The following is a 221,382-nucleotide window of genomic DNA, read 5'->3' as shown; positions in this document are numbered from 1 at the left end:
ACCAAGGGAACACAATCCTACAACAGAAAAAGCTGTCGTCTTCTAGTCGATTGGAGTGAGCTTAGGGGCTGACTCGGAAATCCGATTTGGCCTTTCGGAAATCCTTAACCATGACTGGCTACTTGCCTTGGCTGCTTTTACAGTGTGTAAGATGCAAGTCTGCAAATTTAATTCAGCAGATTTAAATGTTTGCCAATTGACAGCTAGAGTAGCCTCCAAGCAATGATGACAACATATCGATGGATGGATGGATGGATAGATGTAAAGAGATGGTGGTGATGGCTAATATTCAGGATACTTGGCCACCCAACAAAAGACAATGCTCTTGTTCGGCCACCTCATTTGGAAAGCGTTGGTCCACCACTGGCTCATAAAAGTACAACAGTTCACAGACAAGCCACAAAAACTACAACCTGAATATCAATATTTGTACAACTTTGCAGAAATTAAGTTGCTTACAAAGAATGAATTTTGCAACACTGTTGAGATTGTATTCAAAGTCAAGATATGTAGCTGAGGTTGGCTCCTGACTTGCAGTTTAGGAAACAGTCCTGACAGCCAAAGAGTCTGTCTACAGAGACAAATCATATCCAGCCCACATTGTACAAGAAAGTGTTGAAAACACAGTTTCAGATTTTTTAACTTTATTCTATTTTTAGACATGCAAAAACAGCAGTTTGCTTTGTTTTTTTTTAATGCTTGACTACAGTAGACCATGTCCTGATCTGGGCTAGATCATCTCTGAGAGATTAAAAACTATAAAACACATTTGCAGAAATGGGTTTTCTTTTTGTGTAAATGCAAAAGGCAGATTTCACTGCTTTCATCACCAGGCCCAAAGTGATTTAGAAGTAAGAAATAGTACTAAAATCTCACTTTTTTACACTTTCACTAGCAGAATAAAAAATTGACTAATCTGAGACTGTGTTTGAAAAGGTCTGTGGACCTTCTGATAAAATCTAGTCCACATCCAACAAGTCTAGGCACAGTGGTTCTGAATGAGGACCTGGTTTTCTGAACCTTATACTTTACAGTCGAATGAAAGCTGAAGATCAGATGCTAACTTCAGCATTTTAGTCAGCTTGAGGTTTCTGATTGCTAAAAAGGTTCAATCTGGTTCTTAATTGCTACTGTGCAATCTGCAGTGAGGCCTCGCTGCTGAAACAGCTTTTCTCAGCATGTTTTTTACGGGAAAGAGGGGGAGAGTGGAGCCCATTACCTCCACTGGCACAACATAAAACCCTCATTACTCGGCTCCTTTTCCCCTAATCAGCCTCCATATGAGGTCAAAAAATATATATATTCATCTTTCCTAAGACCTCAATTGGAGCCAGTCTCTACAGATTGTTGGTAAGCTATGCAAATTTATTGTTGTGTAAATATTTTGAATATAAGATGAGTGCTGTGTGCTAAAGGAAGTAAACGTTTGTTTTTCTCTCTTCACTTTCATAACTTTTACTCTCTTCTGGGCCTTGAGATTTAGACTTCTCTTACTCCCTTTTTTCACCTTTCTCCCTCTGCTTTCATGCGGAGCCCTCTCCCCCTCTTTTCCTCCATGCAGAGCCCACGCAGGCAATTTAATATTTGCATAACTGTCACCTTGAAGAGAACATGTTCTCCACTCTCCCAGACCTTCCCTCTCATGACCTGCCAAGTTTGGCTTGGTTGACTCTGCCATGCAAATTCATAGAGAAACACACCCAGCTCTCTGCCCTGGGAGAAGAAAACAGCTTTTCTATTTCTCTGGAGACATTTAATATACTATTAAATAAACGATTGATAGAGATGGGGAAATGCTTGTTTTTTTCCAGGACCCGGTAAATATGCCACTCCCTTTCTTTAATGATGAATGGTACATACAGGGAGTGAAATCTTGGAGTGGCCACATGCCTCGCTCCAAATGCAAAGTTTCTTATCTGATTACATTTATTTATTTCAAATGCCACATATACACTCATTCATTCACAGAGAGAGGGAGCAGTGCTGAGAGTCAGGAGTGAAGAGAAGTGGGATGAACTTCCTCACATATGACAACGTGGAGGAGTTCCCTCCCTTCTCCCTCTCTTCTCTCGAATCAGTTTTTACAAGCTGTTGCATGCAGCTTCCTCCACAACGCGTGGGTGAAAGCAGAAGGAAGATGAGGGCAGAGGAGAGGTGGGACCTGCAGCTGCCTCACCGGGAATGAAGGCGCAAGAATGTCCTGTGAGACGGCGCGGAGGACCTGCCACTCTTACGCACGAGAGACGACAGTGATTTAGATTTGGATACCAGCGAAGAGGCATTGTTTTTGTGCTGAGAAGGAACATTTTTTAAACCAGAAGTTTCTCCCAAAAAAGCAGCAGAGATGACACTAACGAGCTCTACACGGTGGATTGTGCGAGGCTGGATGATGTGCGTCCTTGTCAGCTTTTACGCACAGGTAAACACACACGCATACATTTGTAGTTCATTCTTCTGATCCTTCCGTCTGATTCTTCTGAGAAATTGTTTTATTTAGAAGTCGATGCGGTTCGCTGTTCACTTTTTTCTTTGCGCTTTGCTCTAAAGGGGGTGAGAAGATCAACAAGCAAAGATCAACAAGCAAAGTAGAAAGAACCGGGACGGTTTATTTGTTTTTAGTAAATAGATCAGCAATGATGTTGTTTAAAACACGTGAATTCAACAGATGACTTTAGTCTGAGCTGGTCAAAGAGAAAGAAAGGGGAAAAGGAGAGGGGGTTGCATTTTTACGCCTGGACACTGACTGGAAACAGTTGTGTTTGGGCCGAGTCCACTTCCAATGTTCTGACCGCAAACACGCCGCTGGCAACGGGATGCTCGTTTCTCCCCAACCAAGCATTCTCCCCTGGTCCAGAGGGGCCCAGCGCGGGCCAAATGGCTCATCAGGAGCCCCTCCAGCTTCGCCAGAGAAGTGGGGTCTGAAAAATGGTCCAACAGGAATTCAGGAGGGTTACCGCTAAAACTAACGATAGTTTTATTACCCAGAAGTATGTGATTCACTGTAAAGCTTCAGGCGGGTGAACATCCTGCACACAGCAACACATTTTACTGAAAATAAACAGATGATGAGAGGGATATCAGTGTCTTCTTCATCAGAAAATCACTGCCTTTCTAAAACAACACACAGTCTCAGCTGATGGGAAAAAAGTGAATGGCTTTGACATTCTTTTGTCCGTGTTGTTGTTTAGTCCGAGCTGCTAACTCTGACCAGGTGGAGCAGTTTATAAGATGTGGTTGTAGTGGTGGGACTGCTGGGCACCAGTGATCTATCACTGCCTGTTGGCCCTGCCTGTGTTACCGTAAGCCAACACGGTTATGACTGTGACTGGAACAGACTCTCTTTCTACGTTTTCTTTTTTTTCCCTTCTCTGATTTAGCAGAATGTTTTGCAAGAGCTGATCTTAAGGCAGCTCCATGCAGAGATTCAGAGAGTTAAAGGTTCAGAAGTGTTCTTCACGGCTTGTCAAAGTAGTGGTAACAGTGAGTGCACAGAGAAGCAGATACAGATTCCTGCTGGAGGAGTCAGAGGATGGAAGGGGAGATGTATTTTTCATGTATGCTTTAAGGTGACAAGGCAAACCTTTGGCTTTGGTTAGTTCTCACCGTGGTCTTCCATTACTGACTCACAGTATTCCCAAAGAATTCCCCTTCATTTTCTTGGTTTTGAACCGCTTCATGCGATCATTCCAAATTCATTTCCAACTGTCTGTGTCACATTGAGCAATTCACGATTACTTCAAGATGTGGAAGTGTAAAAAGTCAATGAAAAGACAGAGCTTTTGTGGATTCATTCACTTGTCTTTCCAAGTAGTTCATTAACCTCTGATTGGTCAGGAGTACATGCACAGAGAGCTGTGCTTCTCTTACCATAAACCAGCATTAGCCACATATAAAGTTCAACCAACAACCCCTCTGCTGTGCATTTATTTTCCTTATGAGTTTGCAGTAATGTGTTTTTTTAACTGTGCCATCCATCCATCACATCAGTTAGAAGTGTTACGTCTGACTCATTTTGAGCAATAACTGCCCCAGGCCTGCAGATCCAAACTTGATTTCATGCTGCAGACAACAAAGACGCTCAATTGATGGATAAAACATGCAGCTATTGACAACAAAGGAGCTCTGTGTTGAGAAAGGGAAATGATAATAGGATGTTTTTCTTGTCACACAGTCCGGTAAAGCTTTGCTCTCATCATCAATTTTAAAATCAACAAGATCATTGGGTTGTTTGGACTTGTTTGCTGACGTTTGTAAGGATGTGTTTTTAATTTTCATCTCCATTGCTTAAGCTTTTTCATATTTTTTTTTGTGTATTTGGGCTGCTGGCTATTACCGTCAGTGAAAATTTCACAACTACTTATTTGTACGGAATCTCCCTTGCTGGAGCTCTGGAAGTCATCGGTTTATGTGCACAACATACTGTGTTTCTTTTTTTAGATTTTGTAAAGGATTGTATGTTTGTATTCACAAGTCATCTCTGACAGTACTGCATGCAGCACTATTGTTATGTCAAAATGAACCTGCATAGGCACTTTCCTACGCCTAACCCTCCTCTTTGTATGAAAGACATGGCTGCAGGATATTTCTTAACCTTGCTTTTCATTTTCATAGTCAGAAAAAAAATAGATTAGAAGGACTAAATGCATAAGCAAAATGCATACTCATTTAACATGTTGGAATAGGTCAGTGGCTGTAAATAAATATGGATGTGTGCCTTAGTTGCCTTATAAAAAAGTGAAGCCAAAATACTGATTCAGTGCCATGATGTGTAAGTGAAGGAAAAAGTTACAAATGTAAAAAGCAAAATAATTTTGTTTGCTATTTTGTCACTGCACCGCTGTTACAGTGAAGGATACAGAAGGAACCCTCAAAGCTGGCATGCATGATATCACATCTCTTCTTGTTGACATCAGATAACTTATAAAATGAGCTTCTCCAAAGAATGAAAGTGTGTTTTATAATTTTATCTGGATAGCTCATTCTGCAGCCTGCCACAAAGCTGAGCTCTTGAGGTTTGGCTGCACTTTGGAGAAACTGTTGTGCCACCAATGTTTTATTCATTCTACAGAACAGCATATTACTTGAAAACTACTAGACTCCAGTTTTTCAAGAACCTAAAGTACAAACAAGATTTTCTACTCATGAAATATCCTGATTTGTGCAGGTGGCTCTTCAAAGGATTTCTTTTATAGCTTTAAAAGAATTAATCACAGGTGCAAACATTGCACAAAGATTCAATTGTAGTGCATTCCATTTTTATAGCTCCTTATCGTGGATAGCTGAAACCCATGAAAGCCTAAAAGACACACTTTGCTTCACTTGGCCCTGTGCCTCAGGCTGCTGTGGCCGTTATGCAAATGTTCTGGTGCTCTGTCAGCGAATGGAATGCAGAGTGCGTCACGCTGCTGTTTGATAGGATCACACACCTGATGAGGGGTTTTAAAAAGGTAAACAAAGCAGCCAGGGACAGTTAGTGAGAAGGAGAGAAGTTTTTTCACCCTTACATATCAATCCAACAATTTCTGTTTAAGTCTGATTCTCAGACTTGAATCCAGTCAGCAGATAAAGTTAGCTCTGAGGTTAGAGGTCCTGTCCTGTCCGTTATGATAACCTATAATCATATAGGGTGGAACAGCTTTTTTTTCCTCTTACATATATATTTAGCAAGAAAAAAACATAAGCCCCACATAACTGAGACCAAATGTTTAGATGTGGCGGTAACAAAAATACAATTCCCAGCATTCTTTTGGCTTCCTGTGCACTCTGGCCTAGTTGAGTAGATTCAATACCACTAACTTTTAAGAGCTTATGAACCTATCTATCTATCTATCTATCTATCTATCTATCTATCTATCTATCTATCTATCTATCTATCTATCTATCTATCTATCTATCTATCTATCTATCTATCTATCTATCTATCTATCTATCTATCATCTTGGGAACCTTTCCTCCTTCTATCACTTCTCCCCGCTGCAGCACATGGCTCTAATTATTGCTGCGGTCAGAGCATCATTATCCTCTGGTTGGATTGTAAAACAAAGACGGGCTGATGTGTGAGAGGCTTAGTGGAGCTAATGAAACGCCTGGCAGTGCTCACTCTACGCTGTTGTAGCCTGAGGCCTCACAGTCAGACAGACTGACAGAAGGAGAGACACAGAGACTAAACGGAAAACAGTGGAGGTGTGAGAAAGAGAGCAAGATGAACAGGCCCAAAACAACAATGCTCCATTTTGATCCAATTGCTTTCCTAATGGAACTGAAAATATTGACTTTCTTAGATTTTAAATAAGGTATAAGAGTAGTTTCAAGTTGATTTATAGAAAAAGTTTTTGTAAAAATTACAGAAATAAGAAACGTGTTGGGAGAGGAATGTTTGCATACATGAAATCAAACTAACTGCTAGGATTAGCTAGCTAGCTCGTAGCTATGAGAAAAAAAAAGCAAATTGATACTTAAAGCTTCAACACAAAAAAAAATCAATAACAATTCAGTGCATTATGTGTAGTTGAAAATAAAATGACTACAACACATTGCTTTAAAAGATCACTTAAAGTGGATTGAATGAAACCATGATGTGACATATTGTGCTTATACAATGAGCTGGTTTGGGGTTGAGCCGCACTGATGAACCATAGAGAACAAAAAAAAAAAAAAAAACAGCCACCAAGTATAATGACAGACAGTACGTCTTCTAAATGTCAGCCGATGCAGGGAAATGGATTTGTCACATTTTCAGTGTAACTGGACATTACAGTACCTGCAATTCTTCACTTTACAAATTACAGAACGATTCGTCTAGTGTATAATTTCATGGGAACAAGGAGCTTTTAGAAGGGCTGACTAAGAAAACGATGGACGTTTGTCCGAGGTCAGAGTGCAGTCAGACCTATATGTTGTATTTTTCTTTGTTCAGATTTAGACACAGTGGCTTTGGCAGAGTTTCTGTCATAACAGCCAGATTCTCTAATTCAGCAATGTGGCGAGGAGTTCACCAGCCCCTAATTTAGGGTGGCTGCAGGGTGTGTACAGTGTGTGTGTATGCGTGCGTGAGAGAGATAGTTTGACATTTGCTTTACGAAGAACAGAATGCTTTTCAGTGCTCATGCTAAAGCCAACATTAAATAAAGGAGAGTTAATGTAAAATATGAAAGTAACAAACAAGATCACTACAGTAGCTCAGAAAGGACAAACTTAATACAGACCCCTTAACTCCCATGTTTCACAACCACCTACATTCATGTAACCATGTGGTGCACCTTTGTAGACACTTGCATCAGACCTTATTCTATTTTCCATGCTAATGCTAGGCTAAGACGCTAACATGCGCTCACTGCTATCAGGCTTTTAGCGTTGTTGTCTTAGCCCTGTGCTCCCCAGTATGTGTCATTATTGCATTAATAAACTTGTGAGATCTTACCAAAAGCTTTGCATGTAAAATAACAGAGTAGCTTATTTTAAACAGTCTGTCACTGTGTTAGCTAGCAGTAGGCTAGCACACCTCCTTGGCTCAGGCTCTAACTTTGATTTTTAGCCGTGGTGGGAGTGGTTATGATCTGTTTGCCATCTGCAGCTTCATCTCTTACTCACCGCTCCTCTCATGGACAAATGGATCATTTGCTCATGTTGCCAAACAAAGTCAGCAGCCAAAAGTTTTCTCCGTCCAAGCCAACTGGAGTTGATGAGTTTAGTTCCACTTGGTTCACCTTATGTAACTGGGAACTATTAGGGTTTAGTTAGCTGGTTTGGAGGACGGACAGCGCTGTGGTCAGGTGCTTCTGAGCATGTGGAAAGTATTCCTGGGCATGTCTTGGAAATGTTTTATTCCTTGCCTTCCTGTCATTACTCACTGGCTTATCAAAATATCACATGTGGATTAGACAGATGAACTTATGAAAAACTTCCACAAATACCTGAGAAGAAAAAGTATTGATGTGAAATGTCTATGATTCAACAAGTGATACAATCTCTACTTGCCTTGTGGCAGCCTTTCCTTTTTTTTTTTCAAATTTCCTCCAAAAAAAATGAGTTGTGAAGTTTTTTTTGTCATGTCATGTAGAAAATGTCCAGAATGTGAAATAAAACATAATCTATGTCTTGTTGTGTTTTTAGAACACTGACTCCAAATCTGTCCAGTGTGAGGAAACAGAATACCAGAAAGGCTCCAGGTGCTGCAAGAAATGTGGACCAGGTAAAAACCACACACACACATAAGAGATGAAGCCAGCTCATATTTAGTTTTCTCAATGGATAAAGCATCAGATACAAAAAGATTTCCATTCAAAGATCCTTAATGAAAAGAGGAAGGATGTTTAAAAAGGAAGATGTGTTCCAAATATGGCTCAGAAATGCCCACATTATCACAACCGCTCATTTTCACATCGCATTTATAGTCACATTGTCATGTAGTACGCACAACTTAACCAGGGGAAAGGGACTCTACTTGGGTTTGTTTTGTTCTGCTTTTTTTCTTTAATGAAATTTTTAGTGGTGAACTTTATTCTACACAGCTTGATATATTCATCAGTGTTTCTTCCTCTTCTACTCTAAACCCAGGCCTCCGAGTGTTTTCTGACTGCACTGATTCCCAGCAGACAACATGTGTCACATGTAACCATGGTGAATATCAGCCGGGCTTCACTGATAAGATGCTGTGTCTTCCACAAAAGTTCTGTGACCCAGGTTAGTACGCACAGCTTGAACAATGATTTAAAATCCTAAAAAAAAATTCTCAAAAGTTTTTAACTCCTACTTTCTTGCGAAGGAATGTGTGGTAGTATTTGGTGGGTCCCTGGTTTAAAGAGCATTGTGCCCTGACTCTGCCTTCCCTGACCTCTCTGTTACACCTTCCCTCAACTCTGTCCTCTTCCCCCAAGAAAATGGGAAGTAATAGGAAGTGGAGCATTCAGCCTAACCCCATTGAGGTTTGGTTGAACCAAGTTAGGTTAACTTTCATTCCTCAGCCTTCCCCGTCTTTTTACGTACAATGCTCTGCCGACTTTCTTTTTTTCTCTGTCTCTTTTCTGTTCTGTCCAATAAGAATAAAATGCCCATAAAAACTTAGAATTAATCATAAATAAATCTTAAAGTAACTTGAAAAAAATGTCAGGAGGTGGAGGAGGTAAAGCATACAACTTACTTGACCCTATAGGGATGAGCTCAGACCTGAACAGGTTTCTCATCCTTCCTCTGCTCTTTCTCTGTCTTATTAACATCTTCCTTGAGACTAAACTCCCTGTTTTCTCTATGCTTCTCCCTCTTACTAGTAGTAGTATGATAGTGTCAGCACTGTTAATACCTGGAGCCCTGGTCTGTTGTAGGTGAGGTTGTTATAGTGGTTGAGTTCTTGGGACGCTGTCAGTGCAAAGAAAAGTTACCATCCATGGTTTTCCCCATGAATTTATTTTATGCTATTATGCTATTTTTTATGACTAATGGTTTAGCTTTCATGAAGGGTATCAAAAAATCAAGTGCTCTCTGGCATACTCTCTCTAAAGATGCGACAATGAAATTGCAAGTTACAATCAAAACGATGTAATTCAGCAAAAAAGTGACCCCAACATTTCATCCTTTGGCAGTAAAGTTTTGGTTAGTTTAGTGAGTTCAGCACACTGAAATATTGACTTTTTGCACTCCAGGTAAAGGGTTTATGAAGAATCCAGAGAACCATTTGGCAGCAGAGCCGTGCCACTGCCTCCCTGGCCTCCAGTGCTCTCTCATCAACTGTGAGTACTGTGAGAGGATCCCCACCTGCAGCCCTGGATATGGACTCACGGTGGAAATTGGTGAGACACACTAACATGAAACACGTCTCACTGACATAAAATGTGACACTCTGTTTGAAACATGCAATGGGACTTTTTCCTTTGTGGAAATATGAAAATCGATAAACTTCTGTTAAAAAAATGTGTCACTCAGAAACAAAGCTCAGTTTGATTTAATGTGATTCCAGGGTCGACTCATGGGAGGAAGAGCTGTGTTGAGTGTAAAAAAGGCTTTTTCTCTGGTGACAGCAACGAAGAAGAGTGCAAACCATGGACTGAGTGAGTATTAAATCTGTACACACACATATAAGCAGTCAGAGACTTAATGTTTTGAAAGGAAAAAGCTGTGTAGCCACTGTCCCCTGCTTCACCACCATCCAGATGGTATGAGTAATACTCTGAACCACTTCCTCTGGAACTCTGGACCAGACTTTAGTTGAAGCTGAATCTGTGATGACACCAATGACGATGGAGAGAAAGATTCATATCTCTCTCAATGTGCTTTTTTTTTGTTCTCTGTCATTGCAGATCAGAGTGTGGAAGGTGGAAAGTTGGCAGACAGTTTGAGTTAAACTTCCTGATGCGAAAATGCTCCTTCACTGTGTTATTTCATTTGTTTTGTGTCTTTTAGCTGCAAGGCGCAGGGGAGGCGTGAAACCAAGCCAGGCAGTGCTCAAGATGATGCAGTTTGTGGATCACCAATTTCTGGTAAGACAGACACATTGTAAAGCTGATTTGAATCATTTGAAAGACTTGTTCCAAATGATTTACCAGATTTTTTGTTTTTCTTCAAGTTTAAAATGTGAGTAAATGTTGGAAATAGAAGTTTGGTTTGTTAAATCAATAGAAGATACTTGTGTCTTTATTACATTTGTTGGGCACTTATGGGAGCTTTTTAATATTAATGCTCTGAATTTCTCTTGTGCAGTAGCAGCTCCCTCCTGGGTGATAGTGTCTGTGCTGTCAGTCATCACCGTTCTGTGTCTCCTCATCCTGCTCCTCTTCTGCTACAAGGACAAACTCAAGTTGCTCTCTGGTAGGTGATGTTATCTTAAGAGTTGTAATACTTGGAGAATAGAGACATAAATTACACGACAAAAATCATAATCTTAGGCTGTGGTTAGCATTAGCTCCTTTTAAGGGATGAATTTGAAGAGCAATCTGCAGCCTAAAAGAAATTAAATGAAGAACGCAGAGCATCTCGTGGAGTTTGCTTCTAAAGTTTATTTTGTGTTTATTCACAGTGTGTTCCTTCTTTTCCCAGTAAATCTGCGATCCTGTGTCCAGAATCTGAAAAGGACAAGGATACAACAGGTAAACTTTGACCTCAGTTAAAAAACAACAAAACCCTTCAAAAGAACTGTGCAAGTAGAGAATGAATGTGTCCCAGAAAGTGGAGAAGGGTTTCATAAGTGTAGTTTTTCAAAGTGACCCTGAAAAGGAAAACGTTTTCTGATAGCATCTCTTTCTTTCTGCCTTTGATCCTAGGAGACCTTGGCACCTCTCTACCACAGTGGAGTAGGAGGAGGAGGAATAGGAGGTGGCCCTGGGGGCCCAAAGTGTATGCCATGTGAGATGACCAAACTCATCTGCCAGGCGCCCCAAAGCCCTGCTGATGATCCCACGTGCACCTTTCCCGCTGTTGTCCCTGAAGTGAAGGTGTCGCTGCCGCCCACAGAGGAAGAAGTGAGCAAAAGTAAAGCAGTGATGGAGGAGCAGAGTGAAGGATCTGGAGAACCTGAGGAGGTGTCAGAAGATGAGGAGGTTGCGAGTGTGTCCCCTCTCCTGGCAGGCTCCTGTGTGTGTGTTGCTCCTCTGCGGGAGCCACTGGAAGTAGGGGAGAATGAGGACTGTAGCCAGGTGGTGAGTTCAGGGACTCAAGGCTGCTCATGTGGAGTGCAGGATGGAGAAGGAGGGAGAGAGGAGAAAAAACAGAATGTAAGGGCAGAAAAAGGGGATGGGGATCAAGAAAAAATGGTCTCTTTCAAGAGTGAGACAGGTGTTGCCTCTCTTGTCTCCCTTTCCCCTACTCTCCTCCACACCTCTCCTGTCATCCCTCCATCCAGTCCACATCCTGAACTCTGCCTAGCATTGTCTCAAGCTCAGGTGAGACCAGAGTTCAGACCTGACCTGATTGAGGGCTCCCAGATAAAACAGGAGGACTTTTACAGACTGACAAGCACAGATTCAACCTCAACAGGGATCAGTACAAGCTCCATGGTGACCTCGGTTAGCCCTCTGAAGACCTCATCGTCTGTGGGAGATCTCTACCAGGACAAACCAAGTGAGGCCTCGAGTCCAGAGCAAAGCCAAGGGTTTTCCTGGGGGGACAGCAGGGGGAACAAGCTGTCTTCTGTGGAGTCAGGGCTCGACTGTTCCCCTGAGAGTCTGCATAGTCAGCTGTCTGAACCAACTCTTACCTCAGGTGGGTGAAATGTCAAACTCTGCACAACAAGGACTTTGACTTGTTTGTATGGAAGTCCCTCTCTGCCAGCAAATACGAACAAACAAAAAGCAAACCAAAAATTATAAGACATTTTTAAGTGCTAAAATACAGTTTTGACTCTGTAGGTCAACACTACATCACTAATAATTAACTTGCAAACAAATAATTTTGACCAACTTTTATTATTTTAATGTGTCTGTCTAATGTAGAGTTCATCATATAAAGGGCCATTTCCACTAGCACACCTTGGCCCTACTCTGGGCTGTACTCAATTTGCAGGGTGTTTCCACTTGCCTGGTATCTCCTAAAACAAGCCAATTTTAGTACCTACTCCGCTCTGGTTCCAAGCGAGCTGAGTCAATACTGAAAAAGATGACATCACCGACTGCCGGCTACCAATTGGTCAGACAGAAGTTTATTGGCACAATCAGGCCTCTTTTGTATGATTGTGGTGTGGCTCAAAAGTAATTAATTTATATTAATATATATATATATATATATATATATATATATATATATATATATATATATATATATATATATATATATATATATATATATATATAATTATCCCATTTCTTTTGAGCCATGTCACAATCAACATAAAAAGCCCCATTGTGACAATAATCAAAATTTGATGGTAAATCTTGAATAAAAAATTAAAAAGGGCAGCTTAATATTGATTTTTGTTTTTTTGTTTATATAAAAAAACAAAAACCAACATTAAGTTGTGCTTTTTAATTTTTTATTTGACATTTACAGAAAATTCTTTCTTTTAACTGATGTTTCTCAAATCAGAGCCTTGAGTTGTGTCAGTCCACTTGGTGCAGCAGCTCTTCAGGGTGTGAGCACTCACTTTTGACTGCAGGCTAAGGAGCAGATTTAATCCGACTAATGATGAAATGTACCTGAAGATTTCACAATCCTTTTCTCATAATTGAGTGTTATCCTATTTTTGCTCACTTGACTTGATCTACAAATGCCATTTTTTTTACCACCATTTTTGTTTTGAGCCCTTTTTTTCTCAAAGCTAGAAAGTTGCCATTGTTAATGACTTTAGTTTGGTGGCTTGTTTGTGACTTGCCTTTTTTTCTACAAATTCAACAGCTGAACGAACATCATCCAGGACTGGTGATTCCATAGTTTCTGCGCAGGATTGTAACCACTCATCACTGTAGATTAAAACTAATTAGGTACTGGTTGTGTACTTCAAGGATAAAAGCTTATTGCATGTGACCACAGTTACATGTGCCATGTTGATTCTGTGTTTTGTATTTGTATAGGCAGCCGTCACTGTCCTGTCACAGGCTCGTACCCACACAGGGATTGATACACTTCATTTCAGTTTTCTCTTTTTTCCACAGAGTAGGTGGGAATAGCCACCAAGAACAACAGAGTGAATTTTTGTTGGTTAAAATGGAAAGTTTTCACTGTCACATGGTTGAGCTTGTTTTCTTCTTCAGAGACTTTTACACACACACTCACTGCCAAAAAGTAAGAAAAAATCTTTGGGAAACATCTTAAAGAACAGTGTGATCAAGGCCACTGGTAAGCTCAAACTGGGGTGTTATTAGGTGAATATTCAGAACAGGACTTATAACAAAGTATTGGTTTCAAAAGAGAGGAATACCAAGTTTGTGCGATTGCGTCCAAGAAATATGTTTTATTAAAGCCAGTATTGATAGTTGGACCACACATGCAGAGGGAATAAGATATGAGTGTTTGAAAAGCCGGTGAACCACCAGAACCACACTCCTTCACTGTTGTGTTTGTGTGTGTGTCAGTGTGAAGTACGCCATCTACAAAGCTCCTGTTTACCCAGAGTTCCATAGGGTTGCGCAAAGTGACCACTGCTTTAATTGAAGCAAGATGTGTGCTGCTTGAGTAATACTTTTAGCTCTGTGCCCGCCCAACACACACATATTTGACCTTTGAAGACTTTTTTTAACTTTCACTGATGACTGGGTACTTTAATTACATGCTTGGATTTTTACACGATTTCCCATCATGCAGTTAAGACAGGTGATAAAATGGATTCCCACATATGTTGTGCAGAGATCAAACACAGGTCAAGAGGTTTTCTCTGACCACCTTAAGTATTAGGTCTCAGTTCCCACATCGAAGCTATGCTAAAATGGTTTTATCCGTCGACCACTCAGCGTTTTACCGGAACAGTTTGTTCAAGGGCACTTCAACAGTAGTAATGAGCCGTTTATGTCTTGACTACTTGAGGATTTGAACTGGCAGCCATCCAGGTTAAATGAGGAAGGTTTTGTGAAGAACTGTGTACAATTGTGGTTTTCTTTGTGATTGCAGAAAAGTTGGGTTCTACAGGAGTTCATCTTCAGTCCTCAGTTTAAAACTCTGTCAATACACCGTACCGCTTCAATTGTAGGGCATCCAGAAGAATCAGCTTGGTATTAGAAAGGATAAACAACAGAACCCAAGCAGATTCCTCAGAGCTTTGTTTTCAAACTTGCGGTGAAACGACATATTTTCAAGCTAGACCCCTCAGACTGCTATTCCGGGAAAAGACTCTCACATCGGGGAACACAGAGACACACTCTATGTGAGTGTGTGTGTGTGTGTGTGTGTGTGTGTGTGTGTGTGTGTGTGTGTGTGTGTGTGTGTGTGTGTGTGTGTGTGTAGGATTGTTTGACCGTGTTTGCAACTTTATAGGGGCTATGTGTGCTTTTCAGTTTATGTGTGTATGTGTAGGAGTGGAGGCGTCTGGCAGACCTTGTTTGCTTATTGTGATTATGTGTGTGTGTGTGTGTGTGTGTGTGTGTGTGTGTGTGTGTGTGTGTGTGTGTGTGTGTGTGTGTGTGTGTATGTGTGTGTGTGTGTGTGTGTGCAGAATGTGTGAATAGACGAGGCATGAGCTGTGAGTCACAAGAGGGTCGGTCTGCTTGTTCTGTCGGCTGGAAAGTCAGACAGGAGGCTGGATAAAATTAGGAACCGGAGGCTCGATGTGGTGAAAGATGGCTTACAAAATGAAAAACACACACTGTTTATTCCCTAATTCACCTGGTTGGCTGGAATTCATTTGTTAACAACATGCAGACATGAGTTTTACACATGTTGTTGAGGCAGGGATGATGTGGTAGGTTTTCAGATGAAGTCAAGAAAACCATAGAAAGTTCTGGGGAAACAGGAACAGGCCATTTAGTGGTGGAAGTATTACAAAGAGTTAAAACCTATATGCATTGAGCCATCTCTGTAAAATCCCAAACTCTGAGAAAAACAGCTTGTTTTTGGAGGTCCTTACTTTCTCACGCCAAAAACGGCTGCACTCTGAAGCAAATAGGGCAGAGAGGATATGATATGGCGGTCCATGTCGCTGTGGTCATCTTGCATTGTCATTACACCCACCGTCCATTTGTCATCTGAGGTTAGCCAAGACATAGCCTCTTCTTTGCTTACATCATAAATTAAGGAAGCTCTATTGGCCAGTGTGTAGGAAAGAAACTGGCAGCTACTGCCTCACGAAGCCATATATACACGTTTCCCCACACTGCTCAATAAAGTGTCATTTATGCGTGTCATTTTCTATATCAGTTACAGTGGGAAATGCTGAGTCATCTGCATATAACAAAGGACTGTCACTCTGGCCTACTTGTTTTTTTTTTTAAATAAGATACTCCCAATTCCAAAAACTCATCAGATGTTCCAGTTTCGTTTTCTGGTTAAATTTTTCCAGGAAGTGCCAAAAAAAAAAAATCATACATATAGCTATAGGCTCACAGGAGAGACAGCAGAGTTAGCACCCAAGTCATGGTTATAATGAGCTACAACAGTTATTAAAACAGTGTGTTTAAGGTCTTTATTTGCTGAGTGGAATTTTTTTTTTTTTTGGTATCGCTCGCTAAGCCAAAACATGGTTTCAATTTACCAAATAGAATGCCGAAAAGCCCTCAGGTGGGTACAGTCCACAGAAAAACAGATTCTTGTGTTGATTCGAAGCAGACACTGATGGCTACGGAGAGTTCAGTGACTCTTTACACCAGAGGTTGTCGCATTTTGTTGTGCATATGTTGACAGAGCTGTTGATCGTGACATCACATCCTCTCTTATTTCGAAATGTACTTTATTATTAAAACCAAACTTCCCTGGAAAATTAACACTTGAATATAAAGACAGAAACTTTGTTTGAGAATAAGTAATTTGACATGTATTTATGCTGCAGTTTGAACCTTGTCTACCTGTTAGAACGGAGGAGTTGGGGTTTATGACCTTTACATTTATTAGCCAGCAGAGAGAGCTGTACATATTTTGGCTTTACACTCAACGCTTATCATGTCATTTTTGTAGGACGCGTCCCTCTACTGCCACCTGTTGGATTTCAATTTGCATTTTTCCAACACCATAAGATGCTCCTAACTCTTGAGTCAAGGACTAGCAAATGTACAACTTGTAATCAGGGTGAATGGAGCCCTGTGGCGCAAGAATCACAGGCACCATTTCCACCAAGAAGTCTCGGTACAGCATACATTTTGTGGCGTTTCCATTGACTAATCCCTGGACAGGTCCCTAAATTGTGGAGATGAACTGTCTGGCCTTTTGGTATCCTTACCTAGAGGTGCCAGACATACAAATCTGACCCTAGAAGATGGAGCTGCAACACTGCAGTCAGTTCATTGGTCAAAAGACTCGCCACTCACCGTGCAACAGCCACTTGGAAGTCTCAAAGAAGACAAATTGCTGGATGTCTTCCATCGTTGATCTTTGTTTACTGTGTTGCGCTTTTCTTCTTTGTTGGATTTATTAGCAGGGTACACTGTGTCACACTGCCATGGTGTCTCACTATTACGTAACCGACATGGCCATCCGCATCCGGCTTACATGCTACCTACCATGAGGGGGCACAGTTGGCTGTGGAAATTCAAACAAGATCAGGCTCCAACCTGTACCTAAGCGTACTGATCCAAACTGGACTGCTGGGTGGAAATGAGGCTTTAGTTGAACATATAATTGATCCAAGTAAAACATTTGTAGTCGTTAGTGAAGCTTTGTCATTGAGGCAGCAGTCTAGTGGCCCCCAGTCAAGCAGTCACCTTTGCTCACTGTACTGAGTAGGACTTTGCTGATTTATAAAACAACATCAACATAATATAACACTGGTGGAAAACACTGCTTGTGGACAGTAAACTAGCTTATATGCTGCCTTTTCCCTCTGGAAGTGATCTGTTGACAATTGCCATACAATGACTCCCATTTTCATTCTCATACATTTGTGTTTTCCTCTTCTCACACTTTTTTCTTCCTTCTTTCCCAATCTTCAACCCACAGGTCAGGTGTCTGGAAACCACAACACCACCTTCATCTCCAGCGGTCAAGTAATGAATTTCAGTGGGGACGTCATCGTCGTCTACGTTAGCCAAACGTCTCTGGGCAGCGATGGAACAGAGCAAGATGACGCCTTCGGTAGCCCCGTCCAGGAAGAGGCCAACGAGACGGCCCAATTTTTTCAAAGCAGGCCGAGGTCACAGGGGGACTCATTTTCCCATAGGACCTTGCAAGAGGAGACGCTGCCAATCCAGGAAGCGATTGTAGAGCGGCAGCTGGGAAAGTGAAAAGTGAACAAAGGCTGTTTATTTATCAGTGCAGAGACAGTGCAAATATGACCTCCGATCATTCCTGGCACTTCCTCTTTCATAGCTGAGCCTCCAATTAAATGACGACTTCAAACACACAGTTCATGCCTCATAAAAGCTTTCCACACAAGTGTTAATAGATGAAAGCTTCAAACAAATTGGAGACGGTCAGTTAGGTGGCCATAAAGATCATCTTTAGGGATATGAGACTGCCAGTGGATGCCTTAATCTTTCCTCAGGCTACACTAACGTGCCTTTTGTCTTGCTCCAGTAGAAAACTTGAGGTTTTTTAAATGGAATTTCCCTCCATTCCAGACAATAATGGGGAATTTTGTTGGGAATTGGACGTGGAACTAGACTTCAGACTGGAAGAATGTCACGTCTTTTATTGTTGAGTGGATGTTACCGTTGGGCAACAAAAAAGGAGTAACTACAATTTTCATTCCCCATCTATCATCATTAAACAACCCAGGTTAATGCCTGTCGACTGGGAGTCCTGAAGCCAATCTAAATTTGATACTTGGAAGAGTTTGAGAGTTTCCTAACATAACAAAAATATCCACCATGTGGAAATAATTGTGTTGGCTCTCACAAATTTCTGCCTTGAAAGTAAACAATTTTATGTTCGAAAATTCAATCAAATTGAAACAGGGACAACTGGACAGACAGAAATATTGTTTTTTGAGTAAAATAGTCATGAAATCAGTTTTCATTTTTGCTGGTTTGCAGGGTTTAACTATGAAGCTATTTTACCATAAATTGACACATCCAGTTTTGGAACGATACTTTTTATCCTGTATTTAGAGTTTTTTTTTCTCTTATTGCACCTCATGTGCAGTTTGTCTGTAAGAAAAAATGCTATGCATTTGATAAGCTATTTTGGTTTTTGGTTTGTTCTGTCTCATTTTGTTTTATTGTGTAAGCCTTAATGAAGAAGAGTAAAAATGTCAGTCTGTTTATATTAAGTTTTAAATAATTTTACAAAGTCGATTGTTTAAGTTTTATTTCAGAGGATGCATACATGATCATCCTGTGTATAGAAGTTGAAGAAGCTTGATGCTTTTTGAACCATGATTTAGATTCTCTTGTCTTCCTGTCATTATATTTGAGGTGTTAATGTGATGAGTGGCACCATTAGCAGCAGGCAAACACACCTTAAAGAAGTTAAAAAAGACTGTTCAATTACCACCTCACCACATGTTTGCAGCCTTTAAATAATTTTGTACATATCAATCAAAGCTGTTGCAATGAATGACTGAAAGAATATTGTGATTTGAATTAAATATGTTTTGCATCTAACCCTGTCAGCGATGGCTGCTCTCCTGCATTCTGTGGCTTCTCTCTGTCAACTTTCCTATTCTGGGATCGAGAAATTACAGTGAGCGAGGCATTTATCTCCTCAAGATGATCTATAATCTTTGTGAGGCAATGCTAATTACACATGTGGCGAGGTCTCTCTGTCTTTGTCCCCGTGTTGACAGACAGGCAGCCTTTCATCAGGCCGGGGGATGTGGAGCAGCTGTGAGGAGAAACTAATCCAGCAGTCAGACCAGCTAGCGTCACAGAGAGACCACATGAGAGAAGCTGGCAGCACTCATTTAGGCCTGGTTTGGGTCAGCAGCAGTATGTTTATATATGTGTGTATGTGTGTATGCTTGTGTGTCAGTGTGCATCTCGTCTCGGCCTATTTTATGGTTGTTTGTGAAAACAGGAAGTTATGACTAGCTCTCACATGGTTTACATGAGACTCAGCTTGCCGGCCAGCACAGAACTGGACTGTAGATGTTAATGATTTCAGCTTTTTTTTTTTTACCTCAGCTTTCCATGTGTGAGAAAACGGAGTCCTGTTTGAGTGAAGATCAGGAGGAAGCTGCTATAGATTGCCCTCTAGTGGCAAATGTATGCAACTTGAGTAGCATAAAATAAATCTGAAAACGGGGGCGTTAAGAAACAACAACAACAAAAAAAAACAGTCAATGGTTGTGATCCTTGGGCTTCAGGTGGCGTTAGTTGATTTCACTGCATTGGCTTAAAATTATGTCCGACAACACCATAAACACAGTCTGTTACTGAGTCAAACCTGTCTGCAACCATAACTAACCATCTATCAAAAATGTTCAGGACATCAAGAAATACTAAAACTGACTAAGAAAAACCTGAACTGTCAAGCAGATGAAACATATCAGGGAAGGATGGGAGAATTTTAACTTCCAGGACTCAGGATATTGTTGTTCTTGGATCCCAAAAGTCTGCAGTGTTTTCAAAACTAGAGGAAAAGCAGTAATAAGTTATAACTGTGCCCTTGATCCAACTTTTTTTTTTTTTTTTTTTTAAGTGTTGTTGGCATCAAATTGTTTAAAAATGAGCCCCTTTTCCTTTCGAGATCTAATTTGTTGTCTTTGCACTACTTTGATTGAATACTGAGTTTAAATGATGTGCAAAACATAAACAACCTTGAACAAGTGCCCCAGTGTTTTTGGTATTAAAGTTGTACAATTAAAAAAGCCTCAAAAGAACTGAAGGGAAACCCCAGCAACTTTACTTATGCTACAGTCTTAGTGTCCAATATCAGCCCAATGAAAAATGAGATTACCAGGCTGACATGCAGTAAGGTGATAACTTGGGCCTTCCTGTGGAAAGCACCAGAATTTCTACAGTGGTGAAAACTTAAATCACATTCAGCTCACCTGTGGTTCCAGGTTTTTAATTTCACCTGCAGTGACTCTTTTTAAACACATTCCTAAACCACCCCTTTTATTCATTAAGAGCCATTCTTAGTAACCTCAGGAGTCGGGCCCTAACTCAAACGTTAGTCCCCCTGGTGCATAGTGGTGACTGCAGTAGACAGCTATTTAAAAGTCATGCAATGGTCTCTATGGTGACACTGCATATCAGTCATTGTAACTGCAAATAATTTTTTTCTGACTCCAAGATGACTGTGGGACAGCCCTACTCACGGATCCTGTCAATCCTTCTATTCCAAAGGAGCATCTGAATAGAAGTAACATCCAAGTAGAAGTGTTATTCTTTTTCACATAAGAAGTAAATTACAATTAACCATATGTCGATTGAAGCAGACAACATGCAACATCAAGTATATTTCTATCACAAGTTAAAATGTTTAGGTACGCAATAAAAGAGATATGTATTCATAGCTTTACCAAGAAACACAATCCATTTTATTTTTTTTACAATAATATCATACAATAATTTTTAATATTGAATGCTCAGGAATATGTCATGGACATGTCTGTTGCACAATTTAATGCAATGCTGATTGAATGCAATGTTTCTATTAAATACTGAATAGTATATATAGGCTTTTTGTTCTCTTGATAGTCAGCATTGCATATATATATATATATATATATATATATATATATATATATATATATATATATATATATATATATATATATATATATATATATATATATATATATACACACACACGTTGGGAATGTTAACATGAATGTAAAATATGTTAAAATGTTTCGCATAGGAAACAAAAAATATTCATTGAATTACCAAAAAAAAAAAAGGAAAAAAAAGAAAAGAAAATATTAACATTTTGTTTTCATGCACTAATAATAATAATAATAATAATAATAATAATAATAATAATAACAACAATAATAATAATAATAATAATAAAGACTCAGCCCTGTGATTGACTGGCGACCAGTCCAGGATGTACCCCGCCTCTTGCCCAATGATAGCTGGGATAGGCTCCAGCCATCCGCGACACTGAACAGGATAAGTGGTATAGAAAATAAATGAATTAATGAATGAATAATAAAGACTTAAAGAGCAAATATTTGACAAGCTTTTACAATGAATGCATCAGAGGGTTAATAAAACGAAGTCAAAAAGAAAAAGAAAGAAAGAAGAAAACTATAAGTGAGTTCATTCAGTTATGTGTGCACAGTTGATTTAAATATTAAAGGTCCTTTAACTAAGTTAATAAACTTAGTTTCTAGATGTTATATCTCAAGTTAATGAGATAAAACTGTATCCCATCCCACAAACAGAGCCAAATAACATTTCATGTCAGTCCAAATGGCATCAAAAAGCAAAGACTCATGACTTGACAAAAATCTTTATGTAACACACAGCTGCATCAATGTACCATTTAAAGAGACAAACAGTTCTCTGTTATTGAAGCTAAACTGAAGTACAGCAGCTCTTACCATGTGATGATCTCACTGAGGGCCTCGTTCTGATTTTTGGTCCAATTGATCAGTCACAGAGAAACACTTTGAACAGAGGGTGGTTTGTATCTGGCTATGCCAATCCAATACTGTCCTACCCTTTAACTGCAAATGAGGTCCTCTCACCCCATACGTCCCTCGCTCTCTTAAGCTTTACCATCTGATATTTCATTAGTCATCTATTTAAATCTCGGGACCTAAGTCTCAACATCAGTTCAATAAAGAGACTCTACATTCAGAAGGAATACATACATTTTTGTTTAACTGGATACAGACATGCAGGCAATCAGGTAAGTCATCTGTTATCATCTACAAAACAATGAAACAAACTATAAGTCTGAAGTAAAATAGTCACTTTTTTGAAATATTTTAGGAGCTACACAGCCATTTGAGAACGTAAAGTTGAGTAAATGTTATTCACAGGAAAATTTGTCATTTGTCTTGAGATGGTTACTTATGGTCAGTTTTTAAATGTCAGGTGAAATCACTGAGTAACTTCAGAGCCGGACTTCTAACTTCATTTGTATAATGTCAGTGATTTCAGCATCTGTTTAGTGGCTAACCTCTTCCACTGTGTAATTAAGTCAGTGGAGGTAAAAAAAAAAAAAAAAAAAGGAGGTGTTTTTTGTTCTCTTGATGGTCAGCATTGCATTCATCATTTTTTTGGTGTTGAGATCTCTTTTAACATTTTTTTGTTATTGTTATCATGCCAAACCTCTGTTCTCAGGTCTCTGTTTCTCCCAAACTGGTCCTCAGATGTGCGTCTGGATGGGAAGACCGCTGTAGTAACTGGAGCCAATGTTGGGATAGGCAAGGAGACAGCCAAAGACCTGGCTGCCAGAGGCAAGCAAACAAAACTTCAAATTTAGAAATGGACTAATGACTACTGAGGTTACTTATAGGCTTTTTGAATTGTTCTCTTTTGCTGTGTGACTCAGCGTTACTGTAAGACATGTTTAAGCTAACAAGTTAAGAAGAAAAACAAATATAATGAGGTGGCTCAAGTATCAAACTGCTGAGTTAAGTTTAAGAATTGATGTTTGAAAGTGTATGGATACTGCTTTCAGTAAAATGGGCTGCAGCTAAAACCACAGAGAGCAGAACAAAGAGCTGGAAATACAAATACTGACTTTCAGAATGAGAGAATGAGTAACGCAGATGGATCTGAAATTAACCACTGGGATTAAATTTCACACTGTTAAGAGTTGTAAATCTTTGTAGGAGCACGGGTGATTTTGGCCTGCAGAGACATGACCAAAGGAGAGCAAGCTGCCCGTGACATCATGAGGGAGGTGAAGGGAGCCAAAGTAGTCGCCAGGCAACTGGATCTGGCTGACACCAAATCGATATGTCAGTTTGCAGAGCAGGTCTATAACAGTGAGTGTGACTTTGGCTTAGACTCACACAAATACAGTATCTGGAGGATTGTATTGCAGGTGACTTTTCTTGTGTTACAGCTGAGAAGGCTCTTCACTTCCTGATCAACAATGCAGGTGTGGCTATGTGCTCATACGGCCTGACAGTGGATGGATATGAAACACAGTTTGGAGTCAATCACCTGGGTAGGAGATGAAAGTATTAAGAAAAACACAGTTAGTGAAAATAGTGTCCTTGAATTCAATTTATCATCAGGCTGTCTTTTATTTATATACCCTTTGATTTCCACCATATAGGTGTTTTACTACTTCATATACTGTTTTTTAACATCATTAACAAGCAGCATTAAAGTAACAATTCTGTAAGGACTTAAAAGTAAGTTTTCTGTCCAAGGTCACAATTCAAAGTCATACAATGAATATACAAAGGTCAATCACAGTTCAGGATTGTAGGAAGGCACCCCCGGTTATCGTGTTGGACATGTCCCTGCCTGCCAGGTGCTTTGTAAATTTTCTCTGCATGCAGCAATAAGAAAGGTCATTAACATAGACTTATAGGCTTTGAGTTTTGGTGTTTTCTGTCTCTCTATAAAGCCTGTCCTCACTTTCAGGTCACTTCTTCCTGACCTTTCTGTTACTGGACTTGCTGAAACACTCTGCCCCATCTCGGGTCATAAACCTCTCCTCAGCTGCTCACGCCATAGGAAAGATTGAGTTTGATGACTTGAAGAGTGAGAAAAACTACAGCCCAGTCAGGGCCTACGCACAGAGCAAGCTGGCCAACATCCTGTTCACCAGAGAGCTGGCCAAAAGGACTGAAGGTAGGGTGTGCTGGATCACAGGTTACACTATCTCACACTGTGATTCTTTTTCTCACTATGACTAGGTCTATGTCTCACTGTTACAAGAAATGCTTAAAAAATTGATCTGCATCCGTTGCCAATGTGAGAGTCTCATGCCTCAACCACAACTGCTTTGGGCAAAAACTGGAGCTTGGAGGGAGGGACATTTTGGCAGGAAACTCAGTCGTCTGCAGAATCAATCAATGCTCTACCCATCAATTCTTTTTTTTTTTTTTCACATTCAATGCTGTATTGTTCTTTTAAATCACTGTTTTTTGGGAATGTTACAAACCATGCATTGGTAACACTTGCTAACACTTTCTATTTTCTCCACCATTTTTTCCCACTTGCAACAGTTAGAAATGAGATGGTGCAGGAGTGATCTATGAGATAATCTTGCTCTGAGATTAATCTCTATTCACTATTTAGTTCTAGGTGTCACAGCCTACGCTGTTGATCCAGGCATGGTGGACACTGAGATAACAAGGCATTTCTGGCGCCCTCTTGGGTATATAATCAAGACCTTCAACTTTCTGATCAAGACTCCAGCAGAGGGAGCCAGCACCAGCGTCTACTGCACTGTCACCCCTGAGAACCAGCTGCTTAACGGAGGATACTACAGGTCAGTCTGAAGAGCACTCCAATACACGGTATTACATAAATTGAGTACAAATTTAATTTAATTTAATTAGTACTTCATCAGCCATCTGAGACATAAAAGCAAACGCCAGGTAACCACACATTTTAACAAAGAGATGTAGCAATTCTGGGATTGTGACTGAAGCCTTGATGATAATCATGATATTTATCAATGTCACACCATTAGGATGTTGATGGGGGTGATAATAAAAAGTCAGATAAGAGATTAGATAATTAATACTTTTAATTCACCCAGAAAGGAGAAGTTTAACCTGCATCAAAGTCCAGTTTCAACTATTACATATTACACATATTACCTGTTGCTTAATGCTTTACATTAAGCAACTACTTTTATCTAGAGATATTCTGTGATGGCTATTGATGTGGAAATCTTCATTCATCAAATTATCTGCCTTTTATTTTGAACCTAATTTTAGAAGAAGGGAAATAGAAGGTGAGCCAAGTTTTTATATGAAATACCTTCACGAAAAGGCATCACCGTGCTTTGGAATTGAGGCTTACATGTTTAGCCGTGGCCAGCATTTGGATATAGTGATGTGTCTTTAATCTTTGTATTGTGTGCAGGGTGTGCGTACCTTACCAAAAACATTCTTCGAAAAGCAAAATTGAATTTTTGAGACTATTTTAATGCTACATTCATTTTCTTACAGGGACTGTGCGCAGGCAGAGAGCTGCAAGGCAGGTCAGGATGATGGCACTGCTTTGAAGCTGTGGGCTGTGAGCTGCCACCTGCTTGGCATCCGCTGGAGATAAATTTACACATCTAAGTACATTTTTCCTCAGTGCATGAGGCTAGATTTATTCCTCTAAAGGTAGTTTTGCTAAAGCTACATTTGGTCAATTCTGAAAATGGTATGAATGTAATAGACAAAGAACAATGCATGTAGGAAGAAATAAAGACCTGGCTTGTTTGTTGTTTTGGAGTCTGATTGTTTAACTTGTCATGAGGTGTTAGAAAAGCTAAAATGCAAACAGATTGGAGACAGAAAAGATGTTTGATGTTAACAATAAAATATTCACTGATGAATTCAACTGCTAAATGTTCCTGAGTGTTTTATTTTGACTCAGCATCAACAAAATCAATTTTGGAAAGCTCTTATTTTGAAGAGCTTAATTAATGTTTATCATCACTATATTCAGTGTTGGGTGTAAAAACTAATTTTGGTGTGGGCAAACTGGAACAATTTAACTAAGGGTGAACTCAAGTGCACCCTTGCACTCATAATTGAAACGACATAAAATGAAAATGAATACATTTCGTATTTTCAAAGCGAGATATTGTGTTTTTGTGTTTAAGTTCATACTTGGAGCTGTGTCAAAGACAAATTCATGTTTTTACTGCAGATGAGACAAATTTCACTCTATCTAGCTAGCTAGCTAGCTGTTAGCACATGAGCGATGAGAGGAGTACATGTAGAGAAGAGAAATTGAAACTATCTGGAGGTATCAGTCTCATTACCCAAGCATTGATCAATACTGATCCCAACGTTAGCATCGATATTTATATCTATATTCACACTTGAAGGCAAAGAGCCACATGTAGCTCGTGAGCCACAGGTTGGCCACCCCTGCCCTAGACCAACATTTGTCTTGGGTCACTTTTCATCACTTACAGGTAATTTCCTCCAGTGCAGAGGTTTTTTTTTTTTTTTTTTTTTAAAAAAATCATTTTATTTATTTAACTAATTAATTAATTAGTAATATTATTGTTTAAATCCCAGACTCGACTGTGTTGTCTACAGAAGAGGATTAGGGCCACTAAAAAAACTAAATTTTTTAATTACTATTTTCTAAGTCAGAATTCTGAGATCAAAGTCAGAATTCTGACTATTTTTTCCTCAGAATACCGACTTTAATCTCAGAATTCGGACATAAATCTCAGAAATCTGACTTTTTTCTCAGAAAAAAAAAAGGGACTTTTTATTATTTTCCATGGCCTTAATCCTCATTCGTGGTTGTCTCATACTGTAGGTCTGTGGTGTTATTTTTTTTCCTCCCCAACGCCCAAGATTATCACAGCTCCACATTTCCTTCCTTTACTTTTTCTCAGACAGCAGGAGGCAGCAGGAGAGCCGGCTGTTCTCCGTGAACTAGTGAATCAATTATGCGTCAGCTCGCTCCTGATTGGTCCGGCGGTGATATTGTGATGACAAACAGAGCGGGCGGGGCGGGGGGAGAGATGACAAGCACGAACTCCATTGATGGACTGTTTCTGAGGTCTGGAGGAGGTAAATTCATTTCTTTGCCAAAGTGGCTGTCGCTGGTTCTGAGGTGGAAATTTTTGTGGCTCTTGAAGAAGCATGTACTGCAGGTAGGGAGAAAATAAACATTGTTTTACAATATTGTTTCTTTCAGTGCGCGTGAGTTTTTGCTAATATTTTCGTTAACAGTTTCAGGAACTTAGCAACATATGCGAATTGGAAAAAAAAACGTTCAAGTGTTTGAGAAATGTACTTAAAAGAAAAAAAAAAATGTGTGCACGTACTGTTGTTCTGATTTCTCTGTAATGACCTAACTTCTGTGGTAAATTCCACAAAGGATCACATTTTTGCGAGTCTAATACACAAAGCAGATTACTGCTACCAAAACGTGTCCCACTTATTTTGAAGGGACACTTTTTTTTTTTTTTTTTTTTTTTTTTTTTTTTTTACACGATTTACGCTATTTCTTTTATTATTTTGCTTTCTATGTGTCGTTTAGGAGTGTGTGCTGCAACCGCTGGTCATCTGAGGAGAGGTTGGATGGGAAAACAGTCATCATTACCGGAGCGAACACTGGCATTGGCAAAGAGACTGCCAGAGACCTGGCAAGAAGAGGTACTGCTGTCCACCTATGTGTACAAGTGTTCATATGCATGAGTCTGTTTCTGGCTAAGTCTCACTGATCTGTGTCTCCCCTCATTTCTTACATGGTCACTCACTTTCCCACTGTGACTTACACATTCCACTGTGTTCTCAGTGTTAAGCACGTCTAGTATGTGGGTGGTTTAAAGCCAAGAAGCGTGATCTGTAAGTGTGCCCCATGTCCTCAGATGTCCACCATTGATCCTTGTTTGCTTACTCAGTATGCTTAGGCTGTAGTAAGTGTGTTTTCCTCTAACTTCAGCATTTCTTAACCTTTAACATATTTTCAGACTGCAACAAACAGATGATGTAAACAAGAACTGAGGCTATTTTAACCAAAATGAGAGTCCTGTCTAACACATCACCGGTTCAAGTGATGGAAGACAGATGAGGCGTCAAGGGGACAGAGGGAGCATTGTAAGGGTCTGCTCCCCTCCTGAGCCAGACAGGAAACAAAGAGAGATGGGAGGGTGCACCCAGACAGACGCACAAACAAGCACAAGCACAGCAGTGAATAATCTGAAAACTGGTTTTGTGAACCTTGTTTAGTTTGCAAATGTGTCCATACTTTTTCTGCACAACTGCAAGTTCTTCCTTTATCCAAATGTTAGCAGAATTAGTCTTTATTTTGTAAATGAAAGGGCAAACAATCAGAACATGTCTGTTACTGTATGTTAACTGAGTGATATGTATAAAGTGCAACAATGTGATGAATTAAAAATAGATGGACCACTAAAACTCATTAAAAACAGATAACACTTGCTCTTTCTCCTGGAGAATGCCCTGTCAGATTAGTGTATCATGTCCTACTTAATTGGATTTTGCAGCAACATGATGACATAATGATTAGATTTGCAGGGATTCATAACGGGGGGTGTTTCTTTGGGCATCATATCAGGGAAAACTAATTGAATCCCAGCCTTTTTAAACATTTTTGTTGGATTATTTTGGCAGAATTTACTGTGTTGACAGACTGAGCTGAGTATATTTTCACTTCCATGTCAGAGGACAAAAGTCAATATTTGAAAAGTAAAATGAGAAAGTGCTTACACAACATGTCAATGAATTTGAGACAACTGAAATGAGACAGAAGTTAGAATTTGTATCCAGCCACCATGCCCACTGACATTATTTATGCATGCAGAACACAGTGTACTCATCCACTGCATGGTCTTTAACTTCCCGCAGTATGACCCTCACTTATCAAAATTTATTTTCCATTTTATTCAAAGGCATAAACTTGACTAATGGGGAAATGTGGCAACAATTGTGTTCCCCCATATGGGAACAGCAGGGGAGAAACAAAGACTTGGGATACAGGCGCTCAGCTCCAACTGATTAATGGCCTTCCTCTTCCATAATTGCTGGGGACAGCAGCTACTTTGTGTGTTTGTGTGAGTGTGTGTGTGTTGCCTTTGGAGGAGTTGTGCTTCTATATAGTTTTTGTTTGTGTGGGCATGCATGTTTAGTTAGTTAGTGTGTGTGTGTGTGTGTGTGTGTGTGTGTGTGTGTGTGTGTGTGTGTGTGTGTGTGTGTGTGTGCTTGCCGTCCAGGCCCCCTTTTCTGGGCTCATTAAGGAGAATGCAGCGTAAATTGCGTCAGAGGCGAATGAGAATGACACAGTTGAGAGGGTCTTGTGTTCATGTGAGCAGAGCAGTTGGCTAAATGAGTGAGAGTTTAGAGAACACTAGAGGAGAGTTGAAGCCCACACACACACACACACACACACACACACACACACACACACACACACACACACACACACACACGCGCACACACACACACACACACACACAGGAATAGAGGTGCCGTCTCTTTAATTGGCATCAGCGGTTTTGTATGCATGAAAAAGAGAAAATCTAGCAGAGCAACCAGTTTAAAAAACTTAAAAGGTTTTTGCAGTAGCTGCTTTAGTAAGTAGTGGGAAGAAAATGTATGTTTCTCATGAAGTGTACAAGTTTTACTTGCAGAGCAACAATCAAAACTACTGAAAAGTTCTACTGAAATGCACTTTGTACTAACCTTCTCTTCAGTATGTTTCCCATGCTTGCTAATTAATTTTGGCAACTTTACCCCTTATTGCCTGAATTAATTAAAAATTATAAAAATAGATTGTTTTTATGTGTTTTTGCATTCTTACAGATGTTAAGAGTGGAGCGGAGATTGTAAATTTGAGTAAAGTACACACAACAGTTGTAACTAAGTTATATTAAATATAGGGATGCCCTGATACCGTATCGGTATTAGGCCGATACCAGCCTTTTTTCAAGGTATCGGTACTCCTGAAGGCTGAAGATACTAGCAGCAGATACTCTAGGCAAAAAAAATCTTACGTCAAGCAAGTCCTCCTCACCACTAGATGCTGCTAATTGCTGCGGTTTAACACCACTGCAAATGTGCATCAGGTCCTTTTCGGACAATATGAATGAAACAGGAAGACTTAGCAGTTAAACTTTTTTATTTTGCACTTTAGTCTACTTCAAAAAAATACTTAAACTCTGACGGTTGTTACTTTTATTGTGCACTTTTGATATATATTTTTTTAATTATATCAAAAAAAATCTTATCAAATCTTAACTCAGAGAGAGTTGTTTGTGTTTTATTTGGACTTAATGGCAGTGTGACTGTGCTGTCTTTGATAAAAATGATCTGTCACTGTTAATTGAAATTTTATGTATCAAAGGTGCAAGTAGTATCAGTACACAATATCGGTGAGTACTCAAAGAGTCCTCGTACTGTTATCGGTTTGCATAAAAAGTGGTATCGAATGCATCAAGAGGTTGAAGGTCCGACTGAAGGATTTCAACTCTACCTGAGCTGAACACCATTTGTTTTGTTTGAAAACTGAGAAACTAACAGAATCATAACTCACCCTGTACTGTGTTTTTTCAGGCGCACGCATCATAATGGCGTGCAGAGACCTGGAGCGTGCAGAGGAGGCACGGACAGATATTTTGGAAGACACAGGAAATGAAGATTTAGTCATCAGGAAACTGGATCTATCTGATACAAAGTCCATCAGAGCGTTTGCTGATCTTATCAATAAAGGTACTAGAAAAATCAGTGATAACACCAAAACTTCAAATGTCTCCTTTTCATCCTGGTACCACATGTTATAAAATGCAAATAAAATGTTTTCTTTTCAGAGGAGAAACAAGTGAACATCTTGATAAACAACGCTGGCATCATGATGTGTCCCTACTCAAAGACGGTTGATGGGTTTGAAATGCAGCTGGGGGTTAATCATTTGGGTGAGTCATACAGCGGATTCAGATCTTTTCATGCCGTTCATCCACCTCGACCAACAACCATCTGGGAAAAAAAACCATGTTCATGCTTTCTTCTAACTGTCTGTGTCTTCCCAGTATAGAACAATGGCTGTTTTCCAAATGATCTCTTCCCCTGAGGTATTTTTATCTCAGGCTGACAGAGGGAGAAACACTGTGGTCTAACATGGCTAATACACACACATGTGCATGACGCATGCATTCAGTAATTACATTCCTGTAGACCCGAGAACACCTGTGACATATAGTTTACTTTAGTTAAGTCAACAGTCCAAGAGGAAAGCAAGAACAATCCAAAGGAAAGCAAGTTTCCTTTCTCAGTGTCCAAATGTTAATGTATGGAGCAGTTCCTCTGTGTATGTGGGCCTTGACCAGAGATCAATCATACAGTAGCAGATTTCCAAGTGAAGGGTCCAAACGTTTAGACTGATTAGCAGATAAATACACAGTCTGAAAAGGCTAAAAGGTCTGATTGCTTTTCCTACAAGACCTGAAAATACACACAATCCAAGGTCTTCCAATTTGCTGTCTCTGCACATGTGATATTGAGACTTTCCTGCCATGCAAGTGATTTACAAATGTGTAAAAAAAAATCAGTCAGTGAGAGGAGGGTTAGTTTGCCCTGAGCTCAGGGTTGCAGGCGCAGGCTTGCCAGGTGGGTATGGAGCTACTGTTGTTGCACCGTGCGTCAGTCACTGCAGACCAAGGTTGTAATAGTTAACTAAAACGAAACTAAAAAGGAAAACTAAAATTTAAAACACATTGCAGTTAACTCAAACTAATAAAAACTAGAAAAGAAGACAAAAACGATAAGTAAACTAAAACTGTATCTTGTGTTCACAAAACTAACTGAAACTAACTAAAATTAAGGACAAAATGTCCTTGGTTATAGTTTTTGACAATATTAATAGCCTTTAGGATTTAAATTAATCCGACACATTTTCCCAATCAATTTCAGACAGTTCTCAGCAGTTGTCAGTGCTGTACGGCACAATCACAGCGATGTACTGGGACGAGCTTGTTTACTGCACTGACTGGCTGTGCGCTGTGCTGCGACCAAACTTTTGACTTTATTGTTACAGAGTCCAAGTTTCTAATCATTAAAGCTCATACTTTATTATTTAATTTAATTTATGTTTTTATTATTTTTATTTAATTCATGTTAACATTATTTTATATAATTTATGTTTATATTAAGTTTATATTGTTTTCATGTGTTTAAGGCAGCAGCCAACAGTTCAGTATCAGCATTGACTGAGCAGTGAGCACTTTGTTGGACTGGAAAATAAACAGTATTACAAAATATTTACTCTGACCTTTTTGAATCCTGCACCTGCTTAATAAGGTATGAAAAAACTATAACTAAACTCAAACTAAACTAAAACTAAGCCTTGTTGCAAAAATTAAAACTAAATAAAAACTAGAATGCCCGCTCCAAAACTAATTAAAACTAAACTGTAATGGAAAAAAAAATGTCAAAACTAACTAAAACTAAATTATAATGACAAATCCAAAACTATTATAAACTTGCTGCAGACAGTCATGTGTCAGCCAATGGGGGGAGTCCACATCAGTTGTAGCTAATGATTTGTGTGTATTTTCAGGTCTTGTAGAAAAAACACTTAGACTTTTCAGCCATTTAAGATTATGTATTTATTTGCAAATTAGTCTTCACATTTATGGGTTTTCATAGACATTTGTGAATATTTTACACATTTGTGGATCAGTTCACATATTTGAGATGCATTTACACAAACACAAATAATTTTGAAACTAATCTGACTCTACCTTACATACTTACATAGCTGACTTTATGTCATAATGATTATAGGTACAGTGAGCAACTGGGAGTTATTTAAAATCATGACTGTGAGATACTGTGATTTCCCATGTCATAATGAAGGGACAGGCAGTTTTCTCATACTAACCATCTTGTTAACACATAATGTCTAATCTTTTGACTATGAAAAACAATCAATTGAGGCTCAAAATTGAAAGTGCACTCAGCGCTAAAACAGTGAAAGATATAAAAAAAAAAGAAGAAAAAAAGAAAGAGAAATAAAGCACCTTATTTGATTTGCTGTAAGACCTATCTTACTGAATGAAGGATGAGCAGTGAGAGGCCAACAGAGAAAGCAACAATACGTGCCATTAATAATCATGGCAGTATCAGGGATTATGACGATTATGACTATTGCATCAATGTTCAAGGTTCACAGTTAGTGAACTCAAAAGCAGCTCTGTTTCAAGGCTCACAAAGTCATAATAACTGTCAGAGCAATGAAAGTCTGGGTTTGAAACAGCTCTACTCTAAACGATTAACCTCATGCATCCAAACAACAACACATTGTAAAAGAAGTACATTACCCGTACACAGTGGTGTGTTACCTCACATTTGGGAAAATAAAAACCACACTGTCAGAGAAAGCATCTGAAAATCTTTGGTGAGGAGGATTGATCAGCGCACTTAGCCAACATGTTTTATTTTGATTACCTTTTAAACTGTTCAATTTTGTGGAGGATTAAAAAAGTGTCATGTTCCAGCTGTCTTGTTTTCCTATTCAGATTATGTAGAAGTTTGCTTTTTTCCAAAAACATGATCCAGAAACTTTGTGCTGCGAAAGAGGCAAAAGAAGTTTTGATTCAAGTTTCCACTACAACACATGCAAGCCAGACTGCCAGTACAGTGACAGTACTATTTTTATGCACCAGCAGTACGAGGAATCAGATCACATCCTGTGGGCACAGCCAGCAGCGATGTCTCACAGAGTGTACTCCAACATCTCAAACTGACACAAAGCTTTCTGTATGGCATGTTTTCTGTGTAGCTTGTCCAAAAATCCTGCGTATTTGTGTTGGCAGTAAGACACATATGACTCCCAAAACTTCAGATAGAATACGGTAAATACCTAGCGATACCTTAAGTAGATGAATTAACAGAGTATCTTCTGCAGGGTTCCTCCTCATCACTCTTCATTCAGTGAACATATTATGAGTAGGAAGTGGTGCGTGTGAAGTGGGAATTGTGTCACATTTAATGCTTCATACGCTTAAATTAGCATTCTTGCATATGATCATCTCATTTTATCTGAGCTCCAGAGATTCAGACTCTGAAGAAAAACAAGCCATCACAGAGTTGTGTGTCAGAATCTGTTTCAGTAGCCTAAAAGTGAGTTTCTCCTTGTCTTCCCCTCTCCTCAGGCCACGTCCTCTTGACTTATCTGCTGCTGGACCTCATTAAGCGCTCAGCTCCTGCCCGTATTGTTGTTGTCGCGTCAGTGGCCCACACTTGGACTGGGATCCGGCTGGATGACATCAACAGTGAGAGGAGCTACGACACCATGAAGGCCTACGGACAGAGCAAGCTGGCCAATGTCCTGTTTGCACGGTCACTTGCCAAAATATTAGAAGGTGAGGTGACTATGGCCACGTTCTAGTGAAAACTTACAGATAAGGCTGTCATGTTATGACTTTTGATGGCAAACCATTACTGGAGATTTTTTATTGGTTGGTAGTAAGAGGATGAGCCTTTGTAGTTATCACCAAGAAATGTGAGTCAGAAAATCAGCAGTGAATGTCTTTTCTTCCTCTGTGGAAAAGCTTTGGCAACATATGAATCAGATGTTCTCTGGAAATTAGTTGTTTTGTTGCCTCAGTCTATTGTTGTTTCTGTTCCGTTGTTAAATGGCAAAAAAGGGAAAATGATTATTTTGAAATGAGTCCATTGTTTTACTTTCTAGATCTGGGGCAAAGCTTGAACATTTGACTTTTATCTGTGAAAAAACAGAAGCTATAGTTAGATGTTAAAGCAACATTATAGCTATAATTTAAAGAAGAGCTCTGTGTTAACTGTATGCAACTCATGGTAGAGTATGCATGTGCTCGTTTTTCTGTTAACACTGGTTTAAATGATGTTAATGTGACTACAAAGTTTGTTTACTGTGTGAGTGCTTGTATACATGTTGCAGGCACAGGTGTGAGTGTGTTCTCTCTGCACCCTGGGGTGGTTCAGTCTGACCTGTGGAGGCACCAGCATCAGTGTATCCAGGTGGCAGTGAAAATTTTCAAGGTGTTCACCAAGACAACAGTGGAGGGAGCTCAGACCACCATCTACTGTGCTGTGGAGCCACGCCTGGAAAGCCTGAGCGGAGGATACTTCAGGTACACACACACACAGACACAAACACACAGGGTACCTTAGCGAGAGCAAGAGCTTTCAAAGTTCTATCTACTATCTACTGATTAACAAATAAGTGTTTTATTCAACACAAATGCCACACAGTGTTTCATATCCACTTTCTGTTTTCACGCTCAGTGACTGTGCTCCTGCAACATGTTCGAGGGCTGCCTCTGATGACGAATTGGCCCAAAAACTGTGGGACATCAGCTGCAACATGCTTGGCATCACCTGGCAATGAAAAGAGGCAAATGACCTGGGAAGTAAAGGACATGCTTTTAAAGAGGCATTCAACATGTTACTGCAAAATTTATTTAATGACTCAAAGAACAGTACAGTCCAATCCACCAGTAACTGGAGCCTGATAAAGAGCTGCTTGGTTTGATGAAGTATCAAAAAGAATCCAATGATTGAAGGTTGATGTCTTTACAAAACAAGATTGCATGGTGTTGTATCCATATATGAAACTGTTTGTGAGCACTATGAAATGATTTTATACTTCTTGTGTACTTTTATTGTGCTTTTACATACATTTATGGGTGCTTTGTTTGGTCACTTTTGTTACTTTAGTGCAGATGCTGTGCAGTCCTTTTAACCTGTGGAGCATTAAGTCAGCATACTCGTGCCTTAGATGAAATGACCTAAATTTGTTGAAACCCACTCTTGGTGTCCCTTTCAAAGTCTTAGTAAGTGTGTTTTCGTGTTACTTTGGGAACGTTTTCAGCAGCGATGGAGTAATTCAGCCCCTTTTCTAAAAGAGACATTCAATGAAGTTGAACTTAAAAGCACTTATATGTAGAGGGCATTTACTTCAAGCAGGACCTTAAGGTATCAGAGTGTACATGCATTAATCAGTAAACTTTGAGCCATAGGGTAACTTGTTTTTATTTGTTCCCATAGCAAAGAAATTAAGCTTTCCTTCTCTAATGTAGTGCATCATGATTGTAATTTTATTGTGCCCACGATGTGCCAGCATGTGGAGGCTCCAAAAAGGCCTTTACATTTGGAAATGTGTTAACATGAAAGCATGTAAATAATGTAAAATAAAACCTGGCAAATGTTACGAGAACTGGTTTTGATCTAGTATAAAGATGTTCTTGTGTTTTTGAGTTTTGACTAAGTTCAACTTTCAGAATTACCATTCACAGGGGGTGACTGTATTGTAACCTCAGGATTAATTCACTTTTCAGTCTTAAGGAGGCACAAATCGTGTCTTGCTGGGTTTGACATGACTGTAGGTGTTGCACTTGTCAAACCTCTGAATTAGTAAAATCAGTGCAAAAATCTAAAAAAAGGGTGGACGTCCATTTCGAAACTGCACCTTAATCTAAATCACATGAGGGTCACTAAAGACTCAAGGAATGTGGCTGGAGCAAAGGGCAAGCAAAAAGTGGTAATGGTACAACTTGTTCAGCTCCCTTTTATTTAAAACTCTATTAGTCAGGTCAACTTTGATAATAACTACCATTTAACAAGAAATCAAGAATGTGAGGAACTTGTCCTTAAAGTTATCATAAGAAATAACAAGAGCATTTTAACAGGTTTGAAGATATGGCAGTGCTCTCTAGGGTGAATTGAAATGAAATTATTGACTTGGATTAAATGACAGTTAAAGTGAGAATTGACTAATCCCCAGTGTGATTTGAACCTATGACCTACAGATTGTATTGATGGCATTTCTGAAAGCTGCTTTACCCTTTGAGAAACAAAGGCAACAATATCTCTGCACACAATTCAGCCCATCACACCAGTTGTCAGCAACTTTGCTTCTTCTCAATGTATTTCATAGAGCTTGGGTACCACCTACAGGTTAAACAATCTCATTCAACTTCGCTGTATACATGTATTTGTGGCATTTTATTAACAGCTTTCTTGTTCACTAGCCATGACAGTCAAATGTTTTCTGGTAATACTTGCTCATCTTTTGACCAGTCTTCACAGTAAATGCAAAATATAGTCTTTACTATTCATAAAAAGATTTTTAAACATTATTTTGAAAAATAAAGTGTGACTTTCTGAATTGACCACAGACTGTTTTGCTGTGCAAAAAAAAAAAAAAAAATATTGTCACTTATTTTATTGTTTATGATTTACTGGCAGCGCTAAATAAACAATAATATAAAAACAACATAATAATAAACACTAAAAATGGTTAGTGTTGAACAAGTTCTCTTGATTTGCAGCAGTAAAACCTTAATATAGGTTGAGAGAGCTGTAGCCTGTCCCTATGGAAGCGTATTGCTTCCATGTCCCTGTTTGTGAACCTCCTAACCTGCAGGTGGCGCTGTGGTTCATGGTGTGAGCTCAAAAGGAAGGAGAAGGCTGTAACTTGTGCGCATGCGCATGTAAAGTCTACGTCAGCTCTTCTCCTCTAACAGCCCCCTGAAAGCTACGTGGCTCTCACTCCTCTGTCTGTCTGCTTCTCTAACGCAGCCTTTGAAACAGGTAAGAAGGGTACATTTCTACTTAATGTTGTAGTTTTAGTCTGTTAAAATGGTTCATCTTACTTACTGTTGATTGTTTTGTGAATGAATTTCCAGCTGAGCTAAGAAACATCGACTGAGTAGCTTCACTCGCGATAACGTCATTTCACTGGGATAATGGAGCTGTCCTAACAATTTTCAAAACATAGTTTCCAAAATTCAAGTATATAGTTTTTATCATACATATTTTAGTTCCAGCGAGAAGGAAAACAGGACTCAGAGTATGTTACATGTTTAAGTGATGTTGGACTTGTGAAACGATTTAGGCCGCTTTAGTCAACGTCAGCACCGTAAGTAGTCCAGTCTTTTAACTGTATTCATTACAACTGTGTTTACAGCTCGACATCATGGATCAGGTTATGCAGTTTGTTGAGCCCAGTCGGCAATTCGTGAAAGACTCCATAAGGCTCGTAAAGAGGTGCACAAAACCCGACAGAAAAGGTAGGTTTATGTTTGTTTGTTTGTTTGTATGTATGTATCTGTTGTCGTCCTATTATTTTTTTTGTTCTGATTGCAGTGTGATATACATGGTTACTAACCAGCTGCTCGATTTTTGGCCGGTGCTGTTTTGTTTAATCTAACCTTTTATTCTTCTTGTCTCCAGAATTCCAGAAAATCGCCATGGCCACAGCTATTGGGTTTGCCATCATGGGTTTCATCGGTTTCTTTGTCAAACTCATTCACATCCCCATCAATAACATCATTGTGTAAGTACCAACACGTTTTATTCTCAAGATCAATCATCAAAGACATTTTGTGCCCAGTTGATTGGTGTTGATTGTAGAGAAGAAAGTGATGAGTCAGCCTTAGAGAGGGGCAGTCTCAATCAGACAGGGGCATCTGATGCTTGGGAAGAGCTTTTCTAGATACACTGGGGTAATGTCTCACTGACATGAGTAATACCTTTTCAAGTAGACATGTTGGTCTGAATGGTCTTACCCAAGGACATCAATTGCATCATTGCTTCTTCCTTGACTTCTTGACAGAGAAATTAGCAGAATGCATTCCATGTAGCCCACATCTTCACTACATCCAGACCTCTCTCAGTTGATCTGTAATAAAGCAGTTAGTGTTTGTTCCTAATTTAACCCACAACATAGAAATGGAATAGCTTGTTTTCCTCATTTGCATCTCAAACTGAGTGAGATCATAAAAAAATCTTGGATTCTGGAGCCACCGTGGTTATTGAAAATGGCAGTTTTGATTATGTGTAACATTTAGAGCTGATCAATCAATCTAAACTTTGTCCATCCTAGTTGTCATGCATCAGAGGGTGTCAATTTTTCTGTTATTTTAATTATAAATATAAATTGCACAGGATTTAAAAAAGGTGTAACTGAGTGAAGAAATTCTTTTTGACATGGCTCCTCATTTAAAAAAAAAAAAAGAAAAAACTTTTTGAGACCGATCATGGTATTACAGGGATAGCACTGAACAATTTAAGGGAATTACATCACTTGTTAGGAGATTATCCAATTACACAATATTTTTAATTGATTTTTGTCACATTTACACACAGAATGAAAGAAAGGCGATTATATCTTTGGCACTCAGAATTTTATTTATGTGCACAGTAAGAAAACTTTGGAGTTGTGTTTGTTTTAGCTGTCAGTCAGAATATTCACTATGTATCAGCGCAGATATTGGATTGTGTGTACAGTGGACTATATTACTGAGGTACTGAGATACACAGAGAAGTATCCTTCTCAGGACTAATTGATGGTTTGATTATTAAACCTGAAAAATCTTCAGTACATTCTGATCTGTCTCACTTCAAACTATTTTTCTTGTTTTTCTTCCAGTGGCGGTTAGATCCTGGTTGAACGAAACAGACCTGCGAATCATGGATTTGGAGACAACGGTGCAAAATGTTCTTGGGGTGGTGTGACTGGGGACAAGAGGGGTGACATTTTTTCATTCTGTTCACAACATTTGTATTTCAATGTGTAAATAAAACAAATGGAAACCCACAATCTGATTTGTCCTGGTACTTCATACGATGTGACACGACATGTCAAATAGTTTCATTTTTACCTTTTTATTAACTTTCAGAAGTGCGGTAATCAACCCATTAAAGGCACTGTGATTAAAGTTGGTGTATTGTTTTACTCAGCTCAATCACAGATGTTCATATGGTTTTTTGAAAAGGTCAGTGACAAACAAGAGCACTGATGTTGAAGGCACTGAGCAGAAGCGGCACTTAAAGGGAGATGTGTAAATTTTGTCTAAAATAAAAAGTGATTCATTTCAGGGGAAGCAGACATCAGCATATATGATTGTGATATAAAGTGCAGACTTGTTTCCAGAGATTAATTTCCAGATAATTCTTTTTAAATCAAAGTGAAGTGAAAAAAAACAAAGAAAAAAATAGAACAGAAGAATCTTTGGCAAAGAGGTCAACTCTTGTTTAAAACTAGGAGTGCACATTATAGTTATTTCCAGTGCCCCAACAGAGTCAACCATTTATTACTCAAAATAATACAAAAATCAAAACATGAAAATAGTGGTGTTGTAACACGCCAACAGCTAAAATATAAAACTGCCAGTTTTCCAAAATCTCAGCTGTAGGAAATCTTCAGAGTGGTCGGACGTGTGGCAGAGAAGAAGAGGTTCCTACGTGTCATTCTCCGTTCTTTGAGATCCCCATGCTCCAGAGCAGGGGCTGGTCTGTTGTCACAGTTACAGGCTTCCTGGGAGTTCCAGGGGTGCCGGGTTCGTAGGTGTTGGAGGTGCTTACAAGCTTTCCAAACTGCAGGACCTGGTTGTCTGAACAGAGGACAGAGCCATGATTAATCAAAGCTGTGAAAATGGCAGAGTGCTTGAAATAGCCAGGTTTAATTGCACAATGAGTAAAGTGGATAATCACTTTTCAGTCTAGTTACTTTACGTAGCTCTCTGACTTTAAAATGCAGCTGTGTGTGTGTGTGTATGTGTGTGTCTGAGTGTTTTTATAGAGGATGTGGTCTGCTGTCCTTGAAACACCACAGCGAGGTGGTCTGCATAACTTCGCTTCATGTCTGACCAAAGAAATTTGGACCTAACACAGCGGTCCGAGGCCATGAAGGGTTCACAGCCAAAACCACACACATTCACAGAGGCTATTGTGCTGAGACCACCAAGCATACTCCACTTTATGCTTTGTGAAGCGCTAACAAAACCTCTCAAAGAGCTGTTAGCAACAGGAAAGGTGACCACTGAGGTGTAGAAACCATTTAAACGTAATGCTTGGAAGAATGATAATGAATAATAGTATATTTTATAATCTTTTTTTCACTGTTTGTTAGGAGTACTGGCAGTAGCAGTTTTGCAACAGGTGAAATAATTACTTCTATTTTGTGTTTGTTCACTGTTTTATTTCCTCTATTAGTTATTGCCTTCTATATCAAAATAAAAATTGTATTGAACATACTTGTTTCTTACAACTTTAAAAACATGAATGCTCATTAAATGTAACTGGAGGTGGTTTGATGAAGATTAAATATAAAAGAACTGAAAATAACAGCTGGTCAACACTGACATCTAGTGGTTAAACTGGAGAAATGGGGTGGTAATTTATATCCAGGATATCCACCCTGTTGGTTTTGATGCAATTGTTTGAACTATTGTTCTAAAAGGCCACCCAATGCCTAACTGCCTGGACACATGAACACCGACAGAATTAAATTAAAAATAATAAATATATATATATTTTTTAAAGTAAGAAAATTTACCATGCTCACAGCTCTAATAACTTTTTGTCACTTTTTATCAATCTCTATCTACATTCTATTACAGTTACACAGTGTGTTCTCCAATGTGTGCATCATTTATGCAGGATTTTAATAATGGTTGTAATTGTTATTTTAATAATTTGGTTTCATAGTAAGAAATAGCTCTTCAGCTTATTTGCTTGTTTGGAGGTTAAAAAAAAAAGTTATCTTGTATAATTTGAAAATTGTAAAATTGGATCATATTTCTGTCAATAAAATGCTAGCTGAATTAAAAAGCAATGGCATAATTTAAAACTCTGATTAAAGCTACTCAAGAAAGATTTATTTTATCAATAATACAATCTGAAATGTACATGTGCCAAGATCTCCAGCCATACCTTCTATATCCACTCTACCAGAAAACATTAAAGTAACCAAGATCTACAAGACCACGTACGACCACACAAACACACATCAGAGAAAACCAGTCTAACTTCTGATTTTCTCAAGTCAAGGTATCTTTGTTTTGTGTTGATATTGAGTAACCTTTTGGTTAAAAATGTAAGTGTTAGCAATGTGTATGCAAAGTGTGAATATGCTGCATTTATAATGGTATGTCTGTGCAAGATTTCAGCACAACACTACAGTGCTATGTCCCCAATTAGCATTGTGCAGTTTGCACACTGCTAAGACAAAAGTCAATGCTCAATGTTTAATTTTAGGCCTCATCATGGTTAAAACCTCAAAAACTTTTACAAGCTGTGCCTCATCTGTAAATAGAATTTATTCATGCAAAATAATCCAATTTTAAGGAGAATCCTGATCTATTGTTACAGATTCTGCATGAAAATGTGCTAAACCTGCAGTCATGAAACATGATTGGGGTATTAAGGAGTTATGAGTTCCAAAAAAACACAAGGGGTTGAATGTAATCTGCTAAACTCATCCAGGAAGTGACAGGCAGTCACCCAGCTCATCACTGATTTATGATTTTGCTTTAAGCCTGGTGACTGAGTGGTGACAGAAGTGTGTCAAGAGGATGACTTTTTGGAGTGTGTTGGAAAAAGGCAGTCCAGCCTCTGGTGGACACTTCAGGGACAGCAGTTCATTGCATTACAGCATGGGCTTCACTTTCTGACCCAGGAGGTTGTTACTTGGTGTCATTACTGTGATTTAGTGGAGCAGACGAACAACCTGAGAGTTCAGCTGCTGGGTTGTGTCTAATGTGAGAAGGCAAAAAAAGACTATCAGCGGTTCACTATTATCTACCATCAGCAATTCTGCAGAAAGTAAAAATATAAAACAGTTGTGATTATATTTTTTACCGTCTAATGATAGCTACACAAATCTGTTATCTTTGTCTTAAAGGTCAGAAAAGGTCTCTCCATGTCTTTGTTTCTATTTCATACAGGAGCTTGTGGTAGCTCACGTGTTTATGTCCTCTTGTGATGCACTCCGTCTCTCAGCTCTCACACCCCTGGCTGCTGTGAGCATTGACTTCACTTTTCCCAGCCATCTTGATCTAATTATCTGGGCTGCCTGCCTGGTGTCAGTGGGCCATAAGCAGTGTTTGAAATGAGTTGGAGGATTAGCGCTCTGAGTGGCACAAAGCACAGCTGTAGCTAGGTGGGCCTGATGAGGTTGTGTTTCCTCCCGTCAATCATTTCCACCCCATTAGTGGCTCTATTTTATTTTCATTTGTGGGACTAGCATTGCCATCTGCTCTACTGAATATATTGTTTCTGGATGACCTTAAAAGGCACCAATTTGTATCTTTCATTACACTCAAACAACAGAGTACAGAGTATTTTCACTTTTCAGTCAGCTTATCTGGCAAGTATTGCTGTGCAGTAGAAGTTTAGTTATTCTCATACAACACATTTTATTTTTTCATCATACATTTCTTAAATCCAAGGGATAGTTCAGGTTCTCCAAAGTATAGAGAGAACACAATGTTTTGGATACTCTCACTACCTCACCTCAGTGAACAGGCACTATGTTGTAGAAGAGAGATGACATATGAGCGGGAATAAATTGTAATGGAGAGAAAAAAAAATACATTTATGGAAGAAATCCAGGACTAAGTTTAACAAACAAACATGACTGATTGAGAGAGTTTGTTTGTGCAGTGTTTTACTCACATATGTATAGTCCAAAGCTCCATTTCCACCAAGGGGTTCAGTTTGGTTTGTCTCAGTATGGCACACATTTTGTGGTGTTTCCATTGACTAATCCTGGGACAGATCTAAAAAAATTACCAAGATGAACTGTCCCACTTTTTGGGGACCCTTCTGTTGGGGTCCCAGACTGAACCGATCAGACCCCAGAAGGTGGAGCTACAAGACTGCAGTTCGTTGATTGGTCAAAAGAATTGTCACTAACCATGCAACGGCAGTTGTATTTCTCCCCACGGCACACAGTCTTCTCTGAAATAAAGCTTGATTTTGCTTTGTAACAAAGAGTCACATGTAAATCAAAAAGAAGACAAATTGCTGTATGAATTCCATCATTGCTCTTTGTTTACTGTGTAGTGTTTTTCCTCTTCATTGGATTTATTAGCAAGGTACACTGTGTCGTGCTGCTATGATATTGTGCTACTATGTAACTATCGGCATCCGGCTTACATGCCACCTACCATAAGTGGACATGGTTGGCTTTGGAAATGCCAACAGAATCATGCTTTACCGATCAAACCCATACCAAATTGTACTGATTGAAACCGGAGCGCTTGGTGGAAATGGGGTTCTGTAGTTAAGAACAGCAGTACTTTTCTTTACAAGCTTCTTTTGTCTGCTTGTCACATATTGAAAAGAATTTTTGCTTTTTCCATGCATGTCGAGTGCTTGTTTTTTGATAACGGTTAGCCTTTTTTAAAAAAACAACCCCCTGATTGGCTTTCAGAGGGAAATGAGGAAGTTCGTCAACCTTGTGTCTTGATGACTCAGACATACAGACTTTGATAGGCAGGAAAAAAGATTTTCAGTCACAGACTAAAGTAGGTAAGTGATTAGGGAAAGGTACCTAATTAGGTACTTTATAGGTACCGACTGAATTCTGTCAAAAGTACCGGGTACCGATTCACGAAAAAATCAAATGGTACCATGTTCAGGTACCTAAATGCATCCTGTAACTGTGAGGGAGTGAAAGAGGCGACTTTCTATGCTGGACATGAACACAGCATTATAAGTTTATATATTGAAGAATAAATGTGTTATATCAAAAAATATATACATTATCAAACAAATTGATATTTTTTAACACATAAACACACAAAAAAGTACCAAAAAATTGACACCGCTGAGTACTGATACTGATTGCCAGGTACTGGGCATCGGTATTGTTTCAAATGTGAAAGGTACCCATTCCTTTAAGTGATGCACCTTTGAACCTTTGTTTTGAACAGGCGACTGTATCACACTTTAAGTCCTGACAGTTTTTTACGGTTACCAAACTATCATTCTCTGTGCTCTAACACACATCCTAATCAAGTGTGTGAGCTCTGCATCTTGCATGCTTTTTAATGATGTTTCTTCACACATTACTTTCTGTTGTTAGTCTTTCATCAGCTGAAAAGAAGAGTGGGTACAAAGGCAGCTTGGTCCACTTTGAGTGCATCGTGTTGATTGCTTCATATTTTCTGGAGGCTATCAAAACTTCAGATAAAATAATTTAAACACGATAATAATGTACATGAACCCTGGGTCAAACAATTAAAGATACTGAAGTAATTCCAAAGTACTAAATGAAAAGTTTTATCTGTTTGTTAAGAATATAAATGCTGGTTAATCATTGAAGCCAGATTCAGCACACACATCTTTAATATCGCAGTGTACTGCAGACTATTAACCCAAACCAGTGCCTGATAATTGCACTGTTTCAACATCCTCCATTAGAGACACATGAAAAGCATTAAATAATAACAACTGTATGAATATGCAAAAATAATCACTTCATGCAAGGGCGAAAATGAGCACAAAGGAATAAAGAGGAAAGAATGAAGCAAATCATTTGTCCACAGGCAGCTGCACGCACATCAAACAGGGACAAAACACAGTTTTCTGCTTCAAAGACTGCCACACAACAGGCATGATGTTAGGCAAGAGTGGCTCAGAATGTCAAGGAAAATAAGCTGCATGCGAAGTTAATGTTTATAATAAAGGAGGCAGCACACAGCACGGTTACCACGCTTTGGGTGGATGAGAATAATGTCCGACTGTGTTCAAGTGCTGTCCTGAAGTTTGTGCTCTGCAGGTTAATGTTCAGACACCAGCTGAGCCACAGAGAATGCCTCAGAGGTGGAAAAACAAAGACAATACTCATAGATACTTTATTATTTTGTGTAAGTGGCCACATAAATACACTTTGTAGCTCTGTAAACAAGGATCAAAAAGCACCGAACCTTGACTGTAGGTAAATGTTAACAGTGTCCATCTCCTCCTGTTATGTGATGTGAACCCAAAATACAGCCTCAGTGGGAGTTGACGTATTAACCCTGGTGAAGTTCAGTCATGTGTAGAAACAATCCAATGGATGAAACTGCAGGACTGATGCCACAACCCTGTGTCCATCCAAACCTACATTTATCTTACAGATTAAACTTCAGAGACTCTCAGGATGATGCAGCCCACAGCAGAAACTGAGTTTTTCTCCAAAGTTTGATGACCCTGGTGTTGGCTGTCAAAGTTAGCCTGTCAACACTTTAGCGCAAACTCCTCTGTTTTTTTTCTATACCATAGACACACCCTTGTTCTATGATCTCCATTATATTTTCCAAGTCTCACTCTGAGGTAGTCAGAGCCTGATGTAACTGTTAAAGTATAGATTTGATATAAAAGCAGTATGAGTCCTTCATGATTCAATCTTTAATCTTTTAAAAAAGTGATCTGAGACGACCTTCATGGCTGACCTGTTGGTGCTGCACTTAAGACAGTGTGTAAAAGTTCTTGACGTTTCTAACTAAAGACTATGTAAAAGGGCTAGTCCCTCTAACAGGCAACTTCAAAGTCTGAAGCTTCAACTTTCTCCCAGTTTCTTTTTCACTTTAGTGTTCTGCCTCCTCAATTTAGGCAACAAATACAAAACTAACATCAAAACCGAACAGTATTTTGGTAATCAGCTATTTTTTATTTTTATATTTTGCTGTATATATTCATAACTTTCCCATAAAAAACTGCACAAGCTTTCTGCAAGCAACACATACTGTGCATACCAACATTTCCATCTGTAGCTGTTATATTTAAAAGAGGGAGGACAGAATATAGCCAAAAAAGTGTGATGGCTTTTGAAAAACAGTGATTGCTTGTGCAGTTAACAAAACAGCCACTAGAAGCAGTAGAACACCACATTAGGGAGAATAAGTCATGTGCAACAGGATGGCAAAGAGGCACCCACATTTACTAACACACATTATCTCTGTCTGCCTCTTATACACACATCCATTAACTAACATTCACACACACGCCAACACACACACACACACACACACACACACACACACACACACACACACACACACACACACACACACACACACACACACACACACACACACACACACACACACACGTGCAAGCTCTTTACCGAGTACAAAAGGCTTTCAGATGGCTTCATTAGTAATCCCCTCCTCAAAGCTGATACCGATCAATAACGGCCCCCATTGCAGAGGGGGCCAAAATGAGCGTCGCACCCTCCAGTGACAACAATGGAGATGTTTGCTGCCTGTAATTGCATTTCCAGCGCCACAGCCGAAAGGGCCCGTCAGCTGTAAGTAGACCGTATTTACACAACAAATTACCCAGGAGAGAGGGTGGGCGAGGAGAGAGACTCACAGGCAGATACTACACGCTGCAGCAGGCAGGTAGAGAGGGGGAATTATGGGTATTGGGGCCTATTTTGAAAGGGAGAGAGGACTGTTTCTGCTCTGTAGTTTTCATTCAATATTTTTTGGTAAAATGCTCTCAGAAAAGGTCAGTATCCCTGTATCCATGTATCTGTGCTATGTCTGTACAGTATTCACCAAGTGAAGTCATGGAAACTGGCCTCTGTCCACAGATACCTCTTATTATAATATCTATAAAAAAGAAAAAGTATGAAACAAAACTTTCAGTCCTTGGTAGTGATTATGAATTATTAAGAACTAACTAATTTGGAAATCATTTCTATCCTATTTGACTCCTGCCCCTTTCAACTACATCTGAAGCGGAGAACAAAATAACTTTCCGCACATGCGCCGCTTAAATTATTCTAACTGAAGATTTGGGATCAACAGTTTACATGTAATGTGATCCAAAGCATTCTGATGTTAACCAGAATTAGTACATGTTATTTGGAAAGCTGACGTGCAAAAGAGATGAATACCCCTCATCTCAAGGTTAAGCTTTAAAAATCACAGCATATGAAAATGTCTGTCAGATATTTCTTGCCTGTTCAGTACACTCGTTAACTTGTTCCACATGTCCTTCCCATGAGCTTTTTATAATTCTCAAAAATTCATTTTGTCAAAGTGTAGACCACAAAGACAAACTATCCTTGATTTCTACGTGTTGGATGTAGAGCCAAACATTTCATCTTTGTTTTTGTTTTGCTGATTTTGGCTTTTAGCCCATAAAATCCACCATCTCAAATGATCAAAGTGTTTTCTAAAATCAATTCCAAGTCACAATGTCATTTTATAATGCATTTGTTTTAGCTGTAGGTTTTAATTATTTAAATCCAAAACATTTCAAATATTCTGGTTTACACTAAAGAGCCTAGACCAGGGGTGGCCAACCTGTGGCTTGAGAGCCGCATGTGGCTCTTTGCCTTTCATAGTGCGGCTCTTCGATCCATTCCTATATTTATATATATATATATATATATATATATATATATATATATATATATATATATATATATATATATATATATATATATATAGAGAGAGAGAGAGTTATATATATTTTTTATGTATGTTTTATATGTATTTTTATTAGGGCTGGGCAACGATTAAAACTTTTAATTGTAAATCAGGGAAATTGCATGATTTCCCTGATTAATCATAATTAATCGCATTGTGAAAGTGCCATAACATCTGTCATGCAAACACTAAATCAGTACTTGTTACACAGTAATAGTTAAATCACATATTTAGTGAAAATCAAATTTAGAAAATGTAAATACAAAATTAAAGCTTATTGCCACTGTCAGGGCATTAAAGTGATACTCCGGGATGGAACAAGTTGGGTCCTATCACAAAGTTTAGGACAGAAATTTCCCCTACAGCAGTGATTTTGTGCAGCAGAAGCCCAGAGCGCTCACACCAATCACCCCCTCCCTGCTCGTCTGCCCGTTTCCTCTGCACTCAGACGGGGCAATATTTTACTTGACCAAAAACACAAATAAACGGACTCCCACCGAAAAAGTCTGATATCGGTCTGCATTCATGCTTTATTTAGAGAATTTTCAGCGCGTTACTTTCACAAAAAACACAGCTAAATAAGGCTCTAGTTCTCATCGTGTCTCTTCGTCCTGGCAGACTACCTGCGTTTTTTTATATCTGGCACGCCGTGCGCGCGGACTGATACACTAAGTGGCGAGCGCCTTTAAGTTGCGTGGCGTTGCCCCTCTTCTCCATACTTGTTTTGGTCACTCATTGTGTTTTTCCGTCAATTTCCGGTTCCACCGCGGACATTTGCAAAATAAAAGCATGTGAGCAACATTCACTAATGTGCGATAAAACATTCAACGCCGTTAATAGATTGACGGGTTAACGCGAAAATAAGCCGTTAACTTGCCCAGCACTAATTTTTATATATATATTGTTATATTGTTTTGAGTAGTGGTGTGCTGATCAATCTAAAATATTGATATTTTGATGCCTCTGTTGGGATCAGTATTGATCAGTACTTGGGTGATGAGATTGATACTTAAGTTTTGGTTTGTCTTCTTTGCATGTGCTCCTTGCAGTTGCTCATGTGCTCATATCTATCTAGATAGATAGATAGATAGAAGGAGATGTATTGATCTTCATTTTATGTCATTTTGATTATGTGTGAGAGGAAGTGTGTCTGTAAGTGCATGTGTGTGATGTGACTCTTTGTAGTACCACAGTATTTTTTGTGGCTCTGGGTCTCTGACTGGTTGGCCACCCCTTGCCTAGAACATGTCATAGTAAACTTTTTCTGGGTATTCTTAGTATCTGAGCTGTATGTCCCCACTTATTGACACAGAAAAAGAAGAGGTTACCCAGAAAGTAATCAGCCTGAAACACTTTCATAGCAGAATTTTGTGGTTAATCAAAAGGGCTTGACTTTAACGCTGCATAAAATGTGATGGTTAATTCTGATTAAGAATTTATATGCAGCATTTTTAATCTGTTTGGGCTCTTACACCACTTCAAATTAGATTAATAGACTGCATGTAAATAAAGCTTCTGTCACTGTGTAATAAGATACTGATTGGTATCAAGGCCATCAAAAGCTGCCCCTCAAGTCATTCAGTACTCTGTTTATTTATGCTAATCTATCATAATCACTTGTAATGAGGGATAAAATCTGTCATTGACTGTGAAATCTGACACATAACAACTTAAGAATAACACAGAGTTAGACTTCATGATCCCAGGTACTCCAGCACAAACAAACAGATCATTTTCTCTGCCCATTATATCTGAATGTGTTTCACATCACTCACGTGTCTCTTTTTAACCAGACATGTCATCCAGAGGCAAATTGAACTCACTCAGTCAGGGGGGAAGAGGCTCCACTCCGTCAGAGCAGTGTGCTATCAAATTTTGCCACGCTTCACAGTCAGAGAGAAAATCATTTTCTATAAATCATGTTTGTTCAATACTGAGCTGTCCAATTACTGAAATGAGCCGAATGCATGACTGTGTTTCTCAGAAATTCTTCTGTTCTCTTGCTACCTGCTGAAGGCTACTGTAAATTATTGAAATCAATTGATTTGTACTTGTTTAAGGTAAAACAGGAGATTTAGAAAAAAAAGTTCCAAAATTTCTTAAAGAGCCCAGTCTGTTCAAGGCACCAAACAATCTTTGAGTATCTATTGTATAAGTTAAGATTCTTTTATTTTTCAGCACTGTACTGTCTTGTTCAGAGGAAAAAAAAAATACATCCATTTCTTCATGTTGACTATTTCTCCTTAAAGACAACTTTTCATACATGCAGGTGAAATCATTGAAAAAAAAAAGGTAGATTTACGTCTGAAATAGTTTTACTTACCAAGTCAAGTTTAACGCTATGGCAAGAGATTAAACAAGAGCAAGAACCAAGGTGTAAATACCATTTTAAACATCAATGACCAGGTTGCTTTCTTTCTCCAAGAAGCCAAAGATTTGATGTCAGTCTGATTTTAATACAGCAGCGTCCTTCATTTCCTCCACCCCTCCCCCTCCTTATATTTAAGGCTATTTATTGGCTATGACATGAGCCAAGGCGAGCATTAGCACTGTTAGCACCATCTGCTGCGCAACGATAGGCGCCTCCATTAAATGTTTATGACGGCACTGCTGAGTTTGTGGAAGAGTGTGTGGTGACAAACACTGCTGTGGCTTAAGTTGACCTTCAGATAAGAAAACTCGTCTCTGCTGGGAATGTGGAATCAGCCTGTGAAGGGACTAAAGCAAAAGCAAAGGCAGGAGAAAAGTGTATGCAAGATATTCGAGTGCGATGTGTTTGTGTAAATTAGGATCATGTAATATGTTTGAGTTTTATCTATTGGTTTTGCAAAGGAGTGCATGGTCACAAGATATGCATATTTGGTCCAAAATATGCAAATATGTCCGTGCATCCTTCTCTGCCTCGTTGCTAGTCTGCCACTCCACTGGGGGTACGAGAAGCAGTTCACATCAAGCTCCTCATCGTTCCCCCTGCTGCCCCCTGCGTGTGATGTGCACAGTGCCAGAAATCTACAGATCCATAAATAAAACCATAAAACAGCAGTTTTCCCTCCTGCTGCCACACTGCACCACTACGGAATACATACACTTTTCATTTCCCCTCTCCAGGACCTTGGTAAGTGCAAGTGAAGGAGAGAGGGAGTGGAAATAAGAGGCAAGAGAGAGAGCAAAGAGGGGGAAAGTGGGGGCAGGAGAGCAAAGAGTGGCAGTGTTATTATGTAGAAAGGTGTAGCAGAGGAAAGGGAGGGAGGGCAAGCTTATGTAGAAAGGGATCTGAAAGAAAAAAAACAGACAGGAGAGTAGTTTAATTTTCTTTAGACTGAAATGTTGAAACAATGAAAGAAAAACATAAGATGAGGGTACAGCCAAAAACAGAAGAGAAGAGAAGAAATATGAAAGTAAGAAGAGAAGGTCAGGGTGCATGTTTGCATCTAGAGAAAAGGAGGGAAAAGAGAGATCTTACAGTCGAGATGTCTGCCTCGGGCAGGGACACTGGGTTAGCCCTCACTGAACCAAGTTTGTCAGACACATGTATCTGTTTGACTACCAGATAAAGTACATTTCCTTTTCTTCCTCTGAAAACAATCCTTCCCTGTGTTTAAATGCTTCCTGAATACTAAAAAAATCTCACAGAATGCTCAGGTTGCAGCGTTTCATCGCAGCTGCGAAGCATAACTGTAAAAGGCAATCCTGTCAGCAGATTCTTCAATTTATTGTCTCTGAATTCAAAATGTTTCCCCTCCCCAACAGTTTCACAGCTACAGAATGGGATCCCAACATCTGGCCTATTTTCAAATAGGACTGCTGTGTGTTCTCGTAAAGTCTGAACAAGACATTAACGAACAGAACAGCACTTCAAACTTCTTGCTGGTTTACACAACAGAGACAGGCTGTGTTGGTAACGTCCTTGTGAAGCATTTCCTCTGAAAGCAAAGAGATGAATGGAAAGGTTGTTTAAGTTATGTCTTCATTGTGTTGTGCAAGGCTTAGGGGCAGTTATAGGAAAGTAGAAGTTGACCGATATAGGCCAATCCTGAGAAACTCCTTATTCCAACAAGCCGCCATTACTTCAGTGGAAAAAGCTCCTTAACTAGCACACGCTTAAAACGAGAGCGGTCAGAAGAATCAACCTAAACCAAAGTATTTCTGTTTTATCACCATAAAATAACTATGCCATGGAGATCTAGGAAAATGTGTGCACTTTTAGGCTGCCATAACAGCGGTGGCGACCAGATCAGGATTATCCTGCTCGTACCCAAGCAGCACATGGCTAATTGAATATTTATGAGATAAACACGAAATAGTAGCTGGGTTGCATGCACAAGCTCACAGCACTGAAGACGTAACTTCATAGGATAACACTTAGCTTTTACTGAACCAGATGACCTTTTCTTTCGATGGCAAGGAAAGCCTGTTGGTGTTTTGTTTTGCGGCTGTTAGCTGCTCATGATAGCTAATAAGCAATGGGCTAACTGGGTATTTACTGAAAGTACTGGTTGTTACTGTGTGAAATGCAATAAAAGGCAGCTAGTCATACGTTATGGTCTTGATCCAAGTCTCAAGCAAATAGGAGGAATTATTATTTTTTCCAGTAATTTTAAAAATCTGGTTATGTAATCTGTGTCAAAGGATTGTCAGCTCAGGCTGTGGTTGGGTTCAGGTTTTTATAGTCTTTAACTTGAGTGGAATTTTGTACTGAAATATGTGGCTCCAGCCTTGCTCTTGTGAGACATGATACTGAATCAGTGTTTGTATTTTTAGCTTTTTGCTGCTGTTAAATGCTGGTTTCAACCATAAGAGGAATACGAGTGAATTCTGGAGGTTGTTCAGCTGCAAGGGTCATAGTGTGAACTCTGGATCCAATTTCACATTTTAAACGTTATCTTTTAAATAAATGTTTGACATGGGTAAAATCCTTCATCTGTAAGATATAACTTAAGTCTTATAGCCCTCTGATTACAGTACTCTTGTGGTTCTATAACATTTTTATTACGAACATTTCTGACATTTTCTCACAGCCAGTAGGTGGTAGCAGACACCACTGTTCCACCGCAGTAATGGCAGCCAGCCACGATGGCAGTGCCCACAAATCAGTCGTAGGATTAGTTTATAAGATTTGTGGACAACTAGCAATTCAAAAGGAAAAGACAGATTAGTTACTAGCACAAGAGCAGACATTTCTGATTGAACTTAACTAATCAGATTGAACAATATTTAGTCTCATCCATGTTAGAAAGAAAAACTGTGAATACTATCATGCAAGTTAAAGAAATAAACTAATTGGTTTATAATGATAAAAGGACATAGTCAGATTCTTTAATTCTTTTTGGGGAAAAAAAATAAATAATACTTTGAGAACTTGACTTTAACATGACCCATCTACTGGCTAGAGAAACGGCCAACCAGGCTTCATGCTTCTCATCCTGCAGCTCTAAATTGTTAAATTTCTCTACATGTGTAATTCATTGCTGTAATTCTTTATGTAAAACGTGACACTAAAAATATGGGACATTTTTTGAAGTCCTTATTAAAACACTTTCTCATTTGCATGGCGATGTGTTTATGAAGGCTTACATTTCAGAAACAGCATGCTCTCATTAACAGTGAGGGCAAGCTTTCTAATCTTGCCCAAAGTTTACTTTTAATTAAGATTTCTCAATTGCTTCTGCTCTCTGAGAGACGTTACCATCAAGATCCATCTGTGTTCATGTGTTTGTTTTTTATCAAACCCCCCCCCCCCCCCCCCCCCCCCCCCACCTGCCTACACACTGCGTGTGTGTGTGTGTGTGTGTGTGTGTGTGTGTGTGTGTGTGTGTGTGTGAGTGTTTGTCTATGCCTCTAATGTTGCATTAGTTTGTGTGCGTCAGGTGTTGGTGCCTTAAAATGCTGTGCATGTGCCTGTGTCTTTGTACTGCGCAGGGAGAACAAGTTAAGACACCCCAGCTGGTAGGTCATTTGAAGGTCCTTTACTGTCCCGATGACATTTCAGTTACTGCGTTTGAAGGAGTGTGAGTGAGAGGAGCTTCATCTCGGTAATATATGTGGTATTTGAAAGGCTGAAGAAAGAAAGAGAGTTAAGAGAAAATATATTGATCGAAATATGTGGCTCCTGTTTCTTGGACCTAGACAAACATGCAAATATGTGTTAGTGTTTACATTATTCAGATGATGCAAATGGGTTGTGTTTTAGGGTAGGTAATAGTGATAGAATGCAATTATAGATCATGACAGAATTTTTTAAACATTTTTTTCTAAATCTGATTCAGAAACCCTGTTTTGGCTGTGAATTAGAATTGGAAAAGCAAACAATATACCGTCGTGAAGCCTTGTTCATTCTGCTTAATTTTTTCATGACTTGAGCTAGTTTTGGGTTTTCTTTAGCAGAATATCTTTTAATAAATGAACAAACTTCCATTAGAGGCTCACTACACCAGCTATTTGCCTCCCCATGAATGTTTTAGAGCCAAGTTTTTAAAAAATGGGTCTTTTGGAAAATATAATTTCAGCTGGTGGTGGACATAATCTGACTTTAAATTCTACATCCCTTTAACTGACACAGTTTGACATGCCTTAAGACATAACAAAAGATTCCTGGACATATAGGAAGATAGAAGGGGCACAGGGAGGATTTTAAGCAACAATATTATGAGTTCACTGCCCAATTTAAAGGTGCATGTGTTGGCGTTTTGTGTGTGTGTGTTTGAATCCTGGTACAGGAATGGGTTAAAGGAGAACCAGCAGCCTATTTGCATATCAAGCTGAATGGAAATCTTAGAGGAAAGCTTCCTCAGCCTTCTTGTCATCAGTGGGTTGACAGCCATTGTTCATGGTCCACAGAAGTTTCTCGCTTTCTCTAGCCCTCTCGTTCCTACTCTCACACACACCTGAATACCAATACAAATCAGTATAAAGTTAAGTTAAACTTAGAGGAAACAACTGCACCAGACTACAGCATATAACAGAAAAGACATATTTCTACGCACACACCCACACACGATGTGGGGACGAGGTGGCTTGAGGATGACAACTATTCAAATTTGTTGTTCATTATGATCCATGCTAAGCTGAAAACATCATGAGCAAGCAGGTTTTAACACACACAATCGCAAACACACACAGACACGCTGCCAGAAGCCATAACTCAGACTGTGTGTCGCTGCAGGATGAATGCTTTTTAATATTAAGCTGTCAGATTGGAGAGGGTTGAGTCACAAACAAATGACTTAGGTTTTCTGCACATCAGCTCAGCGCACACACAAAAGCTCACACACTTATATTGGATGGTATCTGTCAGTCACAGAGGGACACCTATTGTCTCACTGACCTTCATAACAATCAGGCATAAAGACTGTCGCTTTTCATGACTATGAATAAAGTTTTGTGCTTCTTAAGCCCTGAAAGAAGAAACTGAGGGGATTTCCATCTGTTGACAAAAGCTCTCAACCCTCTTTTAACGTCTTAGGGAATTTAATAAGTGGTAGAAAATGAGAGATGTAACATGAAAACAGCATCTAAGAGAAGAAGGCCAGAGGCATTCAGTGAAAATTTAAGACTAGCTAAGCTCTATGATGTATTTCAATACCAGTGAATTTGTCTCCCTGTGTGAGAGTTTTAATGTTTTAATGTTTTTGCCAAAGGACACATATAATGTTAAACACCAGCCCTAGTTTTTGACCTCCAATTTGCATTAAATTTGGAACCCACATAGTGGCTAAAAGAAGCTAAACAAAGCCACGTACAAACCAAGTGTCGCCTGGTGCCAATATAAAGGAGAGAGCAGTGATAAAGCTTCATTTGTCAAAGATCACAGGACAGTCATGACTTCCCTTAATTTAATTTTCACCAAAGTCCTCCAGAAGCCAAAGATGAATCCTCAAAGACTTTTCTGAAACCCAAGGCAAATGATTTAAAACATCAGCCATTTGCAATTCTCCACAATTTATTTCATCCAAAACACCCCATCAGCTTTTTAAGGCCAGACACTCTCTCTCTTTCATAACTTCCTCCACACAGCCTGTCTGTTGAGCATATTTTTCATTTTTGTAAAACAAGATATGAGGTATTTACAGATCCTTTCAGAGTCCGCTGAAGAGAATATTCACACAGCTAATGCAACATTTTTATCACTAATGTAAATGCACTGAATAATTTGATGAAAGAAATACCAAAAAGGCAAAGGACAAAAAATAAGCTTAGAGGAAACTTTATAAAAGGATCTGACTTTTAAATATTTGACCATTTCTCAAATCCAACTCAAAGCTACAACTATTTTAAAATGACACAGCAGACTTGCACATTTTCCTTGTGTATTGACAAGTTTTCTTTTGTGCCAATCATGAAAATATAAGTTGAGTCATGATATGGATACTTATGCTTATGCACCCATTGGTCCCTGTGTTTGAAGTTGTGTAATCAAGGCCGACAAACGCACAGAAATGTTTCAAGGTTTTCAGTAACCAGGTCAGATACAAACCTTGATAAGTCTGCATTATGACCCACTAAGGCTAACATTTGTGAATGCTCTTTTATTCTGCTCTGTAAATGGTTGTCTGGCGCATAGAACCCCTCTTTTAACTGCTTGCTGTGTTTGTCTGCAGATACTTGTGTCTGGCTCTGCTGATGCTTCAAATGGTAAAAGAGGAAAGCACTATAAAGTAATGTTAAAGATGACCTTCATATGTAAATGAGCCACCGCTGATACTGCCCCGTTCTTCCGCGTCACTGAGAGCGGCCCCATGAGCTCCGAGTGCACAATGTATAGAAAACAGCGAAGCTCGTTTACAGTAACGTTACAGGCTAAGACAACAGGCTAACTGCAGCTACAGTTAGCATCCTGAAGCTAGCACAGAGACAGGGGGGACACTGAGGAAAAGCTCTTACATCTGCTCCACAGCACACAGCATTTAAAATACTCACATTTCCAGGGTCAGAGGTTTGTTGGTGGATGGTTGGTAATGTACCTGGATTCAGGACCAGTCTATTCGCTAGCCCTCTGTTGTACTGTCCAAAGTTGGAAAAGCAGTTGGCCGTGAAGTGACCAGCACACACATGCACAGTTTTCCTGAGTGTAGCTGGCACATTTCCTTGATAAATGAACTCCAGCCACTTAATCTTGTCTTCTTTGGAGATGGGAAGCTTGTGCATGGAACTATGTGGCTGTTTACAGCCAAAAACAAAGCACTGATGGGAGAGGAGAGGAGTGAGTGGGGAGGGGGTTTGGGGGTATCTGCTCCAGTGGACCAATCAGGTCAGACTTGCTCCTGATTGGTCAAAAAAGGGAATCGCAGACGTTGGCAAATCCCCAAAATCCAAACAGCTCGTTTTAGGTCAGGATTTTATATTCACAAGCACTGCTAAGTACAGGTTTTGTAATTAAATATCACATTTTGTGGACTGGGAGAGAAGCCAAGGACCCACAAATTTCACTTTAAGACTTAATAAAGTGATTTTTGCACAACATGGGTCTTTTAAGTAATAACCCTGGTTTCATGCATGTGAAGCACCATTAGTGCTTATGGTAAGTTAACAGGGATGGAAGTGCAGAAAATAATTCAAATCTCATACTTCCCAACTGCTCTATTTACTGACTTCATGTGATATCAGTGAGTGTTTCAGGCATACTGAGCTGAACATACCTCCAGCTCTGTGGGACTTACTGCCAAAAACCACCAAACATTATAATCAGTGCAAATAAATCCAGAATGGAAAGTGTACCTTCATCTCCAAATAACTGCGGGCATTAAAATTCCCACTTGTACACACATATGTGCACAGTGTGATCTGAAGATGACTCTGCAAGAGCTGAGCATGTCAATGGTTTCCTGTGGGTTACTCCTCTCCTGCTTTCATGGCTGTGCAGACTGGGTGACATCCCTTTATGTCAGATTAATGTTACAGTGGTTATTTGCTGAGGGCGGTCCACTGCCACTCATTTTCCTGCAGGGCAGAGGAAGGGCAATGGAAAGCACATGAGCAGAGAAAATCAGCAGGGAAAAGTGGAGGTTAGGGCTGCTTAATGCAAATAAATTGGCAGGGGTCTTAAAAGATTACTGCGGGCAACACCAATCAACAACCGGAGCCTGGCCGACAAGAGCATGGTTGGGGTTTATGGCATGACCAATCAAGAGGGCAAAGAACTCACCCTTATTTTGCATAATTATTGGTATCAGCAAACCACTTTGAACTTCTTAAAAGAGAATGAGAAAAAACAGCCAGAGCCAGCCATAGTTTATGCTACTAATATTTAATCTTGCAAGAAGTGCATCATATTGCAGGACTTTCTGATGTATTTAGCACATAAATGTGGGCCACATTAATAGAGATAATAAAGCATGCAGGTCATTACTGACCCTGCTTCCCTTCACATTTTATCTTCTGTAACCCCAGACCAAAGTAATCATTGACCACAATTCCACCTTTGCATACAGAGCTAAGAGCATTAAAACAGTCTGTGGAAGAAGCCTGGGGGAAAGTGTTTAAGACCTGAAAAGATTTACCTTATGAGGCATTTATTCACTTTGTCTGATTGAGCCTCTCATGAGAGGGGAACAGTTTTACGAGCGAAAACTTTGGGATCAAGCGGAAAAAGTGGAATCTCTTGGCAGAAAACTGAACTTACAAAGTGTAAGGTTCATTTAGAGGTCAGAATTTATATATTTTTAACACAACAACCCAGTATGTTTTTATACTTTTGCTGTTTTTAAATTCTAAATATTTTGTTAATCAAAAGTTTTAAATATTGGAGTCTGAACTCTATGGAGGTGAAACTAGCTTCCAACAACAACGAAAACAGGTTACAGAGAGGGTGGTGGCATGACAGGAGATCTTCAGTTGACATTTAGATTGAGGACAGTTTGAAGAAACAAAAAGTGGCTTCAGGTGAGCGAGATCTCATCAGGAGAGGAGCTGATCAAGAAAGTCTGTAAATACCACTTGGGACTCCAACTAAAAGAAATCTTCATAGAAATACGAGGAAAGAGGTTGATGTACATATGGTAATTAGAAAATCTTGGGGACCTGGAGAAGCTATTATAATATCCAGTGAGGTCACAATTTTTTTTACTTTTAACATAGTTAATTCTGTTCAGGATAAAACGTGATTTGTACATTTCCTGTTAGGCAAGAACATCCAAGTTTCTGCAGAGAAACAGCCATCATGAGATGACAGTACATCACTTCACCCAACTTCAGGTTGACATCAGAAGACTAAAGCTAAAGATAAAGGAATAAAAAAATATTGTCCCTATGAGATGAGAACGAAGGAAGCAACTTCCTTGTGAGATATTCTGCTGGATTGTGGGAACAGATTGTGTTATTACAAGTACACCATTGGAAAGACAACAGACTCTAGTTTGGGGCATAAGTGTCAACAGTGTCCCTTTTTGCACATGGTCCCCCTGGTATTTTGTAGATACTTTCAGGACATTTGGGCCCTGAAATTTTCAGAAATTTTGCTTTCACAGATGCATCTTCAGTAGCAGATTCGGTAGCTCTCTAAATTTAAAATACAGAGGGGATAAAGCTGGGTGTGTGGGGAGAGGAGAAGGACTTTTTTTGTCCCAGTGCCTGTTTCTGTGTATATCACTATAACTCTGCTCAGTATGAACATCTCTGTTCAGCCCTGTCAGGAAGAAGTAAGGATAAAAGTCAACTGCTTGTCCTCATGATGCTAACTTTGCTGTGTTTGTCTGTTGTTTATGTATTTTTATTGCGTTGTTTTTTCGTAACTTTAGTTTAATTAAGTGTAAAGTGACCTTGAGTGTCTTGAAAGTTGCTTTTAAATAAAATGTATTTTTATTATTATGCTAATAGTTGTACAATCTTTTCCATGTCCATACATAGTTACCATTTTGAACACTAGGAAGAGATATAGGATGAACCTAACACATGTGGTCAATATGTTATTTATGTCTTTCCTTACCCACAATCCTTTGTCAAAAAGAAGTTAAGCCACTTTGGTAGATGCCTTGAGAGAACACAGACAGATGTGCAACAGGTTGCTACAGATTGATAGACAAAACAATCAAATCTAGAAGCACACTGTTGTGTCTGTACTGTACATTTGAGAATGTGTTGTCAAGAGCTTCAGGACATTTTTCGATAATGCACAAACTTACTTGTGGCTTCACCTTTAACTATAATATTACCAGATATCTAGAAGTTTCGACCATGTCAGATCTCTAGATTTTTGATATTGGTTACTGTTGTCTTTTTAGGATGATTGTACTTTTGTGAATGATATAAATAACACAAGACATGAAACCAAGTCCCAGGATTTAAATGCTCAGACATTTAGTTAATTTGCCCGTTCTTCACCTGCTGAATATCTGAAACTGTGTTTTTTTTTCAAACCTAAAAATCTTGGTGAACATCAGCTAATACCTGAACCTAACAGGTGGCTGCCTCCTCTTCCATCTCAACATCAGAGGAAACTCAGATGTAAATGCTGTGGGATAAACTCAAACAGACTTCTCTGGAAGTCAGTTTGCTAGCTATAAGATTTAGAGTGCCTTTGTATCAACAGTATCAGGCTGTGCTTTCATACAGAACAACTCTTTCTTCATATACTCATCTGGCAGAACAGAGTAGTGCAAAGACATGTGTAGATTGTTTAACCACGATGGTGGCTTGATTTTTTTGTTGGCACATGGATTCAGGGTTGAAATAAGTGGGGTATCATCCTTGTCTTTTTTTAGAAAGATTTTACAGTATATGGTCCTACAATTTTTAGACTAAGAAAAATACACTACCTCTACATTTATGATGAAATAAATAAAAAGAGCAAAAGTTATGCTGAAAACGATGCTTGTATCTCAGGGGTCTTTGTCTAGGACCCCAGACAAATTTCTCAAGGAGGAACTGAATTAAATAGTATCATACTTCAGCATTATGTCTTGTTTAGTATCATATTGTATCGGGTGCGGGTTCCCTAATCTGTTTAAATATGTTGTATGGTATGACATGTCATATTATGTCAATTCTGTTGTAAAAATATTGGGAAATCCACCAACTGATCATAGTAAGCTATATTTTTTGTGACTCTGTTATGTCAATCTAAACACTGCAACACCAATGCCAGTTTTTAAAAAAAAATTTTTTTTTGTTTAAAAAAAAATGGATAAAATGGTTGCAGATGTAAACTATAGTACCCATTTAGTCAAAGAAACCACAAATTTACACTTCATCTGGATGAAATAGCTTGGTCTTTGTTCAAGTTTACACAGAAATTTTGCAAATACTAAATAGTAAGTTTGAAGTAATTTTATTCAAAATTCATCAACTTAATGATGGAGTTTTTGATGATTTGTGGACTGGCAAATGTACATCATGGTTCAATTGTTGGACAGGATGAATTCCTGTTAACAATACACTCAGGTGACTAAAAAGGAACTATGTTTTGTAATCTGGTATTAAATACTTTGGAACTATAACAAAGAGGAGGATTATAAAAAAAGTAATCAGAGATCAATACTTAGTCCAAGAAGGGAAGACTAAGAGAATACTTTAATCAGAACCAACTACCTTTCAGCTGAGGTTGTATGTGGCTGAGTGTGAGTATGGATGTGTGCATGCATACAATCTCCTGCGTTAAGCTCCGACACCCTTCCCAAAACTTTCCATAATCCCTCTGTTTCCCGCTGTGTGTCAGCATCCTCAACATCAAATGAACGAGGCGCCTGCCATCTCACTTTCACTCCCTCTCATGTCATGACATCAAAATCTGTTTTCACCCCGCTCTCAGTTCTCTCCCAAAATCCTCCTTTTTCCTCCTTCAGTCGCTCTTTCCCTGTCAACCTCTTCTTTTGTCTCTTTAAAGCTTCCTTTTCATATTTCTCCTCACACAGACACTTTCTGTGCCGCACGTGTGTGAACAAAGACAGGCAGCATCGTCCCAGGTCACATGACTAACCTACACTGAATAGAAAGAGGTGGCACCTGGTAAGTTGACCTTACTTAGCTTTTGAGCTTTTACAGAGGGTAAAATTGACCTCAATCACCCTGTGTATATAAGTAAATCCCTGAATCTGTCTGTAAACTGCTCAAAATGGTCTGCTCTAAAAACTGTATGAGATCCTTCTGAGGCTTGCTGAAATGATGAGGTCATCGCATAAGGATCCCTAAACTGGTTCTCAACACGTTGGAGGGGTGGGCCTCAAACACTAAGGTCTGCACATAGCTCTGCCCCTGACAGGCTGAAGAAGGCTGGCCAATCAGAGGGGAAGGGGGTTTGTGGAGCAGGGAGCCTTAAAGAGACGGCAGCTAAAATGATGTAATCTAGGGTTTTCTTAAAAACTGGTGCGAGAAAAACAAGAGTTATTTGGAGCTGTAAATCATGCAAAGCTACCATGGGGAAACCAGAGGGACAGTATAAAGCCTGAAAAAGCAATACTTGCTCTTTAAGGTTCTACAGCATCTTCCTGCTCCATTCCACCTCTGCATATCCCAGTTTGTCATGGCCTCTCTTGTACGTTACTGACTTGACATTGTATTATGAAAACTCGATGCCCTCGTCCAGCTATTATTAGCTGTTACATGAACCATAATGTGGGAGGGGGCGCAATATGAGAGAACATTTCTTTTATGTATGTCACACAGCTAGTAGTTATGTGTAAACATCTGATTAAATCCCATACCATGTTCACCTCTGAACCAGCCTGCAATTAGAATCAATTCAGCCAGTATGAAGAGACATTGTTCATAAACATAAACATGTCCACTGATGCAGCATGGAGTGTTTTTGTTTGAGGATTTCTGTTCTCTCTGTTAATAAACATCATCTTTCCGGACAGAAATGTCATAAAGGTGGTGTTATTCCACAGACTAACTTGTCTAGTTGTCATTTATAATTAGCAGGGTGAGGCATGTGACACACTTACAGTGCTACAGAAATGTATTAGACCAGTACCCAGTGTAGTGCGTTTGCCACCACTGCTCTAAATTAACAGTATATAGTTAACTACCAAACACTTTTTATGTTTCTGTGATGCTTAATCTACCAGGATGTGTCAACTCTTAAATCAAAATTACACATTCAATGCTAAAATATGATTATTGTTGCTATCCATAAATTTTCAAATGTACTGCTTTATTAAAAATTAGAAAAAGCAAAGCACAGTATCACTCCTGATTGACAAATGACAGGAATTTATTTTTGTTCCTGTGCAGGAAAAAAAAAGTGTTTTAGTGGTTGTATGCTTTTATTGATAAACTTCTGACTTATAAGAGAATTCCAGTTTTAAGGCTTAAATTTAGGTATAATTACACAAAATGACTTTGCAACTCCTCACTCTAGTTTAAAATAGTTAAGCAAAGAGAAATCTCTGAAAAACATCCACCAAGCATATTGTGATTGTCACGCAACACTGTAGTCTGACTTTAATGTTATACTCCCTTTTAGCAGCCTGTCTGCTACAATTTGGTTTTAGTTGCAAGTTTGTATGATAATTTGTTATCTGACAGTGTTGAAAATTATAATGACCCATATTCCAGATATTAGTATCCAAAATATTGCCAGGATGTGGATCACTCTTTTACATCCCTCAGAAATGATTGTGACCTTGTCTTGTATTGTTTTTCAAAGCAATCTGACCATTTATTGAGGGGTTATATACACATATGGTGAAAATGGCCTTATCTCACAATGATAAAGAATCCTAAAAAAAAAATTCCTGTATCCAGATGGTGATCCAGATCATCAAATTTAATCACTTCTTCTTTATCTCATTTTGAGCATTTCTGGAAAATTTCATCAAGATCTGTTTGTTACTTTTTGAGTTATGTTGTTCACAGACAGACAGACACACTCTCCCAAAAACACAACCTCCTTGGCGGAGGTAATAAAGCAATGGGCTGCAGCTCCACACTACACTACATGGATCCAGGTGAAGTCATATATGAATACAAACAGAGGCACAGTCATATCTGTGCAGAGACACACACATTACACTATTTACCAGACATTGTCTCCAGGGGGTTTAAGAACAGATGATTGAAAATTAATGTAATGTACAGAAGGTGATAAGCTGTTCAGCTGTCATCGCTGGAAATAATGAGAGAGGAAATCTCATGAGTGTGAGACGGAAGAGGAAGAGAATTAGACCAAATTGCAAGGTAAAAGGGAAGAAAAAAACTAAACAAAGAACAATGTCAATTAGAACAGCTTATTACGCAGGTGATTGTTAGACAGGAAACATCATAAAACAGAGCCTCCCTCCACAGACACCACCTTCCTCCACAGACTTCATTGCCCTCCTGCATGGCTATTAGCACACAACAGTCCCTTCATTATAAAAATGTTCACCCACCTCCTACATTGTTACCTTTACAACACTGCGGTGACTTCATTATTTAGTAGTACACTCCCCTGCTTTGGTATCATTACCGCAGTGCAGTGCTTTGATTAGACAGCAGTCTATACAAAGACTCTCATAAACCACAGCTACTCATCGCCTTTCTCTGCTGCCTCTGTGCTGATGCAGTTTCCTTCTTCCTTCTCTCATCTTTCTTGCTCACTGTCTGAAGCTCCTTTAAGATTGTGAGTAGAGTCTGAACATTCAGCTGCTCAGTAGTATATGACTAAAAAGCTTTTTAATTATCTACTTTTACACTAATACCTATAAATGCTCTGGATTACCTTTGAACGACAACCACTGTTCTTGGTCAGCTACACTACAAGTCTACATCACGTTTTTTTCACAAGAAGCATGAAGGGTGGCACAATAATAGAAGCAGACACACAAAAAAGTGTTTAAGGCGCTCTATCATGAGCCAGAAATAACTTGGTTAATCGCTCCTATTACCAGCTTCTCTAACAGGAACCTGGCTTTCCAACTCCCATGTCTACACACTCCTTTAACTTCTTTCTGTTCTTCCTTTCTTTGAAAAGCTTGATTTATATTCAGTTTTTTAGGCATCAACTGATCCAAATTATGTGCAAATTGCCTGCAGAGTTATCTGAACAGATGCTTTTGTCATGACTTTCAGGAGTTGACTATGCTGCCAGCAGTTTCTCTCTTCTCTATGCTCTGTGGGGCATCGACCTATGCGCTCCAAGGCTCAGGCTTAGTTTACCAAAGTGTCTCTGTCAGACCCTATTGTCTAAAAAGAGCAATTACGAAAAAACCATTTTTACCAACTGGTACCCAGCTTTGAGAATGTCTCTAGGTGTCTTGTGAAACTGCTCAAGCACAAGCACGGTGTTTTGTTTTTTTTACACATTATGTCATTTCATTGGCACCTCACGTCTGCAAGTGCATTTATATTGCTGTGCTCCCATTTGGTTTTCTGTCTTAAAATGAGATGTGGTCAGTTGAATTCATTGTGCCAATTTATGCCTCTGACCAACAAAATCTATTCTACAAACAAATGGACTTTAAATTTCTGCAGTTAATGGAAAAAAACACTGTTTTAAGTTAAATATCAGTGCATTTTGCTGATAAATATGCACCTATTCCATGTATATTAGACTTAAAGAAATTAATTAAAGTGTCAAGGTAACACGTTTAAAGTTTCTACCAAATCAAACTGAATCTTAATTATTTTCCCTGCTTGAGGCATCTTAGATTTTGTTTGTTGATAATTGCTTTGCTCATATTGCTAACTCCATGTGCGTTCGGATTATTCCATATTAAACCCACCAGATGTTGTTGTTTTGAATTATACTGAATTTCTGTGTTGCAGAATTGCTTTGCACAGAAAGTATTTCACACCATACAAGAAAAATACACAACAAGCCATGAAATAAAACTTTAGGAGATTTAAACTAGATGTGTTACTGTGTCATGACAGATGTGAGCCAACGCTCTGATCTGGAAGCATACATGTGTGCTGCGTCTGAAGTTTTCACAGCAGTATAAATGATCGATAGACTAATATAAAATAATTAGCACACGATATGATTAGCTTGGTCTAGGGGTGTTACAACTCATCCTGCACATCCCCCCTGGAGTTTGACAGCTAAAAAGAAACTTTGCTCAATAACTGAGCACTCATCCCAAATTTACACTCTGGATCAAAACAATATGAATCATTACAGAACTTTGGCTTTAAAGCAAAAGTTAAAACAAGCTCTCCATGCAAGCAAAAAGCCTCCTTTGGGCCATGAAGGCTGTAATGGCTGACAGCCTGGAACCTCTTTCTTTATGGAAAGATCATATATTTTTCATCACAGCAAGGCTTTGAACCCAAGTGTGGGGGATCATTTCAATGGACTTCTAAAGAGTCTTACTGTCATCCCAGAGTGGCAAAGAGCTGATTTGGACCCCTGAGTATGAACACTGAAAGTACACCAAAAGCTGTGCACACACTAGTTCAAGATGAAAACAAAACAGTGAGGAGAAATAGTAGTACGATGTGTTTCTGTACAAACACTTGCATCCGTAGTGAAAATAAGAGTGGTAAACTTTTATTTCTCGTTTTTGTTTCATATGTTTGTCCTTGATTCTAACCCCGATGGGAAATCCTCACTCCCAGCCTTTTTAATATGCATGTGATTAATTAGGCATCTTGTTATCACTGGCTAATCTGCATAGGACTCTCATGTATAAAGTCCCTCTCATTACCATTCAGAAGGCCTTCTCACAGGTGTGCCGGGTAAATATACAACACACAGTAGCTCATCAAAAACACACACATGCACTCCCATTCAAACACGCATAGAGACATGTTCAAACAAGCGCTGACACATACGTGCTCGCTCAAGTGTATAGACTCCCTGAAACATACACACACACTCACACACAGACCCTGAACGGACACCCACTAAGATGCAGACACATTATGCAACCCCCCCGACAGAGGGTCCAGGTTGCCCTCACACTGGTGGCAGTCCGGTCTGTGCCAACTCATTAAGAACACAGCTGGACATACGGCTTAGAGACGGCAAAGACCCCAGGGGTCCTCAGATGGGTGTCTGATTAAATTTTCCCACAATGTTCAAGACTATAAAAAGCTCATTGTGGCTTGTGTGTGTGTCTTCAACCATTGAAACTTTATTAAAAACAGCAGCTACATTTGACAAAAGCATATTAAGCATCTGCGCTTAACTGTATCTTATTATACTGGTAGTTCAGTGAAAAGTTGTATCGACTCTACTGTCGCTGCAAATTAACATGAGTGAGATGGGGGCTAACAGTTGTGTGTAGTAAAGTGAGTCTCATTAACGCATAATGCTGAATTCATACATTCATTTTGCATGTGCAGTTCTCAGTCTTGCAAGGCTTTCCTCTTCAAGAACTAAGATATCTATATTTCAGTCAAATACTTCTACCAATCTTTGAATCATGCTTCTAAAGAGTGGTGGATATAACTTGGAGAGCAGAGAAAGAGGCTTTGTACAGGAATGTAAAGACAATGAAGAATTGGCTCATTTTCCTAATTCATTCAAGACACCTACAGAGAAGTTAGTGAAAACCTGTAATGGCTCCTTTCTCCACCTTGTTTCCAAATTTTCTTTCTAATAAGAAAAGTTAAAGACTAATTAAGGGCTTTGGATTATTATTCAAGCACTAAAATGAAAAAAAAAAAGCACTCACCCAGGTTCCACTTGAGCCCAGTGGTTGTGGTTATGCAGGGTCCACCAACTGGAATAAGGCTGCACCAGTCCCCCTCCAGGCCCGTGTTCACCTCCAGTCTGTGGCTGCCCTGCTGACAAGAGGGAATGCATTCCTGATTGTTTATGCGCTTGCGTGTGTGCAAGGTTGTCCTTAATGGATGGAAATAATGAGATAGAGACAAAAAAAGAACAAAAATGGAGTGAGACTTTTTTAACCTCCCAATCCCAATGAGAACCTAAGCTCCTGAGCCCAGGGACCAAGACTCATTAAAATTAATAATTGCTGCAACCCATTTCAGTCACTGCCCACACTAAGACAGAATTCACTGCCATTTCTATTAAGGAGCCGTTTTACTAAGTGTCACAGTGGGTCCAAATATGTTCTGTACCATAGGAACGCTTTAACAGCACAGTAAGCCCTTGAAGTCGATGGGTAGTGGATTGTGTAGTGTAAGGATAACTGTCTGTATAGGATGAAGGTTGGCAGAGTTGAGAGGTCTTAGGTATAGATAAAAATATCTTGAAGTTCTGTGAAGTGATCTATAGATAAAATAAACACGAACACATTTTTTAAATGTCACAGTTTCTCTTGGAGAAACTAGGGCTAGGTGGAAATAAAAAAAAGTGAAAACAACACACAGTGTAAGTGCAAGGTAGTGTCAGACTCTTCAAACTGAATAATGACTGCTCTGAATGCACTGGTTGTTTGAGCCTGGAATCAGGAAAGGTCGAACAAAGTTTCTCTCATTCCAGCTTACAAAGAACTTTATGAAAGGAACATTTCAAACTTATTGCAGCGCATGTAATTAAGTACTAATTAAAGTTCATTTTCACTGTATATCTGCAGGTCACAAGTGCAACTAATGAGGCTGCCACACCGGTTTAAACAGAAAGATACAGCGAGTTTACAACTCCATCTGAGATCAGTCATCTGAAAGGATCGTAGAGACAAAGACTTAGATATTTAAGACTTTTTAATCATTTATGTGTGGCATGTTTTGAAGGACTGTTTTCTGCACAGTTCTTGGAGCTCTGGACCAAGTAACAACCTTCAGCATCAAATAATGCCACCAATTCCAAAGTGCAAAATGCTGCAGTTCCTCAAGTGTCCTTGAGGCTGGCTCCAAAGAAACATGCTTATAACTTGAATCAGAAATGATTTTAGTCTTCAAGCTCATGTCTTTGTTTTCTAAAATGATACTGAGGGTGACATTTTTGTAACTTGGAGGTTTGATTGGTGGAGAGTTAAGCAATAATCAAGTTTAAACACTTGACTGACCGGCGGGCAGCAAAGTAATGTCATGGACTCCACCTGTTTGCCTGTTTCCAGTTAAGACAGAGGGTTTAAAAGGGAAGTTGTGAAAGTTTAGACTTTGAAATAATTGGGAAAAAATGGGGGATGTATCAGAGCAGTTTTCTGTGGGGCTTCAGGCCTGCCTCAGCTTGAAACATTTAAATTCTGGGATGCACCTTTTTGACATACTGTGTTGCTATGTAACTGAGTGGGTAACATCTGATGACTTTGTTTTTGTCCTTGAGAGCAGTTTAAGCAGCACCCTCATCGTAGATATATGAAGCTTCTTCAGGCTGATGAGGAGTTTTTAATAAATAATGAACACTGTGGAATACTTCAGACATTTATGATGGCACAGTTCTGGTTAGCTTCAATTATCAACAGTGCTCCAAAATACTAGATTATGGGTACAAAAAAACCTCTCCAAGGTGAAGGTTATGAACAAAAATCCCTTCAACACATTAGCAGGAGAGCCTTAACTCAGTCTAAGATGAAACTGCACTCCTGGGTGGAGAAACTGTGATAGCAACTTTTTAGCTGAGACATGAAGAAGAGGGGGCGACTAATTTAACTCTGCGGGGAAGTTTGCATTTTTTATAAGTTTTGCTGAAAAAAAGTTGTTGCTGAATGCAAAAAATAGTGGTAGATATAAAAAGTGTTGAACAACATTATCTGGAATTTAATACTGTAGTTTTAATATTCAAATGGACTTGGAAAAGTTAAGACCTTTTGTCATCTTGAGTGAGCTAATTAAAGTTAAAAAATTTCAGTACAGACTGCCCTTTGTCAGTTGTTTACCTCATTTCTGTTTACATGTGCCATATGTTCACTTGCCCAAGCGCAGCAGAAGTTTCGCATGAGTTAGGAGACCTCAGGTTCAACACTTAATCATTTAAATCAGCTCCTCTACTGACAAGTTTCAGTCTGCGAAAGGGCATCAGGAAAACAAGGCTGTGCATTTGACCCGGAGTGTGTGCGACACAGGATGATTTATAGTGCTGATTGGGCTGATACAGAGCCATGGTGGCTGCTTCCCAAAACACGGGTGACCGACTTTTTTAAGCATCTTGAAGGGCCAGGATGGAACCTTCCCTAAATGTGCCTTTGCTTATCCATACAACAGAGACTAGATAGAAGAGCAACAACAACAAAACAGATGCAACTTTTTTTTTCTTTTAGCATATTGTGTAAATTTAGCATCACCTTGAGACCTCGACTGATTAAAACATCTTCGTGTCATGTAGGGACTTGGGGTAAACAATTCTGCAGCCCTTGCATTGTCCCTATGCATAATTTAATAAAAGACTGGAGAATTATGCAATGCCCCTGCCAGCTATAGAAAGTCTTCAGCTTAATTCCCACAGATAGGATAATAACAGTTTGACAGCTCACCTGGGAAACAGACTCTAAAACAAACACACAACGCAAACCTGATTAAATAAAGGCACGACTGTGATTCAGACTCACACTGATTTAATTTGGATTGAAGAAGCACGTCTCACTTATTTCCTGTTTAATGAGCTAAAGCTTTTATAAGTGGCTTTTGGCTTATTTGCGGTATATTTGCAGCTGACATCACCCACACTCGTCTAATTTTCAAACTGAAATACCAGGTAATTTACCTCCGGTCTTGGCTTGTTATGCACGTCTGTAAAGGTTTAGAAATTCCATTTCTTGTTTGTATCATACCATTCCAAAGCTGAGCACGTAACGAAGCCGTGATTGCACTGAATACAAGTGGTGAGGATATTTAGTAAAAGTTGTAAACACTCCAATTACAGATGTAACTTGAGCAAACAGCAGCAGGTCTTTCGAAGGTTGCGTTCACCTTCATGTACAGCCGTCTGCGTTCATCAGTCGCTAGCGAATTGGAGCCACGTTGACAAACGAGCTTAATTTACCCTCAGTGAAGTAAGATTAATTGGAGGTGTCGAGGTATGAAGCAGCAAATGACAACGCGCCTTTGGAATAATGACGAGTAGTAGACCGGGGGTGAGTGAGAGAAAGGTTTACTTAAATTATTACAAGGTGTCATCAGGGAGTGTTACACTTTGTTGTTTGTCCTGGAGATCCTGCAAATAAACAACACAGAGGGGAAAAAAAAGGAAGGACGAGAGGGAGGGAAAGAAGAGCACCGTGTGTCCCAAATGGCGGCTGCTCAGCCCACTTGTAAACTCAATCAACTGAGGAGCATGAGAAAGTGGCTGGCATTGAGGAAAAACAATTTAGGAGCATCAAAAGAGACCGTCTCTCTTATGCGCAATAGAAAATTGGGGCACCAGAAGAGCAGGAGTGTGTACGTGTGTGTATATGTGTATGTGTAAGTGTGTGTGGGGGTTGTTGAAGTGATTACTTAACAAAGAAACAAAGTGTTCAACACTCCAATCAAGGTGGAAACACAGCAAGAGAAAGGGGATTTTATAGAGAGGACAGAAAATGAAGAGAAGGACCAGCAGAAGGGCAACTGAGGAGGAGAAGATGCTATTACAAGAGAGAGGAATGTTAATCTAGTGGGGTTGAAATACACTGAAGGGAAGGCTGTGAGTGAAGCTTTGATGTGACCTCTGAATACAGATTATCCACCTTTAAATCCACCTTTAGATGGATAGACTGATGATGTGTGTGTCATGATGCACTCACAGGTCTGAGCAGGCATGCCAGGCTGCTCCCCTGTATGATCAACAGGGGGAGTTGTGTCATGGACAAAGCGTGGTGAAGAGTCTCAACAGATGCCATGATCTGGTCGAATCTGCCAGCCAGACCTCCTAGAGTCACAATGGTATCCACCTGGAAAGACAAATAGAAGTTAGAAGTTAGTCACACAGAAGAAAGCGTAGTGATTTGTTATTCCAGAGTAGACTCCTGGCAGTATGATGATATTTCAAAAAGAGGACTGACAGAGTAACTGTAGAGAAGAAAAACAAGAAAACAACAATTAAAAGTTCTTTTTCTGCATTCAGATGGAAATAATTTCCACATTGTGACAGGTAATACAGCTGAGTTCGGGATGAAACAAGTTCTGTCAAAGATGAAGGATTTTCTTGATGGACTTATGAGAAGTTTGTATTAAATAAGGATACAGAGATTGTATGCTCAGAGAAAAGTGTTCAGAAAGTGTTCAGAAAGTGCAGAAACAAAAGTATTTACCAACTTAAAAAAAGACAAGGATTTCTCAGGGACTTTAGATGTGGTAAAGTTTGTAGAGATTGAGTCAAATCCATTGCAGTTTGAATAAAATTATGCGATTTGTAGAAATTAACCAAAGTAGGCCGGAAGCTTTCTAAGTGGGAGTGTTGGGAAAAAATAACTCATCAGTTGTGTTTATCAATTTTCACTGACATCTGTTGAGCAGACTGAAGAAATCTTGTTTACAGCAAAATAAACAATTTATTAAAGAAATATAAAACATGTCTGTTTATGTTTTTCCAAAGTGCCACTGTTTTGCTGCCTTTACTGACTCAACAACTGCTCCCTTCTTTTCCACGTACATCTTGGAAACAGCAACTTCTGCCCAGTGTATTCATGTTGGTATGATCTCCCTAAGCTCCAGTGTTGGTACCATTCTCTTTAACGCTGTAAGGACATAGGCCTCTAGTGATGAAGATCAGCGCTGACCTTGGTGTCTTCTGTGCTCAGAGAGCTTGACTGCTGTTCTCAGACAAATTAGTCATGAAGCTGCATCATTTTGTGATCTGTTGGTTTAGCTCAAGCCACACGATGTTAAACCTCAAGCTGGGTTGCGGATGTAAAGGTTTGTTGTATTGTTGCAGAGCTCACACCATAGACTGTAAAAAAAATGGATGTCATTTTGCTCAGCTTGAAGTGAGGTTGCTATGAAAACTGCTCCCTGCTGGCTGGAGTTTAGGTCAAAAAATCTGGTGCCTAGTCATTCCAGATAGGCTGTAGTCAAACTTTAAAAAATGAATACACCTCATGAATTTTTTTATCACATTTGGTTGCTGTGATGATATGGAGACAATATCAGACTGCATTGTGGTCAAGTCCCCTTTTTCCGAAAAGTTTTAATTTTGTTAGTTATCAGACATTAAAAACGGGGTTTTACATCACATGAAACAATGATCTTCCCCCCCTGTCTGTCTTCTTTTGGGATCAGTAACTAAAAAGAAAAAAAACAATTTGGTACCCAGCTTCAGTCAGATTCTCTAAGTCTCTCGTAGTCTCTGCTACACAAACTCTGGTTGCACTATGGCAGCGCCTCTGGTGGAGGAATTTTTGCATCAAAACCGTACAATTATCAATGGCAGATCCATGCTGTCCATTCTATAAACAGTCTATGGCTTACACACTATGCTACTCTTGACTGAACAGCAGTTAGTTAGACAAGAGAAGTTTATGTACAGCTGAAATCACAGTACGGTGGTCTTTGAAGTGCTCTTGCAGGAATGGGGCATCATAGCGACTCAAATGATTGAGTCAAGGATTGTCCAAAAATGCATTTCAATGAACTGATAAATTCATTTCTTTAATTTACTCTCATAGAAATTGTGGAATAAAAAAACCACAGCCATTCAAACCAGGACCTTGCTGTGAGGCAAAAACAACTAGAAAAGCACAGAGCACAGACCTCTGCCAAGCATATTGTGATTGTCACGCAACACTTAAGTCCTACTTTAATGTTATACTCACTTTCAGCGGACTGTCTGCTACAATTTGGTGTTAGTTGCAGGTTTGTACAATAATTTGTTACCTGACAGTGTTAAAAATTATGATGATACATATGACACATATTTCATATTCCAGATCTTATTTTCTGTAATATTGGCAGGATCTGGAATGTACTTCTACATCTGTAGGAAATTATGGTGACCTTGTCTTGTATTCTTTTGCAAAGCAATCTGAGCATTTATCATGGAGTTATACTCACATATGGTGAAAACAGCACTATCTCACTATGATAAAGAAGCCTTTAAAAAGATCCTGGATCCAGATGGTGATCCAGATCACCTCACAAATTTAATCACGTCTTCCTTATCCCATTTTGAACATCTCCTGAAAATCTCATCAAGATCTGTTGGTTACTTCTTGAGTTATGTTGTTCACAAACAAACAAACAAACTCTCCCAAAAACATAACTGCCTTGGCAAGGGTAATTACCACTGCTACACCTTGCAGCCACATAATGTCTAAATTTTTTTTCAAAAGTAAAAAAGAAAGGCCCAATCTCCCAATAAATTATTTTTTGGCAGCATGTAATGTCTAAGCAGCACAGAACTCATTCTCCTGCGGGGTTAAGGTCAATTTTGGACAATTAACCACTTAAAAGGCCACAATGTGTCCCCAGGTGGCATGTTTCTTTACTTTTATAATATCTACATACAGTTTATTTTTTTTATTTTATCAGCTTGCACTAATGAGCAAGAGATGTCTAGGAAAGAACAGCATCTGTTGACAGAGAGCTGATGCATCACTGGTTTGGGCCTTTATTTCTGATCTGTTGATAATAAAAAAAAAATTCTTAAAGTCTCAAGTTTTGACTTTAATTAAACAGCTTAAGACAAATAAGCACAGCAACGATGAGACCAGCAGGGATCCAATTAAAAAAAAAAACATCTGAATTTAAGATAACTATCATGGGCTGATCAAAGGATAAATCATGGCCATTGCATTGATGCAGAATCTCTGCTGGTCATAAAAAGTCAGTGAACGCAGAAAGTAGGGTAAGATAATTGGATTACAAAAACCAATACCATTTCCAGGAGCCTCTGATCCAAAGTGAGGTATGTCCTAACTTTGAGCAAGCAGTTCACTTAAGTACAATATTTACAGCTCTCAGCAGTTATATCCTTAAACAAACTCCCCAAGCAGTCAAGCACCAGTGCTGACAGCTTTAAAACCCAACAGAGTGTAGAGGGCAGAGGCGCTGTCAGAGGGTGACGACTGACAGTCACGCCAGCACCCAAAATCAACAAAATACCATCAATCACACCCGCTTCGATGTTTTTACTTCAACCACACGCTACAAACAAATCAACAGAACTCAAGAGGATGAAAGCCTCTGTTACCTTTACAGAAAGTCTTTGTGCTTTGAATCTGTGAGTTCAGTTTGATTGAGTGATGTCCTCACACTCCCACATGTTACAAAAATCAAGCAGCCCACGCATTCCTCACTTCTCCTACTCTACTTCTCTGGATTATTGCGTTTCCCATCAGGCTGCAGCAGTCGGTCTCTAAAGACTCTCCAGCTGGCTCAAATTGCTGCAGCGTGTGTATCGACAAAACTATGGAAAAGATCACATCCATCCCATGTTACTTCAGCAAAGGCTTCACATGTAAAATCTGAATCAGTTCTGTGGGATGTTGCATCCTGTTTTAGTTGTATGTAAGTCATTCTGACATGCCTATCAATTTACTTTGCATAACTCCAACAATGATGTTACTACATGACACTATGGCTGCACCTCCTTTGAGAAAACAGCTTATTTACTCAGCTGAATGTGTTGTTACTAGCTGCCTGCCTCAGGTGATAGAGTTCAAACCAACCAAAGAGTTAAGATTGAGATTACTTGAACATCTGTTTGACGCCCCCTCAAGCAGAGGTATTGCCTTTAGTGTAAACAACAACACTTGGGAGCAGGAGAGAGAGGTTGTGGGAATAAAACAAACAAACTGTGAAATGCTTTCCTGTGGTTTGATGAAAAAAGTCATAACTGCATGATAACTTTAAAAATCAGAAACTTGCGTCATTGTGTGACACTATGCTTTGACTTAAGCACTGTTTGTGGCTCATGTTACAAGGCTAATTTACTTTTAAGGAAAATAAATAAATCTTAACATAATAGGCAAAATGCTCTTTTAAAAAAGTCTGAACAAATTTCTCAAAAAGCTGGATGCTGTTATAAAATTGTTCTTTGAACAGGAGCAAATTGTTTTTCATTGGAAACTTTTTCTAGTTCCATGATTCATATTCAACGTGTTGGAGGTCCAAACAAGGGGCAACATCTGGTTTAGAAAAATGAAGCCTATGTGAAAGTGCTAAAAGTTGTTGTTCATTGAGAATCCGCTAGAGGCTGGCTGCAGAAAAACCGGGCCCCCCGTACACACCAAGCCAAAAAACTGACTTTTACGGCATTAAAAACACATTTACAGCCTGGTCTTCGAAAAACAGCTAGGGTCTGAAACGTTTAGTTTGCTATCGGCAAACACTATCCTGTGGGTGATTTTTTTTCTAACTGGCTGGTTTAGAAGATACTAGGATTGTCTGACTGTCCAATCAGAGACACAGCTCATCTTTCATGACTGACAGGTGCCCTTTAGCTGTTAGAAAGCAAGCTCAAAGCCTGGGCCATATCCAGCAATGCAGAGACTACGTCCATGTTTTATAGACAGTGTTATTTAATGTAACACATTTCAAAGGGGTAGGATTAGATAAGTTGATACTTCTTCCTACTCTTTTTCACTCATGTAAACCGAGAAACTAAATCAGTTATTGTCCTGTTTTTTTTTTCTTTTTTTTCTGATTACCATTTACTTGTATTACTCACATGGACTGTATAAAACATGGACGTCGTCTCGCCGACGTCACCTGTCTGTTTCTGAAACGGAAAATGAAGCTATAGGCTATAGTGGCCATATTGGTAGTGGCAAGAGCTTCACATACAGCTATAGGGCACCTGTCAGCCACATGACCCTCAGCTGTGCCTCTTATTGGGGGAGCTTGTGATCTTAATATCCTCTGAACGGCCAAGTTAGAAAAAAATTCACCCCCCATACAGTAAGTGCCAATAGTAAAATTAGCGACTCAGACAGGAGACGTTTTTTGAACCAGGCTGTAAATAGGTTAATTAGGTTAATTTGGCTTGGTGTGTATGTGACTTCCGGTACTTCTGGAGCCAGCCTCAAACAGACACTCGAGAAACAGCAGATTTTAGCACTTCCGCATTGTCTCATATTCTTAGACCGGAAGTTTCCGCTTTATTACTCACTGTTTAACTTGTCATTTACATGAACAAAATAAAGTCATTCATTCATCAATAAATACTGGCTATGGGTCCAAACCCAATCCCCACACACATAGACTTTGTGATTGCTCATGGCTTTTCCACTGTCATTTTATCAAGTCTGTGAGGATGCAAATCTATCAGCCTCTGGTGTAATAATTTAAAGAATGACCCTGTGAACTAGTAAATTTTAACTCAGTAGTTGAATAACAGAGAGAAAGTCCTTGGTAATGATTCCTTGTTTAGTTTTTCCATTACAATGGCACCATGTATTTACTGATTATCTGAAGGCAGCCACACCAGCTGATCTTTGCCATGGTTTCTAAAATCAATCTTCTTGCTTTAATTTGAGCATTTCAGGTGCTCTGAATCTTTTTCTCACCCTCCCCCTGTGTTAATTCAACAAATGAATTTGCAATACATCAAAGCATGATGAAAAACAGCATAAGCTGAATCTCCCTCATGCTTACAGACTGTCATGTCACACATGATACTACCAGTTGCCTTAGATTGTGTCATCTTTGTTTCATGGTCCTTCCTGCAAGACTTTAAAGGTGAAAGTTGAAATGCAGAAAACAACAGGGCCACAGAAACCATTTAATGAATAGTAGAATAAGAGAAGTTCCTGAACTAAAACTTCCTATTACTTCTGGCTGAAAAGCACTTTATTTCAAGCCCTCATGGATGAATGCAGCTGTATAGTGCACGTCTGACTTCATTCGAGTCCATGAAGGTTCAGCTTACAGCTCAGGATTTAGGGTATAGCTGTGTCACTCGGTGTGTTGTGTTGGCTTATGGATTCTGTAAATTGTGAGTAGTTGAAAAATAATGGAGGGAAAAGACTCAGAGGAAAATAACTTTACCTGACTTTTACAGCAAACCCTAAATTAAAATTGATTACAAAAATCTGATATCAGGCCAAATGGCTTTTTTACTCAACCAATCCATCAGCTCAAAGGGCCTTTCCAAGCTTCTTTTTGCTTATCAAGAACATTTTTTTATACACAAGAAAACCCTGACACGAGCAAAGCTGCTTCCTGGGGGAGGAAGGGGTGAAAGGAACAAACTCACAGAGAAAAGTGTCAGCGTGGGGTATCAGTGGACTCAAAACTCACAGTGAGTCACCCAAAACGCAGAGGACAGAAAAGCTCAAAGTAAAGAATATTGAAAGAAAACAAGGTGCAGTGACTTGAGAAGAAAAGGTGTATTGTGTTTAAGCTTCCAATGACACAGTAGCTTGCTCGATCTTCCGCTTCGGATCAAACTTCTGCTGTGTCCGCTACGCATATCAAACTCTGAATGGCAGTTCTGAATTTTTATTTGTTCCTGTTTAAGTTTGTTTATATAAAAAAAAAACAAGCAAGGCAAGGAGAATCTCCCGACTGAATGAACAAAACCCAACAAGCTTACACAAAAGATCAGGCCGTACTCACTCCTGATTGGCTGCGGGAGCCGGTGCGAGGAAAAACTGGCTTGGTGATAAACACAAAAACCATCCATTTATTCAGGGATGATGAACAGATAAGCAGAGAAAGAGAGGAGAGAATAAAAACAGTGGTGCTGCTTTTGCTTGCAAAAGAGAGTGAAGCTAACTAGGACAGAGAAGACAACCGACAGGCACACACACGCACGCACACACACACCTTCAACTAGAATGTGCGATTGCATCCGAATAGATACACACACTCACTTTCCACACACACAGCAGCCCACTTTTGTATGCACGCTCTGAGATGTAAACACACATTTATTTATAAATAATAAATGTATACTCACAAACAAATACATCCACCCACGATAATCCTCTGATACCATTCTTTGTCATTTTGCCCAACATAATATGAGATAAATTCTCTAAATCGACGGCTAAGCTGCACGCGGGAAAACATTCAGGGGCTAATGTGTTGAATCTTAAACGGCATAAACAGAAACACAGCGCTCTGTATTCCACAAATCACCCCGTTATTATCTCATCTTTGTGTTTACTTCATACAAACGGGCTAAGTGGGAGGAAATTAGCGCAGGTGAGTAAAAGAGAGAATGACGTGGCTCGGTATTAAATTATCAAAACAGGTCTCCTGAAGTTTATTTGTATTCACAAAGTGTTGAAGAGGAGAAAAGTTCAAATAAGAGTCATACGGGTAAAGGAAATTGGACGAAACCTGGTAAACAAACAAAATAGTCCTCATCAGCAACTCTTAGCGAACGTCAAAAACTGATTGCCCGGCTGCTATCTCTCGCAGGCAGACTGACGGACAAACACTCAGCACAAGTTCAAAGGCAGAGTAAATATTAGCCAGGCCGAGGGGGGAAAACAGCCCATGGGAGGGAAGGACGAAAAGTCTATCTGCTTTTAAAAAGCAGACAAAAGAAGACCAACACACAATGTGGCAACATGTGTGCAAACTCTGTGAAGTAAAGTGCATATTTTGAAAGTGCATGCGCCTTCTCTGTGTTTTCATCAGCTTAGAGATGTGAAGTGATTGAGGCACTCTGCTGTGATTGGAGCAATACTCAGCATGCTGCTAGAAAATTCTAATAATGGGAATCATAATAAAGAGACAGAGGAAGAGGTCGAGACAGAGGGACAAAGCAAGCATGGGGTGGACATAGAAAACTAAACAGATACACAGAATGATAGATCAACATATGATGCACAGTCTGCTGACATTTGAGGAGTCAGAATGGAAATGGAGTTGATCTTCGGATCATATCCCTGAGCGACTGCAGCAGCTGGCTGGGCACGCGGGGCTTCGATCCGCCTGGCAGCTGGTATTAGAATTTTGGAGATCAGATTGAAAAGAAGGCTTTATACTTTGAAAAGACTACAGCAAACATATAACATTTTAATTCCAGTAAACCCCATTACCTTTGCATTTTCTGAGTAGGTGTGAATGCAGCTAAAGTTATTCCAATGATATTTCTCAACCCTTATTTCTTCAGGGAATCCTCATTCTGAATGCATGTTTCTTTTTTTTACTCCTCTCCCAGCAGCACACTGTTTCATATTCATACGCCCACACATGCTCACTCCTTGCATCTGCCCACAGTCAACCACAGTCCAACTCTATTGACCTCTGCATAACACATTGGAAGTATCTAAGGACTCGATGCCTTACTTAGGGGCATTTAACTCTCCAAGGCTGAGAGCAAGGAGAGCTTTACTTGTTTCACCCAATGCTGTGCTGTTAGCTCAAAAACAGTAGCAATCCCCATCTTTAAACAATGTTTTCACATGGAAATGCCTTGAAAACACTGGGCCTCATTTACTCATATCTGAGATTTTGTCAAATTTTTCTTCAGAAGGTTCTGAAGACAAGTTTTAACCAGTTGTCTGAATCTGTTCTAAAACTGCAAAACAATTTGCACCTGTGTTCAAAAAGTCAGAAAAATATTTTCTAGAGTCAAATACTCCAAATAATATCCAATAAGAAGGAAAGTTATCACAGTATGAGGTTACACTGTTTTTTAAGAACTCTCTTCTTACCCCCAAAGTACACCAGATGAATCTCGTGTCTGGCCCTGCAATATCACCAGAGCAGATAGATTTTCATTCAAGTCATTGTGTCAACTTACATCGATCTGCCCCGTTGCAGTGACATGTAGATTCTCTGTAGGTCAGATCAAGCAGGACAGGAAATCATGTATAAGCACCTCCTAAAAACGCCCAGTGACTTTCAAAATAAGACAAACTGAGTCAAAACTAGATCCTATCTAGCTTGACTACGACAATAAACAGACATAATAAGCCCAGCCAGGCCAGGAGTCAACAGGTTTGATGTTTCTCTAAAGCCCAAAAAAGAATGAGGAGAGGCTCATCTATGGAGTGGGAAGTATGTGAACTGGTTGGTCTCACGACTGAAGCTGTTTGATGTCCTGCAAGATGCCAGGCTTATGTGCTACTTCAGCCTGCTGTTTAACCAACAAGGATATATGCTGTGTATGATAACCATGTTAGCATAATCCCAACACAGATCCAACAACTTACCTGACCATTGCATAAACTTGCTGACAACGCAACTGGAAAGTGCATCAAAATGGAAGTTCTTTTGCAGAATAAAAATGGGATATTAAGCTTTTACATACCAAACCCAAAGACATTTTTCTAGGCCAGAGCTCAAAATTGAAGGGGAAGAATAACCTTACCTAAAAAGACATGCTGCATGGCTGAAATGCAAATACACTCCTTACTATGTATGTTAACATATGTTCTTTGATAATATACAGAAACCAAATTAAAGAAGAGACAAGGAAGTAATCTAAAAATTTGCACTGGCATATCAGCTCTTAAATATGCTCTTCCTTCTTGTGTTGTTAAAAACAAATTTCAAATAAGAAAACATGATCAACAAAGAAGCGGTATGAAAATAATTTATGATCCATTAGCTTCAAAATGATTGTTGAATGCAAGTCTCCAAGTCCTAAAGGAAACAAGAAGGTAGTACAAAGATCACTCTAGCTTTGGGAGGATGAAACACTATATAAAATGTTAACCTGAAAGTTTTAGAGCTATGGAAGGCATATTTTTGTAACCCTTATGCAGAGCCAAGCTAGTTGCTACCCCTGCTCTATGCTTATGCTTTCCTGGCAAACACTTATTTTACTTATTTTACACGTGGTAATAAAAGTTTAAAGATGTTCATACCAGAGTAAAATATAATACAGCCAGTTTATTTGATGGTTGATACCTGATACAAGAGTTCATGTATTGAAAATAAAAGTTTGTGTGGTTGTAGTTGTGGTTCGTTACCTGTAACTTCCGCTGCTTAATTTCCTCCACCATGATTTGGAGACACTTTGTGAAGTCTGTGAGATCCTGGTCTGCAGTTTCTATCAGCTTGCAACCCTATGTACATTGAAAAATGGAAACACAAACACAAGCAACAAAACACAATCAGATAGGTGTTCACATACACAGATAGCTAAGCAAAAAAACCCAGGCACAGATAAAGGATAGGGGGATAACAAAGCACAGAAAAACAGAGCGAGATAGAGGGATGGAGAGAGGTATAAATCAGTGTTTTAGTCTTGTCTGGCTGTCGGTGGGCTGTGTTCCTGAATAATGAAAAGGCTCCAGTCAGTGGCCTTAAAGTACAGCATCCAGGTAAACAACCACGCTCTGGCTTTCTCTGCCCCTGTCTCCTTCTTTATCCACACACTGTGACTTTCCTACCAAAAACACACCAACTTCCCCTATCTCTCTCACACACACAGAGTGCAGTCAGTTCAGAAAAACTTGTTCGCTGTGCTCTGTTTGATCCCATCCATCCTCCCCCTCCCCTCCTCCCTCCAACTCTGCTTCCTCTTGTCTCTCTCTTTCCCTTGCGATTGCTTTTCTGTTCTCTCTCTTCCATTTATGCAGAATTATTCACCGTTTCCGACAAATCTCTGAGGGAACGCCTCAAACTTTCCCATTGTTCTGCTCCTAAAGCATCGCCATAAAACTCTGTTCTCTCTCATGGAAAAAAGGTAATATTCAGGTTTTTTTCTTTTTCGTTTTGGATGCATCCTGTGTGATATCTGTGAAAATGGACTAATATCACAGACAGCTACAGAGAGGAGAAAAAGGGCGAGAGCGGGTAAAAAGAGGGGGGAGTGACAAGCAAAGACAGGCTGTATCTCCTGTATCCAAGTGTGCGATCATGTGTGCTGTGCATGGTGTAGTGATGGATCTGCATTTCAGACTGTAAACAGTGTGTATTGGTGGAGGTCTTATCACTGTTGCGCAGGCCAAAGATCACACAGACTCTACATTTTCTCTCCTCTGAAGTGTTTTTATGTTTGTTAATGTGACATCTTACCCTCTATTATACATATTTAACCGTGCTTAATCTCTCCAGTGTTTCCATCAGATATATCCTTTTCACAAAAAGTTCACTTTATCGAAGAATGAAAATTTTAGTTTAGTCAAATGACGCCTACAGAAAAAAGTACTTTTGCAGCCAAGGACACAAGAAGGAAATGTGTGACAATAAATGTTATTAAATAATTGAGAAAACACCTTTTTGCATGTATAATTAAAGTAGAACGCATCACAGTATTTTGGGTAAAAATAGAACTGTTTGCCTCTTTTCAAAGTGCACACAACTTATTTATTTTTGTGCAAAATCCCTGAATAATAAAACTGTCACCAGAGCTGATGTTTTTACCTGAGTTAAGATCCTCAGAGAACCAAAGACACCTATCAGAAGCATGATCTAAAGATATGGTCCTCAACTGATTCTGTATGTAACGGATGGTTGATTTTATGTTTAAGACAGGAACTTAAACTAGAAAATACTTTGACTTGTTGTGTTCTTGTTAAACTTAAAGGCAGGGTCTGTAGGATATTCCTAAAAAATAAAAAGTCAACTTTTACAGGGATAATCCTGCTCAATTGTCTCCTATGGGCCTCTATACATGTGTGTCAGTGTCTATGTCTGCCTCGAACCCCCTCCTCAGCCGATATGTTGATGTTTTGGTTGTATCAGGACACCTCTGGGCGAAGAGTTAGCGTTGTTACCTAAACAAATCACAGAGCGCCTAGTGCGCATGTGACTTCACATTTTGATGATCGCGAGGGAAGAAGCTAATCAGAGCAGCTAAGACAGTGGACATAGCACGGATGACGAAAGACCGAACCAAAGTGAAACAAAACGATAAAGCAGATAAAGCTTTTTCCTGGCGGTGAAGCTTGGCTTGACTTTCACTCACTTTCAGGAATCTGAAGAGCAGCACGGGACAAAGAGTGATGCAAGCTGGCTTTCTACTAACCAGGTATGTGTCCAATAACCCAGTGAATTAGCTTGTGCTAACATGCCAAATCTGGTGCATGGCTTTTGAGTCTCCACATAAAAAAGGCGATGCTACAGGAGGTTGCTGGAATAGTGAGTGTGTTCACATAGTCGGAAGCTGTGTGTGCGCTGCTGCTGGCACTGAGCTGGGGAGGAGAAGCCCAGTTTTCATGTTATGTTTATGAACATGTGACAGAAATTCCTGCAGACTCTACCTTTAAACATTTTTATAACAGAACTGTCATTGGTCTCTTTAAGTGTTTTTAACCTCCCTCTTAGTTTAATCACACTGTGTTCAGCCCTCTGTCCGGCACTTGAGGAAATAGAGAATCAACTGGAGACAGTACAGATGAAGACACACTTACAACACTTCATTAATTTTACAAATAAATAAAACTGACATTCTCAAATGCCATGGACAGTTTCTGACAACGTTAAAAGTTATGTTTAATCCATGTCATTAGTCCCATAATTGTAGTTTCATCAAAGACTCTCACCATCTTTTCCTAAAATTAAACTAATTGTGTGCTTCAGGTGTGAACACCAAAGGTAGATGTTCCCTGTCTTAAAATACATCTCACTTAATCAAGCATGTGCACTGTCACATTTTGCTTTCACATTGCCCAATTTCGTAAAAACTGGCTCAAAAAATGAACCCCTTTGGTTTCTTTTAACGAGGCATGGTTCTTATTTCTCAAAACTTGAAAAACATTTTTTAATACCTTGCTTTTACAGTTCAGGCTTCGCTTTTTTTCTTTTAATAGGTTTTCTATTTGTTTTCTTTTGCAGTGGAGTGATGATTTCTTTTTATGGCAATCCATTGAAAGAACCCTTAAATAAAATAGCATCTGCATAAAAATGTGGATGTGTTTCATTTATTTGCAGACAATTATCTGGTTTTCACCATGTTACGCCAAATAACGACGCAGCTGTTTCTCCTACTTGATGTTAAAACTCCTCAAACTTCACTATTACTGTTACTGTTTTTGTTAGTATCATGCAGATGAATGTGTTATGAAGCACCATGAATGATTTTTAGATTAGCAGCAAAAGTTTGAGATCTTTGTACATAAAAACAGGAAGGAGGAGGTCATGAGTGTGATTAATACATTTTCCCTTCAAAAGTTGAAAGGCCATGGAGCGCTGTTGGTCAAGCAGATTAAGCACATGTTCTGTACACAGAGGCTGAAGTCTTTGACTCAGTGTTCACTCGTTTGACTTCCAGCTTTGGCCCTTTGCAACATGTTTTCCACTTCAACTGTCTTATCCAGCAAAAATAAATTATGCCCTAAAATACTAGACAATAAAGTTAAAAGGCTGTAAGTAGCAACTAAAGTTACAGGTAGTTTGGCTGATCTGAGAGCAGTTTATGACTTTTAGCAAAGGGCAAGTCTGACCATCTCCTGAGGCAGTCTTTGATGACTTGGTCCAAAAGCATCTTTGAGTGCTCTGACTACACAGCTGTACCCACTTTGATGAGTCAGTCTGCATGTCCTTTACTCTGCAGGTGGAAGTCCCGGAGAGTCAACCGAGCCATTTAGCCCGAGTCAACTTTGATAGAGGCTGATCCATTTATAGGCAGCTTTGTGTCCCTGACACACCACCCACACTCTCGGACTATATTTCCTCTTCTCCAGCTGAGTTGACAGTTAATCTCGTGGTGAGTACCTGAGGCTGGATGTCGTGACACTGTTGGGGTCATTTTGGGAAAACAGGTGCTTGGGATCAGATGCATTTGTGTCGCCTCCCGACATTTATTACAACTGTTTATAATCTTTATTTTTTAACAGCCATGAAAAGTTCATGTGTGTGAGTTTTTCTGAGTGTACACCTGTAGGTCTGAGAGTGTGTGCAAGTTTTAAGTTCCACTCACCTTGTCTGAAAAGAAAGCTTTGACCTCTGAAGTAATGGAATCAAAATCCCCACTGATATAGTCAGGAAGGAAGCTGGATGTGAGGATAGACAGGGAGGATGAGTGACAGAAAGAGAGGGTTACGATCCAAAAAAAAGACAGAGAGAGAGATAAAGAGAGAAAGAGACAGAGGAAAGGAAGAGAGAGAGAGGACATCGGGGCATGTGTCAGCTCTTTGATCTGTGCAGCGAGGGAGACGGGTGACGGCGCCCGGGGAAGAAGAAGAGACATGGAGACTGACAGGGTGATTCTCTGTGGCACTGAGGCTGCCCCTTTAACTCACACACGGCTGACTGCAGAGACGCATAGATTGAAGGAAAACACACACATACAACGGTATACGGCAGAATGCGAAAGAAATTCCCATACACACATCCAAATAAACTCTGACACACAGGTCCAGTGGTGTAACGACAAGCCAGGAAGCAATTTAATCCCAAAACTCCCTCTCACACATTCACACATACACAAGCAAACAAACCACGGTGTACCTGCTGTTCATCAGATATTGACCTGTTCCATCAGAGTGAGTGACTCCATTCTCCATTAGAGCGGACTATTGGTTTGATTAATGTAGGTCACACTGCAATTTAATGTTTTGGCATGTGCTCAATCAATGGAGCGCACAGTAAAAATGAATGCTCTAACTTGGCCACATAAACAATCCATGTGAATATTTTGGAAATGGGGTTACTCATGTGGAGTGCTGATGGGAAAAAGTAGATACAAACATGAGGAAACCATGCTGAAAAGTTCCACTTCCTGTTAACCCATGCTGGCAAAACCGCTGCAGGTTTCAACGATTAAATGATTTTAAACTGATTTTTTCATGTGTTTGAATCCATGTTGTGTGGAAATAAAAACTCAAAGATGACTAAAAAGAAAAAAGAAAACATGTATTACATAGGCATAATAGGATTAAGTCACTATACGCAGCTGTATCTCCACCTGGTCTGTATCCCTATACACATTTACATTGTCTGACTGACAGTATCATCAGTGGTATAACACGCATAGACCTTTGACATTTATACACTAATTATTAGGGCTGAACAAATAATCAAATTGAAAATGACATTGCAATTTAATACAGCACAAAATTCAAATTGCAAGGGCTGAAATTTGGAAAAAGGAAGAAAGACAGAAAAAGCTTCTTGTACACAGACCTGGATGCTAGTTTTTCTGTCAAAAATATTACACGTCTACAAGATTTGTAGTTAAATCAATCACTCGATATTCTACTGTGATTGTAACAGTTAAATAAAGATATGTTATTTGTATCAATTTATGCATCAGCTCATCTTATTACATCATGACATGTAGGCCTGGCCTACAGGAAGGAATTGTTTATATGATGACAGTATACTTTGTCATGTTGGTCATACTGCAGTATGATTTATTGCTTATGTCAAGTGAATAATGCAGAAGACCCCTCCCATGATAATCGCAATCACAATATTGGCCCAGACAAATCACAATTAGACTATTTTCCTAAATCTTTCAGCCCCTACTAAGAATGCTTAGCGTAGAGGCCCATTGGCCAGGTAAGGACTTAAACATGGCGAGGATGAGGCATGTTCTTGTAAAAAAGAAAAAACATAAACATGAATAAATTGAAGAGTCAGGACTAATCTTTGTTTTTATGTTAAAAATTATTACTGCCCCAGCTGTATGCGTGTTGCTGAGTGTGTGTCAGCACGTGTCTGAGATTCTGTGTGTGCATGCCAGGTGTGTGGGTGATTGGGGTTTGTTTAGCATCCACCAATCAGGGGTAGAGATGAGACAGTGGGGAAGGTCTCGAAAAGGGAGTTTCAATCGGGAGCGGCTGACCTGCTGTGGCCTGTTGGCCAAAATTCCTCGTCTGTGCTTGGTAGGAATAGTTTTAGGAAAAAAAACTTTTGTTGTAAAAAGTTTATTTGTTAATAGAATTTGCGTTGATAAGAGATGCTTTGATGTACCCTTCAGCCTATCATTTATCCCATTAAACATTCCTAATTTACCTCTAGTTGTAACAAAAATGTTTCAATCAGAATAAATTACAATATTAATAGGCATCTTAGCCTTAGTCCACCTTAAGGGATGAATAAATGTCAAAGCAGGTTATAATCAGTTACCTACTGATTATGACACCAAAAAATGTCCATCATGTTTCCTTAACAATGATCAGGCCAGCTGACAGTCTTGCTGGGGCCTGGGGTGAGATAATATTCAATGCCCCGAAGCCCAGTTTTGGTTCTGGGCCCCCTCCTGCCCTGGGGTGGGGTAGTGGGCCTGACAATAATAATGTTATGTTGATATATAAAAGGAAAAGGAGTATAAGCTCTAAAGATTTTAGGATGCTTCAGCCTTGTGCTTAATTAAGCAAATAGAGGAGGAGTTGCATGGTTAAAAACGTTAACTCAAAAAATGAAGTCTACAGCTGTCTTCCAAATAGCAACCCAAAGCCAAGGTGTTTCAAATTAAAACTCGTTAATTTTTCATGGCCAAATGTATTCAAAGGTGGACCGTTAGGTTAACAAAAACTCTCATCCTTCTTTCTCAAACTGCGAAAAAGTCTCACTCATCAGGAGCCCTGGCTTAGGGAAGAAAATGAGTTAATCACTCCATCTTTCCCCTAAAACCTTGCAGTAGTTTCAGACATAAAGAATAAGGGCAAAAAGTAAATATTTTACAGAAGGTCTTTATTTTTGCTGATCTTAAAGAGGCAGGGACAAAGAGAGGGGCACGGGAAGACGTAAATCGCAGTCAGAGAAAATAAAACCTCAATAACAAACAGATGAGAGCTTTTTTTCTAGCCTAGTCCGCTAACAACAGAAATGACTCAATTTCACTAAACTGAATACATAAATCATCATAGATTACCTGAATTTTGGAGGGACTGGATCATCTGAAAATAAACTGATATCCTCGGTGGGATAAAAAAACCCATCTCACCTAATCTGGAACAGGTTCTCCATTCCCATTGTTGTGAAAACCATTATCTATTTCTTTCGCACTCTCCCTCTTATAAGATTTGCTCTTCTTACTCTCTTATTTTATTTTTCAGTTCAAGTGATTCTACATTTTTTCATTCTTTTTCTATTTATTCAACAAAACTTCACAAGATAAACTTTCTCTGTTTGGCTCTTTCAAACAAAAGCAGCATGTGATAAGCTTTACCGTTATAGTATTTATTAATGCTAACAGGACCTTAGTTTATCAAACTGAACTTTTATAGGAACACAGGTGCTCATTAATGTAAATTAGGTATGAAAGCTCTGTTTTTTGCTAGCACGACATGCATATTAATATTTCAACTGATGGCAGATCAGATAGAAGATGGATATAAATATTCAATTTAATGGTAGAAAATGTATTCACCCTACTTTCCATGCTTTATGACTCCTCTCAGACAGACCTGCCTCCCAAAAACACAGTCACAGTGATCACGCCGTGTAGAAATACAGAACTGTTGTGAACTACACAAACCTGGAAGAAATTCCATGTTTAAACATGCAATCAAGAGGATTACAACTGCAAATTTAACCGGGCTGGAGGTTTGGGAATATTTGTGCATGCAGGCGTTGCATCCTGAATACAAATGTCTCTGTGTATTTCTTTCATCAAAACTACAGCTGTGTTTTGAGGAAACTTGCATTCCCAGGGCGTAAGAATTAGCAAGGTCTATTGCAGATATCAGTGAAAACAGCCAAAAAATCTCCCAGCCACGTCTGAGGAGAGCATTCCTGTCGGAGAGACAGATAGCTCTCTGTTTATTCCATTTGTAAGTGTGTGTGCATGTGTGTGTGTTGATGTGTTTGGAGCAGGACCACGCAGGGATGCAGTTGCTGCTATCTAGAGGCATTAACAGGTCTGACATTACGATTTCATGCTTGGTTGGGTTGTGTGTTTGTTTGTGTTTGTATCTGTGTGTGCACGTTTCCAGCAAGAGGCGAGAGCGATGTTCCGCTCGGTTGAAGAAAGAGATACAGAAGGATTATTCCTTTCCTCCTCCTCCTCATCCTCCTTGCCGTTCCCATTTACACCAGCAAGATACAGCAAGACAAACAGAACGCACACGCACACGCGCACCTTACACACACCAACTACAAAAGCATGCATGAAGACAATCATACACCACTCTACCTGAACCAAACACTGAATATAATGCTGGTAAAAAGTTTCATTGTCCACACAAACTCATTCACAGGCACACAATAAGTGCATGCACTCGCACACAAAATGTGCACAAAAGTCTAAAATAAGCCTATGCACACACACACGCCTTATGAAACATCTTCATTCAAGAGTAACCTTCATGCGACAGATGGGACAAGGCGTGACAGTGGGCCCAACAGGCACTCTGTACACACACACCATGGGGAAATGGACACACACATTTATTGTGACCTGTGTGCATGACTCTGTCGGCTGATAGTAATTGACCAGGCGGGATTCTAAATTCTGTATTTGTGTCTGTGTGTGAGCGTAAATGCTATTTGTGTGTGTGTTTGTGTGTTGTGTGTGACAGTCTTCACTTCCACATTAATATTAACTGACACTTTAATTTGGATGGGAAATAGAGCATTTTACCGCCAGTTTGTCTGGGTATCAGGCGACGGGGATGGCTGTGTGACCTTTGCCTGTGTTTGTGTGCCAGTCTGCAGATGTGTGTATTCGTCTGTCTATCAGCCAGCTTGTGCGTCCCGCTCTGCATCCTCCATCCTTGCTTTTTTTCTTCCTCCCTTTGCCAATAAACACCTCTCCTTCACAGCAGCTCTCACCTTCAGACCCTTTCTCAGACAAGGGTTATGTCTGCCCTGAGATGCTTATTTTTCTTTGTAACTCCAGCAGCTACCTTCAATCTAACAGCGCCATTAAGACTGAAATGAAAATCAGTCTTCTTGCTTCTTGTACTTCCTCCATGTCTATTTCTAACTCTTTCCATCAGACTACCGCAGGTGTGGTCTACCCATATCAACACTTAATTACAACATTAAGTTGTCTTGTTTATATCCTGCACCATATCTTTCATCATCTTCTGATTAACAGCATGACAAACACTCTTTTCTCTCTCCTCGTCTTCCCATCACTTGTGAAGATGCAGTTCTGATTACCCCTCTCATCGCTCTCATCTCCCAATCAGAGGGGGAGAGATGATAAGAAGTGGGGGCTTATTTTGGATGACATCATTAATGACCTAAATACATAAACAAGCCACAGCAAGGCACTTTGACATGCTCGACTCCCAGTCTGCGACAGGCACAGTCATGACTGTAAAGCACATACAGAAAGGAACAGAAGAACTCTGGATATTGGGCATCTGGTTTTTGATTTGTTATAACTCAAGTATAACTTTAGTTTTTGCATTTGCTTTTACTCAATCATTGCCTGTGAGTGCATGTTACATACCGGTGGGGCTATAAAAACAAGACGATGAGTCATTTGTTGGAATATAACCTTGGGTGTTCAAATAAATAATGACTGCCATCCTTCGGAGTAAGTTTTCAAATGTTGCATGTTGCTGCAAATCACCGACTACATTTCTCCTAACTTTCAATAAAAATGTTGTCATTTAGAGAATTGATTTATAGAAAATGACAGATGCTGAAAATATCCAAAAAGATGCAGTTTTTTCAGAACTCAAATAGTGGAGGAAAAGAAATTCATGCGCATTTGTACACAGTACCAATGTTTTGACTTGGGAAGAATTTGGAAATCCACATTTGGTGGAACAACCCTGACTTCTTTATCACAGCTTTCATGAGGCTTCTGATTGCTGTTGGGTGACTTCATGCAAGTCCAGGGCCAAAAATACAAACAGCTCAGCTTTGTTTGAAGGCTTGTAACCATCCAGCTTTCAGTGGGGTTCAGGTCTGGAGATTGGGCTGGGTCATCCACAACTTCTTTGGCAGAGCTGTGTGGCACGGATCATTGTCCTGATGGAAAAACCAATCCTCAGAGCTTGGGCCAATGTCAAAACAGAAGGAAGGAAGTTTTCTTCATGGTTTGACTCATGCGTCCTTCATAAAGACGAATCTGTCCGATTCCAGCTGAGCTGAAGCAACCCCAGATCACCACTAATCTTTTACCAAATTTTACAGAGGGTGTGACACACTGTGGCTTGAAGGCCTCTCCAGATCTCTGTCCAACCATTACACTAGGTGACCTTACTCCAGTCCTTTACGTTTTTTTTTTTTTTTGGAAGCCTCGCTCTTCTTTTCTAATCAAGGGATTTCCTGGTCTTACAAAACTTGAGTCCTGCATAGGAACCTGTTTTGATGCATTCTCACAGTGAACTCCCTCCCAGGTGCCCTTATCTATTCTTTTTGGAGGTCATATGATGTCATCTCGAGGTTACTGAGTTACATAAGAATGTGTTGGTGGTCATCTGGTCAGTGGAGAGTTGTTTATGCTCCCTGCCGGTCTGTAGCTTTGCTATCTACAATGTTTGGTTCTCAATCTTGGTCTTATGAGTCGCCGTCTAATAAGTTTTAAGGATGGTAGCAACCTGACACTAACTGTATCCTTTGCATATAAAACCAGAACTTAACCCTTCTTTTCCATACTCTAAACCTTTCCTTTTAACTCCTTTGGCATGGTTAATAGTTATTTTTTGATTCCTATTACTTTAGAGGTACAACCAGCACTCTCTTTGCTTCCCAAATGGCCCCACTACAGGAGAGGTAATGGCCACAGCAGTGCTTTTGATACTTCTCCTTTTTAAATTAGATTTGGTTCACCAAACCAATACCTCATTAAGTTGGATGAGGTGTGCTTGTGTTAATGTTCAACAGACACTGGAATAAAATGGCTGTCATACATGTAGAGGTGCTGATTTCAGAAAAAAATTGCAGTGGTCTCTTATCTTTAATGATTTATAGCTCAAATAAATCTATTTTTCCTCACACTGGTGTTTTAGAAAACTATCATCTCAGCCTCTGAAATGCTTTGTTTTAGGTCCCCCTTTTCCACTAACCCCCTTCCCTCTGATTGAGCAGCCCTCTCGAGGTCTGTCAGGGGCAGAAGTGATGGGCAGACCTTTTTTGTTTTGGGATTAAGGATTTGTCTTCAGCTGTCAAACAGTCAAAAGAAAAATGAAGATTTTTTTGAAAAAAGTAAGAGAGATTAATGACACAAGAAAAATCAACAAGAAGACAGAGTTTAATGAGAATTTTAAGGGTTAAGAGTGGCATCTCTGAGATGGTCTTTGCATCATCAATGATGATTGGGCCTTGATGGGTGTAAAACTATAATAAAGTATATCTTTATCAGCCCTTGAGCTAAAAAAAAGCACAATCAATAACTGATTACTTTATATATTTCTGCTGATAAAACCTGATAAATCTAAAACTTACCAAGGATGGAAAATATGGTTCCATGATCTTGTATTTGTATCTTTCTACAAGCATCTTTACATTCTGCTTATTTTCAGTTTATTATCACTTGATTTACCTGCTGCACAGCCTGATTTAGATCTGAAACCACATGATACAAGCCAGACTGAATAAAAAAACTACCTGCTACTCATTTTAATTTTAATCTGATACATACTCGTTAGGTTGTGCGCACCCTAATATTTTCAAAACTTTTTTAAGACTTTCAGAGACCCCATGCATGGCAATGAATCAACAATAAGAGATATAACATTTTAGAAACTTTACCACTTACTTTCCAGCTTTATTTGGCCTGCAGGTAAAGTAGTCTGTCTGTGCTGGCACACCCACTGTTCTCAAACCTACTTATCTATCAACTGTTTGAAAAAACTATAAAGTTTATAAAGTTTATAAAATGTATTCTTGCCATAGATCCAAGTCCAATATTAGAATCCAAAACATTGGACATTTAAAGCATTTGTATTATTACTTTCTAACTGAAATTTTCCCCAAAATCTTGGTTTCTCTGGCAAACAAACACACAGTATGTACTCTAGCAGCTTATAATCTTTTTTTAAAAGTCAGACAGGTTGCAAGAAAAAGTTTTTTTGCGAGATAAGAAACAAACTACCTGCTTTTTATGCAGACAAAGTATACTTTTTTTTAATTGCCACAGAGTTGCAACTTTAATTTGTCTTGCTTCATAATTCTCTTAAGATAGGTATAAAACTAGCCAATCAGTGCTTGCAGTGATCTCAGTATCCCATATTAACAAAGATTCTAATAAGCAAGATGTTGCTGGCAGAGCTTGTCTTATTGAAACAATTAAAAAATCCCCTTTTGCTCATGGGTAGTTAAAAACTGTGTCTTGATTTGTTCATCAAACAGTGACCAAGTGATTTGTGGTCCAACAGTGTGTAATCCCTGAGTTAATCAGTGCAATGCCTGTGGGCTGTCAGACTAATAATCAGACACAGTCATAGCTCACGCAGCTCATCTCCAAAAATACACACGCGCACTTACTTTATTAACTTTCAGAATTACACCAAGTGTCACTGAGTGTATTGGAGGGTTGCAAATTTAATTTAAACGTCAGTTGTAAAATTCAAACATGTTTAACTCAACAGAAACACACAACAGCATGATGGGTATTTGAGTGAAAATAAAGCACAAAGCCCCATCTTGTTCCCAAGGCTTATTGACTCTACTCAGCAAGTTGATTTCCCACACAGAGTAGTTACACAGAAGGGAATTTCAATTATTCCATCATAGACAAACTTCAGTAGGAGTGTAACAGCAGAGCAAGAACAGTGACAGAAAACAAGGGTTAAAAAAAATAGAAGGGCTAGTCTGTTGGGGGCTTGCTGTTAAGAAATGACGTGGTAATAAAGGAAAAAAAAAACAGTGAAAGTAGCTGTGAAGACATTTGAAATCGTTAACAGTACTGTTGTGTTAAATGATCAACAATTACACTTCTGATAAATGACGCAAGTGATAATTTTACCACAGCTCTACTGTAGAGTAATTCACAGATTGCTGATTCCTATCAGATAATATAAAGCATCACTGACAGCTGTTATGAGGACAAAGTCATTACTAACCAGCCATCAGCTGGTCCATGATCTAGCAAAGCTACTGCCTAGTTTAATTTGCAGTCTAATCCTCTTTATTGTTGGTCGGTGCCCTTGTTTTTAGGTCACACAACCCACGATACCCACAGCAGTAAAACAGTTCTAATGATTTTCAAATGTGATTACAGCACATCTGTAGGTGGCTTCTAATGGGTTAGGAGAGATGACGACAATACATTGCATCCAATTTAAAGCCTTTTAAAAATGATCAGCATGTCAGGTTAAAAAACCCCACAAATGAAGTCAGCTCATACGAATTCCTGGCCAAAGCTCTGACAGATACTGACACTTCTTAAGGCCTGTGGGTTTACGATAATCCTTGCGCATTGACGTCGGCCTGTCAGGTGGACATGAAAAAATAAACTGTGCAACATGTAAATGAGAAAATATCAAATGGCAGACAAATAGAAAGAGAGACTGTCAAAGATATCTCTGTACCACTAAGTCCTGTAAACTAAGTAGTCTGGTTCTTGACAACTTCATTTGCAGAGGCTGACGGCATTATCTTCTCCAAACTGAAATGCATACACAATGCTGACACAAGTGCGCCTACGAAATCTCTTCCATATACACACGCTTAGTCCATCGTATTAGAGCGCCTGCATCTCTGAGTGCCCCAGCACACACTCTCACATACACACATGCAGCTGGAAATTTTGGCAACCAAGCTTACATACAATTATCTCCTCCTACAGTTAGCTGCAGCCTGTCCCTCTTTATCTCTCCCTGACTTCTTCTCCTCTCAGAGGATAAGACTTTGTGCACAAATCAGACAAAATGGAATCTCCATTTAGAAATAGGTTTAATGTGGGGTTAGATTTTTCAAAAGCTGGGGTGGGGTATGTGTGTGTGTGTGTGTGTGTGTGTGTGTGTGTGTGTGTGTGTGTGTGTGTGTGTGTGTGTGTGTGTGTGTGTGTGTGTATGTGTGTGTGTGTGTGTGTGTGTGTGTGTGTGTGTGTGTGTGTGTGTGGGGGGGGGGGGGGGGGGGGGGGGCTGAGAGGCTTTTATCAAAACAACTTAATCATGAGATAAAAAGCTGCAAAATGGTAATTTCATATGTTTTTAAAATATATGAACGCAATTGTGACAAGTGCGAGTTTTAATTAACCAATGGGAGTTCTCCTTTTTTTCTGGAGCTGTACACTGTCACTCTGGTATTCTCTTCAGGCTTTACATGATTTGGTGCTAAAGAAAAAAAAGTTTTCTTACACTGGTGCTAAAAAACACTAATTTCAGCCTCTGTCTGAAACACTTAATTTTAGCCGCTGTCTCTTTAAACCTCCCTGCGCCCCAAACCCCCTTCTCTTGATTGGCTAGCCCTCTGGGGTCAGAGTGACAGAAGACCTTGGTGTATGAGGTCTGTCCTTCCAACGTGTGATTAACCAGTAAGGAGATCCTTATGTGATGACCTCATCATTTTAGCAAGACTCCTAAAGACCTCATACTATTTAAGAACGGACCATTCTGAGCAGTTTACTGACAGATTCAAGGGTTTTTAAAACATATGCAAAGAAGAGGTCTGACAATCTTCAAATGTTTAGTTTGGACATCAAGCATCATTAATTTATACACATGTTTAAAATACAGGCAAGCACAATGCTCTCTCTTTAAAAGCTGACTGACTGACCAGTCTGTAGATAGGAAAACATTAAGCAATTAGTCTATATCAAGCACGGCCGACACAGTAGGTGCCACTTTACTTGATTTGTACATTGATGACTTGAACTTCGACTCCGACCTTGACTGCATAAGGCCTTATAAGGTGGGAAGGATACACAAAAAAATGTGTCTGGGTTTTGTTTTATAGAGGGCCTTGATACCTAAAACCTTCAGACAGACAGCAAGGACCAGTACATATCACTGAGGTTGTCAAGTGGGCCTCTCCTTTCCCACGTGTTTCGTTAGGTTAGACCCACAACACCTCATGGAGGCATAACAGTTAGCTCTGGCTTCCCAGAAACAGCCCTCTCAATGCCAGATCCCATAGTCCATCATATCCATCAAAACGGCCTCTTATATTAGCACACAACCTGTACAGCTATGTCAGCAGACTCATGCTCTGTGCATGGCTACTAATGGTCCCCACAACCCAAAGCTTTAAGACAGATGGGCAGCAGGAGCCAGCACATCAATGGGGTTATCAATTCATTAATGCTTCATTAAGTTAGGCCCTGATATCTGATTTAGTTTTAAGAAAGCCTTACTCATGTGTTCACCTGCATGACACTGACAAGTCCTCTGAAAAGCAACAGTTTCTGCCAGAATTCTCCAAGAAAAATCACCAAATGCATTTTCTTCTTTCAAGGAGAAAAAAAAAATCTTTAGAGACCTCAAACATCACAGATGTCTGTCCAGAATGCACCAGGAAATTATGTCATCATTTTCAAACACCTAAAACAATTAACCCTTTACTTTATAAACCTCAAACTCAAGCTCTCTATTTAAATGTAAGTAGGTTATACATTGTATGTACTTGAACGTGTGTTGACGTCTTTTACAGCTCTTAGCGTGATGACCACACAGAATGGGATTTAAAAGCAGCTAATCAGAATAATTACATGGAGAGAAAGAAAATGTGAAAAGTAAGGTTAATCATACTTAAAGAGAAGTGGCGAGAATGGACAAGAACACTAATGAAGGCATAATTATGGCACTTATATTTAAGTGGTATGGATGACCTAGATTTATATGGAACAAATGAAGACATGTCAAGCACGTACTGTACTATTTACCATAAAAGAGCAGAACCCATGATAGACAATCTAACAGAAAAATGAAAGTAATAGAAATAAAAAGAAGGTTTTTTTTGCAAATACACTGCCTGGCCAAAAAAAAGTAGCCACCTGGATTTAACTGAGCAAATAGGTATGGTTATTTTTCAGGTGGCAACAAGTTATTTAACCCCAACTGATGCAATGAGTTGCTTCTCATTTCTTTAACAACCATGTTGAAAGACACATCCAGTGTTGTGGAAAAGATGTTTGAGAAGAGTTGAATCATTGGCTGCATCAAGCAGAGAAACCATCTAAGGAGGTTGCAGGAACTACTAAAATTGGGTTAAGAATTGTCCAACACATTATCAAAAACTGCAAAGATAGTGGGGATCCATCATCTTCGAGGAATATGTGTGGCCAGAAAAAAATCCCGAAGGATTGGGACTGAACAGTTGTGTAACTTTAAGAAAACCACTAATTAGTGAGGCCAACAAGAAGAAAGGCTTTGCTTGGGAGCATAAAGGTTGGACTTTGGAGTAATGGAAGAAGGTCATGTGGTCTGATGAGTCCAGATTCACCCTGTTCCTGAGTGATGGGCGAATCAGGGTAAGAAGAGAGGCAGATAAACTGATGCACCCATCATGCCTAGTGCCTACTGTCCAAGCCTGTGGGGGCAGTGCTCTGATCTGGGGTTGCTGCAGTTTATCAGGTCTAGGTTCAGCAACAGTCTGTGCTCAAAGAATGAAGTCAGCTGAATAAACTGACTGACCAGGTTATTCCATTGATGGACTTTTTCTTCCCTGATGGCACGGCCATATTCCAAGATGACAATGCCAGGATTCATCAGATTGTGAAAGAGTGGTTCAGGGAGCTCGAGACATCATTTTCACACATGGATTGGCCTCCACAGAGTGCAGACCTTAACCCCATTGAGAATCTTTGAGATGTGCCGGAGAAGGCTTTGTGCAGCCAGTGTATATGTTTCTGCCAACATAAGACCAGAGAGGTCATTTCAAAAAGAGGCAAACAACATCTTGATGGTTATGTTTGGATTTTAAGTGAAATATCAACAGTCTCCTATCATTCTATGCATTAAAGTAAGTGTCAGTGGACTCATCATGAGAGGCAGAAACCCTTAACCTGACGCACTCCCTTCTCTATTCATCCTTAATAACTATCATTAAGGCTGTTTTGACAGAAATTTCATGGCACCTCTCTTTCAACTGTAGGAGGCTGCCTGCCTACTCACTTCTTGTTTCCATCCTGAAGACGGTATAGAGGCTGACTGCCGGCTTCATTACCTTCATTATTCTGATGAAAAATAAACTGTCTGAAACAGACACAGATGACAACACACACACATGTCAGCTTACTTATTGAAGTGATTGGCATCATCCACATTTAAAAAGAAAACCCCAAAACATTGCAAGACTACTTTTGAAAACAACAACAGCTTCCAGATACTGGTTCAGAAAATGACAAGATTTCTTAAAAATAAGACTGACACATCCACAGCTCAAACTGAAGTGAATGTGGTCAAAGTGATGTCAAAGTGTGCACAGACTGGAGAACTTTTGCTTCCTTCTCTTTTTTTAAAACAGAATCTTGAAAGCCAACTTGCTCCCCTGCAGTGAGGCAGCACAATTTGTCAGCAGAACTTGCAGAAGTTTAAGGGAGGGGGGTGATCTTTTTCTGAGTCAGTCGACGTTTAAGCGGAAGTTTTGATGTGGGGACCTCTCAGCAGGCTGTGATCTGCTTGTACCCGGCGAACAAAGTTAGCCCACTTTTGATATTTTGAACCTACGCTTTTCACTGTCATGTTCAGGGTGGGGAGAAATGTCCCAGTAACTGTTTGACTCATGTATAATTTGTGGAGAAAGAGTGAGCCCTGAGATATACACCCACACGCATTAGCAGGAGCTGACAAAATGGATAACAGCACACAAACTCAAACACAGGCAGCTTAGTTTTCCTTCAGCACATCTTCATTTTTGTTCCAGAGACATAAAAATGAAGCAACATGTTTTAGCTTCAGCTCCTCTCTTTCTGTTTTCTCTCCCTTTATCGTTCTCATAATTTCCTCTTTGCGATTACATGGAGCTGCTGTTATCAGTGAACTCATAAATCTTTGCTTTGATTGATCACTTGTATTCTCCTCTCCCGTCCTCCCTTCCTCTTCCTTTCTGTAGTCCATTAGTTATGGTAATGTTAGGTTAAATACATCTTAACTTGCTGGTGATTGATTTACACATTCCCACCCAAAAGCATCACCTTCTTTTTTTCCTCCACCCCTCCCCCGTATAATATATAACTTTGTGCGACAAGACTTAGAGGGAGGCCCGGCTGTCAGCTCCACTGTGCAGGCTGCTGACAGAGCTCGGTCTGGGGGGTCAGAAGATGAATCTGCTGTGTCACACAAACAGGCAGAATTGTGATCGATGCTTTTGCCAGCAGGCAGAACATGCTCAGACTCCAGGACAGAGAAACATGACTGGCTTTGAATGGAGGATACAGAGACAAGAACATGCTGCTCATGCTTGTAGACACGGAAAATGTGCAATGGCTTTGCTGTAGCAGTGAGGACCTCATATCATCACTCATCTCTGACAAAAACATGACAGTCTGAGTTTTTGCATACTCTGACTCCAGAATGAGTGTTTCCCCAAACAAGTTTCAGGCACCATGGCAAAAGGATGACAATGGGTTTGCATTGTGCTAATGGTTTTGGTTATGAATTTCATGGCATCATTGGATTTTTTTTTGTTAATTTCTATGAAAAATTTAACTAAACCAAGAGAGTAGACCAAAATTGTTCTCATAATTTGTTCAACAATCTTAAAGAATGAATACATTAAAAATAATCCACATAATGAAATATCAAATTGAACAGAAATGATGAATATATCTTAGGCTCAGTCCTAACCTATAGGACCAGGCAGGGCTCTACATTAACTAGCACATAATTTGGCTGCACCCTTTTTTGTGTGTGCATGTACAGTAACTTTAGTTATAATTTTTGCTAAGTATTTTACAGTAAATATGAAGTATGTCTGCAACAAGCACTGGCTAACAAAACAGGTTATTTCTTTTATATGTTTTTTAGAAGAAGACAACAAAAATGCTTTTAAAATAAGAGCAAAGAATAACAACAGACACACCTGTGCTTACATGTCAGGAATATCCTAGTTAACAAAAGCCTTTTCCTTGAAATAGAAATAAAAATGATGACAAACTAAAATTTTGAAGAGATTTACAAAACTAACAAATATAACCTTAAATGATAGAGGAAATGTCCTCAGTTAGTTTTGTCTTTGTCAGTCTGTCTCATACATAAGCTCATTATTTTGAACAGACCTGCCAATCAGGAGTGCTGGCAGGCTGTCAACACTCCTAATTTGGGAGGATTGTCCCCAACTTTTTAACCTTTTCTCCCACTGTTGACCTGACTTGTAATTTCACCTGATAATCCCCCTATTTTAACATTAGTCCTGTGATGTTTAATTTTTTTTTTTTTTTTAGTCAAATCAAGTCTTGTAATTGTGCTTTATATCTAAAGCTCAAAAAACATCCACCCCTTTCCTGAGGTTGGTTTGATCCAAAGATGCTGAATGAGATCTTCTCCAACTGTGGTCACATACAAACACATAGACAGGTAGCTGTGTAACACTCGTTGATGAGAAGTTTATCAAAGAATCAGCTGTTTTTTCTAAAAAAACGTGTTAACATGATAACACAAAAGTAGCATTCTCTTCAAGTAATAAAACACTTAATGCCGCTACATCTGTCTTTAACGTGTAATTCACATATTCACTGCGTGTGTATGCGATGGCGTACTCTCTCCACAGCAATGGAGAGGGTGCAGGTGGAGGAGACTGACTAAGGCAGTGGAAAAGAGGTCGACTGTCAACCATAATGTCTTATACAGTGCCTGTGATAATGGAAAAATTAAAACATATGCACTCCCATGAACGCGACCAGATGAAATTCTTATTCCCATATGCTGAATAAAAGGTTGCATTTGCAACCATTTTGGTCACAGTCTTGAGCCCTGCTAGAGTTAGTTATTAGGGGTGTGACTAGATCTTGTGCCATGAGATCTCACGAGATTAAACTGTGGCGATATTTCTCATATGAGTAAAAGCTGTTTCGTGGGTACAGCCAGGGTTGATGCCTTTCAGACTGTGAGCTATTCAGTTTTCTATTTATGACCTGTGGGGGGCAGTAATGCATCTAGAAACTTAGAAGAAGAAGAAAAGGATCAGGAGCAGCATATCGAGCACAGCAGGAATTACGTCGGAGTCTTAAAAATATCCTCATTGAAGATGCCCCCGCCACTTTTAAATCTTTTGCGTGGCAGCATTTTGGTTATCCTGTGGAAATAATTAACGGCAACCGAGTGACGGACAAGACAAGGACAATATGTAAGCAGTGTAAAAGAATAGTGCCATACACTAATACGCGGCTAATATGAGCAGGATGCTAAGGCAAATACAAAACCACCACAGTGCGCTTCTAAAAGCAACTGCACCTATGACAAAAACTGTTAAAGGTTAGACAACAATGACGGACATCTTTGCTTCTAAACTTCCAGACTCAAGCGCCAGAGCCACAACGATAACAAGAGACATCAGCATTTTCATTGCAGCTGATATGAGGCCATTTTCTGTGGTAGAAAACCAGGGATTTTGGCGTCTCCTCCACACTCTAGAACTGAAGTACAACATCCCATCACGCACGCATTTCACTCGCTCTGTGGTCCCAAACCTCTATTAAGAGTGAAAGACCAACGTTGTACAAATTCTGAAAGTGGTAGAAAGCATCGCCAAAACATCAGACGGTTTGACATCAAGAGGTACATAGAGCTTTATCACAATTACAACCCACACAATCAACACTGACTGGGAAATTAAAAGTTTAGTGCTGCAGACCCAGACCCTTTATTTTTGGAAAGAAGTTCAAGTTAAGTTAAAAGCTAATCCTTGGGTCATGCATGGGTGCAAGTTATAGAAGAAAATCAAAATGCAAATGCATTGTTTTGTGACTCTGTAATAATAAGAATGTTTGTCCAGTCATAGACTTTTCCATTTTTGTATCCTAAAAGTAGTGTGAAAATATCGCCTCGTTCTCGTGAACCCAATATTGTGTCTAGGCTCGTCTCCTATGCCAAGTGTATTGTCACATCCCTATGAGTTATTAAATAAAATGTGCAAAGTGGCTTGGGAAACTGTGATTTCTTGTACTTGTTATTATGATAAGAGAACTGAAAGAACATGCCAGTATCCAGATACATCCACCATCCCACCACAGCAAAACACAAACTCGTGTTTGCACTCTGAGTGTTAATGTGAAAGCCTCAACACTTCAGGGACACAGTGAACCCCAGACCCATCCCTGTCCTGACAGCAGTCCTCCATTAGCCAGACACACTCACACATTTTGTTGCAGAGTGCACACATACAGTACTTTGTCAGAAAAACATACACAGGGCTAATGCATAAACAGGGGCTGTTTTTCTCAACTGGGACACACACACACAGACACACACACACACTCACAAACATGCAGCCAAAAAGAGAAGTTTTAATACATGACCCATATATTGTGTGACTGTTTCTATAAGACATGCAAAACATGGTGCAATTGACAGGTTGCACTTAACAATATAATCATCTCTCTTTAACGTAACCACAAGCATTTACAGAGAAACATGTTGGTAAAAATCAAAATGAGCTCAAACAAAAAGAGAAGCTCACCTGTCTCTGTCTCCAGCAGTGATGTCATAAAGATGATTGGCAGCTCCATCAGCACATGCCCTCAGGAGCGCTACAGAAAGACAGACAGAGAGTTTTCTGTTAGCCCGGTAGTTGGTACTACATTACATCTCAACATATTTAAAAGACAAGATCACAAACGCTTGTGCCAAGTTAAGAATTGATCTGGTTAAAAAGAATGCTTATTGAGAGCCATGTTTTTTCATATGAAACCAGTTGACAACTGCTCAGAGGTTAGCTTTCTATTCTAAAGTCTTTAATGTCAAATGCATGTAAGGTGTAACTGTTTTGCCTCTGTTAGGACAAGTAAAGTAAAACAGCTTCTGTAGCCATTGCATCTATACTTAAGCCAAAATCTTTTGAGCTTACTGTAATGACTTGCTACAGTCATAAAGTTCATTAAGTTTTCTAGCTTCACCAGACAGATTGTTTACATGACAGCCTTGGCTCATAATTTGTCTGGGAGTATTTTGGCTTCACTTTTTAGGAGGGAGGCACACCATCCATGTCTCTATACTGTAAGTTAAAGCAGAGGATTGGTTTTTGAAACTGGTGTTCCTCAACACACAGTTGTGCTGTGCAGTATACTGGTGTCCAGTATACAGTTTTCAGAACACCTGTATATTGCTGTGTCTCATATTATCCCCCTTTCAAGCACTCTAATACCAGCTATTCAGCTCTTGTTGCTCTCAGCATGCTCTGGTCACGCCACCTGTTACACAATTACGTGGCGGGATCCCCTATCAACTGTGTACCCTCCTTAAATAATGTTTTATAAAAAATAAATAAATATATGTTTCAAATGTTCATCCATCTCTCTTCACTGTGGGGTTTGACTCACTCCATATGTGTCGGCGCTGCACACGGACACTGAGGCACTGACCCTCACAAAGAGCAGTGAGTCACAAACAGTTATACACAAACCAGAGGTGACGTGAAGTGTGTCTTTGGTTTCTGTAACATCAATCTCTGTGATTCAAACGCCAACACTGTCAAAATTGTTTTTGTTCCTGCACAGACATACACGTGTGAAAGCGTATTTATCCTGTTCTCTCTGTCAGAGCAGCTAGCTCCAGAGCTAACAGCGGACTGTCGCTTGAAAAATATGGATATTAATGAGCAGGAGAAGTGTCAACTAGATTAATTAGATTAATTAGTGTAATATAATTACCACTTGTTTAACTCGTATATCAAAAAGAAAAAAAGTTAAGGTGTTGTGCTGCTGAACAGCTCTTGCAGAGAGAGCACGTGCAGCCTTCAATTATGACTTATAACAAGTTTGACAAGTTGTGCTCAGGAAAGGTTTGAGGTTTGAATGAGGAACCATATTTGTTTCATTGAATATAAATCAGAACTAAATGGGAAAAAAAATGGCTTAATATTAACAAAACTGGATTCCAATGGTGCTACTTCTGAAATATCAAGCACATCACAACTTGTGAACTCACACCTTACAGAAGAGTCTGGCTTACACAACATGAGGTGTTTATATGACACAGTTAACACAACCTCATTCGAAGGCAGTAGGAATTACTGTAAATGTCAGAGTACAGAGGAGCTTTGTGTGTGTGTGCGTGTGTAAGGCTCACACTCAGGGTGCTCTCCACATGCCTCTCATGCTTCTACAACACTTTAATTTGGTGCAATATCACATACATGGATGCCAATATAATGTTGCTGTGTTGTGCCGAGTGAAAGTCCAAAGGCGGGTGAGTTCTAATCTTAATGTAAAAAGGGCTTATAGTTCATCTCATGACATTCAAGTGTAATGTTCACAGGATCAGCACATGGTATGTCTTCCAAGACTACAAACACTTAATCCTGTGCTGCTGTTTCCTGATAAAAGGAAGTCACAGCTCCTTCTTTTTCATTTTTAGAGTGTACCTAAAGCTTCTGTAACTCTCTGGCTTGAGTCCCAAAAAATTGAAACATTAAAAATGCAAAGCAGTAACTTTTCTATGAGATATTTAGTTTTGGAAAACTGCAAAGTATCTTGAAGATTTCTTTTTGCTATCATTCACTGGTATAACAGAATTGATGCTCAAGGGTAGATTATGCTGGTTAAAGTGATGGGGCCCTGACATTTTTTTTTATCTTTTTGAAAAACCCCCCAAAAAAAAACATCAACAACAACCCTAAGGCCTGCATTTATCCTAACTCTACTAATGCTGAAACATTAAGTGGAATTTGGAGGGACAGTAAGTGGAATATCACTTTACTTTCCCTAATAACAGACAAATAAAATGGCTATTTGATTTAAAAAATTATGCTCTAAATAAGATGCAAACTATTTGCAAATGTATGCTCTTCCATGGCCTCCATTCAATTTTATGAGCGCATATTTTGTTTGAGAGCCCTTTTCTGCTTGAGGGTGTTGTGATGCACACAGGGGAAAAACTTCAAAGGATCAGCTGTAGCTTTCTACTTTCACCTTGTTTAAATCCAACTTAAGCCTGCACCAAAGAGACGGGCAACTGGGGTGCACTTCTCTTGGTTTGTTTTCTATCTCCTAAAGAGTTTTCTTTGTTTTACTGCTTTTATTCCACACAGTGACTGTACATGTACCTGTGCACAAGTCATTTCACGTATGATCTGGTTTATTACATGCAGGCCTGTGCAGGCTCTCACGTCTTAGCACATGATGTGCGAAAGTCTACTTCAAGTCAAAGCAACATGTCACCTTGAAATGAGCTTCCTTTTGCTCGCTATTTTTCTTCACACTCATTCCCTGTGTTATTATCTTTGTCTACTGGTTTAAACACAGTGCAGAGTTCAGAAAAGACTGTCTTCAAAGCACCAGATGCTTCAGTCAATTGCCAAAACTGTGATTGGTGGACATGATAGTCCTGATAAAACTCATAAAACCCTGGCACAACAAGCCAAGCACTGATTCAACAACGTAGCATGTAATTTATTTCAATGAGGTCCCTGCACTCTGGGGTACAGACACTGGGTCACCCAACAATGAAATCTGAACCTCGTTCAACTTTTTCCCAACACATCAAATATCGCTCGGCTTTTGCCAATATAAAACCTGCAAGCAAGCACACTTTCTTGGTAGATTACTTGGAACCTGTACAGCATTTTTTGACTGACTATCCAGGGAGGAGAAAATGTTTGCTGCTGCTCAGGAGCTGCGAAAAAGCCTCTCTCACAGCACCCAGCGCTGAATTTATTTTTTAGTGACTAAAACCTTACCTCTATGAAGCCAGAGTTTGACAGATCCACAAAAAAGTCCTGTAAGCCTTTCGTTGCCACATATAAGTTTTGTTTGCATTTACTGTTTATTGCCTACACACAGTTGGGCTCAATCCCAAACCGCCCCCTACACACTCCCCCTCCACTACCGAGTGTCACTCCAAATGAAGTCACACTCGCAGCTGTGGAGGGCACTTTCAATGAAGGGGGAGGGTATAAATACTAAGGGCAAGAATGGGATGCCCTCTCCACTTCACCGGAAAACGGAACACAGCTTCACCATGGAAACACACAGACGCCCCCTGTGTATGGCTGTCACGCTGTGGCAGAAATTGCGACTCGCCAGGAGTGCAGCAGCTTTCAGAAGACGCAAGCATCTTCAGCGTTTATTGGCTTTGATGCATCAGCAAGAGGTGAATGCTGCTGCACTGTCTATTTTATTAACTATACATATTTGATGGTGCATATTATTTTGCTATTATCTTGTCAGCTAATTACTTTGGTATCAGTGCTCCCCATGTCATTAAATTAAATTGACTTTATTTAGCGATGACAGACCAAAATGTGAGAGCATAGAGTTATTGATGAAACTATATTATAATAATAAAATATTATAATATAATGACTTAAAACAACAATATGTGTTGTCTGTCCCAGGATCACACAGTGCTGTACATGCAGCTGAATCCAGGCATACCTCTTCTGCGGGTGTACAGTGATCCAGAGGCCTGCCTAAAGAGGGATTTTCGTCTCACCCGGCAGTCTGTGGCAGTATTGATGAGGCTTTTAAAAAATCCAAGGGACCATGGATGGGGTCAGGAGCTGGAGGTCCTAGCTTTCCTGTACAGCCTTGCTCATGGCCTCTCCCTCTCTGTGGTGGCCCGTGCATTTGGAATGCCAAAATCCACTGTGCATCGGGTCATCCACAGAGTTGCAGGTGAGATTAAGGCAAAGCTGGGTGCCATGATCTCCCTGCCCTCTTCAGATGAACTGCCAAACATCCCCGGTGGTTTCTGTCAACTAGGGCAAACTCCGGCATTTGGCAGTGTAGCTGGTGCGCTTGACGGATGCCACATCCGTATTAAACCACCGGGGAATGTCCACCAGTCCGACTATTTAAATTATAAATTGTTTTATTCAATTCAAATGCAAGCTATCTGTGATGCCAGGGGCAGGTTTCTGGACATTTTTGTGGGCTATCCAGGCTCTGTCCATGATGCCAGAGTCCTCAGAAATAGTCCTGTCTACAGCCAAGGGTTGTATCCACCCTCTGGGTTCTGCCTGTTGGCAGATGGTGGATATCCTTGTATTAAAACACCCATTACCATCATCACCCCTTACAAGCTGCCCCTGCATGGACGTGTCCAGGAGCGTTACAACCGCCACCATTCCAGGGCACGTTCTGTGGTGGAGCGAGCTTTTGGGGTGATGAAGGCGAGATGGAGGGCCACATTCTTTAAAGCATTAGAAGTCAGCCCAAACTTTGCCCCTGACTTGGTTGCATGCTGTGCATTTCTGCATAACCTCTGCCTCACCACCAATGACACCATTGAGTCGGACGAACACCTCATCATTGACAGTGATCACCAGGGTCCTCTGCAACACCCACCAGGAGGGCTGGAGACAAGTGGCCGAAACATAAGGGACAGGATGGCTGCAGCTGTTTCTGCTCCTGAACTCCTACCACAGCACCTGCAGGAGCATGATTACGTTTGAACCCCCACCCACTTTTTCATGGGTGTGATTTTTTGTTGTGCTTGTGTTGCAACCCTTTGTTTTCATTTAAACAAAACAAATTTGTGTTGAAAGAATGAGTCATAAAAACAGTTTGTTGCATTTATTTTTTTTATTTTAACCCAACACTGCTGGTGTACAACAAAAATGTCCTCATTGAAATGAGAGAAAAAAAATTAAGGAGACAAAAAAAATAAAAAAATCCAGCTTGATCACTCTGTGCTTCTGTGCTTGTGTATGTATGGGGGGGGGGCTACATTTTTTCCACCATTTTCTCAAATGCCAACAAAAATCGTTCATTCTGAGCTGTCAGCTCAGAATGACGCCTCTCCTCTTTGTCTGCTTCCTTCACAAGAAAATCTATTAAAAAGTCAGATTTCCTTTTGTGTGACTGTGGAGCAGTGGAAGGAGCGGGAGAAGGAGCAGGAGAGGGAGCAGGAGAAGGAGAAGGAGAAGGAGCAGGAGAGGGAGCAGGAGAAGGAGTGGATGACATTGGGCTGAGGGGGTTGACGGTGACTGGGGAAGGACAGGAGCCATGAGAGGTAGAGGGTGCCTGGTCATCTGAATTTTTGGAGAGTATGGTTGGCTCTGGTAAGCTGGATGAGATCAACACTGGGGGGGAAATGGAGGGTCGTGAGCCCAGGGCCTCGTGAAGGTCTGCATAATAGGGCCAGGTACTCGCGGTTTCCTCCCCTTGGTCAGTACCTGACCCAGTCCGTGGCCTTTTCAGTTCCTGGGGATTAATTATGTGAAGTTAAGTCTCACCCAACAACATCAGTCTTGGGCCACAGACACAATAACTCACCTTATATTTTTTTTTTAAGTTCTCCCACTTCTTTGAGGCCTGTTTAGGAGTCACCTTCCCCTCAAGCCCCATCTCCTTGATCAAAAACCTAAGGCACAATAGAAAAGAAGGGGAAATATTTGATTACAAAAAACAGTTAGACTGAAACAAGAAACAAATTAATTTCACTGGGATTGTGCAGGTACTTACTCCCATGCCTCTTTTGCTGCGTTTCTTTTTTTGGTAAAACGGGCATCATTGACAGCTCGGAGCTGCACAAGCTGTCTCGTTTTTTCAATTGTCCCTGCAAAATCATTAAATTAAAAGCCATAACAATGACAACAAGCTACATCATATTTAAAATAATCTTAAGTGATTCCACAAGTGTCTCAATCCTATTACCATCTGACATTTCAAAACAAACAAATTAATTAATGTGGCCGATTGTGTTCACATGTTGAGGTGCCAGGGCTACACAATCAAATCAAAAGTCAGCATAATCAAATCAAACGTTAGCATGAAGTAACATGTTTATTTTACTGAATTTTTTTTCAGGTGTTTAATCCACGTTTTAGTGATTTTCTATCAGTGTGACAAAGGTGTGGAACATATGGACACACGCGGCACTTACATTTATATGTTGTTTCCTCCTCCATTATGCCGTTGCACTTCCTGCCAAAGTCCATGGAAGCCTGCATCGATGCAGGCTCGCTATTTGAGGGCTGAACGGTCCACTCCCCCTCCGCACTCCGTGGAATGGGACGGCCCTTAATATGGCGGACCCTCCGCGGGGACGCGCAAACGGAGGGGTAGTGGGTAGGGGGAGTGTGTAGGGGGCGGTTTGGGATTGAGCCCTGGTGTCCTGAGGCCAACCATGTATGTTCACAGGGCATGCATACCTACTGTCAAAACACAGGTGATTCAGTGAGGCTGATTTGCTGACATTAGCATTTATTGATATTCGATAATGCTAGCTAGCTAGGTAGCCATTAACTGCCAATGTTACTGCATTACAGGTGGAAGTGTAAGGAAAAGTTTTTCCATATGGTTGAATTCACTTCTTCCTTTTTTGGTCATATTCTGATGTCTTGTCTTTTATGGGTAAAAAGCTTAGATACTGTTTCCCCTGTGTATTGTTGTGTTACTTCCCTTCACTGTTTATGAATAAGTAAGTAATAAACCTTTAATAATTTCACTCCTTCTTACTTGACTACTATTTCAAAGGGCCATAAAAAGAGAAGCTCAAGGTGCACATCAGGCTGAGTTTTAAGTGAAAACGACACATTTTCAGATTCGTTAGCTTGCAGTAAAGTTAGCCAGCTTTATGAAACATAATTTTGAATGACTTAGGAGTAAGTTTTAGTCCTGGTTTTGCAGTTGCAACTTTTTTATTGCTCTAATGAACAGAATATTTAGTGTCATGAAATATGTCTTGATTTTTGGAGATAGACCATGTGTTATATGTTTTTTTTTCAGGGCCGATACCGATACTGATTATTCGTAGTCAAGGTCAGCCAATAACCAATATTTGGAGCTGATATTCATTTGCAGTAAAAGTGAAAATATTTGCATTTAAATTACAGTAAACTCCAACACTTAACTTTTTAAAAATGCCTTCATGAATGTTTATAGAACAGCTCCCAGGCTAAGCAGCATGACTTGTTAAGTTAAATGAAAACTTAGAAAAATTAATAGCTTTCTAAAGATTTCAACAGTAAATAAAGTAAAAAAAAAAAAAAAAAAAGGCTCTGTGTTTAACCAACCAGATGAGGCCAATGTAGGTGGGACAATGCTAGAGACAGAGTAGTGACTGCAGACAGAGGGATACGGCTGCATCTGAGCCAGAATTACAAAGGTATAAATCGATTTCTTATCGGCTGTCAGATTTAAAGAAAAAACAAGGCTGATGGCGATATGCCTCAAAAGGCCAATAATCGGCCCAGCAAAATACCTTTCTATTCCTACTTTGTTTGATTGTTGATCAATTGTGAACCAGTAAAATTCAATTGAGTAAATCATAATGTTGTATTCTCTACATTTATATGAAGGTGCAAAACTGGAATGCATCTGTACAATGTGGGATGTTAGTGTATTTTTTTATACAAGTGTAAAGGAGCAAATCCTCTACTTGAAGGTTTTGGAAAAGCACCATTAACATTTCAATGTTCATTTTAAGAATTTCAGCTTGTATCCTAAAAAGTTATGAGTCAATGATGAAACAGTCAAAATGATAGTTTTTACCAACAGGGATATTAAACCCAACCTATTTGAGCATGCAATACAGATTGGTACAGGCTTTTGTGATACTAAACTTTACATGTGTAGGCTGACAAAAAAGTCTTACATAGTTTTTTTTTTTTTTTTTTCAGAAAAATTTGTCACTCACTTTAAATCGTCCTCTGACACCTACCCACCCACAGCAATGCTAGGCAACAAACTGTACTCCATAGATGGTCAACCTTATTTTGTCTGCTTTTTGGGGTCTTAGAGAGACTTCAGTGTTGACTTCAATGTGTTTCATAACAAGTTAAAAAGCCCTCACAGGAGTTTCACACACAACTGAACAGATTATTATCAGATCCACTCTGAAATACCGGTGCACACAGTGTACCACTCTACGTAATTTAAATATCTCAACATTCATACACATGCTGTACTATCAGTAAACAAAATGATTCCTCCTACACACGGGGTATCCCTCAATACTTACTATTTAGGCCTTGAGTGAATAAAAAGAAAGAGAATGTAGATTCATTTGCATCATTGTAAATAAGACACTTATATACAGGGTAGTGCTTCTACTCCTAACCTGGCAGCCACCTGCTGATGTTGATGTTTCTTCGGCAGGAAATGATTGGAATGTAAATGACTCATTATCTCTGACAGAGTGCAAAGGCTGACAAACTTCACAAAAGACAACTTCTGGGAAAACAGAGAAACTGTTACTGGAGCCTGGTGATGACAGGCTATCAGTCAGTATCTGTGTGTAAGTACATACACAAACCCACGAACACACTCAATGACATTCAGATCCAGGGTTCTTCATTTACTTACTACTGTCAATCATATATTCAACTCTGTTTGCACAGTGTGTAGTAAAAACACACACAAAGTCCCACTGAAATAGAGAGAATTGATGAGAGTCTACCGAGAGTTGCTTATAAAGTAAGCTACAAACAGCAAAAACAATCTTTCAAATTGTCAACTTATATTTGAATCATTTCCCATTATGTGCTTTTCGTGAGCACATTTATCTCCCAGAAGGCAAATCTCAAGAATATCAACGAAAAAGTACAGGTTGGTTCTTAGTTTGCATCAAAACCTCTGCGCCACTGTTTCAGACAGCCATTTTTTGTCTTTTTCACAATCATATCTCATTTTATCTGCAGATTTTTCTAATGCAAGCTCCCACCTCACCTCGAAAGAGCATCTACCAAGAAACAAAGAGGTAGTGTATTTTTTACTGTAAATTACTGCAGGCAGTGCACTGAAAAAAACTGTTTTTTTTTTCCCCACAAGTGTTTTGGTCTTATTTTAAGTAAAAAATTGTCTTGATATAGCTGATATGAACCACATTCACCTGACCAGTCCAGAAGATAGAAACATGAACTATTCCAAAATCTGTTTGGCACTAACAATGGGCTTGTTAAAGCAGTTGACCAACACCAGCAGATGATACTCCAAATCATCAAAGAGAGTGAAAATTTCGACTGGACTTGAAACACCTTGGAATCTGTGCCTCTTCACTCTTTCTCCAGACTGTACAACTTTGATCTCCAAATGGAATACAAAATGTACTTTCCTCTAAAACAGGGTGTTAGACCACTGAGGACCAGTCCAGTTCCTTTTCTTCTGAGTATACGTGAGCGGCTTCTGACAATCCTGAACATTTCACTGGTATCAGGACAATCATTATGAGTTTCTTTCATTACCTCTTTCTTTGGTTTTCCACTTCCTGTTTGGTTATTATCTTCCCTCATCCCTGATCACTGGGTCCCTCCCTAATGTGTTTCACCTGTGCCTTGTTCTGTGCATTCACTCTCGAGTGTTCTCTTTACTCCCCGCCAGATGATCACTTGTGTATTCTATAATTTTCCAATATTCTAGTTTTCGTATTCCCTGTGTGCGACCCGTTTCTGATTCTTGTTACTGTTCCTGCCCAGCAACGTCGTACCTCTGCTTTACTGATTACATTACTTGTATATCCAAGCATTTTCTGATTAAAGACTTTGCTTTTGGTCAGTCTGACCCCTGCGTTTTGAGTCCTCCAGTTTGAGCCTGTTACAACTGGAGAATAGGTCATGACACTGTGGCTATCAAGCCACTAAGTCTGATCGCCTTACAATACAATAATCAATAATCAACAGTCAGAGTTGTTAAAGTTTTACCACTGTTCATGACAGTAAATTATCCTACATAGCTAAGCTGTTTCAGTAGTCACTGTAAAAGCTCATGTAAAGGTTGACGTCCTTGTCTGTGTAAGCTTTCATAACCATACATGAGTCTGAATTTCAAACAGTTGAGAATGTTTCATCTGTTTTTTGAAGCTTCAGTTCTCAACACTATTCTGGGATTCCAAATTCACAAAAAAAGCAAAGCCCGCTCAAAAGTTTGTCTTCACTCGAAGAGAAACTTTTATTTAATTCCCGTGGGAGCGTCTGTCTTTGTAGATCTCTCAACATTCAATTTGTCTCCTTCACAGTCAAAAGGAAAAAGTGGGTAAACTGAGCTGAACTTGAGGGAGATTACCTCTTCATCTGCACTCTATCCACATCAACGCTGAAGACACAATTACCGACATTCACCCAGTGAAAACAAAATGTTGCTGGTGGTTTGAAGTACACCATGATTGTAAATGCAACGCTATAACCAGATTAAAAAAAGGAGCCAAACAACAAAACACACTGAATACGATGTGACGTGAAGCTTGTTGGTGACAGGAGCTGAGCAGGGACAGTAGAGACAGTCAGAGGAGATGACCTTGTAAGTTGACTAGCCTGATAATCCCTCCCTGCAGGCCTCACAACCAACTCCTCTTGTCACTCATTCTGCTGTGTGATGGATACATACCCTGTGCAGGAGATAATACACTTCCACATGCACAGCACTAAACCTGTCATTCCCCTGCTTTTTATCATCTATGTTGGGTCTCATACAGGCAGGAAGCACGCTTGCATTCCCCACAGAAACACACACACACACACATGCATTGCTGTGGGGTATATTCTATTCCATAGTGAGCCAGTATTGATGAGGTTAGTGGGAAGGATTAATGCCTGTCAGGTTGGGGCTTTGGCGCAGTACAGGAGAGGGCAAACGGTCACAGAAAGCGGTGGAAAGATTATTATCCTTATTATGATGCCTAGACACCCTCCCTTCATCTATCAGTCCACCACCAAACCTCCATCTGTCACCCTGTCTCCTGATCCACCCTGCTCCCTGCACCTCGCCTCCAATTTGATTGATTTCCTGCAGAAAACATCCTATTTTCTTTCTCTGTTGCTCTTTATTCGCTTTGTTGTCAGAGGGGGCACAACTCTCTCTTTCTCTTATACAGTTGATAAAATGCTCTGAATCAATATCAATCCATCCTTGCAAACTATTTCAAACTTTAAATTCTGAGCATGTCTCTTGACTTTCTGTAAAGCATGTGTCTGAAAGCAGAAGTTTGGGCAGTGTGGTGTGAGACAGCACAAGCTACTCTGTGATGTTCACATGCTTCTTCAACAAATGATCCAGCCTTGTTTTTGTCTTGTAGAGTGAGAAACAGAGTTGCTTCCACTGATTGCTTTATTGATCTGCTTTTTTTGTGTTGTTACACAAGTGAGTAAGTGAAGGACTTGTAAGTCAGTAAATGAGTGGCTGATTCGGTGAACGAGTGAGTCTGTGACTGACTGGATGAGCCAGTGGGTGACTGATGGACCCGATGAGTGTGAGGGTGCGTGAGTGAGATAAGCAGCTTGATCCCCCTTCTCAACATCACACCCGGCACCTGTAAATGAGTTTCCCTTTGATCGGCGTTGCGCTCTTCTGGCTTCCATCGCTCCTTCACTTCCCCGCTGCTCCACTTCTCCCAGAGGTGATGAGGGAGGGGGCCCAGAGGCAGCACATCAGAGGACCTAAGAGTGCCATGTTGGATGTGTATGTCGTTTGCGTGTACAGCTGGGGACATGACTATAGGTGGAAAGCCATCTGGGGAGTGACACGGTCATGCGCAAACCGACATCTGCTTATCTCATAAACAACATTAAAAATACATGTCATAGCAAGTGAGGGAGGTACACTTGCTACCAGCATGTTTACCAGCACACTGCCAGAGATCTGTGATATGCCATTCACGCTCCAACTTCATCCTGTCAAAACTTCTTCAAGTCCCATGTGCACTGCTGCCAGGAGCCAAAATGATCAAGAAAGCCTCCAAATTCTGACATCCGCACCATAGCACAGCTTTCGGCACTTTGGAAGCCACCAAAAAAACTTTTTTTTACAAGTAGACTTATGAGAGGAAGCAAATATCTGATGACACTATCAAGCTAAATCATATTTTCAGAGGGCATCTGATTTGTACATCTTTCTCACAGTGGTCACCTAAAAATGCAGGTGGATATAGATGATTTGATGCAAAGTTTGCTCAAGGATCCTGCTCTGTTCTAGTTAAAAGTTTTGAATTGGAAAATAAAATATGAGAGAAACAATAAGCCAAAGGAAACACAACAGCCAGACAACGCATCAACGTAAAACTGAATCTCTGGGGGATAACCACATCAGTTACACTCTGCTGATCTGGTCACAGTTAGCAATCAGATATTAAGCCAGAAATATAATTCCATACACTGAGGAGGGTCAGTGATAATCAACAGTGCGGATACAAAATCAAAAGTTTAATATTACCCCACACTGATGGCAAACACACAATTTGAGTTGTATATTGAAAAACTGTCTCCAATTGAGATGTCGATTGCACGGAAAACAATATAAATGGGTTTCTGAATGCATTTCACATCATATTACAGCTACAATTTCCTGAAAAAATAAGCAATTTTATTCTAGAGAGCATTGTGTAATTCTTTAGAAAACTGCCCTCTCTTTATTCCACATGGACAATGTCTGACTTACACTGGATGTAGAAGCAATTAACCCATTTGCTTTCCTTCCTTTGAGTGCTTCAATGTCTATTCTTTAATTCAATAGTCTACTTTTCTTCAGGCACAAGGCAGCCATGGTTGTGAGATCGGACAAGGAAATTGCTTTATCTAGTGGTATTTAACAGTTTCTAGAGGTCTTCAGATATAAAGGTATTAAATCATAAGTGTCTGTCTTGCCTTGTGATTGCTGAGCAACAGAATGAACTCAGATTCTTCTTGGGTTTTTGTGGAGTTGATAAGAATATTAAAGCTGTGCTCATCTGAACTCAAACAGATGTGGTTTTAATCACGCCCTCAAACTTCAGACTTTTTTCTGTTTATTTACTCACACTAGGCCTTGTTCATCAAGCGTTCCTGAAATTAAGTACTAACTCATTTGAGTGTTGACATTACAGAACAAAACGGGTCATGTTTGATCCTTTATTATTATTATTTTTACTTTTAGGACATTAGTAAAGTTCCTGCCTGTGTGAGAAGTTTTAATCTGTCTACCAAACAGACTTCAATTGAGCAGCAGCAGAACTGCTCTCCATAGTGACTATTTCTGATTAGTTAATTATGAATGTCTAAAACCAAGGCTAGAACAGTTTTGAAATTTACACAAGTTTTTACTCTGATTTAATTTTTCATATCAATTTCAGTCCACTTTCAATTATCTTTTTATGCTTTTTTGTTCAGTGTTGTCTTTCTATCAGTGAAAATGCTCAATTTACCTTTTGTTTTTATCAGTTCTACTGTTAGTTTTTAATTGTTTACAAACTTTTTAGGGGCAAAAAAAGGGAATGAACATAACTGAAAATCAACAATTGAAAATACTGTATTCACACAAGTTGAATGAACACAGCTGTCTACAAAACACAAGCAAAAGGGATTTTTCAGGGAACAATCTGACAACAGCTATGGAATAAATAGAATAAGGAGGCGAAAGGAAATAACACTCCAGCTCCTGAGACTGACCATAGGGGATGTGTGAAAAGTCCGGTGCCAAATATAAAAACTAACTTTTCTATTTAGTTTTTTTAAGCATACAGCATTTCAATAAGATACAATTTTTCTTGTTTTAGTTCAAGTTAACTTTTTTTTTTTGTCAATCTAGTTTTCATTACTTTGTTGGCTTCCTTTGATCCAGGTGTCTGTAATGTATAACTTCAGTGAATCTAGGTTATGTCCTGCCAGCGCTCATCTACCAAGCAGAGCTAACATAGCATCATTCTTCATTTTATTGATAGACTCAAGTTTGAACAGACCACTGCAGAAAAACTGCTGACTGTAGGTTGATATGAGCCCCTGTGTTAGCCTTTAGCTCAGGCTGCATCACTCTCCTGTTTAGCTTACTTCTGCTCTTCTGTCCTTTTTCTGTCTGACAGTCAGGCTTCTGTGTCCACCAACCCTACAAAATTAATCCTAAAAATTGTTTTCAGCAGAGAAAAACACAGAACTCTCTTTTTACTACTAAACTACACTAGCCAGCGTGGTGTTGTCATAGAGACTATGGTGAACTGTAAACCAATCCAGTCCTGCTTGCCCCAATCAAGAAGCTAAGAAGTAGGATTTTGAAATAACCTCTAACCTGTAAATCTGGTGCTGATAATCTCATTTTAAAGGAAGAATTACAAACAGGCATATATCCAGAAGGGAGACTTTTGCAAGATCACTTAGAAACTTCTCACAGCCCTTTTAACATAAAAATAAACGAGTACTTACAAGTTATGATCATTGCTTCTCCTCTGACTCTGGATTTTAAACCCTTTGACTCTAATTCAATGGGCGTGAGACCTTCACTGATGACACCTCTCAATGAATGTGTGATACTTTTCAATCAAGCCTACTCGTTTGTCCAGGTCCAGCAGCACTATCTCCATTATTCAACAACTGGTATGTCACACAAGAGGCATCCACTGTACAGCTGCCCCTAGCTTTAACATGGGAATTTCTTTATCTTACTTACGATCTATGTTTACTGAGATCCACAGACATGACATCCTGCATACTTATGGATCAAACAAAGTTTTAACTTTCCTGAAATGTATCAAAAATATTCAAGCTGGCTTCTTCCTCTCTTCAGGACACACATTCAAAATCTTAATTGTTTTATTCACAAATCTGTTCCAAATTATTACTATCTTGGCAGATTTAAGACCTGTAAATGACAAGTCCATCAAAACTTAAGTGTTTTCTCAAAGCAAACCATGTATATTACCTAATGATAATCCTGGCCATGGAGGTATATCTCCTCGTCAAACAAGGACAGGTGATTGCAAACTAATCCCATGATTGTTCTACTTCTCTTTTTGATCCTGTGTGACTTTAGAGGGTGCACACTTGTGCACTTTTGTTGTGAAAGGAGAGGCATTTATCTATGTTAATCTAGAAGAGCCTTGGAGAGTATGGCAGTCATCAAATTGAGAACAAAGGTGCAACCAGTGGCAATGTTTGAGAACAGGGTAGATCTGCCTCATAATTTTCTTTTGAGCCTTCTATCTTTTATAGCGAATTATGCTGCCGAACAAGGTCCTTACTGTCCTGATTGCAAAAAGTGTGAATTGTCTTTTTTTTAATTTTCCAAACCAGCCTGATCTGTCACATTTGTATTTGATGGAACCACTCACAAACTGCATAAAAATATGTTAATCCAGAGTTTTCGCTCAGCTAGTTCTGTTCAGTCAGACTCTACTCCTGATCAGCTCACCGGGTTTAAAGGAAAAACAAAGTTGTAGACTCCAGGTTGAGATGACACTGTCTGGTTTAAAGGCTCAAAGTCAGCTTTGCATATTTAAGACATCACAGTCAAGTAGCATCAACTTATCTCTTAAGAGACACCTCAGGGAGTCCAGGGCTCTGAGTCCCTTTAAAACCCTATTTTTTTCTTTCATTACCTCACTTTTGTGCACAATTTGGAGTGCTTTGAATTTCTTTGTCTTTTTCTATGACCGAGTCATGGAGTGCTCTATTAAATTATTTTCATACCTTAGATACCACCCAGAAATAAATGTCTTGCTGTAAATTTCTTCTTCTGCCCATTTGTGTAAAACACGAACACAAGCTATTTCCTGTACTTACCAGACAAATCCCCCACACTGACTGCTGTGGGAGGCCTTAGAGTCATGAGCACCAGCAGCACAGAGACAGTGCTGAGGCTTGATGTGTTGTGACTGGAAAGCCACAGTCTGAATTCAGGAGTCTAAGGTCTAGTGGGTTTGTTTATATCGACCCCGTCTCTCCCCTACTGAGGGGAATGGACGCTTACTGCTATCACCGTGTTCACATTATTTACCAACCAATTATCTGTGGTGTATATAGACACACTTGAATGAGTCTGAATGGATGTGCCAGCATTTTACCTTGAGACCTTACAACTGCTAAAAGCTTGCTTTCAGAAGGATTTAGCATTTGTTATGGAAACAAAATATACAGTTAACTCGCTGGCTCCGAGCAGTGAAAGCTGATGACCTGTGAAAGTGTAAAATGAAAAGCATTCAGGCTGTTTACATTTCAAAGCTCTCATTTGTTCACCTAAGGATGATATAAGTGAAATAACCCTCTGCCTGTTGATGCTTGTGCCATAAATAATCTAATTCAGATACCATAATCCAATTAAATCATGGTACAAAAACGTCATGGTCTCAGTTGCAGAAAGATGACATTTAATTTCTAGTGACTACTGCCTACTGGCTTATTTTTAGGTTGTACATTTTAGGTCATTCAGCTACAAGAGAATAGGATAAAAAGTCAGCATTGCAGACAGAAAAATTGTTATTTAAGGGAAAAAAACTTCAATTTTTATAAGAAATCACAAAGGGAAAGTGTACAGCGGGCAGCGAGGGGGCACGTTCATATTTCAGCAACATGGCAGCAATTAAGACTGCATAACAAAGGCTACACAGGCAACAGAGCACAGGCTAGTGAGTGTAAAGACAGGGGAACATGCCCAGTGCCAAACTCATACAGACAAGAACAAGGTGAAAAAAAAGGTGCTGTTTGATGTGTGAGAATATACCTTTACTCCAGAGGATGTGTAGGTAGTCTTTATCAAGAGGCTGGTTCAGGATGATCAGACAGATCCTCTGTGTGCCTGCAGAAAATGAAGGGGTAGAACCAGGAGAGGTATGAATCATACAGTCTGACAATGACAGATGATAGCGCTTCAAATATCTACGATGAAACATGACTGAATGAATATTAAAACTCATTCAAAGAGTAACTGAACACCCCAACAATCCGTATAAGCTGGATCAAATCCTCACATTCAAGTGAAAGTATTCAAATTAATCAGACCATGCTAGAAATACTAGTGACTGTCCTCTACAGGAGACACACAGCAACTACAAATGATTGATTTATGGTAGAGTTTAAAATTGCAAGTTTATAACTTAGTTAGCATTTTCACGCTGTACTTTGGAAGATTTCCAATTTAAGCTAGTTGGTAACTTCTTTTGCATGTTTGCTTTAGCTCCCAGTCTTTGTTGGGAGACTCCCTGTTCCACAAATCCCCTTTCTTCTCATTGGCCAGCCCTTTGAAGGCCTGTTGCAAGCTGAGCTTCAGATCTTGGTGTTTAAGGCCCGCCCCTACAACATGTCATGAATCACTAAGGAAATCCTTATGATTTAAGCAAGTCTTATGTGAGGATCTCATGATGCAAGTGGCCACAGGGCAGTTGCATTGCTGGATGGAGTCAATGGTAAAGAGAGTACCTCCTGAACTTTTTCAAAAGAAGTGGCAAGTGCCTCATCGTGACCTGAAAGTCAAAGACATTGTTCTTATTAAAGAGCATACTCTGACAAAAGATGAGTGGTGATTGAGACTGGTGGTTGAAGCTGCAGAAAGGTCTGATGGGTTAACCCGCAGGGTCAACGTTCAAGTAGAAGATGAGAGGTTGGCAACCAGAAGTGTCTGGAATTGACAGACCTATTCAAAAGCTGGTGCTTTTACGTGACAGTGATTTAAAAAAAAGGTTTAGAATATGACATATAAGATCGTATATATTGTTACCATGTTTGATAAGTTGTTTCTTAGCCTGTCTGAGGCCAAAGTTTTTTTTTCTTTTTAAAATCATGTTGTGCTTCTTAGTAATGTGCATTGCAGTGGTCCTTCACCATAACTTTATTTGGTGGGAGTGTAGGTGGCCGTAGGGCGGTTGCATTGCTGTTGTGGAGGTTCCCGGGTGGCCTGTGTGCTCGCAATTGGCATAAACTAAGAAGGTGTGTCTCACACACCAAGCTTGCCTCAGCGTAATAGGCTTGCCTCATGTGTCGAGAGGACATCAGCAACAGTATGTCCAACTGTCTTTATTAAAATGAAACTCATTATTGTTTAAAAGTTATTCTTCCTTGAACATACTCGTCTGTTTCAGGAAAACTCAAGAGGGAAAATGATGGCTTTGAGTTCATTTTGAGGCCTCTCTCCAGAAAGCACGGCACACTTGCAGTCCTGGCCAAATGAACCAGACTTTAGGGTTGAAGCACGCTTAAGTACAGTACAGTTTGACAGTGTGACTGCCTCTTCAGTCACTCACTCTATACCTGCCAGCATTGGACTTAAAGCAAGGTTGGTCAGAGATCAGAGGTGATTTCTTGTCAATAAATTAAGCTACTGAAATTCCAAGTTGAAAAAAGCACATTCATAGCGAGTATGATTATGGTCTCAGTGGGTTTTTTATGAGTTTTTATTAACAAACTAAGAGCTGTGAAAGTTGTGAGAGGATGTCCAGGACACATGAGAGGTGATTTAGTATCAACAAATTTAAAAATGAGAGAGCTATTGAAATTTTAACCTAAAAAAACCTGTCTTTTTAAGGCAAAATGTTGTTGATGACGAAGATTTCCTGAGTTTCTTTTTAGCATTTTGTAGTATTTGATGTTGTGATATGTTGAGGGCTGTTACCTTCTAAGCTAGCAGTGGATTGAGGCGTCTATGTAGAAAAACAAAAAAATTATGAAAGACCTCCATTCCTATAAGCTGCAGGGGGGGGGGGGGGGGGGGGGGGGGGGGGCACTCTAGTCTGCTTTCGAAACTTGAGAGCCCTGGTCCTGTGCTCTGTAGCACAGCATAGCTAATATAGTTTCATCTCTCCAAATACAGTTTTTCATATGGATCATAGGAGGCCAAAGTAAGCAACAGTGAAGGAAAATGTTAAGGTTTCATGAAATCTTGTGCATCACCTTATGTCCTGAAAAAAAATAACTTCTTAAATTTATTCCCTCAAGTGTAAAGAACATTCTGGCTTGGCTGAGAAGGTGTGAAGAAAAAAATGTCCTTTGGGTTTGTGACTTTGTTGCTGCGGCAGTCTTGATGTTGTTAAAAAGTTCACATCACTGGAAGGTCATTTCCAATAGGAAAGTCAACCCCAGCAGAGTATGGTAAAAAGGAAGAGGAAGGGGGGATAAAGAGGAGACGCAGAGAAGGAAGAAAAGAAAGGAGGGCAAAAGGAGGGGTAGGTGAGGAGGGGGGAGAGGAGGGGTAGATTTGTCAGTCTTGTCTCTTAATTGGCTGTAGGTGTACAGAGAACAAAAGACAAACCCAACCAGGCGTGACTTTTCAGATAACCCCTCGTCACACCAACACTCACCTTGGCGCACACACACGCATGAGGAGGTGCGTGGCCTTTAATGCACTCCGTTCAAAGATATGTCACCTTGGGGTTCTTTAAAAAGTGCTAGACAGCATAAATACCACAAACACACACAAACACACACCCACAGATTCCAAGCACACAACCAAGCACAAAGATACTCCAGGAATAGACATTTATAATTAAATGGTGAAATTTAAAAGGCAACCCATGCACAGAAGGGGTTTTAAAATGCAGACATCCAGGGGCTGTTTTTTTTATTCTCCATCGAGAGTCTTGATAAGCAATTCCTGCAGAGATTAAACGTAAGTCGCAATAGAAATACAACCTAAACTTATCTAATGGGGGGTGGGAAGTGTTTCTCTGCGCAGTGCAGTTGGGAAATAGATATTTAAAGTGTATAACAGAGGGAGTCTTAATCACATGTTTTACCTTTGATAGCAAGGGAGGATTTATCAGCAGAAGGAAATTATCAGGAGGATGTGTATGTGTATGTCTATGTCTATGTATGTGTGTGTGTGCTCTGCTCTGCTCTGTTCTGTAACCGTCTGGGGCATTATTTGCACACCCTGTGAAATCTTAAGAATAAATCTTGGATTTCTACAGTGAGCAAACTCAAGAGTGCAGCAAGTAATGCTAAGCTAACGCATTTAGGTAAACATTTGTTTCGATGGCTGCTTCAGTGCTGCTGATAGCCTCCTATCCGGTGTTAGTGTCTTCTGACTGACGTTGGCCTTTGTGTGTTATTGATTTTCCAGCTGTACAAGCACAGAAAATCAACACTACCTCTGAGTTTCTGCTCAACGCGTATCAGATGCACATGTGTGAGAATGTCAAGTATATACAAACATATGTACACAGAAGAACAATTACACTGGCCTTTGTAGTTTAACAAGCGGATTATAGGGATTGGAAACAATCAGAGGAGAAGGAGAGAGAGATACACAATGGAAGAAGGAAAACACATTACAACAAAAGAGCAGGTGTCAGCTATAAGTGGTACAAAATCCAGTTCTATTCAGGCTCTGAAGATAGTATATCAGCTAACAAGGATAATACTGTGTGCTCATATTGCGTGGTCTATTAACTGATACTCTGATAAATTTAAATGAGGGATGGGACTGAGTACACTATGAAGAGCTGTCATAAGAATTTGTTAATCTTACTGTTAAATAATACAATTCAAATACCAAAATAAAATCCTTTTGGAAATGAACAATTATATATCAAACACAATGAGCTGGAATAATGTGTCTGATGTGTAAAAAAAACTGTGAAACTAGTTCAATATAGCTTACTCATATAGCAAATTCTTGCTATTAAAGTGTATCACTTCTGAAACAAGTCAAAGTATCACATGAAATCATAGAACAAAACTGTCCTGTTCATACTAGTAATTTAGATATATGCCCTAAAGTGGGCAGTCTATGTTCAGGTGCAACATAAGGCCACTTTCCTAGGGATGGGAATCGATAACCGGTTCCTGTGGAGAATCGATAAGAAATGTTTCAATCCATCAATATCGTAGCAGTACATTCAGAATGGTATAAATCACCTTATTTACCAAAATAACAAAATAGTGCAAGCTTGATGCTAATGTATAGGGGAAACTGCATTTACATGCTAGCAGTTAACATACATCAGTATAACTTCAGCTTCAGAATGGAATTTCAACTTTCATCACAGAAACATATCACATCAACTCTTTGTAAAAAATACTGAGAATTTTAGATGTCAAAAGCTAACAGGCAATTGAAAGGCCCATTGCTGACTTCATAACTAAAAAAAAGCTTCCAAACAACTTAAAACATTGCTATAACCACTTTGAGACACTAGATGGCCTACCTGAATTATCAATATATTGCAACAATCAACATCACATTGTGTGCAATTTTTACCTGTTTCTGTATAATTATGCCCAGAAATATCCAGACTCAGGGACCAATTACATTTTTTTCACTTACAGTTTAAATTCAATTAAATGCTGTTGACACAGAAAATTTGTAAAGCTACTTTCTGTACCAAGAATATATACAACAGGAATTGATAAGGGAGTCGATAAACAATCTTATCAATCCCCATCCCTACACATTCCTGTCACTCCCCACCCCCTCCGTTTCTTGTTCTACACAATGTACTATTTTCTCCAATAAGGGAAGAAAAGTGCACAAATATGACTTAAAGAAAACAATAAAAAACACAAAAGTCCTAAAATCCATAAAAGCATACAAAGAAAAAGTGAGTAAAAAAAAAAAAGAGTCCACCCAAGTATCATGCTCAGTGAATGCCAGGGTTGGTAGGTTGGTTGGTTTATAACCTAAATCTACATATTGGTATGTATCACTTTTCAATCTCTTGTTCAGCTTAAACTCTTTTGACAGTTTGGGGTTGGATGTGCGGTGAAACTGGAGTTGTAGTCAAAGCAAAATATTCAACACCTGGTGAAGCATTCACTGACGTTGCAAGTCATTGGTGGGAGCCATATTAGAAACGAGGCTTTGAGCTTCTTCATAGTTACCTATAGGGTCAGAGCTGTGCCTCTGATTGGGCCAACTAATCTTAATATCTTCTGAGTTAAAAACTATTTACCCCTTCCTTTACAGTGTGTGCAGATTGAGACAGAAGCCATTTTTGTACCAAGCTGTAAACATTTTTATTTCTGCTTTAAAATCATCTTTTTGGCTTGGTGTTTCAATGGTTTCCAATTGCCAGCCTCATGCGGAACCTTGACAAACTTTATTTTCTTTTTTGCACTCAATCTTGTCTCCACAGCCTCTTTTTTTTGTCTTTGATCTTATTTGATCATCACAGCTCTCTCAAGAATCAGTTCCTGGCATTGAACTGTACAATCTTTGGGCAATCCCTCAGCCTCCTTTATTACAGTAAGAATGTTCAGGAAATAATTTCTTGTTTGTTGAAAAAATGTTCCACATACAATATTACCTCTCAAAATAAATGAAAAACTTCCTTAGACACAGCTAAAAAAAAAAAAAGCAGAATATGATGGTGGGAGCTACATGTTCTAAATGTCTCCAGTACAGGCCAAAACATTGTACCATCCCCTTGACCTTTATATCTCTGAATAAAACCTTCCCTCAGGCTTGTATGAGTTTCCATCCTCCACATTCACTGACCACAAGGGAGCTCACATAAACACTGACCTGAGATTACCAGCTGAAGGCAGCAAAGAATGGCAGTCAGAGCTGACCATCTGGAGAATTTTCTTCTCTGAGTATTGACTGATGCACACTTTTTGGATTATAAATCTTGTAACCATTATGTGAATAAATGCCCCAGGAATTGAGTGAAGAAAAACACCCAACAGAGTTGATTTTGTGTCAAATTGAGTTTGGTTTTCCAGTTGGTTTCTGAACAAAGAAAATTCACAAGATGACAGGGCTTTCATTCAGGAGCAAGATTATTTATTTTTAGAATTACTTCAGTGATCAAGATGCCTCTTCAGTTGTTTTTTTCCCCTCAAACAACTAACATAACAAGCAAACACTTCAAACTCTGCTTCTGTGAAGATTCATTATGTACGCAGCAGAACAAAAAGGCTACAGAGAAGTGCATCTCATACATACACACGTTGTCATGAAAGTGCAAGTGATTTGTTTTTGAGTTTGAATTCCCCTAAGATGGCTTGTGTGTCAGAGTGAGGGGGAAGAAGCAGAAGGAGCAAGACAAGTGTGACAGTGATGTGAGCAAGTGTGTGTTTTGATCAGACACGTACAGATTCTGCGTTTGTGTGTGGGTGTCCTACACTCAGCAGTAGCTCGAGTATTAATCACTGAATGCATAAATAATGGACGAAGCCATAGTGATGTCAACGTTTGGCTTTTAGATATCTTTATCAAGCATCAAGATCAACATACAGGTCTTTGTCATGTTTTATTGGCTAAGCAGAAGTGGGTGGATATGGATTTGAAGTTAGAGTGTGTAAGAAAACAAAGCAAACAACATCTTGAAAGCATTGCTGTTTGCATATGTTGCTAGAAGAAGTAAAAAAGAGCTACTTAAGCCTAATTTTTTTTTGTACAGTAAGATAGTCTTGATGGTGATGGTGGTGACCAGAGGAATATACTGACCATTGAAGCAAGGGATGCGTGCATAAAGTAAACTGAACTAAATGTTGTCAACTCTGCTAGCTGGCTTTAAAACTAAGACTGACATTCTTTTTGGTAATCCTGGAAACCAAATCTTTGGCCTCTAAGAGGAGCGGATGCATCCCCCTTATTTTTTTTAATCACTGCACTGGTCAAAAGCCAGCATCTAGAGATGTAGCAGTGCCCATATAGAATGGGTGGTTAACACATCTGAAAAAGGTGCCATAGGGAACAAGACACAGCTCATCAAGCAACATATGCTGCCATCCACACAATAGCCACGAATACATGGACCCAAATATTTCGCTCGCATTCGGTTTATTTGCTCAAACGGAAAGAATTTAACCGTTGTATACACCTCATTCAAGAAAAGTGCCAATTCGAATGGACATTTCATCGCTTCCACAGGGGTGGAATATTCCTTTCCCCAAACCCCAAATGAAACATGATACCCCAATTAAAGGGCAACTCCGTTTTTTTGACACCTGAACCTTATTTATAGGTATGTGCATGCTCATATTCTCACTCAGACAAACATCACAAGCCCACCACCTGTTCGCATTGAGTCGTGGACGTCCTCCTGTTTGTTGTTATCGAGCCAGCTCTTCATCTTTCTCCCTCTTCATCCTTCTTTCATGGAGCTCCTCGTCCGTGTACTCAGACTCAAACCGGTAAGGATAACCGTCAAACGTTTGTTTACCAGGTCAGCTCTGGGTCAGCTGACCCACCTGAAGACGGTAGACGAGCTGACTTTATGATAACACTGGCGATGGATGAAAAAATATAGCTGAAATGAGCGATTTTGCAGAGATTATGTCCCGCACTGAAACTCCCTTGCCGTGGCCCCCGCTAAGTGCGGCTAAAATCGGTTGGATCTAAATAACTTCTGAAGGACTCCGAGCTGCACGATGTTTGTCTGAGTGAGAACATGAGCATGCACACACCTATAAATAAGGTCCAGGTGTCAAAAACCGGAGTTGCCCTTTAAGGTATCATGTATCCACTCAAACGGAAAGTTGTCAGGGTACGTTCTTTCAGCAAATGCTCAGATATGACGTAAGACCCAACTAGAGACGCTCCTCAATTTTTACAATGGTGGCAAGCAGTCAGCACTGAACTGCTACGGAAAGTTTGTTTTTGATCCAAACTTTGAAAGTTTGAAAGTTATTCAGAAAGATTCTTCTCAGAAAGATGAAAAACTCCTCATGTAACCGTGGCTAATGTCTTGGATATTTAAGCAAGAGGGGTTGCCAAACTATGTTCTACATACATTAGTGAGTCCACTTCAGAAACAAATACCTTATCACACAGATATCTGTGTTATAGATTCAGATAAGACAGATATCTATTCTCCATATCAGTCAGGCTTCATTATAAACCTGCAAACTTCACTTGTTGAATCTAAATATAATCGCTTTAGGGGTCTGTGTGTTTGAAAGATGGTACCTGAGGGCAGGAGACAGTCCAAAGGCGTCATCTCTTCATCCATGGCCAGAATCCACAGGAGACCTTTTTTCAATCAGCTGACTCACCTGGAAATGAGGAGGGACAGACAGATACTGTTGCTATTCTTCTTGTGTTTATCTTTTTCATTCATCATTTCCCTCTTTTCAATTTAAGGAAGTCAATTAAATCCGCTCTTATCAGTTACCCAGCACTCCTCCAAGCTAATTATTCTCACTGACACATGCGGACTAAATATAAACACCATACAGCAGACTTGAGCATGATAACAAAAAGTGGATATCTGTCATTCAAGATACAACAGTTTTTTTTTTTTCAAAAGGGGTACTGTGCTTTTTCTTTTTAACAATTCAAACTGTCCTTCTAGTACCCTGTATTGTTTTCAGCTAAAAACCCCCCACTTTTTTTTAACTAGTGTTTTGGAAAACCCTTATTTCACCCCCTGTCTGAAATGCTATGTTTCCACTACTGTCTCATTAAGGCTCCCTGCTCCACAAACACCCTTTCCGATGGGTCAGGGCAAAGGGCAGACCTTGGTGGCAGACCTTGGTGTTTGTGAGGAACCACCACCCCCCAACATGCCATGAACAATTCTGCGGATCCTTGAGCCATGGCCTCATCATTTCAGAAAGTCTCATGGGTTAGAGTCAGGGTTATATCTTGTGCTATCGTTAAGACTGTTTGACCAGTTGACAGACAGTGTCAGGAATTTCTAGAACATAGTGGTTCAAAAATAGCACATTTAGTATGAACTTTCATCTTTAAAATACAGGAAGGAATTCTCACCTCTCTTGAGGGCTACAACTAAAATTTTAAGTGAAAAGTTAAGTAGTCATTGTACAGCCATTCATTGGCATCAGAATAAATTACACTAAAGTGAATGAAAATAGCAGAGGAAAAAACACAACATTTTTGAGATGATTTTGGTGGCATCGTTTCATACCATCAAATACCATATAATGTACTACCTAAAAATCAAAATGCAATGTTAACCAAAAATGACAGAAAACCCTCTGGAGCCTTTATGATGATGTCAATATCAGAGTGCAACATAGTATAATTCAATTTCCTCATATGGGCTACCATGTTATTATTTATCATTTTTAAGTGATATAGGATTGCTCAAGCACAAAGACAAATGATTATACTGTTGTCATTTATGGGGGGCAATTTTTTCAACTGTTTGTTATACACTATTGCCGAAAGACACACCACTATCAAATCATCAAAGTATCATAAATGGAACTCACCTGATCAAAAAATGTTTAATGTTTAATTTTTAGGGGCAGAGCCCTTACATGCCAAAGTCCAGTGTGTCAGTCACAAAACTGAAATATGCACATAGCAGCTTGCGGTGAATCATTCTTGGCAGAAAAGTTTAATTAGAAACTTTTGAAGCTAAATTACACATTATTTGAACTCAAACTGCCAGCTGTGAAAACTCTTTTAAATTGTTTAGAATAATGAAAACTTGTCAGGATGTTTTGAGCTCACCCATGGCCTTTAAACCTGACCAGTAGATAAGAACAAGAAAGGAAAAGAAGCCTGTTGAAGCCTGTTGCAGCAGAATAACAACCCAGCCTAATTGAAACATTTAACTTATTCCTGCTCTCAACAATCATCAAACACATTCTCCTGCTCACAGACCCTGTCTAGTTTATTTATGCTGGAATATGTAATTTTAAGCATTAATATTGCCACGCTGGACCATTAAATGGCAAATAATTAATTTGAGCCACACAATTGGAATCATGTCAACAGTTTACGATGTTACAGTTCACCCCCCAAAATAGAAATTTTATGCCGGAAAATAAAACTCAGGAATTCATAAGCATTTGACTGTGTATAACTTCACTGCATAGGGTTAAAATGTATAAAAGCTACCATTTTATAACTTATTTTCGTCCTGAAATGATACAAAAAAGGGTATTCATCTGTGACTGCAAACCACATCACTGTCAGATTAATTCAGAATTTGGCTTACCTCTATCTCTTCACTTTTAAATGTTTCCAGTAAATGCACTCAAGTTAAACGACACAGCGCAAATATGTTAAATATTTATGTATTTTAAATGTATATCTTTGATCCACCACGACTGATCACACAACCATCGTTTTGCATCACTGGTGTCCAGTAATCATCCACCACATGTTGTGCTGTTACTGCACGTGAGGACAGTCAGCTCATTCAACATCAGAACCGTTAACGTCATTAAACAACCAGACTGTTCACTTCACCATTACCTGGCTCTGTTGAAGCTGTTGAGGCACGCCAAAGTCGACTACACCCCTAAATCTTGAACTTTGAGTTTATAAACTGCTGCTTTTCCCTCAGTTTCCCAACACATTAACCTCCTTAGTGCAGCTCTGCACTGATACAGTGAGACAGGGGAGCGATCAACACAGACACACGAACATTATTTACATGTAGAAACTGAAATATTCCGACACAATTAACACACGTCCGGACTCTACGTCTACAGGCGAACACACCGACAACACTAGATAAAACTGTCATCAGTTAACTTTGTGAATATTTGACCAAAAACTTACAGAATGAAGCGACTTCCGCCATTGATATTGTAAACAGCCAAAGACAGCACACAGGGAGCAGAAGTAGAGGGGGGATTTGCTACGGCGACACTTAGAGGTCAAAATTAGTATTGCACCTGTCTTTCAACAGCAAGCATGTGAACCCGAAATGCTTCTCTGAATGAATATCCAGGGCACTGATTCTCAGTCCGTGCCTCTCGAGTCACATGCGGCTCTATTATGACTAATTATTGCTCCTTCAAGCCCTACTTGGAAAATAAACCCAAATTCACATTTATCTATCCTTTTTGTTAAATATTTTTAGTAATGCTATTGTTAAAATATTAAATGTATGCTCCAGTTTAATCCATGTATGTTTTACTTATCTTATTGTTAAATTTAGCTTATAGTGTATTGTACTTTGGAATGTATTTCACTGTACTGCTCTTTCTCTTTTCACTGGCTGTATGCTGCAACTAAACACTTTACCCCCTGGGGATCAATAAAGTCTTTTCTTATCTCAAAAACTGAATAGGGAAATATTGTCTGCAGAATGATACATTGCATATTGCTTCAACTAATCAATCATCACCCTCAGATCATTGTAATATTATTAACCTATCATAGTTTTGCCAAGACTTTGTGCTTGGTTACCTGGTGCATGAGGCAAGTTTGCTGTTGTGGACTATGGCAATGCTTGTCTGTCTCCTACTGTTACAGACTTTAATTTTCAGCACTTCAATAATATCTGTGGTTTCATTCGTATAATAAAATACAGTAATGGCAAATTATACTATTTATACATTAAATTACTTAACCTATTTTCACGTGCATGTTGTTTTAAGAGAAGAAGTAGTTTGAGGTGTGAGCTCTTGCAATGATTGATTGATTGATTGATTGATTGATTGATTGATTGATTGATTGATTGATTGATTGATTGATTGATTGATTGATTGTGTGTCAATTTGGCTCCTGAATAGGGAAAGGTTGAATTTAAGTAGGTTCTAGTTATTCAAGTAAACATTATCACAATAACAAACCACAATTGGGGTGTCTGGTTTTCTTCTTTGGTGTCTTAATAATGTGACAAATTCAGGCATGGAGAAGCCAATTATACAGTTGTCCAGTGAGGCATCTGGCAACAAAACAGTCTTGGCTGTGTATGGAGTCAAAGTGATGTCACAAACCACAGTCTGATTGTTTTATACGGGGTCATATTTAAGCCTTGAAACTTTTAAAATGTCAAGAAGCCCTTAAATAGATCTGCAAACGCCACTGATGCATACATGACTTTTACTGAGGATGGCTATTTTTACATTTTATTCGACTTTAATTAAACGGAGCATAAACAGACACACAATTACGCACATTATTGACCTTCTTCCCAGCATTGGTCTACAGTACCCAGCTGCAACATCTCTTTATAAGAATGAAAACATCAGTGGGACCTCCTGAACTCCCTCCCTCATTATTCTAAATACAGAGAGATAATAATAATAATAATAAAAAATACTGTTTTTTACCATGATCTGATTAGAGTGGAGTGAAAGTAAATCATCCTGGATTAAGCTGGTGTTTTTCAGCATCAGCTGAGTGAAAAAAATCCCTTGTTTGTCTTGAAGAGCCAACAAAAAAGGGCACAGGTGCTGACAACTAGATTTTGCCCATTGTGCTTTAATCCAGCGATCTGTAAACTGTGGGAATACTAGTCTTAACTGATCCCCATGGTAGATATTGCTAAGGGGGATTCCTGTAATTTAAATGTATAAAAAAACTAAACAATTTTTTGTGTTGTGGGTTAAAACTGACATTCATTGTGTTAAAGTTTTCATATGAATCTAATATATCAGATATCTTATATTTCCACAGTTTATTATCTATAAAGCACAATAAACAGCCTCACATGCAAACATTAGCATTACAGTGACATACTCACAAACTGGTGCAGGCCCATCAGAAGTATCCCACATACAGCACAAACATACACAGGCTAAAAAAAATAGGTAAACATTCCTCAATAGCACACACACACACACACACACACACACACACACACACACACACACACACACACACACACACACACACACACACACACACACACACACACACACACACACACACACACACACACACACACACACACGCACATAGACAGAGGCAGTCGACTGATGGTGTGTGTTTGAGATATCTTCAGACAGCAATGGAAGCCGTGTAAAGTGAGAATCCAAATCTCTCTCAAGGTGAATCCACTCCGGAGGCTCGTTAAAACAAACGTCCTCTCATCAATCAGCAACAGTCCTGTCTCCCAGACAGGCTGCACATGGTGGGAAATCACACTCTCACACTTACAGCACACAGCTCCTCTCAAGCATCCACACACACACAAGTGCACACATGCGATGAGAAGATGCATGGGAAGTCATTCCTTCTGTGGGCATGCATTATAAATACATCTATGAATAAATTCCCGGCTGAATGCATTCTTCATTGGCTGTTTTTTTTTCTTTTACAAGGCCACACCAGCTGAATGTTTGATCAGATCTGTCTCCTCTCTTTGCCTCTATCTAACTAGCTCACCTTTCCCTGTCCATCAATCTTTCTAATATTTACCCTTTTCATTCCTCTTCTTTCACTGCCTCTCTCTCTTTAAAAAATAAAAAATAAAATAACATCCATTGTCTTGCTCTTACTCTTCCATCATGTTTGTTTACAGCTTTCTCACTGACTTCTTGTGTTTGGGATTCAGAAATACTTTTTTGCTTAATTATTCAGGGGGAGGTCAAAGGTGAGCAGGGAGAAGTAAATTGGTAGTGGTATATAGGAAGAGAGTAGGTGAAGAATGCAGTGCAGCACTATTCCCTCTGGCTGGAAGAAGGTTTATTACTCACCCTCATATTTAAGAAGTGATTGATGAGTATGGGGAATATTTGACCAGAGGGTCAGTTATTAAAAACTTTGTGCAGCTATCTGTGAGGCCAGGCAATATTGAGACCAACCTACAAAGATCCAAACACCACTTGAAATATTCAGGTTTTTTTTTCTTTTGGATATTTCATCCAATACAACCATCATAAAACTTCAGGAGAGTGTTGCACCAGGCAGGGAAAAAAAATCCAAACATATTGGATACTGTAGTAGTGACTTGAAAGTGGTGGTTGCTTGGATTTTGTATAGACATGTTGGAGGCTTATTGGACCATTAGTGAAGATGTTCAAAAGTGTGTTAAGACTGTTAGAACTGCTCAGACTATACAGAAGCTGATCACTGAATGAAGATTTCTGTCTCCAAGCATCACATCACCCACCATCCCAGTGAAAAGTGTTCAGTGAAAATAGAGTGATGTTATTTACCTGCCCTTAAAGCTACTTAACAAGTTTAATAATTTGGCAATGTTTGCAGATTGAGCACCGACAAGATGACTACCTATCTTTATCTGCGATATATATATATATATATATATATATATCAAGGCTTGTCAACCATTTTCCCCACGCTAACTTTTCCTGTTACAGCCTCCCTGGTAAAAAAAAAAAAAAAAAGTCTCACTTCCTTTGAAGCTAGCCCCTTAATAATTAACATAGCAGGGAAAAACAAAAAAGGCACAGAGACCAATCTTGACTCTTAAAAAAGTTGCAGGTGTTTTTCCACATACAGCCTTACTTTATAGTCGTTACTTGACCATATATTAGATTTCTGATACTTTTTTGCTCTGCTGTCACAGGCTACTGTGCCTGAGAATAACTAGCATATACCAACTAAAGTGCACTCACACCTGCTACTACAAATGCAGTTCTAAAAGAAATAAATGAATAAATAAGTAAATGAATAAATATATAATCATAATTAATCAAATAAAAAATAAATAAATACATTGATAAAACATCTGCTGCTAGTTTAACACACTGCAACCAATTTCAACCAACTGACTGCTTTTAATGTAACAGACTAGTGTGTGGTCAAATTGAAACCATTAACCTTCATGGCAGAGTCATGCTAGTTGCTAAACCCTGCGATTAGTTTTTCATGCTAAAAATATATATATAACTTCATTTTCCAATACACATTTTAGATAGGAGGCACATCTCCTATATTATACAACAAAAGGAGCATTTACATAATTTATCAGGCAAGTCAGATACTTCCTATGACAAAAGAACCAGAAATGTAACAATACCACTCTACAGCTGAAATACAAAGAAAAAAATGAAAGAAAAAAGAATGTACCTGAAGAAAAAAGCTTTCTGTGAGAAACTGTAGTTAAATTGGGACTTTAATATTTCCCATTGCTTTAAAACACTGGTTAATTTTGAAATGTCTTTAAAGCTTCATCAGAAGACAACTGAACCACATTAGAGCACAGCAGGAATATTCTCACAGCTGGCAGACAATTGACAGCTAAAAACACTCAAGAAGAAAACATGTGCCAAGGACCCATTTTCTGTCTTTCTTTCTACTGTGCACGGTAATAATAAAAGTGTTTTAAACACATCTTGCCAGTTGCGTTTTAATTATCTTCTTGCAGAACGCTGTAGTTGTCTCTCAGTTTTGGCCATCTATCTTAAGCAGCTAATTACCTCCCTTATTTGGCATATTTGGCACATCAAATCCAGGAGAGCTATTGTCAGATCCTAAACTGCGAGAACAGAAAACATTCAGCTCCAAACATCAATACTGCCTGTGAAGTCTGAAATCATTCATCTTAAATTACCACCTGCTCATAAAAGAGCACCAAGGAAGAAATGTAACTGTGGACATTTTTATTTCATTTTCTCTTCAAGGTCGTATCTTGGTGAAGTGACTGTGTTTGTCTTGGGTTCAATTTAATACTTGCTATCAGTAGAAACACAGGTCACATTATTACCCTGCTCACCCCTGGCAGAATACACCTGTTATTGTGACAGATAATAAAACAGAAAAGGAGGACACACTAACTGAAATGCAAATGCAATCCTCTCTCTCCCATGTATGTAGGCTCTCTACCTTTAATACACCCTATCATTACCTTAACTCCGTTCTGTCAGTTCTCTTTCACCTGTTTTTTATTCCCTCTCTAATGCGCTTTCACTTTATTCCTTTTTATCTGTCTCGCCTTTTTCCATTCCCCAGTCCTCCTTTTGTCTCCCCATTTTGCTTTCAGCTTTACTTTACCTCAGTGTGCCTTTCTGCTCTTTTCCATCATGCTCTTGGGTTTTGAATTTCCACAGCATTTTATTTCACTTTTAATGATTTTCTTAAGTTTAATATAGGTGAAGAGCACTTCAAACAAGCCAGGTCAGGTGACTTAGGGGGTATTACAGTCTTGTTTGGTTTGGGGTCAACTGCTCAAACTCTCAGGCGTTATGTGCAGCCGCATCAAGTCTAAGTAGGCCATTTATCTTCTTCTTCTTTTTTTTCCCTTTTTTTATCTGCCAAAACTGATGACCCATTTTAGTAAGAAATGAACAAAACATGAGTGCAATGGGCAGCATTTTTTTTCAGTTGTTTTTGAAGTCAAGCCCAGGGTGATTACTTCGCAGTGCAAGATGCCGCTGGGACTGGATCTCTGTGGTGGCTAACAGCAATACAACAGTCTGAGATGCTGCACTGAAATTCACATCGCAGAGTCAAGTAGTAGTTTTTACAAATGCATTTCTAAAAATTATAAGAACTTTTCTAGAGTTACTTGTTCTCATATGAAGCCTCCTATAATGGTGGCTAGTGTGATGGAGACCAGCCTTAGGGAGCATAATGTGATGTGATGTGCACATCGAGCGCTACAGTGTCGCATCATAGACTGTATAAAACATGGACGTAGTCTCGCCGATGTCACCCATCTGTTTCTGAAACGGAAAATGAAGCACATTGGCTATAGCGGCCATATTGGTAGTGGCAAAGGCTTCGCCTACAGCCATAGGGCACCTGTAGGTCAGGTGACCCTCAGCTGTGCCTCTGCCATTGGGGGAATTCGCGATCTTAATATCCTCTGAACGGCCAAGTTAGAAAAATATTCAACCCCCGTACAGTGGGTGCTGGTAGTAAAATTAGCGACTCAGACAGGAGACATTTTTTGAACCAGGCTGTGAATAGGTTAAGTTCTGCTTTGAAAATGGCTTTTTTTGGCTCGTTGTGTATGTGACTTCCGCTACTTCCGAAGCCAGCCTCAAGCGAACACTCGAGAAACAGCAGATTTTAGCACCTCCCCATTGTCTCATATTCTTAGACTGGAGGTTGCAGCTTATGTAGCATTCACAGCAGCAGTGCAGGTGAAACAACTGAGACCCTTTAATGTGATGACAGCTCAATTTATATCCATGAGATTTGCAAACAGGTGCATGTTCAGATATGTTTCCTGAGAGTGGTAATTTCATTCAACCTAAGTTTCTTTAAATCATCCCCTTTAGTTCTGTTCACATGTTATAAAGACTAGTTTATACTTCTGCACTAACACTATGCCTTAGTGGCTGGTGCAGTCCTGGGCACTGTTTAATTGTGTGTTGATGAGTCTGTGTCACTTTGCAATACTGTTCAGAAACACATGTAGGTTGTGTGGTCTGCGTCAGATAGACACAGGAGTATGAACCAGGCTGAAGCGTCGTCACCCCCATTTAATTGCATGGAGAGCATTACCCATAGTAGTTCCTGCTGTTTCCCACATGATTGTACCCAGACTTTACGCAGATAATTGATTCATGGAGTTGGCAGGAAAACTCTTGGTTTTGAGTAGAGATGAAACGTCAACAGTTTGTGTTCACACAAGCAGCCCACAGGAACCTTTTTGAGCATGTGTGAATAAAGCCGAAAAGAAACAAAATAAGCAATCATTAGCTGCGTTTCCATTACACTTTTTCGCAAAATAAAAGCGATATTTCTGAAGTTTCGATAGAGAACAATTTCGCCTTGATGGTGTTTCCATTATGACCAGAATTGCGCACACTTGAGTTAAGTAAAACATAATGTCCATCTGGACGCTGCACTCATGATGATACCGATTCTTGAACATTAGTATTTTTATTCACTGCTTTATTCACCTGCTCACAGCAGTCCTGCCAGAGTCCATTTGTGTGGCAGTGAACACATACAAGGAGGTGAGGTGCGTTGTTATGACAACGTGATATCTTTCCGAAAACGGTGTTTTTATTGCACTTTTGCGAGAAACTTCAATATTGAAACTTCTGAAAAACTACCTCATGTGAGCGTAAAAACTTTTTGGTGAACTTTGAGAGTTTTTTTTTTTTTTTTAAATGCGGCATTTCCATTACCATTTTTTATTGCAAATTTATGTTTTGCGGAATTCTAGGTGTAATGGAAACACAGCTATTGATGGAAATATGGGCCAGCACAAGGTGCTGACTGGAACCTCAGGACATTTTTCACTTCCTGCATGTGTTTGTTTTTGTACATATTGATTTTTTTGTGGGGGATTTTGAATTTAAAGCTTTAACTTCTTTGAAATGTTTTGGGCCCTTGCAGCATTTTGCCACTGTTGGACACTGTATTTCTTCCAGACAAATGGCTCTCAGAGGAAATAGATGGGCCTGAATTACTCCAGGTATACCTCAGCTCTTAGGAATGAGTGCATTAGACCAAAGGAGAGCATATAAAGACAACTGGACCCTCACAGTCAAAGTGGAGGTAGCTGCTCTTGTGCTCTTTTAACTCCCACACATGGTCAGAGTTGTGATTATCATCAACTTGGCAGCTTCCTCCCTGTGGCATCTTCTTGCTGTACTTAATCCCCCCTGAGAACTCCTGTCATATATCCAGGGGAAAGGGGTGGATTTTGCTTTGGTCACGATATCATTGCCTAAGGGCTGGTGTCCCTCACCCGCCTGTCCAGAAGCAGGGATAAAGACCGACCTTGAGCATTGGGTGGCACCATTCCAGCAGCTATAAACTCATATCTGTTGAGGAGGCCGGCGGATGTGCTGGTGGAGAGGAGTACTGGCAGTTCACTCATTTTTTTTTTCTTTTTTTTGCCTGAGACATGAGGCCAAAAATGAGCGCTGTGGGTTATTAATCATCCATGCCACTGATTCTACACATCTGGCCGGAGGGCTTGGCACTTGCTGAGGTATACATTAGTGGATGGTGTAATATAAGGTTTAGAGTTTATGGATGGGGTTTTGTAGATGCCTGTCATCCAAAACTGATGACTCCGCTTGCGTGTGCTACAACCTGGAAAAAAAAAAAGGACCTCGGTGTATCACAAAGTCTGTCACCTAAGGCTGGGGGAAGAAGGACTGGAATCCACCACACTGACCTCCTACAAACTGCTGGAAGGGAGTTACTGGGGGCAATGCCAGTCACTGTGAGATGCAGATGGTGCCTGATGAAGTCACAGGGGAGGAGATTTTTGAAGCCCCTTGGGAATGAGTAGACACTGGGGTTTGGTGGGGGGGGGGGGCGAAGAAAAAGTTAGGCTATTTAAAAGTCATGCATTTAAGGCTTAAATGCAGTGGTCAGATCAAAGTAATAACTCAATGCTGTTTAAATTATGTATTTACAGATGTATCTACATCGCTGATTCCAAACTTGCCGTACCACAATCTAATTTGTGTTTTTGCTTTTTTTTTTATCTCCTTCTTTGTCACTTTATAGAAATTTGTACCTCCGCCAAGGAGGTTATGTTTTTGGGAGTGTTTGTCTGTCAGTCTGTTTGTCTGTGAACAACATAAGTCAAAAAATTACAAATGAATCTTGATGAAATTTTCAGGTGTTGTTTAAAATGGGATAAGGAAGAAGTGATTAAATTTTGGAGGTGATCTGGATTACTGTCTGGATCCTGGATATTTTCAAAGGATTTTTTATCATTGTGAGATAGGGCCGTTTTCACCATATGTGTATATAACTCCATGATAAATGGTCGGATTGCTTTGCAAAACAATACAAGACAAGTTCACAACAATTTCTGACAGATGTAAAAGTATGATCCAGATCCTGCCAATATTCTGGATACTGAGATCTGGAATATGAAATATGTACTGGGTCATCATAATTTTCAACACTGTCAAGTAACAGATTATCGTGCAAACCTGCACTAACACCAAATTGTAGCAGACAGTCTGCTGAAAGGGAGTATAACATTAAAGTAGGACTTAAGTGTTGCATGACATTTACAAAATGCTTGGTGGAGGTCTGCGCTCTCTGAGTGCTTTTCTAGTCGGTTTTTATTTTGTCATCAACTCCTGTGTTGATGCACTTCCTTCTGATAGGGTGTTTTTTGTCCATGAAATGGTGTGCACCTCTTTTGGCTGTCCTACCTGGGTCTGATTATTGTGTATTAACTATTGTTGCAGACTGAGTGCATCAATTTTGTCAGAAAATGTGTAGTCTACATAAAACCTGTAAAAGTTTTTGATACCTGCTCATACACAATGCCAACAATAGTTTGAATTAGAAAACTATCTTCATGCCTTGTAGATAAATTTTCTGCAGCACAAGAGAAATTTTGTCAAATATTCACACCTCTGCAACAGCTTGCCAAAGACCACCACAGGCATCAGAGCACCAGGGTCATGAAGTCTGCAGATGGCTGTAATTTTAGAAAATGACCTCAAACTTTACTGTAGTTTCACAGCTAGCTCCATAGCCTGTGGGCAACATGTGTTATAACTGGCTCAGTGCTTGGTGTGATAACACTGGGTAGGCGTCATCAGGCATTCTGTGTTCTTTATGTTGAAAAAACCCAGTGTGCTTCTATTGGAGTCTTTGTGAGGAGGCCAAGTAAGCCACTCGGGTGACACACAGGATGAGGATGAGTGGTTCGGACCCAAGCGGTGTTAAAAGAGATGGACTAAGCATGCCTCAGGGAAAGAGAACGTATTTTTCCTCTTTAAATGATACTGTCATTGGGGAAATATGTTTGGGACCTGTGAAATGCAATACAGATAGTGAAGAGGAGATGCGACTGTTTGCATTTTATTGTCAGTGATGCTTGTGTGCTTCTGCTGACAGAGTCGATTTCTGGCGCTTCTCAGGCTGTGAAAGTTTTTGTACGACTTGTTTATGTGTGAGACAAGGCAAGTTAGGGCTGGAGATATGGAAAAATAAAATATATAATATCATATATCATATCTTTTAGTGTCTACCTGCTTGGGTTAGGTAACATAAAATATGCTATGAAAATGTTGCCTTATGTGACAGTGTAATGATATTTTCAGTATGACTATTGATGCTTTCATTTTAATATCAGGCAGGAAGCTGTGGCTGAGAGAAAATCATATTAAAAGAGATCTCATAACATGAAAATAAGTATTTTGGTATATGTGTCTCTGAAGGCGGTGGAGTTGTTTTTCTTCTTTGTCCTGTTTGGGTTGGTTTAATGAATACTGGAAATGAATATTCTCTGCGGATTTTCACACATGCACACACTCTGTCTCACTTTGTTCCCTCTTTTTTACTACATTCTTTCCTGAAAACACCATTGATCCACTTCTCTCTCATCTGCCCGCTCTCTGTGTTGACTAAGCGCACTGACCAACAGAAAGTCTGACAATGAATCAATCAGTTTAATGAATGAAGTGACTCTCCACCGCCATTCGTCTGAAGGGCTATTTGCAGTAACCCTCAATCCCTGATGTTTTGTCTTTCTTCGTTCTTTTTGTTTTTACCCTTATTTTGTCACTCTACAATGACCTTAAACCAAATTCGACCACTCTTTTTTAAGACTTCCTCTATATCAGTTCATTGTCTGGCTCACAGATCGCTGTCTTTCTCACCTCCTATGGTGTTAATTAAGAAACTGACTCATGCTCAATATCTGCTCTTTTAAGACACTCAGATCTTCCACCCTTAATTGACTCTGGGCTCATCTTCAGGGTTCATTACGTGTACTTAAGAGATTAAGATGTTGCTTATTTTCTCTGATACTAAGACAACTGAAATGCAGCATCTATGAACACAAACAATGACTTTGGATGTGATGATTAAGTTTCAAGGTGAACTCATTCAATTGAACTAAGTAAGTTGATATAGTTTCCCCTAAAACGTATTTACATCCTTTCTTCATTGGTTCTCCTCTGTGATGCTGACCCTAATTGTTCAACCTGGTCTTGTCTGTCACACCTCTTTGATTACCCCCGCCTTCCTGTTGTACTTCCGGTGCCTTCAAATGGAATCATGTTTACTAAGAGGAACCCCAATGCACCCTGCTGTGTTCATGACACCATAAATTGAATTTTTCCACAAGCTTCAATTTCATGATTGTCAAGCCAGAGACTCATTCATGCACATGAAAGGGCTAAGAATCCAAAAGGGAACAGGTATAAAGGCTGAGTCAAAAACACAGGCAATGGTCGCAACATGAGGAAATTTGTGAGTAAAAGATGCTGAAACAAGGTGACACCAGGGAACGCACAAGGAAGTGGCAACAAGGGAGAAACACTCAGAGAAACACACGTTTGGAAACCTGAGGAAACAGAATATAGCAACAGAACAAAGCCAGATGCTTGTTTTGCTCATATGTAATTTGATGTTGTCCCACAGATGCCTGTCTGTTTATGATTGCAAAATTACATTTCTTAGCACTTATGAACTTCAAGTGGAATGTAAGAGTAGTTTAATTTGGCTTCTGCATTATCCTTTCAAATGCCCAATTCATGCTAAACTCTGAATCATCAGTCCTCCTGACACAGCACTGTTGGCCTCAAGAGAGAGCTAGTTGTGATCCTGCATTTCCTGCTCTTTTTCCATCTTTGAATAAAATATAAAAGATGTTTTATTTTAGTTGTTTTGTTAAGGTGACTGGAGCAGTTCAATCTCAGGAGGGGGTCTTTCTGGTGTTACTTGTACATGTCTATGGGTTAGCACTCCCTGTGGGAGGTTCTTCACATCACAGGTCTCTGAGAAAATAACCAGCTTTTAAAATTTCACTTACCAGACTTTCCAGCATAGTAGCTGTACAACAAATTTGATTTAAAATAATTGTAGAAAGGAATGAGAAGGAAAAAAAGACCATGATTACGCTTGAGATGCAGCTTGAATGATCTGATCTCAGATGGACAGCTTCAAGAATAAATGCCAAAAGACTCAAGAGACATTGGGCTTCATTCACACGCAGTAGGTACACACAAATTTGAATTACTGATTTTTTTTCTGTGCAAACATATTTAGAACCTCCTCAAACCGTGTACACACTAATGATGACAACCAACTCTCTCAGAAAATGTAAACACATTCACTTTACACTAATGACATAATTAAACTACTTTCAGTGAAAGGAAAAAGCCTCTATTAAAATTCAATATTAATATTGTGACTTGGCTAAATGTACTAAATAAGCACAAAATTGATGCATATCCACCCTTATTATACATAAAATATTGAATCTTAAATGAAGTACTAAGTTTTATAATTCAAAATATCACAATTTATATTTAAAATGTCACAATTTTATTGTATATTAAATTGTTGGGTATGGTAAAAGCAGCGTCTCTAATGGTGGTAAGCTTTAAAGCCTGTTTCAAAATGCAAAGTGAGTGAAGACATGAAATCACTGCTTCTCCTCATAACTTTATACATTTTCTGAACAAATGACGCACACACAGCAATAAAACACGCACAGTGGTAAGAAGGAAATTGGGTAATGTGCATGTATGATGAGTCCGATGGTGATTTTGCGTAAACACAGAACTTGTGCGCAGAGTGAGAACATATCTACGCATTTATAAGTGAATGAGGTCCATTGATGGCAATCTAATCCCTGAGGTGGTGTGTGATATATTCATGTGCATTTGCAATGCACTGTGTTCTGTCCAAATGTATCACCTCATACTCTTTAATCCTCTTTCAGCTGCTACAGGTTTTTTGACCTCTTGATATTTTTATGTGCTAATAAAATTTAAAAACACCCAAGAACACGCACATTTTAATGCCAGGATGGACTGCAATAGAGGTATGTTCAGAACAAAGTAAAAAATAAATGCACCATCTCATAGAACAGTAAAATAACTGCCACCATTTTTCTGGCGAAACCAACATCTAATGCTCTGTTTCAGTTAAAGGATGTATTGAGGAGCATCTTTTTCTGGAATTCTCAACTATAATTTGCTTTCATGGCACTGGGTCAAGCAAGATATCATTCACTTTCACATTCTATAGTTTTGAAAGCAAACAACAATTTTCTTATCTCTGCTCCTTAACCACGTCATTCCTCACTCCTTCCTCCCAGCGCAGGGACTTGTCTCTTACCACAGACATGCATCTGAACATTGGATGGTATGACCCATCAGCCTTTTTTCCCCTCTCACATAGTTATGTAGATCATCTGGCTGAGATTCTGCTCTCCTCTCTGTTATATTTGTTCCTGCTGTGGTTTGGATCTAGGTTACACTGTTCTTATTCAAATAGCTGGGTTCCTTGTGTATTTTTGTGGCACAGAAAACTGTTTGGATTCTCTCAACCTAAATCCCCAGACACCTCTGCTTTCTAGGAGGCTGTAAGTGAAAGTAATTGACTGATTTTCCCATGGTTCCAGCTTTGGATTTTATGGTAAAACATGGAATGGACAGCTGCCAGCAACTCTGTTAGCCAAGGCTCAGAAAATCCTACTTGTTATGAACCTAAATAAGGTTTTCAGAGTGTATTATCCTGCCCAGCCATGCCCTGCTGCAAACCCTCACTTTCTATCCAGTGACACCAAGAAGCTCCAAATGCCAAATACAAAATGGACTTTTACTACGAGAACCTGAGTCAAATATCAAGAATGTGACCCCAGGCATCTCCTTAAATGACACTTTTTCACATTGGATAAAGAAATCCTGCTTCTCTTCTGCTTCCACACTTTCACAGCCTGTCCAGGGATTTGTGCTAGTCAAACTTTGGTCTCAAACCTGGGTCAGTACTCTCAAGGTTTGTGCCACAGAAAAAGTATCAAGGTAAAGTGAAGAACTTCTTGTTGCAACAAGGAGAACTTGTGACCAAACAGCAATGTATTAAAGGTCCCATATTATGCAAAAATCACTTTATTAAGTCTTTTAGTGAAATCTGTGGGCCTTTGGCCTTCCTCCCAGCCCACAAAATGTGATATTTAATGACAAAACCTGTACTTAGTAGTGCTTGTGAATGTAAAATCCTGACCTAAACGAGCTGTTTGGATTTTAGGGATTTGCCTACGTCAGCGATTCCCTTTTTTGACCAACCAGGAGCAAGTCTGACCTGATTGGTCCACCAGAGCAGATACCCCAAAACCTCCTCCCCTCCCACTCCCCTCCCCACTGCTGGAGGAGAAATCTCTCCAGCAGCTGGAGAAGAGTGCCAAAGTTGAAGAGCCATCACTGCTTTGTTTTTAGCTGTAAACAGCCACATAGTTCCATGCACAAGCTTCCCATCTCGGAAGAAGACAAGACTAAGTGGCTGGAGTTCATTTATGAGGGAAATGTGTCAGCTACACTCAGTAAGACTGTGCATGTGTGTGCTAGTCACATCACAGCCAACTGCTTTTTCAACTTTGGACAGTACAACAGAGGGCTAGAGAATAGACTGGTCCTGAATCCAGTTACATTACCAACCATCCACCAACAAACCTGGGACCCCGGAAATGTGAGTATTTCAAATGCTGTGTGCTGTGGAGCAGATGTAAGAGCTTTTCCTCAGTGTCCCCCTGTCTCTGTGTTAGCTTCAGGATGCTAACTTTAGCTGCGGTTAGCCTGTGGTTTTAGCCTGTCATGTTTCGGTAAACGAGCTTGGCTGTTTTCTATACATTGTGCACTTCGAGCTCGTGGCGCGGGTGGGGCGAGTGGGGCGTTATCAGCGGTGGCTCATTTACATATGAAGGTCACGCCCAGTAAATCAGACCATTCTGAACAGAGGGGCTATGAGAGCCTGGAAACAATGCTGCTGTGCTTGATTTATTGGCTATTTTGACCAAAACATGTTACTGAAGACATCAATGATCCATATTAAACTGCAGAAAAGGAGCATAATATGAGACCTTTAATTCAAATACATCCCAACGCTGGGACCTAAACCTTAGTAAGTCAGTACTCTGACAGACCGAGCTTTGAACTCAGCAGGGTTCGAGTATGGGAGTTTTTTTTTTTTTTTTTCGTAAGCTTTATATAGAGCTACCTCTAATCAAAAGTCTTTACTCCTTGCTGTAAATCTGCATCCAACCCAAATTGCTGTTTACCTGGCTCTGCCAACACCGTCTACAAACATATTTTATATTTTCACACACACACACACACACACACACACACACACACACACACACACACACACACACACACGCACACACACACACACACACACGTAAGGAAAAAGCAAGTGCAAGAGGGGCATTTTTGTACCTGAAGTTTGTTCTTGGCATTCAAAAACAGAGTGTTTAGATGCAAACAATGAACAGCTGTTCTTCCAAACAATGTCTACAGACTTTTATAAGGACAAGTACAGAAGAAGTGAAAGCTTTTAATCAGAAATCCACATACTGTGGTTAGTTTAGAGTTCAGCAAACAAGTTGCTCATTAAATAGCTGTGTGACTCTCTGAAGCTCAAAAACATAAATTTACAAAATTTCTTTAAAACAACTCGAGGGTAAGAAAGTATTTTAGAATAATCCCAGTGCTGCTTTATCACATTTCAGAACATGTGCAACAAAAGATGTTTTAAGATGTATCAGAGATGCACTTTTGTCTTACCTGACGGATCGAAGCAGAAAAAAATGGAACAATACCAAAATTAAAACTTGCAGAAAACAAAGACTGGATCAGCTTGTTTCAAATAACTGAGCATCACTGTCTTTTTTTGTATTCCAGTAGAAAATGTTTTCCATGATTCTCTTTAAAAAAATAATCCTGTTTCATGTTCCTGCACTTGATCAGACATTACTTTATTCCTAACCCTAACCCTAACCCAGAGCCAGTACAAAGATAAAATGCTTACCCTTTACACTGTTTCTGAACCAAGCAGCCAAAGATCCACAGGAATGTTTCCACGGCCTGGGCTGAAGGCAAAAGGTGACTGAATGTTAGACTGCATGTCAGGGCACATCAAGCTGGCTCTTTCATCTTTTCCCCTCTTTCTTCTGAACACGATTTTATGTAATCACAAGTGAGTGGTCTCCTGCAGCTACACTGAGTGGGAGGAATATCCGACATAGACATGATAATCATTTCTGTATGTACATGACTTAATGCTGAAGTTCAACAAGTAAATTGAACACACAAACAATCTGCATGTATGACACACAGTACACAGGTATGACTTCATTATACTGCCAAAGTCTAAAAGTACAAATTTAACTGCACACTTTGAGAAGGGTTTATAATTTTGCGGGGTCTTTCACAGCATGCAACATTTCATTGTCTGCATGTGCAAAACTGCTGTGAGGAGGAACCATGTTTCAGTGCGTTGAAATAGACTCAGGCTCTGGGAAAGGCCCAAAGGTTGGGCATGTGCTCCATCTGAAATGTAATTGACCATCCCAGAATCTTTGACTGCAGAACTTCTGTTTAAATCATCTGCTCGTTGGGCACTGGTATGGACTAGTGCAGGGGTTCTCAGCCTTTAGCCCTGTTTCCACTAAGTGCTTCAGTTCACTTTGTCTTGGTACGGCACAAACTTGTGGAGTTTTCACTGACAATCCCAGGACAGACCCCAAATGACCAAGACGAGCTGTCCCACTTTTTGGGACCCTTCCGTTGGGGTGCCAGACTAAATGGATCTGACCCCAGGAGGTGGAGCTACAACACACAGACCTATGATTGGTTGAAAGAATTGTCAGTGTGTGACAGCTGCTGCTGTATTTCTCCCTGCTGCACCCAGCCCTTTCTGAAACAAATTTAAATTGCAGGATATCTTCCGTTGTTGCTCTTTATTTACTGTGTCACATTTTTCTTCTCTACTGGATTTATTAGCAAGGTACACTGTGTAGCGCTGCTATGGCGTCACGCTATAACGTAACTGACACAGCTATTGGCTACAGGCTTACATGCTGCATACCAAGAGGGGTACGGGTGGCTGTGTAAACGCAAACAAGATCAGGCTTAACCCGAACCATACCGGACTGATCTAAACCATATTGCTAACGAGGCTTTTCAGTCCTTGGCTTTGGGTGTAAACAAACAGGACAATCCAAAATCAGACAAAATCAATGAAAAAGACTTAAGAGACTTAAATTATCTGATAAGTAAGACAATCCATGAGCATATTATGCTGTGTTTCCTAAATTAATCTATTACCACTGATACCATCATTAGCTTAGCTTAGCCACCTCAAGGGTCATATGTCAACAAACAAATGTAAGAAACAGATCAAATGTTTTCTGTTAGCATAGTTTTGTTGAAAATTTTACTTCTATATTTGTGATATGATATGAATGAAATACAAAACTATGAATAGTTTTGTAAATGAAAAGCAGAGAAGAACCACTGGCCTGGCAGTTAGGTAGAGAGGCTCAAGCCTCAAAGCCATTAACGTTGGTTTGATTACTACCTGCAGCCCTTTTCCTGCTTTGCCACTCTCATCCTGTTCCCTTATCTAGCCACTGTCCTGGTCTTTCTCTAAAGAATGCACAAGAGCTTAAAATACGTAGCTTAAAAAGATAAACAACTTCTTCGGCTCTGTTACAACAAACAAGTCAGGAGGTTTGCACCCAGTCCTCACAGATTTCAAATTTTAGTTTTACCAATGAGTTGGGTCATAAAATCCTTTGGTTTCATAAATGTAAGCAGTGCAGGAAAATGGGATTTGTGTGTGTGTGTGTGCACGCACAAGCCACTGCTGCAAAAAACAGTCATTGCCTAAGTTCAGCCACTCCAGTCCAGAGAAGTCTGGACTCACCTCTGTGAGCGCTTGATTGAGCTCAGTGCTCCCCTGTTTGCAAACCTCTCTCTTGCTCTCTTTGTCAGTGAGTGACTGAGCATACACTGTTTTTTCTTCACCCTTGTGCGTGTACCTCATTTCGTGGCAGTATAGTGCCACCAGACTTGGGTATGAACCCTGCCTCCAGTTAGCCATCTGCACTGGAAAAGAAATTGGAGGAATCGCAAGTTTGGTGTGAGAAGAGTAGGGCAGAGCCAGTGGTGTGTTGTGTAGAAAGCAAAATAAGTAAGTCTTTGGGAATGCTGAGTCTCAATTTGCTTTGGGTTTTAGGAATTTTGTTTCTGTTTGGATACAAATGCTTACATCTTCCAACCTTTTCTTCTCTTATCACTGTATTTATGTTCATTCCATGTTGGGAAATCTGATTTTGGGGAGAGAATAGCAATGAAAACTTTGTGAGAATGTCATGGTGGAAACGGAGACAGATGCACCCAGTGTTTTCTATTTTTTTTCTATTTTTTTTTTATATCTATTTTTCAATTTTGTGTGCCAATATTTGTGCATAAAAAGTTGCACACAGCTTTATTGGCTCACCAGAACATATAGACTGAGGATAATGGGTGGCATATTTGTACCATGGTGATCAGCTTTGTTTAAAGAGCGTTGCAGTCTCTTTTATGATGCTTCTTTATTAGTGCTTGTTGTCCAAGGTTTATTGTGTAGTCAGCTTTTTTATTCCTAAAATGTTTTTCCTTTTTTCAAACTTAATGAGATTTAAAATGTAGCTCCTGGCAAGCAAAAAGTCAAATGGTGGGAAGCAAACAGAGGGAGGAAACAACTAGGCAGGAAGGAAAAAGAAATTAAGAGAGGAAACAGAGGAGGAAAAAAGAGTAAGGGAAGAAAAAAGATTTCTTTTGTCAGACTCAGAGTAGAATAGATTACCCTGCTAGAGCTGCTGTTGGGGCTGGATTTAACCTACAAGCAATCTTCCTGGAGAGTGTCTGCCTGTGCGTGAGAGTGAGTGTGTGTGGTAATGTTGTGCTCTGCTCTGCAGTCTCTGGGGGAAGCTCTTTTATCCCCGAGCACAACATATCACACACGGTCTCTGCTCTCCATCTTTTCTTTATCTCTCTTGTACGCTTTCTATCTCCCAAATGCAAAAACGCACACTTACATGCACCTTCAATCTGTTTCTTAAGTTCTCATGTTGCACTGTGGAATACAGACGACCTGTTTCTCTCAAAGAGACTGGGTGTGTTTGCTGAAATAAAGATTTCAAGGATCATGAATTTTTATTCTCCATCTTTTTACTTTGAGTTGCATTTTTCTCATTTTGTATATTTTCCGATCAGTCAAACGGAAACTCATCTTCAATCAAAAAACAATTCTGCACAATATAGGACATCAGTGAAAAACACCAAGATTAACCAAACATGCTTTTGAATTGTTTTAGTAAAGTGTCTTTGTTATAGATGGCTTCAATCTCCAGAGTGGGATAGATGTAAACTGTGTGATAAGACTTCTTAAGCTACAGCCTGGAAGAAACTTACTGTTTTTCCTCAGAGTACATTATGAGTTTTGGACAAACAAATAAAAAAGTAACTCTGTTGACATTTCTTTCCCTTCAACACAAAGGCCAAAGCCCCTAAAGCTGCCAAAGTCAGCTGCTGTTTGTCCCTGTCTGTCGTCATCACTTGGGTCAGCATTTCTTCCAGTGGTATATGGATGACTCTCTAGAGTTCTCCTGAGTTTTGCAAGTTTTCGAGCTTTCTGGTCTTTGGTAATTTTGCCTTCATCTGATGGCTGCTGTTGTCTCCCTTCTCGGTGCCTCCACGTGCCTCCAGTGCTACCACCCAATCTCACCCACGCTGCCACACTCTCACACAGGATTCACTCACAGCCTCCACCTACTGCCTCTCACACCTCAGGATCTGGATTCCTCTCCTTTACCAACCTTCCCTCAGAAATGAATCCTCTCATACTGCTTCATCTGCCAGTAGTTGCTTTTGGGTCCAAATGAAAACACCTTGTTATTAAACCATCACATCAATTTGCATTTGGTCATCAACGTTTCCATGTGTTGGTAATGCACTGAGCTTTGGCTGTGTTTAAAAAGTGACACATTTTTTAAGTGATTGTGATGCAGTGATGTTGGAGGCCTGTCACTTTTGTCAGTGTACAAACAGACCTCTGCACCAGTGGTGATTGCTCTAAGACTGCAAGGGAAGCTCAGCTTTCCCTAAAATGTCCCCAAAAAAGTGGTGATATGTTCAGCTGTGTGTACATTTCATTGACAAAATATGCTCTAGAATTCCTTTATCTTTTGTTCAGAATCAGCTACCTATCACAGGTAACTGGCTCCACCTCCTTCTCATTCATCCCCACAGCGTCTCAACTCTTTAACACAGTCAGACGCTGAGTTTCTTCTGACTTCAGCGGGGAAGCGTAGAGTGGGTTGTTCCACTGTGAAAACTGGACGGTCATTGGATAAACGCTGGGCTTTGTCCCGCCCATTAGACACTCAGCGTCTCTGGGGGTCTATGAGGCAGTGGGCTGGCCTGGACATTGGGTTTCTGCATGATGATTGGATGATCTGTCTGAGGCCGAATCCCTTTTTGATTGACAGTGAAATGAGCCAGTCAGTGATCTTGAAGAATAAACCTCCGCCTGTGCATCTTCTGTAGAGAGGAGCTTTTCCTGATAAAAGTGTCTTAAGTCTTACAGCCACTACACAATGAGCCAAGGCTGTTTCAGCAGTCTAGCTCTGCTGGCCATTGAGAGAACACTGGTAAAATCCCTGGAAAAAACACTTGGTTGGTATGACAGAGTCACCGATCATTTTCTTGAAAAGGAACGAAGGAAAGAATTTACGTTAAATTAAATAAACAAATTTATGATGTAGGCTGGAAAAAAACGTCCCCAAATCTCTTTAATAGATTTAGATGCAAATCAAACTTGCATGTATACGTTTGTTAAACTCATTCAGTCGTTCACTTTTCTTAGAGAACCAAGTTTTTACAACCTCTGACTGACAAGCTTTTGGAGTTTTTACTCCTACTGATACAATCATGTCAACATTTCTATTCACTCTTCCTCCTTCCTTCCTACTCTTCACTTCAGAGGCAGAGTGAGTTGGTTGTTAACTGCACAGTATGCTGCACAACAATGATTTGCTTCCGTATGCTCAAACAGTTAAACACTTGTTTTATGATTTAGCCCTGAGGTATTAAGAACAACATCACACACATTTGTTTCCTCTCTGGTAATACACCAGCTGCTTTTGTTTTTCTCTCTGATATACGATATTTATTAGGACAACAAATCTGTTTGCTTGACTGACTGGAGAACTGGCTGCTTTTTCTGACGCACTGAGGACTGGCGCTGCTGACTGACAGGCTGGCTTGAAGGTAGGGAAGCGTTCTTGGCTGTGTTGATTGACAATCTTGCCCGCATTGCTGACTGGCTGACTGCTGAGGTGACGCACCAGCGGTTAAAGAATTACAATGCCCTAGACCAGCAGAAAAAAAAAAATCAATAGCTGTAGAGGAGGTGTAAATAAGTAGCTTTTACAATGTTTTTACAAGTATAGATTGATTTCCTTTTTCTTGAACCATGTTTGACCTTTAGTATTCATCAGACAAAACACTGGTGGTGTTAGAAAATCTGACTGGGATGAGCTGACAGGCGAGGCTACTGATGAAATACTAAAGAATTGTGTTGTATTATAGTATTACTGATGATTTAGACTTGAACACACTCAGGTTTCTGATAACTTGAAAAAGGATGCAGACATGCAGTCATTAACCCTTTCATTTCAGAATATTAGCAATAACGTGGTTGCACACAGCCATGTTAACACCAATAACCCTTTTTAAAAAATAGAATATGCTCATATTTGGGGTTTTAAAAACACAAAAATCACCCCTGGGTTGCTCTGTTTGCAAAGGAATCTTGGTCTTTTTACAGGAAGTCTGCTGTGCTGCTGTTGTTGTTGTCACTGCTGTTGCTACAGATACAGCAAGAAGAAGCTGAAATGACGCACATTGCACCATGATGTTCTCCTTGTGATGCTGTTTTGATGGGGACACCATGTAAACAGGAATAACACTGTTTGCTCACGCATGTCAAAAAGTTATTCTTAATCTTTCAGAAACTGGAATGTTGACCTTAACATGAATATTGACTGCATGTAAACATAGCCACTGATGTTTTTTTTACCTGTCCATGGGCGACTGAACCTTTTGTCTTGGTTTGATTGTGATTCCTTGGTTCTACAGGAAGCTAACCTCTGCCTGTTTCAGTGCTTCATTGAGAATAGAAGGATAACTAGCCACATCTTGAACACATTGTGATAATCATAAGAAAAAATAGGATATTTACTGTGGTGATCTGTGGCTGTGGAGTTTTCCTGGCCCCCCCTGCAGTGCTTGGGCAGAGCTCTGTCACTCTCACCTGCACCAGAAACTTCGTTTTCAGCACACCTGTGGTGCATCAGGCTCATCAGGAGACTGCATATAAGCCCTGCTGAGAGAGGAGTCTGATGCCAGAGTATTCCCACTGCTACTGTGGTACATTGGCCTTCTCGCAAACACTTAAGTATTGCTAGTTGCAAGTTTTGATGTGTTTTGGCTCGCCACTAATTACCCGTGTCCTCTGCCTTTTCCAGTGCCTCCTCAAGCCTCCTGTACCCCTGCCCAGCCACAACCACACTGCCTGCTCTTGACTCCAAGTCTCACTGCCCACTGGATTCTGGATCTGCACCTCACGTCCACACTTGTTTCAATAAAAACCCCTTAACTGCTTCCCAAGGTCTGTCTGCTCTTGGGTCCAAGCTTAACTATTGGTTGCCAGACCATAACATTTACATTGTCTCTGCAACAAGAGAAAAAGTACATATCAGAATAAACAGGAAACACATGGCATCAATAAAGAGAATGAATTAAAAAAAAAAAAAAAAAAAAAAAAAACTTTATCTAGAGATTTGTCAACTGAGCTGGTGTTCAACTTTTGTTAAGCTGAACAGGGAAGAATATAGTTAAGTTTCATATTCATGCGTGGTAGAAAAAAGCAACTTACCAAGTAAAAAGTTGAATAATTCTATGCTATGCTGCTTTGTCGCAGGTAGTTAGTAGATGGTAAATTATTTAGCTAATTTTTCCATTGTTTCATTTGTGTCACATCCAGATAATGTTAAGATTGCCAGATTAACTGACCTTGATTTAAAACAGGTCACAGCTTTCTGAGGTCTTCATCGCATCTATATCTTAGCTGCTATCAAAGTCAGCAGCAGCAGCAGCTCTGAGTTCTGCCCTGCAATAGTCTCTTTCTGTGCAGCGGCTGTGGCATCACGACTTTCAAAACTGACCTTTGAAATGCACAATTAGCTTTTTTTTTTTTTTTTTAGCATCCCTTGATTTTATACCACCTTCTGTCCCTCTCTGTTTTTTTCTTACCTCTGAGCTGGTTCATCAAAAAGGTCACTACACAACTATTCCTTTTAGACAGCAGATCTTAAAGGTAGGGTCTGCTGGAGTTTTCATTACTTGTTAGTAAAGATAGCATTCCAACGGGGCTCCTCCTCCTTGGCTCAGTGCCAGCGGCAGCACACTGGGCCTGCTGTGATTGGCTGATGTAAATATGTCTACTCTCTGCCCAGAAATGTTCCAACACAACCAAAACGTCAATGTACAGACACAGGAAGAGGTTAAGGCAGACACAGACACAGATGCACAGAGGTCCAGAAGTGATGCTTGAGCAGGAGTATTCCTGTAAAAGTTTACATTCGATTCAGAAAATCCTACAGGCCCTACCTTCAAAGTCTGTGTATAAGATTAAGCCTTTGATTTAATGATTAGCCTGTTGGTTTCAGGCCAAACAGCTGGTATTCTGTTTGAAACATTCATATTTATAATGCCTTCAGTAATGCAGGAAACACTGATCAAACACTAGAGCCTGACTTTTCAGCTCAACCCTGAGCCCTGGGTGTCAAAATTGAGAAATTTTACCAAAGTACTCCATTTATTGGAATTGATTAATTCATCATGTCATCACTCTCTGAAACATAACCTGTAAAGAGACCATCTTCTTTTTTCATCTTTTTGGACAGAAATAAGAGGAGTTATTTGGGGAGTTTGGCAGGATGACCATGCCCAGTCATCGCAGCTGCTCTCATGTGGTCAATAAAGATTACTGGAGGCCTCTGGAGTGGAACATTTTGGCCTTATCATCCAGAATTCCTCAGCCAGCCAGCCTGTAAGTCTGCCTGCCAGCCATCACCTTTATTGATTTTTGCTGTTAAGGAGCAAGGCTGCAGCACAGGCTAATGCATGTAAGTAAAAACAAGTGAATGCTGATGCTTGTTTTAGTGTGCACATGGTACAGCTCAAGGAGAAAAATGCAGCAAAAGAGACACGAGAGTGAGATTCCATGAGCGCGACTGAAAAGACCAATATCCCTGCATGTGAGGCTGCATCAATTTAGTTTCTGTAACTGTGCTGTTTGCTCGCTGCCGACTGCTGAGATATCGACTCCCCACAGACTTACACACAAAACGATCATTTCTGCAGCACTGGATAATTTACTTTTGCATCTCTGCGAGGCGCTAAAACTTGATATGCATCATCATCTTTTGCCCAAGAGGCAAAATATAGTGTTAGATCATTAGAATATTGGGAAGATGAAAGATAAAAAACACAGAATGATTGCTCTTTCCTGACTCAACATATCAAGAAAATATATGTGCAATATGCAAGTTTAGAGGAAAAATATGCAAATAGGAAGTATGAAGTATTGCCACAATCAGGAAGTGCTGTGCTTAAATCAGGCTCGATTGGAAATATGCAGAGAGGAAAAATAATTCAAAATATCATATTGACAACAGTTCTTCATGCCCTTTCCACTACAGCTTCACAACTCTGCACACAGTGAGAGATGCACAGCTGAAAATTTGCCCCATAACATATGCAGGACATATTGCGAGCACTCGGGAGATGACAGGTGGCAGATCTGTTTTCTTCACATGTAAAAAAAAAAAAAAAAAAGAGTGAGAAGTGAAAGAAAAATAAAGTAAGCAAGCACAGAAGAAAAACTAAGCAAGAAGTCCTGATATGGTGATGTTCAGCAGACTGTGTGATCCAGGGGATAATGGTATCAGCTGACAGAGGAAAGTCTCTCCCTCAGTGCACAGTTCCTGCACCCTGGAAACAAATCATGATATGGGAAGGCTCTAATGCTGATCATAATGGGGTATCAAATCCTGGAGAATGGTACACATGTGAACCAGTGCTCCTCACTGCACAGAAGCAAGTCACAAAGATTTTAGTCTCAGCCTAAGAAATATTGCTTTCTGGATAGAAAAAGAAATGAAACATAGATTAAAAGGTACCCTGCAACAGCAGGAGCCCAGCTTTGTTATTTCTTGTGTGTTTTTACATTAAAGAATCTACTGGGTACAAACCTTTTCTTTTTCATATTGAAAGATGTTGATCTGAGTTTCAAGCTGTCAACCCCAGTCAGTGTCAACTTCTTTTTCTTTGAAGTCCTTTAAGTCCAACCCAACATGAAAACAGTGGGCAACCTGCTTCAGCCTCCTTTGAACACTCTCATTTTTAAGGCATTTTAACAGCAGTCTGTCATGGATACTGCTGGAGCTGCCTGCTCCTCCTATGCCACACCCTCCTGCTCACACCTGTAACCCGTTTGCTAATCACCTGCCAGTATTTAAACCAGTCAGTTTCAGATGTTGCTGCCAGTTTGTTTGTGCGCCTGCCTGCTTCACTTCAGCATTTGTATGTGTCACCCTTGCCTGGATTTTGGATTTTGCCTGTCATCTTTGTACCTCTGCCTAGTTGGACTGGGTTTTTGGTTTTTGACTTTGGAACATTTGTGTTCCTTAAAGTTTGAGTGTCATTCAGAACTGTGACACAGTCTCGATATTAGCTGAAAGTCCCGAGGGGGCTGTGTAACTCTGGATCAACACATGTCAAAGCTGAACAATATTCAAGTTTTTTACACTCTCAAATCAGGCCTTGCTCCTCAAACACCCTGACTGTTTTTCCTCCAAACACCTGGCTGACACAGCTATCAAGAAGTCGGCTGTCTTCTGTAAAAATTCTTCTTTCTACAGGTCTCTCATACAGCTTGTCTTCAAGAAAAAAAATCACCTTCAAGAGGACTTTGTCGAGTCAAGGCAGACCTGTCTGCCCACGAAGCTCATATGTCCTTGGTGCCTTTGTATGGAGCCAGATTCTGCTTTATCCTCCATGCATCCTGCCCTTGTCGGCTACCTGTGGGATCATGATCTCTGAGGATCTTCTTACCTTGCTTGCATGGATGTATAATATGCCCAAGAAACTTTTGCAGAACATGTAAGTAGCAACAAAACTACTCCTTTCTTATTATCTTGAGTCTTAATGTCTGAACAATCTCATTTCTTTGTCAGCCTTGATATTAGCTTGCTTGCTGATCTCGTACTGCCTGTTAACTGACTGCTCTTTGTACCTTAACACTGAAAACTGAATCTAAGCAGTTGTATTTCCATTATACCCTATGGGCTTCATTCATCTGACAAGTCCAGAAAATGTCTTATTCTAAGATATCAAAAGACAAAAGTGATGCCTAAATCTGAAGAGTATAATAAGCATAACTACAAAAAAAATCTGGCAAAGGGTTAAGAATTATTTGCTTGTAAAGTAGCTTGACATTACAATAATATCTTGATTAAAAAGAAAAAAAAGAAAAAAAAATACATTTGTGTCTCTATTTCTTGAAGTAAGATATTTTTCTTGACATTGAAAATAAGACATGAACACGTTTCGATTTAAGTCTTTGCAATAAATGTTCCTTAACAACGCTGACTGCACAGCCACCATTAAACAGACTAGCTTGTCATTCTTCAGTTTTCCACATGTGACTGGATGGGCTGTGTTTTTGGTGGATTTGCACTAAAGCAGTCCTGCATTTATTTCTCCCCAAGATTAGTTCACCAACTCAAAAACCTCCTTGAACATGAGGACTACGTCATAATAAAAGTATTCAGTGATAGAATGAATTTGTGTCTCAACACTAAGCAACCACTTGAAAAAAATAGTGATTTGCTGATCTTTGTCCTCTAGTTTGGAGTGAAACAGTTTGAAATACAGTTTCTTTGTGTTGATCCCTGTTGTGTTGTGAGTGTTGCCATGGAATGAAGCGACAAGGAATGTGCACAAATATAGAACAGAGCCGTACAGCGCAGAACCAGACTGTAAGAATCATGAAGTGGAAATTTCATCACTGGTTGTGAATGGGGCTTTCATGGCATTTGGGGCCAACCCTAAATAGAGCCAGTAAGAGCAGTGTTTCATCAGCACCAGTTTATTTATTTATTTATTGATTCTGGCTTTTATGATGGAGGTTGCTGCTTTGTTTGTCTGCACATATACATATTTTTAGAAACAGCCTGATTTTTACCATCAGCTGCCATTTCTCTCACTTTTATCTGTCCTTATCATCTGTTATCCTCTCCCTCTCTGGTATTCTTTTCTCTTTATCATTTTCTCATGAGTGTGCCCTGCTAGCTTAACGTAAACACCCACAGTTATTGCAGAGTTACTTATATGTGAGAACTTACTTTGGGGGTAACTTCTGAGTCTTCCTTTCTCTTTGGATCAATGAGAATAAATCATGCTGTAATATTTCCAAATGGACCCAAACACTGACAGACTTTAAAGCCCTTCAAGTTCCTCCTGTCTCCAGTTTCCTGTCTTCATCTAAACTGATCAAGCTGGATTTAGCAAGTTAAATTAAATGGGGATGACAGCTTTCTCCTGGATTTACCTGATCAGTCTGTTTCAGGCAAAGACGGACAGCTTCCAGGCTTTTTTCCTCTGCTTTGTGTCTTCACTCTGCAATAAAATGTAATCATGCAATGCAATAAACAATGATAGAGCCAAAAATATCTCTGGAAGTATTTTGAATCTCTTTATGAAAGCAGGTTTCTGTACAACAATATGGTTGCTCTCAGTTTGCAACTCAGGCAGTGAAAATAAGCTCAAGCAAGGGGAGCATGTAGAAAAATCCATAAGCACACACGTACAGTAAGCCAATAAATTTCCTCTCACACACACACTCACAAACACAAAAACACACAGTCAGGGCACTTGCAGAGCCAGCAGAGAAATCATCAGACTGGCAGAAAAAGCGATGAGAACCTACTGTGAAAACGGCTTTGTCAAAATAACCCCCCGACAAAAACAAACTTCTGCACACAAACACACCCTCACCAAAATGAATCCCGCATGATAGCACATTATTTGAAGGTTAAAGCTGTAATAACAGTGTTTCACAGATATAAAGTTGCTCCTTTCAATGCTTGAAATCCCTTCTAATGGCAAAAACAAACTTTATTCTTTTGAACTCAAGCTTACAAGCAATATCAGTGTCTTTGCTTGGGGGCATTCAATGACAGTTCGACAATGTGGCGTCAATCAGAGACTGCTTCTGAGAGAAAAGAGAGATAATTAGATGTTTTACTGTTTACTTGTATACAACTTCTCTATATTTTAAGCATATGTTCTGCATGCTCAAGGTTTATGTGCATTGATTTTTTTTCCCCATTTGCCAGATGGATTCAACTCTCCGGGGAAGTTCAGCTTATGAGTGCAGAATCAGTTTGATTTAAAAATAGAGGAAACTACAGAGGGGGACAGGCGTTCCTAAGGCCGGTGAAACAAACTCAGAACAAGCACATGCATTCAGTTGCATGCACAAAGAGTCAGTGTATGGGCCGGTGAGCCAGAATGAGATTAGACAGAAGCTGCGCATCTTTAAATCCCATCTGGGACTCAGTCAAGCAATCATGACACCAAATTAGCATTTATGGCGAAGGGCAATTACCGAGAGAAAAGCTAACAGCGCTCAGTGTTCTGCAACTGGACCTGCCTTTATAACTCTGGATTCTATCTTTTTTTGTCTGTCACACACACACATACACACATACGCTTTTTCACTCATACAATTGTTCTTCAACCCTTTGACTCCTTTTTTTCTCCCAGTTAGATTATCACACATTCTCATCTATTGCCGCTTTCTCCATCTGCACACTCGCACCTACCCATGATCCTGCTGTGCCATTAGTTTTATGAGCTGTGAAGCAAACTGAGCAGGAAAGTGGAAAAGGAGGCGGGATGGAGAGAATTAGAAAGAATAAACGAGTAGACGCGGGTGAGGAATTCATTTTATGCATTACGCACTAAGCCAAGGCTCCTTGTCCACAGGGTTTTCCTTTTCAGTCCCTTATGCATTTGGAACAATATAGGGTCACCCTCCCATAGACGCTAAGCCCCTGAATCTCTCTCCATGTCCCTCACTGCCTTTGTCTGTCCGCTGCTGAGACAGCATGTAGCTCTCCACTGGGGAATGGAAGGGTATTAAAAAGTATTACGAAAGAATCAGAGTGGGAATTGGTGGCGATAAGAAATGAAAGTTTACATACAGTGTGGCTATCTTTGAGGCTTTTCATGGAGAAAGGGATTAGCTAAAGTGGGGATAGCATCACAGACATGGACATGGATCAGATAATGCTCATAATGCAGAGCATGGAGTCATCTATAATTAAAATAATCTGACTTTGATTTATTTAAAGTCTGTATGCATGTGTGTGTGTTTCAGAATTTCCTCTGGTCATGACATGATGCGATAAACTATACTGCTATAATCTCATATTTGGGCATTTCTCATGTTAGATACTGGTTCTTTTAGTTTTTGTAGTAATTATTCTCTTTATGGATCCTGGTATTTAGAGCATGAGATGAGGGAATGTAGCTTCAGAGCAAATTTGATCCTTGATCTCTTTGGCCTGAAGTTAAGTCCCCCCACTGTGTTTAGATAACATGATAGAATCATTTTAATCCTCAGACATCTTTCTAGTATCCATTTGTTCTTGTCAACAAGTGCATATGTAGAACTTTTAACCACTAATAAAACAGGTTTTGCAGAAATGGTCTCACAAGTTCAACCTCCAAGCCGTCTGAAACTCCAGTGCCAGCCTGAGGTGTTACCGTTTAAAAACAAGGTTAGCTGAGGAGAAAAAAATAAAAAATAAATAAAATAAAATAAATGAATAAAAAAATAGGACAAAATGAAAACAAGGTTAGCACAAGCACTCCCCTGAAGTGAAGCCAACACTTTTAGAGCTCCCCCTACAGGCTGGTTGTACTAAAGTTTATCTCCTCCATTCTAACAGATGGGACATGGTTTGAACTGATGATGTTTTTCATGTTTTATCTTTACTGAGTAAAAAGAATAAATATGTGATCCAGGAAAAACTCTGACACCAATCACTGAACCTTCCACGTTCATGAGAATCTCCTCCAACAATCTATTCTGTTGGGGATTAAGCCAAGCTGGAGAATCTTTGCTGTTTCATCAAAAAAGCTGAATGTGTGCTCTGCTTAGTGGTACACGTGCTACATCAATTGATACAGCATCTCAACCAATCAGGTCATGTTTGCTTGAATCTTGGCTTCAAATTGAATCACCAGCACAACATGGGAGCGTCTATAAAGGCAGTGCTCTGGCTTCACTTTTCTACAGAAGGGGATAGAGGCTCAAATCTTATGCTTTAGCCTTACACTCCCTGTGCTTCCTTTCTGCTGATGGCAGTGCTAGCTGGTGGCTAATAATGGGCAGAGATTGTTTTGTCTAACAGAACATATGTGTCGGGTATAGGTAATTTTGTTGTTTGTGTTACTGAATTGTGTTTTTATGCAGTAGTTTGTGATGCTGGGCCCTCAAAAGCAATTCACTTTGGCAACTCATTGAATTGGATTCCCGTGTTTGCTTAGCTCATTGGTTTTATGTGATCATGACATTTATTTTTTACTTCAAGCAGTTTTTGCATTTTGTAAAAAAAAAAATTGCAAAATGAATTTTACATAATTTTAGTTGCAGCTTGCTCCTCATTACAAAAATATCTTCTGTTTTAGCCGACTGAGCTTGCTTCTACAAGCCCCTGCAGATATGTACTTTTAGTAAATGAAGAGAAATAAATTAAAAGAGAAACAATTAATTGCAGCTTTTGGAAATCTGAAGTGTAATTTAAAGTGAAACAGACAAAGTTCCCCATCATACAAAAGCAGTTAAGACAGGAAGTGCAGCGGCTGCTGAAACGAGATTGAGGGGCAAACAGAAGGATGTTTTGATGCATCGTGCTATACATGCACAGTATTTCTCTATATATTTATCAGCAGCATAATATTTTGCAGCTGTCCCAGCAATTATAAGTTCTAAGTGTTTCTAATCAGAGGTGATAACACGACCTGAGCTGTGATTAGCACCTGCTGAGCCGTGAGCCACGGCCCCCCCTCCCCCAATGTTGACCACAGACTCTCTCCATTAGCAATCACCTGTTTGCTGTGTTTACAAGGGCAAAATCAGAGGCGTTTGTTCATTTACATGCAATCCACACCTTTAACTTTTGCATTTATATGAGCCCATTTCCTTTTCCTCACCCTCAATGAGTGCTCTTAGGCAGAGTTATGACTCGCCTCAATGAATGGCAATTGGCACAACTCAAATTTAAAAGCAGTGATGTGGGGGAAGTGGAGCAATGAAGAAGTTAAATGTTGAAGTTTAGGAGGAAGGTATCACACTTGTTAGTCTCCAGATTTGACCTGCCATTTGATGAATACCAGGCTTGATTGTTCAGGTGTCAGAGTGATGAATTGAGAAATACAGCTTATTATAGCCATCAACATTTAAATTTAAAGAACTAATTTGTTTGTGATTGTCTGAATCGGTGACTTCTTCACCCTGTCAACCAAAATATGACAATGAAATGTGACACAAGACAAGGTGGGCTGCAACCGTTGTGCTGTTGTGCCACCTTATAGAAGTTTGTTCTTTTAGAAACAAACCTGGCTGAATCATGTCCCCTGAACAATCTGTACAGTTCTAAATCAAGTGAAGATGGTAACACAGATTGTCACGCTTTCATACCAGCAGTGTCTGTAAGCATGATCTGTCGTAGGCAGAACACCAGAGGCATCTTCCCGTTGTAAAAACTGTATGTTAATTTTATCCATATTCCTCTCAGTTGTTGCCACATTTCACAGTAAAGAACCCTTGACAACAGAGCTGTTTGCATTTGCAGCAGATGGTGCTTTGCATTGACCATTCATAGTGAAATCTGGGCATGCAGAGTAGTTAAAAAAGAAGCTGATCCCTGTGTTCACATTTCTATTTGGGATATGATTTCTGTTTCATTTTGTTTGCATTGGAATCTCCTCAAAGTGTATTTTTCCACATTACTAAGATTGTATGGGGATCCTTATTGACACAGTCCAAATTGTCTCAGCCATCCCTAGTTAATGTCAGTGTATTAAATGTTTTTTTCAGGCCCTGTTTATACGACACAGAGAAAAGAATCTACATTTACGCGGAAACGCTGAAGGATTGAAAACACTGTAGTGAGCATGCCAGGCTTGTGGTTGGCGCTCTGACTGTCTTGTCCACCAGCGGTTTTTGGTCGATCTCCGTGGAAGTAGAGTTAGGCCCATCATCTAGTGCAGGGATTTCAAACTAGTGCCATGGAAGGCCAAGAGGCTGCAGGTTTTCTTTCCAACCCAAAAGTCCACCAGCTGATTTCACTGATAGGTCTCTGCTTGAAGGTGAGGTAATCAGTGAAATCAGCTAGTGGAGTTTTTGGTTGGAAAGAAAACCTGCAGCCTCTTGGCCCTCCATGGCAGGAGTCTGAGATCCCTGATCTAGTGTATTGGTGAATGCTAAGTGCAGAAGTGGAGCAACAGATACACATTTTGTTGAAAGACGGTCAGCAGCACAAGCAAAACATCATAGTTTGCAACGATCGTAACAATGGTACTGTTGTACTGTTGTATGCGCTTGCGCAAAGTGGAGCGTGACGCCAATGTCTCCACTGAAAACACTGTCTACTGTTTACATGGCAACGGCAGTGTTTCAGGAAAATCCCACTCTGGAGGCTGTTTACAAAAGTATACATATCAGGTCATGCTAAAGTCCTGTACTCATGTTGGATTAAGATGAGATAAGACTTTACGGGTCTACACCTGTGAATGTTTTTGTAAAGTGTGTTGAGATAACGTTTGTTATGATTTGGCGCTATACAAATAAAGACTGATTGATTGAGTGATTGGTAGGTCGGCTAAAATGCTGTTTCCACGTAAATGCAAGGCCCAAACGTAACAATACGTTTGTGTTTCACCCTAAAACCGTTGCCATGTAAACAGCCCCTCAGTTTCTTGTGCCTCTTTTCTCTATACCTACTGTGCCTGTCTGGTATATCGGACTTGACTGACAGGTTGGCACCCTGTAAGAGTCTAAAAGCCTTCCTCTTGGCCTCACCATTACTAGAACAAAATTCATTTCAGTTCAACATTTCCATTATGCTCTCATTGACAATAGGCTCTGAAACAGAATAGAGGGTCAGTAAAGCCAGTTAACTAAAGGATACCCAGAACATGCTGAATTTGCTTCACCATGAAGGCACCTTGACCTTTTTTTCATGTCTTTGGGTCGTCTGACTCTTACATCTTTTGTGGTTGTTGTAGCTCTCTTTTTGTGTTTGAGTGTTTTTTTTTTTCTTTGATGGACCTTGGCATTTCCTTTAGTCATTGATTTCCCTGGACTCTATAACAGTAAGCCTTTGTTTTTCCTTTTTGTTCATTGAATTCTTTTTAAAAGTCTGCTCTTTGGTCCTCTACCTCTGTGATCAAACCAAATGTGACATTTTCAGTTTCTGGGTTCATCTTAAGTAAAGAGTCTAAGCATTGATTCATCAGTGAGACCGACTGAGCCTTTAGCAGCATTACCTACACATAGAGATTCTGCTCTTTTTGAATCACTAAGCAGCACTTAGAGAGTTTAACATGCCTTTCCAAATGAATTCACAAAGTTTGAGGATGTTTTGGACAGTGAGGTGGAATTGTAAAACTTAGTTTTCTCACTCTGGAGGACATAAACCTTACACAAGAAGTGGTTCATTTACAACAACACTGCCTTAAGACTCAAGGAGTTTCAATGATTTTGTCCTTATGGTTTGTTTATGATTACATTTTATAAAAGCAGCACATTGATCTCGTGCACTCAAGGGATTATGAAACTTTTAAACACAGTCGTCTCTTTGGAAAGTTCAGTCTCTTTTGACTTTTCCGTTAAGACCAAATCTGGTAGACACAGACACACCATCAGCTTTGTTCAGCAAACAGACACTCGTCATTGAAAAACAAAAACAAACATTGCTGCTCTTGAAAGCCTGACTTGAGTTCACTCTTAAAGACTCCAGAACTCCATCACTTTCAGAAGTAGAAGTACATTAAGTATAAAAGCAGGATTTTTAACACCTTGATTTTTTTATTTGCCCGCTTTCACCAGTTAATTCTGTTATAACCCTAGTGGATTTTAAGAAATTGACATGTATTACTCAGTCATTCAGTCAGCCACTGTGTTGATAGTGATTGCCGTACTTCTTACTGCTCTTTTACTTTTGGTCTCCCTCTCTATGATTTTATCAGAGGAAATGCTTTTAAATTTCTTTTCTACAGTCGTCTGTGTGGCTGTGCCTCAGCGACTCAGAAGCTCAAGCACCTTTAAATAAAGGTCTGCTGCAAATCCTAGTCTTTGCAAGACCTCTAAAACCTCAGTAATAACACCTCACGACCCCAGTCCCTCACTGCCCAGGCCCCCAGTGTGACCTTTTAAACCTCATTCTGCCACAACGCGATTCCGCAGATTTGGAACATCTGTCAAATCCAGCCTTTTCTCACCAGGGATTCAGCTCAAGTCCTTGTCCAAGCCGCAGTCATTTTCCTGACCAGACCCCCTGTCGGCTCAGCTCTCTGTGCTCTTCTTTCTGCACCAAGCAATTCACAAATTACACATTTTTTACAAGTCACCTTAGCGCTGACAGCAACAAGGAGGATTTGACAGGAAATGGACCCCCTGCCTCCAGGCAATGGTTCAACCTTATATTCCAGCTTTGCACTCTGTAGTTAATAGGTGCTCAGCATTCTCCTTCCTGCAGCGACCCAGCTATCACAGCGCTCGTCTGGAACTTTTTTTTTTTTTTGCCTTTCTGAGTCCCATGTGGTGAAATGATCATCACCTGTGAGTTGTCAGAACCCCTTTCATCATCTAATGTAATGATAAAAACTGAAGGCTACACCTCACCTCAGACTTTGTTGTATGTAATGATTTAAACCCTTCTAGTTGGGTAGGTGCATGTATTCAGTAATATATATTTTCTATAACAATTTTTCTCAAAGAGTGCTTAATGTTTGATTAGAAAAAGCAGGACGAGATTTTTGTGGCACATGAACACAGCAAAGAGAATGGAGGTATGACTTTGTCCACAGGGAGGTGACAAAATCAGCACGAACCAAAAGTTCACTACAGGAGCACTGACTGCTCGTCGAACCTCTTTACAGCACAAAGAAGATGATGGATAAATTTCTGATTCATCAAAGGTGTTTTTCTGGGCGTGTAGTGAATCAAACCAATCAGTATGTGTGCTCCTGTCCCCTTAAAGAGATACCCAGGGATGGAACAAGTTGGGTCCTATCACAAGGTTTAGGGCAGAAATTACCCCTACAGCAGTATTTTTGTGCAGCAGAAGCCCAGGGTGCACGCACCAAAGACCCCCTCCCTGCTCCTCTGCCTGTTTCCTATGCACTCAGACGGGGCAAATTTTTCCTTGACCATAAGCACAAATAAACGGACTCCCACCGAAAAAATCAGATATCGGTCTGCATTCACGCTTTATTCAGATAATTTTCAGCGCATTCCTTTCACACAAAAACACCGCTAAATAAGGCTCTAGTTCTCATCGTGTCTCTTCGTCCTGGCAGACTACCTGCGTTTGTTTATATCTGGCACGCGGTGTGCGCGGACTGATACACTAAGCGGCGAGCGCCTCGGAGCCAGCTGTGGCTCTGCAGCGGAGGTAGTGCCGTTTTACGCCACGATGAGAACTAGAGCCTTATTTAGTGGTGTTTTGTGTGAAAGTAACGCACTGAAAATTCTCTAAATAAAGCGTGAATGCAGACCGATATCAGATTTTTTCGGTGGGAGTCTGTTTATTTGTGTTTTTGGTCAAATAAAATATGGCCCCGTCTGAGTGCATAGGAAACTGGCAGAGGAGCAGGGAGAGGGGGTCTTTGGTGCATGTGCCCTGGGCTTCTGCTGCACAAAAACACTGCTGTAGGGGTAATTTCTGTCCTAAACCTTGTGATAGGACCCAACTTGTTCCATCCCGGAATATCACTTTAAAGAGCTAGGTGCACCTGCAGGCATTTTGTTACGTAGTGTGTGAGTGGCGTAAATACATATATTGATGTTGAATCCACTGAAATAATCCCTTTAAAACAGCTCTAAAGTGGCTTTTATCCACAAACATGTACATTCAATCATGAGACACAGCAGCCTTAACTTGAATTGTAGAAAATAATCAACACAAGGCAAAAGTAACAGACATGATTCAACATCCTATGTGCTTTATCAAGTAAAATTATTAATCTTCATCTTTATCTCTATTTTTGCTGCTATTTGGATAAACACATTTACAGTCATCATTTATGATTGGGGATCCCTTCTAATCTCACTTAAACAGCAGCATCAGCCAGCCAAATTAACAGCTACTGCCCCAAATATAAACCTTCTAATAATTCAGTATGCTCATTTCAATTTTTTATTAAAAAAACAAACAAACAAACAAACAAAAAAAAAAACAATATTGTGAAAGACTTGCTTCACAAAGGCAAACTATTTTGGAACACTTAAAAAGAAAAGCCAAAATGCTTTTTGAAAAAACAAAACCCAAAAAATAAAAACCATAAAAAAACAAACAAACAAACAAACAAAAACAAAAAACCCAGCAAGTATCTACTTTTTGAAAAAACGAAAACAAAAAACAATAAAAACAAACAAACAAACAAACAAAAACAAAAAAACAGCTAGTATCTGCTTTTAAACTTTTGAAACTGGTAGGAATTATGCCCCTTTTCCCCATCCGCTTCAATTTGTGCCATCACAATTAAAAACATGCATGTATTTCTAATAACATGCCTCTTTATAACATTTTCAGTTTTAAAATTGTAAATGTTCCCTTTTCACAAATGTTTATCAAATATAGGGTTTAAATAATCAGCATACCATTGAATTATGTTTTTATTCACATTTCAGTGTCCCAGCTTTACTTAAAGTGTGTTTGTATGCTTCACACATTATTACTGAAATCAATCAGTAATTAATAAATAAAATAAATAAATCAAAATAAATTAAAATAAAATGAAATAAATAACCAACTAACAATAAAAAGCTCAAAATCACACACACACAAAAAAAGCTGTACGCTTTATGTTTTTAACAAGGACCCTAAGTTATTCCTCCAATGAGTTCACATTTGGCCGAATGATTTTGAAAAATCTATCTCTAAAGCTGGAGAGTCTTTAAGAAGAAGTGATCTAGTATAAAACCATCTGCCTGAACTGATTTAGTCAAGGAAACAGTGATACAGGCTGTTAACATGGTTAGCTTATCTAACCACCTTCCCCCCACCCACCACGTAACATAAACACACACATCATGCTCCACCACCTCTCTTTGAATGACGGACTGTTGCACGCTGACTGTTGCACGCTGACTCACATGCTCCCAGAGGAGGATTCAGAGGGGCTCTCTGATCAGCTGGAGCATGTTTTATTCTCTCACCACTGTCATATATGAACAGATTATGTAGGTCTTAATTTCATGCAGAGCCCACGCCTGTCGGCATGATGTAGTGTGTGTAAATTATGCATATTTATAGACATGATATTGTGCCATTTAAACATCTGCATATTTAAGCACCAGTATTTAAAAGTGACTTGAAGGAGAGTTGTGGCAGCAATTGTGTCAGAAAAGTGGAAATTTCTCATGTTGGGACTGTCACGCAATTGTGTCACTCCACAATAGAGATCGCAGGAAAGTTAATTTCCCAAATGTTAACCCTTATTAGGTTAAGAACCCCCTAAAGTAGCTTTTGTATTTGCTTCTGTGTAGTTACTCATGCCACAGAAGAATGAGGCCGAGGTAAATGCGAACAGACATGCACATCTATCCCAAGCTCTTCCCCATCGCTGTAGATGACAGGCAAAATGCTGACACCGCCCTCCCCTCAAATTGAATTTGAGATATAATACATTCCTGTTTTAATATGAGTGGTAAATCATGCGGGAATAACCAGCACTCACTCACTCTTGTGTTCTTGCTGTGTTTCTGTGGATCAGCGGGTGGATGGATGGATGAATTGAGAGGTTAAATGTGATTTGATACAGATCTTGCTTTCTCTCTGTCACATGCAAACAGGCAAACATCAGTACACAGAGGAGAACAAGACCAATTCTGTTGGAAAGCACGTCTCCTGCATACATTATAGCATCAGCCTCTCTCGCTCTGCTTCTTCAAGGGCCCTTACAACCCATTTAGATCCTGATAAACTTCTTAAACACATCACAAGCACTGCTTTCGCCAGCTGACTGCTGCAGTTACAAGAAAACATGCCTATTTGGCTTTTTGCTGAGAGGAACTGTCTCGTCCTAATGTCCTGATTAGTAAGCTTCAGGGGTGCTGGTGGTCTCATTTTATTACCTTTAGCCAGAGCTTTGCAAGTTGTTCCCCCTATTGTTAGTCTGTATGCTAAACTAAGTTAGTTAGCTGCCTGAAAGAGATCTATATTGAGCACAAATGCATGGTTAAGTATGAATTGTGGCAAAACAGAAAACAAAAACTTTATAGACACTGCAAAAACTGATAACTAAGCAAGTAGTAAAAAAAACAACAACATGTTTCTTGTGACATTTTTCCTATTTCAAGAACCCCATGGAGTTTTTCTTTTTTAAGTCCCCACACAAACAATTTGGGTGTCATTTTGCCTTTTTAATATTTTGAAATAAGAAATTTACTTGTACTTTCCAGATGAATGTGACTCCAATGAAGAAAACAGTTTCCACTAATAATAATAATAATAAAAAAACTTGCTTGTATTTCTAAGCCCCAACAAACAATTTGGGTGTCATTTTGCCTTTTTAATATTTTGAAAAAAGAAATTAACTTGTACTTGCCAGGTGAATGTGACTGTAATCAAGTCTAAGAAGACAGTTTTCACTAATTATAATAATAATAAAAAGTTTGCTTGAAAGTCAGTTTTTGCAGTGAAACTCATGTAGGGAATTTTCACAGTGTTAAGATCTTGGCAGCTCCTGGGCCAAGTGCACCTGCTCCACGCTAAAAGTTATGACCAACTGAAAGTGAAGCCTTGTGCACCACTTAGACTTAAGTCCTGTTTGTACTACACCCAGGTTTAAATGATGCCTGGGAAGGCACAGCCTCAGTCTGTAAAGTCAGACTAGTCAACCTATTGAGGCTAATTTAAACAGAACTAGAAGGTGCCCTCTACTCAGGCCGAGTACCCTAAATATAAGAAATGTCAGAGCTGGAGCGATGTTTCTTATCCTTTCCTTCTAATGAAATCTGACCTGGGGAGTACAGATTATAGAGGTGTGCCAAAATAGCGTGTGTTTATTTGGAAAAATAAATGGAGATCAGATTTTTTTTCTCAACTTTTCTTTGTTCAGGACAACTTTTTACCAGGTACAATGCAGCAAGGTAATATATTTATCAACACTTAATTACTTAGCACTATTGTTTGAATTGTGACAAAAAGCAAACTGTCAGTTTTTATGGTAGTTTAGTAACAAGCTCTAAAACATATCCATAATGTGTAACGTTACTGGATCCCAGTTATGTTCTGCCAGTCATCTACCAAGCAGAGCTAACATAACCTCACTCTTCATTTTATTTACAGACTCTCAAGTTTGAACAGACCACTGCAGAATAACTGCAGCATGTGGGTTGGAATGAACATTATCACAAAAGCTTAACCCCTGTTTTGGCCCTTTGCAGGTCTTGTAGCCTTTAGCTTGCATTTTAGCCTTTAGCTCGTGCTCTATCACTCTCCCATGTACCTTGCCCAAAATATAATGAAGAAAGCATATTATCAAGTGTAAATTGGCCCTGTTGAGCTTTTACCTTTTTAAATTTGGTAACATTAAGTTATATTCAACCAGTGTAACCACTTTAAAAAATAGTGATAGTTACTCATTTCTTTTGCAATAAGTGATTGAATAAGCAACTGGATTACTTCCTCATAAATGTAATTAGTTTCCAGGGAAAGTAACTCAGTTGCTATACTTTTTTTTTTTTTTTTTTTTTGAAAAACCTTACAATATGGGAAAGAATTAATAGATTTTTATCAGGTTTTAATCTAGGACATAATGCACACCTCACATGTATTGTTGCCTTTTATATTAATTATGCTGAAGTAGTGTCCATAAGTCCATCCTGAAAATGCCAGTTTTAACTTAACAGACCACTCTGGGTTCGCCATGGTTGTATCTAGTTCTCTTGTGTGGCTGTTTTGCGGCGCATTGACAAAAACACCCACCTACCTGAACTCTGGCTCGGAACACCCACCTACCCGAACTCTGGCTCGGATTGGCTTACCATGAAACTATACATTACCTTTGGCCAATCATCACATGTGTTTGTCACCCCTCCCCACTCATCTATGGAAAACAATAACAGACATTATTCCCAACACTGTATATAACTAGAGAAGGATTAATGTGATAACATTGACTTATTTATCAACAAGCAGTATCTCACAGTGACTTTGAATAATATCTATTGAATGCGTTCACCTGGTAAATTTTGGGAAAAGTAGGATCTAAATTTTCAACAAGCACTAGACATGCTGAAAAAAAATCTGCTTACTCTGTGACAACAAGCCATCAACACCCAGTGGTCCACTGTCATCCTGCTGTGTAGGAGCTCCACCAGCTTAACAACAGCCCTGTGCTGATAATACCTTGTCTGCTCTGCCATCAGTCATATTGACAGCCTGTACTTTTGTATTGTTTGACTTTCTTATTGGTTTCAGAATTGGGCCATTTATCACAATTCTTAAAAGCCATAAAAAGCCATAAATAAGTGAGAGAAAATATGAGGGGGAAAAAAAAACAATATATGCGTGACACAAATCAGCCTTTATTTTTATGTACTTTTTGTGCTAAACAGGAAAATCAGTGAAACCCTGGGAGCTTAATGGCAGCATAATGTGTTAAAATTCTAAAATCAATTCATTTGACAGCACATATTAATGTTCTCTATTTGCCGGAGCGGTTCTCTGGATGCAGAATGAAAATGACCTCTCTCAGTAATGTGTCAGATTTTAATTCTTCCCTCCTGGCGATTGTTTTTCCTCTCTTTATCAAAGCGCTGAATCGAGAGAAGCTCAGTCATATACACAAATACTGTACGCACTCACACATGAGACAAATTTGAATAATCACCCTCGCTCATACAAACAACCCTCAGAGCTGAAGTCCTGCACACACTTTGGTGCTAGATTTTGTCTCCGTGTTGTGATAATTACTGGAGGTAGAGCGTGGCGTTTAGCAGAGAGAGGCAGGAGTGTGATGCGGCCTGCAGTGTCTTACCTGGCATTCATTCCTCTCAATGGACCTTATGGAGACATTAGGCAGAAGTCATTGACTACAGCGGAGACAAGAGGGATGGGGACAGCATCCAACTCACTCAACAGGCAAAATAAAAAGGCAGCAACTCATGAGGGACTGAGTGTTTGGCTGTGTATACACGTATGTGTCAGTGTCTACATGTGGAGGCATACAGTCATTTTCCTGTGTATGTTTGTACTTTAAAAGATGACTTAGGGTCTGATATTGTTTACACTGGTTTGTTGTCTCAGTAACTTGCTCCAATGTAAGCTTATTTTGGCAGAATGTACTGATTTTCCCAAACTGTGGTATTCACTGGATAAGAGCAAAATGTGCAGTATGCCAAAACTACACTGATCTTGTATTGATTCAGTAAAATGTCTTGGTATGAACCAGACCAGTCCCCTCTACATACTGTTCATACATGTTTATGGCAGATGGCTCATAGTTTTAAGTTTATTGTTGCCACCTGTGTTTGTGTGGACCAGAGTTTTTACAATGCTTAAGTTTGTCACTCTAATACATTCATAGCAAAGTCATACAAAACAAATTTGGTGAGTTTTGTCACTTTTGGTCATTACAAAGGTGACTCCCATCTCAAAGGTAAAGGTTAATTTAATAATTTTTGAAGTCATAGGCTTCATGATACATCACACAAAAATCACATCATATGACTGACATATGACTGACTTTGCACGTATCACTTCCAGACTCAATTTCTGCAATAGAATTTTAACAGCCTTCCATCCAAATAACTCAACAAACTGCAAAACAACCAGAACTTCCTTCTCACCCACAAAGCCCTACGTAATCAGGCTCATTCCTACCTCTCTGCTTGCTCCACTACTACACCCATTTTTGTGACCTCTGATCCTCTGAAGCCCACCTCCGCTCCGGTCCACCTGGCATCAAGCACCAAACCTGGGGGAGCAGAGCTTTCTCTGTCACCATCTCTACCCTCTGAAATGCCCTACCACCTCACATCTCAAACTGCCTAAAAATGTCCATTTTCAAAACCCACTTTTTTTTTTTTTTTTAGAAATGCTTTTAATATATGATTGCCTTTAAGTGTATTCTATTCTTTTCTCTTTTTTTTTTTGTTCACGTTTTTATTATGTTGTTCCATGTTTTTTTTCTCCTTTGTAAAGCATCTTTGAGTGCTCAGAAAAGCATTTTAAAATTTAGTGTGGCATTTTAGCATTTTAGAAACAAAATTTGTCATTATTATTTGGACGGAACATCAACAAGTGTACCTGTTTACCCTATGCTTGATGGAGCACTAAAACTACCTAACAGAGGTATTTAAAGATTAAATTCATTAAATATGAAACTACATTGTTTTTTTCCGTTGCTTACTTTTAGTCTGTACATTGTTCAGAAAGGAAAGATAAGAGTAGCAGGACCGTAGAGTATCTTGAAAGGTTTCAGAAATAACACTATCCCTTTAAACACACCAGCGCAGCGTTATCATGATCCATTGTGAAAAAAAATAAATAAAGTTGCTTCTGCAACCACTTTAACCTTTAGAGGTTGAGCACCACTTACATAAGATGATCCACACTCTTTCAGCCTGGTTTATACCTCAGTGCCATAGGTCTGTGTAACCCTTTTTGTGACGCAGAAGCGTACGCATGAAGCCTGAAGAGCATCTCCTCCCAAATGTAACTGTGCATCAAAATGAAGCAGTCGACAGGCCCTGTTATTGTTCCACTGCGGGAGATCATGTTTTTGTTTTTTACAACATTCCTGGAACAAAATGTACATGACATTATTCTTTTAACTTCAAATGTATTTTCTAGAATCTATGACTTTGTTCTCGAAACACCAGTTTATCTGTAAAGTGGTCATAATCCTTCTTTGTAGCTGTGGGCTGCAGCAACAGCATATCAAAAAACAGAAAGAAAAAAAAAAAACAGGCCTTGTTTACTCGGATGATTAATATCTTTTCTAGAAGACAGCTTAATTTCAGATTAAACATTATTTATGGACCCCATGACCTTCCATCAGATCTAATACTAAAGGAGTACTTAATAATCAATATAATTGAGAACAACTTCAAACCAGCCACATATACCTGATTTATATTAGCCAAAACAAGGATGATGACTTGTTTCGTAAAACATTAAAATTGCATGCCAAGGAGTTCTATGGTGTGCAATATAATTGAGAAGAAACAACTAAACTGTCAGTGTTTTAAAAATAAAGAAGTAATTTCAGTATAAACAGATGATTTTAGTTTATTTGATTATAATGTTCATGTATTTACTTCATGCCACATTGGTAAATAAGGAAGTCATTCATATGCGAGTATATATTGATGTATTTATGTACTCATTTATTGGAATACCTTTTTATATTTATTTATATGTTGTTTTTTAGCAGGTTTTTATTGTTTATTGGTACCAGCTCAAAAAAGATAATCCATCATGTATTCTTCCTTGCAACATACTGTGGCATCCACACTAAAACATGTGCCCTTGCACACACTGACAGCTCTTCAAGCTTCCAGTATCCCAGTCTTCTGGAATAAAAATAGACAATGTTTAATCTCTGCAAATGTCAACATATGCCAAAAGTCATTTGCATTTGCTTTCATATTCAATCGTGCTCTCCCATGATGTGAAGTTGAAGGAGAAAAACAGCAACATAAACAACATCTTGCAGAATATAACACCGAGATCTATGTCCTTGTGTTCACTGTAACCCCTGTTTGATGCATGTTTTTCATTACATTCACATGGTGCTATCAGTGATGTGTGCAGTGATTTGCAGTATTATGGATGATTTATTTCTATAAGGGTGGAATGAGAACACCCAGTGGTGCCATCTTTCAAAACTTGTTTTTGCTTTCCATCTCTCTTTTGCAGCCTATTTTAATATTTTAAGCTTGAGTTGGTTTTGCTCTGAAATAGTTGCAGTATCGGTGAGAAAAATGGGTTCGTATGTCTGTGTGGGTGTGTTAGTGAAAGAGCATGTGTGTCTGCTGAACAAGACTTAAGAGGCATTTATCATGATTAGTCTTTCATCAGTGGACCAGAAGAGGACTTTAATATCATTGACAGTCCTTCCCTGCTTTTTCCATCTTCATTTTTTTAACCCACCATTCCTTGATTCACTTCCCGGGGCTCTTTTCATCAAAGAGGCTCGATAATCAGCATCTGCCACCCCCCAGCTCCATCCATCTCTTTGGGCTTATAAGAGCACTCATTAGCTTGACCTTGCTCGCTTTTGGGCGTGCGGGTGAGAGGTTGTTATCCAGATCTGGCATCCGCTGAGCAGGCTACATGTTACAATGATTGACAGAGAATTTTGCTCTCTTAAGCACTGGAGTGGGACCTGAGACTCTGAGGTCTTCTTCTTCTCCTTCTTCTGAGGCAGGGAAGAGCATCGCTAACAATTTTTTCCTTGTTTTCTTGAAAAAACATTTCAAGAAATATGTATTTTACTGATATGAGCTCTGAGGCAGAAAGTGCTGCAAAACATCCTATTTTAGTTTTTAATTATCTTAGATATGCATTCCTGTTTGTTCACAAAACATTAGAATAAATCAGGGAAATAACAACCAAATTGATGTCTCAGACTAAAACTCAAGCAGTGCCTAAGTTTGAACAAATAGAGCGCAATGACTAACTCAGTTTCAAGCGAGGGCTGGCACATGTGTTCACTGCATGCTAAAGAAATGGGTTTAGAGTTCTGTGAGGCTGCGCGGGGATGTTCATGGAGAATTTCTGGTTGCTAACACCTTTCCTGTAGACAACATACCAGAAATCTCAATCCCATCACAGGGCAATCAGTCAATCACACTGTGCTGATTGCTCTGGGCAGCTGATTGAGTCAGCTGATAACTCCGCTAGCTTCACAGCTACTTAAAGAAACTTTTTGTGAGCCTCTTGGCTGCAAAAACTGTGACTTCATTTCCTGTTATTAAATTACAACATCCTCCCCCAAAAAACACCTTCTGCCCATGATGTCAGTTCAGTTTCCTGGGATTCTGAAGGATCCTGTGGTTAGGAAGTGAACACCAACACAGCCATACTCAGAGCATTACACTGGGTGGCAGTGTTGGGAATAACGGTGTTGAGAAGGACACCGAAACGAATGCTGTTACTTTGTTTCGTTGGTAACGGAACTTCTAATCAATTTCTTCTTCAAATGTTAGAGGGGTGGATGCTTTTTGGTGTTTGAATGTAAGGCACAAGTAGACAACTTGTTTTGATTCGAAAAAATATTAGCGATGACAGGACCATACTGGAAATAGGGAGGTAATCAGGAGAAATTACGAGTCAGGAGTGGAGCGGAACACAGGGTCAAAAAGCGAGAGAATCCCTCCTAAATTGTGGCGATCTGCAAATTTAATATCTGCCAGTCCAAAGCGCTCTGGATTAAAACTGGCATTTTCGGGATGGAAGTACAGGCACTACATTAACGTCTGCTACTTCAACATCATAGATGTAAAATGCAGGAACAAGGAACATATACATGTGAACACTACGTCCTGGAGGAAAAACGGAATTCTTGTACAAAACTGAAAGTTTCCCAAAAAAAAGTAACGCAAGAATTACTTTCTTAAGTAACTAATTATATTTCTAAAGGAGTAATTCAGTTACTAATTCAATGACCTTTAGGGGGAAGTAATGAGTAACTATAGCTAATCATTTTTTTTATAGGAATTTGCCCAACACTGCAGGGTGGCTGTTAACACTTCCAAAAAAACTGGGATCCACAGCTGACCAAAGCTATAGTTAGCAGCAACTGCATTAGCACAGCTCTTTGTCTATCATAAACCATCTCTCAATGAAAGTTTTGGAGTTTCATTAACACGTTTTAACGTGCTTTGACACAAAAACTCAAGGCATGGTGTTACCATAAAATAACTCATTAATTTCACAACTTTTCCTTCGTCCCATCAGCATAACGAAGTCTCATGTAGGTTTAGAGCATATTTAAGACTTTTTATTTGCAGCACTTACTGAATGCAGATGTTTTCTGATTCTGTGTGTATGTATTTGTATTTAAGGTGAGTTTACTGTCAGAACAGTTTTCAATTGCAGAATTTTGCACTGTTGCATTTGTGTTTTTCTTTACAATTCCATTGTTTGTGCACTTGCTGCCACTTTCCCTTTATGGAGATCATTCTGCCATTTCAGATCACCATATAAACCTCTGCTGTACATTATAAGTTCAAAATAAGTGCTCAGGGTCTTAAACTGCATGCTATAGGATGACTTCAATTTACAAGAAAGGACTAGATGAAAATATAGAGTAGAGCTCCTCAGGGTGTTCACAAAGCTCACCTTGTTATCATCACATCAGCAGTGAAACACCACCTAAAGTGGCAGGACAGAGCCCCACAAAACCGTACTCCCTGTTCTCCCTCCACAGAGTTCTCAAGAACAGCAGTAGCTACCAGCACTGAGCCCTTTATACGTCCCTTAACTACACAGTATCTGTCTAGTTCGCTTTTGATCTCCGGCGAGACAAAGGGGTGGCAGAGAAATGCTAGACAGTCATTTCTTACCTTTCTTGGAGGGCTGAGAAAATCAAGTGCGGTGTTAAATCTGATCCTGTCAGAGTAGTTGACGGCTAGAGGGGACTCTGTAAGAGGCTTTATTTCTGCTGTGGATCTGTCTTTAAAAGCTGAAGGAAAGACAGAGAAAGTCTTTGGGAGCTCTCAGTTTAAAAGAAATTCCATATTTCTGTCTGGTAGAGGGAAGAACATCAATACCTGTTTGATTTTACTTTATGGCATTTGGATTATAGCCGTGAAAGACGCTGCATACATCTGCTGCATACAGTATGGGGACGGCCCAAACAGAGGCATACACAAATTTACACACTCAACAACTTGCATAAATGTTTCTCCTCTTTCTTTTTGTCCTTGTCTTTATGTCTCCCCCTTCTTTTCTTACAAAACACTTAAGAGCAGCTTTACTTTGTCATTTCTGCTATGAATTCTGAACAGCAGTGTAAGCCCTGTCAAATGGTTGAGCAATCCTCTCAGTATTTATGCTTTGACATAGCTAGACCCTTACCAAGCTGTAGGTATCAAGCATGCCATCATAAATTTATTGGGTCCCATGACAGGCGACACCATTCTTTTGACCTGACCTAACTTTACCATAAGCTGCCTGTAAATCCTACTCCCACAGCAGCAAAGAGCAGATTCTCAGAGGCATGACCCACAGTAATATCAAAGCTACATCATCTCAGGCTACAGTGCCATGGTTGACACCACTGGCTTCAAAGGTATTATCATCTTTTATACCCTGACCAGATCATTTACCCAACCATCACTTTTATAATTAGCTCCACTCTTCTGACCAGCAGTCACAAATTAGCAGCGCTGATGTCTTGTCCAAGTAGCACATTTTGTTTAAAAAAAAAAAAAAAGAAAAGTGTTTTAATGGAAAACTCTATCCTGCTTTCTTTTAATTCTTGCATGTACATCATAGAAAACATTTAAAAAAAGTTTATTTTACAGTTTTCTTTTGATCCTCACACCTTACCCCCATCACACCATTGCAGATGTTAGCACAGGAAACACAGATCTGGTTGTGATAGTTTTGTTTGTTTTAAAAACAGCATTACTGTGAAAATGAGTGTTTGTCAAAACCACTTCTCTCAGGGACTTGAAACATCAGAGTGTGATTGTTCTGTAACAGTTTTGTTTTGATTAAGTGAAGACTGGGAGTTATGGGTAATTATTCATTTTAAGAGGCACTGCTGGTTTGACTAACAGGCAAGCAGGTTGAAGCTGTTTTCCAAGATTATGGTCTTTTTTTAGACTTGCTGATGAAAGATTGAGTCAGAATTCCCAAAAAGGCGACCACTATCATTGAGTAATTAAAGAAAACACTGGGACTGTGCTGATGGTTAAGACATTATATAGCCTCTTTCTTTCTTTTTGTTTTGAATCTATATTAATTTTACACATACACTTTCCTATTGTGTATACAGCTGAAATTAGAATCTTTGGGGTTTCACGTATTGCATATTGTAAAACTGACTGTTTATTTTTAAGGAACCTTTTCATTGGGTTTTCTTATTAACAGAAGTGCAGTGGCAGATTCCTCCCTGACAGTTTTAGAAGCTCCCTGAATTATACAACCTTAACTGGTATTCAGACATGTGTACACTTCCATTAATAAAAATAACTCTATTACTCACAAGTTGGCAGTTGATGTTAGGTTTAACTTAAAGGAGCAGTAGGGGTTTGAAAGGGATCTTGAAAAAGTCTCCCTTCTACATATATGCCTCATTGTAATCCACACTATAAAATAAAATTAAAAATAAATAAATAAAATAATTAGCGCTAACATTGTTGGTTACAGGTTATTTTAAATTGCTACTTCTTAGCTTCCAGTTTGGGTCGTCCAGGACCGGATTGATCTACGGCACGTCTAGGTCTTCATGAAAACACCACGCTGGCGGACTAAGTTTGGTAGTGAGAAGAGATCAGACACAGAGATCTGTGTTTTTCTCTACTGAAAATGATTTCTGTGATTCATTTTGTGGTGATGGTGGACACAGGAGTCTGGAACTGTCGGACAGAAAAATGACAGAGGAGAAGAAGAAAGCTAAACGGGAAAGTTATACAGCTCGAGCTGAAGGCAAATTAGCCTTCACCTCTGGCTGTATCACTCTATAACACAGGGGCTCAACTGTTAGTGATAATGTTCGTTCCAACCCACAGTCAGCAGTTATTCTGCAGTGGTCTGTTCAAACTTGAGAGTCTATCAATAAAATGGAGAGTGAGGTTACGTTAGCTCTGCTTGGTAGATGACTGGCAGGATATAGCTAACAAGGATTTACTAGGATTGAATCATCTAAACTAAAAGTTTTGTTTACATAAATGTGAAATCTTCCAATACATTTGAAATGGTTTCTAGAAGAAGGATGAGTCAAAATCAGCATTGGAAAAAATAAAAGTCCAAAAATGCAGTCGCAGTCCACCCCGCCCTGTTCAGACCTGAGCCTTAATTTTTGTGAGAACAGTACCTGGTCCAGGACCATGCATAAAAAATGGACAGAATATATTTCAAGTAATTAGATTTATGTTTAAATTGATGAGTAAATGAATACATATAAGTTACTTTACACGGTTTTCCTCACTTGGAGCCTGTTTCGTTTAACTTTACTTCTTGTGGCAGTGCCAGCATCTTTTACATCTTTTATTTAAGATAATTTCTTCCTTATTCTATTTTTTTTTGTCACAAAAATGGCCTTACAGCACTTTCTTCTCTCAAAAATAAATGACCATTATTACCGTCTTGAATGGCTCTGAATATTTGACATTTGTCAAAGAACAAGCAAAAATCAAGAGACAGGAGTTACGTCCTGACATTTGTCACAGCTTTAGACTTTGAAATTGTACCCTTTAAGAATTAGTGTGTTTTTTTCCCCTCTTTTACTTTGGCTAAAGTTCCACCCACTTTTGTTTTTAATAAGTGGATGAAGGAGAGGACACATTGTTCCAAAATTGAAGTGTTGTCAGCTAAGGAAAATGGACAGTGATGAGAAACGGCTGAAGCTGAGGGCGTTAAAACATGCAGGTTTCCCAGCTCTAACATCCTGAACTGCACTGGTAGTGAAACAGAAGAGGCTGTGCCCTGCTCAAAAAGAAGGTTTACAGTGAACACAGTCCCTAAATTGATTGCGCCTCTATAAGTACAAAAACCTTATTATGTAGCTTGTATTTGCTTATTGAGATGTGTGCATGACAGAAAGTGAACTGTAGCATCCAAAATGCAGCCCTCTTTTTACCTGCACCCACGCAGTCAACAAAACACTTTAAAGATGGTTATATCCACGCCGCTCTATCAGCAGCCAAAAGCATACAAGCCAATTTTAACCTTAAGCTATGGCCAGAATGCTTTAATGCCAGTTAAATCCACAAAGCAACAGCCAAACTGATCACCAACATTTACTTTATTTCAGAGTCAACAAAGCATGCTGTCAGGCTTACAAACATCCCACCTTGCCTCATGTTTGGTGGAGAATTGATGGTCAGTTGTGTGTGTGTGTGTGTGTGTGTGTGTGTGTGTGTGTGTGTGTGTGTGTGTGTGTGTGTGTGTGTGTGTGTGTGTGTGTGTGTGTTGTGGCTTTTGTGCATCTCGAGCCTTGCATGGGGAGCCATAACAGGCTGGGTGACAGATCGTCTAGACAATTGCTTTTAACAAGCTGGAGGGAAAGTAGGGCAGAAATACTAATGTCTCGCCTCACTGATCCATTCCACCTCAATACATATTTTCTTTCACTCTGTATAATTTATTAGAGGATGCCTCTTCCACACACATCTCACACACTTCTAAACACACTGTTCCAAATGTACACACCAGTGTACAAAGAGATTAGTAGAAATGTGGCTACTTCATCCAGTCTGTTTTTCTTTTTTTGTTACTTTTAGATTTTATTTTGTCAAGAAAATGCCAAGAGCCCGTGCAAACTATAACTGTGTTTTAGAAATGATGTGTCTGAGTGTGAGCAGTCTGCCTGTGTGTACTGTCCATTTATATGCATGCTTTTAAACCCCAGGCCAAAGTGACCAGCTTAAGCCTGAGCAGAGTCGGTAAGTGCAGTATAAGATTAGTTGGAGTTGGACAACTAATCAATTAGAAACCAAATGGATTTATTGTTAGCTCCCAGCTGTTCACAGTGAGGTCAGAAAGAGGGATTTTTTTCAGTCAACTAATGGAATAAGTGTGCTTAAATTTTCTGAGGAAGGGGGGAGAGTTAGAGAGTGGGGGCGAGAGATTAAGAGAAAGACAGACAGAAGGAGACAGAGAAAGAAATGCAGCTTCCTATATAACGGGTAATCTGTGAGAAAGGCTGGCAGAGTATTTTCTCTTGTTTGTTCTACCTGGCAAAACAGGAAAATTAGATATTGACTGCAGAATAATGTTTTTCATTTCAACGAGGCATGCCAACAGTGAACAAGCTGCTGCCTCAAACATTTAGAGAACACACCTACACACTCACACACACACTCTCTCTCACACACACACACAAAATCTCAAAACGGCACATTTTAGATCATTTGCAAGGATGTTCAAAAAGCTCTGGACTCAGGCTAAAATTGTCATCTTGTTGATCGAGAATTCGTAGTTGTGTCGTTTGGGACCAACAAATGAAGGCATCTGTGCAGGTGCATGGCCCGCGTCTCCCCGCTCCGCTGTTAGAAAAACAAAAGTACACTCTTGTAACTTTTTGTGCGGGGTTTTGTTGTTAAATTTTAAGTTCATGTAGTGTAAATATTGAGTTTTGAATTCACTGAATCTATTAAAGGATGGCTCCATGAGACGCATATGGCTAGGTACCGAACTTCGGTTCTTTTACGGCACCAATCAATAGTACTGAGTATCAAAACATGCCTTGTCTTTCGGTGCCAAATTCCAGTTCCTAAAGGGTTAATGACATTGTCAAGATCCAATAATGCCACTGGTAATTGGCTGTCATGTCACATATGGTTGCAGTATGCAGGCTGTTGCCAACTTAGTGGCTTTGTCACAGTAGTTAGTGACATTTCAGACCTTTCCAGTGTCTTTCCTTTTTTTTTTTTTTTTTTTTTTTTTTTTTGCAAAAAAAGCAACTACTGACAAATCTAGAAACTTTTCTGTAGCTTTGAGACTGATGTGAAATCATGCGTTGTTCCAGTCAGATAAAGCTTTATGACAAATTGATCTCCGACCAATTACTTTCTGAATTCTGGTTATGGTGAAGAAGAGATAATTTAAATGTCTGAGTGGATATGAAGATGTATATGGAATGCAAAGTTGTTTTAAATATGGTGGAAAATTGAAATGAAATGAAACCAGGGAAAATTGGGTTTGGGATTTGGGTTGAAGCCACTTTATAGTCCAACTTAGAGCAGTGGTGTGTTCTATATGGACATCTAAAAACAAATTGACAGAGAGAATTATGAAAAGTATTGAAGAGTTGAAGGATTTTCTCTTAAGCGTTTTCATAAACAATGTAAACATAATCCAAGATAGGTAAATGATTTGTGAAATTTACCTTTTACTTACTTGAAATGAAAAGCAGTTTTCACAATTGAGCTATACAACATATGGAGAACACTGAGTTCTTTTACAAATGTTATCAATGTCGTTGGAAGGAGAGCTCAGGGTCAATCCAGAGTCCGCATATTTAAACACATCCACTCCCTCAAGTAGAGACCCATCATTAAAATGAATAACCAATGCGGGAAAATGTGACTTGCCATGTTTGGAACCAAAAATCATACAATAGGATTTATTTTTATTGAGAAAAAGCTTAATGCTTGAAAACCAGTTTTGGATGCAATTATTGTATCTATTGATGTGCTACGTAACATTTGACATGAAATCACTTCATATTGAATTACATTCTTAGGAAATTGTGTCCTCTTTTCAATGCAATCATAAAATCATTCAAATATTTCCATTGTCCCGCTGCCAATCAGCTTTGAAAAGGCTGCTGATGAACATAATACTGTGATAATAGCACAACAGTGGCTTCAGCAGTGGCAGCTATGGGGCCTATTCAAGCTGCCTCTGGGGGGAAAAGAAATCCGTGAAATACTTTTATTGAAATGCCAATAAAAACTGAGACCCTTTGGTGAAGCTCATTTGGAGCATTATTAAAAGGCATAATTTGACCCGTAATTACCCCTTCCTGCTCTCTGCAGAACACTTGACAATTTGCACACAGAACTTGTTCGCTGTGGAGGCAATTATCAAGAGACTAAGATGATGTCTTGAAAATGTTTTTCTTAGTGCCAGTGAAAGTGCAATTTAATCTTCTGTTGCTCAGAGAAAAGAGGTGTTGCATTGGGTGAACACCAAAGTCATTCATTTAACAAAAGATTTGTGGACTGAACAGGGGAAATGATTTGTTGTCCAGCATGAGGTCATTTGTTAGAATCTTTGAAGCTGTGTTTTACACTGTCTGGCCTCTGATAAAGAACCACAAATAAGATGTGTTACTTTGGGACATCAAATGTTTAATTTTTAGGGAAGTCAGGATTAATCCATTAATTGTGATATAATTGGGATCAGAAATAAATAGACATTTGTTTTTAAACACCACTTCTGTTTTGTGCCTTCTGGCTTACTGCTGCTGTTACGATAGAGAATAAAAAATACCACTGCTTTGGAACAACATATCCATCCATCTATTTTTTTATACCACCAATCCTGTTCAGGGTTGCGGGTGGTGAGAGCCTATCCCAGCTGTCTCAGAGCAAAAGACACAAAGACACACTCACATCTATTGACAATATAGAATCACAAATTAACCTGATTAGCATTTTATTTAATTATTTAACTGAGGGAGGAAGCCAAAGCACCGAGAAAACCCAGGTAGAACATGCAAACTCCACACAAAAAGGCCCACCAGGCGAATTGGAAAACAAACTGGTGACCTTCTAGCTGTGAGGCTGCAGCACTAACTGCGCCAACCGTTGTACCATCATGCACCCCTTGTACAGCACATTTATCTCTAAATACTTTCTTGACTCAGACTCAGTGTGTGACTGTGACTCAGTTGATGAGTTAAAGCTAACATGAACTGCTGCACATACCAGAGTACCGTAGGTGTACTTTGAGCTTGATCTTGGAGCTAAGCATACAGGTGCAGCTAATCTGCAAGATTCAGGATAGGTGGTTCTTTCACATGCTACTGAAGCCCCTGTTTGTAAAATGAATAGACTTTTTTAATACAAATTTGTTTTGTTTCTTCAGACATCAATCACCCAGTTCACCAAACAAGAGCCAATGGCAGATAAAGAGTTTGGCATTGGCAGAACCAAGCCACATACTCAGGTCTGCTGCTCCCACAAACGCGTGTTCTAAATGTGTCTGTTAAAAGGGAAATAAAACAGGCTGTCAAAATACAATAGAATAGAATGGAATGGAACTTTATTGTCATTGTAACAAGTACAATGGAATTGAAGCCACAGCAGCAATCAAAAAATCAAAAGTAAGAAAGTGTATAGAAAGTGCAAAAAGGTCCATTAGAAAATAGATGATGACAGCTTGTCCATCATTCTCCAGTTCAGCCAGCCTCCACCCACAGGGTCCAGGACTGAGCTTCTTCAGTCATGCTCCATCTCTGTCTCCTGTATCCTGTCTGCTCACAGCAGGTGAAGCTCTTCCAATGTGGCGTTGGTGTCTGATGTTAGCTCTGTTAGCCATGTCTGAGAATGGCATAATGCTACTCTGCATTCTGGTATTCCCTTGGTTGCTGGGTTAGCACAGCTAGCTCGTCCATCTTATTGGAGATAGATCTTACATTCCTAATAACGATGGATGGAAGGACAGGTCCATGTCGTCACTTCTTAGCTCACAGCTGAGAACCAGCACGTCATCTTCACCTCCTTCTTCTCACCTTGTGGGAAGACATCAGGCCTTACACCAGTTAGCACTGACATGCTACAGGCTGCTAACAGCTGAGTTCACATGCAAACAATGCAGCCATGGTTACATGTAGGATCTCCAGACAAACACAGGAGAAAAAGTAGTAAAAATATCACTGAAGCCACAAAAAGTTTGGTGTCCATGACCAGTAAATGAGCCATACAAAGTAATGATCCACTCCTAATACAAAGAAGACTAAAAAGAGATGAAAAATGACAAGAAACGGACAAAGAAGAAAGAGCTGCTGCAAAAAGTAGCCATAGCCAGCGGGGTGGTGCCTAGCAAGGACCAGTAAACAGTAAATTGATCAGTACTTACAAAACACGTTTCAAGTATTTCCTAATCCCTCAAAGCGCTTTGCACTTCTGTTCTCTGTCACCCATCCACACCGCATCCACACACTGGCAGTGGAAAGTTCTACTGTAGCAACCATTAGTTGTATCTGGCACACTCATACCCTTCCATACAACACTGACCAAGTGTCTTGTTCAAGGACACTTTAAAAAGGAACTGCAAGAGCTGGGTTCAAACCGTCAACCTTCCGATTCAGAGTTGGCGACTCTACCACTATTACATCGCCACTTTCCAAAGGTATATTATTTTTACTGCTGACAAAAAAGACAAAATCTATCAATCTATCAAATCTATCGATCACACACAAGTTGTCTTAGTTTTGGTGCTAAATTTGGTTCCATTTAAAACAAGGTATTTTAAAGGAATTGTGATTATAGTACTTAGTTTACAGTTTTGAAAACAGTTTCACCAGTGTCCTTGCTAACTATTGTTTTATCCCTCAGAAAAGTTTTTCTTGCCCTAGTTTTCCTCCAATGATCAAAGAAGTTGCACTTCTTTTTTCAACAAAAAGGATCAAAGTAAAGTTGCCGTAAATAGCAGTTTCATATCGTCAAGCCTTGTCCCACTCCTTTAAATCTGAGGGAGTAGTACCCTGCATACTCCAAAACATTTCAATATTTATACGTTTACATTGGCTCATATTTGCTAACCTCTCAGATTTTCCTATTATCTACTTTTTTTATTGTCTCACTGTCCTCCTGCTCCTTCTCCTGCTTGCTGATTCTCTCCCTCCAGCCTCTGGTGTGCTCTGTTTCAGCCCAGGCAAAGTATCAATCCATGCATAAATGATTAGAGACTTTTGTTACAAAAGGATTATCATTTTTATCCTTCCTGCACAAGTACCTTTGATCGTGTCGGGTACATCCACTCTGACACTGAGGCATATTAACGCATACACACTCTTAAGTTGTACAGAGCAGAGTGTGTATGTGCATTGATCTGAAAGTCTCTGCTGGGGCGTCAACACCAGAACAACTGCTGGTCAAAAATATAACTCTGTGTGTGTGTGTGTGTGTGTGTGTGTGTGTGTGTGTGTGTGTGTGTGTGTGTGTGTGTGTGTGTGTGTGTGTGTGTGTGTGTGTGTGTGTGTGTGTGTGTGTTAGTGGGTGTATGTGTGACAGGATCAAAGGTACTTGCGCCGAAGGCAAAGAAATGATAATCCTTGGGTAACAAAACCCTCTAATCATTTATGCATGGATTAAAACTTTTCCTCTCCTCTTATATTGCATTGTACAGACAGAGAGACAGAACCCTGACATTATTAATATATGGATTAATTTTAAGCACAGTGGCTACGACAGCTGCACACTCTGCAGCAGAGATAACCAACATCAAAGACCAAAGAAACTCACAAATAGGAACAGGGTGGGTTCTGTTATAAACTTAAATTTTAACTTCAGACTTCTTCCAGGAGTTTAGTAACTCATTAGAGTTTGAAACTTTTGACCATCTTAAATCCCATGGAATATGGTGGGAGAACTTTAATTCACTGTACTGTACCAGAGCATAGATGCACTGGTAGTGATTCAAACAGTCTAAGAACAATCAAAGAAACTTTTCTTTCTGAATGACACTTAGACATAAACTTAACATGAAACAAAGCTCTCTTGTTTCTCTGTTTACCCGACATTTGCATTTACATTTCCATATTTATTGCAAATAAATCTTCTCATTACCACCCTTTCTCACTTCAAACTGTCTCCCACTCAATTTTGTCTTATTGCAAAATCAGAGGTATTTGTACCTTAAAAATCCAACAGTTCTCTACCCAAACCTGATTTCAGCTGATCTTTAACGGCAGACAATATCATTCCACGTGCACCACTTCCAACTCTGCAGGAGTCGAGAATGATTATAGTCACTGTAAGCCAGCAGTGCATCTGTGTGTGTTTACTGCACTTAAACTGAGAGATCTGCCTATCTGACATGGCTTTGAACTGCTAAATGTGAGCAGTTTGAAATTCACATCGCTGCTCATAACTATCTGTTCACATTAGCGTCAAATGGAATAATCTGTAAGTGGCTTTCTTTATTTTCTTTTTACAGAGTTTTACATCAGTGAAGGCAGCAAATTCCATCCATTTAGCTTATTTTCATTTGGCAGATAATACCTTAAATAATTCTAATAATGAGCCCTTTGGATATAGTCCTTCCAGTGGAGGTAATTGCAGTATGAGCAAACTCAACAAAGTGCTATGGATGTGCACAGATATTTACTCCTTAAGGCCCTTTAACACTCCCTTAACGTATAAATACTGCTCACATACTTCCATGTGTCCTTTACGTTAGCATTGCTGTTAACCAATACATCCACCAGGGGGGGCAGCCCAGAGTCAAAAGTTTATGACAACAACAGACTAAAAAACAAACATGGCCAGGGTGGAGGAGGTCCTCCTCATGTACCTCTTGTATAAAAGACAAAAATAGAGGTAGCCTGTAGAGCAGGAGTGGCCAACCTGTGGCTCGTGAGCCGTATGTTGCTCTTTACCTTCCGGTGTGCGGCTCTTCAATCCATTCTGTAAAAAATATATTATGTAAAGTAAAATATATATTGTTATGAGTAGTGGTGTGCTGATCAATGTAAAATATTGATATATTGATGCCTAAGTTGGGATCAGTATTGATCAATACGTGGGTGATGAAATTGATACTTAAGTTTTTGTTTCTCTTCTCCACATGTGCTCCTCTCAATCGCTCATGTGCTCATATCTATCTATCTATCTATCTATCTATCTATCTATCTATCTATCTATCTATCTATCTATCTATCTATCTATCTAGATAGATAGATAGATAGATAGATAGATAGATAGATAGATAGATAGATAGATAGATAGATAGATAGATGAATAGATGGAAATGTATTACGTTTCATTTTATGCAATTTCGTTTATGTGTGAGAGGAGGTGCGTTTGTAAGACCATGTGTGTGATGTGGCTCTTTGTAGTACCATAGTAGTTTTTGTGGCTCTTTGTCTCTGACTGGTTGGCCACCCTTGCTGTAGAGGGCAGTGGTTGGCGAGGATGTCCCTTGAAAAGCTTTTCTTCAAAATTTTCCCCCATTGTTATTTCTTCTTTGTGTCTCACTGGAGCTATGTATCAGGTACATCGTGTCCTTGAGCTGGTCTGCTCTTTCCACTCTACTTCCAAGATGTTAAACAGCCAGTGACAGCACGGCACTGGGTAGAGTGGCTCTGTTTGGCAGCATTTTGTTCTCAGTAACACTCTGCACAAAAAGTGGGACTTCCGACAGTAATCGTCACCTTTAATTGCTGTGGAAAACTTGGACTAGGTGAGGTTCTCACATGTATATGACAATGCTGTAAATCTACGATCTGTGCTTATGCCACTGCTCATAAAAGATCCACAAATGAGGTAATCTTAAATTGGTATGAAAATGTAGTTTGAAACAAAAGAATCTATATATACCTACAGAGATCACATTTGTGATTAATTTGTGTTTGTAAAATCTTTTTTTGGCGTTATGATCAACACTTTCTTACACCCAGAAAGGTAGACCATTTTTGATTGTTTACAACAAATGAAATCATGACATCAGTTTCATGTCTTTTGTCTTTCATTTTGTCAAAGTCAAAAAAGTTTTAGAAAAATCTTAATATCTATACATTATATTGCAAAATGCTTATAATGTGATCTCACTGTCTGAGAATTAAGTTTGAGAAATAATATATAATGGGAGAAAAACAAAGGTCTTTATTGAGGTGTTTAAAGAATAAGTGTTGGGCTTCTTTTAGATTTCAGATAGATCATCCAGTCCTTATTTGTTTGTCCCTCTTGAAAGGCCTGTAGCAAAATTCTTTTAAAGGCCCCTTGTGTAATTTCAATGCTCTTGACACTTGAAATAGTACAGTTGCTGAAATACTTTCAGTATGGACCCTAGCGGTAGCCCAGCCAGCTAAGTGACAATCAAGCTACCAAATGTTGTAATTAATCATGGTAATGGGAGCTCAGTGGGGGCTCATTCACAGCACACCTGAAAACTAGAATCCTCAGTTCCTTTGCCCTCTGTAGCAGCAGAGGAGAGGTAGCTGAGGGGAACGTTATTAAAGTAATGAAGAAAATAAGGAGAGCACTAGAGCTGGAACAAGAGATTGGATTTGAATATTAGAGGCAAGAGTTCAGAGTGGAGGATGGGTTCCACGGGGGAATAAGGTGTGTAAAGATGATAAAAGAGATACTGAGGGGGAAAAATTGAAGTGCTGACTCAGCTACTCAACTAAAAAGCTAAAAGTATTCAGTCCCAAGCTCTGACAAGGAAAGTGCAGTACACACTAACAAAGAAGCCTCTCACAATGTTTCTTGGCTCCTTGTCCTGGCATACTGGTGTAGAAAACTATCACAGCTTAAAAGCAATGTAGCAGTGTATGTATGAAATCACACAACTAAAAACTGTGATTATTGTCACGATTAACCCAAATTTAATAAACGAAATGGGAATTAAGAAACATATTGCCTCCTTCAGGGTCAGACATTTGTTGCAGAAAGGTCTTCACCTGTTGGAAAAAAAAACCCCAATATCTATTAAATCTACAGTTCTACAGCTCTACAGTTTCATTTAGCAGACACTTTTGTCCAAAGCGACCCACAACACAAGAAAGAATTTAGACAGAAAGAGAAAACCTAGTTAGAGTGGCATAAGTGCTACAAGTTATTTGGATGCAGGTGCTGCCATTAAGTGCAAGATTTAAAAAAAAAAAAAAAGAAAGAAAAAAAAAGAAGAATCTAGCCAAATGACAACAATCAATTGCTGCAACAATATACTTCAACCTTTAACAACATTCAGTAATTAGTGCTGAAAATTCACTAAGAGCTGGGTCTTAGACCCTTTGACTCATTCTACCCCTGAGGACAAAGAGGAGAAGTGTCAGATTAAGAGCCTAAGTGTTCCCTGGACAGATGAGTTTTCAGACTTCTCTTAAAAGTATAAGGGACTCAGTAGGTTGTATAGAGTTGGGTAATTCATTTCACCATTTGGGCACAACAAAGGAGAAGAGTCTGGCTAGTGAATTGGAGCCATGCTTGGCTGGGATGACCAGGCGTCTTTCACTAGCAGAGCGTAGTGGGCGAGAAGGAGTGTAGACCTGAATGGGGGACCCCAGGCAGACAGGAGCCGTTCTTGTCAATGTTTTGTAATCCAGAAGAAGAGCTTTGAATTTGATTCGAGCTGCTACTGGAAGCCAGTGGAGAGAGATTAACAGCTGGGTGATGTACTGTTTTGGGCTGGTTAAAGACCAGATGTGCTGCTGCGTTCTGGATCATCTGCAGAGGCTTAAATGTACATGCAGGGAGGCCTGCTAGTAGGGAGTTGCTGCAGTCGATGCGTGAAATCACAAGGGTCTGCACCAGAAGCTGTGTGGCCTGTTGTGTCAGGTAGGGTTTGATCTTCCTGATGTTATAGAGGGCATATCGACAAGATCGAGCAATCCAGGCCACATGAACCTTAAAGGTCAGCTGGTCGTCAATCACACCACACAGATTTCTGCCAGAGGGACAAGCTGGAAGGACAACGAGATGGGGCATCATCCGGTTTAGAAGTTATCTACAATTTTAGCTTATAACCAAGTCTCAAAAAGCTACATGTCTTGTGATAAAACTACTCTTACATTCACCTGCATTTAAGGTTTATTGGTTTGTGTGACTGGGTTGAAAACAAATTAAACCTTTTGTTGTCACAAAGCTTTGGATTTTATTGCATAAACATTCAGTCTACTTGTGAGACTTTCTGAACTGTCAAGGTGTGTGAAGAGTTTTCAAAGCAGTGGTGAGGTTCAAAGCTTTGAATGTCACAAATCATGTGGCATTTCATCTTTGACACAAGCTCTGACTCTTTGATGTAAAGCATTGCAGCTGACTTAAGTTTACAAGCTTCAGAGCTGTATATCTTCTGCCAATCTCTAGTAGTCGTATAAGTTTTGCATGCATGCTAATGCTAATGTTAAAGCTGTGCTTTAATCAAAGTCCAACACTTTTTTTTTAATTATTATTATTTTGGACAAACCCTCTGTGTTCTGTTGTCACTGATGATCCAGTTATTTCCATAAATGTCATAATTTGATGGATATCCTTTGAGCTTCCTTGAAACCAGCCCTTTCCTTGCTGTACTAAGTGATCAGATACAGCCTGGTGGTGCTGCACTCCTCTTGTGGTTTTGCTATTGTGGTGGTGTGGAACATGAGATAAGTGCGAGAATGGGGCTGTGACAAATTGCAGACATGTCGCGCTACTGGTATGAGTTTTATTTCTGAACACTGGTTAAGCCTTCTGTGAACTGAACCTTTTATCCAGATCACACCCACATTTTTCTCCCTGCTCCCTTTCACTTGAATTATCATCATTGAGAACTATTGTGTTGGGTGTAGAGAAAGTTTTTTTTTCAACTGAGTTGGAAAGTTGTCTTATTATTCAGTCAACTCTGCCAAAGAACTAAGTGTGCCTATGTCACCTGACGTCTCAATCAGTTTTGCAAAGATTTTTTTTTTCTGATTTTGGTGCCTGTTGGTTAAAAATCATGCATTATTTCTTCAAACCTCGCTAGTTATACCAAAAGTTTTTGGTTAATGTCCTGCTCTCAGCCGAACCATTGTTTTCCAAAGACTGTCAGATACTTAAAACTTGGTCAAAATAACATTAACATAACCTTGCATGCAGGGTCAAGCCCAAAATCTTATTAAATGACTCTCCAGCTTGAAATACACCTTCTTCATGGCGGACATTGGGTGTCAACATTTGACAAATTTAGCTCCATTAAGTGTTTCTGTCAGTGAGCCAGCACATTTAATACAATGGACCTGCAAGCAGCTCACCGAAATGGAATGTGCTTGTTATTTGTGTTATTAATCACCAGTGCTTTTCCTGCAGGGACATGCCAAAGTGTCCACTTTGAAAAAGGTCCAACATAGAGTCAGCAGAAAAAGGCCCTTTGCAAAACTGTATTGCTAAACAGCAGTAATGTATGCGTTCAGTGGTGAAATGACCTGGAGCAGAGGGATTTATTGGTGAGGAGAAACCTATTTTAAAAAGTATTGTTTGCTTTGGATTTGTTGTAACTGAAAAATGGTATGATTTATGTATAGGTACCTGCTGTGATTTTGTACTTGATGAGCTTTCACTTTACATGAGTCAATGCCTACAGTTTTTACCGGGCTGTCTCTGGAAGCATTTCTCTCATGCTCTTTGTTCGTCTTAAGAGCATTGAAAGATGCCCTTTCCACAAAAGTGAAGAATAACAGTACAATGCTTTGTATGCTAATAAGGTAGAGTGCATGTGTGCCATATCAGTTAAGAAGACCTTTCCTTACCTCTGCATTCACATCTCCCCTCACACTGATAACATGCTGCAGCAAAGGAGTTGTTCCTAATTTTAATTTGTGCAAGTTGAGCCAGTGATGGGTTTATAGTTATCTTAGAGCAGGTCAGAACATCTGCGTCAGCTAATAAGCAAAAAAAGATGTTACTGTGGCTTATCAACGGCATGGAATCCGAACCTGAATGGGGCTTACAGCATGAAGAAGAATGTAATGTAATAAAATGCAATGCTGGGATCCAGTTTTTGTGTTGAATGAAAGCTGACTGGGGCTGGAAATGAGTTTTTAACTGACTTTAAAAAATAAAAGCATGTGGGTCCACATAGTATGTGAATGTAAACAAAGCTCATCAGGTTTTAAGCTCACATTTACTTTTCTTGGATCTCCTCACTTAGTCCTGTAAGCATTTTTTCCACAAATACCTGACTGAGCTGTATAATTTCAACATAAATTGGCTTACAGTAAACTTTTATTTAACAGTACAGCACTGTTTTCTGTTGTCAATTAGGTTTATGTAAAAAGGAATGTCTGGAGAAAAGAGACAGTATGGCATGTTGAAACTATAAATCAATTTTGTCACCTTAATGCCACACATTGGTTTGCTGACCACATCTTAAGTTTAAAGCTTAGGCTCACTGATGGCTGCCGTGCCCTCTGTGTTAGCTTCAGGATGCTAACTGTAGCTGTGGTTGGCCTGTCGTTGTAGCCTGTAATGTTAGAGTAAATAAGCTTCGCTGTTTTCTAAACATTGTGCACTCGGAGCTCGTGGCCCCGCTCTCAGTGACGCGGAAAAGCGGACAGTATCAGCTGTGGCTCATTTACATATGAAGGTCACGCCCACTAAATCAGACCGTTCTGAACAGAGGGGCTATGAGAGCCTGGAAACAATGCTGCTGTGCTTGATTTATTGGCTTTTTAGACCAAAACATGTTACTACCATTTCATGAAGACATCAATGATCCATATTAAACAGCAGAAAAGGAGCAGAATATGGGACCTTCAACACTTATGGAGCTAGGACTGCGAACCTCGCAGACTTTGCACCTGGCTTGCCAACATCAGAAAAGAAGAATATGGGGTGATCAAACCTCCCTTGCAAAGTAACTTAAATTAACCTGTCTTCTTGTAGCCCACTGCTTATTCCTTAAGGATAAATAACTCTGACTCCCATGCTTTGGAGATCAAAAAACCTCCCAAATGGCCTGCGGGTATAAATCACAAATCAAGCCTTCTTCTTGTTCTTTTCGTGTGGACTCCAAAAATCAGGGTTGTAGAGGTAGCAACATAGAGATGGGAATTTGAACACCATTGCTCAAAATGTCATTATCATTTCTGCTTTTTGATTTCCTGATCATTTCTCGTGAGATTTCCAAAACTGCATGCTTTGTGCTAATGTTAATGAGGTGATTGGACATGGACTTGCACACAAATTCAACTCCTGTATACTGGAATTGTGGCTAGAAAAAATATTCAGGACAGTTTTATTATTGTATTTTTTTCCTTGAAGCCTTTTAAGATACATATATGACAATATATCTGGAGTGGGGAGATTTAATATGGGGCCAGATAAGTTTCTTGAATTCAGACTGGGGTGGCTACATGAGGCATATGTTCAAATCTTTGGCAATTAAAGCTGATATAGCATTCCCCCTTTTAAATTATTAATCACGGTGCCATGTTGTTTAAATGACATGTCTTCATCATGCTTCAGTCATGAAATCATATAAATCAAACATCAGAAAAAGTTAAGGATCAGCTATAGACAGCCTTTTGGGTGCCCAAAAACATGGCTGCATCAACAAGTGCATCAACAAGTGGATCAACCAAGAATGCAACAAGATATTACTGAATGATCACTTATTAACCTTGCGTTAATGAAAGACAATGTCGCCTAACAGTAGTAGCAGTAGTGGGGATGGGCTCAACCTTCTAGAAGCACATGTACTTTGTATTTAGCTCAAATGTGTAATTTTAACACCAGTTTCGTACATCAGCTCGGAACAGCCACAGAGTCAAAAACTGACTTAATGTAGATTTTAACATGTGTACGGGCCTTGTAATGAGTTTGCCAACCTTATGCGTTGTAAGAAAGTGATGCTTATTGCATTTGAATGAACACAAGAAACATAATGTCAGAAAAAAAGTCAGTCTGATTGTGTGTTGTCAGACAGAGGTGGACCAGAATCAAAAGTCTGGGTTGGCCTATTTCACATTTGGTGTCAGAGTGAATACTTTGCATGCCTAAGCATAACAAAAGACTTCATGGTTTTCATTATGTGTTCCCTTTAAGGTTGCCCATGGCAGAAAAGGCTTTTGGTTGGGGTCAACCTAAAGCCAGTGCATTAAGGACCTGGTCTGGGCACACTGGGTGGATTCTTTGCCAGATGAGCCAAAGGGTGTCCCATTTTAGGATCTAAGTTTTTAGCCCTAACAGTAAAGTTTTATATTAACATATTCAAAACAGCTGGGGGTGCTAAAATAGGATGGGTTATGAAGGGAAGAGTCAAAGGCAATTTATTCTGAGCTTCAACAGAGAATTACTTTTTTTTTATTCCTTTGTGCTGTGACATTTCCTGGCACGCAAAACAGACAACTATACTTGGAAAGCTGCAAAACAAACTTTCTCAGTTGATACCTCCATAGGTTTAGGGCTCAAGGTTTGTCATTTTCCTACTTTCAATCACAGTGTCCTTCATATTTATTAAGTAACATCTGTGCATGGCTGAAAATTCTGGCCTTCTCGTTCATGTGTGTGCGCATCGTTTGTAAGCAGATGTGCACAAGTCCCCTATGGCTGTGAGGTTTATAGGAAAAACAGATGTCACCAGTTGGAGGGAGAATGAGGGAGATACATGCTGTCAGACACAATTAATAGGAACAAGAAAGCACACACAAACACACAGGTACACAGCACCACTTCCTGCTTTCATCAGTATAAAGAAAAGGCTGAGTGAATACATTTCTTATTGAAGAATTTCACACTGGTTTGACTAAACAGAACAGCTATACAAACCCACCAAAACCACTCCATTGTACTGTATGTAAACAGCCTCGGGAGAAAGTCATTTGGTGGAACTCTTCAGGTAAAAGAAGCAGTTTCGAGGGCAAACCAAGGTGAAAAAAGAGCTCTCTGTTTTTCAAACTTTTCCTTTGTGACTTTAAAGCGTGTTGAAAATCTCACAACCTTGCTTTGCCCATCCATCTTTTGTTTGTGCTGACTTGCCAACAGCTAATTGCCTTTTGAATAAATAATGGCATCCATCAAAGTATCCATTTAACTCAAAAATAACACAAATATAAACTAAACCCCATCATTATATTTGCAAGTGTGAATGACTCATACTTGAGAAACTAGCATTTCAAAAATTTCATACAGAATTTACTTTAGAATTATTGTAGATTTCCTAATACACACCTGCTTCTGAAGGTTTTCTGTGACCCACTCTGTGTACTTTAACTGGTGAGTAAGTGCTCCATTGGCTGTGCTGGCATTTGTTGTTTCCTTGAGCCATCAGCATTGGGTGGCAGCTCTGCTGGCTGCTGTAGCCGGCTCATTAGCTCATTAGATCATTAGACTGAGCCGCTGGCATCCTGGCATTGGGAAGCCAACAAAGTGAGTTACAACACTGCAATGAGTTTCCCAAAAGACTGTTGGGTTTTTGTCAAAATCTGATGCAGAAGGCTTGAATGTGTCAGTCTGTATGTTGGAAGCTCTTATCACTTAACAGCACAAAATCAAGAAAGATGAACCAACAAACTATCCTGACACTGTTAGATAATTATTCACTTCTTTTAGCGTGAAGGGCTAGATTTGATGGATTGTTGAGTAAAATGTTGCACATGTTCAGGCTGTGTCTGATGTCCCTTGGGTGCTTAGTCCTTTTGTTTCCTTCATGTTTTTAAAAATTCCAGAGACAGTCAACACAAAAAGCAAAATCATGGTTTTTGGCTAAAGTGGGCTCCACAAAACAGGCTAAACATGCACTCACCATGAACTTTTTATAAACTCGCTAAATCTCAAACCTCTTTGTCTTTTCTCAACACCTTCCACCCACACAAACTGACTGACCCCTCAGGCATGATCACTTCCACGTTACGTTTGGCACTTATCAGCCACCATAATTACCTACAAAGCTCTCCGTTTGTAAAAGAAGTGCTGTCCCCAAGTTTTAGTGAATTGGATCTGTAAATCTTCTGAAATTGGTCCAGTGAGTATTAATTATTTAGTTTGGTGTCCCAGTGGCTGGGACGAGACTTAAAGCATGACGCGAAGACATGACTGCATGCACAATAATGTAAGAGTCAAAAGTGTTTTTTTTTTTATTTTGTTTCAACAACTGGAATTTCAGTTAAAATTGTAAAATTATTCTCACTGCAAAACTTTGTCAGCTGGCATGATGTTATCATAGAGACATCTATGTGCCAATAAGGTCCTAGACCACCCAACCATGATACTGAGAAATAGGATTTAGAAATGCCATATTTTTACTCTAATGGTCTCATCTTGAGATTGATTAAGATTAGGCATATACATAGAAGTGAGACTTTTTAAGCTCACTGAGAAAGTCCTCACAGAGACTTTATACTACACATTTTAATATACAAAAATCTTTCAGGTATCCACATTCATTAGCAGGTTAAAACTGGTTATTGTTAAGGCCCTATAATGCTTACACAATGGATCTCTTGTTCTAATCATGGTAGACTAGGAATTCACCACAAGAGCTACAATTTTGGCGATGCTCGCAGACATCCAAACTATAATGTCTAGGTCACATCTTTTCTGATGCTTTCAACAAATCAACTTTAAGGACAAAATGTTCACTCACCTTCTCACTGTTCACTTCACCTGTGAGTGGTCGCCTTCTTTTGGAATCAGTGCATAACACAAATAGTTTTAGAAATATGGAGAATACTTTTAGCAATGTTTTAATTACTCTCAGTAAAAAGGCAGGCACTTTAACAAAGTGAACACTAAACTAAATCACAGAAAGGATTTTTACAGCACAAAGCTAATTATCCCATCAGGGATTGGAGAAGGTTGAAGTCAGGAAGTGAATCTTAGATTCTAAACGAATGTTAATTTTTCTGAAAAACTCTAACACTGTGTTTTGGGAGAACTGTGTCTTTTCTTCATATAGAAAAACAGAAGTGGCTATTGTTTGATTTTTATATTTGTTTGTGACACCACAATAACAGTCATTCTTTGACTGATGCCCTTTTTTTAAATTGTAAGCCAACATTTGAGATGGAAACAGCATACATTAATATTGGTGCATTTTCTTGAAGCATCTGCCACAAAGCACAACAAATCCTCTGCCAGCAACAGAGTTCCTGCTTAGCCAGGGCTGATTTTTAGCCAATGCAACACATTTTACCTCGACATACCGTTCAGAAACTGCCAACAGTATATAATCTCCCCCTCCTCTTATCTGAAGCCGTCTATACCTCCCCATTTCCTCTAGCGTATTTTTACCTTTTCATTTTCCCATTTATTCTTTTGGCGGTCCCTGACTCGTTTCCATTATTACTCCTCTTTTTCTGCTTCACAGTCCCTAAACAGCTCAGATAAAGGAGGAATAAGCAGGTATGATATTAGAGAATATTTCCCCTTTTTGATATTTCTCTGTGGGATGTTCATAAAATGCATCCTTGGGCCTTTTTTCCTTTTGTGTCTAGAAGGCTGCATTTAAGATCCCGCGACGGATCAAGTTGTCTAGGAGAAGAATTACACTGCTGTCGCACCTACTTCTGTGTAAGTGTGTGCATGCACCCCCAGCACCCACACCAGCCTCTGGGTAGTGGTGTGTGCATGTGTTTCAAAGTGTGAGTGTGCATGTCTCTGTTTGCCTGCGATGTGTGCTTCCTCGAGATAGGGGTTTCAGTCGTGTGTAACCGCTGAAATTGTATTTGCTAATGGAGCCATTTTGGGACAAGCAGGCTCAGACGGAAACAGGGTTATCTGACCTGAGATAAAACCTTGTGTTTGTTGGTATTTCTTCCCATTGATGCACCCATTTCTTCTGGCACCTAAGCCCTTCTCTTTATTCTCTACATTATAGTCACATAGTTGAGAGATCAAGGCAAGTTACACCACATCCTGGTGTGTGTCTTCAATCTCTCTCTCTTTTTTTTAATTAGACAAGATTTTACATGTTTGTGACAATATGATGACGACAACATTTTGTTAAACACATCAGCAACAACTCTCTGTCAATGGATAAACACAGGTCTTTACAGAACACATTCCTACATTTTGGTTTAGTTCACTCAAAAAATGATCCCAGTATCACTCACCAGCACAGATCTCAGTACACAGATGATATTTATCCTCACTGGAGATAATGATGGATCATGGGTTCATCAGCTCAGTGCAGTTACCGTAAAAAACATCACCACCTGCCATTAAATTGCCATAGCAAGTGACATCTGCAGGCACATCTGGAGTTGAGAAGCAGTTTGGTTGCAGCATTACGCAACACTGAGTTACCATCTACACTGAGCCCAACAGGGAGACTGAGGAAATGTGCTCTAAAATAAGACATCTGCAGGATAGAAAAAAGTGGCACCTTGCACAGTAATTGACAGGACTGGATAAAAATTAAACAAAAATATGTTTTTTTATGATTGCACTTCTGTTTTCTTAGTAAAACAGATGTTAAAATACTCTAAAAGTGAATGAAGACTTAAAATATGCCTTACAAATTATGTTTCCAATCAAGCTGTAACAAGAGCATAATTTGCCACAAAAGACAACGAAGTGGAGAAGAAAATGACTGAATCACATCTATTAGAACACTGGCATAGACTGCAGCTTAAACTTCCTCTGAACTAATCAAACACACATGTTTAAATAATATATTTATATTTAATAATATATGTGGATGGTGGGTGTGAGGAAACATACAGCTAGAACAAAGAAATGAGACCGTATTAAGGAGATTTTATTTGTTTATTAATTCTGTTTGTATTACTTTTTTTTTCTAAAAAGTTTTCCTGTTCTCTTTACTTATGGTGCAAAAATACACCAGATCTGTCTCTTATAGCATATGATCCAGAGTGGTGTGGTTCATGATTGATTTGTTTAAAATGAACAAATCATCTGGGTGAATCACTTACTGAAAAGAGTTGTTTAAATGCTTCTTATAGCTGCTGTCAGTTTGCAAAAGGCTTATATATCCAACTTAGTTTCACTCAGCTGACTATTTGAACATCCTTCAATGATTTCTCAATTCGATCCTGTTTCAGTCTGTACGGTGTGTGTGTCTGAGGGTGGCGACCAGTGGCAGACTGGGACTGAAAAACAGCCCGGGACTTTGACTCGGCCCAGCCCACAACAACGGGACGCATCGGTAGACCGGCGCACCCCCTAGTGGTGCCTTTTGTGTTGGCGGGGAAGTTAGTGGTCCAGGTTGTGGGATATGTAACACGGCTACATGCCGTGCCAGAGTTGATGCACGTGTACAAACCAGGCTTTATATTTCTGTTGTTCTAAATTCTTGTATAAAGTGTTAGTGCATCTCTCGGAGATCTAATCAATACAGGTATGTTAAAAGAGTAAAAGGTACATTTCACTTCACCATTTTTCTAATTAAAACAGAAAGAAACCTCTGAAGGGCAATCTGTTTAATTTCTAAACAAAAAATATTGATACATGAGGAAGACAAATGTCCACCTTCCACCTGAATGTCAACATTAATCAAAGCTATTTGGTTAGTTGGCAAGGAGATGATTAAGTCTGACATATGTGTGTGTCTGAGTGTGCCTATATATATCAACTAAGTAATCTACAGCTGTAGGTAAAATCTCGACATGTTTTTCTCTTCGGCATCAAAAGCCCTCTGGCTATTTTTTTTATTAACAAGAAAGTAGAACATAACTATGAAACCATCCAATTCCTTCTAGCTTCCTGATTATGACGGTGTTATTGTCAATCATACATTTTATACATATATTTATAGATAATGAAATGGAATGGTCTGTCCTCTTACCCCCACAGTAATTGAAAAGGTCTCTATCTTTCTCCAGCCCTGGTCACTTTCTCATTAGCCTTGCACTCAACTCTGAAATGAGTCGTCAAGCTTCCCAGTCGGTATTACCATGGACACGACATTACCATCATTGGTGGAAATATTACATCGTCAGAGTTTTAATAATAGAATGGGCCTGGGGAAGGGTACTGGGGTTGACGGTGATAGTAAAGAGGTGTGGTGTGAGGTGAGTGTAAGTTCATGCTTGAAATAATGAGGGTGTTAGGTGAATTAATATTTTTAGGGAGAGAGGTATGAATACGTGAATGGGAAAGGTAGCTTTTATGGATTCCTATCAACTGAATCTATGTGTATTTTAAAATGTGTGATGGCCTGGCATACTCTCAGAGGGAAATATTGCTTTAATATTCCACAGATTCAGCTGCCCATTCAATTATTTTTATGCGTCTGAGTAATGTGTCCATTATGAAGTTGCACTATCTCAAATGGTTGAAGTTTTGGTTCGAGACAGTATTGCTTTTTTGAAAAAGAAGAAACCATTGTACTGTAAAATTCCACTGGCAGATACAGATGATTTTTTCCCGAAGCTTTTATTGTGTGATCTTGTTTAAAGTTTAAAAGGTGCAGAAAAAGGCAGTGTTAGCTGTGATATCTCTTGAGCACATTTTGTTCATTTTTCCTTCTTTGTCTGAAGACATCAATAAAAACAAGGCTTTTTTTTATTTAAAACGACATTAGCTGACCTAAAAACTATGGTTAAAACAGATATTATAAATTATTCAATTATGCAGCCATGCTGTTGTTGAAATTGCCTGGTAGGGTTTAATGCAATGTGAAAAAGTGGAGCAATACTGTAATAGTGTATGTTTTATGTATTCAGTGGGAGAAATTTATAGGCTGCACTGTGGAGATTTGGCAGGCAGATGCAAGGGGGGAGAAGGCGTGGGTATGCATGTGTGGGTATGTGTGGTGGGAGTTGGAAGAACATAAAAGTGTATGGGAAGATGGGGAGCAGCGCTGTTAAGATTTTAGACTTACAGGCTGCAGGAGCACAAGGGCAAAAGGGCACCTGTTTGTGTTTGCAGCCAGCCAATCATCATTGGATTAAAAAGGATCACGACCTTCAGCCTCCAACGAGAAGTAAAAATCCTGGAACAAACAGTGCATATAAGGTGTTGTCACATACACACGCTCACTTCAACAGCCACACACATCAGTTGCGAGTGAGGACTGGCTGGTAAAGAAAGCCTTGGATTTGCTACTATAAATCCAGCTTATGGACAAATGGCCACCACAAACAGAGAAAATGCCTCCACAGCAAAATCACCCACGCCCGGGGCTGCTACAGAGAGCAGGAGAGTCCATTTTGGACTCCATGGGAGAGGGTGATAAAGACTGGAGAGATGACAAAAGAGAAGAGGAATTTCAAGGGAGAGGATAAATAAAGCATGGTGTGCATTAGACAGACCAGGATTTCTCCTGTTTATTTTGGGCAACACTGGAGCTACGCTGTGGTTTCATGCAGAAGAGAAAAAAGGGAAAAAGCATACATCAGTTTCAACAAGAGTCCAAAGTATTGACATCATTTTGGTTTAAGTGTGCTTTATGCAAAGAGTGCCGTGGGCTACGCCTGACAGGTTCTTAACAAACCTGATCGTTGTCAAAGTATTTCACATTCCACACCATTAATGTTATATTCAAAATTTCAACAAAGTTTTTGGTGACCTGGTGAGTCACTATTGATCTTTCGACAATTAAACTAGTCCTGCAAAGACTCCTTTTCATTCATGTCAGGGTAATTTAAAGTCTTACTGGCAAATTCTTGTAGACCACTTGCCTTTTGGGGCCAAGATTTGAAGATACCTGCTGTATGTGCCACCACCCCCATACATAGATTAGTTTGTTGCCTTGAAACAGCAACATGCTACAAGGATGCTATAGTATCGTGGTTGCCAGTATACACAACAACAACAACAAAAAAAACCTGAAAACAATTAATTTATCCAAAATCTTTTATTTGAACCAAAAATACATTAAGTTTCAAAAATTTCATTTCATGCTCAAAACAGTACAAATCCACGTCGAGCCATTTTAGTTACCATAAAAAAGGAAAGTAATAACTAACATAACCCTCTTCATCTTATAGTACATACTCTGGTCAGCCAAAAAAGAGTTGCCACCAAAGAAAAGGTCATACACTCTAATATTTTGCTGGAACGCCTTGAGCTTTGATTATGGCAAATGTTCGCTGTGGCATTGTTTTGATAAGCTTCTGAATGTCAATGTCACGCGATTTTTTTTTCCAGGGCTCCAGAGTCCAATTTTTATTCTCCCTAGCAAATTAAAGCCTTTTTTTTCAGTTAGCCTCATTAATTGCTGACTGACAGTGGTCAAACTCTACCATCATCAACACAGGATCTTGGTGAAAATAAATGCAACACTGGACAGGAATATATCTTGTGACATTACAGAAACTTATTGGGTAACACTTTACTTAAGAGATCGCAAATTTTATTGCACTTAGGTAATAATTAGACACAGTTTTTTTCTTATTTTTTCTAAATTACCCCTGAAATTTATTAGAATTTAGTGAAGTTGGAAATTCAGGTACAACAACTCTCTTTACATGTCAGCTCTGCAGAAATGAGCAACAACCTCGGTGAAATTAAATAACAAATAGCTAACTATCAGCTGCTTATTGGGAAACTGAATTATTTGCTTTACAATTCAAATGTAACTATCACACGAAAAAATGAACCTAACTTCTGCTTTCAAGAACTAAGCAGCTATTTATCACCTGCTTCTCTGGAAAAAGCAGAAAGGTTGGGATACTTCTATAAACATGTTGTGGTGGGTTGTGATTTAATTTCAAATAAATTATTTGCTAATTGTCACCTTCTTACCTTGCAATTTGGAGTAAATTTCAAAGAAATCTGAAAAAAATTTTTGTCTAATTATTACCTTAGAACAATAAAATTTGGGGACCTCTTAAATAAAGTGGTACTGCTTATTAAAACAATGCAAATGCATGCCATAATCAAAGCTAAAGACGGTCCAATGAAATATAAGTGTGAGACCTTTTGTTTTTGGTGGTAACTTTTCATTTGGCCGGGCAGTGTGTGTTGAGACCAAAGCTGAAATGAATACATAAATGAAGTCACTGTAAACTTGCCTGTGTTAAGAAACTTAATCTTCATGTTAAGCACTTTCCACAACAAACATCGACTCTGGATGTGGCACTGAACGGCATCATGCTGATGTGTGTGTTACCGGTGTCACACCTTGCTCAACAACACTGCCATGTGTGAAGAAGTCAGTGTGCATGCCATGATCGGTGTGATCCTGTATATTTTTAAAATCCTGCAACATAAATTACAAACAAAGGAGAAGACAATCTGCGTCTTGAGGGGAGAGTAAAAGTCATGGTCAGCTTTGTTTGGAAGCCTCAGTCCCAGTGTCTCTTTGAAACAGGAGTGAAGCCAGATGAAACAGTTGCAGTTGAATGTAGAGCAGAGTTGAGTTGACATGGCTTTAGTGGTTTCTCTGCCTCTGGAGACTTCATAACTTCTTCTCAGTCATGACCGTTCAGTGGCGTGTGTTGTCCAGGCACACATCAGGGATTGAAATTAGTGCTGCTCCTTCTTCCTCCTAATTTCCACCAATGGTCAACCTCTGATAATCTCTCTTGTGCTTGACTCTCTTAATCACTCTGTTAATCAGCAGTTCTGACAGGCTATGTGACTTTGCCAGTACTGATTGTACCCATCTTATCTGATCAGTTTGCTTATTTGGAGCCACCTGTTTAAGAATTTCAGTTTAAACCCAGCCAAGGACAAACACTCTGAGTGATGTTACCACTCTAAGAATTGCTCCTTAAATTAACATTTTACCTTATTTTCCTCGTTTCAAGATGAACTTTATTGGATCCTCTCAGACAGCACATGAAATGAGGGAGACAGCGCCTCAAATCAAACAGTGATCAGCCAGACACTTCCATTTTGATTAGCCATCTCTTATTGCCTGACCACACCTGCTCAGACACGCATCACCGCCCCGCCCCCTCGTTATGTGGAGAGGTTCCCGTCATTAACGAAATGCCCAGTAACCAGAGTGATCTGGAAACACATTTCTTAAACATCCCATCAGTCAGCCAAGCATGTGCATTAGATCGTTAACAGACTGCTCATTAATTACAAGATATTGGGACTGGCTGGGCTTTGGGTCGCTGTGGCACTTGAGATGATAAAGGATATAGCTAATGTGATCAGCCATTAGCATTTAACAGTAGGCAGCTAAGATGCAACATACATTATAATCACCCGATGGAAAGTTTGAGGGAAGTGTGTAAAGAAAAAGGCGACGCAAATATGCAAAGTTTGGGTGTGAAGAGGCAAAAGAAAAGGTTAAAAAAGAGAGCACAAAGACGAGAAGGACAGAGGGAGAGGAGAAGAAAGGAGGGAGAAGTTAATGAGCTTGGCATCTTTTTATTATTCCAGCTCCTTAGCACACTTTAATGTTCTTTACAGGTCCCCAGCTCAAGCATTTGTCCTTCTTTTTATCACATACTGCAAATGCAATTAGTGTTTTCAATTTTCCGAGCACTTCTTCTCCACTCAGTCATAAAAAGAGTCCAGGTAATGTGTAAAAATGTGGCTTGGTGAATGTAATTGGATGACTGCTTTCACATAAAAAAGTATTGTTTTTCACGTTAATGTTAACAATGAGAGATCAAAGTCTATTACTCGGAAAGGATTGTGCAGTATATTGAATTGATGAGTCATGATTGAGAACTTTAGACACACTACCAAAGCACAGAAATATACAAGCATTGAATTGCTTTAATCAACATTCCTATTCAAGGAAGAAATGTAATTTTCTCACTCATTTCAGCAAATATGAGGTCAATCAGTAACTCTGTACTGGATCTGCTTTACCAGCAGCTCAGAGGCATCTGGTGAGAAAGTTCTTCAATCTGTTTGTTTTTAGACTCTGCTTCCAAGAGCACCTTCCTGAGTAAACATACAACCTTTCAAATTGAATCTACAGCACTATCTTCTATTTGTTTTTATTTGTTTGATTCAGCCACAATTTATGTTCAAGGCAATCTGTCTGACACTGCTAGCCCAGTGTATCAAAAGCAAAACGTTTCCAAGTCTGATTTGCAGACTCGTAAGGTGGAAATGATTCATGAGATGAAGGCCGTGATCCTAAGTGATGCCTCTGTCATTTGTCGTTTTCTTTTTTTCCCCCAGTACCTCTGCATGGCCTCCTTGTAGCCTTCACTTTAGCTGCCCCTGCAAAGCACAAATATAAAACTCACCTCTTGTACTTGTCCAGCACGAACATTTCCTGGCTTTGTTCCTGCCTAAAGGCCAAGTTTTGAGGTTATTTTTTGTGCTTCTTTCATTCTCCTCCTTGCAGCATACACCCACCACAGTGCGTGTGTCTGTCACACAATGTAGCCAACACCTTCTAAATGGAAAGTTAAAAGCAGGTGCTGTGGTTAAAGAAATTTCTTCCACTCCTGCACATCCCCCGTCACCCATGTTTGTCATGATGCTACCTCTGAGGTTTTAATGGGTTGAAACTCACTTGGCACTGAGCTGTAAATTACTGTGATCACACTACTGATCCATAGGATGTGACGGAAGAACAATTTATAAACACAATGATTTTAAACAGGCACTTATAGAGGCAATGAATACAAAGTGGTAGTTTATGAATGTCAATCTGGAGCTTTTCTTCCTTGTGGAGCCGAGAGCCTTAAAGCTCAGCTCCCTGACAGACAAAGGCAAGACCCCTTTACTTCCTGCCAAAGGGACTCACACACTTTATGTACACACATCATGTATGATTTTATCTGTTAATGAACCATGTTTGACTCTTACTGTTGGCATGTGGTCAACAAGACAAGACCTTAATATGGAGCAGAGGGGTCTTGTCACAGTGTTTTACAGCCTAATACTCTTAAAAATAAAATAAAATAAAGAAAAAAATACTATTAATATTTATATTATTATTATTATTGTTGTTGTTGTTGTTGTTGTTGTTGTTGTTGTTGTTGTTGTTGTTGTTGTTGTTATTATCGAAATGAGCTTCCTCCGTAGGGTGGCTGTGCTCTCCCTTAGAGATAGGGTGAGAAGCTCAGCTTTCCGGGAGGAGCTCAGAGTAGAGCCGCTGCTCCTCTGAGTTGAGAGGAGCCAGATGAGGTGGCTTGGGCATCTGACAAGGATGCCTTTCGGACGCCTCCCTGGTGAGGTGTTCAGGGCACTTCCCACTGGGAGGAGACCCCAAGGTAGACCCGGGACATGCTAGGGAGACTATGTCTCTATCGGCTGGCCTGGAAACGTCTTGGGAAGAGCTGGACGAAGTAGCGAGGGAGAGGGAAGTCTGGGCTTCCCTGCTTTAGGCTGGTGCCCCCGCGACCTGACCCTGAATAAGTGGCAGAAGATAATAATAATAATAATAATAATAATAATAATAATAATAATAATAATAATAATAATAATAATAATAATATATATATATATATATATATATATATATATATATATATATATATATATATATATATATATATATATATATATATATACACATATATATACACATATATATATATATATACACACATATATATATATATATATATATATATATATATATATATATATATATATATATATATATATATATATATATATATATATATATATATATATATATATATGAAGATCTTTAGATTATCCCTCACAAAACTGCTTTGTCCTGTTATAATTGCATAAAGAAAGAGTATATGTGGAGGATTTTTGTTTCTTTTGCTACTCCTCCTAATGTGTGATCGACAGATAATGCTTCGAGCCATTTGTTGACCTTATCAATTTCAAAACATGAATTTCAGCAGCATTAGCCTTAGGAAGAAACTGTTCACATATTGATTTGGTAATCCAAAAAACAACTTTGCTGGGATACAAGTGCTTCCTTAATTTCCCCTGGAAGTCAAAACAAAAAGTTTGCCCAACAAACTTATTGTAATTATCATATTTCATTTATCGTCTCTCTGAGTTGTCTCCATCAGCAATTACTGTCCATCTGACAATACGGACATAGCTTTGTGGTGTAAATGCTTATATTCAGGTTAATGACTCTTCTTAGGAGAGAAGACACCTCATCATTAGTATTACATTAATGACAGAACCGCATTCAAGCATGGTGTTAATGTTGAATGAAAATGACACCTAAGAAGTGCTTGAGAACAACAAGGTTTTCAGTCTGGATTTCAAAGTTGCATTGGTTTTGCGCTCCTATGACTTGTACCAGCTCTGTACAGCATGACTGAGAGCTGCTTCCTTCTTATGATCTTGCCTGAGGCACTCCTTGCGGTCCTCCCCCAAGTAATCTAGAGGTCTCGCAGTCATTTCACAAACTTAATAGTCATGTGTTAAGGGACAGATCCATGTGAAAAAATTAAACTCAAGAAATGAAATTCAAAAATCAAAGCTGTTGCTGACTTTCAGCCAGTTCAAAATAAATCAACAACTGGTCTGGGCTTCCTTTTGAGCTTGTGTAATGGATGAATTTTAGATCAACTACAGATGCCTTCTAGTCTTTTTAAAAGCACAGTAAAAAAAAATACATAGTGAGAATGAATTTAGTCAGAGCCTGCCCTTTAGTTTTTAAAGCCTTGACCTTTTGACAATCATTAATCCAGAACGTCTCTGCTTTACTGCCTGACATGATTACATAGTTCTTTCCCTTTTTTAGCAGAAAAAAAATGTGGTGTTGCACAATTTTCATGAGAAAGCATGGTTATTTTCAGAGACCTAAGCACATTCAGGTGTCATCAGCAAAACTATAACAAGCTTCTCTGCCCAAATATGTGTCCATGTCAGGGTTCACTCAGGTGAATTAGTAGTGTGCCAAGTGTTGATCCTTGAGGGACACCGGTGATTCAGGGCAACAAAGGCAACATAAAAGTTCCTAAAAAAGATTTTTTCAAGTCAATTTATGTATTCTGATTATAAAATTTTTAGGGACAAATCTTGGGAAGACCAGAGAATGAACTTAAAGGTTACTTTAGTGGTTAGGATTTTTAATTTTACAGTACTTGCCAGGTTTGGAGTTCAATCAGGAGTTTGTAGAATGCTGAGTGATGTTTTTTTATTACTATTTTAATTTTATTACTATTTTTTTAAATATTTTTTGCTACTTAGAACTTTAAAATGTAAAATGATAAAAAAAAATAAAAAAAATATTAAAAAAAAAAAAACATTTTAATCTGGTTTATAACCTTACTTTAGCTCATAAAAGGAGGCCAGATTTAAGTTATGTGTCACAGCCCCTGTGGCATGATGTGTGCTCTAGTCTTCTGGTAAATGCCTGAATTGTGTAAATTTCTGTATGTTAAGAAATTTCAGAACACACTCATCTTTTTGGTTTTACTGCTCCACTGACTGCTGTGAGATTAAATATTATGCAGGAAAAAAAACTCTAAATAAAAAAAAAAATCTCCACTTTCTGGCTAAATCTGATCCAAATGCACATTGCTTGTTAAAAAGAAAAAAGAAAGAGAAAAGAAAAAACCTTAAATATAATTTTTGAGGGCTGATAGTCTCTTGTTTTTATTTAGGTCACAAGTATTTTTGTATAGTCTATCAGTCTTAGAGCTACACAAACTCTAATTCAGTTGGCCTTTAAACTCCTCATAGTGGAATTGTATCAATGGATATCAACTTTATTTTAGAAAAAAGCTAAAAAAGGAAGCTGAAAGTGTTGCATATTAACAACCATTAACATAACATTTTGGTCATAATCTTGTCGAGGAAAACCCTGAGTTGTTTGTGCCATTTGAGATGACTGTAAGCACGATGGGCTCTTTTTTTCTTTCAAAACAGATCTCTTCTTTTCTTTTTGGAAGAATACACCATTTTTAAAGTTACTCTAACGGAGAATTTAAGAACAGTTATGAGCTAAACCTTGCCAGTCTTTGTACCTTTCAGTAGCTGTTTTGCTTTAAATGTGGTCATAGTACTGAATGTAGCCATGGTCTGAACAAAGTTTAGTTTTAACTGAAGCAAACATCCTTCAGAGATGAATCTCTAGCAATCCATTAGAGGCAGGAAAAAATGTCATCGCCTCTGCTTTATGGCACCGTGGCTTCAGATATGTGAAAGAGCACTGAAAAGACTCAGCACAACCGCTGAATTTCTCTACATAGACAGCTGCAAATTTTCCCCGCGTGTGCCTGAGACAGCCTTTGAATGTAAAGTACATTAATTTGAGTTCAGAAAAGGAAACCTATTGAGAGAGTGGGTGCAGAGTTGAGTGGAGCACTGGGAATGAATAGCAGACTTGTGAACTGAAGAGATAAGGTATCTGATCTTTATCAGCCATATTACTCCTTGGTCTGCTCTTGCCTTTTCCCGGTCTTCAGCTTTTCCCTTCTCACTGATTCCTTTAGGCTAATTTAGTTAATTAAGGCCATGAAATGTTTCAGAAACCAATTATGTTGTGACATTATTAAAAGACCACCCTGTCTTGTGAGTGCAGATTGTGTCATTCTCTTGTCTACCAAGACTCTAAAAAAAAACCCTGGCTGACCAAAGCGACTGTTGTAACAGGGTTCAGGTTTATATAGGGAAAGGCAACATCAGCAACTTTCATTTTTCTTTTTCTCCATTATTCTTTTCCCACATTACTCCAGGACCATATTATATTTTATATCTTTGTTACTTGCAAAAACTGATGGTTATGGCAGTGCATGGCACCCTTTGGGACTGGAATTTTAATAGGGATTTCTTTAAAAAGGGCTGACATTTGATTGCAGACAATACATGGGCCCTGATTGGATGTGTTGTTAAGGCTGTGCACTGAAAAAAGGGAATCCATCCTTAATATAAGGACTAGCTGTAAATGTGGATGCGGAGAAGTTGAGTTAAAACAATGATAGAACTTTTAATTATCGTTAATAGATTGGTCAGATTTGGTCAGACATACTCAGTATGCCTAGAGACCTGTGAAAAGGACTTGTTAACATTCAGCTGGATTAATGATGGTTCGTTGAAGCTTTAAGAAGAAATACAAGCAATTCTTTTGTTGTTCCCCAATAGTAATGTCCACACAACAACAACAGCAGCAGCAAAGTTAAAAATCCACATCCAGTTATTTAAAAATTCCTGACCAAAGTTTGGTATGAAGGGAAATCTCACTCTTGCTTTGTGTAGGATTAAGGCATATGCAAAAACATATCCTTCTTGGTCACCTGATTGACTAGCCCTTTTTTTAAAAAATTACAGTAACAGTGCTTGGAATTGAGCGATGTTAAGTGGATCAGAGCTGGCAGAAATGGATTGAAATATTCAGAAGTCTGTTAAAAAAAATGTTAATCACTTCAGTATATAACTGGTTTTATTTTATTTCATTTTATTTTGCTCTGAATAAACCGAGAAATTACCCAAATATTTTAAGCTCTCATATGATAAATATGATAACAAAACACATTTTCTTTTGCCTATAATTGTTGTATCCCAGCATAGCAACCTTATATTGAGAAGACAAAATAGCCTCTGCATTGTTTGTAACTTCTGTGGGGACATCATGACACTGGTGATTTAAGCCCCAAGTTTCCACTGAGCAGTCTGGTTTAGACCAGCACAGTTTGGTATGGCTTGGATTGGTATCCTGTTTGTGTTTTCCACAGCCAACTGCCCACTCTTGGTAGTCAGTGTGTAAACTGGATGCCTATAGCCTTGTCCGTTACATAACAGCGTGATGCCATAGCAGCGCAACCCAGTGTACCCCACAATTAAATCCAACAAAGAAGAAAAAACGATGCAGACATATGTGGTTAGTGAGGATTCTTTTGACCAATCAGTGGTCTGCTGTGTTGTAGCTCTGTCCTCTCAGATCAGACAGGTTTAGTCTGGGACCCCAATGGAAGGGTCCCAAAATGCGGGACGGTTTATCTTGGTTATTGGTGAATCTGCCCCTGGATTAGTCAGTGGAATAGTCAGAATGTGTGCCATACCAAGACCAACTGAACTGATTGGTGGAAACAGGGCTTAAGGTATACATGCAAAACAACCCCTTCTCTTATCACACTGTTCTTAACCAGAACAGCAAGGACCAAAGAAAAGAGCAGTTACTTTTGTATTTATATATTAGTGTACTGTTTTTGTTAGTGCAACCACTTCACCCTGGACTGCTCAAACAATGAGGGACAACCAAATAAAGCTACGCATGAAAGAAGTCGGTGTGACTCTTAAGTTTTCATAAGCTTTTGTAAACGTGGCTGTAAGGCTTCAGTGATTGCCTGCTCCTGTTCAGGCTCAGATTCTAAGTCACATATTAAGCACTGGTACAGGTTCTACTTGCCATGTTTGTTTTGGTGTTTTTCCGCCTCTGCATCCATCTGCACTGGTCTGCACCCTCCCTTTTGGGCAGGCAGCTGATCACTGTGGCGCCTCATTATCATAGCATCACCACTCACACCGGTCACACCTGAGAGGTCATTGTTCCTTAACAGAAGCTGAATGTGTAATGTTTAATGCAACTTAAATTTGCTTAAATAACCAGAAAAACATTTTGTAAACAGTTTAAAACATCTCAAATGGGCTTCTTAATGAGAGTCCAGCACCAATACACTTTGCTGATATTAATAGCTTCTCATCTTTTTTTCTTTTACCTGTCAAATGTCTCTCATTGAGAATCTGTGTCGTGCAAAATGTCAGAAAAAGGCCATTACTGCAGTGTATTGGTAATCATCTTGTCTGACACTTACCCTGCAGCGACAGTTTTTGGACATTAAAAATAACTCTGTAGATGGGTCAGTCTCTATGGAGATGGACTCATTTGCTTTTTTTTTAATCATGTAGAGAAATCATCAATAATTTCAGTCTGTTTCATAATCATTTAAAAACTCTTCACAGCAGCTATGAATAGAAATGAATTAGCTGATACTTTAAGTCAATTATTAAGGAATGATAATGTTTGTGGTTTGCAAAGCTTTATTTCTAGTATTCAAATGATCAATCTCATCTCTCTGTCTCCTCTCTCCTTGTCTCACAAATTTAAATAACACAGTTTTGAGTTCATACAGTGAGGATGAAATGTTCAAAGCTTCATGCTCACAAGTCATGTGATATTTGACAAAAACTCATGCACTTTTCACTGTAGCATTTCACTTAGAGGTGATGGAGAGGCAAAAAAAACAACTTTTCTTTATTTATACTTACATCACAGTAGTTTGTACAACACGTCGTCTTATTTATCATGCAGTGAGCTGGGATGCATCTGAATGGGGAGAAGTAAGGAGAGTGCTCAGAAGTGCGGTTGTTGATTTTCCTACTTCTAGTGCTATTTTGAGAATATGCAAATAATCCCTGGAACGATTGGCACCAAAGGTCGTTAATTAACATAAGTCAATTTCACTGTGCTTCTTTTGGGAGTGAAAGGTAGCGGCAGTCTACCTCCTCTCCCTTCTCTGGGTACTCATACAATGTGAATAAAGGCAGCCACATGAAGCACACAGGAGTAACTGCAGTAAAATGAGTGAGAGGAAGGAAACACTTTGATGATTGTAGATCTTAAATGCTTCAGAAATCATATGCTTGTGTTAAGAGAATGCAGTTTTGCACAGAGGGTTAAGTCATCATCCTATTTTTGCTTGAGGTTATGAAGGGATTCATATTCTACACTTTCTTTCTTGACCTTAATGACTCTGAATACAACTGAGGACCCAAATGCAGACACAAAAACAATATTCAAATTAACAGGTGTGCAATCAAGTGAATGACAGCAGTACAAACATGCACGCAAACCCAGGGGGTGAGTTAGGAGGGGAGGCAGGTCATAAACAGGAAGCAGGTGGAAAACAAAGAAAGCTGATATCAGGCTCTGAATCATGGACGTGATCTGTCACAGGCGGAGGGGGATGCAAGTGGTTTACATCGACAAGAGGACAAATTAACAAAGGTTTTATTGATCTGGGATGTGCTCTAATACCCATACTTTCAGACAACAGAATCACACTCAAATGCAACGAGGTGAAGGCTTAAGGTGTAATGATGTGACAGTAGTAACACCAAACTAGACCCTTATTGCATCCCACTTTGGCAGATTGCAAAGGCAGCTGTGTAAATGTTGTAGTAAAAAGAAAAAAATGACTGGAGCCGGTTTTATACAGCAAAGATCTGATCAGATACTGTGAGGCAGGTGTGTCACCAGGTGGGGACAATTTAGGGGTCTGAAACAGGTGGATGTGGGAGTTGGGTGACCAGGATGAGTGGAATAAGCGTGAGGACATCTGGTGTTATGAGTGGGTTGAAAATGGCAGGTGCCAAGAAATGCATGGGCTGAAGGAGGGAATAAAGGGGAGAGATGAGCAAAGTGAAACCAATTTCAGCTCAGTACGTAAGCATTAACACACAGATTAGCCAGAAGTCTTAAATACTTACCTCCACCAAGGAGGTTATGTTTGTCTGTCTGTTTGTCTGTGAACAACATAACTAATGAAGTAATGAATAGATCTTGATGAAATTTTGGGATAAGAAAGAAGTGATTGAATTTTGGAGGTGATCTGGATCACCATCTGGATCCAGGTCATTTTTAAAGGATTCTTTATCATTGTGAGATAGGGACAGTTTCATCATATGTGTATATAACTCCCAGATAAATGGTCGGATTGCTTTTCAAAACAAGACAAGGTCACCATAATTTCTGACAGATGTTCAAGTATGATCCAGATTCTGGCGATATTCTGGATACTAAGATCTGGAATATGAAATATGTATTGGGTCATCATAATTTTATACACTGTCAGGTAACAAATTATCGTACAAACCTGCAACTAACATGTTGCGTGACATTCACAATATGCACTCTCTGAGTGCTTTTATAGTTTCTTTTTGCAATTGTTCAAAGAATGTAGCTCAAGTGAAATGAGAAATCATGTGACCCCGAATCGTTTTATGAGGACTATGGTGCTTGAGCAGGCTAAAGGAATTTTACCCATGCAAACTTTTTTGAGGTAATTATAAAGTCAACCATAACCATCTTGCTGCTGTTTTTTTTTTTTTTTCGGATCAAGTTGTCTTTCCCTTCCATGGATCACCCTTATCGGGGTGGAGGGGTCTGCATGTCCCCGTGAACCTGGAAGCTGAGTTGCTGGTAGAGTCTCCCATGGTAAATTGGTCCCAGGAGAGGGACAAGACCAAGAACAATTCAGAAGCTCCTTTCAACCAGATCAGTGGTGGCAGAGCTGCCTTAACCTGATAAAAGAGACCTAGGGGCTACCCCTTTAAACCAGACCTGGGGGCATGTTCACCAGCCAGCATCTCATAGATGGGTCTGGCTGGGGTCACAATGAAGAGGCTACAGGTGCTGCATTGTAAACCTAACCCCAGGAAACCAGTACAGGCTTTGCAAGCTTCATACTTTAAATCTGGATGACCAACAGATAAGTCTTCGATTTACAACTGTACGAAAATTAATTGTATGATTCAAAACCAAACATGCATCAGATCAGCTTAACATGTTAACTATCAGGCCAGTTCAGGAAAAAAATGAGGGTGTTCAGCTGCTAAGTTTCTGATTTAAATGAGGCTGGGCAGCAGCTAAGTTTTGTTTTCTAATCATGAGAAAATTTAGAGTTCATAAACAGGTTGTTTATATGCAAACAGATAAATAGCTGATTAGATGGACAGATGGGTGCTCTTTATTACAGGCTTGAACTCACTGGGACAGCAAAGAAGAGGGCTTTTGGATGATGCTGAGAGAGCCAGAAAGGCTTTAAAACAGGATGCAAGATGCAGCATGTTGCTGTGAGGATACAAGCTGGGACAAACTGTTTTTGGACTGTTGCCTGAAGCTGGATGATTTTTGTTTAAGCTGAGAAAATACTCAAGTGTTGAAGAAAGGAAACCTGACCTGACCACAGTGTGTCGCACAACACCAAGATCAAATCAACTGCATCCCTCTGAAGGATTCCCAAACCCAGGATTACCCCCAAAAAGACAAAGCAAAGAGGTGAGCTTTTATCTGCCCAGTGGCCAACAAGACAGACTACTCACTATCCTCGCTGTGACTGAGAAAGTTTCAGCGGAACCAAGAGCAGCCACAACACCTTAACATATACTAACAAGAGATAGTCAAAGCTCAAATTTAGGCTGCAAGCTTCACAGAAACACACAACCACCTCACCTCATGGATAGTCCATTCCAGGAGAGCCCCATTTAAGCACCACACACAATGACCTGATTAATTTAGCAAAGATCAGCCAAAGTCCCAAAGTAGCAAAACATGAGAAACACACCTGTATGATAAGCAGCTGTCCTGACTCCAGAAGCCTCTCTTCGAGAGCAATGTCTGCTGTGCTATAGGCTGTTTTTCTCTCCAGGTTCCTAATTTACAGTTGGCAGATTTTTCTCGAAGAGCTTAAGACATTATGAGGGGTACAAACAGCACATTGAATTCACACAGCTCTCACAACCTTCCATACAAACCTCAAACACTGAATCATGATGTTATTTACAAGAAGATCACCAAAACACAAAAATATCTTAACATATAGGCATGCCAAAGTTTTACCAAAAGAACACAGAATAGTTTATTCAGTCAAGTGTAAATAACTGTACCTAACGCTATTAAATGATAACACAAGTGCTTTTCGCTAAGGCTCTTTGTCTTGTAGTCTAGTATAGCGGTGGTTTATCAAATCACTGTCACTCAACATACGAGTCATCTTTCAGATCAAGTGGGATTTCTGTGGATGAACATGTAATCTTCAGCCAGCTCTGAAACAAGAGTGGTTATTCCCAAATCAAAGTAACTTTTTACACTTTTTAATCTGCAGTATTTCAGCAAACAAAGATAGCATCTTAAGAAGTTTAGTGTATTCTGTGCATCCCAGGCTATCTGTGATGTGTTTAATGCAAACTAACTTGTATTGTTTGTAATGTTTTTACTTATTTCCGTGGTGCAGGGTAAGAAGGCTGGAAAACTGGAAGTGTAATACAGATAAGGATGTGATAAAGTTTGCAATTCAAGATTGAAATCTGCCAACCCCTATGAAAGCTTCATCTGCTGCAAAAAGGTTTTTGTTTACATATTCCTCAGCAACTGGTATAGAAGTCATTACATAACATAATTTAAGTTATTTGGTTCGATATGACAAAGCAAACAAAATAATTTGGTTTTATTCTACTAAAGCAATAGCTAAGATTTTCCAAAACTAGGCAGACTCATTGAGTTTGTATTATCTCCTCTGCAGTTCACAACCTCTGAGTTTACTCTCAGAGGTGTTGGTTTCACTGGGATATACTAGTTAAATTGCGTAACTACTAACTGAGGTGTGTCTGTTCAGGTCAAAGAAATAGGGTGCACACACACCACCACTTCTCTACGGCCTGTAGACATCCAGTCGTAAGCGGAATAGAGTTCCTCAAGACAGCACAGACCCCACACCCCTAGCTGTGGGGTCTGCGTTAATATGTTGTGAGGCGCCGCCCTGTTGGCTATGGCTGCCTTTTGCAGCAGCTCTCTCTTCTCTGTCCGTTGTAATTTTTTTCCTCTCTTTTCAGTAATCTTTGTATTTGGAGTGGATAATTTCTTTGTATGGCTCATTTGTTGGTCATGGACACCAAACTTTTTGTGGCTTCAGTGATATTTTTACTACTTTTTCTTCTGTTTGTCTGGAGATCCTACATGTAACCATGGCTGCATTGTTTACATGTGAACTCAGCTGTTAGCAGCCTGTAGCATGTCAATGCTAACTGGTGTAAGGCCTGATGTCTTCCCACAAGGTGAGGAGAAGGAGGTAAGGACAAAGTGCTGGTTCTTAGGTGTGAGATAAGAAGTGACGACATGGACCTGTCCTTCCATCCATTGTTATTGGAAACGTGAGATCTATCTCCAATAGGATGGACAAGCTAGCCATGCTAACCCGGAAACAGAGAGAATACCAGAGGGCAGAGTAGCGTCATGCTATTCACAGACATGGCTAACAGAACTAACAACAGACACCAACACCACATTGGAAGAGCTTCACCTGCTGTGAGCAGACTGGATACAGGAGACAGAGATGGAGCATGACTGAAGAAGCTCAGACCTGCTGAGCTCTTCCAATAGGGTGAGAATAAGGTTGGTGTGGGGAAAACTTCAAGAAAATGATGGTTTTACAGATTTTCTGGATACAGAATACTTTACTTACTGTATCAAGGTACACAAAAAGCCTGTTTCATTTTCCAAAGGAAAAATAACATTTGTGTTTTCCTGATGACAAACCATAGTTCCTTTGTAAATCATGCAGGTCATATTTAAATAGAACATGGTAAGTGAGTTAATATGTGTTAATATGCCATCAATAACCATATGTATTAAACACTTTTAAAATCAGCTTGAATTTTCTACCTAGGTTGAAACCCTTTCCAGCAAACCACTGGTGTTGTGTCTTGGTATTGTTTGGGAAATACTCTGAGTAAAGCCCCTTTAAATCCTGAACCACTATTTTAAAAATAACCCCATATCTGCCTGCTCTGGAGACTTTGAGATACTGTAAGAATCTGTTTAAATTTTAATGTGCATGCTTTCCCTGACCTAAGTGGGGATCTGTTCCTCCAGGAGGCCTATGTTTGTATTGTTATACTTGACTATGCAGCATTCTGTGTGATTTAAACGCAGCAGGGTATGGTGTATACAGTCTTCTTGTTCGTGTAGGGCCAGAAAATGCACCTGAGGTGGTCACTTAGATAAAGCTTTTTTCACTGCACTTCAGGAAGTAGAATACACAAGTAAGTTCCTTTTCTGGTCAGTCAAATGGTTTCTCCTCTATTTTTAACATTTAAAAAGATGTACACAACACATTAAATGATTTTCTTTTTATCAGAAGCTGTGATTGAGTTCACCTCAACAGCTCAAGAAAGCAGATAGAGATAATAAAGAAGACTTAATGGAACAGTGGAGGAGGGATTCTTGTACTTTTTTTTACTGTTTCTTTAAACAGGAAACCACTCAACCAGGGAATTTCTCCCTGAGGGAGCATTTAGTGGCACCATCCTTACACTCTCTGGTAGTATAGGGTATGCAAGACTCCATTGTTTATCCAATCATTTCCCCTCCTGTTCAAGCAAATTAGAGGTCAATGCCTTTTTTTTATTAATTCACTTCTATTAGTCTGAACCAGGAAGTCCTGTATTTTATAATATAATACTACACTGAACCAGGTGTTCTTTTAAATGGATGAAACCACGCAGGCTGAAGTGAAGTATAAAAATGAAACAAGATAATGTTGGTCAAGTTACTTGGTAATTAGTTTTATTGACAACAGCCAAAATAGTGCAAGAACCACAGCTCTGTCTATAAAATAAGATTTGGAATAGAAATGATAAACTCTTGAATAAGTTTGATTTGTTTATTTATTCATTTAATCATATTCTGAACCACTTGTCTTGTTCAGGGTCGCGGGTGGCTGGAGCTTATCCCAGCTGTCATTGGGTGAGAGGTGGGGTACACCCTGGCATTACTGTTTTATATATGCTGAAATACTAATTATGTGACCTAAAGCTCAAACTTTGGTGAAATTGTCTGAAGATGGTGATGACAACTCTGCTCCTACATGCATCCCCAGTCAAATACACATGTGCATGTAGAAGGACAAAAAACCAATGACGATTATTGATGCTTTACCCAAACTAAAGCCACGTTTCCACCGGTAGCAGACCGGTTCCGTTCATCTCGGTACGGCACACATTTTGTGGCGTTTCCACTGACTTATCTGGGAACAGATCCCCAAATAACTGAGACGAGCCTTCCCACTTTTTGGGACCCTTGCCAAAACCATACCAAACTGAACTGGACTGCTGGGTGGAAACGTGGCTTGGGTAAAGAGTGTTTGCCATTGTTTTTGGCTCATTAGAGCTCAACCTCCCGTTAGATTTTTATTTTTCTATTTGGTACAGGAGTGTGGCGTTCTTCAGTGATGTTTCATCCCAGCATTGAATGGCCAACCCTTAACTTGGCACACACCCCTGTGTTCGCTGTCGTTGTTGTTTTATTTTTCAGATACAGAGGAAAAAGCCTTTTTATGTTTGTTAAAAACATGGCTGTGATCAAAGTCACAGTGCTGTGAAAATAACTGCCTCATAAGAAGTCCCAATAGCTGATATGATGAGCATGTTTTTTGTTTCACAGTATGCATGGCTATCAGTTTTTTCAGTCTTCTCTGGTTAACAGACTGTGGGCCCAGCAGAGATTTATAGGGGGGTCATGGCTAAGTGGTTGTCAGTTGTCTCTCACTTGGAAGGTCGAAGGTTTGATCCCAGCCCCCACATTCACGTCGGTGTCCTTGGGCAAGACACTAAACTCCAAATTGCTCCTACTGTTGTTCAGTAGTGTGCGAATGTGTATGAATGAGGGTAGCTGACACTGTTGGTCCCTCACCATGAGGGTGTCTGCCATCATTTTGTGAATGTGACTAGCAGTGTTAGAACACTTTGAGTGGTCATAGAGACTGGGAAGTGCTTTACAAGTACAAGTCAGTTTACTATTCAAAATCAGGCCAGGGCTGTTCGGTGGAGTGGCTTCTTCTCGGCCTGCCAGGCTAATATGAGCTGCACCTGCGTGGGTCACCACTGTTCGCAGCACTAGACCCTCTGGGATGGGTCCTGATGGGAATCAAAGTTTTCCTACCTGTACAAAAACTTTTCATTTTACCTCTGTATTCTAATTGGCTCAGCTTTTTCATTCCAGATAGCTCACATCTAAATGGTCATGAGCCATTGTATCTTTTCTCTAGGCTTGCTCCTGTGCTGTCGAAGGCATAACCTGCTGAATGATTAATCTCATGTAGGTGTTTACTATTTGACCTCAGGTCATGAGTCTTCTTAAGTATCTGTAAATTTTAACATTTTATTAAAGCAAGAAATGTGTGGGTACACCACCAGTTTTTCCAAACAGCTGAGTAGTTTCAGACATTTATTGATCACATTAGAACTGAAAAAAAGAAGATTTGAAGAAATATTGTTTGTTTCAGTGGATGCACAAAGTATTTAGGCAGCAAGCAAGGTAGAGCTTCTCAACCACCCTGCTGGCTGCGATATTTGTTCACTCTAAAGTCATGTTTCACAGAGAGGTTTCTCAAGGTGATCAGTTTTAAGTGTCTCTGGATGTTTTTCTATGGTGTGCTGTGATAGTTTTAATAAAAAACACTTATAAACACTTAAAACTGTCAGCTTTTGTTGTCATGTGGCTCCTCTCT

The 221,382-nt window shown here is 39.5% G+C and overlaps 6 protein-coding genes and 1 pseudogene across 8 annotated transcripts; 4 read left to right on the top strand and 3 right to left on the bottom strand.

Moving 5' to 3' along the window:
• Positions 1–2,131: 2,131 nt before the first annotated feature.
• tnfrsf11a (tumor necrosis factor receptor superfamily, member 11a, NFKB activator) lies at positions 2,132–18,998 on the top strand. Its single transcript, XM_074693715.1, has 10 exons — positions 2,132–2,419; positions 8,113–8,191; positions 8,557–8,682; positions 9,639–9,785; positions 9,953–10,043; positions 10,396–10,472; positions 10,693–10,800; positions 11,029–11,078; positions 11,253–12,189; positions 17,500–18,998. The coding sequence occupies exons 1-10, from the start codon at positions 2,345–2,347 to the stop codon at positions 17,781–17,783; spliced, it is 1,974 nt and encodes a 657-aa protein (XP_074549816.1). The 5' UTR covers positions 2,132–2,344; the 3' UTR covers positions 17,784–18,998.
• Positions 18,999–22,223: 3,225 nt separating this feature from the next.
• Positions 22,224–25,832, top strand: LOC141807504 (retinol dehydrogenase 12). Its single transcript, XM_074693582.1, has 7 exons — positions 22,224–22,305; positions 22,743–22,858; positions 23,237–23,392; positions 23,473–23,577; positions 24,003–24,212; positions 24,663–24,855; positions 25,544–25,832. Exons 1-7 carry the CDS (start codon positions 22,292–22,294, stop codon positions 25,644–25,646), a joined length of 897 nt encoding a protein of 298 aa, XP_074549683.1. The 5' UTR covers positions 22,224–22,291; the 3' UTR covers positions 25,647–25,832.
• Positions 25,833–27,066: 1,234 nt separating this feature from the next.
• LOC141807503 (retinol dehydrogenase 12) lies at positions 27,067–36,934 on the top strand. The gene is made up of 7 exons (XM_074693580.1): positions 27,067–27,204; positions 27,594–27,709; positions 30,629–30,784; positions 30,883–30,987; positions 34,225–34,434; positions 34,992–35,184; positions 35,339–36,934. The coding sequence occupies exons 1-7, from the start codon at positions 27,194–27,196 to the stop codon at positions 35,439–35,441; spliced, it is 894 nt and encodes a 297-aa protein (XP_074549681.1). The 5' UTR covers positions 27,067–27,193; the 3' UTR covers positions 35,442–36,934.
• A 573-nt stretch (positions 36,935–37,507) lies between these two features.
• sec61g (SEC61 translocon subunit gamma) lies at positions 37,508–39,642 on the top strand. The gene is made up of 4 exons (XM_074693933.1): positions 37,508–37,645; positions 38,022–38,124; positions 38,288–38,390; positions 39,486–39,642. Exons 2-4 carry the CDS (start codon positions 38,031–38,033, stop codon positions 39,493–39,495), a joined length of 207 nt encoding a protein of 68 aa, XP_074550034.1. The 5' UTR covers positions 37,508–37,645; positions 38,022–38,030; the 3' UTR covers positions 39,496–39,642.
• Positions 39,643–39,758: 116 nt separating this feature from the next.
• Positions 39,759–130,861, bottom strand: tpk1 (thiamin pyrophosphokinase 1). 3 transcript variants are annotated; one of them, XM_074693929.1, is made up of 9 exons: positions 130,781–130,861; positions 128,210–128,295; positions 120,086–120,160; positions 103,210–103,279; positions 85,718–85,790; positions 81,822–81,917; positions 71,754–71,900; positions 67,800–67,911; positions 39,759–40,449 (listed from the first exon to the last, which is right to left on the bottom strand). In XM_074693929.1, exons 2-9 carry the CDS (start codon positions 128,250–128,252, stop codon positions 40,304–40,306), a joined length of 762 nt encoding a protein of 253 aa, XP_074550030.1. In that variant the 5' UTR covers positions 128,253–128,295; positions 130,781–130,861; the 3' UTR covers positions 39,759–40,303. The 3 variants fall into 3 exon arrangements, with proteins under 3 accessions (XP_074550030.1, XP_074550032.1, XP_074550031.1); XM_074693931.1 differs by having other exon boundaries at positions 67,800–67,908; XM_074693930.1 differs by lacking the exon at positions 130,781–130,861 and adding an exon at positions 130,472–130,761.
• LOC141807807 (uncharacterized) lies at positions 108,263–115,115 on the bottom strand. Its single transcript, XM_074694021.1, has 5 exons — positions 114,929–115,115; positions 109,575–109,805; positions 109,154–109,247; positions 108,965–109,052; positions 108,263–108,892 (listed from the first exon to the last, which is right to left on the bottom strand). The coding sequence occupies exons 1-5, from the start codon at positions 115,113–115,115 to the stop codon at positions 108,413–108,415; spliced, it is 1,080 nt and encodes a 359-aa protein (XP_074550122.1). The 3' UTR covers positions 108,263–108,412.
• Positions 130,862–190,705: 59,844 nt separating the features above from the next.
• Positions 190,706–191,356, bottom strand: LOC141807849 (uncharacterized; annotated as a pseudogene).
• Between the last annotated feature and the right edge of the window lie 30,026 nt (positions 191,357–221,382).

The sequence above is a fragment of the Halichoeres trimaculatus genome, unplaced genomic scaffold (assembly GCF_033239565.1).
Source record: "Halichoeres trimaculatus isolate MK-OKI-2021-1 unplaced genomic scaffold, fHalTri1.1 fHalTri1_scaffold_18, whole genome shotgun sequence".
NCBI classification, from domain to species: Eukaryota; Metazoa; Chordata; class Actinopteri; order Labriformes; family Labridae; genus Halichoeres; species Halichoeres trimaculatus.
The sequence above is the reverse complement of the archived record's forward strand: the minus strand, read 5'-3'. Positions and strand labels throughout refer to the sequence as shown.

Excerpts from the sequence above, each read along its gene's own strand:
- tnfrsf11a (XM_074693715.1), top strand. The coding sequence starts at position 2,345 with ATGACACTAACGAGCTCTACACGGTGGATTGTGCGAGGCTGGATGATG. Across the intron at positions 8,683-9,638 it reads ACAAAAGTTCTGTGACCCAG|GTAAAGGGTTTATGAAGAAT; the intron begins GTTAGTACGCAC and ends TTTGCACTCCAG. Across the intron at positions 10,801-11,028 it reads CAAACTCAAGTTGCTCTCTG|TAAATCTGCGATCCTGTGTC; the intron begins GTAGGTGATGTT and ends TTCTTTTCCCAG.
- LOC141807504 (XM_074693582.1), top strand. Across the intron at positions 22,859-23,236 it reads CAAAGACCTGGCTGCCAGAG|GAGCACGGGTGATTTTGGCC; the intron begins GCAAGCAAACAA and ends AAATCTTTGTAG. Across the intron at positions 23,578-24,002 it reads GTTTGGAGTCAATCACCTGG|GTCACTTCTTCCTGACCTTT; the intron begins GTAGGAGATGAA and ends CCTCACTTTCAG.
- LOC141807503 (XM_074693580.1), top strand. Across the intron at positions 34,435-34,991 it reads ACTTGCCAAAATATTAGAAG|GCACAGGTGTGAGTGTGTTC; the intron begins GTGAGGTGACTA and ends TACATGTTGCAG. Across the intron at positions 35,185-35,338 it reads CTGAGCGGAGGATACTTCAG|TGACTGTGCTCCTGCAACAT; the intron begins GTACACACACAC and ends TTTCACGCTCAG.
- sec61g (XM_074693933.1), top strand. The coding sequence starts at position 38,031 with ATGGATCAGGTTATGCAGTTTGTTGAGCCCAGTCGGCAATTCGTGAAA. Across the intron at positions 38,125-38,287 it reads CACAAAACCCGACAGAAAAG|AATTCCAGAAAATCGCCATG; the intron begins GTAGGTTTATGT and ends TCTTGTCTCCAG.
- LOC141807807 (XM_074694021.1), bottom strand. The coding sequence starts at position 115,115 with ATGTCCCCAGCTGTACACGCAAACGACATACACATCCAACATGGCACT. Across the intron at positions 109,248-109,574 it reads GGAGGAAACAACATATAAAT|GGACAATTGAAAAAACGAGA; the intron begins GTAAGTGCCGCG and ends ATGATTTTGCAG. Across the intron at positions 108,893-108,964 it reads ACTTAAAAAAAAAATATAAG|GAACTGAAAAGGCCACGGAC; the intron begins GTGAGTTATTGT and ends ATTAATCCCCAG.
- tpk1 (XM_074693929.1), bottom strand. The coding sequence starts at position 128,252 with ATGGATGAAGAGATGACGCCTTTGGACTGTCTCCTGCCCTCAG. Across the intron at positions 81,918-85,717 it reads AAGCTTTCTTTTCAGACAAG|GGTTGCAAGCTGATAGAAAC; the intron begins GTGAGTGGAACT and ends CAATGTACATAG. Across the intron at positions 71,901-81,821 it reads TTAAGCAGCGGAAGTTACAG|GTGGATACCATTGTGACTCT; the intron begins GTAACGAACCAC and ends TTGTCTTTCCAG.